The sequence below is a fragment of the Notamacropus eugenii genome, chromosome 5 (genome assembly GCF_028372415.1).
Source record: "Notamacropus eugenii isolate mMacEug1 chromosome 5, mMacEug1.pri_v2, whole genome shotgun sequence".
NCBI lineage: Eukaryota > Metazoa > Chordata > Mammalia > Diprotodontia > Macropodidae > Notamacropus > Notamacropus eugenii.
This window is the reverse complement of record NC_092876.1, coordinates 232,982,397-233,270,754: the sequence shown is the minus strand read 5'-3', so window position 1 is coordinate 233,270,754 and position 288,358 is coordinate 232,982,397. Positions and strand designations below refer to the sequence as shown.

At 38.6% G+C, this 288,358-nt stretch overlaps 3 protein-coding genes and 1 pseudogene across 7 annotated transcripts; 2 read left to right on the top strand and 2 right to left on the bottom strand.

Annotated features, from left to right (window-relative positions):
* Window positions 1-22,246: 22,246 nt before the first annotated feature.
* CYBRD1 (cytochrome b reductase 1) lies at window positions 22,247-52,443 on the bottom strand. The gene is made up of 4 exons (XM_072612303.1): window positions 51,855-52,443; window positions 34,112-34,320; window positions 23,699-23,853; window positions 22,247-23,380 (listed from the first exon to the last, which is right to left on the bottom strand). Exons 1-4 carry the CDS (start codon window positions 52,048-52,050, stop codon window positions 23,089-23,091), a joined length of 852 nt encoding a protein of 283 aa, XP_072468404.1. The 5' UTR covers window positions 52,051-52,443; the 3' UTR covers window positions 22,247-23,088.
* Window positions 52,444-78,302: 25,859 nt separating this feature from the next.
* Window positions 78,303-110,501, bottom strand: DCAF17 (DDB1 and CUL4 associated factor 17). 3 transcript variants are annotated; one of them, XM_072612297.1, is made up of 15 exons: window positions 110,248-110,501; window positions 109,638-109,865; window positions 108,230-108,333; window positions 106,926-107,148; window positions 103,059-103,195; window positions 101,806-101,884; window positions 98,208-98,297; window positions 94,827-94,934; window positions 94,394-94,499; window positions 87,805-87,947; window positions 86,058-86,167; window positions 83,180-83,267; window positions 82,058-82,141; window positions 79,965-80,120; window positions 78,303-78,810 (listed from the first exon to the last, which is right to left on the bottom strand). In XM_072612297.1, exons 1-15 carry the CDS (start codon window positions 110,461-110,463, stop codon window positions 78,673-78,675), a joined length of 2,010 nt encoding a protein of 669 aa, XP_072468398.1. In that variant the 5' UTR covers window positions 110,464-110,501; the 3' UTR covers window positions 78,303-78,672. The 3 variants fall into 3 exon arrangements, with proteins under 3 accessions (XP_072468398.1, XP_072468399.1, XP_072468400.1); XM_072612298.1 differs by having other exon boundaries at window positions 106,926-107,016; XM_072612299.1 differs by having other exon boundaries at window positions 110,244-110,333.
* METTL8 (methyltransferase 8, tRNA N3-cytidine) lies at window positions 110,485-240,836 on the top strand. Of its 3 annotated transcripts, none has more exons than XM_072612300.1 (10): window positions 110,485-110,843; window positions 157,951-158,106; window positions 193,475-193,566; window positions 211,810-212,183; window positions 212,862-212,911; window positions 225,064-225,127; window positions 228,309-228,448; window positions 239,335-239,441; window positions 239,584-239,649; window positions 240,453-240,836. In XM_072612300.1, the coding sequence occupies exons 2-10, from the start codon at window positions 157,964-157,966 to the stop codon at window positions 240,644-240,646; spliced, it is 1,230 nt and encodes a 409-aa protein (XP_072468401.1). In that variant the 5' UTR covers window positions 110,485-110,843; window positions 157,951-157,963; the 3' UTR covers window positions 240,647-240,836. The 3 variants fall into 3 exon arrangements, with proteins under 3 accessions (XP_072468401.1, XP_072468402.1, XP_072468403.1); XM_072612301.1 differs by having other exon boundaries at window positions 110,553-110,627; XM_072612302.1 differs by lacking the exons at window positions 110,485-110,843; window positions 157,951-158,106 and adding an exon at window positions 171,180-171,328.
* On the top strand, window positions 202,175-202,726 carry LOC140505856 (U6 snRNA-associated Sm-like protein LSm3 pseudogene; annotated as a pseudogene).
* Window positions 240,837-288,358: the final 47,522 nt, after the last annotated feature.

Genomic DNA, 288,358 nt, shown 5'->3' with positions numbered 1-288,358 from the left:
ATTCCCAAGGGCCAGTTTGCTAACTGTGCCCGTCAGCATTAAGATAATGCCTTGCTTTTTCCTTAATAGCCCAAGTGGGAGATTCCATTACAGAGCAGCTGTTACGTCTCAGATGCCATCTTCAATGTCTGTTATAAGCTACTTGGCTTTAAGAATTGTTCTTCCCCATGCTAAGTTGTTTATCATCAAATTCATATGATGTCAGATTTAGTTTTGGAAGGAACCTTATATATCACCTAGTCCAACCTTCTCATTTTACACAGAAAGAATCTGAGGCCCAGGAGGGTTAAGTTATTTGTCCAATGTACATGTGAGACTGATTTACTGCTATATGTTCTTACGCGAACTGGTGATACACTAATAAGATTTATATTCATCAATGCATGCAATCAAACTTTATTGACTAATCAATAATACAAACATTTGATCAATAATACAGATAATTTTAGTCAATAATACAAACCTAAAAACAAACCACCAACTGGCTCGCTAAAGGTTCTGGTAAGTATGTTTTGTTTTGTGGTTCCTGACAAATGTTCCTTCTCTGCCCAGATAAAGGATTTGTTTTTCTCCATTCTAGGTGGCAAATTTCCATCCATCCACACTGCTCTGGAGTAAATACAGGATGTTCACATTTCCAAGTGCAAAGAATATAGGAGTATGTCCTAGTCTCTACCTAAAATCAGATTGATGGCTGAGGCCTCCAATGGTTTTTTATGGTTCTAGCTAAGAGTATTTCCAAGTTACATTTAAATTTTATTGGTGATCAGTTACCCAAGAGTATTATGAAAAGGTATCAATTAAAGCTAATTTAATTTGCAAGTGTTAGTCAGTTGTTTATCAGATTTGGGATGCACATGCTTTTAGTGGTTTACCAAGTTTTGGGGGGACATACATTCTTATTAAAGAAAAGCTGCTTAAATAAGAATTACTTAGTCACAAAATGGAGACTTAAACCAAAATGGCATTGCTCATCCCCTACTTATTCCCACTACACCCAGGATCACATAGGTAGAAATAGAAATCAGAATTTCAAGCCAGAACTCTTGACTCCAAATCCAGCACTATTTTTGACTATACCATTCTAATAAATTAAACAAATTTGCTGTTCTTTTAATATTACCTACCATGCTCAGGGCATTGTCATTGAAACCCCTAGTTAAGTCCTAGGGTGACCTTTGAAAGAGCAATTTAAGTACAGTGGTTGAGGGTAAAAATTCAGATTGCAAGGAGTTAAATGAAAAGCAGGTTATAAGAACGTAAAGGCATTCTGCATAGAAAATAATTTCAAGAAGTTTGGCACTGAGAAAAGGGGAACAGTGATGGACTGGTAATTATATGGGGGGAGAAGGTTCAAGAGAAGACTGTTTTTTTTTAGAACTGGGACTTAAACATGTTCACATAGGAAGATGGAAAAGAGCCATTGGAGAGGGGGAAGATGATTATTGAAGATGGAAAAAGAATGGAATCCAAGGCACAGGTAGAGGGATTGGTCTTAGTAAGTTTTACAACCTCCTCATGGGAGACAGGAGGAAAGAATAAATGACGAATCTTGGAAGCTCTGGAACTATGTGAGGAACTATAGGAACTAAGGGAGTTCTGGTTGGATAGCTTTGATCTTCCCATTCCTCATGTTAATTCTGCCTTGACCAGTCTCTGACTCTTACACTAAACCTGTCCTCTTTCAGAACCCACTTCCTGTGGAAGTACCCTAAAAATCTCACTTCTCATTCAAGTAGAAGAAAATTATTTTCTCTAGCAGAAAAACCCTTTCCAGACTTTTTCCTTTAGGAAGGTGAATTAAGGGGAAGCTAGATGGTGCAGTGGATAGAGCACCACTCCCAGAGTCAGGAGGACCTGTATTCAAATCCAGGATCAGACACTCCACTAGCTATGTGATCCTGACCAAGTAACTCCATTGTGTTACCAAAAAAGCAAAGGAAAGTGAACTAGGTCAAGAACAAAACCCCTGTTTTACGGAATTGGGTTGAAGATGAAAACAAAGGGTATCTCTTCTCTTGTTTAGATCCTAGCCTTCCTCATTCCCTGAAGAAATTTGTATGTGATCCACTCAAGAGAAGTGGATTTTTCTTGTTATTCAGAAAAGATCGCTTTATTGATTATTGGAGATTTTCCTTTTTGTCCTTGAGGAGGGGAGTTGTCTAGGAAGGAAGTGAGTAGTGACTAATGTTCTGGAATGTTAACCCACCACTGGGTTTTAATATACTATGATCTTTTCCTCATATTGTCTTGGGGTAGAGACATGGCTGAGGGCATGAAGGAACTATGCCAGTTTGGGTGTTTCTCTCTCTAGGTTAGATATACGTGGATTAAGACATACAGGCAATGAGGTATAGAAATCTATTTTGCCCTACAGAAAAACAGAAGGGAAGGGGATAAGAGAAGGGGGTATAGTGATAGAGGGAAGGACAGATTGGGGGAAGGGATAATCAGAACACGGGCCTTCTTGTACTGGGGGAAGGGGAGAGATGGGGAGAAAATTTGGAACTCAAAATCTTGAGGAAGTGAATATTGAAAACTAAAAATAAATTAATAGATATACTTGCATTTAAAATAATTTTTAAATTGTTTTTGACAGACTTGTGCCTAAAACACAGGGTAAAGTATTATTAATACCTTTTCTTCAACACTCCTACTTGGAAGTTTTTTTGGACTAGAGTAACAGAAAATACAGCCTGAAAGGCAGAGGTGTTCCATTTCCACTGACCCTAAGGTTTTTCTGACACCCTAGAAGGGATTTGGAGGGTGTTTAGACTCTCTGTAAATGGTTCCAATTCCACCAGTGTTATTCCTGCAATTTTAGGGGGTGCTGGCTCCCTGCACCATTTAGTTCCATTTAGCCACTAACAATCACATGAGCTTTTACACAGAAATGATCCCTCTAACATGTGGGGCTTAATCCCTCTCCTGCTTTGCACCACTTCACTCTATGAGGAAGGAAAGGGGGTTAGGTTCATAGTTTAGCTCTGTTCCTGTAGAGCACAGAATTTTGAATCTAAAACCCTTCTTGAACTCAACTCTGAGGCACCCTGGCTTCTCAGGGATTTCATGCTAGGCTTGATGGCTATAACTATTCTCCTGTAAACCTGGTTCCAAGATAGTGATGGATGGAACTGTAAGTCCTGTGAATATCACCTCCAGCACCTGAAATTGAGGTTGTTGTGTTTGTCCTTCATTCTTGAAGAGGACCTGACATCAAGATGATGACATGACTTGCAGTTGACTTTGATACGAGTGAGGAAGGGCTGTGCAAGATCACCAACTTCACTTCTTTCTCCTGAGCCATCTGGGTCTCTTGACCAGATATTCATCAGGATGACTGGAATTGGCCCAGGATGCAATGTGAGACCGTGGCTAAGGTCCTATAGCATTCTCACATTCTCATATACCCATTCAATGAATAGGTTTCTTTAAGTAGTTCCTCCAGGGATGGCCCCTTTAATCAAAAAAAAAAAAAAGCATCAAAGTGGGGGAAGAAGATCCTCAGGGTTCCTGGGTAAAAAAGAAACAATTACTATCAGTTGTTTTTTTTTTTTTTAATACTACAACCTGAAATTGAAAAAGCCAAATGGGACAACAGAATCAAACACCCCAAGGCTCATTTCCTTCAGCTAGGGTAAAAGACCAGGAGCATGGGGAGGTCAATCCTCCCCTCTGACCTGTTCAGTTTGTGGAGCCCATGTTGTGGGTGTGTTGAGGTTGGAGGCGTGCTGAGGACCCTGAAATACTGACATGCTAGGTCCTGCTTGAATAAATTCAACATAAACTTTCTTAAAGCCAAAGGAAAACAAAGTTTATTAAAGATTCACCACATTGAGTTGACTCTTAAGGAGTCTAAGCATTTGTAACGCTTGTTACTAGCAGGCCAGATAGAATCTCAGCTAGACTTGAGTCAGAGCTAGAATGAATCTGAGCCCCTTCATGGAGGCGAGATAGAACTTAAATACAGAAAAAGACTGAAGGAAGATCTTGGGGTGGTCTTGATGATACTGGGGTGTAATCAGCGTGAGAGACAGCTGGAAGTGATTGGGGGCTATCAGACAATGGAGGGCTTGGGAAGGAAGCAAGTGGGGCAACAAATTTGAGTAAGAAAGGCCAGCAGGTTAAGTGGAGAGATTCAAGGGGAGTTCAAGGAGGTTCCGAGAGACTGAATCCCATGTGGTGAATTGTGATAAGATAAGAGTGACTGGAAAAAGTAGCAGAAAGCAGGATCCCGAGTGGGTCTCACCATTTTAAAAAATGCAGGAAGCCAATCAAAGGATGCAACCTCCACCCATACGCAGCTAGATGGCACAGTGGATGGAGTGCTGGTCTTGGAGTCAAGAAGAGTTCAAATCTGACCTCAGATACTTTTTAACTGTGTGACCCTGGGCAAGTCACATAACCCTGTGTGCCTCAGTTTCCTCATCTGTAAAATGAGTTGGAGAAGGAAATGGAAAATCACTCCAGTGTCTCACCAAGAAAACTCCAAATGGGATCATGAAGAGAAGAACAAGACTGAAAAGGACTGAACAACAACACTTCCACCAACGTGGTAGAGAACATAGAGGCCTCCATGATAGGCAATCAACACGTGCTCCAAAAGCCCTTCAAGATCTCCTCTTTGTTGGGCAAAATGAGCATGCCCAGACAAGCCCAGGTTATGTCAGTCTTCAGAAAGTATGGCTCTTTGTCCAAATGCTCCAAAAATCATGGCCTCAGTTCTTTTCACAAGATCGTAGATTTTTACAAGTTCTTTTCACAAGGTAATAGATTTAAAAATCAAAGAGACCTTGAAGGATGTGGAAGAGGAGGAGGAACATGATTACTGTGAGTTTTGGAAAAACATCTTCCCCACAAATAAAGAAATCTTTAGGACCAAAGAAACAGAGCAATGGGTCTGTGTCAATAGGGACCCACAGACTGTGTTTTATTCCCTTCAGGACAGGCAACAACACAAAAAGCCAGATGGAGTCTATCCTAAAGGAGGCAACACTGTCTTAGAGCTGACTAACTCTAGAGAAATGCATTTTCCAACAGAAAGATCCCATTTGAACTTTATTAAAACATGTGACCTTTCACACTTTCCCCTGATTTTTTTGGAATACCATTGGTTGGTCAGGTTTTCTTACCTCACCTAAAAAGTTATACAGGCCCAATCTACACCCAATGAGGACTCTAGTTCCACCCTTTTCTTTTAAAGATGAGGAAACAGGTTCAGAGATCTTAAACAACTTACTCATCCCATACCTATTAAATTTCAGTGGAGAAATTTGAACCCAGGTCTCCCTAACTCAGGGTCCATAGCTATTCCTTATTCTATACTGCCTCAGGAGGCAATATGAAACGTCATCTTTATTGTACAAAAGCAGAAAGTGAGACCTAGTGAAGATAAATGACCTGCCCAAGGTCACAAAGCTAGTTGGTAGCAAAGCCAAGAGCAGAATTCAGAGTTCCTTATTCCTACTTCAGTGTTCTTTCCATTTCATCCAATTATACCTGTAATTGGATTATTTTTAGAATTTTTCAAAAGTTTTTTTGTTGTTGAATGTTAGAAGTGAGCCTGTCTAACAAGCCCCTAGCAGTGAGAAACATGCTAGCCTTAAATAAAGAACAATACCTGTTGTGAAATAAGAAAAGCTTTTATTAATCTTTATGTTCATTCCCCCCGAATGTCTGGGTAGCCCCCCCAGTAAGGTTACAGGAGAACTATTACATGTGCAGGAAGATGGGGCTTCTTATACTGTTTTCTGAACTTTGGATTTCCCACCAGACCGTCCCCTGGCCATGTGACTCCATGTTCTCCTCTCTGATAGGCCCTTCCTCACACAACTCCTTGAGCCTGTGAATTAGATTCTGATCTCTTACCTGTCCATGCTAGGTCACAATCCTTATCACCTAGGAATGTGGACAACAGAACTTTCTTACTTCCCACAAATGGTTTTGGTATTAAATTTTAAAATGCATATCTTATGTTCTGCTGTCAAAATAAAAAACAACTCTTAAAATCTGACAAAACCTGACAAATGGTTTTGAGACCCCTTTGCATTGTCAGACATTTTCCACAGGCCTTTCTACATGATAGTAGCTATATTTTTAGTATTTATTGATTGCTAAAATAAGTGATGAAAATCCACTATGAATTCACTAAAGTTTTTAAATGAATTTGCATTTTGTTTATTTCATTCAACGGCATCTATGTATATTGAAAAATATTGTAACGTAGATATTATAAGAGGGGCAGCTAGGTGGCCCTCTTATATAGCGCGACAGGCCTGGAATCAGAAAGACTCATCCTCTTGAGTTCAAATCTGGCCTCAGACACTTAGTAGCTGTGTGACCCTGGGCAAGTCACTTCACCCTGTTTGCCTCATTTTCATTATCTGTAAAAAAAAAAAAGGGGGGGGGGTATAATAATAATAATAGCTACTTCCCAGAGTAGTTGTTCAGTATGGACACACTGCCACAGGGAAGCTGGGTGACCCTGTGCATAGAACACTAAACACGGATGGATCAGGAAGACCCATCTTTGCGAGTTCAAATCTGGCCTCAGACTCTTACTAGCTGTGCGACTGTGGGTAAGTCATTTAATCCTGTTTGCCTCAGTTTCCTCATCTGTAAAATGAGCTGGAGAAGGAAATGGCAAACCATTGCAGTATCTTTGCCAAGAAAGCCCCAAGTGGGGTAAGAGTCAAACACGACTGAAAAATGGCTCAACAACATATTATAAAAGCTATTACTTCTTTAGGCTACAGATAATAGGTTTACTTATGTATGAATTCACTTGTGGACTCATGAACCCCAGGGATCGCATGATGGAAACCACTGGTCTGACTGATAAGCTGCCTCACTTTGCCCTCTGCTCAAATATTTTTCCAGTTAACCAACCTAGACTAATAGAAACAATCTGAGTTCTCTGAACATTTTTCTAGTTTGTACCTAGGAAGAAAAAAGTATGACTTAATAGTCCTTATCTTAATCGTGTCAATAAAGCATTTAGCTGAATAGGTGACTACTTATTTGGACAAATCACTTAACTTCTGGGGATTCTTTCTTTTTCTATGAAATGATGAAATTGAACTACTGTAGATAAAGCTTGTTGTTCAGTCACGTCTGACTCTGAAATAGTTTGCCATTTCCTTCTCCAGCTCATTTTACAGATGAGGAAACTGAGGCAAATAGGAGTAAGTGACTTGTCCAAGATCACAAAACTAGTAAGCGTGAGGCTTGATTTGAACTCACAAAGATGAGTCTTCCTGACTCCAGGGCCAGCGCTCAATCCACCGTACTATCCTCTTAGCTCTAAGCCTATGAGCCTGAGACAATCAGTCTGAAGATATCTGGGCACTAGATACAGAATTTATAAAACACTTACTGTATGCCAGGTACTATGCTAAGCACTCAGTATACAGATAGACACACCCTACGGCAAAGAGCTTACGTTCTAGAGACGGAAGACAATGCATGAAATGAAGTTCTAATAGGAGGAAAAGGGAAGGTACTCATGATGTGGAGCAGTAGTCCAGGAGTTATGAGCTGGTTCAGATTTGAAGGGAGTATGACTAACATGGGGGTTTCTCAAATGGAGGTTCAAGGAAGAATTCCCTAGTTAGAGGAACATGCCATCGTGTTTGTCCTTCGTTGTCAAAGAAGACCATATCATCAGAGAAATGATGACATGACTTGCACTTGACTTTGTTTTGAGTGAGGGAGGGCTGTGCAGGTCACCAGCCTCACTTCTCCTCCAGAGCCATCTGAATCCAGTGACCAGATATTCCTCAGGATGACTGGAGATCACCCAGGATGAACTGAGAGACCTTGGACCCTTTAGGCCAAGGTCTTTGCAGGAACTCACTTAGGGTGAGGCAATGCCCATTCATTGAATAGGGGAACAGGCCATAGGAAGGGGTGGAAGCAGTGCTAGCATGAGAAGAAAGCTCTGAGAGGGTAGAAGAAGTGGTCTGAGGAGTCATGGGCTGGGCAGGACTCAGAAAGAGCATGGCTAATGTGAGTGCTTCCTCAAATCTAAAATGGTCATTGAAATATTTAAATGTCTACACTGAAGTTTACAACTCCTCAATGAGGCATGATGCTGACTGAGTTCTTAAGAGACATGCCAGTAGAGTATAAGTTTTGGTGAGATGGAAAAACCTTAACTGTAGGCCTAACGTCACACTGTATAACTGCTGAGCAAGGACCAATCTAGCAAAGTTTGGACAGTCTCATTTCTAAGTTGGTCTCAGGGTGATGGATCTTTTGGCCAAATGAAGACCATTTGCTAAAGTATGTGAACATTGATTAAATCATGGTTCCTAGAAGTACTGAAGTATTTTAAATTAGTTAATAAAAGATTGGGGCAGTAGAAAGAAAAGGAGGTTTTGCATGCTCATGGGAAAATGGATGCCTTTTTTGGGTTTGTTTTAACTTATTTATTTATTGATAGTTTTCAACAAGGGACAACTTCTTGAACCACGGGGTCTAGATCTTATATCCCAACTCTTCAACTCTCAGTTATTAACTGGATTTTCTAGCAACTTCACACAGGAGGTGGTACAGTGGATGTCAGGAAGACCTTAATTCAAATAGAGCTTCTTCCTAACTGTGTGACCCTGGGCAAGTATCTTCACCCTGTTTGTTTCAGTTTCTTCATCTGTAAAATGAGCTGGAGAAGGAAGTGGTAAACCACTCCAGTATCTTTGCCAAGAAAACCCCAAACGGGGTCAAAAATGACTGATTAACATGGGAGGAGAATGCTCATCTAACTTAAACCATCAGTGATGCTGTTAACCTCTACCCTGATCAGATTCAATAGAAAAGCTTTGAAGTTGGACAAGTTCCAGATCCTTCTGATACTTTTGGGGCATTATCCTCCTAAGCAGAAGTGCTTAGGGAGCACCAGGCTTTCTATCCTTTTCAGAGAGTTAATGACCTTCCATAGCTCTGCCTTCCTTAGGGTGGCTGTCCTTTCTTGTCAATCTAGAGGGTATGCTTAGTGGGGACTTTTCTAATCAGAATTATCTCTTCAGCCCTCACCTACTGGCCAAACCCTACTTCCTCCCTGAACCCATTTTATTTTCTAGAACCCTAACCACCATAACCTTGGGAAAATGGAGTCACCTCCCAACTGGGACAGAGGAACAGATTCCGTTGTAAACAGTGTTTTACTTTTTGCATAGGATCCACAAAACAAAGCACAATAAAACATCATAGAAATGTGTACCCACAGCTGCTCCTAGACCCAGGAAGTCTTCAAGAAATACATGGGTGAGTTCCCATGGGAAAACAAGTTGGTTTATCTTCCTATGAGCCAGAAAAGGAGTGTTTCAAAAAAAGTAACATAGCCCCCAGATAATATCCACTCTCATGTCTCTCTCTGACTCTGGGATATCTAATTCCTATTTGTAGAGATTGAAGATATATCTTCAAATATTTTCATGTATCTCAAAAATATATGTATACCTATATGCATGTACATATTATACACATATATGTGCATGTGTATGTATGTATGTATGAGAGACTACTGGGTAGCATAGTAGATAGAGTGGTAGTTTTGGCATGAGGAAGTCCTGAGTTCAAATCCAGAAAGTCACTTAACTTCTGTTTGCCTCTGTTTCCTCACCTGTAAAATGGAAATAATAGTACCTTGTGAGGATTGATGAGATAATATTTACAAAAAATTTGCTATATAAATGTTTGTTATCATTATCATTTTTCTATCCCATGTTGCTCTAAGTCCTTGACTTTGTTGCGTCCTTGGCTTGCTTGCATAGTCACCCTCTTAGTCTCTACCACACATCTCAGTCCCTGCTATTCTACACAAAGTAGGAAGAGCTGATGAGAAAGAGGAGTTCTGTAGAGTCTCTCAACTTTGACCTTACCCCAAACCCCTAATGTGTTCCCACTCTTTAAAGTTTTCTTGGGCAACTGACTCCATCTCTGTCTGACCAGCTAATTCAACTAAATACACATTTATTAAGTGTTATTATGTGAAAGGCACTGTGTTAGAAAGATAAGACAAAGTAAAAAGAAAAAATGACATGATAGTCCCAGGGTACAACTTATAGACAGATGAGGAAATATAGGCTGATTTGAAGAAGGAGAGAGCATGAGAAATTCAAGGGATCAGGAAAGGCCTCCTAGGAGGAAGCATCTGACTTTAGCCTTGGAGGTCAATAAGGCTAGTGGCAGAGGGATGGAGAGGGGGAGGGTCAAGTAACTAGCCAGAGTAGAATGGTGAAATGTAAGGATCGGGCAGGAGGGGCACTGCAATGGAGAGAGGGAAGGAAGCTTCTTTTTCTTTTTCTTCTTCTTTTTTTTTTTTTTTACTCTTTTAACTCCCAACTCTGCTCAAATCAGTTAGGAGAGAGGACTGCTTAGGCCTAGGGAAGCCCTTGCCTTGAAAACGGACACAATTTGGCAGCTTGAGTTCCAGAATCCTGATGGAGAGAGAAGTAAATGTCCAATGAACATCTGTACAGGATGGTGCTGTCTGGCTATGCTCTTGAGCTGAGCAAGGACTGGACATCCTAAACAGACTTCCCAAAAATTATTTTCACTTATCCAGCTCTACATGGGCAGCTAGGTGGTGCAGTGGATAGAGTACTGGGTCTGGAGTCAGGAAGTGCTGAGGTCAAATCTGGCCTCCAACTTACTAGCTATATGAACCTGGGCAAATCACTTATTTAAACTATATGACAGGCATTGTGCTAAGTTCTGGAGGTACAAATAAAGAGGAAAAAAATTCCCGGTCACTGCTCTCAAGAAGTTCTCATTCTAAAGGGGAGATACAATGTGTAAAAAATTGTACTTTTAATTTACATAAAAGGATAAAAGGAAGGTAACCTCTGAAAGAAGGTTTGGTAGATGACGGCAGTGGGGGAGAAGTGTGGTGGGAAGGAAGACTGGGAAAGGTTTCCTGGAAAAGGCTGGATTTGAAGACTTAGAACTCAAATATGAGTTTAGTCTTTTTGACTTTAAGTAGCTCACTTAATCTCATTGGACCCTACTTTCTTATCTGCAAAACGAAGAAGCTGGATAGAAATAAACTCAGTAAAAGGGAATCTATTTCATTTTTGTTCAGGCATGTAGTGGATAGCAGACTGAACATGGAGTGAGGAATATACGAGCTCAAATGCTGCCTCAGATATTTACTAGCTGTGTGACCCCAGGTAAGTGGCTTAACCTTTACTGGTCTCATTTCCTCATCAGTAAAATGGAGATAATAATAGCACCTAATTCATAGGGTAGCTAGGAGGCATCAAACACTGGGAATCAGAAAGACTTATCTTCATGAGTTCCAATCCATCCTCAGACACTTACTAGCTGTGCGTAGCAGTGACTTAACTCTGTTTGTGTCAGTTCCTCTTCTGTAAAAATGACTTGGAGAAGGAAATGGCAAATCACTGCAGCATCTTTGCCAAGAAAACCCCAAATGGGTTCACAATGGGAACAATAACAACTCATGGGGCTTTGTGAAGATCACATGAAATATATGCAAAGTGCTTTGTAAACCATAAAGTGTTATATAAATGCTAGTTGCTTTTTATTAGTCTTTGTATCCCTAGTGTCTAGCATGGTGCCTGACACAAAGCAGGTGATTAATAGATGCTTGATGATTGATTAGACTGCATGACCTTTCAGCTCTAAATCTATGATCCTATATTGCCAGAAAGAACGACAGCAGAGAAACCTAAAGCTAAAGAATTGAGTCATTAACAATCTAGATTGATCAGAAATGACAAAAAAAGTTTCTTAAAATGATGATGCAAATCAAAAATAAATCAGATAAAATTTACAGTAGTTCAGCTTATATACAGTGTTTCAAGATAATCTCTACTATATGAAAGAGAGTGTAACTCGTTATCGTAGTCAATGAAACATTGGAGTAGCATTTTCTTGGAGAGAAAGTATTAAACTAATGGGTATTTAAATTTTTATTCCATTTCATGTACACTGAAGGTCCTTCTTCCTCACTGAAAAAAATGGAAATTCTTTGAACAATTATAGATCACATATTTCTCAAAAACATGTTGCTGCAAATGTTAAGATCTGTGATAATGATCTAGATGGCATCCTAAGTTTCCAATGACTGTATCTGCTATAATGGATTGACTGGAGCTACACACCAAGTTATTCAAGAGATACTCATCAAATTGATCAAAAGGCTCTCTTTCAGGTTCGAGTTGAACCAAGAAAGATACACACAAGCACTCATTTGCTGATGGTTTAAATCAGCTGATTTTTCAATCAAGCATTGAAATAGGAATAAACCCATGATATCTCTGCAGCCACCCCTGGGGCCTCAGTACTTGGGAAATCTGAAATGTAGAGAGGCACAGATTTTGAAAAAGCTTACACCAACCAGGAAATTGTCTGGATTGGCCTGGGTGGGATCCATGGGGGTGACCCAAGAGTGATAAGTAGTGAAGACCTTTTTTATATACACAGGATTAACCCAATAGGAACCAGGCATTATAGATAACAAGGGTTTAATTAATTAGATCTGTCCCACGCAAGGTAAGTAGTGGAGCAAGGTGTACAACAAATATTTGAACAACAGTACAGATGGGATCTTTATCAAATATACAGATGAACTGAAGCAGAAGTAGATTGACAATGCTGGATGACAGGATTATCATCCAAAACCATCTTGACAAGTCAGAAAAGTAAGCTAAATCTAATAGGGTGGAATTGAATAGAGATGAATTCAAGTTTAGCCTTTGGGTTCATTCATTCATTCCACTTCATAAATGCGATGAGGTAGATGTGGTTCAATAATAGCTTGTTTGGGAAAGATCAAGGGGTTTTCATGGACCACAAGCTCAATATCAAATAATAGTAGAATGTAACTTAGCTACAAAAGCTAAGGTGATCTTTGGCTACGTTGAGAAGCTTCACTTCCAGAATAAGGAGGTGAGAGTCCTGTCGTACCTTGCCATGGTCAAACTGCCTCTGGAGTCTTGTATTCAGTTCTGGGTACCACATTTTAGTAAGGATATTGATACTGATAAATTGGTGAGTTCTCAGGGGAAGGCAAGCATAATAATGAAAAGCTTTGAGATCACTACACATGAGGATTGGTCAAAAGAACTAGGGATTTGCATTCTGGAGAAGAAAATTTTGTGGTACATTATAGTAGTCTTTAAGTGCCTGATACATACTCTGTCAAAAAGCTCATAACAGCAGCAGTCTGATACATCATCATTTGAATACCAGAGATGGGGAACCTGCAGCCTTGGGGCCATATATGGACTTCTAGGTCTTTGGGTGCAGTCTTTTGACTGAGTCCAAATTTTACAGAACAAATCCTTTCATTAAGGGGATTTGTTCTGTGAAGTTTGGATGCAAAGGGCTGCACTTGAGGACCTAGAGGGACACATGTGGCCTCAAGGCTGCAGGTTCACCACCCCTGAATAGATCAACATAGTCCATGCTCATGAAGACCCTCCTCTGGACTGCTCTTCCAGAACCCAACAGTTCTTGGTATAGAGTAGATGCTTAATAAATGTCGGAAGATGGGTACAGAAATCTATTTTGCCCTATCGGAAAGTAGGAGAGGAAGGAAGAGGATTAGAGAAAGAGGGGGTTGATAGAAGGGAGGGCAGATTAGAGGAAGGAGTAGTCAGAAGCAAAACACTTCTGAGAAGGGACAGGGTGAGAGAGAACAGAATAAATGAGGGGGGAAAATGATAGAATTGAGGGTAATTCAGTTAGCAATAGTAACTGAAAAAAATTTTGAAGCAAGTTTCTCTGATAAAGACCTCATTTCTGAAACATAGAGAACTGAGTCAAATCTTTCACAACATGACTAATGTGGAGATATGTTTAATGTAATGGTACATGTATAGTCTATATCAGATTACATGCTGTCTTGGGGAGGAAAGAGGGGAGGCAGGGGGAGACATTGAGAACTCAAAATCTTATAAAAAGTGAATGTTGAAAATTAAAATTTTTTAAAATGTTTAAAGAATAAAGGAAAAATGAAGACCTTGTATACAGATAACATTTTCTAAGAGTGCTCTGCATATAGTAGGTACTTAATAAATGTTCAAAGAATGAAGGAATGAATGAATAAGTAAAGATCTTGTGTACAGGTAATATCATTCACAGTTAAGGACCATTCTCCTGTATACTAGTTAGGAGTTCTATATACAATTACAGAGGAAAAACTCCAGCATTTTCTTCTTCTTCTTTTTTTTTTTAAAGCCAAAGAAAACAAAGTTTATTAAAGATTCGCCTAATTGGGTTGCCTCTTAAGGAGCCTAAGCATTTGTGATGCTTGTATTCGCAAGCGGGCCAGATAGAATCCCAGCTAGACAGAGTCTGAGCTGGATTGAATCTGAGCGCCTGCATGGAGGCAAGATGGAACTTAAATACAGAAAAGAGTACAGGAGGGATCTGGGGGGTGGTCTGGTAGTTCAGGGTGATGGGAGGAGGGGTTTAGAAAGGGTCTTGAGGAGAAGTCCAAGGAGGGAATCCAAGGAGGGTCAAAGGCTGGAAACAGCTGGAGGCTATCAGGAGATATCAGACAATGGAGGGTTTGGGTGGGAAGCAGGTGAGGCAATCCAGAGATCTTGATAGGGGCAGTATGGGAATGAATACAGATCCTGATGAGTTTCCAGAGTCTGCCTGAACAAATGGGAAGATTAGATTTGAGTAAGAAAGGCCAGATTAAGTGGGAAGATTCAAGAAGAGCTCAAGGAGGCTCCCAGAGTCTGAATCTCATCGTTCCCCCCTCACACAGATTGAACCCAAATTCTTTTGGGGTAAAGGGTGAAAGTCTCAGCTTCTGAAACTTCTTCCTGCTGGCAAGGGGCATAGAGCTGTCCCTGCCTTGATGGGTCCTGTTCAAGGGGTCAGACTTCAGAACCTGCGTGGTACCAGCTCCAGTGGACTGGAGACCTTGGATTCAGACGGAGGTTGGTATGCAGCATGGGCTGTCATCTGGAAGTTGATGGCTTGCACTCTAGAAAAGACATCCTGGCAAGGAGGTTAGGCAAACACACACCAAACAGGCACAAAAGGAGTATAAAGAAAAGACAATTTCCCTGGCATAAAAGATAATTTCTCTGGAGAGAATTAAAGATGACTGTGGCAAGGCCAAAACATAGACGGGCATGTTTGATAGGGGAGTTTTTTGCTGTCAGATATCCCCTTTCTTTCCGGATTGCTCCATGGGTATGTAGAACGAGGAACACATATTTTGAGTAAATAAAAACATCAACTGGCCTGGGATCAGATCCTAAGGAATGGGCTAAGAGTCCCAAAGCCGGTCCTCTCCTTTCATCAACATACAGAGTGAAAGGTTTTCCCAGATTGAGTAGGTCTAGTGATGGGGTGCTGATCAAATTAGTTTTCAGAGTCCCAAAAACTTTAGCCTGCTCTGAGTCAGTGCCCTGAGTAGGGTCATAAAGGGGTTTAGCAATAAAACTAAAATTAGGAATCCAGAGTCTACAAAATCCAGTCATTTCTAAAAACACTCGAACTTGTTTCTTAGTATGCTGGAACAGGGATAGACAGGATTGTCCCTTTTTCTCTTAGAGGTTAAGGAGAGAGCGGTGGGTGTGAGTTCATGGCCCAGATACCTTATGGACTGGCATGCTATCTGGACTTTGTTCCAAGAGACCCTATAGCCTCGAATGCCTAAGAAATTAAGGGCTTCTGTGGCAGCAGCCAAAGAAGCCTCCTGGGTGGGGCTACAAATAAGAATATCATGCACATGCTGAATTAAGCTACTGCCTGCTAGTTTCATGTGCCTTAAATCCCTTCCCAAAGCCTGGCCAAATAAATGAGGGTTATCTCGAATCCCTTGGGGCAAGACTGTCCATGTTAGCTGATATGGACTTGATTCCCCAGGAAAAGTACATTCAAAAGCAAAAATAACTTGTGAGTATTCTCTATTAGGCCTTTTTGTGGGACGGATTGCAGTGTTGCAAGGAGATAAACAAGGGACAACGATTCTATACTTAAGGAATTTTTCAATTAAAGGTTGTAGTCCTTACCAGGTCTCAGTCTTAATCAGATACTGGCTGAGATGGGGGAGCACTTTAGGATCTGGGAGACTAACAATGGCTGGGGTGGCAGAAGTAGCTCTCTCTGGAATTCCAGTGTCCCAAATATTTGGCCTGACTGTCTCCCACACTCTCAAGCAAACCGGGGAAGACATAGTGAACAGGGGCAAAAGGGAGATGGGAGGTTTAACTAGAGAAAATTGGCTCCCCAATTTCACCATCAGGTCCCTTCCCAACAAGGGGGCAGGGTCAGAGGAGGGCTTAAGGAGGGAGTGTTTAAACAATAGATTCTCAAGTAGGCTGGGGAAGGGGTATGTCTGGAGACATTCCTTAGTTTCCCCTTCAATGCCTATGACCCGAGGGGTCAAGGGACAGGTAGGGCCAGAGTGACTGGTTAAAGCAGAGAATTTAGCCATGTTAAAGTGGGTAACCTTACCTTCAGCCTTCGTTTTTGCCCAGGGCTTGGTGAGAGAGATGGAGAAAGTGCGAGCACTGCCAGCACCCAGGCTTTCCCGTCGTTCCAAGTCTTGAGAAGACTGGAGGACAGGGTACTGGGGGGCGGCTCCACCACTTTTCCAACCTGAGGGACCATCTTTCCTCTAATGTCCCTCCTGGTCACATGGGCAAGGTTCCATAGGCATTGGTTCCTGGGGTTCCCTCTGGGGGGGGGGGGCCCTGGAGGGGCACTCCTTGGACCAGTGACCCTCCTTGTGGCAACAAAAGCAGGTTTCCCCACTGCCCAAGTAACCAGCCTTCCTCCAAGGGGGTACCCTGGAGGGGTGCTCCCTGGGTCTTTTCCTGGCCAAGGCAGCAGCCAAGAATTGAGCATGCTCCCTGGCTCTGGCCCTTCTTCGTTCTCTTTCCTCTGCTGCAACGAGGTCTCTGTTGTTAAAGACTCCAAAGGCCATCTCCAGTAACTGGGCCTGAGGTGTCTGGGGTCCCATTGCCAGTTTCTGCAGTTTCCTCCTAATATCTGGGGCAGACTGATTAATAAAATACATGCTAAGGATTGCTGCCCCTTCTGTGGAGTCAGGATCCAAATTTGTATGCTTTTTAATAGCTTCTACCAGCCAGTTTTGAAAAAGGGCAGGGTTTTCCTTTTCTCCCTGAGTAATTTCCCTAATTTTTTGAAAATTTACTTGTTTTTGAAATGCAGTTTTTAGGCCTTCTGACAGGCAAATTACCATAACGTCTCTCTTTTCCCTGTCCTCAGTCTTTTGATAGTCCCATCTGGGGTCACTCGTGGGAACAGCAGCTGTTCCTGGGGGGTATTTTATGGGATTATTGCTAGCCATATGATCCCCAAACTTTTGGGCATGTTCCCAAATTCTCCCCTTCTCCTCAATGGTACAAAAGACAGAGAAAAGAATATGCAGATCCTTCCAAGAAAGTTCAAATTGTAGGGATATGTCCCTAAAGCCCTCAGTGAACCTAGTATCCGAGTATCTCCCCAGTTTCTCTTTAATCTGGGTGAGATCTGAAAGAGAGAACGGAACACGCATCCTGGTTGTCCCACTGGGTGGGGTAGGCACTTCTCTCAAGGGAAACAGCCCTGACAGCCCAGTGGGGACAGGGGCTTGTGGAGAAAGATAGAAAGTCCCACTTCTTGTGAGGGAGGGGCTGGGGAATGCCTGCTGAACTGGATTAGGCTGTAGGGCCAGGGGATCTGGCTGGCAAGGGGAAAGATCCGCTGGTACCTGAGGAAGAGTAGGGATCAAAGGGGGAGATGCCCCAGAGAATGTCACGGGAGTGGGGCCTAAAGCCTGAGTGAATATTGCCCCAGCGAGAGGGGCTGCAGAGGGAGGCACCCCAGCAAGGCCTATAGTTGGGGCCTGAGGTAAAGTCCCCAAGGAGGGGTGGGTTATAGGCAGTGATACTGTAGAGACTGCTGTGGGGGTGGGGCCCGAGACTTGAGTGAGTGTTGCCCCAGCAAGAGGGGCTGCAGAGGGAGGCACCTCAGCAAGCCCGGTGTCTGGGAACTGAGTGGGTCTTGGGAACAGAGATAGGGGAGGAAGTGAGGCCAAGATCCTAGGAGCCATAAACAGGGGGTCATCCAAAACATCCAATTCACCCTCACTTCCCTTTTGTGGGACAGCTCTAGCTACAAGCATCTTACAATCTTTTCTGAGAATGGAGTCCTGAGAGAGTTTGACAAAGGCCCTTATGTAAGGTATTTCTATCCATTTTCCCTTTTGGAGGCAATATAATTGTAACTGTAAAAGGATATTACATTGTAAGGTCCCAAATATGGGCCACACTTCATTGTCCTCCAGGTGATACTGAGGCCAAAGTGTGTTGCAAAGAATATCAACTTTTTCTTTTTAAGGTCTTTAGAGAAGTTAAATTTTTTCCAGTTTTGTAAAAGACAGCCCAAAGGCAAATTCCTTGGAATTGATGAATTTTGACCCATTTTTTTGGGGGGGGGGGGGCTGGAAGTCACACCCCTCCTTAAAGGAGGACGTGGAAGTAAGCCTTGAGAAAAAAACAAGAGGACAAAAATAATCAAGTTTTCCCTGATTTCCTTGCACCCAGGAAATCCAGAGAACGTTTCTCTAACCTTCTAGTGCCCAGAAAGTTCAGAGAATCTTGCTTTGGAGCGTATGCCCAGGTCCACGGCCTCAAACACAGCCACTGGACCAACAACCTGAGTCTGTAACTCTCTAGCGCCCAGAAAGTTCAGAGACTTTGCCTGATACTAGGACCTGAAGCCAGGTCCGAAAAATCTGCTTCCAAGGTGCTTGGAGAGCAAGTAGGGGAATAGGGAGAGGGGAGGCTTACATACCTTCCAGTTTGAGCAGAAGAATTTGAGATTAGCAGCTTTCCCGGTCAGTGAACCATAAATGATGAGGTTGAGGGGTGATAGGGACCCCAAAATACCGACAGCCTGGGTCCTGCTTGAATAAATTCTACTCAAGCCTTCTTCAAGCCAAAGAAAACAAAGTTCATTAAAGATTCGCCTAATTGGGTTGCCTCTTAAGGAGCCTAAGCATTTGTGATGCTTGTATTCACAAGCAGGCCAGATAGAATCTCAGCTAGACAAAGTCTGAGCTGGATTTCATCTGAGCCCAGCATTTTCAGTGAATGAATCATCCTTAAAAAAAAAAAAAAACACCCTCAAAATTCTGGTACTAAAAGCTTTGAAATTGTGCCAAATCTACACATATTGAACAGATCGAAAACAAGACATGAAAGATTCAAAAATAGCTTTTATTACTATATAAAAACAGGTCAGGAAAAATAGATGCATTTTTCTACATGTAATAAAATAGTCAAATCATTTGAAAGTCTCCCATAAACATACTGAAATTAAAAGAATTCAAGATGAAAACCTTTTGTTTAGTTTAAAACAACTGCCATCATTTTAAAGTACAATACACATAAGTAATGATTATTTATGCACTGCACTGTACTTTCTTGTGATTCGTAGTTAAACATAAACATTACAATATGTGTTTCTCTTTTAAAAGGTCACTGCCAAGAAAAAAGTCACTATCATATATAACATCTTACAATTGTCACAATTGTTTTTTTTTCTTTTGGAATTGTAGATTAGTAATCATTGTAGTTGACCAGATGGTGGAAAACATACTCCCTTTCTTGGTCTTGGGAGTCAACACCATTGCACTTTCTTGTAATTTCAAACTCAAGAGAGGAAAAAGCCTAAACCAAATGATATGTACATTTTCTTCCTTTGGACTCTAGTCTGATACATCATTTGAATACCAGGGATGGGGAACCTGCAAAACCACTTGCCAGTATGTCCCTTTAAAAGTGCAGTTGGTTTCTTTGTCATTTAATTGTAGGTTTTGAGGTCTACATCCTAAACATCTTGGTTTAAGGAAGCCATACAAACACAGAAAAGAAAATCACATGGCGCAGGTTCATTTTAATTTATGGAGCAGGAAGATACTATCACTTGATGACATTCATTCAAAAGTATATTCATTTAAATTTCTCAGCAAAATCACTGTTAGAAATTACTTTGGTACTGGTTTAAATAAGTGCTAAAATAAAGCTTTCTCTCCTGGAATTAGATTATGGGGTGAGCCAAGCCAGACCATTTCTGCTGATGATATAAGGTATAATTATTTTGGGTAGATTCAATCATGTTTGGGGAATATTCAAGGTTTCCTTTTCCCCTATTCTTTTAAACTTATTATGAGATATTGGTGGTGAGGTGAGATACTTTAAGGGGAAATATCAGTTTTTGAAAGATAAAGGTGCAATTATCATTAGTACAAAAGCCAATTAAGAGAGGAATTCAAGACAAAAAAGATTTTCTAGACATATTTTACTGTGGATTGTTTTTTATAGAGGCTACGTAAGAAGGAAAAGACACTCCTATAATGTCTCTTAAGATAACCCTTGAATTAGCTTACAAGAAAGGTTGAACAAAGAGCTGGGATAAATGGTGGCCCGAATAATTAGTAATAGGGTAATAGAGTCTAATAGCAAATCAAGAATTCACTTTTCTGACACTCATTTTCTTTGTCCCCCCAAAAATAAAAAAGGTAATCCCAAATGCTAAGGGCTCAGCATCCAAACCTCCCAAATCTATTGAAAGATGTCTTCCCTCAACATATACTCTTTAAAGAACCTTTTCTTGAATCTTATTGAGATGGTACTTTAGAGCAGTGGTATCCTATTCAAATTGAAATAGATTCCTGCAGTCACATATTGACTTAGAAAACTACAAATTTACATTATCTATTTTTATTTACCCTGTTAAACATTTCCCAATTACATTTTAATCTGATTCTGGAAGTACTCCTAGCATGTGGTCCTTGAATTTGACCACTTCAGATAATCTCCTCCAAAATGGCTTGTCCCTAATACTATGCACACATCTATGAAAATGTATTTATTTTTTCCAAGAAATGCTGCAATCCATTTCTCTACTGCACCTAGATTCAGTTTAGTGTGTTGCTCTGAATTTATTTGCTGATTTCAAAGAAACTGACATGGTATGGAGTCACTGTTCTAACAATGCTATAACTTCATAGGGAGCAGCATTGACAAAGCAAAAGAAGAATAAGATAGCACATTTCATTGTCACTCTAAGAAATACTTGAGTGGCTAGGCAAATCACTAGGTTGGGAGCTTATAGAGGGAAATGATGAAATGTAGATGGTTTCTCATCTGTTTCAGCAATTTCTGCTTGCCTAATAAGGAACCAATTTTCCTATTAAGCATCAAAATAAAACAAAACGTTGTTAAGTGCATTCGTAATATCAGTGCTATTATAAAACTTGTGAGAGGTTAATAATGAAATCAACCAAACAAAAAGTTTGAGTAGGTACAAAACTTCTTCACTACCCCAAGTTCCAATTTAGCGGATACAATGGAACCTCCAGAGACTGAGCAATTACCTCTAGATCTAGACCTTATTCACTTCTAAGACCTCATAAATAAAGCTGTAGAGATTCATCCAAGATCTGAAGGGCACAGAGAGGAGAAAATGTAGTCATTAGCTTTGGTTTGTTCTACAAGCTTCTCCCTGACCTTCACACCCAACTCTATCCAGATACTAAAATCCAGAAGAATAAAAACAGCCAATGGTGGAACTTATATGGAACATTACATAGAATATAATTATATTACAAGGAACTATCTAGAATCAACTGAGTTCTGGCTTTGAAAGCCCATTTCAACTGACAAGGGACAGAGAAAAACCATTTGAGTTATCTCTAAGTCCAATTCCTTAGGTATTTGGGTATCAGTCACAGAAGGGAAATCCAGGAGGCAAACGTTCCCATTTCCCTCCTCCTTTAGACTGATTGATTCTGGTATATATATATATCACTGAGGTTCAGTCAGAACTGGAGGGAGCTGAGGTGAGTATACCTAACTCCATAAAGTTCCATACAACATGCAACCAAATCCCAAGTCACTCCAATTTAGAGAAAATATAGGGCAAAATGTTACTTTGGAGATGCCTTAAGCATTTAGGCCTGTGGTAGGACAGACTTGATTATCTGGCTTAGAATGGACACTAGCCTCAAGCTGGCACTGGGGTCAACCTGGAGCGTTCTCTGAACTAGGAAAAGGCCAAAGGGCAGCGTGATTCCTGGGACCAGCTGCAGCTACAGGGTCACTTCACAAGGACTCCAAAATTTAGGCCTAGCCTGAACCCACATCAGGAGGTTCTCTTACAAGCAAAAGGGGAAAAATAGAAGGGCACAACTTGCCCAGTTTGTTTTACTAACTTCTTTTCTTTTTAGGCACATGTAATATTTTTACTATGAAAGGAGAAGGGGAAGGGAACGAGCATTTATTAAGCACCTAAGGAGGGTACCAGGCACTGTGCTAAGCATTTCACACATGTCTCATTTGCTCTTCACCACAACTTTGGTGAGGTAGGTACAACTCTCGACCCCATTTTACAGTTGAGAAAACAGAGGCAGACAGAAGTTAAGTGCCTCTTCCAGAGTCCCAGGGCTAGTAAGAGTCTGAGGCTAGGTTTGAACTTACATCTTCTTGACCCCAGGCCCAGCACTCTATTTACCAGGTTCCTATAAAGACATTGAGAGCACTTAGTAATAACCTAGGTCTGTGTTTGAGGCCTCTGATACAATTCCTTCAGTCTAGTCTAGCTCCAGAGCCCAGAAGGCCTGAGAAGAAGCTGAAGATGACAGACACTTGATTATACTTTAAGTTCTGGGATGCTTCTAGTCAATCAAATTAACCCACAAACATTGACAGGGCACACGTTCTGTGCAAGGCACTTAGCTGAGCACTGGGGGACACAAAATGGTGAAAGGTTGTCCCTACCAGAGAACTTACAGTCAGTCTAGGTGAGTCTTTGGTTCTTGGGAAGAAAAGAGCTACTATTTGACGTCTCACATGATCTTACCCAGCTGATAGTGTTCTCTTTCAGTTCAGATCAGTTCTAGCACTCCACCACACCATATAATCTTTTTCTTTTTTAACAATGCTACTTAGTATATCTGCTTAGAATAAAGAGATAGAAAATTTAATGGGTTTTGTAGATGAATAGAAAGGTTCTTCATATCTAGAGACAGCTGAGCTAGAGATGTTTTGAAGTGAGATGATAAGAAAACATGCAAATAGCCCTTTACATGGTTGATCTCTGTCCAGCTTCATCCAGTTTGAGATTCCTTTTCCTTGCTGCTTCACTGTCCACATCAGATTTGTCCATATTGCCAAAGTCGCCTGTCATGGAATAATCATTACCCTCTGGAGTACTTCCATTTGGCTGAAGAAATACAGCATTTGGTTCTTTGGGACGCTGCCACTGAGGCCTAGTGACTATCCAAAAAATGACAGCACTAAACACCAGAATAAGAATGCCAAGGGTATTGGTAAAAATACCTTCTGGTGGTAAATCCTTGTATGGAGGATTTTTCCTTTAAAGAAGAAAGAGAAAGAAAGAATGATTATAAATGTAACCATAAGTCAGTGTGCAAAATCTAATTTGAATTGATCACCAAAAATTAAGTGCCTGAAGAATGTATAGAACCAACTGGGTACTGGGTCTCTGAATTAAGTAGGGCAAAGGTCAGAAGTCCATTTGTAGTATCCTCAGAGAAAGTCATCATTTAAACTTTATAGGTCTTCCTTTTAAAAAGGGAACATTTCAGTGCTATATTATATGCTTTCAGAAAGCAAATATTTAATGTAGAAAGAATAAAGTAGAGAAATGATGAAATATTGCATATACTTACAAGGCAAAAATCAATTTCTCTGTCACTCCCATAAGTACTGTTGCAATCACTGTTCCAAAGATGAGCAGACCAGAATAAACATGGATTGGCATAAGAAATGCTCGGAGAGCCGGGGGAGCAAAAGGAAGCAGAAATATGAGAAAACCTAGGAGAAGCTAAACATAATAAACAAGTGCTGAGAAGTTAAAGTTTAATTTTTATTATTTATTTCTACAAAAGGCATGCTTTATTATTTATTCCTACACAAGGTACTATTTCTTGAAAATGCTAGCTCAAAATCAAGGGAAGATTTTTTTTTTTATCTCTAACAAACAAATATTCCACAATAGCGTATTCATCCTATCCAGCTCAGCCAAGAAAGGCTGTTTTAGTGATGAGAAAAACAATGTCATCAGATGAGTGAGAGATGAGATCTATGGGAAAATTTCCTCTGTTCCTTTGGTAATTAAGTAAATGCTGCAAAAGGTAACAAAGGATTATTCTTTAAGTGGAGACAAAGAAGTCTGTCCATCTTTCTATATCATGTCCTGTTCCTTTCATTCTAGAGTAAGCTTATGTATCATTTCCTCTCCTTATCATACATATCCATAATCATATCCCCACATATGTGGGTCCATAAATGACTTACAACTCCAAAATTTTCCAATTTCACTTCAGATTGCTACAAACTAGACTCAAGATCGATGACTCACTCAGTAAATAAATAAACCTGGGTTACTATACATTCATAGGTGCTCAGACACTGTATAGATCCATGAGAATTCTTGAAATAACAACTCCATATCTATGGGTATCTATGTGTGGACCAGAAATTTTTGTTCCTCTGTGTAGCTCAGGTAGCTTGAAGAAGGGCAGAGGGACCTCTATATTATCCTATTTCAAGCCTCTAGGGGATTTCTTATTTACTTCCACATTCACACCCCAAGTACCTTTTTTCAATTGCCTCTATGTTTCACATTTCTAAGGACTTCTGCCTGCTAAAGGACATGTCTCCCACACTGACTTTATGAATACTCTCTCTGGATTAAAGAACACAGAAGTTGCTTCTTGCTGAATCTTTTCTTTAGGTGTTGATACTCCTATAAGTACTTAGGGAACCCTATGGGCTCTTTAATTGTTGAGTTTAAAGGAATATTTTCAGGCACCTTCCCAGGATGGATTGGGTGAGCTCTGTAAGGGTGGCAGCCTGATGACAAAAACATTAACGTCCACTCCACATCTTTCCAGATTGAGGTGAAAGGATTAATGGAAGAGGAGAGGTGGGGGCAGGGGGAAGAGGAAGGAAGAGAAAAAAACAAAAATCTATTGTGTACTCAGAATGAGTCTATGAGGAAACTGCAATGGGGAGAATAAATTAAAAATACTAGCAATAGGCTGGTTTGCATATTTATTTAGCACTTAATACTGCAAATGGAAGTCTTGTGTATTTGAAATTAAAAATGGTTCACAGGATTTCCCTCCAGTGATTCACATTGCTCCTGGTTCTCCTTCAGTGAATTTACCTTCCCCCTCCAATGATTATTTTAAAATCGAAGTGATGGGGTTCAGACTCTGGGAACCTCCCTGAACTCCCCTAGAATTTCCCCACTTAATCTGGCCTTTCACATTCAAATCTGTTGCCTTTGGCCTAGTCTGACCTTCTATGGTCTGTTACCCTTGTATTGTCCCACCTGCTTCCCACCCAAGCCCTTTATTGTCTGATATCTCCAGATTTCCTCCAGGTGTTTCCAATCCTTGACCAGTCACCCCAGTCCCATGGAGGTCCTCCTTGGACTTCTCCTCAAGACCCTCCCTAAACCCCTCCTCCCATCACCCTAGACTACCAGACCACCCTGCTACAGTCTTTTTCTGTATTTAAGTTCCAGCTTGCCTCCAAGAAGGCGCTCAGATTCAATCCAGCTCAGACTCACTCTAGCTAAGATTCTATCTGGCCTGAATGAATACAAGCATTATAAATGCTTAGGCTCCTTAAGAGCCAACCCAATATGGCGAATCTTTAATAAACTTTGTTTTTCTTTGGCTTTAAGAAAGCTTATGCTGAATTCATTTGAGCAGGACTCAGTCTGTCAGTATTTTGGGGTCCCCTAGCACCCAAACCTCAGCAGAAGGGCAAGCTTTTTTATGTCTAGTTTTTGCTTTCTGTTTCAAAAGATGGGATCACATCATTAACTCCAAGCATTTAACACAAGTACATTCCTGAAGAGCCAAGCCATAACTCTCCACTGGGCAAGTCACAGGAAAGGTTGAGTGAGACAAAAGATGGAGAAGAGAAAAGCCAAGTAAGTAAAAGATGTGGGGACCATGCAGTCAGCAGACAAGTGAGTCCACAAGAGATGAGTAAAAGGGAATGCAGAACAATAAAAAGTAGGGAAAAGGGAAACAATATCTGCAAATGGGAACTTAATGGTTCGAGAGGTTTACCATAAATGCCCAATCTCCATTTCCTAATGTTTCAACTCCCACTTCTCATCTAGGCTCCATTCTTCCTTTATTGTGTTAGGGGCCTACCATTGAAAATTTGAGAATATTTCTTTCATCCTTTGTGGTATTATCTGTGGTATTTTTTCACTACCACCCCTACTTCCTTTTGTGATCAATTCTTTTTTGGTTCTGGGGAAAGAGGGGAGGAGAAGACTGGGTAATTAGATGGCCAAAGGGACACAAGTCTATCTTCAGTGCCCCTAGGTAACTTCCTCACTTAACCTCTCCTGACCCTTCCTTATGTTAACTTTAAAGGCAGGGCAAGAGTCTTCACAGGAATGCGGAGACTTCTGATTCAAAGTATTCCAAAATTCCTGAAAGGATACATGACTAAAGGATATGACTGGACAGTTCTTGAAGAATTTAATAAAATCTGTTAAGAACTACCTGAAAATATGATCAAACTCTCCCATGATCCAGAGAAATACAAATCAGTGTGGTATAGTGGTAGCTTGTGGTACAGGCCTACAAGTCAGGAGAAACCTGGGTTTGAATCCAAACTCTAAAGCTTGGTGCCTTTATGATTCTAGGAAAGTCATGCCAAAACCTTGGGTTTTGCTTCCTCATCTCAAAGGTAATGATTGTAACATTTTTATAATGACATCATAAGAATGGCCTAATGCCACCTTATGCTTATTAAATTGGCAAAATGGTATAACATACATACATATGCACATACACACAAACAATAAAATTTAATGTTGGTGGAGCTCAGGATAGGCACAATCTTTTAGGGAAAATAATTTGGTAAAATAGTAACATTCATTGTACTTGACCTACGATGTTATTAAAAGGAAAAAAACACTGATCAATAGAAAAAACATTTGTAGCTGATTTATTTTAAAGGGAGTAGGCTTCATTTTACTCAAAACAATATGAAAAACTCAAACAGCTGATACTCAAGATTATAAATATTCAAGACAATTCCTTCCCTACTCTGGTGAGCCAAACCTCCTTCAGAGGAATCGAACCTCTCTCCAGAGAGCTACACATTACTTCAAAACACTTCTGTCATCTCCCACAAGAAAAGAATGAAACACTTGATGCTGCAGGGAAATAAAATCTGCATGTTTTATTGAGTTGTATAGACCTGTTATATAGACTTGTCTACATAAATCTCAGAACTCATAAAAGGCAAAGTTCAAGTTTGTTCCAGTGTACTACAGCACTGTCTCTTGCTACTTCTTGGCATGATGTCCTGAAACTTCTCTTCTCTCAAAGAGGCTTGACCTAGGAACTTAGTGTTGTCCAAGTTTCTCTGTGTCCAAGAGAGCTGGTCCAAAAACTCGGCATTAGCAAGAAACTCTATTGTTACTTCACCAGCACTTCTAGCCACTATCATTTCTGTGGTTCCATGATCCATTCTTTTTCTGGGCTCAGGTTGTTCTTTGGAGAAGCCTTGGGAACCAGTGAGCCTGGATATGTCCAACTGGCTTCTTTCTAACCATCTCAGCCCTTAGATCTGCTTTTGCTCCCCATCTTAATGGTCAGTTCCAAACGTTTAGCTCAGAAACAGGGTTAGCTATGGCAAGGGCACCCATTCCCACCCCGTCAAGAAGACACTATCAAAGTCAGAAGAAGGTCTCAAATGTAATGCCAATGGGGACGTTTTCTCTTCTCAAGGGCATCATCCTCAGTACTAGAACAAAGGTCTTATTCATGAACCTTTTAATTAATCTTGACCAAACTTCCGTTGGTCATCCTCTCTATCTATATTCATTGCAGAAACTCCTCTGCTAGTTCCTTATGTAGTTAGATTATTTTTTAAAGTTTTTTTTGAAAATCTGTCTTACTTTAATTGATGGGGTTTTATGTAAAGCTACTAATTTTCTGTAAGAGCAGCTGGTAAGTTATTACTAGAAGATGACATAATTTTAGACACCAAGACAAAAGTCATTACTAGAAAATCTAAGGAAATGTCTTGCTGGCCTTGTTGCTTTTTCATCTGAGGTTAACTAAGTGTATCATTAATTAAGTCAACCTTTCACTTTTTCTTCAGCAAGACAATTTCTATTCATTTGTCTTGTTTCATATTTTCTGACCTTTTAATAACTTGCATTGCTTACCTCTACAGCCCTTCCAGGTTTATTCTGTTAGCGCAAACTTAGACATTATTCTTCTGGAAGTGATCTGAGTGATACCACTAGACTATTTCCAAATCTATGTTATTGTTTGTTTTTTAAAGAAGATGAGATTCCATACAGAGGAAGAACTGATGGAATTTGAATGTAGATCAAACATACTATTTTCATTTGGGGAGGATTTTGTAATTGTTTTCCTTTAGTTCTGTTTCTTCTTTCACAACATGACTACCGAGGAAATTATTTAATTTGATTGCACATGTATAACCTATATGAGATTGCCTGCCATCTTGGGGGAAAGAAGGAGAAAAATTTGGAACCCAAAATCTTATAAAAAATGAAGAAAACTATCTACATGGAATTGGAAAAAATAAAATACTATTTACATAAAAAAATAAAGACGAGACTGAAAGCTATCAAATGTCATTTATAGATGATTTAGATGTTTTCAATCAAGTAGATGGCTATGATTCTATTGATGAAAGGGGAAAAAAAGCTTTCCTCAGATCACGGAGGAGTCTGACATTGAGATTTCCATATCTAGAACCTTAAAAGGAAAAAAAAAGGAGAGGGTAATACTTCTGCATAGAAACAGGCCCTTATTGGACAGTCATATCTACTAAGAATTTAATCTAATCCCATGTGACATCAGGTTTCACTGTCACAAAACAACAGAAGAAAAGATTGAGTATACTATAAAAAATTGTGTGTGTGTAAAATAAAAAAGAATAAAAACAAAAAATCCCCCCTCCCCCCCCACCACTGTTCTAACAATTAAACCCCATAGGGAGGAGAGAGGACAACATCTGCCTCCTCCTCACCTACGCTTTAGCTCTCATGAGAAATCCAGTCTTTCAGTTATGGATCTAAATGAAGAAACATAACTAACACTCCATCCTATCACTAAGTGTAGTAGCTTTATCTAGGCAGACCTGTCCTCATTTTGCATGTAGAACCCACAATACTAAAAATGCTGGGAAAGGATTACATGATCTTAAAAACTCTTTCATTCTCTCTGGACTCTGTGAGGCATGTCCCTTGAGTTTGATGATGGGCAGGGGAATGCAGACTAACCTGAAATACCTTTAGATAAATGTATCATGCATACAATTATTTCTTTAAAACTGAAATACAAAGCCACTTTGGGTTAGGAGATGTCATTTAGATTGTCATTTAGGAATTAGCAGCAGTCCTATGGAAGCACCTAGTTTTTAACAAGAAGCATTTCCTCTACTCCATGGAAAGGTGGGGAACTCCAGACACAACCACTTAGAAGTGAACTGATCCATTCTTAACAAAAGTGAAGTCTCATTTCTGCTCTAAGTTTGAAGCCAAAGAAGAAAATCAACTGTTGTATCTGAATATACAACCTAATATGTCAATGTTACCCAAAACAAAAACAACTATAGAGCTGGATACATTTATAAAGTCGAGTTAATTCCAAAGTTATAGAGTTTAACTAGTTTGTCAAAAAATGCCTAGAAATAGAAAGAAAGGGTTGGGGGCTATGGTGTTGGTGACACAAGGTTAAAAATAGTTTTATTTTTTCCCCTTTAGAAAAGGAAGAATTTTTTCAGTTGATTTCTTCCTTCTTCCAAGAGAGTTGGATCAGACCCTTATATCACCTCTGGCAGTTCAATATTTCTAAAAATAGATTTCAGGGAACAAAAAATGTAGCTGGAAACCAACTACCTTTCCTGGCAAGTGCTTTGTATGCCTAGTTTCAGACAGAATAAACAGTAGTCATGAAGCGTGTGAGTGTGTGTGTGTGCGCGCGCATGTGTGTGTGCTCTGAGCATATATATACACATACTCAGAGATGAAAGGGGAGTTAGAGCACAGAGTGGGGAGACTCCCGGACATATCTAAAATGTAAATATCAGGTTGACAGGAATTCATTCTTAGCAAAGATAAACGGAAGGGAACACCTGTTAAGGAAGGCTTTGTATGTGGAATCAGTAAAAGAACGAGTCAGATGTTATTTTGTTCATCTTAGCTATTCTACTCAGACCTGCCAAAGCATGATCACCTGAGAGTTTTCCTGAGGAGTGTCAGTTGCAGTGATGGCTTTCCCACTAATGGCATGCTTTCTGGAAGTCTTAAGACAAGAATTTAGAAGTAGACATAGAAATACAATATAGTGTAGGGAAGGATTACCTGCCATTTTCTGGCAATGACAGAGGATGAAAGAATTTACAGTTAGAAGAGAATTTAGAGATGACTAATCCACCCACCTTAGTTTACAGACAAGGAAATGAAAACCAAGAGAGGAGAACTGACTTTGCCAAGGTCACTAATGTATTTGATCCCATCCCTTCCTACCTCCTCCAGGACCAACTTCCTTTTCTCATGCATCTTTAGCTATCCCTTTTCCACTGGAACCTTCCCCTGGACCAACAAATAAATTCATCTCTCATCAGGCCTAGGGGGAAAATGCCTTCTTTTGCTCATCTTAGCTGGTTTTTTTTTTTTTTTTATGCTAAGGTATATGCAGCTTTAGAATGTCAGATTTGGAATCCAAAGACACAGGTTTAAGTACTAGCTTTGAGGCTTATTAGCTCTGTGACCTTCAGCAAATCACTTAACCCCTCTGTATTTCAGTTTCTTCATCTGTAAAAAGTGAATAATAATATTTTATTACTTTCTTCACAGGGTTGTTGGCAGATAATAGCTTGCATTTTTATTGTGCTTTGTAAGCAACAAACGTGAGTGTTTGTAAACAACCAAGTCCTATATAGAAATGAGAGTGATGGTGATGACGGATGATGTGCTGGTATCCTCCAGGATCCTATACTTTCTATAGCTATAATACTATATGATGAAAACTGACATTCAGAATTATGCAATTATGCCCCTTTGAACAAGCAAGTCCTTTGCTTAAATAATAAAGGTTTGATTATTTTCAGTATCCTAGTATATTCAATATCCTTGAATTACTAAGATAAAATAAATTGATATATTTTATGAAATATTGATATATTTTGATGATCAATATGAAATGTTGATATATTTTGGGATTTTTTTCAATGACAAGGGATAAAACAAGCAGGACTTTCTCTTTAATCTTTCGTTAACTAGAAGTCTCAATTCCCCAGGCATTCCAATTTAGCTGAGGTTTATAATTCTAAGCAGAGTTCTCTGAGTTCAGAAAGTGTTTTAAAAAATGGGGGAAATACAGTCAGGAGGTAAAGCAAAAGGAAGATAGACTTCTGGATTTTGCTATTGAGCCTTCCAAATTCTGTCAAAAGACTATGACATCTAGGAAGCAACATGATCCAGTGGGTAGAAACCTGGACTTGGAGTCAGAAGGACCTGAATTCAAATCCTGCCTCAGACACTTGCTAGTTATGTAGACCTAGGCAAGTCATTTGACTTTTGTCAGTCTTATACTTCTCATCTGTAAAAGGGATATAATAATAGCACCTAGTTCTCAGGGGTGTTGAGAGGATCCAGTGTTGTAGCGTATATAAAACTCTTTGCCAACCTCAGAGCACTACATCAATGCTAGCTGTTGCGATCCTTTTAACCACAAATATGAAACTCAGGACTTGGCAATGATAGGGCAGAGTGGGAACTTTACATTGCCCTAATGAGTCACTCCTGTATTATAACAGCAAGGGATTTCATTCACTCACTCTCTCACTTTACCAGCAGGTGCTCTGCCCAAAGGAATGTAAATTTTGATCAGAAGATATCTTGGGGTTTACCAAATCACTCAGGCTCTCAGTGACTGGCCAATAATAAGTCCTAACCCAAGCCCTACTTAGTCATTATTTGGGTCCCAACGGCTCAGAGTGTAAATAGCAATTGTTTCTTTTTTTGACCAGAAATCCTGAGGGTCTTCTTCTCCCAGACTGATTTTTTTTTTAACTAGGTAAAAGAAGACATTCTCTGCAGCATTTCTTACCTAGACTTAATCACTGAATGGGCCTTGACTCAACTAAACTGAGATCTGGGAAAGAGCTTACCTTAAAAAGTTAAGGCCATCTCCAGTCATCCTGATCTATATCTGGCCACCGGACCCAAATAGCTCTGGAGGAGAGAGTGAGGATGGTGACTTTGCACACACTCTCACTTAAATCCAATTCATTTGCAAGTTATAGCATCATCTTCCTGATGCCATGGTACTCTTCCAGAACAAAACATAAACAACATTGGATAAATACCTACTATTCACCAATTCATGGTGCTGGGGAAGGTATGAAGAATATAATTTACAGCGGTGGCAAGAAACACATAGCCTGTTGCCCACAACACAGGCTACAAAGTTCCTCGGTGCAGTCTTAGTCATCAAATGTAATGGAAAATATTTAACAAAATAAGTAAAAATACAATACAACCTACGTAATGTTAATATGGGCTTTCTAAGTCAATATATGGCCAGCAGGGATCCTTACATATAGTTTAGTGGTTCCCATTTCTAATTGAGTTTGACCATCTTGCTGTTGTTTCCTTTTGTCCACCATCCTGGAAACCACTTTTAGTTCAAGCCTTTATCACCTCTCATTTGGATTTTTTCAACAATTTCCTTGCCACAAGTTTCCCTCATTCCTAATCCATCCTCCACAAAAACTTCCAAAGCTCAGGTCAGGAATGATTATGTTACTCTCTCCCCACTAGTAGCTCCCTATTGCCCCTAGGATAAAGAATAATTTCCTCTGCTTGGCACTGAATGCCCTTCAGAATCTGGGTGGAGCTTACCATGCTAGGCTCAGTATGCACCGCTTCCTTTTATTGACCCTACATTCAAAATGGTATCCTTGGTGTCCCCTGTAGAGGACATTTCATCTCTGTTATCCTGACTTTGGATAGACTGTCCTTCATGCCCAATGTTTTCCCTCCTCTCTTCTATGTCTTGGAATCTCTCAATACTTCAAGGCTCAGTTCAAAATGTCACCTTTTACATGAGGCCTTTCCTGATCTAGTTTTTAGGGCCTTCCCCAACTATATCAATTTGTATATATTTTGCATTTACTTATGAAGGTGCACCTATGATTTCCAAACTGTGCCACAGTGTGCTGGGATGCAACAAACTCATTACTTAATAAGTGAAGCTATGAGGTATTCTTTTGTGGCCTAGGAATACCTTAAAAAAATTACTGAGTCATTAAAGGCTGAGTGAACCAAGAAAGTTTAGGAACCAATGTTGTATGTACCCATTATTTCTCCTTGCTTCTTGAAGCCAGAGACATTTTGGGGTTTCTGTCTTTGAATTCCCACTACCTAGCACAGTATGTACACAGTAGGTGCTTAATACATATTTACAAAATGAGAAAAAAGCATGATCATGGACCTCAAATTGGGATAAAAAGACATATACTAAAATCTCCCAGAATATTAGTCCAGTACCATTTATTCTTTGTGATATCAAGAGAGAACTAAGAAAGCTGTTAAAACTTTCATGGACCTCATGACAATCTTATGAGAAGATATGGGGAAAAGTGACTGAGGAGAAGCAGGCATGAATGGGATGTATTGTGAACCACATCACTGGAGGGAACAACCTCGGCTCCATTTGAGTCTCACCATTTAACCAAAAGTAGATTTAATAAGGAGGCTGCATGTACCATAAACACACACGCATGCACACACACACACACACACACACACACACACACACACACACACACACACACACAGAGGCAAACTCTAAATCTCATTTTAGTTCATGGTCATTAAGTCCTGTGCCTTCCCAGGCTGTTTAGGGGGAAATGCATAATGAAAACAAACTTATAAAAACAGGTAGAAAACTGGTAAGTAATTCTGAAAAGTATAATAACAGATATTATGTTATCTAAATTGTCCATTGGCCTTTTTAGGTCTTGTTTATCAACATTTTTAAGATTCTGACCTGTGCAGCATAAAATATGACAGCAACCAGTCCAATCCAGCTGTGCAGACTGTACATATTAGGAATGTTCTTGGCATTGTGGAAGTCAAAAACAGCCACCAAACCAATAATGGCAAGGATCAAAGCAACGGCATTTAATCCAGCATGGATGGATTTCATCAGGAGCTTGCTGCATTTCCAGGTCCAGGGCAATCTGTAGACAATAATTGCTGAGGAAAGAAAAAAAGGAGAAAGGAACAATGGTTTCAAAATAATTAATAGAAAGTTAATGCTTTTATCTATAGTCATCTTAAGTAGTCATATATAATTCCAAAATCATCTCTGAAAAGTTGGGTTTCTCAGAAGAGAATTTTGAGGTTGCGTGGTTTTAGTAAATAAAGAGTGGGCTCTGAGCCAAGAGGACCAAAGCTGAAGTCCTATCTTTGATTTATATTAGGTACAGACTCTGGGCAAAAAACTTAACCCCTCAAGGTTCTAGGGAGCTTTCTAATACTACAGAGTTTGCAGGGAAGGTGCTATCTTGGATTGATAAAGGGAGCTTCTGCATCCAGGAATTCCTGGAAATTGCAGGTCTATTCCCCATTCCTAGCTGCCCACTTAACAGATCTCTAGGCTATTGGCAATGAAAGGAAGAAATGGTAGTAATTCTCTATGAGGGAAAGTTAAGTGAAATCTTTTTCTTTTCTTTTATTTCAAATAATACAAGCAAAAACTCACCAATTTTACATGTGTAGAAAATGTGAGCACTATATATACACAAGTATTTGGGTCCTAAAGTAATGTGTACATCATAAGTGACTATCCTAGAAAAAATGAAAGTTCACCTTGTTTACTTACTCCCCTTTTTACATGGAGAGAGAGAAAGATGCCAACAGCTACTGAATTTCTTTATTATTTTCCTTTTCTTAACCCTCAGCAACTGTGTAAATACCACAATGCCTGGCATGTCATGGGCACTTTAAAAATGCTTGCCTGTTTGATTAACTGATGTGTGGTCAAATTAGAGGATTTAAGTATTTACAGAAAACACATGGGTCCCCAGAGAAGGAGAAAGAGGCTGAATGCATTTAAATAAAAATTACTCATACTTTTATTACTTCTCAACCTTTTTGGTCTCAAGATTATTTTATGCTTTTAAAAACTGAGAACCCCAAAGAGTTTTTGCTTATGTGGGTTATATTTATTATATACTAGGAATTAAAACTGATCATGTTTTTAAAGTGTGTTTGTTCATTTAAAATAATAATAAACCCATTATATTAACAAAACCCATTGTTAACAAAACAACATATTTCATGAAAAATAACTAGATTTTCCAAAACAAAAAAGATAACAGTGATAAAAGTGGCATTGTTTTACATGTTTTTGCAGATCTCTTTAATGTGTGGATTTAATAAAAGATAGCTGCATTGTTCCATTGGACTCCGCAATTTGTTGCAATATGTTGTTTTTTTTTAAGTACATGAAGAAATTCTGGCATCAGATATGTTTTTGGAAAAGGGACGCAATTTTAGTAGACAAATAATGTCTTAGTATTATTATGGAAGTAGTTTTCTCTTTGCTGATCTCCTGAAGAGGTCTCAGGAATTCCCAAAAGTCCACAGACCATACTCTGAGAACTGCTGGCTTAGGAAATACTTTGTGAGTAAAAATCCTGTGAATTCATCAATACATTAATTTTTCTGAAAGCTGTCAGGACTTCCAAGGCTTTGAGCACTACCTGCTGCTCTAACCCATCTCCAAATAGTCCCTTAATTGTACTGTGGTTAAAGCTTGCTTTTTTGGCAGCTAAAAAAGGGAGTTTCTCAACCAAAATTTCCTACCAATGAAATCACTGACCCAGACCAAAACAAAAAATAAAAAAGCAGGTGGGGGTGGGTAAGGAGATCCTTTCTGACATTTTTCTTTAGTGTCAGAATTTAAACTAACAACAGCAGGGTTTTATTTGGAGGGGCTACATATGTAGAACTGGATTCATCCCAGCAGATACTGGATGCATAATTGTGGGCAAGTCGCTTAAGCTTTTTATGCCACTTAGGAAATTCTGTAAAACTCTAAATCATAGTTGCTGATCGGGAGTTTCCACATCAAGAATTTTCCCACTATGATGAAATCATAGATCTGGGCTAAAAACAAAACAAAACAAAACAAAAACCCTCAGACCCTAAACTTGAAAAAAAGACAACTAACAGTCTTCTCCTTTTTCTCCATTATAAAAGTGTTTAAACAGATTTTTCATAACTTTTTGTTCCAAGACAGCTACTGTGAAATAGCACATTCATTTTTCTATTTAGAATTAGAAATAAAGGGGACAAATGAGTGGTGTGGTAGCTTGGAACCAGAGTTGTAAGGGACTGTATAGGTCATCTAATCCATGATTCCATAATCTGCTCCTGCTCTGATGAATATTTAATAAATTAAATTATTTAATTCCCCAGAATGGCTGTCTCCAATGAGTATTCCATGCTATGTAGGGCACATCTATATGGAGCTTTATAGAGCCTGAGATCTTTCTTCCACTCTTTCCCCATTCCAGGCCACTCACAACCCATTTTTCTCAAATCTCAGAAATTTAGGAATGTGGAATGATATCTATGAAAATTTTAAGTGACCAGAATTTGCTAGACTTTTTTGGAAACAAGAGGTGGAACAGCAAATGCTGTAGAGAAGAAAAAAGAAGAGGCACCAAATGTTTCCAAAACAATTACCAAGATAACCTTCTTAGAGGTAACGTGAATAGTGCCTGAGCATGGAAGGTTACCTACTACCAAGACCTGAAAGTTTCCTGTCATTGGATAAATTGGTGCAAGTTATCCTGATCCTGGCTTTCTTTCAGGTGAACTATTTCACTGCTTACAATTCATCATTTCAACTGAAACTGCTTTCTTCAAGAAGGTTAGCAGTGGGGGGGCGGAGTCAAGATGGCGGAGTAGAAAGACGCACATACACATAGCTCCGAACCCACAACCCACAGAATGGCTACAGGGGAGTAACTCACGGCGAATTCTGCACCCAGAGGCCACGGAATATTGGAGCGAGGGAGATTTCTGTTCCGGAGGGACCTACAAACCTCCCGCGGGGGGTCCTTCGCGCTGCGGACTGGGCTCTGGGACTGGGAGCTGAGGGCAGCCTGCAGCGGCCGCGGCACCGAGAGAAACAGACCTGAGCAGGCTTCAGGGACGGGATCTCCAGCGGCTGCACAAGTCTCTCTGCCCACAGGTGACGGGGGTCGGTGAGAGAGTCTCTTTAGCGGGTCGAGAGGGGAGTGGGGTGCCCCCATGATTCGGCCCCCTCGGGAGGTAGAAGCTGAGAGGCGGCTGCAGACAGGGGCTCCCCAAGCGGGCGGGAGCCTGGATCCATTGTGGAAGGTCTGTGCATAAACCCCCTGAGGGAACTGAGCCTGAGAGGCAGCCCTGCCCTCACCTGACCACCTGAACTTAATTCTCACACTGAATAGCAGCCCTGCCCCTGCCAAAAGCCCTAAGGCTGGAAGCAGCATCTGAATCTCAGACCCCAAACACTGGCTGAGAGGACCAGGAGGTGAGGTGGGTGTGAGGAGAATATTCAGAGGTCAAGTCACTGGCTGGAAAAATGCCCAGAAAAGGGAAAAGAAATAAGACTATTGAAGGCTACTTTCTTGGAGAACAGACATTTCCTCCCTTCCTTTCTGATGAGGAAGAACAATGCTTACCATCAGGCAAAGACACAGAAATCAAGGCTTCTGTGTCCCAGCCCACCCAATGGACTCAGGCCATGGAAGAGCTCAAAAGGAATTTTGAAAATCAAGTTAGAGGTGGAGGAAAAACTGGGAAGAGAAATGAGAGAGATGAAAGAAAAGCATGAAAAGCAGATCAGCTCCCTGCTAAAGGAAAACCAAAAAAATGTTGAAGAAATTAACACCTTGAAAACTAGCCTAACTCAATTGGCTAAAGAGGTTCAAAAAGCCAATGAGGAGAAGAATGCTTTCAAAAGCAGAATTAGCCAAATGGAAAAGGAGATTCAAAAGCTCACTGAAGAAAATAGTTCTTTCAAAACTAGAATGGCACAGATGGAGGCTAAGGACTTTGCGAGAAAGTATGATATCACAGAACAAAGAGAGAAGAATGGAAAAATGGAAGATAATGTGAAATATCTCATTGGAAAAACAACTGACCTGGAAAATAGATTCAGGAGAGACAATTTAAAAATTTTGGGACTACCTGAAAGCCATGATCAAAAGAAGAGCCTAGACATCATCTTTCATGAAATTATCAAGGAAAACTGCCCTGAGATTCTAGAACCAGAGGGCAAAGTAAATATTCAAGGAATCCACAGAACACCGCCTGAAAGAGATCCAAAAAGAGAAACTCCTAGGACCACTGTGGCCAAATTCCAGAGTTCCCAGGTCAAGGAGAAAATATTGCAAGCAGCTAGAAAGAAACAATTCAAGTATTGTGGAAATGCAATCAGGATAACACAAGATCTAGCAGCCTCTACATTAAGGGATCGAAGGGCATGGAATAGGATATTCCAGAAGTCAAAGGAACTAGGACTAAAACCAAGAATCACCTACCCAGCAAAACTGAGTATAATACTTCAGGAGAAAAAATGGTCTTTCAATGAAATAGAGGATTTTCAAATTTTCTTGATGAAAAGACCAGAGCTGAAAAGAAAATTTGACTTTCTAACACAAGAATGAAGAGAACCATGAAAAGGTGAACAGCAAAGAGAAATAAGGGACTTACTAAAGTTGAACTGTTTACATTCCTACATGGAAAGACAATATTTGTAACTCTTGAAACATTTCAGTATCTGGGTACTGGGTGGGATTTCACACACACACATGCACACACGCACACATACATAGAGACAGAGTGCACAGAGTGAATTGAAGAGGATGGGATCATATCTTAAAAAAAAAAATGAAATCAAGCAGTGAGAGAGAAATATATTGGGAGGAGAAAGGGAGAAATTGAATGGGGCAAATTATCTCTCATAAAAGAGGCAAGCAAAAGACTCATTAGTGGAGGGATAAAGAGGGGAGGTGAGAGAAAAACATGAAGTCTACTCTCATCACATTCCACTAAAGGAAAGAATAAAATGCACACTCATTTTGGTAGGAAAACCTATCTCACAATACAGGAAAGTGGGGGACAAGGGGACAAGCAGGGTGGGGGGGATGATAGAAGGGGGGCATGGGGAGGAGAATGCAATTCGAGGTCGACACTCATGGGGAGGGATAGGATCAAAAGAGAACAGAAGTAATGGGGGACAGGATAGGATGGAGGGAAATATAGTTAGTCCTATACAACACAACTATTATGGAAGTCATTTGCAAAACTACACAGATTTGGCCTATATTGAATTGCTTGCCTTCCAAAGGGAAGGGGTGGAGAGGGAGGGAGGTAAAGAAGTTGGAACTCAAAGTGTTAGGATCAACTGTCGAGTAATGTTCTTGCCACTAGGAAATAAGAAATACAGGTAAAGGGGTAAAGAAAGCTATCTGGCCCTACAGGACAAAAGAGAAGACAGAGACAACGGCAGAGAGGGATGATAGAAGAAAGAGTAGATTGGTCACAGGGGCAATTAGAATGCTTGGGTTTGGGGGGGGAGGGGATAAAAGGGGAGAAAATTTGTAACCCAAAATTTTGTGAAAATGAATGTTAAAAATTAAATTAAAAAAAAAAAAGGTTAGCAGTGACCCCCTAATTGTAAAAGTCAATGGTTTTTTCTCAGCTCTTATCCTTTATTGGCCTCCCTGCTATGTTTGGCACTGTTGAATATACTCCCTCCACCTCCACTCTTCCCAGTATTCTCTTTTCCCTTGGCTTCTGTTACACTACTACGTTATCCTGGTTTTCATCAAATATTTCTGACTCTTCCTCCTTCACCCACTCCCTTAATATAAGCATTCACTAAGGATTGGCACTCAGTTCCCTTTACTTCTCTCTGTCTGTCACACACACACATACACACACACACACGCGCGCGCACACACACGCACACACACTCTTCTCTCTCCAATCTCTATCTGACTTTTTTAGTTCTGCTAACTACACCAATAGTCATAAATGCTAGAAACTAATTCTTTTTGACTCTTTCTCTCCCTTTGCACCCAATTAGTTACAAATTCTTGTTGGATATATCTCCACATTTTCCCATTTGCACTCATGCCAGCTTTTTAACTCTCACATGACCTACTACAAAAGCTTGCTTGGTGTAGTATTCTGCATACAACTGGCAGCTACAAACATTCCTCAGAGAATGTAGGAAAATCTTAGATAAGTCTATTTCAACATGTAGCATTCTTTTCTCCAAGCTAAATATATCTTTACAAACGATTTAATGAATTATCTTAGTGACGCATTATTACAATGATTAGGTCTCCTTTTATGTATCTTTGCTTTATGAATAGATCCCTAGGAAGTACATAGCATTTTCTCCACTCAAACCAAAGTTCAATCATCAAACTGATAAAATATCAATTAGAGCCAACTCCCAAACAGTGGTTTCTCTAGCAATTGTATGTATTGTATTTCACTCTTCCACCATTCAAAATGATACTGGTATTCTCTAGGAGCACAGAGGAACTGTGGGAAATGGAGGTTGCAGTCCTAAGGGAAATAGGAACTTAGTCATAGAAGTACTTTGGAATCTGATGTTTAAGACTCATAGTCAAAACATTATCATATCATTAGCCTCAGTATTGGTGCCTCTGCATTTCTCTTGGTTTGGCACTTTGTCTCCCTAAGTATCCTGCTCCTTCTCTGAGAGTTGTCCTTTGCTGGATCATCTACCTTCTCACCATCCCTACGCCACCTTCAATTCAGCTTAGTTCCTGCCTCTCCACCCTGTCCTGTAGGCTGATTTTCAAAGATTCAGCTAGAAATTCTGGTTAATTGACCCTTGATAATGTATCAATTGGCATTAACGAGTTAATGTTTTATGCCTTGCAGGAAATATCTTCCATTTTAAAAGGGACTTTGAATGTAAGCAATAAGTATGACAACCCAAAGGAATACATAATTATAATTGTAGGAATGTCGGATACCTTAGTAGGAAAAGGGAGATATTTAGAGGGAAACCATTTTCTAACACTTCAAAAGGGACTTGAGTTAAAGCTTGGAAAAATATAACTTCTTAATGTCAAAGATCACCTTTAACTTCATGGAATCAGTAAAAATCTTTCACACATGGTTCATTCTGTTAAGCAAAAGTTCTTTTTTCCCCTGTACCTTCTTTTCCAAGTACTCCTTAGTTCTCTCTACCCAAGACTCCCTCTCCTTTTACTTCACATGGTCTCCTCTTTTTTGCTGGTCATGACTTGACTTGTGTGTTGTAGCTCTCTAGTTCATTAATCTTTCGATTTCAACTTTTAGTATGGTCATAAGATGCAGGTTTTGTGCCTGGATTCTTCTCTTCATTTAAATGAAGTAGAATCACAGGATCAATCAATCAACAAATATCGAATTAAGCACCTACTATGAACCAGGTACTGTGCACTGGGGCTACAAAGACAAAAATGAAATAATCCCAGTCCTCTAGGAGTTTATATTCTAATGAATCATAGATTTTTAGCTGCAAGGAGACTCAGAAGTCATATAGTCCAATTTCTTAAGAAATTAAGGCCCAGGAAAATAAAATGACTTGTCCTAGGTGTTTTCTCTCTCTCTCTCTTCACACAGACACACATCTGGCTTATTATTCACACCCAAGAACCACCATTTCTTTGTTCTGTTTCAAGAAGAGAAAAATTCCTGGCAGTCCTGAATAAAAGGAATGGCTGGTTCAGAGCTCAGAAATGTGATTTCCCTTAATGAAGAATTAATACAGAGTTGTCAAGCATTAACAGTTTTCCTTACATCACTGGGGAAAATATTCATGGCATCCAGTCTCTTTCTTCTTCCTATCTGTCCTAGAATAAAGCTGTTCAATATCACATTCTGAGCCCAAACGACTTGCCCCATAACAGGTCAAACAGGAGAACAAGCTACAATCTCATAGTGGTTAAGACAGGTTATAGTGTCTGAGATAGCACAAGGCATAGCTCTGCTATTCCCTTGATAACACTAACCTGGACATTGATTTTATACTGTGTTCCACGGTCTGGATAGGATGATTAGGTCTTTGTATTATTTAACAACAGATACATTTTCTCTTTTGGTACAAATGTAATTTGAGGGGTTTGATAAACATTGTAAAGATCAAAATCAAGAATCATCTATATCAGGTCTTTTCATAAGACCATTATTTGTTTTTTCGGGTGAATCCCCAGCTTCTTCAGCCACATTGTTAAAAGGATGTGTCAATGTAAAACAAATTTTTTTTAAATGGAGGAATGCAATATTAAATTTTGATGAAGAAACTCATTTTCAAGCACTTTCATATTTACAACATTTTCTTGCAACAATCCTATGGAGAAAGTTGTACAAATATTATTTTTGCTCTTATTTTACAGACAAGGAAACTGAGTCTCTGAGGGGTGAGTCTAAGCCAGTGATACTAAACCAGGATCCCACTAAACAAGGTGGGAATGGAACACAGGTTTCTTGACACTAGGCCCAGTGCACATAAACCTGACCTCCCTTTGAATAGGGCTTAAAAACTTAGAAGAAAGGACTCAGTATTTTATGTGAACATTCCTCCTTATCTTGTGTGTTTTCAGTTTCTAAAGAACTATTACTTGGACCAACCAACAAAGTAAACCTGATATTTGATCCAAGGGCCCCTCAGGGGACTTCCCCAGGGCTCCTGAAAGCTATGGTCTGCTATTTCTGCAGGTCCCTTTTTTTCTGGATCAGAACTAAACAGGCAAAGGTGTGCCTGTTCTAAATGATAAACCCAGAAAGTAAACATTTAGAAAGTATGGTTGAAAAGTTAATTATGAATGACAAATTACATTAAGGCGCTATTCATAATATTCTTTCCCCCTCTTGGGTACGCTGCATGTTAAAACTTGAGAAATTCACAAAGAGATCTCTGCAGAAAGGAATGTTTTCCATTCTCAGTATCACATGCCTGAGTAGCTAGACAGCATATTACAAACTCTCACTGTCCTTTATAAGGTATAATAATAACACATTTATCCAGCCCCATTAGGGAATAAGCTACTTGACTGAAAGTTAATTTTCCAGATAGTTGAAGATCACCTCCTTTAAATACCAATACTTTTAAACATTTTAATCATTTTAAGAGAAACCTTCGTAAAAATAGTTTGGACACTAACCTACATCCTTAAGCATAGTGATTTGAAACATTAACATATTTAAGCTTTTCTTGATAATTCAAGATCATAATTATGAACATCAATTACTATACCCGGCCATACTACAGTGGTGCTCTCAGAGGCCCTTAAGGTGGGTGGGGCTGTTTTCCCTACTCTAATTGACCCCAGAATGCTAATAGTTTTTTTGTTCCTGTGTTGGCTTTTTATAGTTTTTCAGTCTTTTCTACAGTCAGTTATTACTTCTTCCTGCTTTCAACATGTTTGCTTCTGGAAGTCTAGCCTTCTAATTTCCTATTCTAGAAATCTATGTAACTAAGATTACAAGTGTTCTATCAAAAAATAAAAGTAGACCAGGGGTTGGTGGCATGTCTTTTGCTGGAAAGGCTGAGGCTGATGGATTGCCTGAGTTTTGGAGTTCTGAGCTCCAGCAGACTAAGCCAATCAGGTGTCTGCACTGATTCTAACACCAATGTTGTGAGTCTCTTCTCCCACACCGAGGAGCCACCAGATTGTATAAAGAGGGTCAACTGGCCCAGTTCAGAAAAATGAGAGGTTAAAGTTTCTATGTCAATTACGAACTTCTAGTATTAATGAGATAATGAGACCCAATTTAAAGTGGTGGTAGTGGTGAAGATTAAGATGAGAACAGTAAAAGTAGATAGCTGTCATTGGAGACCTTTGCCCTGAGCACATGAGCTTTCATGTATGGATTTCATGACATTTATTTGAGCTGAGGAGACTCCTTCTTTGCCTCCTTCTGGATTCTAGGCTGTATTGCAAATAGCTAAGGAGGCAGCTAGGTGACTCAGAGGATAGAGCACTGGGCCTGGGGTTGGGAGCATCTGAGTTCAAATCCAGCATCTAATTACTAGCTGTGTGACTCTGGGCAGGTCACTTAACCTGTTCCCTTAATCCACAGAAGGAAATGACAAATCACTCAGATGCCTTTGCTAAGAAAACTACTTGGGCAGCAAGTTAGACTAAGCAAAACAAGGATAGCTAGCATTTGCATAATGCCTTAAGGTTTGCAAAGCACTTAACATATATTATCTCATTTAATCCCAACAACAACCCAGAGTTATCTCCATTTTACCGAGAAGGAAGACTAGGTTGAGAAAGGTTAAGTGATTTGCCCAGCTCACACAGTTTACTAAGTGTGTATGAGGCAGGATTTTACCTTAGGTCTTCTTGATTCCCAACATAGAACCCTCTCCACTATAACACGTAGTACCATCCTAGGTGAATGACAGGAAGTTGTGGTTTGATACAGATTTGTACTAATGGAATCCCCAAATAGCTCTGGAACATACTTAACAGCAAGGGACGAGAGTTCTGCTCCCTCTTTCCAACGTCACTCCTGACTGAGCTATCAATCAGCATCAGACTAACTGACAACAGTTTTAATTGCTCATTTTACCATCAATTAAACAGGGATTGCCAGAATGCCAGAGGACAATCTATCTTCCTCCTTCATCTCCCTTCCACTGATACACCTCAAGAAGGCCTCAAGCAGTCTTAGGTAGCCCTTTGAGAATGCAAAATTCTTATCAAAAAATTCCAGGGTATGACTACATAGCATGACTATAGTGAAAATATACTCAATAGGAAAGTATATGTAGAACCTATACAGAATTGTATGCAGTCGTGGGGAGGGAGTGGGGTAGTGGGGGGTAGGTGTGGGGGGGATAAAATCTCAATTGTATGGCAGTGATTGTTAAACATTAAAAAATAATAATAAAAAAAAAAAAAGAAAAAAAATTCCAGGGTAGCAACAATAAATCCTCAGGGTGCAACTTCATGATAAATCACATTTCTTTAGTTCTTTAAAGACTTGCAGCATGCTTTCCTTACAAAGAGCCCTGTGAGACAGGTGACATTAAGTAGCATTATTTCATCTTACAGATAAAGAAATTGAAACAGAAGTAATATGCCCAGGATCAATCAGCTTGTAGGTGACAGGGACAGGATTTGGACTCCAATAATCCTGAGTCCTAGCTTATCTACTGATCTTTCTCCTACAGCATGCTGCTGCTGCTTAATCTTGCCTTTGCCACCTCATAAATAAGATGGATAAAAGTTACTGCTGGTGCCTAAACCTCTCCAATGGAGCAATGACCACAAGGGCCCTAGAGAGCTTACAGCCCTGTTTCTAGATAAATAAGGCATTATATACTGTTTAACATTTACCTAAAGTGGTCACCTAATGACAATTTCTCTTTTGAAAACTAAGGTAAACCTTCTAATCTCAAAAATAGGGCATCATGGGAAAATACTACCTTTCAATATCACCCAAAAAAAATGGAAACTGTTCTAGAAAGGTTATAAGAATTGACTGAAAGGCTAAATGGGAATATCTTTTACTTGGTTGGATGCTTACCTGGAGGTTGTGCCTGATGTGTAGGGAAAAGAAAGAAATTCTAATAAACAGGAGAGAGGAGAAATAGTTCATAGCAGCTGTGTGTAACTGAAACAAGGGTCTTCTGTCAAAAGCTACCATTTTTCCACCCAGAAAACAAATTGAAATGTGAATAACAATGTATATTTACTTTAAAGTAAAAGAAAAACCTTTAACTTAAAGTTAAATTTCAAACTGAACAGCTAAGAAATGTTAGATTGTCATGCTTTTTCATAGCAATCTTTTTGGCAATCAACAGCTTTCCATAGGAACCAACTCACCTGACTTGGAACTTAATTACTGGAAAAATTTCTGAGCTCCAGGTTGCAAATGCAAATATAAATCCTGGGAGCAAGATAACTTTCTTACTCTCTAAGATAAAAGTGCTGGATTTGATACTTGCTACTCCCACCCATAATAAAAATACCAAAGCTGTTAATGAGTCTTTTACCATTCACTAAAGACCAGCAAACCTTGGATTCAATTCAATTCAGATACGCATTAAAAGCCAACTATGTGTAAGGTACTGTGTCCGCTAGGCAATGGAGATAGAAATAAAGATGAAAAAACAACGCTGGCTTTTCTTTTAAGAAGCTTAAGGTCTAACGTAGGAGGATAATATGCATATAAGTTTTTGAGCTTGTCAATCAGTCAGTTAAGAAAGTGTCCGTAAGCACTGGAGAAACAGACAAAGGGAAAATGGCTTTTTCCCTCTTAAAAAGTTTATTTTCCTTCAGGGTGACAATATTGTTTGTCTTATGATTACTACACAATGATGAAAAATTAGTATGATACAAACCAGAAACAATAAAGGCAAATGAGTCATCTCAGCCATGAACCTATAAGAAATTTCCATAGAGAGAGAGAGAGAGATCACCATCAAGCTAAGGAGATAAAACTACCCAAAGCGTGGACTTCCAAAACATCTTGACTCTGGTGAATTCATTTTTGCATGAGGCAGGAAATGAGAAATAGAAAAGTTCCCCAATAAAAAACCCATTTCCTTAAATTAGTGCCCTTGGGTACAGAGGAAGTTTGATGTGGCAGGTTGGCATTGGAGTAAGGAGGATTGGGCTCAAATCCTGCTTAGGAGTAATGTGACTGTTAACAAGAGAGTCAAGTGTTATTAAAGAAAGATTGAAAGATTTGGGATGTGAGGGCATGGGTTTGAATCCCAGCTCCATCATAAAAGTCACAACTTTTCTGAGCCGCAATTAACTTCCAAATCTAAAAAACAACAGGAGGAGAAGGATGACTATTATGCCTGTTTCATAGGATTCATGAGAATACAGCTTTAGAGTGAGGAAGAACCTAAGTGATCACCTAGACAGTTTCCTCCCCTTACAGAAGAAATTGTGGCACGGAACAATTAAATGACTTGTCCAGTATCCTACAGCTAGTAATTGAGTTGGGATTGGAATCCAGGGTTGTTTCAGAGTTCAAACAAGATAATCCACATCCCCAAATATTAGAGCAGGAAGATGCCTCAGAGACCACCTAGTCCACCTGTATGTTAGATAAGAATTGCTTCTACAGTATCCCTGGCAAGTGATCATCAAGAAAACTGAAGGAAGTTCCTGTTCTGGCCTGGTCAGGAGAGGCCTGCCTGCCCTTATTATTCAGAAGACTGTTCCATGTTGTGATGAGTCAAGATCTCTGTGGTAACCACTAGCAGAGCTTTTGCATTACAGAAGCAGACTCAAGCTGTTCTAAAGTTTAAAAAAAAAAGGGGGAGGAGAACAATTGGACATTTGTAAACCTACAGTTACTACTAAAATCTTTGTATTATCTCAAATGCTATAAAAATGTCAGCCAGTAAAAAAAAGTTTTTAAAGCAGACTATGAGGCAATAGTTGCTACTTCTCTTTAAATACATGGAAGAATTTTGCCTGGAGCACCAATGAAAAGTTTGTTAGTTCAAAAATAAGAGTCCAGTAAATTACTGGGTTTGAATTATAATCAAATTAAAAAATGTATAAAAGCTACTAGAAAACAAAAGGTATTTCTTCAATACTTTGAATAAGGTTAAACATAGTTTTGTCCTTCTTATTTGAGTGCAGAGAAAGAGATTATTGCTACTTAAAGCTCTTTGCCAATGTGCTCTGGGAAACTGAGACTATTCAATAGACCTCAAATTCAAATTGACAAGGTTGAGACCCCCATGGAAACAAACTTTTCCGAAGCACTCTGCAATGCCGACCAAGGGGAACTTTTGTTTTGAAATAGGCCTGTTCGCTGAGATTGGCACCCAGCATGAATACCATGAAACTGAAATCTCTGAAGAAACAAAATGAAGGCAGATGCTTGGATGATTTGTTAGTCTTATTTTCACATCTTGGCAGCAATTGGGAACATCTCTTTTTGAAGTTACTAACATCCTCAATAAGAAAGCAATATTGAGACAAACAATGGCAGTCTTTAGCTTTGCTAAAAGAAGGCAAAAAATCCCCAGATATTTTACACTGTTTGGACAAAACACCTGCACAGATGATTGAATTTTTCCATCTAGATAACTGTAATCAAGTGGATCTAATCTTATTGGGTTTCTTTACAGGAAACTCTCAAAGACGGAGCTAGCTTCCTCACCTCAGCTGAGCAGCAGAATACTGCTGTATCAATCCCAAGGTTTCTTCTCTGACACTTGCAATGTTTCAGATACAAGAGAGCAAAGACCTGTTTCAGCCCTGTCTTTTTAAAAGTGAAGCTCATGACTAATGTGAAAATGTGTTTAGTAAGAATGTATGTATAGAGCCCATATAAGATTGCATGCTGTCTTGGGGAGGGAAGGGGGAGAGAGGGGGAGAAAATTTAAAACTTATAGAAGTGATTGTTGAATATTAAAAACAAACAAACAAATAAATAAATAAATAAATAAATTTGAAAAACTTTTGCAAGAGTTCAATGTTTCCAATTAAGATTACATGTGATGTATCCTTTTCATTTCTTTTCTTTGCATTAACTTTTTCATATATTGTGACTTATACAACTTTTAACTAGATCTTTCTGAGGCAGATTAAAGATCTAATTCTTATGAAAAATTTCATAACTCTTCTATGCCCTTACTATTCTGAGTTGTTGTATAAAGTCATGTCAATGTGGTCAGGGCTTATGTCATAAGCACCTTCAAATCTTCCTCAGAGAATGGATGCTCCCTTTTGGATACAACAGACATGAAATAATTTATTGGAAACTGAATTGAGTCCTCATTTATACGATAAGTTCAAATCATAGGAAGATTACTTTCTATTTGGTAAAGTTAACATGGTATAGTCTTTTACTCACTCGTTACTCTCCCTTTGTTTTCCAGAGGATCAATGGTGTGTGTGTGTGTGTGTGTGTGTGTGTGTGTGTGTGTGTGTGTGTGTGTGTGTGTGTAAACTTTGGAAGAGTAGAGAGAACTAAGACTATTCCTATATTTACTGAAATATTTTACCTTCTCTGTCAGCCAACTAAGTAATTTACTTCTTGTATTCTCCCTTTCTCTGATTTTGAGAAGGAAATGATTACCAAACTTCCCTTCTTCTCACCACCCCTCACAATCCCCTGGAAGCATGAGGGTGCTATTCTCAAGAGCAGATGGTTAAATTTTCAATGTGAACATTTACATATAGAAATTCAGCAAATGCTACAAATCAGGACTTGATTTATTATTGTGTGGATTTTCAAGACTTCAAAAAGTAATTGAGAAAATTGTAAAAATGCAGATTAAATTTAGAAGTGTGTTGTGAGTACATCTTCCACTCCCATCCCAGTGAGCCAGTTACTAAACATTTGCCAGCACATCAATGCCTGGAAGTCCACTTTGGTTCCAGGAGCAGCTCTAAAGGCTTGGTCAGAACCATTGAAGAAGCTTTTCTTTTTACTTTAGTCAATAGGATGAGTGTTTAAAGTGATCTTAACCTCTCTGGCTCAGACTTCAGATGATCTTCCAAGAACAAAATTGTGCTTCAGTGGCTTTGGATAGAGAGTAATTTATCAGCATAATTTCCTCTTTTCAGTTTCACAAATAATGCCTATGAATTATGCTAGTAAATGGGGTATGGAATGGTCACTGGTACTCGCTCTTGTGATCTCTCTCTTATTTGTCACATGCCAGAGAAAGCCCCTAAAAAGATAGACAGTGCATTAATAGCATCCTCTACTACCTATCCCTGCTGGAAGGGAGATTGCTAGTGCCATAAGTACTAAAAGGCCCTCATACAGGCTTGACCTGAGGTCTTTTTTTTCCCCAAGAGAATGAGCTGGACATATTTCTCTCCTTCTGCAACATAAAGGTAAATGTCCAGGTACATCTAATGTTATTGGGGGGAAAAAACCTTACTGATGGTTTCCAGAAACTTTTAAAAAATACTTCTACATGAACGTAGTATCTGACCAAAGTACAAATTTAAAAACCAGGCAATGATGATTCCAGGGCCCCATTAATTACAAAACAAATCTATCTGTAGCAGAGCTGAGAGTTTTTTCATCACCCCTACCACACCTCAACTTGGAATGCTTAAATAAGATTCATGGTATGGGATATGACTCCCAAGTATATTATTTCTCAGTACTTTCTTCCTCTCTCCATAACCTTATATAACTCTAGCTACTACTTCCTACACTTTTCATAAAAATATCTTTAGCCAGCATCCTTATACCACTTGGACCATAGACATATTTTGATTTACAAAATTTTTGACTAGGTGTGTCTAAGGCTTTAAAGATCTAATTCTTATAAAGAATTTTAAAACTCTTCCATGCTTTCACTATTCTGAACAGTTTTACAGTAATGTCCTATATTTATTCCTCAGTCCTATGTTTTTACATCCAAAAAGAAGCCACATGAGACAATTCAACACAACACAGGAAAATGAATGTTTTATCACCCAAGGAAAAGAGTTTTGTGGTGTCACATCCCTTTGATTTTCAGGGTCAGTAGGCTAGAACAAACCTTATCGTTCCCAAACAGATACAGAAAGAACAAACAAGTGTACGTTGCCCAAAGCATTTATTTTACTTTGAATTTAACCTCTCTGGGCTTCGGTTTTCCTCTTCTATGAAATGAGGGGGTTGCATTAGAAAACTTCCAAGGTCCCTTCCAATTCTAAATCTATGATCCTGTGACCCTGTCATCTCCCAAGGACTGTCAGACAGCACTGCAAGGCGGCATGTATTCAATCATTGCCGAAAGGAAGTCCCGAAAGCCAGCAGCAGCCCAAGCCTTGCCTACATGCTACATAAACAAAGACGGATGAAACCATCCAGTTACACATCGAGTCAAGTCTAACAGACTTTGCTGTTTCTCCTAGAAGCTTTAATGGAGTTCAAATGATTTTTTGTAAGGAGGAGCTGAGAACCAAACCAAATGAATACATTCATCGCGATTACTGGATAATTTCTAACACTTCATCACATACCACTGATGCGAAAGCTTTTTCAAGACCTGGATTCCCACCTTACCCGACCCCGACCCCATCTCTTTTTCAGCTAGCTTCCTTCTAGTGACTTTGCCAGAGATAGGTCCGCCGGAGGATGGGCGTAAGTCTAAGGGGGTGGGGAAAATTAGACAGAGGCAGGGGCTGGGCCAGGTCTGGAGCAACTCTCCAGCATCTAGGACGTTGTCGGTGAGGGGAGAGACTCCAGCGCAGAAGCAGCTTCCCCACCTTTGGTCCCTAGTCTCGTTAATGCGATGCCTGAAGATCTTCTCCAGTGACTTGCTGAAAACAGTTAAGAAAGTCTAGCCCGGATCTGCCACAACCATCTCCCTCCATCCAGTCCCAGGCAGCTCTTCTCCTCCACCCGCCCCCGGCGCACAGTCTCTCCAAAGTCTTCTGTCCCAAGACAAACTCCTAAGCAAGCTCGCCTCCCTCCTCTGGAGCCTCCCATCTCCAAACCCCCCAGTGTTGTTTTCCAAGACCTCTCCTTTGCCAAAGCAACAACCAGCTCTCCGCGGGCCTGCAGTCTGTGTTCTGCAAACTTTTGCACGCAGTATCCTCTTGGCCAGTACCCTTCCCTGAGCCCCTGCGCGCTCCCGCTCCGGCCACCCCCTCGTGCCCCCCAGCACCGAGCTCCCCACCTCGCCCAAGTCCCCGCGCTAGCATTCCCTCCAGGACCCTTGCCCTTCCTCACCCCAACCCTCAACCCCCCGTTACTTCCAGTACCGAGGCCCTGGATGAACACGAAGCCAGTGACAGTCAGCACCGGATGCCAGTTAAACTCCGCGGAGCCCCCGTCCCAGCCGAGCCCCTCCCGATAATGAAGGACCCAGATGAGGGCGAAGATAACCGCCAAGAAGCCGAGGAGCAGAGCAGACACGAGCAGACCCAAGAAGCCCCGGTAGCCCTCCATGGTCTTCATTGTCCCATGCTCTGCACACCCGCCTGTGCCAGTCACGGGAGCCCGGGCACCCGACCAAGCAGAGGAAAAGGCGTAGCAAGGCCTCAGTGGCTGCTGGCCTCTAGACTGGGTGGCGGGGCGGGGGCAGCTTCTTCTTCTCCAGGCTGTCCCCGCCCGGGGGAGGGGCCCAGCGGCTCTTCTTCCTAGCCCTGGGATGTCCTGCCTCTTTGGGGTAAAGCTCGTAGGTGGGGTGGGCAAACAAGGAAAGGAATCAGGAGCTTGGCCCTTAAAGAGAATTTTCTCGAATGGAAAGGAGAGTGGCAGCCTCCAGGGTTTTTCTGGGTCTCAGTGCGCCTGTTTCCTCAGTACCCCTGAACTCCTCTCCATCACGTAGAAGCTGTCCTCGTGTTTTCTTTTCTTAGCATTTCTCATTTTAGTGTGGTCTCTAGGAGCAGGAACTCTCGGGGTTTAGGTCTAGCGGTTTTTATTTGTTTTTGCCTTCCGTCCTCTCTCATCGAAAGTGGGACCGGGGTGGAAGAAGGGTTGAAGAGAGAAGGGATGGAGAGGAAGAAAGAGCGGAAAGCAGAATGGTGCAGTAGAAGCCAAGCTAGATTTGAATTCAGTTTGAATCATCTTGGACAAGTCTTTTAGTCTCTCTAGGCCTCAGTTTCCATCATCTGAAAAATGACAGGGTTGGTCTTCAACGCTTTTTAAACTGTGGGTCGAGACGCACGGTTTCAGAAGTGCTGAAGGGATCCACAGCCGGAAAAGTTGAAGCCCTGCAAATGACCTCTGCCCCTTCTGGCTCAAAGATCAAATTGCATCTGTTTGGGTGTGGTTGCGAAGTTGTTTTAAAGTATGTCCTTAGCCTTTCAAGTCTGGAGGGTTTAGTTCATAAAACTCCCTGAACATCAACCCTTATGGATAACTTAGGGTCTAACCCTGCAGCATCAGCAACGACGATCAGGAATATAAGTGCCTTTTCTGGAAGGCTGTCATGTTAGGGTTTTAGCTCCACAAGCAGGTGTGTGAATTCCAGGCATTGTTTTGTGGGGTTAAGATAGATATCTGGCTCCTCTTGATGAGGATACAAAGGGTGCCCTAAGGGTTGAGTTGCTTTTCCAGTAATTTGTGAAGCCCCTAGTTTATTCTCTAACCCGACGGCATCCTAAATTCTCTTCCCTTTATCTTGAAATATTATAAAACTTCCCCTTATCCTGGACCATAAAATTCCTTGTCTCCTCTCATCCTGGGTCATAAAATTTCCTGTCTCCCTTATCTTGTGTCTTCCATTCTGTCTTCCTCATCCTGTTCCTAATCTTGAAGTCCCATAAGAACCTTTAAAACTACATCATCATTCTGAAACCTCAATATAAGCATAACTCCCCCAAGTATCTAAGTCTCACTTAGCTTTCTTGCTAAGGAGGCCAGTGATACTTTTTCACATGAAATAAAAAGTTCCCATTGGCTAAAAGAGAAAGTCTAAGTGAATTCTTTGACACCTGAACCAGTTCTCCCAACTCAAAACCTCATCACTGTAACTCAATAGTGGTTTAGGGCTAGGGTTTAGGACTTGTCCAGGATTGCACAATGGAACCACACTGTTATCTGTCTGGGTCCAAATCTTGCTTCTGAAGCTTAATACATAATTATCCTGGACTTCAATTTCCTCAAATCTAAAATGAGGGAGGGGATTGAACTAGATGGCTTTTGAGAGCCATTCTAACTCAGTAGCTATGATTGTATAAGTCTTCTGACTACAAAGGCCCATGCTATCTTCTAAAAAATTCTACCCATTTCACAGATGCCTAAGTCTGGGCATGGAAGCTGTAAAGGGACTTTGAGAGTAGATCAGAGGTGATAACAGCAAGTTCTCTAACTTTTACATTTTGTTGATGTTTTAGATAGCCTCCTTTCATTTTTATGTCTTTGCCTCTTTCCATAATAATAATAGCCTTTGGGTTTACAAAGCACATTGTACCTCAAGCCCTGTGAAGTAGATCACTCAAGTATAATGCAAGAATTTTGATCACCATTTTGCATGGGACAACACAGGCTCACAGATCTTAAGTCACCTGCCCATAGATACATAGCTAGTTAAGCACTCAATGTCAGGGCTGAAATGTTGTCCTTCTGGTACCAAGATCAGTGTTAGTTTCCCTACACCAGTTACTTCTTCTACATAGTTAGTTCTCTGTTACCAGTATTAGTAATTTGTAGCTTGTCAATGTCTTTCCTAAAATGTTTTGCCTACAAATGAACATGAGAAACTACATTTTGCCAAAAGTGTTGAAAGAAAAATTCTTCATTTGGGCTTTCACCCTGATTAATTAACAAGGCAAAACTCAGGACAAAGAGAATTCAAATGATGTTATTGTAAGTATATCATGGAAGCAACACAGTGACAAGCTGATCACTGAAGACAGGTAAAGACTTAAAGGTGGGGACAGCTTTTATAGGTAATTTTAAGACAATCCAGTAGGTCCACCTCAGCAAAGGGGGTTGGTCCCTTGAATCTCAGTTCCTCACCAAGGTAGCAAAAATGTGACAATTTACAGGTAGAGGTACATGACAAAGAGTAGGTGATACAAAAAGCTACAGACTTGTTGTCTCCTTCCCCACTAGAGCTTTCCCCAACACAGACTGATAAACTGGGCAGGGAACAATGGGATGCTGAATCAACATAATTTTTAACAAAATGATACCATAGAAAATAAATTCATTTGAATACTTAATGTGGCATAGCATCTAAATACTTAAAGGAGAAGTTAAACATTTCAATTAATGGAAGAAATAGGTATAATTGCTCTAAATCACTATTGGTTAGAGAGATGCAAATCAAAACAACTCTGAGGTACCACATCACACCTATAAGATTGGCAAACATGACAGAACAAGAAAATGATAAATGCTGGAGAGGATGTGGGAAAGTTGGAACACTAATTCATTGTTGGTGGAGCTGCGAGCGCATCCAACCATTCTGGAGAGCAATTTGGAACTATGCCCAAAGGGCTACAAAAATGTGCATACCCTTTGACCCAGCAATATCGCTACTAGGACTATATCCCCAAGAGATCATAAAAATGGGAAAGGGTCCCACATGTACAAAAATATTTATAGCAGCACTCTATGTAGTTGCCAAAAACTGGAAGTCAAGGGGATGTCCATCAATTGGGGAATGGCTGAATAAATTATGGTATATGAATGTAATGGAGTACTATTGTGCCATAAGAAATGATGAACAAGAAGACTTCAGAGAGGCCTGGAAGGACTTATATGACCTGATGCTGAGTGAAAGGAGCAGAACCAGGAGAACTTTATGCACAGCAACAACCACAGTGTGTGAGAGTTTTTTCTGGTAGACTTAGATTTTTGTAATAACACAAGAACTTCTTACCAAAAAAAAAAAAAAAAATCCCAATGGAGGATCTCAAGGCAAAATGCCTGCCACACTCAGAGAGAGAAATATGGAAGTCACTCACATATTGTAGCAGATCATGTTTGTGTATGTGTATGTGTTTGTGTATCATGTTCTGATCTGTTATACGATTTCTTTCATTTATCTTAGTCTGACTACATAGCATGACTATAGTGAAAATATACTCAATAGGAAAGTATATGTAGAATCTATACAGAATTGTATGCAGTCGTGGGGAGGGAGGGGGGTAGTGGGGAGTAGGTGGGGAGGGATAAAATCGCAATTGTATGGCAGTGATTGTTAAACATTACAAAATAAAATAAAAAAAAAAAAGAAAAACTACAAAAAAAAAAAGAAATAGGTATAATTATAATAATGAGGGATCTCAATAATAACTTTTTCAGAGTCAGGCAAATCTAACATAATATTTCTTTCTCTACTCCATCAATATCTGTATAAGATACATGTGCCCAGGTGAGATATGTACGTCCATGTCTAAATGTATAGTTACAACTTGAGGGGTAACATAGATAAACATCTCTGAAATTTGGCTCAACTCTTTCCGAGAGAGATTGGACAGGGGCAAGAGAGAGGGTTTGTCTTTCTTATATGCTACCCAGATTATCAGTGTCTTGCTTAAACTGTGCTAAGTGCCCAGTCCTGAACAATTCAGTTATGGTCCTACCAGGGCAGGGTACAAAAGGCCCATCACCCCCTTCTTCCTGTAAGTGATACAACTCAACGTCACATTAACTTTTTTGTCTGCCATCTCACACTACAGACTCATATTTAACTTGTATTGCAGTCTACTGAAGCCCTAGATCTTTTCAAACCAACTGCTATGTAACTATGCATCCCCGTCTTGAACTGGGCACTACATAGTACCAATTACTCTCCAGAAAGGTTGAACAGTTTAATGTGCTTCCTCCTGTTTCTCCATAGTACACTTGACATTGTGTTTTATCATTTTATTTTAGCTGGTATGATAAGTATATGTGTGTATACACATGCATATGTACACAATGCACACACATATACATATATAGGCTATTCATATATATACACATATAGATATGTATACTTATGCATGTGTATATAATATATACATATACATGGATAGATAGATGGATCACTGTAAACTTACATTTCTCTGCAGAAAAAGATGGTATCAGAGAAATCTAGGAAGCTGGAGTATATCCAAAGGACAACCAGTACAGTGAGAGGTTTGAAGACCAAGATCATTTGAAGGAACTGGGTATATTTGACCTAGAAAGAGAAGAATTAGTGGGGAAATAATGCTAGCCTTTCAAAATCTGAAGAGCTGTCATGTATAAGGGGGATTAGATTTGTTCTGTTTGAACTCAGAGGGAGGAACTAGAAGAACAGATGAAGTTTCCAGGCTAGACTTCAGCTTTATGTAACAAATGTGTTCATCTTCCTGGTTTATGAGCAGAAAGAATATCAACTGAGTGAAGTAAAGAGGTGCGGAGGTGGTGGGAAAAGAGAAAAAGAAAGCCAAAACCCATGCTTTGTGGAATTAATAACCACATTTTGTGAATGCTTTTTTAACTACTGCATTCCTAAAAGGGAGTTTGGGGGGGTTTTCTTCAACCCCCAAGGTGGTAAGATGTTCCTGAAGAGTAATTTCTCTCACAGTGGTCTTTTTGACCAGAGGTTAAAAAATGAGGAGTAACCTCTATTATCCTTTCCAGCTCTAAATCTGTGATCCTATGAAACTGATTTCTTTTTTATTCTCCACTCCATCTCCACCTTCACATCCTCCCCTAGCACTGGTAATAAATAGAATACAAGTATAACATAATCTGACTTGTATGTGGACCAATTTAAAAAACAGAAACAGAGTTGAAGAGAAGTCTCTTCTCAGTTGCCCAACTCTTTTCTTCTTATAATGTGTTACATGAGAGAAGGAGTTCAAAAGAAGGAGAAAGACAAAGATGAACCACAGGTTTGGTAGCTTGACACTTTTTACAATGGGAGGTTTAGACATAGGTTTCCTCAGAGAAAGCTGAAGCAAGCCATTCTGGTCACAGAAGACATCTCTAATTTAACTTAGCTCCGTGACAATATAAACCAAACAAAAAAAAAAATACTCTGGGCAATCCCATTTGGAAGCATTGTAATGTATAAAGTAGCAGGTAAGGCTATTAATATCCAGTAGCCAAAAATATTTGTAGACTTTTATTTGCTTGTCTTCTATGTTGCAGGTTAGGCTTTGCAACCACAGGATTAAGTGGTGCAATTAAAATTCTCTGTCACTTGCATATTTTTAAAGGCGTTCATATTTAGTTTCTGAACAGACTGATTCACAGGGTCTAGGAACTACATCTGTTAATTACATGGAAGGAACCTATGAAATGGAGTAACTCAATCTTGTTTGGGAAATAGGATAGGGAACATTCCTTTATTTGTGAAAAATGTGAGAATAGCTTAAGAAGACCTCAGTCTACATATGGAAGGTGGACTCTGTTTATGTTGTACTTAGGTTGTAGAATGCTACATTTTTCAGAGAGAGAGAGAGAGAGAGAGGAGAAGTAGAAAGAGGAGGAGGAGGAGGAGAAGTAGAAGAAAGAGGAGGAGAATGAGGAGAAGAAGAGGAAAAAGAAGAAAAGAAGGGAGAGAAAAAGGGAAGGGGAGAGGAAAGGCAGAGAGAGAGAGAGAAAAAGAAAGACAGTGCACATATGATCAAATTGAGCACAGATATGGCTTGAATCCAGAATTTAACTGTCTTTCTGGAAAGTCTACCTTCACTTTCCAATCCTAGATTACTGTTGAATTGCCTTCTAGGCTTTGGGGTCTGAGGAAAAAAATTCTACATCATAAATCAGAAATCCAATGGAAGTATATTTCATTAGCCAGCCCCCCTCTCAGACATATACTGAATTATGAAATTCAGAAACCAATCTGACACATTGGAAAAATTTTAAACAATTTGCTGGGTACACAGTATATCTACTGATGTTCTGACTGAAATATATTCTATATCTTTTTAATCTCATGCTATTGTTAAACCCTGAATTGCATCATAACTTCAAGAAATTCTTTGCTTTGATCTCATGTTTTCCTGTTACTTAATTTCTGTAGCATGCTTGTAAACAATGAATAAAATACCATCTTCTTTATCCTACCTGTTCCTCAATAACAAGGTAATATTGTGAAATGGGAAGTTTGTTTTAAGCACCCCTCAACATCTCCCTTTCAGTTTAATTTTTCCTTTATTCCTTTTCAGTGCCAATGTGCTGCCTCCTGCTTGCCTATAACAACCACTTAAGCTGACCCTCCCCAACTCTGTGCTCCAGACTCATCCCTTTGCCTATTCCATCAAAATTTACCAGTCCTGGGTTCCATCTCTTTTCAGCAATCAGTTACCTTTGGAAACATCTGAGAGCTCAATCCCCATAGGTGTTATCAGCTGAAAATGCCTTATTGTATCACCCCTTCAGAGGTATTTACAATTAGGAAACCAACAATAACTAACATTGCAAAACTTAAAGGAATGAATTTCTAAAGATAGACTTTCTGACACTATGGTAGATGGAGAAAGTGTTCAGAAATGGAGCTTTCCATTAAATTGTAAACTCCTTGAGAACAAGGACTATCCGATGGCCTCTTCTTGTAGCCCCAGCACTTAGCAGTGCCTGGCTACAGGTAGTAGGTGTCTAATTAATGTTCATTTATTAATTGGTACTCCATAAATCCTGTTTTCCTTTGGTTATGTATAAAACTAGCTTTGCCTATAACAGAAAAATAAAGATTACTGTACTCTGCAAAATCCAAGTTTCAAGAAGCTGAGCAATTTCTTTTTTTTCCCTTCTGACCCATTTTCCCCAAAGTTAGACTTGCTTTCCATATCCAATAAATAGCTGATTGTCAAAATGAACGAAAGGAAATATCTCATTTATATGGTGCTTTATGGCTTTCAAACAAATTCTGAAGTGGAGCTAGCCTTTTTACATCCTATGAAAAGATGATTTTGATTCTAACAATGTTTTAGAAGTCAGAAAAAAAAGCCTAGTTCTGGGGGCTGTGACAAATAGAAACATGTATATTGCTCTCCCTGTTTAATTACACCCATTATCAGCAACTGAGCGACAGTTTTGTGGAAATAGTATGCCATTCAAGTTTGCATTTTTAATAGTTTTCCAGCTTGGAATTGTAAAGAATAGTTAATATGAGGAAATAATGTTGAGAAAGAAAAGGAATCTAACAATCCAAACTCAGATTCCGGGCTTACTATGGAATGCTCTAATCAGAGCTGGACATTGTTCAACACCACACTGAGACTTTAATTCAGTTGTGCTTATACAGACAAACATGTGGGAGGCTTAAGTAACTTGAGATTGTGAAATCAAGCCATCTGTAGTAGAAGAGGCCAATGTGGGGAAAATGAAAGTGCTGTGTTTCTGGAGGGTTCCAATAACATGAAATTGCTTCAGAAATACATCTACTTGATATCAGATTTAGCATCAAGTCAAAAAATATATCTGAGAACATTAAAAAAAATAAATTTCTATGAATATACTTTGTTCTTACATCACATGTAATCCCCAACATATCCTCCATTCCTTCCAGACAACCATTCCTTATAGAAAAGGATAAAAGAGAATTTTTTAGTAATTTTTGTAAAAAGGTTTTTTCTTTTTTAACATACACATGACTATTTTGCTACTTCATTGATAAATTTTATATGTTTTTTATTTGGGTGGATGCCAACAACTCTTTTCTTTAATGTTTCATTAAAAATAAATTCTATTACAATATAGGGCAAATAGGATTAACTGCTCTTGTAATACTTTCACCTAATACTGATTTCTTAAAAATTCCTTTTTATTATGAACTTATTCTTCAACAAACACAAACCTTTCAATATACAAAGAATAAGAAGATTGTATAAGAAATTAAATTCCTTAGTTGTTATATATATATGACATATATGTATATATGTGTGTATAGATATAGATATGACAACAAAGTTGTAACAAAATTGCTATGGGTTCCATATTGCATTTTTTGTTTGTTTGTTTTCCTTATGAAGAAAAAAAACTGAACATAAAGTGAGGACTTTGGAATAAGCACGGGGAAACTCTAATTCTCCCCAAGATATTGGTTATTAATAATCATTTTCCACATAGGCCACTAGGTTTATTTGCTTCTGTTATGTTGTATATCTTACTCTTTCAATAAAGGAAAATATTGTAATTCACTGTCATTTTGAATTTATATTGTAGCAAAGGGTAAATGAAAACTTTTGCCTGGTCTTTCATAGCCACCTGAAACTAGAGATTAGAGAAGTCAGTAGGAATACTGTTTCCTTAGCAAAGGTAAGTTAAAATTCCAGTGTTCAGAAAGGTAGGGAAAGCAGAAGATCAAAATAAAAGTTCTTAAGTACCTCTTTTTCTTATTTGTGTCTGTCTTGTCATTTTTGATGGACTGCTTGTGCTCTGACCCCAGTTCTAAGACCATGTTTCCCCAGCCTCAAAAAACTGTTCTTGGAAGTTTCTCCTTGGCCCAAGGACACTATGTCTAGCAATTACTCATGAGTGAGCCTGTAAGATTAATGTGATATAAGATCTTCCATGTTCATTAATAGGCCTCACCTGGAGCCCTGACCCAGAGCCAATTAGACTTGTGAGCCACAGGGATTCATATACCTTTCTAATTAAATGCTGATTTCAAAGTTTCTCAGCACTAAGCCAATCAAGTGCCTAGTCTTTGTTTGGAAATACAATATATATTGTATTGCTTGGAGAGAGGTGTAGGCAGAGAGAGAAACGGCCTAGAGGAACTTGCTTGCAATGTTGGGGCTCCCTGGATTGGTGATGAGTATCTTACTAAATCTTGCCTTTTGGTATCCTAATAGCAATGTTCCAAATAAATATTTTTGTTTTGTATTGGAGGAGGAGAGTTTATTATATTTTGCAAACCAAACGTGGATATATGTATGTATATTCATAGCAGCTGCTATAGGTATCACATTGGTGTTACAGGGCCCCAGCAAAACATTTATCTCTCTCCCTGGTATAGTAGCAAACTGTACCTGTAGGAATTATTAGTTTGAATTGGCTTTGTACTGGCTCATAAAGATATTTAATACCCACTGGACTATCTATACCAATTTTCTACCTCATTATATGCATCCTGAACTCCTCATTATGTGTATCCTAGACTTAAGACAGTATGCACACTCCCTATAGCTATCTTGTCAAACAAGACATTGGTTGGTGGCAAACTGGACAATCCTCAGTCAGCCTTGACTACTAGTTTACTTAGTGATGTAGCAGACTTAAAACCATAACTTCCTTTGCCCCCGTCCCCACCCTTGGACTTTTCCTGGTGAACTTTGGGTAAAATACCTGTGCAGTAGATCCCAAAAGTGCATGTTCCTTTAAGAACTGACCACACTCCTTAACCACTCCCTAATTCCACTCTGAATCATCTAATTAGCATATTTGACATATGTTTTGCTACAGTTTATCCTATATAAATTTTAACTGTGCTCCTCTGAGGTGGCAGGTTCCTTAAGAACTTTTGCCTGATAAAAAACTGTAAAAATAAACCTTTGCCAACTTCATTTAAAGAATGCTTGAGTCTGTGAATTCTTTCCAGATGACCCTATCTGACACCTCAGTCTTTGAGGGGTTCCTGCACTCCTCAAATAGCATTAAATTTGTCTGTGTCTGTGTCTCTGTCTCAGTGTTGGAAAATGTCTGTGTCGTGTTTGTGATGTGAGCTAAATTCTGTTACCCTGAAAGATATAAAATGCAGCCAACCAGAAAAAAGGCTGTAGCTAGAGAGAACACTGGGAAACATTTATAAACTTGTAGTAACTATCTTAGGCTTTCTACTAATTACTTCATGAGATGAGGAAAAGGTGCTTAAAACATCTTCGCAGATTCTGGAGGTTTGGAGAGTAATTATTAAGGAGTTTGGAAATTAATCATTTTAAGACTGTAGGAGAGAACTTTTGAAACTTTGGACAATTGCTCTGCCTTCCCCACTCCCTTTCTCCAGAGTCATGGGTATATTTTAGTCATAGAGATTGCTATCAGCCCAGCTCTCTCTATTAAACTCTCTTATCTCAGATCAGATTAAGAAAAGAAATTGTAGAGAAACTTGAATCACTTCCCCACCTGATGGACGTAAGGCACAGTGGCCACAGCTACACAGGCATCCCACAGCCTGTCCCTCTGGGCAAGTCTGAGGATATCACCCAGGTGAAGTACATCCTACCCCCCTCTGCCCCAGCAGCTGCAAGTGACCTCACATCTAGCAATGCTTGCAGCTTTGTGAGTAGGGAAGGGAAGCCTATTAGGCCCCATGACCAGTATTGGTCATGACCTGCTCCCAGGAACCCCATAACCAATGGGAAGGTCTTGGCACCTGCCACCCCAACCCCTAGGTAGGACCCTCTACCACATCCCCCAAAGCCCTGTCAGTGGGTCTCTAGGGAAGGCCAGCCTTTGGCAAGTCCTGCCCAACTGCTGCCTGGGCAGGAGCCCTTGGTAACAAAGAGTGACAGTATGAGATGGGGGAAGCTGGCCAGACTCTTTGGTAAGCTCATTCCTTTCCACTGCAGTTGTAAAAATGTATTATCTATGTAATTTATGACAAGTTATTTCAATATGTGATAATTTGGAAATGCAACTAATGCCATCTGAAACAATAGTTTTTATTATTGTATATTCTCTTATGCTGTAAAATTTTAGAGACCATTTAAAACAGAAATGGTGTTAGACAAAGCAATTTTTAATTTGGATTTTATTACATATGAACTGGGCTTTTAAAAGGCTGTGACTAAATTTTCTTTGAGTATTTGAAAGCTTAAATATTTAATGAGGTGTATTTAATTGTAAACAGGTACTATGCCTAATATTTACTATAATAGCAGGTTTTCATTTGAAAATCTTGGCTATTATGAAAGTATATAAGATGGGTTAAAGATGTAACTTCAACATATTAATGATGAGATGAATGATTTTCATGCAGGGGAATTTGGAAGAACATTCACTTAAATTGATAATGAGTTTTGTTTCGTTTTAAATACATAATAACATTTAGGCTATTGTTATATGTCTAAATTTTCTTATACTGTGTAATTTGATAAACAATTGTATCAGCTATGTTGTTAGAAAAACAATTCCTTTTATCTAGATGTTAGATTAAGAATTGTACTATTTATTTTTCTGTTTTTTTAAATCAAAATTTATTTTTATTTTGAAAGAAAATGTATTTGACAGAAACCAGATATTCTATTTTATTCTTTTCCATGGCAAAACACAAACAGCATTTTAACTACTATAAAAAGTGGGTATGACCCAAATTGAACAGATGATTAAGACAAAAATATCTGATTTCATTTCTGTTTCTACACTATGGTTATTATCTGAATTATTTTGCCATATAAATGATAAATAAGGGATTATATTGATAGTAATTTATCTTTTTAAAAATTTTCACCCACAATTTATAGTTTTCAGTTTTCAACAATCACTTCTGTAAGTTCCAAATTTTCTTCTCCTTCCCTATGATGGCACACAATCTTATGTGGGTTCTAAACATGCATTCCTATTAAATATATTTTCACATTAGTCATGTTGCATGGAAGAATTAAAATGAATGGGAGAAACTATGAGAAAAACAAAACATAACAAAGGAGAAAATACTCTGCTGCATGGATGTGGATGGCATATTGCATTAAGAGCCCTTTTGAAATGTTTTAGGTCTTTGTATTGCTGTGAAGGGTTAAGTCTATCAAAAACAGTCCTTGAGTACTATGGCTATTACTGTGTATAATGTTCTCTTAGCTCTGCTCACTTCACTCAGCATCAGTTCATATAAGTCTTTCCAGGTTTTTCTAAAGTCCACTTGTCCTTCATTTCTTATAACACAATAGTATTCCATTACATTTATATACCACAACTTGTTCAGCCATTCCCCAATGATGGTCATCCCCTCAATTTCCAGTTCTTGGCCACCACAAAAAGAGCTACTATAAATATTTTTGTGCATGTGGGTCCTTTTCCCATTTTTATGATCTCTTTAGGATATAGAAGTATTTCTGGGCCAAAGAGTATGCTCATTTTTGTAGCCCTTTGGGCATAGTTCCAAATTGCTCTCCAGAATGGTTGGACCATCTCATAGCTCCTCCAACAATGAATTACTGTTCCAACTCTCCCAAATCTTCTTCAACATTTATCATTTTTCTGTTTTGTCATGTCAGGCAATATGATAGGTGTGATGTGGTACCTCAGAGTTGCTTTGATTTGCATCTCTCTAATTAATAGTAATTTAGAACATTTTCTCACGACTATAGATAACTAATTTCTTCCTCTGAAAACTGGCTGTTCATATTTTTTGACCATTTATCAAGTGGAGAATGGCTTGCATTCTTGTAAATTTGACTCAGTTCTCTATGTATTTTAGAAATGAGGTCTTCATTGCAGACACTGGTTGTAAAAATTCTTTCCCAGTTTTCTGCTTTCTTCCTAATCTTGGTTGCATTGGCTTTGTGCAAAAACTTTTCAATTTAATGCAATCAAAGTTATACATTTTGCATTTTATAACGGTCTCTATCTCTTGTTTGGTTATAAATTCCTACATTCTGACAAATAAACAATTCCTTGCTCTTCTAGTTTGTTTATAGTATCGGCCTTTATAACTAGATCATGTACATACTTGGACTTTATTCTGGTATGCAGTGTCAGGCAGTGGTCTATGCCCAGTTTCTGCCACACTATTTTCCAGTTTTCCCAGCAGTTTTTGTCAAACAGTGAGTTCTTATCTCAGAAGCTGAGGTCTTTGGGTTTATCAAACAGTAGACTGCTATAATCATTGACTACTGTGTCTTGTGTACTTGACATATTCCACTGATCTACCCCTCTATTTCTTAGCCAGTACCATGTGGTTTTGATGATTGCTGCTTCATAATACAATTTAAGATCTGGTATGGCTAGAGCACCTTACCTAGTGTTTCTTTTCATTAAATTCCCTTGATATTCTGGACCTCTTTTCCAGGTGAATTTTGATATTATTTTTTTCTAGTTCTGCAAAATAATTTTTTGGTAGTTTGATTGGTATAGTACTAAGTAACTTAATTTAGGTAGAATTTTCATTTTTATTATATTAGCTCAGCCTACCCACAAGCAACTGATGTTTTTCCTAATTGTTTAGATCTGACTTTATTTGTGTGAAAAGTGTTTTGTAATTGTGTTCATATGGTCCCTGGGTTTGTTTTGGCAGGTAGACTCCCAAATATTTCATAGTGTCCATGTCATAGTAGTCATACTAGTGTCATAGTAACTTTAAATGGAATTTCTCTTTTTATGTCTTGATGTTTGGCTTTGTTATATAGAAATGCAGGTAATTTATGTGGCTTTATTTTGTATCCTGCAACTTTGCTAAAGTTATTAGTTCAAGTAGTTTTTAACTTGAGTCTCTGAAATTCTCTAAGTATATTATCATATTGTATGCAAAGAGTGACAACTTTGTTTCTTCTTTGCCTATTCTAATTTCTTCTATTTCTTTCTTCTCATATTGCTAAAGCTAACATTTCTAGTACCATTTTGAATAACAGTGGTGATAACGGACATCCTTATTTCACCCCTGATCTTATTGGAAATGCATCTAGCATACCCACATTACATATAATGCTTGCTGATGGTTTTAGGTAGAAACTACTTATTTTAAGGAAGGCTCCACTTATTCCTATGCTTTCCAGTGTTTTCAATAGGAATGGGTGTTGCATTTTGTCAAAAGCTTTTTCTGCATCTATTAAGATAATCATATGGTTTGTTAGTATTGTTTTATGATATCAGCAATTATGCTGATAGCTTTCCTAATATTGAGCCAACCCTGTATTCCCGGTATAAATCCTACCTGATCAACGTGTATTATTCTCTTTATAAGTTGCTGTAATCTTTTTGCTAATATCTTATTTAAAATTTTTGCATCTATATTCATTAGGGAAATTGGTCTATAATTTTCTTTCTGTTTTGGCTCTTCCTGGTTTAGGTATCCTCACCATATTCGCATCATAAAAAGAATTTGGTAGGACTCCACCAGTTTTCCCAAATAGTGTATATAGTAATGGAATTAACTGTTCTTTAAATGTTTGATAGAATTCACTTGTAAATCCATCTGGACCTGGAGTTTTTTTCCTAGGGAGTTCATTGATGGCTTGTTCAATTTCTTTTTCTGAGATAGGGTCATTTATTTTACTTCCTCTTCTGTTAATCTGGGTAATTTATATTTTTGTAAATCTTCATTCATTTCACTAAGATTGTCAAATTTATGGTCACGCAGTTGGGCAAAATACTTTCTAATTATTGTTATAATTTCCTCTTCATTGGAGGTGAATTCACCCTTTTCATTTTTGATACTGACAATTTGGTTTTCTTCTTTTTTAAAATCAAATGGACCAAAAGTTTATCAATTTTATTGTTTTATTCATAAAACCAGCTCTTAGCTTTTTTTTTTATTAGTTTAATAGTTTTCCTAATTTCAATTTTATTAATCTCTCCTTTGTTTTCAGTATTTCTAATTTGGTATTTACTTGGGAATTATCAATTTGTTCTTTTTCTAGCTTTTTCAGCTGCATGCTCAATTCATTGATCTCTTTCTCCACTTTATTCATGTAGGCACTTAATGATATAAAATTTCCCCTAAGAACTGCTTTTGCAGCATCCCATAAGTTTTGGTAGGTTGTCTCATTATCCTCATTCTCTTGAATGAAGTTGTTGATTGTTTCTACAATTTGTTGTTTGACCCACTCATTCTTTAGGATTATTTAGGTTCCAATTAATTTTTGGCCTATCTTTTTATGGTCCTTTATTACATACAGTTTCTATTGCATCATGATCTGAAAAGGATGCATTGACTACTTCTGCTTTTCTGCACTGGATTGTGAGGTTTTTATGTGTGTGTCATGTACTGCTGAGAAAAAGGTATGTTCCTTTCTATTCCCATTCCGTTTTCTCCAGAGGTCTGAATTCTATTAACCTCCTTAACTTCTTTCTTGCTTATTTTGAGGTTAGGTTTATCCAGTTTAGAGAGGAGGAGGTTGAGGTCCTACACTAGTATAGTTTTGCTGTTGATTTCTTCCTGTAACTCCCTTAACTTCTCTAAGAATTTGGATGCTATACCACTTAGTGCATATAAGTTTAGTAACGATATAACTTTATTGTCTATGGTGTCTTTAGTAGGATATAATTTCCTTTTTTATCTCTTTTGATTAGATCTATTTTTGCTTTTTCTTTGTCTGAGATTAGGATTAATACTCCTGCTTTTTTCTTTTTTTTACTTCAGCTGAAGCACAATATATTATATTCCAGCCTTTTACCTTTATCCTGTGTGTATCCTCCTGTTTTAAATGTGTTTCTTGTAAACAACATATTGCAGGATTATGGTTTTTAATCCATTCTGCTATCTGCCTCCATTTTATGAGAGAGTCCATCCCATTCACAGTTATGATTACTGTGTCTTTCTTTCTATCCTATTTCCCCCCTCCCTGTTTGTGCTTTTATTTCTCCCTTCTACCTTTCCCTCTTCAAAAGAGTTTTACTTTTGACCACAGCCTCCCTCAATCTTCCCTCCCTTCTATCATCCCCCTTCCCTTTTCTCTTACTTCTTCCCTCCCTTCTAAACACCCCCTCCTTTGCTTTCCCCTTTCCCCTTCTACTGCCTGTAAGGCAAGTTAGATTTCTATACTTAATTGAGTATGTTATTCCCTCCTTGAGCCATATTCAATTAGAATAAAGGTCAAACAATGCTCATTTCCCTCTTTACTGCTGTACTCCTTCCGCTAGTCCCACTATTCTTGGATTTTTCCTGGGAAAATATTTTCTGGATTTTTGAAGATCAACAAGGGAGGGTGAGAACACTTACAGTTTACTCCACTATCTTGGCTCCCAGAAGTTCAAGTAGGTGATTTTCAAACATTCAGTCTGTGGGCTGATAGCCCCAGGAGCAGCCTCTGTTACTGCCTTGGAAGTCACAGCTGGTTTCTCAGACTGTCCAATGCATTCCCTCTGCAGGGACTGTGCTGGAGCAGCCCACGTGCTCACTTTCCCAACATGGAGTAGCATTCTTCCTGTCGACCTTTCACGCTGTCCTGGGCTGGAAATCTGCCACACTCTGTCTCCTAGTGGATTTTGACACTCTAAAATTTGTTCAGACTCACTGAAGGAATTTGTGGAAGAGTTCAGATGAGTCCCTGCTTTAACTCTGCTGTCTTGGCTCCACCCTCCTGTTTTATTTTTATTTCACTTAATTTTATTTTATTCTCTGCAGTTACATGTAAAAACAATTTTAACATTTATTTTTAAAACTTTGAGTTTCAAATTCTCTCCTTCCCTCCTCACCTCATCCCCCATTAAGGAGGCAAACAATTCAATATAGGTTATGCATGTATAGTCATGCAAAACATTTCCATAATAATCATGCTATGAAAGAAAACATAGACCAAAAAAACAAACCCCAAAACCAAAAACAAACGACAAAACACCTCTAGAAAAATAAAGCTTAAAAAGTATGTTTCAATCTGTATTCAGACACCATTAGTTCTTTCTCCGGGGATGGATAGCATTTTTCATTGTAAATCTTTCAGAGTTATCCTAGATCACAGCATTGCTGAGAATGGCTAAGTCATTCACAGCTGATAATTTTATAATATTGCTGTTACCTTGTACACAGTATAATTCATTTTACATTGACTCATGCAAGTCTCTCCAGGCTTTTCAAAGAGCATCCCACTCATCATAAGAACTGTACTATTGAAAAAAATAATGAATGGGTAAGAAAGCTATTAGGCCATTTTATCAACCCTGCTGATCATGCACTGTGATAATCTGAAGTACGATAATTTAAGAACATTATAAGCTTCCAAGTTTTGTCTGTATTTAAGAGAAAGTTTTACCTAAAATTCTTATCAACTGTGTGCAAGTTTTTTGTACTGTGGAATTCCTCACTGAGTAAATGGGAATCCTAGCACAAAATAGGGGCATGATTTTCAAATCTGCTTCATATAAGGGTAGTACTTTGACATAAAGACATTTGTTACCTAAAGACATTTTACACCAAGTTAGTTTTGATAAATTCCAGTTTTAAAGATCTATTTTAACTTGGTTCCAACTAATTTACTTCATAAAAGTTTAGTGAATATTCCTTTTAACATCAGGATAAATTTTAAGTATTTTTAAGAAAAATAAATACTTTTAGGAAGCAATGTTTTGTAAAAATCTTTAGTGTGATTTTTAAAAAGCTTACTACATTTTCATTTGTAAGTTAATTTATTGCAATAATAATTTCATATTGATAACAATTATGCACAACTCTACAAACACCTTAAGACTCACCTTAAGGATGTTCCTCTTGTTTGAAGGGATTCTGAGAGCAGTAGTATGCTGTGATGAATCTCTTATTGTTACCAATGTGAAATTATTGTCAATATTTATTATCTAGGATATGTGTTCCATGAGAGCTGAATACACCTGAAGCTGTGATTATTGGAACTTGCTATTCAAGACTTTAGGGACTGTTAACTGATATTATTCTGAGTCTGACTCTAGGCATGATCATCAAGGAGTGTTATTGAACCAATAATCCATGACATCAGCAACCCTAAAGAGTTTTTATGATTTATGAATTGTAGGGGTGTTCTCATGGGAAAAGCTGGGAGAACGACTATTTGAACGAACTGAGATAGGATTCTCCTGACTCAATTTCCCCAATATGACACATGGAAAAATATCCCACCTGTTTGGCTTTAAGCCTGGCTCAACGCAATTGGTCATCTACATAACTTTTGCCTGGAACTGACATGAAGTTAAGACAGTATTATTCCCTTACTGTATAGTTTTGTCCCTATTCTTCTTTCATGGCAAATTTCTATAATCATGTCAGATGATCAGCATGAACACAATATTAAATATTATTTAACAAACTAATACCGGAACACATCTGAGTCACTATAGTAAGATGCAGGTATAAGATTTGAGCCATTTGGCCTAGGATTTTAGTTCTCTATTCCAAACAACTAGTTATTTAGCTTTGACATCTGTTACTAGTTATATATTCCTATATAGGTTAGGGTTAGTTCAAACTAGCAAGGAATTTAATCTGAAGTAGGGAAGCCCACAGCGTTCCACTCTAGCTTGAGTGGTGATATATTCTTTTATCTAGATGGCTCAGTCGATCTGGTATAGCTGGAAGTACACTGACATAGAGATATTTTCTCTGTCCAGGGGTGAAATGATGATGGAGTGACATTGGTCTCTGTTAGAAGGATGTATAAACTGTGCAGCTGGACCCCAAAAGTGAATTCAGTTAATGACTGCTACTCCCTGCATTCATATGCATGCCCACCCTGTTTGAAAGAAAAGAGAAATAAACACACATACAGCCTAATTCTGATTGTCTTTCTTAGACCAAACTGTAGAGGGTGACACCTAAAATCTGACAAACCCAAAGACCTGAGTTACTGGGTTAAGAACATAATATCTGACAAAAACTGCTGTGTAAGTATTGGTAAATATTTGGAAAAAAAAAATAGGCACAGATCAACACCTCAGACCATATACTAAAAAGCTCCAAATGGATAAATAACTTAGACATTGAAGGTGACATCATAAACAAATTACAGGAACAAGGAAGTAACTGCCTTTCCAATCTATGGATAGAAGAGTTCATAAATAAATAAGGGATAGATCAGATAAAACAAACAATTTTGATTATGTAACATTAAAATGTTTTTTGCATAAACAAAACCAATAAAGCTAAAATTCTCCTACTTAATGTGTTCTGAATTCTGAATTTCTGAAACCATGCTTCCACAGTTGCTGCCTTATCTTGGAACAGAGTGCCTGGGGTGTCCTTCCCCTGATAAACCCAACTGCCCTACTCAATCAGGAATACTATCTCTCAGGAAGGCCTGTCCCCTTTATCCATTGGTCTACTCCTTCCAAGGCCTCCATTTTGGGGAGTGGCCCTTTCTGGCCAACCTCTATTCTCCATTTGTCTCTGCTTCTGACTACGGACTTGGACACTACTACATTTTCCCTTCTTCCTTCTGATTTTTAGCTCCCTTGTTTTGTATTATTTTCCTCCATTAGGCTAAAGCGCCTGCAGGGACTTTCTTTTTTTCTTATATATGCATCTCTACACCTTAGAACCACTCAGGAAGCTGGGTGGCAGAGTGGATAGAGCCCCAGGGCACCTGGAGTCAGAAAGACTCATCTTTGTGGGTGAAAATCCAGTTCTAGACATTTCCTAGCTGCATGACCCTGGGTAAGTCAAATTCTACCACAGTTTTCTCATTTGTAAAATGAACTAGAGAAGGAAATAGCAAACCACTGTAGTATCCTTGCAAAGAAACCCGCCCTACCCCCCAAATAGGGTCATGAAGTGTGGGACATGACTGAAAAACAACAACAACCAAACAGCACCATACACATTGGAAATACTTAATAAATACTTGTTTCTTTCCTTCCTTTCTAAAATGAGAAGTGAAAACAGGAAACAGGAAAAATCATTGCACTGTTTTGCTTATAATGATCATTTCAAAGATATGTAAGGAACTGATTCAAATTTGAAAGATTAAGAGCCATTCTCCAATTGATAAATGGTCAAAGGACAGGAACAGGCAGTTTTTAGAGGAAAAAAATCCAAACTATCAATAGCCATATGAAAGAATGCTCAAATCACCAATAATTAAAGAAACGCAAATTAAAGCAAACCTGAGGTTTCAACTCACACGCATTAGATTGACAAAGTTGACAAAAAAGGAAAATAACAAATGTTAGGGGAAAGGAAGGAAAATAGGGACATTAAAGCACTATTGGTAAAGATGTGAACTAGTTCTGCTGTTCAGGAAAGCAATTTGGAACCTTTCCAAAATGTTACTACACTATGTATACCTTTGACTCTTTACTACTAGGTCTCTATCCCAGAGATACTAGATAGAAGAAAAGAACCCATATTTACAAAAATATTTATAGCTTCTATTTTTTGTGGCAGCAAAGAACTGGGAACTAAGGGGATATCTATCAGTTGGGGAGTGGCTGAACAAATTATGGTATATGAATGTAACAATACTATTATGCCACAACAAATTACAGGTTACAGAAAACCTGGGAAAGTCTGTATGAATTGATACAAAGTGAAGTAAGCAGAGTCAAGAGAACAATCAATACAATAAAAGCAACACTATATAAACTAACCACCTTTGGAAAGTCTTCAGAACTCTGACAAGTGCAATAACCATTGATAGTTACAGAACAGCATGACAAAGCATGCTACCTAATAAACAGCTAAAGGAAGCACCAGTTTAAAGTATAAACTAATCTGAATGATTTTACAGAGGAGGATGGTAGAAAACTAGGAGGAGTGCTGCCTCATAAGAGTGAGAAGCAGAAAAGGGTCTAAGTTTGCAGAAAGCTTGGCAAGAGACCTAAATTAGGTGAAAAAGGCATCTAATCCAAACTTTCTCTTTCAGCTGAAATCTGTCAGATAATTTATTAACACAGAAGCATTTTTGCTTGGAGAAAGTCTCAGATATTCAGAGGTAACTCTGGTAATCAAAATACCTTCTCTGACCTAAGCAACTTCCAATTTATATTTCATGATGATCATGAAACAGAAAATGAAATCGCATCACAACATTTAAGCTTAGTTTTGTTGTTGTTTTTAAACCAGCTATATGGTACAGTAGTTAAAGGGCTTGACCTAAAAGTCAGGAAAACTCAAGTTCAAACCCTGTGGCAGACACTTCATAGCTAGTTCTGCGATACTAAACAAGTCACTTAACTGCCATCTCCCTCAGTTTCCTTATCTATAAAATGGGGATAATAATAGCTTCTGCCTTCCAGTGCTGTTGTGAGGATAAAAGTATTTTGCAAACTCAGAACAAACCCAATCACTCTTTCACATGATAGCTTTTCTTTCTTTTTTTTTTTTTTTAAAGTAAATCTCATTTTATTGTTTCATGTGTTGGTTTGGTCAAAGAGTATATGACCACTAGGCTGCACCCAAATATAAAGTTCAAATTTGCAGGTTATGTAATTTTTTGTTGAATATGTTATATTTAAAATGTATTATTAGTTTTTATGACTTTCATTTCCAACTGTGTGATGAGAACAAGGGATGTAGACTTAGAAGACATGGGGAGAAATTATCATTATATAGTATTCAAGTACCTGAGTGATAGCTCTTTCAAATATTTGAATACAGTATAGCAATCATTTCTCCCCAAGTCTTCTTTTTCAGGTCTACATCTCCAGTTCCTTCCTGATCATAATAGAACAAGATGTATAGGACTTTGTCAGCCTACCTAATGTTTCCTTATAAAACACAGAAAGCCTGGAGGAAATTTTAAGGGAGAAGAAATGAGTCAGCAGCAAGTCGTTGAATGAGTTGAGATGAAAGAACAGGCATCAGTGAGGAAGGGAAGACCAGATGGGACAGTCTAGTAGGGCAGTAATCTTAAAGTGCTATCTAAATGCTATTTATTATTACTATTACCAAAGAGAATTGTTTTATAATAACTGGTGAATATCTCCTTAAAACCAACTATCCTTCCTTGTTACTATCCCAATGATTCCTCTTTTGTTTTTTCTTTCAGGGTTAAGTAAATTGTCCAGGGTCACACAGCCAGTGTCTGAGGCAGGATTTGAACTCAGGAAGATGAGTCTTCTGACTCAAGGCCTGGCACTCCATTCACTGTACCACCTAGCTGCCCCAATGATCCCTCTTTCAATCCTGTCCACAATAAAGAAAGGGATCTTTTAATTGGATTAAACAAAAAGACATCCTTTGCTGCCTTTGAGTTAATCACCCAGTCCTCCTAGATATTTTCTCTTTGAGTTATCATGACACTGCTTTCTCTGTTCTCATTTGACTGCTCCTCCTTAGTCTTCTTTATTAAATCATATATATATATCACACCCCCTAACCATAGGTATATCCTCAGGCTTTCTCCTGGGCCCTCTTCTCTTCTTTCTCTACATTCACTTCATGATCTCATCAGCTCTCATGAGTCAAGTCATGATCTCTATGCATGTGACTCCCAGATCTATATACCAGCTTTTCTCTCTTCTGAACTCCAATCTGGCACCACTAACTAAAACTCTTCACTATCTGACCCCCTATCTACCTTCCCGATCTTCTACTTTCATACCCTCCCCACCCTGTAGTAGCCAGCCTACCTAATGTTTCTTGTGCATAACACTCTATATAGATGCCCACGCCCAAGTTTACAGCTAGCCCCACACGTGGGTGGGGTGATCTGCAAGAAGGCAGAACAGAGCTTAGACAACTTCTATAGAAGATGACTGCTTAAAATGTACATCTCTTTTGAGTCTGGCACCTTAGGCCAACCACTAAGCCTTTCCTCAAACCTCAAATGCCCAGGGTTGTTGTGGGGATCGAATAAGATAATAATTGTCAATCATTTAGCATAGTGCCTGGCACACAGTGGGTGCTTTAATGAATGTTTTTCTTTTTCTCTAAAATGTTACCTAAAAAAAGCAGGGAGGACAAGGTTATCCTCTAGCCTTCTCCCATTAGCTTCTTGGTTTCATGGTATGTACCTGAGGAGCTCAGAAGTCATCTAATTCAATGCTTCCCTACTTGAACAAGAATTTCCTCCATGGCAGGTTGGAAAATGGTTTTTCTTGTTTTGACTTTTGTTTACATTCAGCCTGAATCTGCTTTCCTGTAGTTTCTACCTGCTGAGACTAATTTTGCCCTCAGTCAAATACTGATGTCAAAGTCCAACTGGGATATCTCATCATCTTCAAAAGATTCTCAGGATAACCACTGCCTTTCCCTGCCAACCCTTCTCTTTCCCCTGAAAAGTAATCCATGTTACTTTGTAAGAGCTTTGGTACTGCAAACAGGAAGGACTCTGACAAAAAAGAAAAAAATAACTCCTCAAAAAACATGGAACCTCACCCAAATCACCAACTGACATCATTTTAAAAAACATATAAAATTTTATTAAAACCATTTAACACCCTTTAGGCCTTCAAATACAATTACTATGTAAATACAACACCAAAGATAACATCTTCATTAAACAGACTGGCTGAATGGATGGGGACTCTTTACTATATCTGCACATGGGCTTCTTCAATAAACAGAATTTATCACATTCACATGAGATCATGATAATATTCATGAAATGTGGTTTTTGTACCACGACTGCACAAATATCTATGCATACATACATACACGTACGTGCATACATATATATATGCATGTATCACAGTATCACAGACTGAGAGCTGGAAGAGTCTTCAGAGGCCATCTAGTCCACTTCTCTCATTTTACAGAAGGGGAAACTAAGGACCAAGGAAATTAAATTACTTGCCCAAAGTCACACTAGTAATGTTAGTGTCATGGACTGAATCTGAACCCGGGATTTGTTTCCGGAGTTGGCACTATTTTCACTCTAGATTGTTGAAGTATCAATTTATCTTAGCATCAGTTTACCCTAAATTGGCTTGAGATTTACAATTTTAGGAGAGACCAAGAGTAAATAGGTGTGGGCTGTTGTATAAAGTACTCAGCTTAGACATAAAGAATTTACTTTTGGTGAGGTTTGCTACACACTGGTGTGAAGAAGTCAAGAAAAATATCTCCTCAGAAAGATGAGGGAATGGTTATTAAATGGCTTCTTATGGTCTTTTTTCCGCTCAATAATTCTGTTCTTTAGATTACTGACTCAACCTTTTTCAAAACAAAAAGCCCACACAAAATCTTCCAAAAACACTCTTTGCAAAACAAACTTAATTAAACTTCACTTAAGGAAAGACCTGAGTGTGAGATCTTTGAGAACAGGCACTGGTTTTTTGGAGGGGGGTTTTGGTTTTTTTTTGTGTCCCCAGCATTGAGCACAGCACCTGATACACAGCAAGTCTTAATAAATAAATAAATGCTTGTTGACTTGATTTGATTTGTTTGAGGCCTAGACAGATCCATCTGTGGTCCAAAGCAATGCTTCCATGAAACACTCTTGGGAAAAGGATTATGGTCATAGTCAAAGTTTTGTTCCTGAATATGATTTGAGGTGTTCAAAATCCTGGTCTCTTTTTCCCCGACATCTGGTACTTGCCTTTCCCTTAGAGATATTCTCACCTTGTTCCCTTTTAATTTGCAAAGTCACTGGGTTGGTCTGTGCCTAGATACAGTTTATACTTAATCACATTTGGGATAGCACGCAGCAGACAGCAGACATATCACTGTTTCATAACATAATCTTTGCCTATTGCTACCAACAAAAGTATGTCTATAAAGTATTCTGAGTTCCTCAGAAGTCATTATATTAAATGTTATTATATATCATACTTTATGACGAATGGTTTCTTCAATTAGCAGATACAGGAGAATATTATGCATAAATTTTTATCTCATTAAGTAAGATTTACACAGGAGACAGTCACTCATAGTATTTCAGAGTTACATATTACAACAATACAAAGGGCCAAAAAGGTTTTTCTCACTCTACTCTTTTTTTTCCTAATTTCAAAACAGGCCAGAGAATTATCTTCTTTTTTATGAAAGACATGACATTTTTTTTATAATTGGAGTTGGCTTTTCTAGTTTTATTGCCAGTTCTATTGTCTACCCCACTGAGCTGAGAGTATTTGACACCTGTCTTTCCTTAGCTCTAAAGATGTATGTAGGTTTGGGTTTTTATTTTCAATTTTCTGAAGATGGAATCTAAAGGTAGCATTGATGTTCTTCATTACATGGGAGTAGGATAAATCTGGAAAAGCAGAATGTTAAAGATATTCATTTAAATGACCAATGACTCTACTGCACTTGAGTATGTTTATGATTCTCCTGGCTATTTCCTTCCCCTCTGTATTTGCCAGCATTACTTTGAAGCTGAACTAGGGAAATGTGTTGAACATGTGGATGGCAAGCAACTGGATCTCTGAAACAGGAAACACACAAACCTCTTCCCTTTGCTTAGGTTACCTTTTATTCCACATCTTGAACAAAAGGGAGTCTTTGGTGACCTCCAATGACCTGATTTGGATCTGTTGTGACAAAGAAGGATGAATGCTCCACTATCTCAACACAAAAACTTGACAGAAGGCTCATTTTCTCCAGCTATATTAAGGAACTTACCCAGATCAGTTGTGATAATTCCTGGACTTTCATATATAACATCTGAAGTAAAAAGAGCTGCCATTATGAAGGGCATATCCAATCAACTGCATCAGTATGAAGCAGTTATTTACAAAAGGATTCTGACAAAATAAGGGCAGAGGATGATTCTCCAAATGTGGGGAGAGCCCAGGTCCAACCGTTCCATCTGTGACAGCAACATTTTACAATGTGTTCATCAATATTAGACTTGGCTATATGATCAGAAACAAAGAGACCCTTCTCCAAATGTAGATTTATAATAAAACTTGTCAGATCAGTTTATAAAATAAAAAACCAGCACCCTGTGGGAAACAAACACTACAAAGAGTGTGTAAGTGAACTAGCACCTAATCCTGATAATGTATACAAATACAGTTCCTATAAGACTAATGTAAAACTTAAAAAAAAAAATCCTGATTAACAGACATTTTTGGCTCAAAAATAAGTCTTTACCCATAGCTATCAACCTCTCCCATCTGAGGGCACAGAGGTTAGAAGAGGTATCCTCTATCATTTCTATATTTTGCTTGTACTGGGGGAAGGACAGAAGGGTGGAAAGCAGAAGGGAGATTGGGGAACATAGTTTCTATATCATTGGGAGCTTTGTTTTGCTTTCTCTACAAGATCTTTTCAGAAAAGCATTAGGGTTTGAACTATGCAGATGGCAAGAATCCAGCCTGCATCTGACTGCTGGGCTGCTGGGTTCTTCCTGCTCTGCTCTGGGATGTGCCTCTTTTGGTTCCACTGGGGCAATATGGTGGCATAAGAGATGCTGGGATGGTAAGTGGCATGTATGAGAGCACAGAGGGGTACAGCATTTCTTCCTGCCATAGATATTCTTTCCTCTAGATGCCACCAAGGAAAGAATAAAAACTGGGCTCATAACGCAAGAAAGTCAGCTAGAACTTCAGCCCAAATCTGGGCTTAACCACAGCTCAGTACTTTGTCAAAAGTTTCAGGAGCAACAACACAAAGACTAAAGTTGCCCTCCATTCCTTACCCCATCATGACTATTATCATCAGCACCATTATTATCAAAATCTTTTTGTCCATGTTTTTTAACAACTGCTCATGTTTTCATCTTCTTCCACAGCATCACATACCATCTGATAAACATAGCAGCTGAAGACTCTGTTGGGTTTCTGTTCTATGTGCAAAACTAGGTCTCTGTCGAAGTAAACTTCATGGCTGTATGTCTGTAATCGAGAAAACAACCACAGATGGAAACTTCACTTGACATAGCCCTACTTTTAAAGTTCCACAAAATATCTTTCCATTAAAATCTCAACAGAAGAGACCAATGGACAGAATATCAAATGTAATTACATACCCAACAATCTGATCCAACAAGTATTTATGTAAGAACTTACTGCATATTATATACAATAATCCCTTCCACATCATGGGAGTTAATGGTGTGATGCTCCCATGATCTGGAAAATCCGTGTAAAATTATTTGGCCCTCTCTTTGTACCAAAGAAGAAGTCTGAATTATTTTATTAAAAGATAAAATATGTTGATATTATATTACACATATATTTAATATATTTCTGAGTTTCTAAACTTTTTCTGTGTCATCTGCTGGCATTTGTGACTTCCACAAAACTCTCCAAAAATTCCCATTTAATTTCTTGTGCAGCCCTGAGATATACTGAAACCATGATGGGGAAAGTTGTGATGTGGTAGAGATAACTGTAGTTTACAATGCTCTTCATATAAATTATTCTGCTTGGTTATTACAGCCATCCTATGAGGTAGACAAAGAAGGTTTTTCCATTTCAGGGATGAGGAAATTCAGACTGCTCCTTGTTGAAGTGACTTGTCCAAGGGTCACGCAGCTACCAAGTGGTGATGCCAGTACTCAACACAGATCTTCTGAATTACAGTGAAACACTCTTTCTGTAAGCTGCCATTCAAATATGTACTTAGCAGCAACCAAGATGCAGGGGAAACGACATCATTTTCAACCTTCATAGAAGCATAGATCACCACCACAGGAAAGCCATCAAACACAACATAGAGATGGTCAAAGTCCCTGTCTCAAAATGCTACTATTTTAAATAAAACCAAACAGAATGGAGAACAGAGAAAAGACAGGTGATAATGTGAGGGACCAGAAAATCAGATGTTGGGTGAGAGAGAAAAAATATGACTCTCCTTTTAGGAATGGGTCCCCTGTTGAGGAAAAGGTATTCATTATATTCTTCCTGCAGGATTTTAGATCCTGTTCATGTTTTCATTAATAGTTGTAGAGAATCTGGTTTGAATGCAGCACAGTGCCAGACACACCCTGCCATAAATGTCAGATTACAGAGAGGTTCTGAGGCTTGCTTTAGTGGTCTTTACTCACCACATCCCATGACTCCACTAATGGAATGCTCTTGAGTAATGTCCCATGTTCATTACAGTGGAAATCCAGGTGAGCTTTCCCCTCAGTGTCCAGCTGAGTAACTGCCACCACAGAGAGCAAATCCAACTCATCTTCATAGTCCACAATTTTGAAAGTCTTGATGGCAGAATGGGGATGGATGATGTGAAAGGGAGAAGAATAACTCTGGTTATTTAGACGTAATCTCTGTGTTCATGTTTAAAGTATTCTGTTTCTTATGAAAAATAAGGAGGAAGGACAGGCAGGAGGGAGAGAGGTAGGGTGTGCAGGCATACCTATGCCAGCATCAAGTAACAGATCATAACCACAAGATCTTTAATAGTTAAGTAGCACCTTGTCAAGGTCCTGATGATCTCAGGAGATGATCTCACTATTCCCTGTGCATTTCAGCAGGAAAATAATAAGATTTCTCTGTGTTGAAGGCAGATAAACAAGAGCAAGCTATGGAAGGAACAGAGTAGTTTATATATACCTCAATATTTTGGTAGTGGTATCTAGCTAAATATGGAATGGGTAGCTTTGTGACCACCAAACTTGTCATCCTTCATCAACTGCTGGTCATAAAGCTACCCATTCCACTTTTTTAGCAGCTCTGTTAGAAAATTACATCTTATAGTGAGCCACACATACATGTATGTATTTTATGAAATATAATATACACACATACATTCCCCCCATCACTGGTCCTGCTTCTCTTATACCAGATAAAACCAATTCCCTTTCAGAAGATAGCTCTTCAAATATTTAAAGTTAAATATCATGCATTTCCCCTTGCTCTCATTTTCCCCATGTAAAACCACTCTAGTTCCTTCAACTGTTTCTTGTATAATATAGTTTCTAGATTCTTCACTACACTGATAACCTGCCTCTGTACTAATCCCAGTTTGTCAGTGTCCCTCTTAAAATATGGTGTCTAGAACTGAACACAATGCTCCAGATTTGGTCTGACCAGTAGGATATTACTTCCTCTGACAGATATACCCTATTATTAATGTAGTTTAAGACTGCATTAGTTTTTCTGGAAGCTATTTGACACTGTTGGCTAATACTGAGCTTGAGGTCAACTGAAACCCCTTTGAAAATTCCTTGAAGTCAACTAAATTCCTTTCAGATGAATCAAACTAGGCTTCTATTTGGGCTGATTTTTAAATCTAAGTGTCAGAGTTTAAATTTAGAAAAATTCAACCTACTCTTTTCACTTTGGCCCATTCTTCTGGTCTGAGATGCTTTTTTTTGCATTTTGATTCTGTTGGTAGGTGTATTAGTCATTCCTCCCACTTATGTTATCTTGATTTAAGCAAAACCTTTAGAATACTTTATCAACTGGAAATAGACTTGAAAAGAAACTTGGACATTTCTCTAAAGAAAAGGGAAAAAATGTACTATTTTCCAGTTGGCCATACTAAACACAGACCAGAGACTACACTGACCTAAAGCACCAGAAAGACAACCTTTCCCCACACTGTTGACATCGCTGCATTTAGAACAAGTAAACAAGCAAAACAAGAAAACAGTAAGGCAAACTATACTAAATCATCAGGTTCCAACTTAGATCCTTTCTGATTTTTCTAAGTGTGTCAGGGAAAATATATCCTAGCAACCCCAGCCTCTTTTCCTTTAAAGCTATCCTGGAGATTTTATTGGTTCAAGAGACTTAGGCTTGGCCTGCTGATGTGCTTCCTGGTCATATAAAAGCAACCCTTCCCCCCCAAAAAAAGAAGCCATAAGGAGTTTCATAAGATTCCCCTTAACTGTTGAACCACCACAGGCAACACAGAGTAAGGGAAGCTGTGCTCAACTGAGTCAATGTTGTCTCTTCCACAGAAGATCTTTTCCTTGCTCTTAATGTCCTTCTTCCTTAATGGCCAAGTAAACCTCTGTTTGTTAACTATCAGATGGATTACATGTGCTTCATTTCATTCCAATACTGAACCTGAGGTACCAGACTGACCTGATCAGGCCTGGCCTATTGACACGAGGGACATGCATGTATTTATAAAATTATTATGTTATAATAAACTGCTTCCATTCATCACCTATGGTTAAATTCCTACCTCTTGTTCTGGATCATCATCCAACAGATTAAAACGTTTTTTCACCACTCGTCCAGAAGCTGTAACAGTTAACAAGCTTTTGGTCTAAGATTTCAGAGAAAGAAACAGATATGACAGACTTTTGATATGTGTACTGAATAGATAACAATATCAATCTGCATTCAGAAAAATAAACTCATACCTCCACACTGTATTCAATAAGCAACAATATTTTCAATCAACAAAACACAGAATTCAGGTTTTTCCCACTCATATATTTCATATGAAAAAGTGAATAATTCAAGAGTTTACAGATGTTTTTCTGTTTTGCAACCCACCATTACAAGTTCCTTGCCAGCAAGGGAATGACTACCACAAGAAAAGGGTTTATATGATGGGCTCATCACTGATCTGTTTTTCTTATGCATTAGTCTATCACAGTGATTTTCAAAATTTTCGCTTCTCAGGACTCCTTTATACTTTTACAATCATTCAGGATGCCCCAAAGAGCTTTTGTTTGTATATGTAATATCTGCCAATATTTACTAAATATTTACTACACTGGAAATGCAGAGTTTACCATATTAGAAATTGAAATGTCTTATTATTATTACAAAAACAATTTTGACCTCACAGATCCCCTAAAAAAGCCTCAGGGAATCCAGAGTTTCTGGCCACAGGTATAGCACAATACAGGTAAAGTGTATTTACATTTTGCTGCTCCTTTCTGGAAGTTCCTCAAAACACCACTTAAGTGTGTATGACAAGTGAAAGGAACAGGACCCTCTGGGGCCACACCTAACTATGTGGCTCTTGAAAACCTCTAACCCTAAGGTCACCCAAAAATAAAAAAATAACAATAGGATATGAAGGGCAGATGTTTAGCAGTGAAAACAAACAAACAAAAGAAACAAATCACGAGTAAAAGATGAAGTCACTATAATTACCTTCTAAATTACACCTATGCATATACTAAATATTCATGTCTAAAATCCAAAGGACAGATTTTTTAAAAAATTAGTATGGAAAGGTCTACAAGCCATACTCTTATCTTTTTGGCCATACTCATATGCATATAATAATATGATATTTCAATATAAAAGACAGTGCTATACAAAGAATTTTATAGTACTGTTGCCTTACTTTTTCCTCCCTGTCAGCCACAATGACAAAATCTTCAGCAACCTGATGTTGGGTCTTGTTATTTTCTATTTCTTTTAGTTTCAAGATTCTGAAGAGGAAAAAAAAAAGAATCACAAAATTCTAAGACCTTACCCAAGTGCCAAAATTAATTTAGGTCAGCAAATGAAGATCACAGTAAAAACATCAAACTGATTATAGTTCTTCCTGGTTCCTTTTGTAACATAGTCACAGATATGTTCATTCCCCTACACCCCCCAATATTTTAAAGTCTAACAAATACTAAATAGGAAAAGGAAGGAGTTAAAGTAGTACATGCTGCTGAAATATTTGGAAAATGCAGCAAAAATAGTATACATAATTGAGGAATTTGCCAAACTGAGGTGAGAAAAATCTACTCTGAAAATTGTATTTCTATTTCGCCTAAGATTTTCTGGTTTGATGATGGCACTGTAAAGGATTTTTGAGGATTTACTTCTTAGGGATTTGCAAATAAAGTGAGATCTGTATGAATGACACTAATAGATTAAGTTTAAAACATGACTGAAATAGTAACTAAATTGAATTAGAGGGGCTTGTTTTTTAAGTACTTTATGTCAAAGTAAATGGACAGTGTTTAAACTGTACCTGACTTATTGCTTTTTTTTTTTCCTGAGGGTTGGTTACATGCAAAGTCAAGGTTCCCAAAGTGTGCGATATCATACCCTGGGGGGCGCTGGAACGATCCAATGGGGCAGTAGTAGCCTTGGGTGGAATTGGGGGGGGGGCAATAAATAAAAATAAGGGGACAGTGGAAGCATAAGGAAAGAAAAGAAGAAAAATTTGAAAAACCATTTGTACATGTTTCATCTGTTGTGTAACAGAGTTAAAGTTGTAGTGACTACATTATTCTCCAAATAAACACACAAAAATGCAAATCATAACCAATCAGCGGTCAAGTTCATTGACAGGTCTTAACAAACAAGTGTTGGCAGGTGAGTGTGTCCTGCATTGTCAAGAAGTCCAACATGCACTGGCAGGAATATGTATGTGTACTGACTTGTTTACAGTACAAATACTATATGGTCACATCATGCAATACTGCTCATGAAAATTTCAATGCAGAAACCCCCCCACAAATTTAGAATAAATTATTAATTTCAAAACAATTTAAACCTAATTATTTATTTAAATATAATTTGATAGTATATTTATTTGTTATATTATTTATATTATAAAATTAATAATCTAATAAATATAAATTTTTAATGTAACTTATCTATACAATATTAAGATACATAAATAAATATATGAACACATTAATTAATTTGATTAAGAGTAAATATATTATTTAGATATAATTTAATAAATAAATATAAACATAATTTAAAAATTATACACTTTTAAATGATGCAAATTTTTTAAAAAATGGTTAAAGAGTTAAGGATTTTGAGGGAGGTGCTCAGTAATTGTTTTTTTAAGAAGGGCACAACAAGCTAAATAAGTCTGTGAACCTCTGGTGCGGGTAGATTCACACATAGAGCTGATCAAGTAACAACATCAACAAAATTAAATTTCCATAACCACTAATGAAATTCCAAAGAACTATGCCAAAGGGACAGAATAAGAGACAGGAGGAAGAAACTGATACTGGATAAGAATAGATAGAGCTGGAGTGAGGAAGTCCTGAGTTCAAAGCGTGCCTCGGACACTGACTACCTGTGTGACCCTGAGCAAGACACTCCGGATTAGCTTTTTCAGCAGTAAAAATGAAGCTGTGTTGAGAAGATCACATGAGATAACCTATTAGAGTGCTCTGCATAAATCCTAACTGTTATTATTACTATTTTGATGATGATAATTGTTAACTACTGTCACTACAACAACTACAACCACAACGACATCCTAACTAATCACACGGAATTACTGGCAACTTCTTAAAACCTAGAAGAGGCCTATGGGCTTTACATGTCTTCACCTCCAGCACAAATTCATTTTAAACAAACTGATAACAAAGAATAAGAGGTAATATATCTCATGGGACCCCAGCGTGACCATGAGAAAGAAAAGCTCGTTGCCCTATTTTTTCCCTTATTGCACCTCTTCTCCCATCTTTTAGAAGACAAAGAGAGGCAGCGAAGTTAGCCTAAAGGATGTGGAACAGCAGTAAGCAATCAGCGTGAGCTTATTTCCCTTCTTAATTTCAATCTAATTACCATTAGGGATATTTTTCACTTGCCAAGGAGAAGTGGGCAAATAGTCATCCATTTTAAAGCTTTGGGTAGAGTGTGTGTTGGGCCCAGAAAGCAAGAGCACATTACAGAAAAGGGTCCCTCCCAAATAAAAACAAAACTGTTCTTTCTTTGGGCCAATATGCGCTTTCCCCTCCAGTTATAGAACAAAATCATGTTTATTTGCTTATTTTCACTTTTTAGCACAATGAAGTGAGATTAATTGCTGTCGGGGAGAGGCACAGTTAAACAGTCCTCTCTCACAAGCTCTTATTTACAAGGAGAAAAGCAGGCTCATTGTCAAAGAGGAGAAAACAACAAGAAGAAGCACTTCTGTGTTAGACATACAAAAGAAAAGACAACCCTTCTCCTCAAGGAGCTTACTTTCTAATGGGGAAGATCACACATAAATGGCAACTGAAAAGGGAGGGGCAAAACTACAGAGCAAAACAGTTTGTTCAAACATTTGCAGAATGGGATGAAAAAGAGGGAGGCTCACGGAATACACTCAAGCTTTCCTGAGGCCTGTCTCTTGCATATGCTAGTTAACCTAACACCAACTCTAATTATTTCTACAGCCTCCTCAATAGTTACCTCATAAAAACAGAGATGCCAATAAATGCTATGTAAAGCTCTCTTTATAACTCTTCAATGACTAAGACAATACTTACTTGACCTGATTTGGACCCACATGAATTATTCTCCCAGAGGCATCAGGATGGAAATATATCCAGTCAGATTCTAGTGAACAACAGTTCATTTCTTGGATCCCATTTTTTGCCTAAAATTGGAAGAGAGAAGTTAGGGGAAAGAGCAATAACTTATAGAATTATATTCACAATTACATTCATGCTCACAGATCAATTGCTACATGTCAGAAGAGAGCTGTCCAACAAATAATGAGCAGTTATCATAAGTGAAAGTCACATGGAAAAGAAGGGACATTGGTGGCAGAACCGGGATTAATGTGCGGTTCCAAACTTGGGGGGGTGGGGATGGGAACCACAACCCAAACTGGAGAAATTCCAGATTATTTACTCTGTAGTTTATGTGTATATATATTTCACATACTAAGTAAAACATTTCAAGTAAGTATAAAATGGACTGAAAAAAAACAAGAGCAAAAATGAAACCCTGTGTATCTTTCATTGAGGTATAGGTAGCCATGACAGTTTTTCAGAGATTATAATAATGGATTCTACTGGCAACATTGTTAGAAGATTGTGTAACACAAAAAGAGTAACCAAATGGGATAGTGTATATAAATTGCTTTACCAGGCCTCAGAGTTCTATATAAATGTGAATTCCCAACTGTTCACCCCACCTACCAGTGCCTTGCTCAGTACAGGGAAGCTAGCATCTCTTCCATAATTTATAGTCTGCAGTTACTTGGAGCACTAAGGGAAAAGGCGTCTTGACCAGGTTCATAAAGCAAGTATGTGTCAGAGGTGGGGCTTGATCCAGATCTTTCAAACTCTAAGGCTGGCTTCCTTTCCACCGTGCTAGGCTGCCACTCAGCAATTATTATTATGATGGTGATTAATAATTACCTAAACTAAACGTCAGGAAATCCTAGCTACACAGCTCTATTTGAGTCATGTATCTGATACTTTCTGGAACATTTTCTCCCATTGTATTACACTTGACCACTGTACTAAGAGTAGGTATGCTCCATATAAACATGCCCTCGGATGAGCCAGAAACGCCTGGAATCCATCCCAGCAGGACACCAATTAAATTTGGTGCTTTGCCCAAGATGTTTAACTGTTGTTATTTTCTCATGTGTAAAATGGAGCAACACCATCTTTCCTGTCAAAGTCACTGTCTAGTATGTGAATGTGCATAACATTCTTGAAGGTTGGAAAACATGAAGAATGATGAGTCCTAGGCAGAAGTCATTAAACATCAAAAAGGTTCTGCAAATAAAAACAATTTACTACAGCACTGATATCATGTGGGAGGAAGGGAGGAGGAAAGAAAAAATATCAAAACAAGTGCTATCTGAATGATTTTTAAAAGGAATAAATCCAAGCAGTAAAGAAGTTCCCTTTGGAATCTGCCCCTGCACACCTGATTTAACAAAAGTATGTTCTTAAAAATGCAAAGGGCTGGGCACCTACACTTTGCTCTGGGAGGCAAGAAACAGAAAGGACAGAGGAAGCCAGAAAGCCTTGCCCCAACACCCTCTCTCCTCCTAACTCTGCTGCTCATGCCAGGGCTATCATTAAGAAACCCAGAGGCATTAGGCACTATATTCTTTGCTGAGGGGTTGGTGAGCAGATAAAATGCTGAGCAGTGGTTGGGGTGGCAAGAAATGGTTTTCAGGAATGTATGTGTGTGCGTCTGTGCACAGCACCCTCCAGGAATAATTCTGACACTGGTCTATTCTAGGAAGATGGGACAAAAGTCACCCAGTACCAAGGAATGATCTTTGAGTGCACAAATATGGAAGATGCCTTTTTGTTTCTTCTTGTTAGGGGTGATGATGTAGTGCCAAGGATAGCCTCCAATCTGAAATGTGTTCTCCAGGGAAGACACTTCAAAGAGCAGTGGAGGAGTATCTATAGAGACAGGACAACAAGAAAATTAGTATTTAAGCCTGAGGATGGGTTTTTTAGATCAGCCTAGAGCCTTCAACTTAAAATTTTTGCTGAACATAGCTCTTATGAAGTTCTGTTATGATAAAGGAGAGGCAAAGTGGTTAGAGAACAGTCCTTGGAGTCATAAAGATGTAAGTGCAAACCCCCTCCTCAGACATAAATAGGTTGGGTGACCCTGCCCAAGGCACTGCACCTCTCAGGGCCCCACACAACTCATTTAAAACAGTGTTCTTCACCTTATTTATGCTTTAAGGAACCTTTTTGTGGTTTGGTGAAGCTGATGGTTTTTAAATACACAAAATGAAATACAGAGGATTACGAAGGTCCCAAATTACATTGATCTAATTAAGTGAAATATCAAATCAGTTCACGACCATTAACTTTTAAAACCCCTGCTACAAGACCAGAGATGGCAGAAAAATGATCTATAAGTTTTGGTAGAAGAGTTTCAGCATTTCCGTTACTAGCAAGTATGTAGGGCTTTGAGGTTTACAAAGCAAGTTACATAAGTAACTTCATCAACAGAACCTAAGAAGTCAGTGCTATTATTACCCCCACTATACAGATGAGGATAAGAAAGGTTAAGAAACGTTGAGTAACTGGCTTCATATCACACAATTCGTAAAGATGTGAGGCAGGTTTTGAATTCAAGTTTTTCTAATTCCACATCCAACACTCCATACACTGAGCCACCTAGTTATTTGCCTTCTAGGTTTATTTGCAAGGAGTTCTCTACACCAATGGAATCACTAGTCCAGACCTTCACAGGAAAAAATAAAATAAAACAAAACTACAACAAAGTCACCACATATAAGGAAACATAAAATTGCAATAAAGTCACCACACAGAGAAAAAGCATAATTTGGAGAGGGGTTTATTGATAACAAAGGAAAAAGGCAAAAGGAAATACACCTTTGGACAGAAGGTAGTATCCCAGTTATCTCATCTTTAAAAATTATCTGCATAAACTACATCAGAATGACGGTAAAACACAAAGGCCTCAGAAACTTCAAGTAACTAGAGCTAACTATCTTTGAGTGGAATGTAATGAGGGGGAGGTTATGTGAATAAGGTGAACCACAGCTCAACAAATTAAGTTGTACCAAGAAACTCTGGTGCACCAGGAAGGGAAAAGAATCAAAGAATTCCAAAGAGTCCAGCAAGCACATAAGGTAATAAATCATGTCTCTGAGGAGCCACTTTCGGTAAATGCGGTAACAGCATTTTTTAAAATGCAATTGTTAGAACAATTTTGTGATACCATACTGCTTACCCTCTCAATGGACTGAGGAGGAGTTTAAGAGAAGGAGAGAACTGGGAACTCAAAATTTTTAAAAATGAGTATGAAAATAAAGAAAATGTAATTACTAAAAAACACTTAAAAAGGAGAAAAATTTTGTCTAAGAGTGAGGAGTGCACATTAAAAGTTAATAGTCTTGAACTGGTTTGATATTTCACTTAACTATGTCAATATAACGGGGGACCTTTGTAATCTTCTATATTTCATTTTATGCATTTAAAAATCATCAGCTTCACCAAACTACAAAAGGGTTCCTTGATGCATAAAAAAGGTGAAGAACACTGTTTAAAAGAGTTGTCTGGGGCCTTGAAAGGTTCAGTGCCTTGGGCAGGGTCACCCAGCCTATTTATGTCTGAGGAGGGGCTTGCATTTATGTCTTTATGACTCCAAGGACTGTTCTCTATCCACTCTACCTCTCCTTTACCTTTTTTGTGTCATGAACCTCTTGGCAACCTGGTGAAGCCTAGTCCATGATGGCTTATTTTTTAAATTTAAAACTGAAGAAAATGCTAAATTTTAATTAGAGATTAGTGAAAATAAAGGTAAAATTTTTTCCACCCAAGTTCACAGATCTTCTGAAATCTATTCATGGAGCTTTTCACATTTTCTAGCAGGACACAGTACAGTGCCTAGTTTTTTTAGTGCTACCAGTATATGAACATTCTTCTCCTAGAGCATTTTTTCAATAAACTGGTGATTTTAACCCTTCTTTAAAGCCATGGTTTGAGCCTGGATGTCAGACCTAAGTGGCTTGAACTACCTCTCTTAAGTTATTCTTGTGGGAAAGATTTGGGACAGTTTAAATGGCTGGACCCAAATGATGATCATTAACTGTTTGATGGCAACGTGGAAGGAGGTCTCCAGTGGAGGGGCCCTGTGCTGTGTAACCTTACTTTTTTTAATCAGTCTTGGATGAAGGGGTATATGGTATGCTTATCAAATCTCCAGATGACACCAAAGTGGCAGTGATAACTAATATGTTGAATGACAGAGTCAAAATGCTGAAAGATCTCAACAGACTATAGAACACTGGATGAAATAAAAGAAGAGGAAAATAAATAGAAACAAATATAAAGTCTTAAATATGTGCTTAAAAAAATCAACTTCACAATTGTGAAATAAGCGGCTCTACAGCAGAACACAGTTCATCTGAAAAAGATCTGGAGTTTTAAGGTATTATAGAGTTCAATATGGGTAAGGAGAGTGAAAGGACAGACTAGAAAACTACTGCCATCACAGACTGCAATGAGAGAGACACCAGAACTTGGGAATGAGGATGCTACAGTAAGAGAGAAGGTAAGGAAGAAAAGGAATTTGGGACAAAGATAATGAGTTCAGTCTTGGAGATGTTAATGTCAAGGTTTTTACTTGTCATCTAGGTTGAGATGTCTGAAAGGCAAGTGGATATGCAGTACTGGAGGTCAGCAGAGAGATTAGGTGCAGGACAGGTAGATGTCCATAGAGATGGTCATTATATCCGTGGGAGCTAATGAGATCATTAAGTGAAGTAGTATAGAGAAAGAAAAGGGCTCAGAACAGAGCCTTGTGGGATATCTGTGGTTAGAGGACATGATTTCGAATAGGAGACTCATGTCTAGGTGGTCAAAGATGTGAATCAGAGGTTTCCACAAATCTCCTAACTTTCTGAAACTTATCTTCTCCAGGTTTACTATCTCTGGTTCTGTCAGCCAGTCATTATATGGCATAAATGCAAGGCTTTTCTTTTCACAGTTGCCCTCCTCCAAATACTCTCCAGTTTGTCCTTCCTAAATTGTGGCATCGAGAACTGACCCCAGTACTTTAGTTGTGGCTTAACTAGAGCAGAATACAGATGCACTCGAATCATCATTCCTGAGTTCTGTGTCTATCTCGTTGCAGTCTATAATGGCAGTAGTTTTCTAGTCTGTCCTTTCACTCTCCTTACCCATATTAAGCTCTATAGTCCCCTAAAACTCCAAATATTTTTCAGATGAACTGTGTCTGCTGTGGTACCCCCCGCCCCCATTCCACAATTGTGAAGTTGATTTTTTAAAGCACACATTTAAAACTTTACACTTGTTTCCATTTATTTTATCCTATGTTCTATAGCCTCTTGAGATTTTTTTGGCACTTTGACTCTTTCATATTAGTTCTGATGACTCTGGAGGAGAGAGTGAGGCTGATGACTTTGCATAGCTCTGCCTCACTTAAATCCAATTCACTTGCAAGTCAAGAAATCACCCTCCTGATGTCATTGGTCCTTTTCAGAATGAAGGATGAACACCATGTCCCACACCCCCACAAACAAATAAACAACTATATACAAACTCTATAAAGGATGAATTGGGGGCAGTCTTAGAGTGAAGTCACTAAGGTTAAGGAGGGCTGGGAAACATTTCTAAGATGATATTTTAGCTAAAACATGAAGAAAGTCAAGAATGCTAGAAGGCAGTTATGAGTTAGGAGAGAATTCTAGGCATGGGGACAGCCAGTGAATATGCTTAGAATCAGGAGATGGAATGTCTTATGTAAGGAATAGCAAGGTGGCCAGTGGATGGCGGAGTGTGTAGAAAAAAGCAAGGAATAAGAAAGGTAGGCAGGGACCAGGTTATGAAGGTATTGAGAAGCTAAACAGAGGATTTTTTTATACTTGATTCTGGAAGTAATAAGGAACTAACTGAGTTTACCAAATGAGGGAAACGCGGTCTGACTTGTGCTTTAGGAAGGTCCCTTTGATAAGTGAGTGGAAGACGGACTGGAGTGGAGTGAGACTTGAGGCAGGCAGACCCACCAATAGGATAATGCAAAAGTCTAAGATTGAGGTGATGAGGGCCTGTGCTAGAGTGGTAGCAGTGTCAAAGAAAAAAGAGGGCATGTACCAGAGATGTTACAAAGGTAGAAACTACAGGACTAATTGCCTACTGGGGAGGTGAGAGTGAGAAGTTGAGGATGACAAGTAAGTTATAAGCCTGGGTGACTGGGAAGATGTGAAACCTGTAACAGTAATAGGGAAGTCAAAAAAAAGGGAGGATTAGGAAGGTAAAGGTAATGAATTCAGTTTGGGATATGCTGAATTTAAGATATCAACAGGACATCCAGTTCTAGACATCCAAAAGGTAATTAGAAATCCAAGAGTGGAGTTCAAGAGAAGGTAGGGCTGGACAAATAGATATGCAAACCATCAACAAAAGAGATGGTAACGAATAGAAGTTAATGAGATCACAAAGTGAAATGGTATAGAAGGAGATGAGAAAAGGATGCAGGCCGAGTTATTTAGGGAATTATGATTAACAGGCCTGGAAGAAACCCAATAAAGGGAGACTCAGAGGGAATGGTCAGACAGGTAGGAAGAGAAGCAGGAGAGAAAAGTGCCATGAAAACCTAGAGAGAAAAGAGTTGTCAAGGAGAAGAGGGTGATCAACAGTGTTAAAGGCTGAAGAGAGGTTGAGAAGGACAAGAAAAGGACATTAGATCTGCCAATTAAGAGGTCACTGACGACTTTTGACAGAACAGCTTCAGCTGAATGATGATGTCGGATGTCAGATTTCAGAGAAAAACTAACTAATCCTAACTAAAAGTTTCTCTCCTTTGTCAAATTTTCTCCTAGCACTTGATCTGGATCTCTCCTTTTCCTGTCTTGTGTTTAACATTGTATGGTGCTCATTTTTGTCTATGTCATTATGCCCTAGGCCAGACCTGCACAGTACCTTGGGCTGTTTATGTGCTTGCAGCCTGTCAAAGGATTTCAAGCGGCTTGCAAAAATGCAAATCTTTCAGCAAAATGCACTATTCAGAGTCCCCTTACAGCAAGCCTACACAACATAGGGCTCCTTGCACCCCCCAAAGGATTTCAGGTGGCCCCTAAAAAATATAGAGAATGCAAAAAACGCCTGCACAACATCCAGCCCACAGGCTGCTTTATCAGCTGCAAGAAGTCGACAGGCTGTATGCTGTGCCAGCCTGCCCTAGGCTCCCTGAAGAAAAAGATGGTCATTTCTCATTTTTGTACTCCTAGTGCCTCACACAGTTCCTTGTAGAGGAGGTACTGAATAAATGTTATGCTGAATTCCAATAAAATAACTCTTGAATATCCACACTCTCCATTTCCATTTGACAGTTTCCCTTCACTGACTGGCACATTCAATGAAATCATGGATCCCTCAAAGGATCTAAGAAGTCCGTAAACCTGCCAAACTGTCTGGGTCTGCAAGGGTTTTGTTTTCAGTGTGTGGAGATGTGCATGAAGAGGATTGTAGACAACCTTAGCAGCTGGTGATGCCATGGGGAGCTTTCTAATAGTTGCATGAATTCAGCCAAGAGCAGTCACAGTATCTGAAAATGTCACTACAGTCCTCAGAGGGAATTTCAAAATCTTTTTTTTCAGGAGCCATTTCCCTTCCATCTCTGTAATCAGGGATGCTTAAGAAAAGTCAAAGGACAGACAGATCCTGGAGCCTAGCAAGTCGAAATGAAGTTAGAAGATCCCTAACAGGGAAGGTACAAGCTGTTGACAGTCCTGTGGGAATTATAATGAGAACGAAAGCAGGCATGGAGCGGAAACATCATAGCCAAGAAAGGACAAAAAGCCCTTCTCCATACCCATGATCCCTCTACTCTCCATTTTCAATTCCTAACATTACCACAGCCTAGCTGGGCTTTGTACATTACCTTAAAGGTGACTGCACTGTAGTGAAGCATTAGGAGATTCTTGCTAAAACATTGTTCTGAAAACTACAAAAAGTTCTACAGTTTCTGAAAACTATAAAAAGTAGGAGAGGAAATATTACAAGTGCACAGATATCTGGTGGATAACCATTTATGTATATTCTCTGATGTAGTGGAATGTAGGCTGGACTTGGATGCAGGAGACTTAGGATCTAGTCCTGGCTCAAACATTTACTATCTGACTATAAGTAAGTCACTTAATCTCTCTCATTCTTGGTGTCAACATCTGTAAGATGGAGATAATAACACTGGCACTACCTGTAGGACGATTGTAAGGAAAGCATTCTGTTAAAAAATTTTCACAATTATCATTTGTATAAATAAACCACTTTGGTCAGCAACATTAATAAGTACTCCCCATTTATTCTTTCAAGATGGAGAACATACCATGTAAAGAAAATACCTGTGATTTTAATATTACAAGGAATGCCAAAAGGTGACTCTCCTACAGTTCCAGATGTCCCACCCCATCTGCATGCACGTCCTAGGTCAAGTTTCTGCTGCATGAACTAAAAACAAACAAAAAACCAAACCATAACTTTAGCACCTAGTTCTACCATGTGGAAAAAAATATTTTTTTGTTTTTAGTTTTTAAAAATCACTTGCGTAAAAACGGAAACATCTACACATCTTGTATTTTCTATTAGGGCCTTTTCCTTTCCCCCTGACCATTTTAGAGGTTACATTTGCTTCTTAAGGGGTCGCTCAGTTTCTTCAACTCAAAATTCACATAATGTGTCTATTCTCTTGATGTAAAAGCTTGTTATTAAAGAAGAGCCAACCTCAATTCATTTCCTCAAGTTAATTTGAGAGTGGTAGATTTCATGTTTCATTACCTGTTCAGTGATGGCCTGGAAGCTATAGAGTCTGATCAGTCCTGAGTTATGCATTACAATCAACATTCCATGAGAAATCGTGGCATCCGTGACACCATTCCCAAAAATCTGGGAAGAAAAGGCAGAGTTCACCTGTGAGAAACCCCAGAGAAAACATTGCACCCAGTACGGTGGCTACAGATGCATCACACTGCTCTGACAGACTTGTTTACTATTCAAATTACTCACTTAGACTTGCTGTCTGTTGTTTTAATTTCTGGATTAAAAAAAAATTGAGTATTTCTTAGTAATCTATGGAATAATAGGTCTGTGACAGCAGAGAGCTGGAAAATCAGCTACAGAGCTGAGGTGTTATTAGGGGTGCACTACTGGAGTCCAAGGCTCTGAACACTAATGGGATCGGCGTGTGCACAATGAGTGGAGAACATACTCCTTAATGACGCAGCTGCATTCATTTGGCTCAGAGAGCTTTGTGCACACCCATTAAAAGCAACCCTATTCTCCATGGAAATATGAATACATTTTGTCCATCTAATTCTTAATGGATACCACTCCACTATGCATGTACTGCCAGGTGCCCATTCTTTATGCTAAAATGTTCTTTATAAAGAGAGATTTTTATTTAGCTAATCAATGGTGGAGAGACTGGATCTGGAAAAGTAATTCAAATGAAAAACAGCCAATTCTGGAATTTCACCCATCCTTTTGTTCTTCAAATCTCTAATATTGTTTGATTTTTCAGTCAGCCTTATGGAGGCCCAGGTCTTTTTTCTCTAAACAGTCATGTCAAAACCACCAACTGCAAAACTTACAAGGAAATTCAGAATGAATGGAACAGTGATTTAGATTTCTATGGATGTTTTGACAATGGATTCTGAGAATGCTCGCTAAATTCTCTACGAACAAACTAGATTCTATACGTTTAAAACAATTAAAGGCCAACATAGGATAATGTCCACAGCAGCAAAAAACAGTTTGAAATTAATAAATTTCTACCTTACAGGTTAATTATGTTTACTTAAAATTATTTGCCCTTAATGGTATGGAAGAATCTGGTGAGTCTCATTTCCAGTGTGAAATATAACTCTTGTGGAAATTAAATACATATTTGTGTGTATATGTATACAACATACACATACATACATATACATGATACACAGAAAACCTATTTCTACATGCATATGTGTATATATATGTTCCACTAGATACATATGTACACACACACACACACACACATATATATCTGTACACACATCACCCAGATGTGTTAGAAATGGGTCTTCTACTACTTAATTGTTCCTGTTTGCTATTCAAATCATCTCTCTACTCCTGGTGCTTTAATTTTTAATGTGACTTAAGCAGGTACTTAATAAATCCTTACAGAATAATTTAATACACAGAAATCAGATTAGAAATAGCCACTCATCCAGGATGAAACGAAATTTATGCTAGGGGAATATAAGACTATTGATTCCATATAATCTAAAGGCAAGCTGCCAAAAAAGTTTTGGTTTTTTTTAATGAGCAGGTGAAATTTTTTAACTTACGTACAAAGCTAATACAGGTAACAGAATAAACTTTGAGATAGCCACTTTTAAATTAAGATAAGATTCTGTTCCCATCTTTGCATTTCTCCACATTTAGTCATGTTTTAATGAATGTTCTGATAAACATACTTCATTAATTACTCAATATTAGAAGATACTATTTTGTTCATTAACACAACCACCACCACCTGCTTCTTAAGATCTATATATAAAACAAATGGAAGGGTTAATCAACTTCAGAAAGTGAGGAGTGGCATAGACTATCTTTCCAAATCTAGCACTCTAAAGCATTTTTGGTACAAAATAGACTGGTCCAACTACCTTCAAGGCACAATGTGAGGTGCTGGGAATACAAGAAAAAACAACAAAAACAAAACAGGACTTGCCCTCAAGGATCTTACAATTTACTGAAGGAACACGGAATACAACATGTACACTGACAAGTATCATTCAAGGAAGGGAGCAAAGGGGCAAGAAAAAGATCAGGCAAAGAGCCCTTGGAAAAGCACCAATAACTGGGAAGGAACAGGAAATGCTCCATGAAGGAGGCAGGAAGGCAGTTCAGGCATGGAGGCTTGTGGAACTACAAGGAGGTGGTAAATGAATTTCTGCTAACTCTCTCCTATATAGATTCTCATAGGTCATTAACATGCTGTCATGAGCATGTTAGGGATTCCCAAATATTGCTGTTTGTGCTTAACGCTACATTATTTTCAAATGTTATTTAGGAGGCACACGGGTCGTATTGGTTATGATTCACAGCTCTGAAACTACTCTCCATGTGCTTCTGGCTCTGTTAAAAGGCTCTAAATACTATTTCCTCTAAGGCTGGAAGCTAGTCATCTTCAAATCTTGAGGTTGTGATAACCTTCTATACTATTTTTCATATCCTTAGAACTTTAATTTCTAATGGTGTTGGGGTAGGGCCTAGATGTGATACAGCTGAAACAAATTCAAAACCCATCCATCACCCCGACAGTTTGCCTTGTGGAGTCTTATCACCTATAAGGCCCAAAGCAATGGTTCCCAGTGGTATATATAGCATTGACTGGCTTATTGGTTTTGTTCCTTTTTACCATTAAAGTCACTAACCTCCAATAAAAAAAATACCTTGCCCTTTCCCAATCCTCTTTCATAGATGAGCTAGGAATTTAGAGGGGCCATTTCAACACCTGAGGCTGTATGTAGCTACTTATGTTCTAAATCAAAACACTTTTCAATCCTTAGTCAAACAAGATACTATCTATGTAAGATAAACACTTTCTGTATGCTATTATCCCCTTGATTCTGATTTTAGAAGACTCTTGCCTGACACTCTTTAATGGGTTTAGCATTAGGGTTAGCAGGGGGACCTGACTTTCTGCTACTCAGGGTTACACTCAGATCATTAGAATGTTCTTCTTCCAATCAAAATTTCCTTTTAAAAACTAAGAGACTCTTGTTCTAAAGGAGCCTTGAAAAACAAAACACATATCGCTGGGTCCAAAATCAAATGAGAGCAGGCAAAAACTGTATAGGAGAAGAAGACACATATTTGATTTACTATGTATCAGCTGTATTGCAGGAAAAAAAGGTATATAGGCAGACATGTTTGGTTGGCTGGGGAATTTATTTACGTGCCTGGCTAGGCTCACAGATTTGCTCCTTTCCACAACCAGTCATCACTGGCTACAAGTCAAGGAGTGTTTACCCTTCTCTTTAAATGTACAGCTTAGACAAAAACCTAATGAGGCAACAATTAAATGGGGGTGGCACCTGGAGAATGAGCAAGGCTTATTGTACCCCATTCTTACAGTTGCTGCAGGTCATACTTAATTTAGAAACTAGCTCTTACTTTCTTATTAATCTCCAGCATCCCTATAAGTGAGAGAGGTATGACTCGAAATACAGCAAAGTACAACAGCACAGACGGTTGAATGCCTGCCTGGAAAGAAAGAGAGAAATTAGAGACAACCCACTAAACACAGTTCCTATGCTTCAGGCAACACTATGTTTTCATAAAGGAGAAAATGCCCATCCATCTAGAATGCAACTTACAGGCAAACAAGTTAAATTTGACATGAAGAAATAAGTATTCAAAACATCCCCACAAAACCTTCCATCATTGGAGCATAAAATTGAAAAAATGATTGACACACACCAAAACCGTAAATATTTCTTAGCAGTGAGAGACTCTGGGTTTAGATCATAAACTGAAGCCCAGAAAACAAACAAGCTAATCAAGAGAAGCACAGCTATCAAGGCTCAATGTATCATTTAAAATTAGCATCATGTTGATAAGAACAGCAGGTCTTCAGGAAAAGAGAAAAAAATGCCTCAAGTACTACAGCCTGAATTATTTCTCTTCTTAAAGAAGAGATTCCATAACTGGAAGGACATGGTCAGGCCAGTTTCCTTAAACAGCATAATAAAATGCAAAAAATGTTCTCAAATGGATCTGTAGGAATTTTCTAATGTGTCATGGAACTTTTCCATTCCCGAAGTAAGGGAAGATGGCAGTGTGGGTAGAACTATGGGGTAAAAAGGACAAAAAAGGCAACGATTAAAAAAAAAATCTTTCTTATACTGCTGTTGATTATGGAGAAGGAACAAGGGACAGGGAGGACCTGAGAGGGCCAAGTCCGAACTACTTTTTTAACATATGGGGAAACTGCCAAGAAAGGTAAAGTAATTCACTTAAGGTCATAGAGGCAAGACACAGCAGAGTCAGGATTCACACCCAGGTCCTCTGACCCAGATCCAGCTCTTTATTCCTATGCCACATTACTTCTAAAGCAGGGAAGGGTCCTGGAGACATGTGCCCATTACTTTGCAAACCTTAAAGTGCTACACAGATAAGCTATCCTTCTTCTTCAAGGGAAAGATATGAATCCATCTGAGCTTTGCATGTGTCAAAGGCATGTGGGAGGAGACAGGGAAAAGGATGGGAGAAAGCTTACGTATGGGAGGAATCAGCTAACAGGCATTTACCAAGCACTTACTACGTGTTATGCACACTGCTAAGCCCTGGGGATACAAAGAAGGAGCCCACACTGTAACGGGGAAGACTAAGTAAATAACTAAGTGTATATGCACACATCTACTATATGTTACATGTGTGTATATATGCATTATATGTATATTATCTGTATACATGTGCGTGCATGCGGCCGCCCCATCGCCCACTCCCCCACGGCATGTCCAGAGTATACCAAACATAGTCTCACAGGGGCTGATATAAGCCAGCTGGGGGAAGGGCCTCTTTTAGAAGGTGAGATGTGAGTTGCACCAGGGAAGTTAGAGGAGAGGTAATGCCTTACAGACATTAGGGACAGCTAGTGAAAACGTCCAGACAAGGGAGATGGAGCATCTTGTGAGAGATCAACAAGAGACGAATAATGAGTAAGAACATGAAAAAGAAAGGAAGGGAAGCTTATGTATGGAAGAGATTATGAATATGAAACAGAGTTTATGCTTGATTCTGGAAATAATAGGGAGCCTTGGAGTTTATTGAGTATGGAAGTAACATAGTCAGACCTGTTCCTTAAGAAGGTGGAGGGACTGGAGTGGGGAGAGACATGAGGTAGACAATGGCCACCAGAAGGTCATTGCAATAGTCAAGACAGGAGGTAATTAATGAGGGTCTGAACCAGGAGACAGCCACGTAGATGGAAAGAAAAGATAAAGGCTCCCAAATGATCCAATATATGATAACGAGCTTAAGTGAGGAGTTGAGGATGACACTGAAGCTGCTGCCATCCTGGGTGACTGGGAGGATGGATGGTGGTGCCCTTAACAGTAACAGAGAAGTTGAGAAGAAAGGATAGTTTGGGGGAAAAGGTAATGAGTTCAGTTTTGGACACGTTAAGTTTGAGGTTCCTGCAGTATCTTGAGTTAGAATGGCAGTTGGTGATAGGAAACTAGAGTTCAGATCAGAAATGGATATACAGATCTGGGTATCATCTGTATAAAGATGACAACTGAACCCGTGGAGGATGATCCGATCTCAAAATAAGACATTACAGAATGAAAATAATGGGCATAGGGTAAAACCTGGGGGCATGTTCACATTTAGTGGGTGTGATTTGACAAAAAACCAGCAAATGAGATTGAGAAGTAGATGTTGCCAGTGATGTCTTACTTGCCAAATCTAACGGACTTTTCTTAATGGTCATCCTTTGAGACCTCACTGCAGCCTCTGCTAATCACCTTCTCTAGGATACTCTGTCCTCCCTCTCCTAGGTTTTGTGACCCTAGTCTCTTTTGGTTCTTATCTGATCACTTCTTCTCAGTCTCCTTTTCTGGATCTTCAGGTTATATCTGCTAACCATGATTATACTCCAAGGCTCGGTCCTGAATTCATTTCTGTTCTTCTTCCACACCATCTCACAAGCCAGTCTCATCAGCTCCCATGATTTCATTTCTCTCTATGCAGCCCTAGTCTCTCCCTTGAGTTCCAATTTCCAAATGCCTCCTGCATGTTTTGAAGTGGATGTTCTATAGGCATCTCAAACTCAAACATCAAAAGTAGAATTCATTCTCCCCCAAACCCACCTCTTTTCCCAAGCTATCACTGTTGAGTATTCCACCCTCCTCTGATTACCCAGTACTGTGACCTCAATGTTACCCTCCTACTCAATAAACTCCAGTAGTTGTTCATCACCTCCGGATAAAATATTAAATCCTCTATGTGTTACTTAAAGCTCTTCACAAGCCTCTTTACCTTTTCAGTCTTCTTATACTTGTCTCCCATCCACCTCGTCTATGACCCTTTTTGCTCTTCCTCCCACAGGACACTCATCTCCCCTCTCCATGACTTCTCACTGGTTATACCTCATGCCTACCCCCTCACCCCTGCCTCCTAACTCTCCTGGCTTCCTCTAAGACTCAGCTCAAATCCAGCTTCTGAAAGCCTTTCCCCAGCAGCTAGTACCTTATCCTCTTACCTTCCATCTTTTGCTTTTCATTTACTTTCTATGTCTTTTGGATGTACCTTTTTATTTTTGATCTCCTTGATTTGAATGTGGACTTTTTGAGGTCAAGGATTGTGTTAGCCTTTCTTTGTATCCTTATCACTTAGCAGTATGCTTGGCACCCAGTAAATGCTTAAAAAAAATGCTTACTGACTGACAGGTGGTAACAAGATGGCAAGAGAACGGTGTAGATTCAAATGACACCACAACTCCCCAGAGAGAAACAAGTCAGTATGACATTAAAGATAAAATATTACAATACTGATTTAAAAAAATTAGTTTTTCAACTAAAAAGATGCCATGAACTAAAAGAAATAAAAGAAAATAAAAGTGAAATTCTCATTACCAACCTTTAAAGCCTATCCCCAAATCTTAGGGTTATTAGTTTTACTGTAACATTTCTTCTATAGGCATCTGTAGACAAAACCTTATAGGCCTGACTTTTTCCAATCAACCAAAAATCTAAAGATACATATTTACCTGGCGTGCCAGAGCAGTGGCTTTGCTCTGAGCTGATTTGACAACAATGACCTCTTGGGGAGTGTCCCAATTCAAATATCTTTTTAAAAGAAAAAAAAAGATATTTGGGATTAGCTTCTGGCATATATTTACTCAACTATGATGTATACACTATTTTACAAGGCAACGATCTTTAACTAGGAGTGGGCAGTTGTGAAGATCAAATGAGATTACAGTGAGTGGCTCATAGTAGGTGTCTAATCAATGCTTGTTCCCTTCCTCCTTAAGACAAAATATTTTATTAAATATTTATAAATCACTGAAAAGTTCCCCTGGCATATACAAAATAGTAACTTGAAATGTATATGTCTCTGTTTAATAATTTTTGAGTCTTGGTACTTTAAAATATTGTTTGATCTACTGGTATCAAAAATTAGTAGAGCAAAACAAGCATATACTTTTAAAATAAAAACCTTGTAAAAATCCTGAGTAAAAAAACTGCTGTTCTATTTCAGACTTTACATGCACATCAATTTCAAAGTCTATTTTACTTAGTTGACTGCTACCAGCATCACACCAGGCCACCTCAGTTAGATGTAATTCCTACGTACTCTGAACTAATATTGCATTTTTACCTCTCTTATTTCACTTTCACATTCTACATCTTATTATGGCAACTTATTAATTCTCCTACTAGATTATAAGATCAATGAGGATAGGGATGATTTCTTACTATTTTTTAAATCCCTCATAGCCTGTGGCACACTGCCTTACACATAAGATCACAGAGTTAGAGCTGAAAGTGCCCTACCTTAGAGACCACAGCCACCCAGGCTCAGAGAGGTTGAAGGACTTGCCTAAAGTTACAGTGGTTGTGTCTGAACCCAAGACTTCATGACTCTAAATCCAGTGCTCTATCCACTACACTAGGCTACCATTCCAAGAACTTAATGCATAAGAGGAACCCTATGAATATTTACTGAATGAATTAACAAACCAAATGTTTGAAACCAAATGATCTTTAGGAGAAAGAGACTGGAATTTGGTATGAAAAAAAAAAACAACCTAGCTTAAATTGCATCCTACAGTTTAAGAAATAAAATTTACTTAAGAGACAAGCCAGGGAAACAAAGGAGAATGGTGTTAGGAACTCAAATGCCAGTTATGCGTGGGGAAATATATCAAAAGGAGAGCTTGATACATTGTAAATCATAAGTCCTGGAAAATAAGTGTAGTAATAAAAACTTCATCTTAAAAACGACTAAGTTTCATACCTGAATTTGCAATAAGAAGCAAGATAAACTTTCTCCAGTATTTCTCCATTATTAGCAGATATACGAAGTAGCCAGTTATGAGCAGTCAGTGCTATGAGGGAAGACCTGTAATCTGACGGACTGGGCAGTATGTCTCCCTAGACAAAAAATAAGTGAGGTGTGAAAAGTCTGAATTTAGCCATGAACAAGGGATACTGCCTAGCATCCAAAGAAAACAGCCCAATTCACAAGGAAAAATTCAAACAAGTAAGCAGCCTAGGAGAGAGGCACATTAAATGTCTGAGTATAGCAGCACTATTCATTAGGATGGAAGAGAGCTAGTTGTGTGTATAAGGTTGCATTCATTAATAACTCCTAAAAATAGATCTGTCACAGAAATATGTCTGAAATTTGGCAATTAAGTGTCACATGAAGAATTTACTTTATTCCTTCTGTCTTCCCTCCTTGCTCTGTATAACTCCCTTTACTTCAAAACTTTCCTAATGTGCCTGAGACAAATTACACTAACTGGTGCTCCCTATTGGTTCTACTCTGACCTCAATTTAAAAACGCAATTTGGAACTGAAAGACAAAAGTGGAAGAAGAGGTGGACGTTCACAGTAGTGCAGTCAATGACTCCATTCAATCCCAGAAGTGGCCCCTACTCTCACTGAGGAGCTGCCACAAGGTGGAAGTCTAATACAACAAGGAGTAGAGGGGAGGGAGACTGCATTGGGTTTATTGGAAGAGAATGTGGCTCTAAGAGGAAAGGTTAAGGGAAATGGGAAATTTCAGATCTAGCTTTTAGCCAGTGTTTCCTTAGGCTGAGAAGGAAGGCTATGCAGTGGGCAGGAAATAGGCATAGTCAGTTTTTCATGAATGGTTGTTAAATGATTGAATTATTAAATATATTTCACATGGGTGTATGAATTTTTCTCTTTTACAAATGTTAGGAAAAGTTGAAAAAAAAACTCTTCCTGCTTATCTGTTATATATTGAGGCTATCACTATATAAACATACAATGCCTAGGTACTAATTCAATTTAAGCTACACACTGACTATACTGGCATCCATTTGCAATGCTTTAAATGCCCAGGAACATTATTATAGAATCATAGATGTAGACCTGGAAGGAACCTCAGAGGCCATCTAGTCCAACCCCTCTATCCTCTTCCATCCCATTTGATCCACTGGGTTCAAACATCTTCCCTAAGCCTAACTGCTAATGGCATAGAGAGTGAAAAGCTTTAGGAGTAGAATATTATCAGTAGTATGTGTTTCATTTTTGTTTTCAAATCGCCAGTGTCTAGAACGGTGCTTGGTCCAGAGTAGGCCTTTAATAAATGCTTGAGGATTGACAATACATTTTCGGATTTTTTTTCCCCATGAAGAAGTTTCTTTCACTTCAAGTAAGAAAAAAAAATCAGAGGCAAAGTCAGGAATTGGGCAATGTCATCTCCCACTTACGCACAACGGTCCTTATTTTCAGTAGTAGTTTATCCTGGTATTGTCCAAAAATGCAATTAAATACTGAAGAGAAGGCTTTGTAACCATTAAAATAGTTTAGCAGTAAAGATGTCAGAGATTCAAAATATGTCCACTCAAAAATGGCTGTTTAAATGACCTGAGTTTTATTTGATTTTCATTCTGATATAAGTTATTTCTTGGCAAAATAAAACATTGGTGTTAGGAACTCAAATGCCAGTTATGTGTGGGGAAATATATCAAAAAGAGAGCTTGATACATTGTAAATCATAAGTCCAAATCTAGCCATTTTCATGGCTAAAGTTTGATTTTATACTTTGTATCCCCAGATATTGAGGCCCATTTCTGTAATGTGCTGCTGGCTGTGTGATCTTGGTCAAGTTACTTCTCTGGAACCCAGTTTGCTATGCTTTTTTAAAGAAACATTTATTATATATTTACTTATTTTTAACATTCATTTGAAAAAAATTCTGAGTTCCAAATTCTCTCCCTCCTTCCCCCCCATTGAGAAGGTAATAAATGTGATATCAATTATACATATAAAATCATGCAAAACATATTTCCATTTTAGCCATGTTGCCAAAAAAAAAGAAGAAAAATAAAGTGAAAAAATTATACTGCAATTTGTACTCAGACTTCATTGTTTCTCTCTGTGGAGTTAGACAGCAGTTTCCATCATGGGTCCTTTGGAATTGTCTTGGGTCACTGTACTGATGAAAACAGCTAAATTATTCACATTTGATCAATGTATAATATCGCTGTTACTGTGTACAATGTTCTCCTGCTTTTGTTCACTTCATTTGCATCATTTCATGTAATTCTTCCGAGGTTTTTCTGAACCTGCTCATCATTTCTTATAGAACAACAGTATTCCATCATAGTCATATACCATAACTTGGTATTCCCCAATTGATGGGCATCCCCTAAATTTCCAGTTCTTTGCCACCATAAAAAGAACTGCTCTAAATATTTTTGTACAAATAGTCTTTTCTATTTTCCTTTGATCTCTAGGGTACAGACCCAGCAGTGGTACTGCTGGGTCAAAGGGTATGACCAGTTTTATAACCCTTTGAGCATAGTTTCAAATTCTTCTCCAAAATGGCTGGACCAGTTCACAATTCCACCAATAGTGCATTAGTGTCCTAATTTTTCCACATTCTTTCCAATGTTTGTCATTTCCTTCTCTGTCATGCTAGCCAATCTAATAGGGATGAGGAGGTACCTCACGGTAATTTTAATTTGCATTTCTCTAATTGATAGTAATTTGCAACATTTTTCTGACTACAGATAGCTTTGATTTCTTCTGAAAACTGCCTGTTCATATCCTTTGACCATTTATCAATTGGGGAATGACTCATATTTTTACAAGTTTTGGCTCAGTTCTCTACATATTTGAGAAATGAGGTCTTTATCAGACAAATTTGCTATAAAAATTCCCCTCTCCACCCCCCATTTCCTGCTTTTCTTCTGATCTTGACTACATTGGTTTTGTTTGTGCAAAATTACCCATTTTATTTCCCATGTTCCTCTCATCTCTTGTTTTGTCATAAGTTCTTCCCTTTTCCAAAGATCCAGCAAGTAAAATTTTCCACGCTTCCCTAATTTGCTTATATCACCCTTTATGTATCCATTTTCTAGGCTTTTAAATGAGATGGAGGTTGGAGTAGATGATCTCAAAAGCCCCTTCTTCCAATAATGACACTTAATAGTCAATGTATATTTTTTAAAAATTGCAAATACTATTTTAAAAATGAATTGCTTTCCTAAGGAAGACATTAATAGTAATAGAAGAAAGTTTCCAGAGGTCCGAGTAATCAACTGCAAAAGAATTACTTTCTTCTGCCTTTTCTCTTGATAAAGGGCAGATTCATATTATATGTTCATTTGCAAGTTTATTATAACCAACAGTTTAAATAGCCATGAAATATTATTTTTCCAAGAAACAAACACTGTATTATCATGCTTTCAGGACAGTAAATACAATGATAATTTTTGTTACATTTAGGAGAATGATACAGCTTCATATTATTAAAATTTTACCTCTGAAATTTAAATATGTTCTCACTAATTCTTAAAAGCTTTAAATACAAAAATGAATTTTATTGCAAATACTCATTAAAAATGAAAGTCTTTATTGAACTATGGAAATTTTTTAATATTTGTTGTTTTGTCATGACTGAGGTTGACAATCAAAAGCAATAATCACTTTTTGAGTTCCTTGAATTTTCAGAAGACAATCCCTTGCTGTTTCTTCAATTAGATTATTTCAAATTTCTCTCCTAGCTCTAGCACTGTGATAAGTGCCTTTTTGCCCCAAATCAATAGTAAACTGTCTTTCTATACTAAAACAGCTGATTTTTTTTTAACATTTATTAGAGGAGGGGGAGGGGGAGAAATCTTACCACAGGGCATTCCCACAATAAAGCATCCTCTATTTTTTCTGATTTAGAACACTTCGGCATCTCATAACGCTTTCTTGGCTCTGCTGCAACACTGAAGAAAAATGATAACAAATGATCACTCTTCTTAAGAAATTCCATGCTGTTTATAGCCTGTTGTCCATTCTGACTGATATGAATTACTCCTTTACTGTTCTTCATTTTCATTAAGTGCCATCTTGACCCCCTGCCACACAGAATGAAAAGATTTTTTTCTCCTAAGAAATCTGCAGCAACATTTCTTCCCTGAATAATTCCAATTTAAAAATAAGTACCACTTATACAGGGGAAATATACTAATAGTGTGATGCTCAGCAAATCAATTATTCTCTCGGAGTCTCTTTGTTCTGCAGTAAAATGGGCAGGGGGGAGGGAGAAGGTAGAAGTGCCTTCCTTACAAAGTTGCTGTGAGCATCAGATAAGATAGGAAAAGAACTTTGAGTGCAATGTAAATATGAGTTCCTGTCATTCTTCAGGAGTACCTTCTCTAGGATACTGTCTCATTGGAGAATCAGGTGACTATTTTATTCATTTTTGCCAGCCCATCAATGCTGAGACTGAGCAGAATAGCACAGGATTGCAAATAAGGCTGTTTTTAATGAAAATTTTTGGTGTTTCTCACAACCTTCTAACAAGAAAGCCCAAATCAATAGCATCCATTCACAACTAATGAAACGATCTCAAAACTAACCCTAATCATTTTGGTAACTGATTATTGTTAACCTATTATCTTTTACCTTTATGTGATGTGAAACACCATCAGCATTCTAAAATATGTTATTTGATTTATTAATTTTTTTATTCAGTATCTGTGATTTCATTGATAAAGCAAATGCTTATCAGTGCTGACTGGAAACTATCCTACAACATAAAATCTTAAGAATCTTGCCAGGAGGCACTAAGAAGTTGTGACTTTCTCAAGGTCATGCAGCTCTAAATGTATCTAAAACAAGACTGGAATCCAGGCCACCCTGACTTTGATCCCAGTTTTCTATTTAGCAGTTAATAAGACTTCTCACTTACGAAAAGGGAAATTACTGCTTTAGTTTAGAATTTAGAGAGCTAAACAACAGATAATTTGAGACAAACATTCAATGGCCATCAGACTTTACCTTAAACTCCTTAACCCTCCCCTTCTCCCCACTTGTCTCATATTGCTGTGTCATAGAGCACAAGATGGCACTTCCATTCTGCAGAAATTCTGGGGCAGTTTAGACTCAGGATGAACACTGATGTGTGATAAGTGTGAATTTTCACAAAAGAATCACCTGCTGACACAGCACCGGTAATTGTCAAAATATATTCTTCCTCTCTCATAGGCAATAGGTGATTTAGAATGAGTGGTCCAAACATTCTTGAATTTAGTGCTTTTCTGAAAGATACAATGGATTCAATGGTCAACTGTTCATATTCCTCCCAAAAGACAGGACACTAGCTTAAAATTAACTAGCCTAAGGTGTAACGGATGCTTCTTAAGTAAAAAGAAACAGAGTTTAAAAGTGAACTGGCAACTGATAAATAATTTTCCATGAATACTTTTACATTAAAATGTGACTGCATGCTTACTGTGGATATTAAAATTAGTTAGGAAGGCTTTTGGGGAAAGAGCCTTGAAAAAAGTTAAACCAGATAAAAGGAACAGTGACTAGGCACATTAAGCAATGAAACAGGCAATTCAGTACACCAATAACAAAGTTTCTGCCTTGTTTTGCATCAGCCTTTTCGATCCATGACGGTGGGGAGGGTTAGGTTGAGGCTTAGCTGGGTTCTGATGGAAATGGGAGTTTGCTTGGTCTGAACAGGTTGTAGAGAAAGCTTGTGAGCACTTTGCCCGCGTTTTAATTGCTTTCCCCTCACATATCTACTGCAATGAAGTGAAGTTACTCATTATTTTCAGTCATACTTAAGGAAGAAATAAAATGAAAGCGTCTAGAAGCTATTAATAGTGCATTAATCAATCTCCTCATTTCAAGGCCCTTCAGCGCTCCTCCTCTTTACGTATTCCTTAACCACGGCTCATCTAAGGAAACCATTCAAAACAACCCAATTTGCTTCCTCCTCCAACCCCGCCCATCCAACTGAGAGCAAAACCTAACGCCTCCTCCAGGAACTGGGGGGGAAAAAATCTTCCTTTAAATCGATCTAGGCAGTATAAGAATTCTGATCAAAGCAAAGACCAACCACGATTCTTGAGGCTGGACAATGAAGCATTCAACCCACCTTCAGATAGACAGGTGATGGACTCAAGGGGAAGAAAATACGTTTTTTTCCCCAGACAAAGCCACTGATATAATTAATTTGTTTTGTTGACTATGCATATTTATTGCAAAGGCATTTTTTCTTTTTCTGTTTGGTGAGAGGGAGTAGCAAAAAAAAAAAAATAAAGTAGAAAGAAAGAGGATCATTGAAGCCCATAAGGAAAATCAAAGAAGCAACACAAGACGGGTAGTTTTGAGAATCACGATCTATTTATGATGTATTTCTAAAAGAGACCCACAGTACAACCCTCTTTTTCTACGTAGATGAGGAATTCATTTTATTTAATGTTTAAATTCAGGATAATTTTTAAATGAAATTTTAAAAGAAATTGCTTTCTCCTAGAGATGAAGCATTCACACGTTTCAAAAGGACAGGTGCGGAGGGTGTGAGAGGGTAAAAAAAACTGACCACAGTTACCTGGCACACCAGCTTCCTCAGAATCCCCAAGTTTGTCCTCTGAACCATCCCAGCATCACTCGTGAAAAAGCCCTGGGCCCTCCTGCTGAGCTGGCTGCAGATGTTAGGCTTCCCGCGAGCCCGAGGGCGACCGGCGGCCGAGTCCGGGCACATCTGGGGAGGTGGAGGGCCCCGGGGCGGCGCGCGCGGAAGTCCCCCCCGGGCCTGGCGGCGGGCACCAAGGGCGGGCTGGCGGGGATTCAGAGAAGAGAGCGGACATCACTTCCCCGCGAGGCCAAGGCCCGGGCTCGAGCCAGCCCCGTGCATCCCGCTCTCCCCGCCCCTACGCCCCAGGAGAAGCGGCCCTCTAATTCCCCGCTCCGAGCTCCCGCCGGGCGGGGGCGGGGAGGATGGGGGTCGAGAAAGGGCGGCGCAGAGTGGGGCCCGGGGCCGATAGGAGCGGGTCGGGTGGAGGAGGGGTACGACCGAAGGAGAGGTTGGCAGGGGAGCGATTAAGTTAATCCGTGCTTGGCACTGGGGTCTAGAGCCCAGGGGCAGGTGACCCGGAGCCGGACGGGTGACCTACACGGCAGCAGGCCGTCTAGGAAGTAAGGAAAGGAAACAGACCCACTTTCTGGCGGCCCCGAGGCCTGGCGGCCGTGGCCAGAGGTAGTAGTAGAGGATGCTCCAAGACCGAGCTCAAGCGGCGTTCCCACCCCGCCCAGGGCACCCAGAGGAGAACAAAAAGAGGCCGCCTCCCCACCTTCGGCCTCCGAATGTCGCTAGCTCCTCTGGGAAATGTAGTTTCTGACGCTAGCGGAAAAGATTTCCGGACTACAATTCCCATCGGGCTCCATGCGCGGAGGGCGGGGAAGAGGAAATTGTCCCCGCCCTAGTAGAGAGCCACGTGGCCCTCCCAACCCGGTCCTGCTAAGCTTGGGACCCGCGGACCCCGGTTGGGCTGATTGGGCGTTGCGGCGGGGGTTTGGGGGAGCTGCGTAGTCTGGACAGGTGAGAGAGGAAGAGTGGACTTGGTCCAAAGCCGTTTACGTGGGATGCCCTGCGCTCCCCTTGCAGTCCCCTGCCCCTTCTAGTACAGCGTGCTGAGCCCGAGCTCACATCGTGGGTCAGGGACGGAGAGGGGCGCTGTGTCCCGGCGTCCAAGCTCGCTCGTGTGTAAGAAGGGAGTGTCTTGTCTAAACCAGAAAAGCGAGCCGCACTTTGAAGGTACGTTACTCCTCCTGTGGCCCCTTCACTTTCATCCACGCCCCGCTCCACCCTTTAAACCAGCTTCCTGGTCAATATCCAGTATCCACTAAACATTTATTAAACAGCCTGTTGTGTGTCTACGGTGCTCTGCTAAGCAATTGGGATACAAACCAATCAAGGATTCGTTAAGTGCCCACCATGTAGAGGACGCCGGGCCAGACTCAGGGAATACAAAGTATACACAGAATGAAACAAAGCCTTCTCTCAGGGAGCATTCCTTCTTGTGCAGATAACAAGTACGCAAAGAAACATATACAGCATCAGTAGAAAGTGAACAAAGACAAATACGTAGGCAAAGTTGTTCAATGCAAAGTAGTTTGGGAGGAAGGACGTTGGTATAAGGAAGGGACCAGGAAAGCTTTTCATGCAGAAGATGGTGTTTGAGTTGCGTCTTAAAAAATGAAGAGAGGTCAGAGATGAGGAAAGAGTGTATCCGAGGCATTTGGGACTGCCAGTCATTCAGTTTATTTTATTAAGCACTCACTATGTGCTGGACACTGGTAAACGGGGTACAAAGAGAGGCAAAAGAAAATCCCTGCCATTAGGGAGTTCGTAATCTATTGGGGGAGGTAAGCAACAACTTTTGCTACTGGCAAGGCACGGAGAGGAGGCCGGTTTGGCCGAACCACAGTTCAGGATAGAGTGTCATGACCAAAGAGACTGGAAAGATAGGTTGGGGCCAGGTTGTACAGAGCTTAAGGCATAGTGCCTACCCATCAGTAGCTTATGATTTAATAGAGGATTATAGGACCATAAATTTATTTTGGAAGAGACTTTAGAGTTCATCTGGTGCAGTACCTCCATTTAGGAAATTGAGGTGCAGAGAAGTGATTTGCTCAAAGTCACATAGTAAATGGAAGAACTGCGTTTGAAACCCAAGTCTCCTCACTACAGATCAGTGCCCTTTCCTCTACACCACGAGGCACGAGGTGGACAAAGACATGTACAGACTGGGTGCTAAATAAAGGGGAGGTGTAAACCAAAGTGCTTTAGGAGAACAAAGGCCAGAGAATCATTTGTCTGGAGGAACAAGGGAAGATGTTAAGGGAGACTCGATCATGACTTAAGGTGAAAAGGAAAGCCAGTAGAGAGCAAGAATAAGACTTGAGGTGGGATAAGGAGATGGCTAATGGGACAAGATATTACAGGAGCTAGAAAGGTGTAGAATTAAGAGCTAAAATGGTACTTTGGCCTCTACCACTGTCTCCCTCTAAGGGAGGAGGGGGGTTATGATGTGAAGGGCATCTGCTGAAAATAAAGAAGTTTTTGTTCAGTTTTCAGTCCTTTCTGACTCTTCTTGATCCCATTTGAGGATTTCTTGGCAAAGATATGGGAGTGGTTTGCCTCATTTTACAAATGAAGAACCGAGAGCCACACAGCTAGTAGGTGTTTGAGGCCCAATTTGAACTCTGGAAGATGAGGCTTCCCAACTCCAGGCTGGGGAGGGGAGAGGGAATATGGGTAGAAAAGAACTAGGAGTCCACAAAAAAATTAAAGGATTGCTGAACATTGGCAAGCTCAGAGTTGAGGTTTGATTGCTTTACTTCACAATTGGCCTAATTAGCACAATAATTAGCACCAGTCATCTCCTCAGAATGCTTGGAATCAGAGAAAACAGATGGGGAGGGGGTTACCCAGAGTTGAGGATTTTCAAGGCAAAACAACCGAGGAACTTGGAGTGGAGCCAGGCACTGGGTTCCAGTCTTTCATTTTCCACTTAATAGTAGTATTACCTTCTTAAGTAGGAAATTCACTTAATCTCTCAGATCCTCAATGACTACATCTCCAAAAGGGAAGTGGTTGTTTTGGTTTGGAGTGCTGGGAGCCCCCAAATACAAGGGTACAAGGGATCTGTCTTGAAAGAATTTGACCACTCAAGCCTTTTTTCAGTGAAAATAGCAAGGTTTATTTGTGCCAGTAGAAAGGGGCTAGCCTGGAAGGACTTCTGTGAACTGATGCTGAGTGAAAGGAGCAGAACCAGGAGAACTTTGTACACAGCAGTAACCACAGTATGCGAGGAATTTTTCTGGTAGACTTAGTCCTTCACAGCAGTGCAAGGACCTAAAAAATTCCCAGTGGACTCTTGAGGCAAAATGCCTTCCACATCCAGAGAAAGAACTATGGAATTGGATCGAAGAATGAAGCAGACCATTTTCTCTTGTGTTATGTTTTGTTTTGTTTTATGATTTCTCCCATTTGTTTTAATTCTTCTATGCAACATGTCTAAGGTGAAAATGTATTTAATAAGAATGTATGTGTAGAACCTATGTAAGATTGCACACTGTCTTGGGGAGAAAGGGGAGAAGGAGGGAAGGGGAGGGGGAAAAATCTAAGATATATGGAAAGATTGTAGAAAACTGAAAACAATTTTTTTAAAAAATGTGCTAGATTCTAAGTGAATCTGAGCAATTTAATGGAGGTAGGAAAAGATGATGAGAAGATATGTACAAGAAAAGATCTAATGTGAAGACTAAGGGGTGGTAAATAGCCTGGGGTGGTCCAGGTTAAGACTATGCTTGGAGTTAAGGAGAGAGCCACAGTGAAAGGGCAGTTAAAAGGATTATTGAGTATCTAGAATAGGCTGGGGTGGGCCAGAAGCCTCAGGCAAGCAACCAGTGATTTGGGCAGCTGAAAATATATGGGAAAGTTCAGGGTCCAGGTCCCATCACCCCATTATGGTGACACCACTTGTACTACCAGCCTCCAGAGTTGTGAAGATTATGTGATTCTCACAGTTGTGAGCTATTAGTTAAATAAAACCTGATTGATTGTTCTAGGTCAGGAGTCAGGAACTTTGACTTTGAGGCCACATGTGGCCTTCTAGGTCCTTGGGTGCAGCCTTTTGACTGATTCCAAGCTTTACAGAACAAATCCTTTTATTAAGGAGATTTTTTCTGTGAAGTTTGGATTCAGTCAAGGGGCTGAACTTGAGGACCTTGAGGTCAAAGTTCTAGGTTAATAATGAAAACAGACTTGAAATGACTGACTTTGGGGGGGGAAGGGGGGGGCCAACCTGAGTGGGACCAGAGGGTCAGAGACTTAGAAGTAGAAAGGACCTTAGCAGTCATCTAGTCCACATTCTTTATTGAAGGAAACTGAGACTCAGAGGGGGGATGTGATTTGCTTTTGGTCATGTGTCACTGACAGAGCTGGAATTCAAACTCCAGTCTTCCCCAAATCAAACCTTCTTTCCATTGGATCATACTACCTCATCTGAGGGTCAGGGCTTGGTGATGGGAAGATGTCAGCCATTAGGGGCTTAATGGGATAGCCTGGGAGAATAAAGAGGGTAGAATTTTGTGATTTTCTTCAAACATGGTCTGAATAGCACTTAGCACAGTGCCTGTGTATTGTTGATGGAATGGGAAGATCTTTCCCATCCATTAATAGGACTATGTGACCTGCTTAAGTAACATGGAAGCCTAAGTCACATGAGTCTAAGTCACATGGAGAAGGAAGGGGTGGAGTAGGAAGTTAGTGTGAGTTGGAGCTTGGAGAGAGGAGGCAGAGAGATAGAGAGCAGCTAGCATGGGTGAGAGAAGGGCATTTTACTTAGGGGAGCCTGTTTGTAGGAAGGTAGGATGGAGGGAAGTATTGGGGATGGCAGCGCTCCCAGCAGTGATAATGTATATGGACTTCTTGGTTACTTTGATGGATTTGACTTTCTGGTATATGAGTAAATATCTTGGTTTTGTCTTCAATGAAGAGAGTCTGTTATATCTTGCGATTCAAACCTGGAAATACACTCGCCACTGGGGTATTACCTTGGCGATACAGACGGGCACATAGTAGGCATTTAATAGATGCTTATTCACTGACTGACTGTCCTTCCCAGTACTTCATAAACTCTCTATTACCTCTAAGATTGAATATAACACCTTGGGTCTTCAAAGCTCTTCACAGCCTGGTCCCAAGCTACCTTTCCAGCTTCACTATCCCTTAGTTCCTTTCATTCACTTCTCACTTACTGCCAAGAAAAGCAGTATAGTAAAAGAAAAAAAAAAGTACTGACTCTTGAGTCAGAGGATCTGAGTTCAAATTCCCACTTCTATCACTTACTGCTTTTGTAATACTTAAATCTCCTTCAGCCTTAATTTCCTCATCTGTAAAATAGGAAATTTGTCTAGATGCCCTCTGAGGTGCTTTCTTGTTCCAAATCTATAATCCTTTAATCCAAATTGTCCGTCTTACACTTCCTTATATGATGACATTCTATCCTGGCTCCTTGCCTTTGCACTGATTGTCCCCCACATGTGGAATACGTTCCTACCTCACTTCCACTTCTTAGAATCCAGTCTTCTTTAGTCTCTCCCTCCTCTCCCCCCTTATCTTCTATTTCATATATAATTTGTATCATACATATATGTACATATACATATGTGTATATATGTGCTCATGTTGTTTCTCCTAGCTATATTGCAAAACTCCTCAAGGACTGATACTGTTTCACTTTTGTATCTGTAGCAGTTAGCACATTTTTTGACACATAGTAGTCACTTATATGCTTACTAATTAATGAGGTTGAAAGAGCATATTTAGAAGGACATTAGATAGTGATTTTGATCACAGATGGAGAGTTCAATGTGAGGTCTAGGAGGCACAGCATCCTAATTGATGATAAGGTTTGCTACTGTCATGAAGCTGTTAGTCCTTTGTCTTTAGAAAGGACCAGTGGCATCATGAGGGTAATATCTTGACTTTCAGGTAAATTGGATTTAAGTGAGGTAGAGATGTGTAAGGTAGTCAACCTTACTCTCCTCCAGAGACATCCAGAAGCCCAGTGGCAAGACCAAATTAAGATGACTGCGGGGACCCAGGATGCAGACGGTGACCTTGGCCTTTCTAAATTAAAGTCTTTCCCAGTCTCAGTTTGTCAGAAGCAATGCGCATTCATGACTAAAGGCTAAGTAAGAATTGAGATAAAAAATGGCCCAGTTTGCCTTCAGAAAAAAATTAATCTGGGGGGCTAAGACCCTCAGGGTTCCCCCCCCAACAGAAAACAGTTGCTATTTACATTCGTTCAAAGCCTGAACTATGAGTCTTGGCCTGGGGGCTATTATTGGGCATTCAGTGAACTTCTTCAGATTTTTTGGTTTGCCAGTGGCAAACTGCCGAGCTTCTTAAATTGAATTTATAATCACTCCAAAGACTTTGCTTTATTTATCCACAGAGGAAAAGCTAAGTGGATGAAGGATGTTTATTGTCCAGATATGCGATTTGATCAGCATGCCATAAAACTCCTCCACAATCCTTATATTTTGGATAAATTCTGTAAATAGACAAAGAACATGATCCAAAACTGGGCTGGAGGAAAGTGGACTGGATTGCCTTTGGGAAATTTGCAATACTTTTACCTGAAATAATAACCCACATTTTTTTTTTTTAACACAGCCACGTTCTGTGATTGTGAGTTATGGCATACTACTTTCTCCAAAGAATTGAATTTGAAGGGAAGGGAAGGGGGAAAAGACAAAACAGAAAACAATCCCAACCTCAAAATATCCACTGGGGAATAAAATTTACACAAAAAAGCAAGTGCAAAATAATTTGAGGAAGAAGAGTGTTTACAAAGAAGGGAGTCAGGAAATGTGTCCAGTGGGAAGTGGTACCTGAGTTAAGCCTTAAAGCAAGCTACAGATTCCAAGATGTGGAGATGAGAAAGGAGTTCATTTCAGGAATAGTCTGCACAAACTCGTGGAGATCAGAGATAGAACATTGAGTACAGTATTAGGAATAACAAACCGATTGCTTTGGCTAGAACACGTAGTGCTGGAAGTCGAGTAATATGAAACTCATTCAGAAAGGTAGTCTGGATGCAGTTTATGAAAAACTTTCAGTATGAGGTAGAAAAGTTCGTATTTTATCCTGGAGAAACTAGGAAGACCATAAAGCATCTTCAGCGTAGTCAGACTTGTGCTTTAGGGAGGTTCTTTTGGCAGTTGTATAGAAGGTGGATTGGAGAGGGGAAGATTTGAGGCCGGAAGACCTATTAGGATGTTTTATCAGTATTTTAGGAGGACCTGAACCAGGGTGTTTGCTATCTGATTATGGTCTCTTCTCTTTAAAAGAGGCCATATGTGAGAGGTAATTTAGAGATCAAATTGAGACTTGGCAACTCATTGACTATGGGAGGAAAGGAAGGGTGAAGGATTGAGGAGATTCTAAAGTTTCTTGTCTTGTGTAGCTGGATTGTAGAACCTCAACAGAAACAGGGAAACTTGGAGAAGGAGAATATTTGGGGAGAAAGATGCAATTCATTTTCAATATGTTGAGTTTGCAATGTGGGACCAAGATGAACATTCAGAGATGTACTGCAGGCAGTTGATGATGTGGGCTTGGCACTGAGTAAAGTAATTAGAGCTGCATATATAGATTTAGAAGTCATCTACATAGAGGGTGTTAACTGGGGAATTAATGAGATTGTCTCAGGAGAGGGTATGGAGAGAGAAGAGAAAGTGACCTAGCACAGAGCTTTGGCAGATAATTCCATTTAGAGTGTCAGGTATAGATGATCCAGTGAAGGAGACTGAGGAGTGACCAGATACTAACATAAAATCCTATGGATGAGATAACAGACAAGAAGAAAGGGTAGTCAGCAATGTTAAAACTTCATTGAAGTCAAGGATTAAGACTGAGAAAAGGTCATAAGATTTGGCAATTAAAAGATTATTAATGACCTTGAAGAGAGTAGTCTTAGTTGAGTGGTGAGGAGTGGAATTGAGAAGTGAGGGAAAGATGAAAAAGTGGAGGCAAGGTATGTAAATGACTTTTTCTAGCACTTTGTGAAAGAAAAGATATAGGAGCATCCTTTGAAGGGATATTAGCGTCAAATGAAAGTTGTTTTTTTAATTTTGGAGGAGAGCTTTGCATGTTTGTAGGTAGCAAGAAAGCAACCAGTGGTTGATGGAAAGATTAAAGATGAAAACAGGGAGAAGGGAAGCATGAAAGAAACAAGCTTCCTGAGGAGAAGGGAGGGGAATGGAATCAAGCAAGATCAGCCATGAAGAGTTGGCCTTGACTTATCATAGAGGTAACTTCTCATCAGAGAAGAGGCATAGACCAGGGGGGATTGATGTATGTAGAAAGAGTTTTGAAACTCTCTGTGGTAGGGGCTGCTAAGTGGTGTAGTGGATAGAGCAGTGGCCCTGGAATTAGGAGGACTGGAGTTCAAATCTGGCCTCAGACACTTAATGGCTTTGTGACCCAGGGCAAGTCATTTAATCCCAATTGCCTTCAGAAAAAGAAAAGTTTTGTACTGCTTTCTTCATTGATCAGAATCAGAACTCACTTCTCTACTTCTGTTGTCTGCATAATTCTAGAAGTTACAGATTGTTTTTTGTAGACATTTTTGAACATTTCCTCTCCATTTTCCTATTCACTTATATGCAGAGTTCTTTAGCTTGGGGTATGTGAACTTGTTTTTATTAATATTTTGATGGCTGTATTACAATAGAATTGGTTTATCTCAGGTATTTAAAAACGTTATCCTGAGAAGTCCAGGTTTGACCAGACTGCCAAAGGGGTCCATTGTATAAAAAAGCTTAAGAACCCTTGCCCTACAGGAAATGAAGTTTAATAATGTCAAAGCTTTTTTTTTTATAAGATCTAAATTTTTTTTTATGCTAGTTCTAAGTAAAGGTTCCCAGTAATTTCTTTATATTTTATTTTTAGTCTAAATTTAAACAACCCAAAGAGTTATTTCCATATACGTAGAATACCCAAAAATAGGATTCTATATGAAATCATGAGTCTCCATGACAATTGCTTACTTTAAAAAAAAGGTATATAATAAATTTTACATGTTACTTTCAAAACTGTCCTGCATGTCTGTGCTTCCTTTTAAGCTTTATTTTTTAAAAATGTTCTCTGGAACATTTGAAAAATGTCACAATAGCTCTCTTTTTAAAATGTCATCAGTACTGCTATCCCCACTCCCGACTACCTCCCCAATTAATTTATAAGAAGGGGAGGGAAACTTTGTAGCAAATAAACATAATCAAACAAAATGAGCCCACACAGTAGCCATGTCCAAAATTGTTTGCTGTTTCCACACTTTGTGTCTGTCAGCTTTCAGTTAGGGGATCACTAACATTTCACCTTAGCTCCTCTGATTGGTGGACTGGTTGATGGAAACATGGCTTTAATCAGAGTTCTTAAGTCTTTAAACTTTATTTTTTCTTTACAGTGTTGTTGTTCTCATATACCTTGTTTTTCTGGTTCACATATTACCCCGAATTCTCTGAAATAATATCTTTTGTCATTGCTTGTGGTTTATTAATATTTTATTATATTCTTATACCATAATTCATTCATCCATACCTCATTTGTTTAAAGAGACACTGCCTTAGATTCTAGTTCTTTTTTTTTTTTGTTCCCCCTTTAATCCTTCAGGATCAAGAAATTTGTTTTATTTGTTATTATTCCCTCCCTGCTATTTTCTTTCCTCTTAACCCCTATCTTGGCTCCTTTTCCTGTGAATTTGAGGTATTTGTACACCAAATTCTTTCTTTCTCTTTCCGTGTGTGTGTGTGTGTGTGTGTGTAAGTGTAACTCTCCTTTGTCCATTTAAGAAAAGAGGAAGGTTCATCTGATGCCCACTGTCTCTTCTCTGTGTTTGTGCGTTCTCCTGCACTGCCTTCAAGTCCTGTCCCCTTCCTTTTCCTTTCTATGCAAGTGTCTTTCTCCTTTTACCTTTCTTTTCTTTTTCCCCTCTTCAAGCCCTCACAATACAACCTCACAATACAACAGTCCACTCCTAGTACCTCTGTTTTTGTCATTTGCCTCCCTTAACTACCTTTTGAAGACTTTAAGTTTCTGAAGGGGCACATATTTCTTCTACCTCATTAGGATGTTAGCACTACACCATCATATACCTCCTTTTAGTTGCTTAAATCAATTTATCTTCTTGAGTTTCCCTGGCTTCTGGGCTTGTATTTTAAAGTTCCTTCTCATTTCTAGTTGTTTGTTTTTTTTTTTAATCAGAAATTCTCTGAAGTTCTCTATTCAATTAAAGATGGGTTTTTTCTCCCCTGTAGGATCGTAATCATCTTTTCAAGGTAAGTTATTCATGCTTATAAGCCTATATCTTTTGCCTTTTGTCATATTGTATTCTGAAATCACCTGTTATTTAAAATAGAAGCTGCCAGGTCTTAGTTGATCCTTACTGTAGCTCCTTGGGACTTGTGCTATTTCTTCCTTGATTTTTGTAGTATTTTTGCTTTGATATGCTCTGGATTTTGCCGATGACATCCTGCCTATGACTGTAAATTTTAGAGTCCCTTTCAGGAGATGATCTCTGAATTCTTTCTACTTTTACTTTCTTCTCTGGTTCTAATAGACCTGGGCAGCTTTCATTTATAATTTCTTGAAATGTAGTGCCCAGGATTAAAAAACATCTTTTTTTAGAGAGGCCAGTGATTCTGTTTTTCTGGTTAGTTGTTTTAATATCAGATACCTTACATTTTCTTCTATTATTTTCCCCTAGTCTTTTGATTTTATTCTAATATTTCTTACTGTGATTTCTGTTTGGTCTGTTCTAGTTTTCAGAGAGTCTGTTTCCTAGATAAAATTTGCCATTTCCTCTTCTAAGATACTTAATTTCCTTCAATTTTTTTTACCCTCTGGACCTTTTATTTATTTTCTTAAAAGTCTTGCTTCATTTCTTCTATGTATTCATGTACTCCTTGTGGAAAATCCTTTTTTTTTTCCCCTTTGAACCTTTGCTTGCAATTGTTTTGGAGCTATATTTGCAACCTTTTTTTTATTTTTGTGAAAAATTTACTTTTCTTTCTATCTTTAATTCCTGAACTGGAGTTGTGTGTCATATCCTACTATACTTTTAAGATGGGATAGTAGATTTTTACTTGATATTACCCAGGTCACATGGGTTCCTGTGCTAAATTCTACTTTCCAGGTCCCTTGGATCTCTGAGGTTCAAAGTATTCAGGGGCTCTTTTTGACCTCTTTTGACAGTGTTAGAGACTGGATCTGGGCTTTTCTGGTCTGAGTACTTTAGCACTGTGCTGCCTGATTCTACTCCCTTAAACTTCCCAGGTCTTTACTCTGAGGCTTTCCCAGGGGAGCCCTCTGCTCTTGATACCCCAGGACAGAGAGCCTTGAAAGCTGTATAGGTACTTCAGTACTTTCTTAATCTTTCACATATTTCCCTCCAGTTGTTTGTTGCCCCATCAGATTTTCTTTTTTTCCCCCCCTTTTAAAAAATTTATTTATTTTTAGTTTTCAGCATTCATTTCCACAAGATTTTAAGTTCCAAATTTTCTCCCTCTCTCTCCCCACTGCCTACCTCAAGACAGTCTACATTCTGACTACCCTCTCTCCCAATCTGCTCTCCCTTCTATCACGCCCCTCCCTTCCCTTTTCCCCATCCCCTCTATTTTCTTGTGGGACAAGATAGAGTTCTCTATCCTATTACCTATATTTCTTATTTCCCAATTGCATGTAAAAACAATTTTTAACATTCATTTTTGAAACTTTGAGTTCCAATTTCTCTTCCTTCCTCCTTCCCCACCCATCCCCACTGAGAAGGCAATAAATTTGATATATGTTATACATGTATAGTCATGCAAAAGACTTCCATAAAAGTCATGTTGTGAAAGACTATGTTTCCCTCCATCTTATCCTGCCCCCCATTTATTCTATTCTCTCTTTTGATCCTATCCCTCCTCAAAAGTGTTTAAATCTAATTACCCCCTCCTCCCATTTGTCCTGTCTTCTATCATGCCCCCTTCACCATCACCCCACCCTTGCTTTTCCACTTCTCCACTGCTTTCCTGTAGTGTAAGATAGACATTCATATTAAATTGAGTGTGCATGTTATTCCCTCCTTAAGCCAAATGTGATGAGAGTAAGGTTCATGTTTTCCCTCTCACCTCCCCCCTCTTCCCCTCCATTGAAAAAGTTTTTTCTTTCCTCTTTTATGTGAGAGATAATTTGCCCCATTCTATTTCTCCCTTTCTCCTCCCAATACCCCTTAATTTTATTTTTTTAGGTATTATCCCTCCCTATTCAACTCACCCTGTGCCCTCTGTCTATATGTATATAATCCCTCCAACTACCCAAATACTGAGAAAAGCCTCAAGAGTTACAAATGTGATCTTTCCATGTAACAGGTCAACTTTAGTAAGTCCCTTATGATTTCTCTTTTCTGTTTACCTTTTCATGCTTTTTTTGATTCATGTGTTTGAAAGTCAGATTTTCTATTCAGCTCTGGTCTTTTCATCAAGAATACTTGAAAGTCCTCTATTTCATTGAATAACCATTTTTTTTTCCCCTGAAGTATTATACTCAGTTTTTCTGGGTAAGTGATTCTTGGTTTTAATCCTGGCTCCTTTTATCTCTGGAATATCATATTCTAAGCCTTCAGATCCCTTAATGTAGAAACTACTAGATCTTGTATTACCCTGATTGTATTTACACAATACTCAAATTGTTTCTTTCTGGTTATTTGCAATATTTTCTCTTTGACCTGGGAGCTCTGGAATTTGGCTACAGTATTCCTAGGAGTTTTCCTTTTGGAATCTCTTTCAAGAGGTGGTAGGTGAATTCTTTCAATATTTATTTTACCCTCTGGCTCTAGAATATCAGGGAAGTTCTCCGTGATAATTTCTTGAAAGATGATATCTAAGCCCTTTTTTTAAATCATGGCTTTCATGTAGTCCAATAATTTTAAAATTGTCTCTCCTGGATCTATTTTCCAGGTCAGTGGTTTTTCCAATGAAATATTTCACATTGTCTGCTATTTTTTCATTCCTTTGGTTTTATTTTATAATTTGTTGATTTTTCATAAAGTCATTAGTTTCCATCTGTTTCATTCTAATCTTTAAGGAATTATTTTCTTCAGTGAGCTTTTAGACCTCCTTTTCCATCTGGCCAATTCTGCTTTTTAGGACATTCTTCTCCTCATTGGCTTTTTAAAATCTCATTTGTCATTTGGGTTTGTCTGGTTTTTTTTAAATTTTGTTTTCAGTGCTCTACAGTACAATCACTTCCATGTAACCTAGATTTTTTTCCTCTCCCTCCCTCCTCTCCCTCCCTGAGATGGCATACAATCTTGTATCAGTTCTACACATACATTCCTATTAAGTACATTTTCACCTTAGTCATGTTACGTAAAAGAATTAAAATGAATGGGAGAAATCGTAAAACAAACCAAAACATAATACAAAAGAAAATGATCTGCTCCATTCTGTGATCGAATTCCATAGTTCTTTCTCTGGATGTGGAAGGCATTTTGCCTTAAGAGACCATTGGGAGTTTTTTAAGTCCTTGCATTGCAGTGAAGTACCATGTCTACCAGAAAATATCCTTGCACACTGTGATTATTGCTGTAGACAAAGTTCTCCTGGTTCTGCTCCTTTTCACTCAGCATCAGTTCATATAAGTCTTTCCAGACCTCTCTGAAGTCTTCCTGTTCATCATTTCTTATAGCACAATAGTATTCCATTACATTCATAAACTAAAATTTATTCAGCCATTCCCTAGTTGATGAGCATCCCCTTGATTTCCAGTTTTTGACCACCACAAAGAGAGCTGTTATAAATATCTTTGTACATGTGGGACCCTTTCCCATTTTTATGATCTCTTGGAGATACAGTCCTAGGAGCAGTATTGCTGGGTCAAAGGGTATGCACATTTTTGTAGCCTTTTAGGCATAGTTCCAAATTGCTCTCTAGAATGGAGCTCCACCAACAATGACTTAGTGTTCCAACTCTCCCACATCTTCTCCAACATTTATCATCATCCTGTTTTGTCATGTTAGCCAGTTGGGGGTTAGTCTATTTTTTAAAGTGTTATTTTCTTCAGCATTTTTGGGGGGATCTCCTTTAGCAAGCAGTTAACTTGTTTTTCATGATTTTCTTGCATCATTCTCTTTTCTCTTCCCAGTTTTTGCTCTACTTCTCTTACTTGATTTTCAAAATCTTTTTTGAGCTCTTCCAAGGCCTGAGACCAACTCATTTTTTTTTTGGGAGGCTTTGGATGGAGGAGCTTTGGCTTTGTTGTCTTCTGTTTGTATGTTTTCATCTTCCTTGTCACCAAAGTAAGATTCTATAGTATGATTCTTTTTCTGGTTTTTGCTCATTTCTCCAGCCATTTGCTTGACTTTTGAGCTCTTTGTCAAGGTAGTTCTCTGCTTTCAGTTGGGGTGGGGGTGTACTGTCTGCCTCTTGATCCCCTCACAATCTGTGGGCCTAGAGCTCCAGTGGCTGTAGCTTCCCCTGCTGCTGCTGTGGTTGCTGCATGAGTGCCTCTGGCTTCTCTCCCTTCTGCCACTCTGGGGCTATAGGCAGACCACTCTACTCTTTCTACAAGTCCCACAGGTTTTTTCCATTGACCTTCCAATTTATTTTTAGCGTTTTGGGGTTGTGAGATCTGAAAACCACTATAGGTACAAGAGATTCACTCCCCCCAAGGCCTGTTTCAGGTCCTGCCTGTGCTGGTGTGGTCCGTGCTAGATTGTGCTCTGCCCCCAGCCTGGCTCAATAGACCCTTCCCAATGACCTTTCAGGATGTCTTGGGCTGGGATTTGCTTCAGTCCATCATTCTGTGTGTTCTGCAGCTCCAGAATTTGTTTAGAGCCATTTTTCACAGGTCTTTGGCTGGACTTGGGGGGAGCACTCTAGAAAGCCCGTGCTGTTACTGTGCCATCTTGGCTCTGCCTCCCCCACCAGATTTTTACAAGCTTTTCCCATTCCACTGGCATCATAACAAAAAGGTATGTGATAGTTGAGAGTCTAAAAGATGTATAATGCCATTGTTGTGAGTCTGACTTTCCATATATGTTAAAATTTTCCTTGATTTTTTTTTTTTTTAACCCTGCATAATTTCCTTCAGGCTCTGGAGTTTTGCTAGTTTTTCTGACTCACTTAGTCTGTGTTAATAAAAGCTCACTAGTAAGTCAGATGTCTGACACTGAGATTGCATTCTCCCCTAAAAGCAATGTTATCCATGGTTCAGTTTCCAAGTCAGTCCACAAAGCCTATTTAGCCCATAATGTAGCCAGCTTAAAGAACAACCAATACTCCTGGGTTGTGAGTCCTGAGAATAAGGGGTCTTGTCCAAGAGGAGACTTCAGACTCCAGCTCTGCTCTTTCGTAGCTGTGTGACTTCACGTCTCCAGACCCCTATGTCTTCATCTGTGATAAAGAAAAGAAAAAAAATAGGGTCAGACCAGGTGACCTTTTAAGGCCCCTCCCCCTCTAAATATATGATCCTCTGATGCAGATAGTTGTGAAACAGTTGACTCTTTTTGGATTCCTGCATTTTGTGATTTCCTCTTAATTCTGCCTCCCATCTCATGCCTTATACCCAGCTCTCAATGTTTTTAGGCTTACCTGACTGACCCACTGTAAGCAGCTCTACTTTGAGGGTTAGAGCAGGTTATTGCAGAAGCTCAGTATGGTAAAAGAACTCAAGAGACCATGGAGTCCAGCCCATACCTGGACAAGAATCTCCCTTACAGCATACTTAACAAGTATTTGTTCTGCTGTTACTTGAAGACCACTAGCCTTCGCTGTCTTCCAAGGCTCCCATTTCACTTGGATAGCTGCTATTGCTGGGAAGTTTTTTCCCCGTTGTCAGTCAAGGCTAAATTTAAAATTATCTGTTCTTTCTGTTCTTTGTTCCTGGTTGTGCCCTCCAGAGCCTAGCAGAATGAGTATGATCCACTTCTGGAGGAGACTATTTTAAATACAACTAACATATTGCACCAAGATTCCTTTTCTAACCAAACCCAATTCCTTCAGCAGGTCCTCAAAAGGCATGACCATAGTCATCCAAGTTTGAGCACTTTCCAGATTATTAACGTTTTTCCCAAAATGTGGTCCCCAAGACTGAGCATAGTATTGCAGATGTCGTTTGTCTTGGGCTCAAGTTTGTAGTCTTGGAAACAGTGTCTCTCATATTGAAGATCAAGGTGATGCTATAAAAGTATCATTTATATAGCATTTTGAGGTTTGCAAAATACTATGCACAGAGTACTCCTTTACAGACAGCCTCCCAGTTATGTACGTATGTTGTTGTTCAGTCTTGTCCAACTCTTCATCACCCCATTTGGAGTTTTCTTGGCAAAAATACTAAAGTATCTTTATTTCCTTCCCAGCTCGTTTTACTGATGAGGAAACAGAGCAAACAGGGTTAAGTGACTTGCCCTGGGTTATACACCTAATAAGGGTCTGAAGTCAGATTTGAACTCATTAAAGTCTTCCTGGCACTCTATCTACTGTACCACTTAGTTGCCTGGTTCAAGTTGATATCAGACCTAACTGGTTAAATGACCTGACCATTTAACTAGTCCTTTTTTTTTTTTCCATTTACTGGTTTTTAAGCCAGCTTCCATTCCATTTTTAACCTGCCTCCTTCTCTCTTGTTCACAAAAATGGCACGAGGGATTTTGTCATATGTTTGACATCACTAAAATTAAGGTTAACTATACTTAGCATAATGTCTTAATCTCTTGATCTTGGATTCTCAAAGGTTTACCAGTGGAGTACAAACCCTGGCATGTTCTGTCATGCTAGAAGCTTTGAGTAAGGCCCCAGAAAAAGATTGATTTTATCTTAGGAGCACCAGACTAACTAATGACAGAGAGACACATTACCAGTAGGCTGATCAACTGATGATGCAACTCTTTGGCAATGGCAACCCAGGAAACAAAAAAAATTGTTCAGTAGCACTCAGTCCTTTACTTTTGCAGTGATTGTGGCAGGGTGGTGGGAAAGGGAATGAAGGGTATGAAGAATCACACAGTTTTTAGACTGTTAGGGAACTTTAATTTGACTGTTTGTAATCTAAATGTGAGATCCATATCCAATGACTAATGAAATGGATGTATTGCAGAAGAAGTTGAATCATATCAATCTGGACATTCTTGCTATAAGCGTAACCAAAAGAAAGAAGGATATTCTGGTTAAATGGAAGGATGACTTACAGGTATTCTTTGGAGAGTCAAAGAAAGGAGTTGGCAGGCTAAGTTATATTTTATGTCCAAGAGCTATAATAACTATTATTGTAGGGGACATTTGGTTATTGTATCTTACATTTCTAATAAGTATTTAACACTGCCCTCCCCCCCCATAAACATAATTGTACTGAGGTACCAACATTGGTTGCTGAGGAAAAAGTAATTATAAAACTTCTATGAAAAACTTGAAATTCTACTTAGAACTAAAAATCAAATTAACAAATACACTGATATTTGGTGGTTTAATGAAAAGAGGGAAAAAAGGTGAGGATAGAGAGAAATGTAGAAAGAAATGAGCTAAGTCAGAAGATTTGTAGATTATACAGAAGCCTCACACCACCATATTAAGAAAAAGTAAATGAGAAACATGCTTCCTTTAAAAAAACAATTTTTAGACAACAAGTAATATCAGAAAGAATGAAACTGACTATATTATAACAGACAGTAAAAGACTTACAATGGACGTGGGAGTTATTCCTGAAACAGCATCTGTGTACAGTCACACTATCAACTTGTCAGATCTAATAAAATATATAACAAAACAAGAAGAATAGTAATGAAGAAGATGTAATATAAAATAAGATTTAGCCCTGGATTTAAGCAAGCTATTGAAAATTTAAAAGTGGGAAATGAACAACAGAATTGAACAGAAATCAATACTAATTAATAATTTAATCCAGAAGTTAAACCCAATGTGAATTAGTTGCTACAACATGGAAACCAAAAGAATCCAGAAGACATGATAGTCAGCAAACATGAATTACTGGCCAAATGACTCCAGAGAGATGATTGCAAAAGGAACATTGGCTTAGGATATAAACTCATCTATAATATTTTACAAAGAAGAACAATGGATGATTGTGAGCAATATTGCAGGGAGAAGCACTAAAGGGTAGAACCAGTGTAAAGAAAACTTGGCGAGTTATCCAGCTAAGCAAAGTCATTCCAAGGGCATTCAAGAATGAAAATGGAAAGAGCAGAAGAAAAATGGAAAATACTTACAAAAACACTACAACACAATACTTTTCCCATCAAGAATAGTGAAACATGGGGGGGGGGGGGGGGGGAGCCAAGATGGCGAAGTAGAAAGACGCACATACACATAGCTCCGAACCCACAAACCACAGAACGGCAGAGGGGACTAACCCAGGGCGAATTCTGCACCCAGAGACCATGGAATATTGGAGCGAGGGAGATTTCTGTTCCAGAGAGACCTGCAAACCTCTCACGGGGGATCCTTCGCGCCGTGGACTGGGCGCCAGGGCGAGACGCAGCAGCCCTACCGCGGCAGCGACAACGTGGGAAGAAGATCCGAGAGGGCGGCGAGACGGGATCTCCAGCGGCCACGCGGGTCCCCACAGAGGGACCTGCAAACCTCTCGCAAAAGGTCCGTCGCAATGCAGACGTGGCGCCCAGCCCGGACCTGCAGCGGCGGCGGCCGCGGCTCTGAGAGGCACAGTCCTAAGAGGGCTCCGGAGGCGGGATCTTCAGCAGTGGCACGGGCCCCCCCACCAACACGTGACTGACGGGGGTAGGTGAGAGAGTCTCTTTGGCGGGTTGAGAGGGGAGTGAGGTGCCCCCATGGCTCGGGCCCCCCCCCCCCCCCGGGAGGTGGGGACTGAGAGGCGGCTGCGGACGGCGGATCCCCAAGCAGGCAGGAGCCTGGATCCATTGTGGAAGGTCTGTGCATAAACCGCCTGAGGGAATTGAGCCAGAGAGGCAGCCCTGCCCCTGACCACCTGAACTTAATTTAACACTGAATAACAGCCCTGCCCCCGCCAAAAGCCCTAAGGCGGGAAGCAGCATTTGAATCTCAGTCCCCAAACGCTGGCTGGGAGGACCAGGAGGCGAGGTGGGTGTGAGGAGAACATTCAGAGCTCAGGCCACTAGGTGGAGAATATGCCAAGAAAAGGGAAAAGAAATAAAACTATTGAAGGGTACTTTATCGGAGAGAAAAAAACACTTCCTCCCCTCCTTTCTGATGGGGAGGAACAATGCTTGCCATCAGGCAAAGACACAGAAATCGAGGATTATGTGTCCCAGCCCACCCAATGGGCTCGGGCCATGGAAGAGCTCAAGAGGAATTTTGAAAATCAAGTTAGAGAGGTGGAGGAAAGACTGGAAAGGGAAATGAGAGGGATGAGGGAGAAGCATGAAAAACAGATCAGCTCCCTGCTAAAGGAGAACCAAAAAAATCTTGAAGAAATTGGCACCTTGAGAACTAGCCTAACTCAGCTGGCAAGGGAGGTGCAAGGGGCCAATGAGGAGAAGAATGCTTTCAAAAGCAGAATTAACCAAATGGAAAAGGAGATTCAAAAGCTCACTGAAGAAAATAGATCTTTCAAATGTAGAATGATACAGATGGATGCTTTGGACTTTTCGAGAAAGATAGATATCTCAGAACATACCGCGCAGATTCGAAAAATGGAAGATAAGGTGAAATATCTTATTGGAAAAACAACTGACCTGGAAAATAGAATCAGGAGAGACAATGTAAAAATTCTGGGACTACCTGAAAACCATGATCAAAAGAAGAGCCTAGACATCATCTTCCATGAAATTATCAAGGAAAACTGCCCTGAGATTCTAGAACCAGAAGGCAAAATAAATATTCAAGGAATCCGCAGAACACCGCATGAAAGAGATCCAAAAAGAGAAACTCCTAGGAGCATTGTGGCCAAATTCCAGAATTCCCAGGTGAAAGAGAAAATATTGCAAGCAGCTAGAAAGAAACAATTCAAGTATTGTGGAAATACAATCAGGATAGTACAAGATCTGGCACCTTCTACATTGAGGGACAGAAGGGAATGGAATAGGATATTCCAGAAGTCAAAGAAAATAGGACTGAAGCCAAGAATCACCTACCCAGCAAAACTGAGTATAATACTTCAGGAAAAAAAATGGTCTTTCAATGAAATAGAAGACTTTCAAATTTTCCTGATGAAAAGACCAGAACTGGAAAGAAAATTTGACTTTCTAACACAAGAATGAAGAGAACCATGAAAAGGCGAACAGCAAAGAGAAATCATAAGGGACTTACTAAAGTTGAACTGTTTACATTCCTACATGGAAAGACAATATTTATAACTCTTGAAACATTTCAGTATCTGGGCACTGGGTGGGAGTACACACACACACACATGCACACACGCACACATACATAGAGACAGAGTGCACAGAGTGAATTGAAGAGGATGGGATCATATATTAAAAAAAAAATGAAATCAAGCAGTGAGAGAGAAATATTGGGAGGAGAAAGGGAGAAGTTATATGGGGCAAATTATCTCTCATAAAAGAGGCAAGCAAAAGACTTATTAGTGGTGGGATAAAGAGGGGAAGCAAGAGAAAAACATGAGGTCTACTCTCATCACATTCCACTAAAGGAAAGAATATAATGCACACTCATTTTGATAGGAACACCTATCTCATAATACAGGAGAGTGGGGGACAGGGGCACAAGCAGGATGGGGGGGAGGATAGAGGGGAGGGCAGGGGGAGGAGAATGCAATACGAGGTCGACACTCATGGGGAGGGAAAGGACCATAAGAAAATAGAAGTAATGGGGGACAGGACAGGATGGAGGGAAATATAGTTAGTCCTATACAACACAACTAGTATGGAAATCATTTGCAAAACTAAACAGATATGGCCTATATTGAACTGCCTGTCTTCCAAGGAGAAGGGGTAGAGAGGGAGGGAGCCAAAGAAGTTGGAACTCAAAGTGTTAGGACCAAATGTAATGTTATTACCACTGGGTAACAAGAAATACAGGTTAAGGGGTCAAGAAAGCTATCCGGCCCTACAGGACAAAAGAGAAGACGTAGACAAGGGCAGGGAGGGAGGATAGAGGAGAGAGAAGATAGGTCACAGGGGCAATTAGAAAGCTTGGATCTGGGGGGGGGGAGGGGAAAAAAGGGGAGAAAATTTGTAACCCAAAAATGTGTGAAAATAAATGTTAAAAGTTTAATAAAAAAAAAAAAAAGAATAGTGAAACATCCACATTTGCACTCTAACAATACATACAGTCTCTCAGGTACTCACAGAAGAAGTAAAGGTGGTACCAAAGACAACAAAGATAAGGAAAATAGCTGGATTGGACTAAGTGTATAGAATGGAGATTCCTGCTGGAGGGCATTGTATAACTGATTCACAAGGCATCTACAGGAAGATATCAAAAGCATGGAAAAAAATCTTGGATCTATTGATGCCACACACAAAGAGGTGACCAAGAAAACATCAACTACTGACTCATGTGTTTGCTCTTCCATTTATCCAAAATCTTTATGGAGTCATTTTTACATAAACTGAGTATATCTTACAGGAGATTATTACAAGGGAACAAGCAGACTTTCATAAGCAAAATTTAACAGTAAACTACATCTTTACTGTCTCACAACTGACTGAAAGATGTAATGACTGTCTCATTGTACTTATTGTTTGTTGATTATGCAAAAAAAAAGTTGATTCAGTAGAATAAAAATATTGCTTTAAAGGCCCTTTTACAACTAGGTATCTTCCATCCATGTATCAAGATCATTAAGAATTCCTTGGAAGATATAACAAGAGGAAAAAACCCAACTGTTCAGTAATCCTTTGATAATAAACATAAATTGAGGAATAAAACAGGAAGATTGGATGTGGAACAAAAGTAGTCACCATCATGATGGAAGAAGTACTACAGAGTCCAGGTCATGGATGAATTCTTCATGGATGGTGAGATCCTCCAGATGCTCCTTTTTAGGAATGACATTGTGTTGATTGCATTAAGCCCCCGGATATTGCAAACCTTCCTGATTCCGATCCATAGTTGCTTAAAAGAGTTTTGTCTTTTTCCTTTTTCCTTTTTGTCCTGATTCATATAGGAAGAATGAAATGAATGAAGAGTATCTCTTGCCTGTATTTCAATATTCATCTGATTGGACACCCAGTAGATAGAGAGATAAGTAGCTATCTATATAGACAGAGATATGTAGATATGTATACATACATGTATATATGTAATATATATAAATATAAGTGTAGATAGAGACATATCTATCTGTCTGGGATTGACATTGCAAATGGATGATGAGCTAAACTCAGAGTTGAAAAGGTAGAGAAGAGTGGGCTAAATGGCTTTCAGAAAAATGCACGGCACTTTTTTTTAATTGACCCTAACCATCCCATGACAACAGATGCCCATATTTTCTTTTTTTTTTTTATATATATATATATATTTTTTATTTTGTAATGTTTAACATTCACTGCCATACAATTGTGATTTTATCCCCCCCACCTACCCCCCACTCCCCCCCTCCCTCCCCACGACTGCATACAATTTTGTAAAGATTCTACATATACTTTCCTATTGAGTATATTTTCACTATAGTCATGCTATGTAGTCAGACTAAGATAAATGAAAGAAATCGTATAACAAATCAGAACATGATACACAAACACATACACATACACAAACATGATCTGTTACATTATGTGAGTGACTTCCATATTTCTCTCTCTGAGTGTGGCAGGCATTTTGCCTTGAGATCCTCCATTGGGATTTTTTTTTTTTTTTTTGGTAAGAAGTTCTTGTATTATTACAAAAATCTAAGTCTACCAGAAAAAACTCTCACACACTGTGGTTGTTGCTGTGCATAAGGTTCTCCTGGTTCTGCTCCTTTCACTCAGCATCAGGTCATATAAGTCCTTCCAGGCCTCTCTGAAGTCTTCTTGTTCATCATTTCTTATGGCACAATAGTACTCCATTACATTCATATACCATAATTTATTCATCCATTCCCCAATTGATGGACATCCCCTTGACTTCCAGTTTTTGGCAACTACATAGAGTGCTGCTATAAATATTTTTGTACATGTGGGACCCTTTCCCATTTTTATGATCTCTTGGGGATATAGTCCTAGTAGCGATATTGCTGGGTCAAAGGCTATGCGCATTTTTGTAGCCCTTTGGGCATAGTTCCAAATTGCTCTCCAGAATGGTTGGATGCGCTCGCAGCTCCACCAACAATGAATTAGTGTTCCAACTCTCCCACATCCTCTCCAGCATTTATCATTTTCTTGTTCTGTCATGTTTGCCAATCTTATAGGTGTGATGTGGTACCTCAGAGTTGTTTTGATTTGCATCTCTCTAACCAATAGTGATTTAGAGCATTTTTTCATATGATTATAGATAGCCTTAACCTCTTCCTCTGAAAATTGCCTGTTCATATCCTTTGACCATTTATCAATTGGGGAATGACTTGTATGATTATACATTTGGATCAGTTCTCTATATATTCTAGAAATGAGGCCTTTATCCCCGAGCTTAGCTGTAAAAATTCTTTCCCAATTTACTACATCCCTCCGGATTTTGGTTGCATTGGGTTTGGTTGTGCAAAAACTTCTCAGTTTAATGTATTCAAAGTTATCCATTTTGCATTTCATAATGCATTCTATCTCTCCTTTAGTAAAGAATTCTTCCCTTCTCCATAGATCTGATAAATACACTATTCCTTGCTTCTCCAGTTTATTCATGGTATCAATCTTTATACCTAAATCATGTACCCATTTGGACTTTATTCTTGTGTACGGTGTCAGGTATGGGTCTATGCCTAATTTCCGCCACACTGTTATCCAGTTTTCCCAGGATGCCCATATTTTCAGTGCATACGTTTTACTGATGTGTTGTGTGGCAATAAGACCTAGAACATCATTGCCTCCAAAAAACTAAAAATGAGCATCCTGGCAACATGAAAAGACACATGGTATGTATGAATAGGCTGCAACTTATAATCATTCAGAGACTCTGAAAAAGAACAGAAGTAAAGTATACCCTCAGGGATTCATATGACAGAAAGAAAAGAAGGGTTAATCATGCATTGAGAGGAAGGGAGGGACAGATGGATGACTGGATGACTCCACTAATCCTATCACGACATCAAACAACAACAGAGGCCTCCAGCATGAGCTTTTGGTAGCACCTGGCTGAAAGTCTTACAGGATAGACAGGTCTGGATAGAGTGTGATGGGGGTCACTGGAGGGAATGCTCAGAGTAAAGTCACAGATCCAACTGAATACGTCCTTAAATCTAGATAGATGACATCTATAATATCTATAATTCTTCTGATTTACTGGTCTAGTCATCCTGTCAGATAAAGTAATGGGGCTAGTCTGGAGTGACCTGTTTTGGGTAAAGCCTTGCTAGTTCATGGTGATCCCTGCTTCTCATTCTGGAATTTTTCCAAGAATCAGACTCATATTCAGTGGTCTATAATTTGCAGGTGTCATTTCCTTTTTTGAAAATCAAGATGTTTGCCTTTCTCCAAACCTGTGGCACCTCTTTGGCTTTCCATTTTCCTTCACAGATCTCGACAGTGATATCTTTCAATTCTTTCAGTACCTTCGAATGCAGTTTGTATAGCTCAAAGGTTCTTAGCTTTTTTGTGTGTCATGGACTCCTGTGAAGCTTATGGACATTTTCTTAGACTAATCTGTATAAATGCATAAAGAAAAATGCATAGTATTACAGACGAAACCAGATATATTGAAATATCGCTGTCTAGATTGTATATCATGTGTGTATGTGTATGTCTATATATAAATACATGTATGTGTGTATGTGTTGTATACATGCATATGTGTTTATATGGAATATATACACATTTGTGTGGATGGTATACATGTATATATGTGTATGTTGTATGTACATATGCACAGTTTATATAATATACAATGTGTGTATGTACACACATATGTTTATACACACACATACACATATTTCATGGCTTCAGATTAAGAACCCCTAGGTAACTAAAGACTTGAACTCATCAAGGGAAACAAATTATTCTCTTCTCTCTACTTACATTTTCAGTTCTTCATTATTCATTTTTGCTTCATTTCCAGTGTAAAAGAGAAGCCAGATTATAATTAGGCAGTTCCAACTTCTTTCCATCATCATTAATTATTGTCCCACCCACCCTAAACAGCAGTCTTCAACCCTTTTTGGATTCTTCTTTATACATGTGTGTACACACATATATGTATATGTGCACATACATGTACACACACATACATTTTTAAAAGCCTATTTTTTTACCCTTAGCTCTCTTTGCTGGCATCAACTTATTGTGGGCTTTTACCATTCTTGACACTCTCCTTACAACAGCCTCTGTTATCTGCTCTTGCTTTCATCTCCATGTGTCTTTTTAAAAATCTAAGTTGGTTGATGAGTTCTCTGTGTACCCACATTGGTCTCTTTGTACCAGTTTCTCTACTGTCTTGAGAATTACTCTTTTCAGAATTTTTCATCTCTCCTGGCCTGCCTTCCCTTGTGGAATTTAAGCCCATGGGATTTTTACCTTTCCTTTTTATGAACCCATTGAAGTCTGCTTTCTAAAACTCTTAGATACATGTTAAACTATTCCCAGTTTTCTCCTCTGTCTCTATCACAAATTCTAAGGTGGAGTGTTCGCTTGCCCCAAAGGTTCTCAGAGGTCCCCAGCAGCTAGTTTCTCCTTATTAATGAGAATCAATTCTCAGAAGTCAGGTTCATTGCTTCTTTCATTCACCTTTTAAGAGTAAAATTATCACTAAGAAATTGTTAGCTTCTCTACTTTTGGCAGAGAGAGAGTGCTAGTGTTCTCTGGATAATTGAAGTGCCCCTAGTATCACTACTTGCATTAGGTTTGCATTAACAGGCATGCCATTTCCCGCCTACCCCAACTCCCTATCTAATTTTAATAATGCTAACTAACTGCCTTCATAGAGTATACAGCACTTTAAGTATATAGGGTATGTCCACATATTTATGATGTCCCAGAAGTCTTAGTTCAGTTACAGCTTAAAGCTAAGACTTTTGGGATACCTTGTTCTTATCTCATTTGAGCCTCCCAACAATGCTGTGATAAAGGTGCTATAGGTATTATTATTCCCATTTTACAGCTGAAGAAACAAGCTCAGAGCTACCTTTCTGTCCAGGAGAGCTATAGGATACTTTGAAGACAATATTTCTTTGTTTTTCTGTCTTTGTTGACTGTGACTCCAATGTCCTCTACTCTTGGTTCCTCCAGAGGTATATCTTATTGGATAATGCTGTCTTGTGCCTCTTTTTTATTTATCCTCTTCTTTGTGAATAAGGCATACCCTTCCAGAGCCATATTCCAGCCACAACTTCTAAGTCTCAATAATACCAGTGATGTCAAATTTATATTAGTTTCTCAGTTTCGTCTCGCTTATTACCCAGACTTTGTGCATTTGTGGATAGACAGTGGAAGCTGGAGAGTTTAGTGTTGCTCCCTTGTCTGGTTTTTGCGCCCTTTGAATATTCTGGGCATCTCTACTGTTCTTCCTATAGTGTAACTTCTTTTTGTAGTGTCTAGCCTGATTCCTATCCTGTCTGTATCCTGTTTGTACATAAATTGTTTGCAATAGGTTGTGAGCTGCTTGAGAGTAGGGACTGTCTTCTGCTTTTCTTTGTATCCCCAGTACTTAACATAGTACCTGACACATAGTAGGTGTTTAGTAACTGATACTAATTAACTGAATGACAGGTGTTTTTTTCCTTTTTTGTATCAAGCACTCTGCAAACTTTAAAGTAATATATTGATGTCATTTGTATAATTAATATTATTTAAAGACCTTTTGATTAAACTTATAAGACTCTAGGCAGGTAAATTCTTTCCAGCCTGTATTAAGTTCCCAACATGCCAGGTCAAGAACCTGTCCTTTCAATAATTTAAGTGATGGTCCAACTCAACTCCACAAGAAGACAAACAAATGCCTCCAAATTCCTTTATACTCCCCATATACAAGTCTTATTATCTCACAGATGTCAGCTAGGAGGAAAGCCCTTTGGAGAGCTTATTTACAATAACTGTGAAATACTGCAAGTCCCAGGACACCCTTCCTGGAGGTATTTTGGTTTTTAAAGAAAAATGCTTGTTAATCTTTTAAAATCTTGAATTGATTAAATATCAGGTAGCATAACAAAGTAAAGGGAACATTTTCAGGTAATGAGAAGACATTTTGGAATCCGAGATATGTGCCCTAAGTATTAGTCAAGTCAGCAAGTCCTTTTAACCATTCTGGCTTCTCACATAAACTTTCATTCTCCTATTCTATTTGAGATTCAACAGAGTCTCTTCAAAGCCGTAAGACTTTTTTGGGCTGGTTTTTTCTGAGTTGCTCTTCTGGTAGCAGAGTGGGGATATCTAGTATTTGGGGGTTAGAAATTTGGGAAGGAGCAGTTGGAACAGCTTTTTACAAATACAAGTAATTTTAAATTAGTGGAATTTGTTATATTGCTTTTTATGTTTTCAAAGTACTTTTTGATATTGTCAGAAAACAGCATGGCAAGGATCAGAGGGAGTAGATGGGTTTGGAAACGTTGTAAACCTGGAAAAGTGAAGTTCATTATTTTCAGTACTGAAATACAAGTCAGTTAAGAACTCCTCTTAAATCTATATATCAGTATAACTTCTGTTAGCTCTTTAAAAAAGTGTTATTTTAGCCCAGAAGAATGTCTGTTACTCTCCATGTCTATAAGAATAATCCACCTATCATTGATAAAAAAGGAGGAGGAGAAGGAGAAGAAGAAGAAATAGTTAAAAGTAGCAAGAAGGACTGTTGGTATTTTTAGCTTGTGAGCAAACAGTTGGAAAGGTTATTTGCCATGAACAAATTTTCACAGTGCCAAGCCTGGGATCTAGGAATTCCCTTCACCTTAGTTTTGGGCATAGGCCATACATTCATTCGTTCTTTCATCTGTGATTTTTTTCAGTTTTTAAATAGAATACCTTATCATAGCCACTGGGCCCTTAGTAGAAAAGGGTGTCAGAAGAAGACATTCAGATCATAGCTCATACATCATTTTTCTTCTGTTCCAAAGTAAACAAAACACTTAAGTTAACATAAGATTTAGTATTAGCTCAGAGAAGTTAAAGAGATTTGGCTCAATTAAACACTTTGAGAAGTCTATATAGATACATGCTTCCAAATTTCTTATTGTAGTCCCTAGGGACTTATGTCTCAGGCATGGATTTTTTTTTGATGCAACTTATCAGTTGCATTCTTATAATTTATGACTCATTTCTATAATATCCCATCAATTCTTTTACAGAGGAGGAGACTTTCCTCTTGATCTTAGTACATTTCATGCATACCAGTGTGGCCCTAGGGGTATCTGTCTGTTATCCTTTGCTTTCACTCCACAAAACCCTACTCTGATGTGTTGGTGTGGTGACTCCTGGTTCTTATAGGCTGTGCCAAGAGATTATAAGCTCTGACAGATTCTACTGTGCCAAGAAGGCTCTACATATTGACCCATTAAAAGGTGTATCAGCTTTCAACAACCGCCCTAGCTGAGTACAAAGTACAACTGATTATCACTAGTAACTTGGTGACTAGGTAATGAATTCTTTGGCCACAAAACAACAAATCAATGCTGCCTCCTAATATGAGAAGTAAATGTACTATCATGATGTTGTAAATAGATACCCTCAGCATTCGAAAGTTGTCCATTGTGGTATTGTCCTTTTTATCACTAGATAAATTCACTCATGAACAAAGCCTCTGTAGGATTTACACACAAAGGCTTCTGCCTCCTCCACTGACTCCTTTGCTCTCTTTATTCTCTTCCTTTGCATGAATCAGTATGTCATCCTATGTCAGGAAGATTGAAAAGGAATTGGGTAGAGGACACTGTTGCTGGTTGGAGTTGGTATATGGGTCACTATGTAGTAGGTTATATGGTAACACCTACTACCACTTCTCTTCCATAAGATAGACCTGGCTTGCAGTTTTGCCATCTTGGTATTTCAGTATTTCTCTATGGTGTTTGTTTTCTGGCACAAGGCATTTTTAAAATTCCAAATGAAATAGGGCAAGAATTTGATAATTCTCATTTCAAAGACCCATGTTTGTCTCATGTATTCTTTTGGCAAAAGAGATTCTTTTGTCAGACCCTAAGTATCAATTTTATGAAAACCTAGTCTACAAAGCCCAGTACAGTTGGCTTTTTGGTGGCATAAAATCATCTCAGCTAGAACCTGCAGAATTGATGTTTAATAAAATTCTGGCCCTGTTAAATTAATATTTCAGGGAGAAACAAGCTTCTAGAGCAGGACACGAGAAAGTAAACTTATAGTGCTTCTCACGCTTAAGCTCTCAAACGTAAACCTTAGTCTATTAGAAGAATTTTTAAAAACAGCCCCTTCAGCAGAAAGACTGAAAAGCAGGCAGCATTGCTTAGCAGATAGAATGCTGGATTTGGCAGTCAGGAAGACCTGAATTCAAATCATACTACTGATAACATACTGGCTTTGTTTATATGAACAAGTCATTTAACTTCCTTGAGCCTCATTTTTCTCATTTGCCCATATGGGATAATAATATCTATATTACCTACCTCAGAGGCATTTGGGGAGCCTCAAATTAGATAATGTTTCAACTGCCTTGTGATTCTTACAGCACTTTATAAATGTCAGTCATTATTATTGAGTTTCAGCACCAAAATTTTATGGTTTTGCACTGAAACAGGTTCTCTAGCTACTATTAATCAGACTTAGTGGTGAAAAAGCCCATGAATACTAACCTTTGACTTTTCATAAAGAAATCTTATCCCCTTCCAGCCATTCTGGAAAGTAGTTTGGAACTGTGTCCAGAAGGTTACCAAACTGTACGTTCCCTTTGACCTAGTTATACAACCACTAGACCTATATCCCAAAGAAGTCAAAGGAAAAGGATTAACATGTACAAAAATATTTATAGCAGCTCTTTTTGTGGTACCCCAAAATTGAAAACTAAGAGTATTGGCCTCCTACTGGAGTGACTAAAGAAGTTATAGCATATAAATAATTATGGCACAATATCCTAATGCTAGAAGAAGTGATAAAATGTACAGTTTCAGAGGAAACTAGGACGATTTCTGTGAACTGAAGCAGAGCAGAAGCAGGAGAATAACTTATACGCAATGGTAGCATTGTGGAGAAAAGCAGTTTTGAAAGACTTAAGAACTCTGATCAATGCGGTGATAGACATGAATCCAACGGAAGGAAGAAGTAAGCCACTTGATGGAGAGATGATGTGGGGGGGGGGGGCGGGGAATTGTGTGGAGGGGAAACGGATTGATTAAAAAAATAGGGAGAAAGTGATTTTTAAAATTTAAATCAAAAGACATAAGTGTTTTTAAAAAATACCTCACTCCACCTTATAGCAGTCATTTCCTTGCATCTAATAGCAGGTAAAGAGAAAGAATCAAGATAAGCAGAAATTTATGTAGTACCTTTAAAGCCTTAGATTTATGGTTCTGCACCTAAAATTTATGGTTGTCATTAAAACAAAATTAGGGTCATATAGGAATGAACATTTCTAGTTCCTGAGCTTTGACTTATTCACATAAACCATGCACCTGCATAAATTGGTAATAGTCCTTTACCAGTCTAATTATCTTGGTTCATCTTTTCAAGGTCATCCAGGATAATGAAACCCTGTAGAAAATGTCCAAAAGACTTTAACTCTTAGTTAGCTATGTGATGGTATGATTTAGATACTTGCTATTGTTTTGTTGTTTTTTAACATTCAGCATGATACTTGGGAAAAAAAGAATGCAGAGTTTGGAGCCAGAGGACCTGGGTTCAAGTCCCAGATCTGCTTCCTATTCTGTGTGACCTCACACAAGCAAATTACTTAACCTTTCTGGCCTCAGTCTCCTCCCTGTAAAAGGGAGGTTGGATTAGATGACCTCTGAGGTTCCTTAAAGCTCTACATCTTTGACACTAAAATACTCAAATACTTGAGCTCCTTGGATCTCCGGTACTTATAATAGTGCCTGGCATAATGTAGGTGCTTAATAAAGGCTTATTGACTAATTTATTTTTTTCTCATCTTGGATGAAACATTAGAAGTTTAAAAACTGATTTCTTCCCCAGTTGATAAATGGTCAAAGGATATGAACAGGCAATTTTCAGAGGAAGAAATTAAAGCTATCTATAATCATATGAAAAAATGCTCTAAATCACTTTTGATTAGAAAGATGCAAATCAAAACAACTCTGAGGTACCACATCACACCTATAAGATTGGCAAACATGACAGAACAAGAAAATGATAAATGCTGGAGAGGATGTGGGAGAGTTGGAACACTAATTCATTGTTGGTGGAACTGTGAGCTCATCCAGCCATTCTGGAGAGCAATTTGGAACTATGCCCAAAAGGCTACAAAAATGCGCATACCCTTTGACCCAGCAATATCGCTACTAGGACTATTTCCTCAAGAGATCATAAAAATGGCAAAGGGTCCCACATGTACAAAAATATTTATAGCAGCACTCTTTGTAGTTGCCAAAAACTGAAAGTCAAGGGGATGCCCATCAATTGGGGAGTGGCTGAATAAATTATGGTATATGAATGTAATGGAGTACTATTGCACCATAAGAAATGATGAACAAGAAGACTTCAGAGAGGCCTGGAAGGACTTATATGATCTGATGCTGAGTGAAAGGAGCAGAACCAGGAGAACTTTGTCCACAGCAGCGACCACAGTGTGCGAGAGTTTTTTCTGGTAGACTTGGAACTTCATAATAACGCAAGAACTTAAAAAAAAAAAATCCCAATGGTTTTCTAAGGCAAAATGCCTTCCACACGCAGAGAAAGATCTATGGAATTCATTCACAGAATGTAGCAGATCATGTTTGTGTGTGTGTGCATGTGTGTGTGTGTGTATGTATTGTGTTTTGATTTGTTATATGATTTCTTCCATTTATTTTAGTTCGTCTACATAGCATGACTATAGTGAAAACGTATTCAATAGGAAAGTATATGTAGAACCTATACAGAATTGTATGCCGTCTTGGGGAGGGAGGGGGATAGTAGGGGGTAGGTGTGGGAGGGTTAAAATCTTAATTTTATGGTAGCAATTGTAGAACATTAAAAAAAAATAAATAAAATTAAATTTTAAAAAACCTGATTTCTGCTTGTGCTCCCTATTCTTTCTTCACATGGCAATTTTAAGACTAAATGTTCTAAATTTTTCCTTAGACCAGATAGGAAAAATAACCAGAAAAACGTTACTAGTTGGTTCCTGTTTACTCATGGTGGTGGGACTCATTGCTGACCCAATGAAGAGCTGTCCAGCAGAGGGGGCACAGTGCTCCTTGGAAAATTTAGTCCTAGAGCCTGGTTGACCTAGTAGCTGAGGAAGTCTTGTTTCAAATGACTGATAAAGAGTATAAATACAAATTCTCTAAAAAATATGGCCAGCTTTCCTATTAGAGGATAACTCAGGGACTTTTGGGCCATACTTGTGATTTCACTGGTTATAGAGAACTCCTGGTGATGAAGTTTTCTCCCTTTATATAGATCTGCACCTGCCCTGCAATGTATCGTCCCAGAGAGTTTTAGGGGCACTAGGAAGTAAAATGACTTGTCCTAGATCACACAGGTGGTAGGTATTTAAGAGTGGACTTGATTACAGAGTCAGCACTGTACCTCCAATACTATGCTGTTTCTCTGTAGCCCAGTTAATATACAGAAAAAAAAAGGATCATGTGACATCGTGTAGCATGGTCAGAGACTTGGGCTTCCTGGATGATTTAATTTGCCAGATAATTTGCCAAATAATTGTATTTTGGGTCAAATTTTCCTCAGTTTGCCCTGCTTCCCTTTTTTTCTACCTTCGTGTTCTTTATTATCTGGATGTTTCCCCTGTTTCTTCTTCTCATTGCTAACCTTTGCCATCATCCTCAATCTTCTTGGTTAGTTTCATTATCACTTCAGCTCTTAAGAAGTTTTCCTTCTGTTGAGCTGAATTTGGTCACACTAAAGCTTCTATATATGTTCTAGTTTCCACAAATTTTCAGAAGACCCTAAAAATCTTCACGCCTTCGGGTTGGTAATTGAGCCAACCACAGCTTCATGTCTTTCAATTTTGTAGCTGGTTTCTTTTGGGGGCAGCTCTCCCCAACATTTACTAGTCACTCTTCAGGTTCACCTAGGTGCTAGGCTATTTAGAGTCACTTGCTTGGTTTCTGGTTCACCAGTGTTTTCTTTCATACAAGGGGGTAATCACCAAAAAAAATTAATCCTCATGGATTAAATTTCATTACTTTATAACATCATTAGCAATGCCTTTCACTTTTGTTTCCCTTTCCCCTCTTCTCTGTCACAAACCCTTCTAGTTTTAGCTGATTGTGTGGAATTTTTATTTTTGATTGTAATTGTTTGGTATCATTTAATTTTAACTGAATAAAACTATGCCTCGTTGTCTTTGCACTGCTACTTTTTTCTTTGGGAGTGATTGTAGCTTTAAATCTATTGAGCATGAGAATGGGTTGGAAGAGTTTGCCATGCTAGTAGGAAAGCCTCCCCTAAGCACTTTGGACTTCAAAGAGAGGCCTTAAAAAACAGTACTGGAATGTTTCAGTGGAGCTGTGATCTTATCCAAATAGAGTGTAACCCATTTCTGCCTTCTTTTTGACTCTTGTACATATTCTCCCATACATACCTTCCTTTTGCTTTTCTTATACACTTTGTGGGTATTAGTAAAGCACTTTCTCCATAGATTTCTTCTTTGATGCATCATTGTGTTATGGAATTGACCCTGAGTTCTAAGGCTGAAACTGAAGGGAAGTGTAATCTCTGTCAGGCTAGAAAGCCTTTATGTTCTGCCTTAGCATCAACCTAGATCTTCTTTCCAAGGTCTAGACCAGCTCAGTACAGACAGGTGCATCATCAGCAGGATGGCCATTTAGGGATGAAATCTTTAGCCTTGGAAACTCATTAAAAAAAAAAAAGTGAACTGCCTCCTAAAATAATAAAGACTTGTATTGTCATGACATTGTAAATAAAATTGAATTCTGATTTCTGACTAGATGATAAACAGTTCTTTTCAAGGTAAAAAAAAAAAAAAATTACCTGATCAAATCCATATTTGAGTTGGCATAATGTAAACTTACAAAATGTACAGTGTGTATTTGGAGTACTATAAAAGAATTAGAAAAAGAACTTTTTAAGCTTTTCTTATTCTAAACACCCACACACTGGAAAATTTAAAGAAAAACCTTAAATTGTTGAAGGAGTTCATCCCCACAAATTCACACACTGTGTTATTTAATATTATAATTTTCTTAATAATCAGAAGCTGACATGGTTTCATTTGCTAATATTCTTGCTGCAGATTAATTATAATTATTTGGTATTCTAATAAATGGTTTACTTTTTATGGATATTACAATAAAATAGGAACCACTAAGTGGCACAGTGGATAGAGCGCTGGCCCTGGAATCAGAAGGACCTGAGTTAAATCTCTCCTCATACATTTACTAGCTGTGTGACCCTGGGCAAGTCTCAGTTCCTCATCTGTAAAATGAAGTGGAGAAGGAAATGGCAAACCACTCCAGTATCTTTGCCAGGAAAATGCCAAAAGGGTCAAATACAACTGAAGCAACAACAACAGGCAATAAAATATTAATGTGATAGAGACAAAGGGTCATTTGTAACACCAAGAATGAATAAAAGGGTGATAAGAGTCCTTGAGAAGAGCATCAGAAAGGCCAAAAGCAGAAAGAGTCAAGACTTAGAAACAATACTGAATATAATAAGTGTCATAGGATTTTCTGATAAAGCTCCTTGGATAAAGTGGAATGATAATAGCTAATATTTGTATAGCTGTCCCTTTAAGGTTTTCAAATGATTTAAATATATAATATATATAATAATAATGATTTAAATATATAATATATAACACATAATATATGATCGTCCCAGCAATCCCATGAAGTAAGTAATAAAGGTCTTCTTATTCCCATTTTGCAAGTAAGGAACCTGAGGCTCAGAGAGGTTGATCAGCTTGCCCAGTCCTACAACTGGGAAATGTGAAAGGTGGGATTTGAACCCGTTGCTCATCATTAGTTTACTCAGTTTGATCAGAATTAGTCGACTCCATTAAAAGTTGTTTTATTACGACAAATATAAGATGCAGTTGAGTTGATAAAAGACTTCCTTTCATTGTGCTGGTCATACTTCCTGTTTTCTTTCCAATAACTATGTGAAAATGGCTAGCATTCCACTGGTATGTTTGGCAGAAGTGATCCTGGGCCTGATTATAGCTGATCTGTGATTCCCCCTGCCATGGCAGATGAGTTCAGGTCCTTACAGAAGGAAGTGGCAGCTCCAAGCGTCTCCTCCTCTGTGAGCCGGGCGGTCTCTCACAGTGGTCTGCAAGAGCAGATGCTAAGCAGGAGACTTTAATTTGGCAGATGTGGAGTGTGAGGCGGCCTGATCAAAGTGCTTTGCAAATGCTTATAGTGATTATTGCTGTTGGGCTCTTCTCGCTAATAAGCTAATTTCTACCCTGAAATTATAATCATCCAAAGAAAGATTCAAACAAGATGTGAGTGAGTTGCCCGAGCTGTTTTCTTTGCAGATGGCTTCCATCAGAAAGTTGCCAGGGTTAATTGAAGCTTCAGTTTCTGCTTTACTGTGTGGCGGATACTTAAGGGTTTCTACCTGTCAGCTTTCAGCCTCCTGAAAAGTAGCGACGAGAACACTTTAGTTCACTCTCGTTAATGCTAGGAGCTCCCAGGAGTTCAGAGAGCTTGGTGCAGATTGATAAAATGGTGGTATCTTTTTTTGCAGGAAGATGGCAGAGGTAAAATGCTGCCTCACTGATCTACTTTAAGGGACACCAAGGGACCAGGAAACATTGAAGGAGAAGTTCCTATTTAAATGGGGAATAGAATTCTCATGTACTATTAAATAGGAGGTCCTTTTCCTAGAGTTTCAGCAAGGGAATTCTTTGGGATACTTAGAGACAGCATTTGTAGAGTTAAGTAATCAAAAAGGCAAAGTAATCTCTACAGTTAAGGAAGCTAACCTCTGACCAGTGTTGGTTCTGGAGAACAGATGATGAGTCTTCCTCAGCACAGAAGTGGGGGACTTCAGGAGCTGAACGTTGTATATAGGGGCAGAAAGGTGTTGCAGTGGATAGAGCAGCAGCCCTGGAGTCATGAAGACCAGAGTTCAAATGTAGCCTCAGACACATGCTAGCTATGTATTCCTGAGCAAATCACTTAACCCTGTTTACCTCAATTTCCTCATCTGTAAAATGAGCTAGAGAAGGAAATGGCAAATCAGTCCATTATCTTTGCCAAGAAAACCCCAAATGAGGTCACGAAGAGCCAGACATGACTGAAATAACTAAACAACCATGACAAAAATAGCTGTCTTTGATTAACGTTTTTCTTTGTTACCTGGGAAAGTTTCAGTACTGGTTGAGACAGGGGGCAGGGATACATTCAGAAATGACTATGATGTAAAGACAAAACACTCCAATAAAGCTTATGTAAAAACCAAACACACAGCCTTGCTAAGACCCCCACCTGTGCTGATTCAGAAAGGGCCAGCTAGACCATTGTCATGTTGATTATTTCAGACTCACAAAACCAGCAGTCTTGTTTATGTAATATCTGTTTCTCTGTTGCCCACCTCACATGTCTAGGAGCTCAGGAGGGAAAGTTAGTGTGAAGGTTAAAAAAAACCCACAAGGAAAATGAAAAGCCCTCTCTTATCTCTCCCCTGCTACAGCCATGTAAAGTATTAAGCCTGTGAATGAACTTCTTATATGGCCCAGATGAAGAGAGAGACCTTTGGTCTTTACTCCTATCTTATGATTCGGTTCCTGGAAACAATCTTCAGGGAAACACAGTGTCTGTGGTTCATGCGGTTCACCAGAAGGAAGGCTCTTTCTGACTTCTTGCAGGCTCATAACCCTTGGGACAAATGCCTTCTGCACTGTGGTCGGATAACTGAAAGGGAAATAAGAGAGTTAAGGAGGAGAGGGGAGGGCAGGGAAGGCCTCCCGGGCCCTTTTAAATGGAGCCTTAGTGCTGCTTTACTCAAGGTTCTTGTGGGCTTTTGCTTTAAACGAAGATATATAAAAATAAAAATATAAGGACGTGAAAGATTAAACTTGGGACTGATAGTTCGCTTTACAGAAGGACATTTCATGTTACAGGAGGCTATCAAGTGGTATTCCTTTAAAGATCAAGTTTCCCTAAGGTATTTTAAATAATAGTCTGAAAAAATTAAATTATCTTTTTTGGGGAATAAAAACTGTTATGAAAAGTGGGATCTTTTTCTCTAGGTAAGGCCATAGGGTGGTTCACTAAGTTTTGCTGTAGGTGAAAGAATACCCAAGCTAACCTGGGTGTAGGTACATCACCAAGACGCTGCTGCCCTCGTCTTATATTTCTCCATGCTCATGGGAAAAGCAGTGGGGGTAATGGGCTTGTATCAGGGAAACAGGTAAATTGAAAATGGCAAGTCATTACATTGTTCTGTATAGGCCACACCCTTTCTTTTGGGGGGGGAGAGGTGGCAGAAGACGTAGTTGAGGTTAAGTGACTTGCCTAGGGTCATAACAGCTAGTAAATGTTTGAGGCTGGATTTGAACTCAGGTCCGCCTGACTCCAGGGCTGGTACTCTGTCCACTGAACCACCTGGTTGTCCCCACATAGTGGGTTTTTTTTTTTTTTTAGTATTTTATTTTTCCTCCAATTACATGTAAAAACATGTAACATTTTTAATTTTGAGTTTTTTTAATTTTGAATTCCCTCCTTCCTTTCTCCTTCTCTCCCCCATTGAGAAGGCAAGCAGTTTGATACAAGTCATACATGTGCAGTCATACAAAACATATTTTCCCTTAAGTCAAGTTGTGAAGAAAAACACAGACCAAAAAAAAAAAACTCCAGAAGAAAAATAAAGTAAAGAAAAAGTACGCTTTGACCTTCATTCACATGCCATCAGTTCTTTCTCTGGAGAGGAACAGTGTTTTCATCCTAAGTCCTCAGAATTGTCTTGGGTCATTGTATTGCTGAGAATGGCTAAGTTAGTCGCAGTTGACCTTCATGTAATATTGCTGTTACTGTGTACTGTTCTGTTCATTTCATTTTGCATTAGTTCATGTAAGTCTCTCCAGGTTTTCTGAAAGCATATTGCTCATCATTTCCTTTTTTTTCATAATAAACATTTATTAATCCCGTATTCCAGTACTTTAAACATAGCTTTAAGGTCAATGAAATGCTTTTTTGGATTTTCTTTGTGGCTTTCTATTTTATTTTTTAAAAATTAATTAATTTGTTTTCAGTTTTCAACAGACACTTCCATAAGTCTTAAATTTTCTCCTGCTCCTTCCCCCCACCACCCCCAGGATGGCATGCAGTCTTATATAGGTTCTACACATGCATTCTTATTAAACACATTTTCACATTAGTTATGTTGCATAGAAGAATTAAAATGAATGGGAGAAACCATGAGAAAAAACAAAACAAAACATAACCCAAGGGAAAGTAGTCTGCTTCATTCTGCATTCTGATTCCGTAATTCTTTCTCTGGATGTGCATGGCATTTTTCCTCAGGAGTCCTTTGGGAATGTTTTAGGTCATTGCACTGCTGTGAAGGGCTAAGTCTATCAGAAACAGTCGTCATACACTGTGGCTGTTACTGTGTATAATGTTCTCCTGGTTCTGCACATTTCACTCAGCATCAGTTTATATTAAGTCCTTCCAAGCCTCTCTGAAGTCCTCCTGTTCATTGTTTCTTATAGCATAATAGTATTCCATTGTAATCATATTCAGCAGCTTGTCCAACCTGTCCAACTTGTCCAATTGATGGACATTCCCTCAATTTTCAATTCTTTGCCCCCAGAAAAGAGCCACTATAAATATTTTTGTATATATAGGTCCTTTTCCTTTTTGTTTGTCATCTCTTTGGAATATAGACTTCATAGTGGTATTGCTGTGTCAGAGGGTATGCATGGCTTTATGTAGCCCTTTGAGCATAGTTCTAAACTGTTCTACAGAATGGTTGAATCAGTAAACAACTTCAACAACACTGCTTTAGTGTCTTAATTCTCCTACTTCCCCTCCAACATTTGTCATTTTTCTTTCCTGTGATATTAATCTATCTGATAGGTGTGGGGTAGTAGCTCAGAGTTGTTTTAATTTACATTTCTCTAATCAATAGTGATTTAGGACATTTTTATATGACTATTGATAGCTTTGATTACTTCATCTGAAAACTGCCTGTTCATATTCTTTGATCGTGTATCAATTGAGGAATGGCTCTTATTTCTATAAATTTGACTCAGTTCTCTATATATTTGAGAAATGAGGTCTTAAAACTTGCTGTAAAATTTTTTTCACAGTTATGATGACTACCTATGTATTTCCCTCCATCCTGTCCCTCTCTGTCCATTATCAAGTGTTTTGTTTCTGACTTTTATCTCCCCTAATTTGTCCTCTTTTCTATCAGCCCTCCTTCTACCCCTTCCCTCCTACTTTTCTGTGTGGTGAGATAGATTTTTGCACCCAACTGTATGATATTCCCTCTTTGAGCCAATTCCAATGAGAGTAAGATTCACATGTTCCTCTCCATTTCTTCCATCTTTTCCTCCACTGTGAAAGCTCTTTACAGATTCTTATGTCAAATAATTTACCCCATTCCTTTTTTCCCCTTCCCCTTCTCCCAGTGCATTTTTCTTTCTTATCCTTTATTTTTTTTTTGACAGCCATTCCATCATATTCAGCTAACACTCATTCCCTCTGTCTATGTCTATGTCTCTTTCCAACTGCCCTAATAATTAGAAAGTTTTTGGAGTTATAAGTATCATTTTCCTATGTAGGATTTCTCTTTTCTCTTTACCTTTTTTATTCTTCTCTTGAGTCTTATATTTGAAAGTAAGATTTTCTATTCAGCTCTAGTCTTTTCATCAGGATTGCTTGAAAGTCCTCTATTTCATTGAATATCCATTTTCCCTCTGAAGGATTATACTCAGTTTTGTTGGGTAGTTGCAATCCTAACTCTTTTGCCCTCTGGAGTATTACATATTACAAACCTTCTGATTCTTTAATGTATAAACTGCTAAATCTTGTGTTATCCTTACTGTGGCTCCATGAGAGCTGAATTGTTTCTTTTTGACTGCTTGCAATATTTTCTGCTTGACCTAGGAGCTCTGGAATTTAGCTATAATATTCTTGGGAGTTTTCATTTTGCTTTCAAATTTATTTATTTACTTTTAACATTCATTTTCACAAAATTTTGGGTTCCAAATTTTCTCCCCATTTGTCCCCTCCCCCACCCCAAAACACTGAGCATTCTAATTGCCCCTATCACTAATTTACCCTCTCTTCTATCATCCCTCCCTTCCCTTGTCCCCATCTTCTCTTTTGTCCTGTAGGGCCAGATAACTTTCTATACCCCTTTACCTGTATTTCTTATTTCCTAGTAGCAAAAACAGTACTCGACAGTTGTTCCTAAAACTTTGAGTTCCAACTGCTCTTCATCCCTCCCTCCCCACCCATTCCCTTTGGAAGGCAAGCAATTCAATATAGGCCATATCTGTGTAGTTTTGCAAATGACTTCCATAATAGTCATGTTGTGTAAGACTAACTATATTTCCCTCCATCCTATCCTGCCCCCCATTGCTTCTATTCTCTCTTTTGATTCTGTCCCTCCCCAAGAGTGTTGACTTCAAATTGCTCCCTCCTCCCATTGCCCTCCCATCATCCCCCCCACCCTGCTTATCCCCTTCTCCCCTACTTTCCTGTATTGTAAGATAGGTTTTCATACCAAAATGAGTGTGCATTTTATTCCTTCCTTTAGCGGAATGTGATGAGAGTAAACTTCATGTTTTTCTCTCACCTCCCCTCTTTTTCCCTCCACTAAAAAGTCTTTTGCTTGCCGCTTTTATGAGAGATAATTTGCCCCATTCCATTTCTCCCTTTCTCCTCCCAACATATTTCTCTCTCACTGCTTAATTTCATTTTTTTAAGATATGATCCCATCCTATTCAATTCACTCTGTGCTGTGTGTGTGTGTGTGTGTGTGTGTGTGTGTGTGTAATCCCACCCACTACCCAGATATTGAAAAGTTTCAAGAGTTACAAATATTTTCTTTCCATGTAGGAATGTAAACAGTTCAACTTTAGTAAGTCCCTTATGACTTCTCTTTGCTGTTTACCTTTTCATACTTCCCTTCATTCTTGTGTTTGAAAGTTAAATTTTCTTTTCAGCTCTGGTCTTTTCATCAAGAATGCTTGAAAGTCCTCTATTTCATTGAAAGACCAATTTTTCCCCTGAAGTATTATACTCAGTTTTGCTGGGTAGGTGATTCTTGGTTTTAGTCCTAGTTCCTTTGACTTCTGGAATATGATATTCCACGCCCTTCTATCCCTTAATGTAGAAGTTGCTAGATCTTGTGTTATCCTGATTGTATTTCCACAATACTTGAATTGTTTCTTTCTAGCTGCTTGCAATATTTTCTCCTTGACCTGGGAACTCTGGAATTTGGCCACAATGTTCCTACGAGTTTCTCTTTTTGGATCTCTTTCAGGCAGTGATCTGTGGATTGCTTGATTACTTATTTTGCCCTCTGGTTCTAGAATATTAGGGCAGTTTTCCTTGATAATTTCATGAAAGATGATGTCTAGGCTCTTTTTTTGATCATGGCTTTCAGGTAGTCCCATAATTTTTAAATTGTCTCTCCTGGATCTATTTTCCAGGTCAGTTGTTTTTCCAATGAGATATTTCACATTTTATTCCATTTTTTCATTCTTTTGGTTTTGTTTTGTGATTTCTTGGTTTCTCATAAAGTCATTAGCCTCCATCTGTTCCATTCTAATTTTGAAAGAACTATTTTCTTCAGTGAGCTTTTGAACCTCCTTTTCCATTTGGCTAATTCTGCTTTTGAAAGCATTCTTCTCCTCATTGGCTTTTTGAACCTCTTTTGCCAATTGAGTTAGCCTATTTTTCAAGGTGTTATTTTCTTCAGCATTTTTTTGGGTCTCCTTTAGCAAGGTGTTGACCTGCTTTTCATGCTTCTCTTGCATCTCTCTCATTTCTCTTCCCAGTTTTTCCTCCACCTCTCTAACTTGATTTTCAAAATCCTTTTTGAGCTCTTCCATGGCTTGAAACCATTGAATATTTACTTTGGATGTCTGGGATACAGAAGCCTTGATTTCTATGTCTTTCCCTGATGGTAAACATTGTTCTTCCTCATCCAAAAGGAAGGGAGGGGATATCTGTTCACCAAGAAAGTAGCCTTCTATGGTCTTATTTTTTTTTCCCTTTTCTGGGCATTTTCCCAGCCAGTGACTTGACTTCTGAGTTTCCTCTCCACACCCACCTCGCCTCCAGATCCACCCAGCCAGTGCTTAGGGTCTGAGATTCAAATGCTGCTTCCCAGCCTCAGGGCTTTGGGTGGGGGCAGGGCTGCTATTCAGTGTGAGATTAAGTTCAGGTGCTCAGGTGGGGGCAGGGCTGTCACAGGGCTCATTTCCCTCAGGGGGTTTATGTGGAGACCTTCAACAATGGATCCTTGCTCCTGCCTGCTTTGGGAGCCCTTGTCTGCTGCTGCCTCCACTGCTGCCTCCCGAGGGGGCTTGAGTTATGGGGGACACCCCACTTCCCTCTCGGTGAGCCAAAAAGACTCTCTCACTGACCTTTAGCGCCTGTGGGTGGAGGGACCTGCGTGGCTGCTGGAGATTCCATCCCTGAAGCCTGCTCAGATCTGTGCCCCGGCCAAGGCAGTGCTGGGATCTGCTCAAGGTCTGGTTTGGACCCCTTGCGTTGGTTCTTCAGGGCTCTCTGGAACAGAAATCTCCTTCGCTCCGTGGCCTCTGCTGCTCCTGAATTTGCTGGGAGTTCTTCTTTACAGGTATTTTATGGGCTGTGGGTTAGGAGCTATCATAAGTGTATCTTTCTACTCCGCCATCTTGGCTCCTCCCCCGGGGAGTTTTCATTTTGATATCCCTTTCAGTAGTGATTGGTGAATTCTTTCAATTTCTGTCTTCCCCTCTGGTTTTAGAATGTCAGGGCAGTTTTCCTTGTAATTTCTTTTAAGATCGTGTCTCCCTTTTTTTTTTCCTTTGGTGGGTTCTGCCGCTTCAGAATTTGTTTGGGGGCATTATTTAAAATTGCTTGGAGGTGTTTGGGGGAGAGTTCAAGACAGTCCCTGACTTTTTTTCTGCCATCTTGGCTTCACTCCATATTATCCCTCTTTAACCCATTTCCAATGCACAGGCTTTCATAGGATTGTCCTCACTCTTGTGTATTCTCAAAGAGGTAAGCGGCCAGAGGGCAAGCTAGTTAATCCCTCTGCATATGAAATATGCAGTACACCCTGTGTGTTACAACAGAATCTTAATTTTATTGATGAGGACACTGTTGCATTATTGATATTTGTGGCTGGTGAGATTCATAGTAGATTTGGTTTCCTTGGTGATGTGTTTGAGGTATACTTATCCCCACACCTGGGTCACTAGTAAAGAGATATTGTTGAGGGAAGTGGTGTGAAAGTGATGTTTTTTACTATTTTATTTTGACCTTGGCAGGACTTTTAAAGAGAGGGCCATTGTAGGATGGTGAAATGAGGCTGTTCACTTGTAGGTAAAGAGAAATAATGCTGCCAGAATGCACAGAATGTAAATTAAAGCAAATGTGGCCAGGCTTTTGACTGCTGGAAGTCAACATAGGTGTTTTGCAACAGGACAGCAAACAGGAATGTGGTAGCTCAGTTTGAGCCAAGCCATGTACAACCTACCAAGCAGAGAAGCAGAAACACAAACAACTTAAAACCCTGTATGGGGCATCCTGTGCTTCTGTAGGAGTGTCCCAAGATTTCTAAGTCCCTAGATGTCTCTTCTCACTCTTCTCTGACTTTGGGTAACATAGAAATCAACCCTGGCAATTAAAAGGTATAACTGCCTTCCTTCTTTAATCTGCCCCTAAAATGAAGCTTACTTTCTGTCCCTCTAATGACCATTACTTTCTAACCCCAGTTTATACTGAGAAATATATTTCTGAAAAACATGAAACAAGTGGCCTTGTCTGCCAGTGAATTGGGAAAGACCTGCAAACAAGATTAAAGTTTTCTTATATCATAAAGAGTATACTACTCTAATATAGTTAATTACTAATTTTAATAAAACCTTTGTTCACCAGTTGGGGAATCCTGGGATGTTGAAGCAGTTGTATGGGTGGGATAAGGATCTAGGGTTAGGGTGGGCGAATGCCAAAGATATACTTTATCTACTAAAATTTGTTCACAGTTACCTGGTTGTTCTGCCTCCCACAAGTCTCTCCCCACTCCAGTCCATCCCTCACTTAGCTGCCAAATTGATCTTCCTAAAGTGCGGGTCTGACCATGTTATCCTTCCCCTTCCCACCCAGTAAATCCCAATGACTGCCTATCACTTCTAGGATCAAGTAAAATTTTTGGCATTCAAAGCCCTTTATAATCTTCCTGCCTTCCATTTCTAGTCTTCTTACACTTCACACCCCTCCACATACTCTGCCATCCAGGGACACTGGCCTTCTGGCTGTTCCTCACATGAGATGCTCTATCTCCTGACTCCAAGCATTTTCCCATTAGACTCTAGGCTCCTTAAGATCAGGGACTGTCTTTTACCTTTATATCTTCAGCACTTTATACAATGCCCAACACACAGTAGGCTCTTAATAAATGTTTATTAACTAACTGTTGTCCCCACTTCAGCCTCGCCCCAAAGTCAAATGGAATGTGGGGCTTAAGATTGGTGTGAGGGCCATGTAAAATGGATGTTCACAAGTCAAGAGATGTGGGTGGATGTGAGTCCAAGTCTAGGCTCTGCCACCTATTAGCCATGCGACCTTGAACAAATCCTTTAACTTCTCTGAATCTTACTTTCCTTAACTGTAAAATGAGAGTGGTTGGTCTAGATGATTTCCAAGATCCTTTCCAGCTCTAATGTTCTGTTGTTTTGGGTAATACATTTTTAATCTGTTTCACTACCCCACTCACTGTTCACTCCACTGGAGGAGAATGGTTAGAGAGCCAACCTAAAAAAAGTTACGTATCTCTTGGTAGCCTTTGTGGAAGCCCCTTCATGGGGAAATTCACACCAAAATATCAACTCTTTCTGAGCTGTTGGTTATTTTTGATTGCTTTCTGCTGACAGAAGTGCTGTGGACTGGATATCACCGCTTCCAAACAGCTTGCTGCCTAGTTGACATAAACCATACCCATAAAAAGATAATTGAACAGTAGGGAGAAAGCATGTGGTGAGTGCCAGATTCATGGTACAGGCTACAAATGCTACAGCTACAAGTCTTTGCATGAATTAAGTAGAAAAAAGTTTCTTTCCAGCTGGGTACTGGTTAAGACTTTTTCTTCTTCTAAATTTAAGGTGATGGGGCATGGAGAGGAGTAATCTAGCAAAGAAGTGACTCCTCTGGACATGTTCTTAAAGTACATAATGGCTAGACTGGTTCTAGCTCCTTCTTTCCCCAATTCTCTGCTGCAAAGGATATAGGTCTTTTATAGTGGAAAGGTAACACAATAAGAGAGAAAGTACGTGCATATGTTTCCTCTGTGTCTTTGTCTGTTTCCCACCCTTTTCTCTCTTTCTGCCTCTCCCCATGTATATGAATATGAGTGTACCTGAGGGTATATAGCTGCTTTAAGGATTGAAATTTCTCTTTAATTTGACCATCCTGGATTGAAACGGTTTGCCTCTGTGCACGTATTAAGGTAGTTTGCCTTTTTCTAGGTGTGTTCCATTTGTTCTATTCAGCATGCAGGAGGTTTTGATATAGAGAGCCCATAAAAATAATTGTGCAGGTAGGAATTTGACCTATGGAACATGCCATGCTACATATGTGAGCTGTGGAAGGAGAGAAAGAACAAAGACACATCAGGGTAAAGGTGCCAGATTCGTGGTAAGGCCACAAATGCTACAACTACAAGTTTTGTATGAATTAAGTAGGGGGAGCTTTCCGTTTCCTTTCCTTCGCAAGAAGAGTTTGTATTAAGTAGAATGAGAAAAACCAAAAGCAGAATCATCTTCATTAGCTACTGAATGCTTCATTTCTTACCATTGTTGGTCACATTTGAATGAAGCCATAACTTTTTTTTTTGTAACCACAGTGTATTATTAAAAAAAAAAAAAAGATCAGAGACTAGAATTATATGTTTAGAAGCACTTTTAAATGTTTTAGGGATTTTCTTATTCAATGTAGTATTTTTACTCGTTAAGCACATTGATTTTTATTAAGGTGGAGAAATGTACCTAGTAAATGTTATTTTAGTGCCAATCAGGCTCTAGAATAGTCTGGTATAAATTTTGTATACATACCTTTTAGCATCTCCATTTCTTGTTGACAGCTTATAGCATTAGGTACGGATTCTGCAGTGAATGAGTGATTGGTGTGAAATGTTCAGCAGAGGTGGATTTCTGCTGAAACTAGTGAGTTCTTCAGAGCAGCCTTTCAGATCTGTATATTTTAATTTCAGAGAGATGCTTGCCAATATGAAATTAAGATGGTGCTGTGGACCCACTGTACTCAAAATTGTTTTTCCAGGGATGGGTATTGATCTCACTAGGTTCCCCTTTGCTTGCATCTGTGAGATATTTGGCCAGGATTAAGGACATAGGTTGTAGTCATGGAACAGCCTGTGTTTATTAATAACTGGTCTACATAGTGAAAAAAACTGAGCAGAAGATAGCTAAAAGTAAAAACTCATACTATTCTGTCTTAATATACAGCATTTGTTCTATTGGACTACATTGTCTTCATCATTCAGCTCAGCCTGGGGAATGAAACCAAACAGATTGGCTTTCCAATTTACTATGACTATATTTAGTTTTTCAGCCTGGATGCAGAGGAAATATTTCTCAGAAATATATTTGCCTGAAATCAAAACACCTCTGAGGTACCACATCACACCTATCAGATTGGGTAACATGACAAAACAGGAAGATGATAAATGTTGGAGAAGATGTGAGGGAGTTGGAACACTAATTCATTCTTGGTAGAATTGTGAGCTGATCCAACCATTCTGGACAGCAATTTGGAACTATGCCCAAAGGGCTACAAAAATGTGCATACCCTTTGACCTAGCAATATCGCTTCTGGGACTATCCCCAAGAGATCATAGAAATGGAAAAGAGATCACATATACAAAAATATTTATAGCAGCTCTCTTTGTGGTGGCCAAAAATCAAGGGGATGTCCATCAATTGGGGAACAACTGAACAAGTTGTGGTATATGAATGTAATAGAACTTTATTGTGCTATGAAAAATGATGAACAGGAAGATTTCAGAGAAGCCTGGAAAGACTTACTGTGAACTGATGCTGAGTGAAAGGAGCAGAACCAGGAGAACCTTGTACACAGCAACAACCACAGCATGCAAGGATGTTTTCTGGTAGACTTAGTACTTCATTGAAATGCATGGACTTAAAAAATTTCCAGTGGACTCTTGAGGCAAAGCACCTTCCACATCCAGAGAAAGAACTGTGGAATTGGATCGCAGATAGAAACAGACCATTTTCTTTTGTATTATGTTTTGTTTTGTTTTATGATTTCTCCCATTTATTTTAAATCTTCTATGTAACATGCATTTAATAGGAATGTATGTGTAGAACCTATATAAGATTGTACACCATCTCAGGGAGTGAGTGGGGAGGGAGGGAGGAATGAGGGGGAGAGAGTGCAAAAAAATCTAAGATATATGGAAGTGATTGTCAAACACTGAAAACAAATAAAATAATTTAATTTAAAAAAATAAAGTACAGAGCAAACCATAAAAAAAAAAGATATATTTGCCTGAAATTTTTATAACAAAGTTTACATATGTCTAAAAGCTCACTTGAAATATTTTTAATGAGTGAAATCTAAATGCTGAGTTTACACTCCTTGGTCATGTTCTTTATTTTAATAAAATAAATAGCCATCCCAGCCTAGTAAAGGGTATGAGCCAATATCATGCCCTCCCTATCTTCCTGCTCCCTATTTCAACTTGAGAGACTGTGAAGGAGAGAAACAATTCATGCTTTTCTTCATCCCCTGAAGTACTTTTTCAGTATCTACCTTGTATATTTCTCCTCTTTTATTCTATATTTAAATATAATTTATCATATATTTATATTTATCATTATGTTTATAATATATTTGTTATGTAATATATATTACATGTAATGTATTTATTATGTATATTAACCCAGGCACTGTTGTTATTGCCTTCTCTAAGCAGCATTTAACAAATATCAAATAATGAATCATCTGTACCTTCCAGGTGTCCAATTAAAATGAATGCAATTCAGAGACTTTTGGCTTCCCATCTAAGGAAAAGAAAGATGCTGCTAAGGTTTCAAAGTGGTGATCAGCCCACTGTGCCTCTTGGATCACGGATTTTAGCAGACCCAGCCAAAGTTTATGAACACAACATGTGGTGAGTGGTTATTTAAGTTTGATGTTATTGGTGGTTTTCAAAATTAATTGTAGTCTCTTTGTTTTCATGTGATGGTAGCCAATGCCAGGGAAATGACTGACCAAATAACATTATTAGAGACAGTGGCCAGAAGTCTTCAATGAATGTATTATGTTGGGCAAATCACTTCATCTCTGTTTGCTTCAGTTTCCTGATCTATAAAATGGGAATAAAAATAGTACCTACCTCCAGGGTTGTTATAAGAATCAGATGATATAATTGTAAAGTGCCTAGTACAATGCTTTGCACATAGTAAGCATACATGTTATTATTAGGTATTACATATTGTTATGTGCTATGTCTATTATGTGTATATGTTGTTATTATGGATATAAAGGCAAGGTTAGTTTTCATGGATTCTGCCCTTTGTATTCCCTTGTAGGCAAGATTAGGAGAGTGGAATTTTTCAAGTGTCCTTAACAGCTTTAGGGGGTATGAGGATCCTAATATTCCTGTCTTGTTAGCTCCTATACTCATGTTCTTTTGCTTATCTACCTAGTGGACCATTAGCCTCCATCCCAGTTAGGGAGCCCCAGTGTTAACTCCTCCTTATCCCCTTTTCCCTATACACGTGAATATCAACTGAACCCCTACTTTGTACAAAATATTTATTAGGTACTGTAAGTGAGACAAAAAAATAAGATACTGTTTTTGCCCCTAGGAGACTTATGATTTAATTCAGAACCTATTGCATACATCTAAAATAGATGTCTTAGCAATACAAAGCAGGAAATACTAAATGTTGAAAGTAACAATAAATGCAGTAAATTCAAAGGATGACATATATATCTCTGGAAGGGATCTCAGAGGCCATCTAGGTCAACTTTGCCTCACTTTTCAGGTGAGGAAACTGAGACTCTAACAGGCCAAGGTCTCCTTATAGTAGTCCTAATAAGTCTTTATAAGTCCTTATAAGGTCCCCATATAGTAATAGAGGCTGGATTTGAACTTATGTCCTCTTAATCCAAAGGCAGTGTGACTTCTACTGCACCTTTCTATTTCCCCAAAGGAGGAAGAGAACTTCCATCTGTGGGAAGATTTGGATAGGTGAGGATAAGGGAAAGGGAAGGACATGTTCCAAAAAGGAGAAATGGGGTGAACTAAAGCACAGGAATGAGGAAACCTGAGGTGTGTGGGAAGATCAGTGTGTGAGTCATTGTGACTGCATTAGAACATCTATACGGGGAATGGAAAGAGAAAAGGCCAACCTTGTGTACCAGGCTAAGATGCTTGAGTTATTGAAGTTATTGAAGGTTTATGAACAGGAGAATGACATGATGGAAACAGTATTTTAGGAAAATAAGTCTGGTCCTGGTGTGCAGGGTGGATGAGACCCTCAGTTTCATCAGACCTCCACTAACTAGTTCTCAGAGTTGTTTGAAACTAAAGGGAAATAATGTAGGTCAAGATCTTTGCACATTTTAAAATGTAATAGAAATATAAATATTGGCAGAGGGAGATTCCTCCTCTAGGGAGTTTCCTACCCATGCCAGTGAAATTACAGGACCAGTCCCTATCCCTCTATGAATATCAGTGTAGGGCCAATGTGATATTCACAGAACCATTATGAATATGCCAGCACAGTTATGAATCTCAAAATATAACAGACCTCCGCATGGAAGACAGAACCAAAACATTTTTTCAAACACCAGGAAGCTGAATCTGTCATAGCAACAAAGAAATCCATAAACAATAACACGGCAGGGGCACCACCAGCCCCAAGCCTTCCCCGTGCTAGGCTTCTCACAAACCCAGCTCCCTTACACAGAATCACAGACAAGCTCTCTCACTCATGCTAGCTGCTGCCTGCTCTTTGCCAGCTCTGACTAGTCTGATCAATTTCCTCTCTGCTCTAGCCCCACCTCCTCCTGCTCCACCCCTTTTTGTTCCACCCATACATCAAGCTCCTCCCACCACAGGCTTCATGTGACCCAAACTCAGGTGACTTGGGCTTTCATATGACTGAAGCAGGACACAGAGGCCTATTAATAGATGGGAAAGATCTTCCCATTCCATTAAAAATATGTTAATTCCATTTGGTCTTCTTTGGCAACCAAGGATGAACGCACATGTTAATTCCATTAAAAATGCATTAACAATACAATCAGTTTTAATCTGGATTGAATTCAGGAAGCAGAATCAGTTTTTTAGAGACATTTGGTTTAAAGTCTGTTGAGTTTAAATTGGCACAAGAACATTGTAAGTGTCATCTAGTAAGTATTTGGAAGTTCAGGAGGTCAGATTAGAAGTCAGTGTTTGAATGTAAATAATTAGTTTTGGCTGGTACTACTAATGTAGCCTCTACTTAAAACATCGAGGTATTTAAGGTGTAGAGGAAGCTAGAAAGCCAGCGGGAAAGGTGCCTGACCTGTAGACAGACCTGATTCTAATCCAGCCCTAGACATTTACTGCTATGGGACTCTGGGGAAGTTGCTTCACCTCTGCCTCAATTTCCTCAACTGTAAAATGGGGATAATATTAGCACCTGCTCCCCAGGTCGTGCTGAAAATCAAATGGGATCATCGTTGTAAAGTGCTTGTTAGAGCAGTACCTGGCACGTAGCAAGGTCTATATGTGTTAGCAATTGTTTTTGTTGTTAATGTTATCATCGTTTGCCCATCTTCTTCTGTTTCAAGAGCAGATTTGAAGTTAATCTGCAAACAGTTATTTTATGCTCAGTTCCTAAGGTTGTGTTCATGCAATGTATGCGTGGTTGACTCCCAGTCCAGGATTTTATCTACAAGGTCTGGCTTTCTCTTTCATTTATCTTTTAGACATGAGGGTGCTATTTCTTTATTTACTGATTTAGCTCTCCTCTCCCCTTTCCTAAACCATTTCCTTCATACTTTTAGTGAAGCACAATCCAGCCGGTATTTTTCCTTAATTCAGTAACAGCGGCTTACCCTTTTAAAGTTTTTTTCAAAAAGTTCATTTTTATTATAAGCTTAATCACCAACAAATGCATGTTTTAATATACAAAGAAACAGAAAAGAGAATTGCATGTGAAACTGTGAACTTTCTTGTACAGTTTTAAATATATATATATATATATGCATATATAAAATTAAACAAGGTCATTGCCCTATATTTATCTAATTTTTTTCTTGGATTTTTTTTAATTAAAAAATTTCATATTGATAAGTGTTGTCATTACTTCACCTTCTTTTCCCATTTAATCCCTCCCCCTCTCCCATCCAGTGATCCATCCCTTATAATAAAGAACAAAAATAAAAGAGGGGGAGTAATGTCAGTGAAACTACCCACAAATCAACCAAATCTGACATTATGTGCGGTGAAGAATTGCTTACATTACAGTCAAGTAGCTTGAAATCTGCACCTTATTTAAAAAGAAAAAAAAGAAAACTATCCGGTTACTTATTTTCCAGTACCCTAAGGAAGACTTTTTTCTTCCTTCTGAGTGCCTGGTAGATACCCCTGTATTGGAAAACAAGCTTTGAAGCCTATTACTAATACTATTAAATAATCACTTAGCATCCTTATTGGAGACTGATAGAAAAGTATGGCTAATTTGGAACAGTTTGGAGGCACAGCCCAAAGCTTTGTTCCACTTAAGCAACTTACGCAGTGACTTCTAATGATGATTCATCATTCCATGACTGCCCTGGTGTTAAGAAAGTACATTATGTGACAGCATTGTAGAGGGAGGCTAGTGGAGGCCTGCTTGGCTGCTACAGTATAGTTTTCCTTTGTGTGTGTGCCAGTTTTAAATATTAATCTACCACTTGTGTTAGGAGGCCATTCCGGAATCTAAATAAAGATCAAATGTCAGTTTTTTTCCCTGGTCTAAAGTGGAGGTGAGAGAGAGAAGAAAAAGAAATCATATACCAAGTAAAGAGGTTATGTGCAAGAATTATGTAGTAGAATATTTCTTATATAAATTAACTCAACTAAATATTTAGCATCTAGAACATAGAAGGCACTGTGTTTATATGCAGTGGCAGATAGGAAGATAAATAAGACATGGTCACTGCCAGTAAGACATTGAAAGAGACACATACGTAAAAAAATAACTCAAGTATAAGGCAGTGTATAAGAGCCCAATCAGGCTGAGAGAAGGCAGATATCAGTGTAGGTGGAAGCAGCAGGATAAGACTCCACAAAGGAAGAGGGATGTGAGGTTGGCATTAGAATCAGAAATATACATGGTTTGTTCTTTGGGGGCAGATAGTGGAATAGACCAACCTGGCTGGAGCAGAAAGTTCATCTCGTGGAGTTGTTCATACAAAGCTCGGAAAGGTAGATCAAGAAGAACCTTGTATGGACACTGATTATGAGGGACCTTAAATACCAACCTAGCAGGTTGCTTGGACTTTATCTGGTAGGCAGTAGAAATCCATGGACATTTTACAGGGCTAAGGAATGATTTTGTGAATGCATTGTTTTAGAAAAATTAATATGAAAAGATTTAGTACCATACCAGTCAGACTCCCAAGAGGCTCCTTTGTAGAACTAGAGAAATAATCATAAGACACATCAGAGGAGAAAAAAAAGATCAAGATTCTCAGGGGAAATATATTTTTTTTAGTTATAGGAATGATGGAAAGTCTAGTATTACCAGACCTCACATATTATAAAACAGCAGTCATGAAACTATTTGGTACTGGTTAAAAAAAAATAGAAAAGTTGATCATTGGAACAAAGAGGTAAGCAGGGTCAAGAAGCAGCCAAACATAGTAACCTCATGTTCTGTAAAGCCAGGAACACAAACTACCAGGTCAAAGACTCCCTGTTGAGAAGACCTGCTAGGAAACTGGAAAACTGGTAGAAATTGGGTTTTGTCTGATGCTGTACACCAGAGAGAAGCTCCCAAGGGGCAAACAGTGTACATTCTTATTTAATGTAAAAGATAATATTATAAAAAAATAGAGGTATCATTAGATGAAGGAGGTGCCATTCAGATCAGTGTTGGGGGATAGGGTTGATCATAAAATATGAAATAGATGATTTTAATTGCATAAAATTATGTTTTTGCATAAGCAAAATCAGTAAGGCTAGAATGAAAAAAGAAGCTATCAGTTGGGAAAAAATATCTTCACATTTCACATCAGTTATCTTTTATAAAGGTCGCATAGCCAAGGGATTATATTCAAATATACAAGACCCAAAGCCATTTCCGATATAAGCATATAGTTTTCAAGAGAAGAAATGTAAGCTATGAAAAACTACATGAATGTTTCAAATAAATAATGAGAAATGCAAATTAAAACAAGACTGAATTGCATTTGATAGTGGTAGAAGTGAAATTGCACACTCATTCTGCAGGGCCCTTGATTACATGGGAGGACCTAGGATAATCTGTTTTTATTCTCTTATAACTAAATTTTACATATGTCTTTTGGCCAGCTTCTTTTCCTTGAATTTTAGTTTTGTGAAGGTTGGAATTCAGTGTATAATTGATCAACAAATATTTACTACATGTCTATAATGTACACATAGTTGGGCGTCTAGATGATAGTGCAATACAGCATAGCACCAGGCCTGAAGTCAGGAATACCTGAGTTCAAATGTGACCTCAGACACTTACTAGCTGTGTGACCCTGGGCAAGTCACTTAACCCTGTTTACCTCAATTCCTCATCTGTAAAATGAGCTGGAGAAGGAAATGGCAAACCACTCCAGTATTTTTGCCAAGGAAACAGTTCACAACTGAGTTTGTGCTCAACTCTAAGCTGACATGCACTAAGGGGTACAAGAGAAGAATAAGACATGATCCTTGCCCTTAAAGATTTTACAGTCTGGTTCAGAAACTAACCTAAAATAGGAATAGTGACCAGAAAAAAAATTAGATAATTCTATTTTAACTTTCTGCAAACTAAAATATAATTGAATTTTAGAGGAGAAGAGCCCTGTATAAAATTAATAATGCTAATGATACTAATAATAACTAGCATTTGTAATAATAATAGCTAACATTTGTAGTAAAATTAATAGTTGATGAGTACTGTTACGATGCTTCAAGATTTGCAAAGTGCAATAGAAATATCTCATTTGATCCTCACAGCAATCCTGAGAGGTAGGTGAGGAAACTGAGGCAGGTAGAAGATTATCACTTGGTTTTATTTTAATTTGCCAAGATCACACAGCTAGTAGATGTGTAAGTTCTGATTTGAACTCAGGTCTTTCTAGTTGCAGGTCTAGCGCTTTATCCACTGTACCAGTTAGCTGCTACTTAGATAGTATTTTATGGTTTGCTAAGCACTTTTTATATATTATCTCATTTGATCCCCACAACCACCCAGTGAGGTTGATGCCTTATTATCCTCCACCTTATAGATGAAGAAACTGAGGCTGAGAGAATGATCTGAATGACTTTCCCAGGGTCGTAGAATTACGAAGTGATTGAGGTAGAATTTCCACCTGGGTCTTTCTGACTCCTGGGTCTTCTTCACCTACTGTTAATTACAGACAATTTCAAATTAATGATGGTGGCTGTTACAAAAGTTCATTTGTCAGTCAGTTGTTTAAAATTTGAACTGTTTTTGTATAAAAATTATTCTGACAAGGTGGTCAGATCCCAAAAGCCTACTTACTCAGTGATATTTTTGAACTAATACTATGGAATCTAGCTGCCTCATGTTTCTATGTGAAACTTTCTTTTGAAGCTCCAGTTAGGTTTTCTGGGGATACATTTTCTAACCTTCACCATCATGTTCTCCCAATGTGGATGCCCTTGTCCCTTACTTCAATTCCAGCATTCTTGCCACTGTATCATCACAGCAGAACATAGCCATTCATCCATATGGGTCATTAGTAGATGGGGTGCTTGTAACTAAGGGAATGCATTTTGGATAATAATAATAAATACATTTTCATAGTACTTAAAATACTGCAGTCAGTAGGCCAGCAAATTTGGAAAAATTAGTGGTAACCACCGAATTGGAAAAGATCAATTTATTTCCCAGCCCTAAAGAAGGGCAATGCCAAGGAATGTTCAAATTACCAAACAGTTGTGCTCATTTCACACACTAGCATGCTAGGCTTAAGATTCTGCAAGCTAGGCTTCAGCAATATGTGAACTGAGAATTATCAGAAGAATAGGCTGACTTTGAAAGAGGCGAAGGAACTAGAGACCAAATTGCTGATTCCAAGTTTGTGCTGTGTCCATTCACTGGATTATGAAGATAGCAAAGGAGTTCTCAAAAAACATCTATTTTTGCTTTGTTGTTTACACTAAAGCCTTTGGCTCTGTGAATCACAACAGAATGGGACAAGTCTTCAAAAAGATGGAAGAACCAGATCATTTTACTTGTGTCAGGAGATAAGTAAGCCAGCCAAGAAGCAACAGAACCAGCTGATTGGTTTAAGATTGGGAAAGGAGTATGACAAGGCTATATACTGTTACCTTATTTTTTTAACTTAAATTCAGAGTATACATCATGTGGAATGACAGGCTGGGTGAATCAATCGAAAGCCAGAATTAAGGTTGCTGAGAGAAATATCAACAATCTCAGCTATGCAGATGATAATCCTCTGATGACAAAAAGTGAAAAGGAATTAAGAAGTCTCTTGATGAGGGTAAAAGAGAAGAATATAAAAGATTATTTAAAGTTTAACATAAAAAAAAACTAAGATCTTGGCAACTGATCCCATCACTTCCTGGCAAATAGAGGGAGAAGAAATGGAAGTAGTGTCAGATTTTATATTTTGGGCCTTAAAGATCACTGCAGATGGCAACTGTAGCCATGAAGTTAAAAGACAGTTGTTTCTTGGAAAGAAAGCTATGGCAAATTTCAACAGCATACTAAAAAGCAGAAATAACACCTTGCTGACAAAAGTCTGTATAGTCAGAGCTATGCTTTTTCATGTAGCAATGAATGCTTATGAAAGTGGGACTGCTTATAAGGAAAGCTGAATGCTACAGAATCTATGCTTTCAAAATGTGGTGCTGGAGAAGACTTTAGAGAATCTGTTGAACAGCAAAGAGATCAAATAAGTCAGACCTTAAGGAAATTAATTCAGGCTATTCACTGGAAGGTCAAATACTGAAGCCTAAACTTAACTACTTTGGACACATTATGAGAAAATAGGACTCACTGGAAAACCTCTGATGTTGGGAAAGAGTGAAGACAAAAGGAAAAGGAGAAGCAGAGGATGAGATGGATAGATAGTGTCTTGGAAACAAATGGGACAAACTTTGGGAGATGGAGGATAAAGGGGCCTAGTGTGCTATGGTCCATGGGGTCATGAAGAGTCAGATGCAACCGTATGACTAACCAGTGTACTTTGAGGTTTTGCAGGGTGCTTTCTATATGTTAACTCTTTTGATCCCTGTGAGGTGTTATTATTGTCCTCATTTTTACACATGAGGAAACTGAGGTAGATGAAGGTTATTACTTGCCTAGGGACAGACAGGTAGTAAAGTGCCTAAGGTAGGATTTGAACTCAAGTCTTACTGATTCCAAGTTTGTACTCTATCCATTTTGCCACCTAACAGCTCCTATTTATTAGAGATCCAAATAAATGAAAAAGTTAACTATGAAAAGGATAAATAGTTGATTTAACTGAAGTTGACTAAATGTATTAGAGGAGCAGGTAGGTGGTAGAATGAATAGACCACTGGGCCTGGAGTCACAGACTTACTAGCTGTGTGACCTTGGGCAAGTCACTTAACCCTGTTTGTCTCAGTTCCTCATCTTGTAAAATGAGCTGGAGAAGGGGCAAACCACTCCAGTTTCTTTGCCAAGAAAATCCCAAATGAGGGCATAAAGAGTCAGATATGACTGAACAACAACCACAACAAATGTATTAGTTGTCTGGATTCCTGCTATAGGTAAACCCAGGTGGATGCAGCAACTCCTAATTAATCACACTGTATTTTGAGATTTATTGTTCTATTTTTGCTGATGGGCATAGTGAGACAAAGGCTTACCTGCAGTCACATCGCAAATTATAAGAGATCTTCCTTTCATTTAGAACTTACTTAATGATCTTATAGCACTACAGAATCTTCAGGCCAAATGTTAATCAAATTATAGGAACTTTAGAGGACTTAGGATTCTTGAAACCTGGTCATCTCTTGAAACCAGTAAACTCCCTTCTGTCTGACTTGAATATTGTATGGCACTGATGTTTAATTTACTAGTCACCTGATATAGCTGTCAGACCTCTCCTTGACGTTTGTTGAAGAATGAATCTAGACAAGAATCTGTTTTTAAGCTTAGTAGAGAGTATGGGAAGGACGGTGTTCTTTGGTTCAGGTAGTTTACACTAGATATCTGTAGTTTGTATCTACTTATTAAAATAAACAAATGCTAACTAATGTAAGCACCAAGTGGAGCAGAGTTTTTTTTTTTTTGCTTTTTTAAAAATAAGTTTTTATTACTCTTTTTTTTAATATTACCATAATTTCCTCTAGCATCCTTCTCTTCCATTTGCAGAGTCATCCTATACAACAGTATTTTTAAAGACAAAAACAAGAAGAAAAAAATTAGCATAATCAGTAAAGTACATTGAAAAAGCCTGCTTATATGTGCAATGTATGACCCCTTTGGAGCTCACCTTTTGGCAAAGGATTGGATTGGGGGCATCTTCTCTTATCTCCTCCTTCAAGCCATGCATCCAACAGTGTTTTTTAGCCTTTCCAAAACATCAAAATGCAGGATTATCTAGAGGGAACCTATACTGTGTACTGTTCCAATTAAATTTCTGCTGCATGTGGGCTGAAAGTAAAGCCAAACCCGTTCTGGAAATGAAAGTATACCTTGCCTGTGTCATGACAATACTTCTTATCAACTTAAGTATGATTTACAGTATACTTTTTTTTATGGTGAATAGTTGGAAAATGAAGTGTTCTAATTAACTAAAAGTTGCAGTTCAATTAACAAATAAATAAGAACTTACTTTTAATCTCTCTCTCCTCTCTATTCCATCCTTCACATTCAGCCAAAATAATCTTTAAAATGTATAGGTCTCTTTATCATTATTTTCTTAACTCAAACATCCTTAATGGCTCCTTATTAGTTATTGGATTGTTTTCAATCATGTCCAGGCCTTCGTGACCTGATTTGGAGTTTTCTTGGCAGATACTGGAGTGTTTTGCCATTTATATCTCCAGCTTATTTTACAGAAGAGGAAACTGAGGCAAACAGGGTTAAATGACTTGCTTAGAGTCACATAACTAGTAAGTGGCTGAGGTCAAGTTTGAACTTAAGATGAGTCTTCCTGACTCCAGGCCCAGCATTCTATGCACTACACCACCTAGCTACTTATCTCTCTAACATCTGTAGTATAAAATAGCTAGGCCTTTAAGGCCTTCCACATTCTGATTCACCTACTTTTCCAGCGTCATTTCATAATGTTCCCCTTTTTTTATGTCATATTTCAGCCAAACTAGATTGACAGGTCTAGACTCGTTCTGTTCTCTCTAGTTCCATGGAGTCCTAAAGTCCATCTCTCTATGCCTGGAAGTACTTGCTCTACTTTTCTATTTGTTGAAGTTCTTCTTAGCTCAGTTTAGGTGCTCCCTCTTGCATGAGAATGGACAGCTAGGTGATATTGTGTCTAGAGTTCGGAAACCCAGAGATCCAATCCAGCCTCAGATACTTATTAGTTGTATGATCCTGGGCAAGTCACTTAACCCTGTTTGCCTCAGTTTCTCAAATGTAAAATGAGCTGGAGAAGGAAATGGCAAACCACTCCAGTATCTTTGCCGAGAGAACACCAAATGGAGTCTTAAAGAGTTGGACATGACTGAACAACAAATTTCTATGAGACTTTCCTGACCCTCCCTCTCCTTCCAGCTGAAGGTGATCTTTCTCCCCCTCCTCAAATTTTCAAAAAGTACTTTGTATGGATCTCTTCTTTATCTGCTTTATGTTCTGTATTGTCATCCTTGCTTCTCTATTGTCTCACTGTCATGTTTGTGAGTTTCTTGCAAAAGATGCAACCAAATGGTCTAGTAGAGCGCTTGCTACATAAGAAACACTTAATAAATGTTTGTTGAATCAAACTGTGCACAAAACACCTTGCTCAGCCCCAGGGATGTTAGAATGTGGCCACACAACTTTTGTCTAAATGGAACTTTTCATAGATGTATTAAGCTTTAAAGACTTTTTTTGGAACTCTGGCTTCAAAGAATTAGAATAAAATAAAATAATATTTAGAATTAAACATATTTAAAATTGAGATTATGCCAGCTATTGTTAGAGTACTCCATGTGCTTAGTGTGGTATAGGGTTAAATGCAGTTGCTTTCCACGCATGTGAATTCAGTTTATTTTCCAACTAATATGTCAGTATTGGGAAGAAGTATGTGGGGTGAGGGTGAACGGTAAGACCTAGCAAAGATAAGAGGAAGGAGGATGCACAAAGAATGATGAAGAGGAACCCATGTGGACTTCAGGGTAGAACTTTGATGAGGGAAAAGGAAGTTTGGAGAAGATTTTGGGACCATCAGCTTCACAGATAGATGGGAGGAAAGGTCAAAGAGGTTCTGATGAGCACTGGCAAAACACATAATTAGCAAATATATTATTCATATAGCTGGCAAGAGCCCCACTGCATTCTGAAGAGACTTATAATCATTAGTCTATATCCAACTAGAAGATAAAGTGAAGTAAAGCATAATTATACCTGTTATTTGTTTATATCTAGTCACAGAGTAGACTATTACCATGAAAAGAAATCGGTTAAATTCAGCAAGCATTTTAGTGCCTACTATGCACCAGTTACTGTGAGATATAAGGATAAATCAAAAACAGTCCCTGTCATCAGGGAGCTTACATTCTCTTGAAATGATTATGGAAATTTAATGAATGTAGTGGAGCAATAGATAATAGAGCACAGGGTGACCTGTCCCTCAGCACTCACTGCTATTCTGTTGACGACAACAAGCAAGGAGCAAATGGTAGCAACAGAACATCAGTATGTCCACGAGTAAGTCTAGAAGTGGGACACTTTCCAGGGAAGGGAAACACACTTCTGTTGGAAATAGCAAAAAGAATCATTGCCATGGGAATCAATTTGGTTCAATTCATCAAGTATTTATTAAACACCCAGGCACTGTGTAAGTTCTCAGTGAAAAAAGACAAAAGTGAAAAAGTCTCTACCTTCAAGGAGCCTGTTGAGGGAAACAACATTTACATGGAAAATTGAATATAATTTTCATGTGGAGGGCAGTTGTATGGCAGTAGGGGTGGAGTTAGGGTAGGCTTCCTGTAAGAAGTTGCACTTGAGCTGAGCATTAACATACAGTACGGGTTCTCTGAGTGGGAAGTGAGGATATAGTGATTTCCAGACATGGGGGGATAGTTTGTGTAACCATGAAGATGGAATTTCATGTACAGGAAGCAGCAAGGAGGCCGACTTGGCTAGAAATAAACATAGAATATATGACCAGAACTGATTTTTTTTTTGTCATAACTCGGCATTTATTATTGAAGTTCAAGAACCAGTTATGAAGGGGGTGGAAGGCACATTCAGAGCAGGGTTCAAGGTGCAGCCCTAGGGAAGAGGGAGGAGGGAGGAGACGGGGAGACAAGATCTTCTCATCTGTGTCTGCTCTAGACAGGGTTGATCCTGATTTCTTTGCCTTGGTCCAGGGCACACAGTGAAGCACCAATAAGATGAAGTTCTGGGAGGTGGGGGGGTATAGTTTAGGAAAACATCAAGGGGTGACCAAAGTTACACATCCAGCCACAGGTGGGGACTGAAACTGTCCTTGGATCATTGGCACCACTTCCTTTGGAGAAATGAAGTATAGTAATCAGATTCATCCCACTTACCTCATCTCTTATGAAGCAGTCTTGTAGCTAAAGTCTTTGTGCCAAAGAAGTCTTTCATCACATTTCTAACTTCTTGCACTTTGCTTCCAGTTTCTTTGAATATGCATCCACCTCTTAGGCTGCCGCTCAAGAGCTGCTCTTTGCCCCTTAATGAAAGTGATGTGGTCCAGATAAGGCCGAAGTTCTGCATGTATCTGGTTTAAGGCCTTCAGATTTCTACTTATGTTTACTGTAATATCTTTCATTTCTAGATACTTCAGGCTGGTCTGTTTGTTAATATTTTACAGAAGTTTATAGTCTTCACTGGTGGCTGTCAGTGCACCTATTGGGTACGTGGCCATTTTGGAGAACATGTCCTGACCCAGCCTGTGAAGTCCATCTTGGCAGGCTCTTTTGCCTCCTTGGCCATCTCCACCGCAGCATCATCAATCATCGCCATCAGGTGGGGAAGGGAGGAAGGAGAAAGGAAAAAGGAAAGGATGGGGATAGAACAGGAGAGGGGGGAAGGGAAGGAAGAGGAGAAAGGAGAGCAGAGGAGTGGAGGGGAGGAGGGAAGGAAGGAGAGATGGAAGGGGAGAAAAAAAGCCAGAACTGATTCTTACCACCAGACCAGGTAAACTCCAGTGTAGCAGCAACTTATATATTCTCTAGTAGGCAAGCTGTCTTAAGTATGAAAAACTACTAACACAGACTATAATAAACAACCAGGTTGCTGCTACCAAGAGATGCCTTGTGACAGGGAGAGCTGTCATCTACAACAGCTGTTGCAACTGCTTATTAAAAAAAAAGCAAATATAATATGTCCTGATTTCCTCTGCCCTCCCAGCATCCAGTAGATATAATCTTTCTTTGACGGTTTTGAAGGTATGTCAGGATTGTGCAGTGCCTAAGTCTTGTCATTTTATGATATTATAGATGTAGAAAATATAAAAAATTGAGCAGAATCTGCATTGTACCTATTTGATGTGACTGTAAAGTAGGAGAATGAATCAACCAGCTGCATATACAAATCTGTCATTATTATCTGGAGTTGCCTGCCAGTTTTTGGTATTTAGTTAACTCCTTTATATCATCTTGTTTAACATTTCACTCTTCTCATAAAAGCAGAATTTTCTGGTTGCTTAGATAATAATAATCATTTGATGTCCATGAGTAATGTCAAGCTGTTGTTGTGTTTGTCGTTTGTTCTTGAAGAGGAACTTGATCTCAGGAAGGTGCTGTCATGACTTGCATGTGAATTGGATTTGAGGGAGGTTGTGCAAAGTGTCACTTTCTCCTCCAGAGCCATCTGTGTCCAGTGGCAAGCTATAGATCAGGATGACTAGAGATGGCCATGGATGAAGATCAAACCATATATGGCTTTACTGCCCCCTTACACACACACACACACACACACACACACACACACTCACACACTCACACTCTCACACACAATTAAATACTCCTTCACCTTATGGAATCTTTCACCAGTGATGCCAGACTGTTATTTGGAAATTTTTAACTTACACAAAGGAAAAGATAAGAGACTGAAGGTATTGAGCTTGAAGACAAAAGTCAAATTGAAGCAATAGACAAAGATGACAATAAGATACATTGAGGATGCTACATAAAGACAGCTGTGTCTGAATGTGTTAAGAGACTTACTGGCATCCTGAAGTCAAAGTTCAGTGGGAAGAACATATGTAAAACAATGAACACCTGCACAATACTAGTCTTAATGTGACTAAACTTTTGGAATAGTAAAAAGGACCATAACAGTTTTGAAAGCATCCTAACAGGGACCTGCATAATATTAACAGAATCTAGGGCATATCACCCGAAAGCAGGGTGAAAAATGATCACTTTCTTACCAAAGGAAAGGAAGATATATATTCTCAGAGCATGTGATGAACAGACTTACAGAAATACTTTTCCAAAAGCAGATGTCATTTCACCAAGCACTAGTAAAGGCTGATAACAGGTATATGACATTGAATTTCTCAAGTGTAACTGGAGGTATTTAATTTCCAGATGGAACCTCTGAAATGTCTAAGATCCCAGGGTGGAATCAAAAGTCTGCCCTGGCCACCATCCACATGGACTCAGAGCGTTGAACAGATGTTTGAGTTATGGAGACTTGTTTGTGGAGATGGGGTTTATGATGACATTTCAAGAGTAGGTCTTTGCTACCAGAAATTACAGAAGGGTTATTCTTAAAAAACAACTGAAAGACTTAATAGTCAATTCAGAGTATGTAAGGAAATGGTAGAAACTGTAACACATTCCATCAGGCTTTAAAATTTTAGCACGTATTGAAAACCTGATGGGTATAATTATACATCAGAAGCTAGCTGTGCTTCCATGGACTGACAGATAACAATTCCCTATACTACACAGATAACCTTAAAATGCCTAGAAAATTAGTAAATTATACTGGAATTGGAGCATTATCATAAATTGAACTGTTGTCTACAATCTTCTAGTTTGAACATTGACCTAAAAGATTTAAGAACGATGTTCTTAATAGATAGCACTTGCTCAAATATTCACACGCACCAGAGTAAATGGAACGAAAAGCTTTCAAAATATAGATCTAGCAGAAAAGAGGAAAATCATGTTAGGCACATGATATCTATGTTACCTGGTCTGCTACCTAGGTTGTGAGAAGATGTTCTCAGTGCAACCTGCAGAGGATGATCTTATAAATGAATTTTTTTTTTCTGCAAAAAAAGCAGTATTTTCCCCCACCTGTAAATACCAGGTACAGCATCCAGTATAAAAGAATAATAGTAGAATAGCGACTTGTCCCAGTACTTTCTGGACCCATCCAAAAAGAAAAGGAGATTCCAATAATGATGATCATTGTCACCATTATCACTGACATTCATTTTGGGCTTTTAAGATTTGTGAAGTGCTTTATATAAATGATCATCTCTTTGGATCTTCACAACAATCATGTTAGGTATTATTGTCCCCATTTTATAGATGGTAAAATCAGAGCCAGGAAGATTAGGAGACTTGCCCAGGGTCACAAAAGTAGGAAGCACTAGAGGCAGCAGTCAAACCCAACTGGGACTAAAAGTTCAGCCTTTCCAATTACTGTGATATATTGTTTAAATTTCAGATAAGGGGGGTGGGGGTATGTTGTGTTGAGATATTCACCTAAAAGGTATGAGTTCAAACATTCCAAGTGTTTAGAAAAAGTTTTTACTAATAGTGCTATAAGCTTTGTAAAACGTTTTCAAAACTATTTTCCTTTGCTTTGTGATATCTCTTTTCTTAATACTTTCTACTTAATTCAAAATATAATAATAATAGCTAAGATTTATATAGCACTTGCCATGTACTATGCTAAGTGCTACTATGCTTACCATGTACCACTATGCTAAGTACTTTAAAATTATTATCTCATTTGATCCTCACCACAGTGCTGGAAGATAGATGCCATTATCCCTATTTATAGATGAGGAAACTGAGACAAACAAAGATGAAGTGATTTGCCCAGAATTATACAGCTGCTAAGTGTCAGAGGCTGGATTTGAACTCAAGTTTTTCTTGACTCCAGGACTGACACTGTATTTATTGCGCCACTTAGCTGCAGAATTCTAAAATTTAAGAACTGTAAGAGACTCCAGCAGTTATCCAGACCATCTCATTCCTGAAAAAGAATACCCATTAATGAAGCTCACATTTCTGTAGCACTTTAAGATCTTCAAAGTGCTTTATATCTATTTAATCCAAATAACCCCATGTTAGATGCTCTTATTATCCCCGTTTTACAGTTTAAGAAAGATTAAATGGGGAGCCAAGATGGTGGAGTAAAAGCAGGGACTTGCTTGAGCTCTCCTCAAAATACCTGTAAAAAAATAACTGCAAACAGATACCTGTAAAGATCACTCTAAACAAATTCAAGAGCTGCAGAACCCACAAAATGATGAAATGGAACAAATTTCTAGCCTAAGACAGTCTGGAAGGTTGACAAGACTGGGCTGGGAGTGAAGTGCAGCCCATCATGGTCAGCACCAGCATAGACAGGACCAGAGCAGGCTTCAAGGGACTGAATCACTGGCAGCTGTAGTAGTTTCCAGACATATTGACCCAGAAATGCTGAAGACAGCATAGAAGGTCAGTGGGAAACTCTGTGGGACCTGGATGAGGGAGGAGAACAGTTTGGCCCCAGCTCCAGGGCGGTAGAGGTGGTAGCAGCAGCAGTGGCTGCTGCTTCTGGAGCTCCTGGCCCATAAACGGTGTGGGAATAGAGTGCCTGATCAGATAGGGATTGCAGGGATCTCTTTGCTGGTGCTGAGACAGGATTCTCTTGCTTTGCCCATGCTTGGATCTGGTTTACACTCCTAGGTGGTGGTTGTGGGGAAAGGAGGAGCGCTGGTGTGGCAGAGCTTGTGGCTGCAATGGAGAGAGAATCTTCCTTACAGTTCCTAGGCAGAAAAGAGTACTTGTGATCACTCACAGACCAGAGGATAGGCCAGGAGAGGAGTACCTCTCCTTTGATCATACCACTTTGGAAGAACTGAAAATTTGTAGGCCTCTAGAAGTGTCTCTGAAAACAGCTGCACAAAACCCCTGATGTTTGGGACAGGACACCCTACACACTGGAAGCAGAGTCCTACTGTAATAAAGAGTTAGGAAGTCAGGTATTTGGTTGGGAAAATGAGCAAATAATGTAAAAAAACTCAGATTGTAGAATTTTACTTTGGTGACAAAGAAGATCAAAGCATACAATCAGAAGAAGACAACAAAGTCAAAGCTTCTACATCAAAAACCTTTAAGAAAAATATGAATTCATCACAGGCCATGGAAGAACTCAAAAAGGATTTTGAAAATCAATTAAGAGAAGTAGAAGAAAAATTGGGAAGAGAAATGAAAGTGATGCAAGAAAATAATGAAAAATGAGTCAACAGCTTGCTAAAAGGATAAAAAATACTGAAGAAAATAACACCTTGAAAAATAGACTAGGCCATAAAAGAGGTCCAAAAAGAATGAAAAAATAGAAGACAGTGTGAAATATCTCATTTTAAAAACCACTCAACTGAAAAATAGATCCATGAGAGATCATTTAAAAATTATTGGACTTCCTGAAAGCCATGATAGAAAAAAGAGCCTAGACATTATCTTTCAAGAAATTATCAAGGAAAACTGCCCTGATATTCGAGAACCAGAGGGTAAAATAGAAATTGAAAGAATCCACCTATCACCTTTTGAGATTCCAAAAGGAAAACTCCTAGGAATATTGTAGCCAAATTCCGGAGTTCCCAGGTCAAGGAGAAAATATTGCAAGCAGCCAGAAAGAGAGTTTTGAGTATTGTGGAAATACAATCAGGATAACACAATATTTAGCAGCTTCTACATTAAAGGATCTGAGTACTTGAAATATGATATTCCAGAGGTCAAAGGAGCTGGGCTTAAAACCCAAAATCATCTACCCAATAAAACTGAGTATATTACTTATGGGGAAAAAATGGACATTCAGTGAAATAGAGGACTTTCAAGCATTCTTGATGAAAAAACTAGAGTGGAATAGAAAATTTGACTTTCAAATATAAGAATTAAGAGAAGCCTGAAAAGGTAAACAGAAAAGAGAAATCATAAGAGGCTTATTAAACTTGAACTGTTTACATTCCTACCTGGAAAGATGATATTTGTAACTCATGAAAGCTTTCTCAGTATTAGAATAGTTGGAGTGTGTGTGTGTGTGTGTGTGTGTGTGTGTGTGTGTGTAGACAGAGGACACAGGGTGAGTTGAATATGAAGGGATGATGTCTGAAAAATAAAGGGTGAAAGAGGAATATATTGGGAGGAGAAAGGGAGAGATGCAATGGGGTAAATTATCTCATATAAAAAAGACAAGAAAAAGGTTTCACAGTGGAGGGGAAGAAGGGAGAGGTGAGAGGGAAAGAGTGAATCTTTCTCTCATCTGATTTGGCTTAAGGAGGCAATAACATACACACTCAACTGGGTATCTTACCCTACAGGAAAGTAGGGGGAAGGGGATAAGGCGGGGGGATGATCTAAGGGAGGCCAGACTGGGGGAAGGGTAGTCAGAAGCAAACACTTTTGAAAAGGAATAGGGTCAAAGGAGAGAATAGAATAAATGGGGAGGTGGGATAGGATGGAGGGAAATATAGTTAGTCTTTCACAACATGTCTATTATGGAAGTGTTTTACATAACTGCACATTTATAACCTATATTGAATTGCTTGCCCTTCTCAATGAGGGTAGATGGGGAGGGAAGAAGGGAGAGAATTTGGAACTCAAAAGTTTGAAAACAAATGTTAAAATTGTTTTTACATGCAACTGGGAAATAAGATGTAAAGGCAATGGGGTATAGAAATCTATCTTGCCCTACACAAAAGTGAGGGGAGGGGGACAGGCAGGGAGGTGGAATGTCAGAAGGGAATGAAGCCTGGAGGAAAGGGTAATTAGAATGCATGCCATCTTGAGGTGGGGGGAGGGGAGAGATGGGGAGAAAATTTGGAACTCAAAATCTTGTGCAAATAAATGTTGAAGACTAAATTAAATTAATCTCCCCCTGCCTCAAACAAAAGAAAAAAAGGTGATACATGATGTGCCCATCTCATAAATATTTAAGGTAAGATGCAAGCCCAGATCTTCCTGACCCTTGTTCTTTACTGTACTATTATATACAACAGATAGTCATTCAGCCTTTGCTTGAAACTTCCATCTAGGAAGAACCCTCTATTTCCTGAAAGTAACCCAGCCCACTCCTTCTGTTCAATTCTCCCTCCAATTCATCCATTGAATCTGTCTGCCACAGATATTTATATGAATACGTCGGGTCTATATTCTGTCCATCTGACCATGTCATAATCTGAACAGTAAATATTCTTCATTCATTTGTTCTTTCCTGTGTGGATGTTCAAGATGAATTCTTTGAAGTGGTCACATATCCCTTCCAGAACATTCTGCACTATTGTAGAGCTTGACGCCACCAGCATAAAGCCATCTGCACACAGAGTCATCTAGTTTTCCCCTCCATTCACAGGACATTTTCTTCAGCTTGAAGTCTGTGTTGCTTCTCCTCTGTCATAGAAGTGAATAGCGTTGGTGAACACGTATCTTCCTCTTTATTCCTCTCCTAATGTTTAGGATCAGAAGTCAGTGAACAAGGTTATTTTTGTTGTTTTATCTTTCAATGAATTTTTAATGGATTTTTTTGTTTGTTTTGGTTTTTTGGTGTGTGGGTAATAGAAACCTTGGTGGAAGAGGGCCTTTAAGGCAACATTTTGGCCTTTTGAATTTATGAACGATAAGAATGGTGGAATCTGATTTTCTTTATATCTTTCAGTTAATTTTGAAAGGGTAAAGAATGTAACTTGCAAAAGCCTACCTGTTCTCTATGAACAATATCCTTGATTCATGTGTAGATGGGAAGGTAAGCATATGGATTAATAGATATTGATATTTTTCACTGTTAATCACCAAGCTATTTTACCTAATTCCTTCAGATATCTTATAAAGGGATCCTTTAATGTCCTTTCTATTGTGAATTTCTTCTGTTTACATTCAGTCCCTTTAGGACCCTTTCTACCTCCCTATAAGCATACCCAACACTGTGATACGATATGAGGGTGCATATGTGGTAGTTCTACGTCCTTGGTGGTGATAGCAATTTGTTATAAAAATCTTTGCAAATCTTTTCTGTTTTCCTTCTGTTTGTTTCCTCCATCCATTTTCTTTTCTTTTTTTTTCTCCTGATTTCAAGGACCTTCATTCAAATGGGGGGAGACCAACATTTGCATAAACCAATAAATATAGAATAAATCAAAAGTAACTTTTGAGGAACAGGCATTATCATTATTCCCTGGTGACAAATGTTGGAACATTAAAGCATCTTAGCATAATCCTCTATATAATTGTGGAATGTTTAATATTAGATCATAAGTCCTTGAAGGCAAGATCTATGTCTTGTTAAGCATAGAGTAACTAGTAAAAATTGCTTACACCCTTTGTCCAAGATTTGCTCTTGACTGACACAGAGAACTGTGGCCTACTGAAGAGGTACAGGGGAGAGTGAAAAGGATCCTTGGCAATCTTTTTTTTTTTTTTTAAATTTTTAATTTTTATTATTATTTTTAATGGTTTACAATTGCTGCCATAAAATTAAGATTTTATCCCCCCCACACCTACCCCCCACTACCCCCCTCCCCCCGCCCATGACCACATACAAATCTGTATAGGTTCTACATATACTTTCCTATTGAGTACATTTTCATTATAGTCATGCTATGTAGTTGAACTAAAATAAATGGAAGAAATCATATAACAAATCAAAACATGATACACAAAAACACGCATACACACAAACATGATCTGCTTCATTCTGCGAATGACTTTCATATTTCTTTCTCTGAGTGTGGAAGGCATTTTGCCTTAGAAATCCACCATTGGGATTTTTTTTTTTTTAAATAAGGTCTTGCATTATTACGAAATTCCAAGTCTACCAGAAAAAACTCTCACACACTGTGGTCGTTGCTGTGCACAAAGTTCTCCTGGTTCTGCTCCTTTCACTCAGCATCAGATCATATAAGTCCTTCCAGGCCTCTCTGAAGTCTTGTTGTTCATCATTTCTTATGGCACAATAGTACTCCATTACATTCATATACCATAATTTATTCAGCCATTCCCCAATTGATGGACATCCCCTTGACTTCCAGTTTTTGGCAACTATAAAGAGTGCTGCTATAAATATTTTTGTACATGTGGGACCCTTTCCCATTTTTGTGATCTCTTGGGGATACAGTCCTAGTAGTGATATTGCTGGGTCAAAGGCTATGCACATTTTTGTAGCCCTTTGGGCATAGTTCCTCCCCATCCATTTTCATGTGTCCTCAGGATTACTTTGCTTAGTTGGATATCTTGCCAGCTTTCTTTAAAATGATTTTATCATCCTCTTTTCTCTGCTTTATGAGACAATACTACATAGTTATCTATTATCCTTTGACTTAAGATGTTAAAATGAGTTTATATTACAAAAGATCTTGCCTTTGGCCATCATCTCTTTCTACCTGGCAAGCAAGTTAAGCATTTGCTGACTAAGACACTATTTGACTGTGGAGTGAAAGGGAGTAATGTAATATATAGTAAAGCTTGGAAAGGTAAGTTGAAGCACAGTTGTGAAGGGCTTTTAGTACCAAACAAAGGATTTTGTATCTGTAATCACTTAGAACTCTAGACAGTCTGACAATTACAGTACCTTGATAGGGCAAGCGAAAGCTTTTTCCTGATCCTAGTTTAAGGTTCTTGTAGTGATCAGATAATGTTTTTTATTCCTCCAGTAAGCTTATAAAACATTATATAAATATAAATAATTATTGTTAAAGCAGTATAGTGATATCAAATTAGGACTTGGGGTAGGAGAATTCTTTTGGACAGACATCCAGGACAGGACATGAAGCAACCAGTAATGAAAAAGAAGTGGGGGAAATGTGACTGTGATTGATGAAAAACAGAATTCTGTCTCAGGCCTGATGAATTTACAGGAGAATCCTAATAGACTTTTGAAAAACGATTAATACCTATGCTACACAAATTATTATCGAAGAGTAAGAAAGAAAGAACTTTGGCAAATACCTTGAGTCACATAGCTTATACCTAAGCTAGAGAAATATGAAAGAAAAATAATTTCAGATCAGTGTCATTGATTAGGGCAGCTAGGTGCCACAGTAGATAGAGTGCCAGGCCTAGAATCAGGAAGACTCATTTTTCTGAGTTTAAGTCTGACCTTTGATACCTAATAGCTGTGTGACCTTGGGCAAGTCTGTTTGTCCTGAGGCAAATCCTCTTCACCTCAGTTTCCTCATCTATGAATTGAGCTGGAGAAAGAAATGTCAAACTCTCCAGTATCTTTGCCTAGAAAACTCCAAATGGGGTCACAAAGAATTAGATGTGACTAAAACAACTGAACATCATTTATTTAAAATGTTATTGATTGATTTAATCAATATTTATTAAGAAATTTTTCAGTTTTATCCAAAAAAGCTTCACCAAATTTATCCAAAAACTCATTCATTATAATCAAATTGGATTATACCAGAAAAGAAAGGATGGTTCAACATTTGGAAAATAATCAAATGAATTATACTAAAAATAGAAAATATCCAAATGACATGATTATTTCAATAGGTACAAGAAAACTTTGACAAAGAACAATGCTCATTAATTCTAAAAATCTGCAAAATACAGCTATGAAGAAATTTTTTTTAAAATAAAGTTGTTTTTACAAAATGTTTTCTATTTCTTCCATCACCTAGTATCCCATGTATCCCTACCCTACAGCCGCCCAGAAATCTGTCCCATATGACAAATAGTAATTTTTGGAGAGGAAAAGGGCAGGGGAGGTGTCAGCACAACTGATTGATACATTGAAAAAAGTATAAAAATGTGGGTAGTGTGTAATACCTCCCACCTCTGTGAAGGTGTAGATGAGGAGTGTCTTTGTATATTGGAGAGGACTTTTTTTAATATGATGAAGTGTGTCTAAAACCAAAAGCAAGTGGTAAATTCATTGAGTATACACTAGAAGCTATCTCAACAAATACAGGAGTAAAGCATGGCTGTCCTCCCCACTTATTATGTAATACAGTTATAGAAATGCTAGCAATAAGAAAAAATTATTCAAGGGATAAAGGAAGGCAAAGAGGAGACAAAACTATCCTTATTTGCTGATGACATAATATTTCTTTATTTTTTTAAAATGTTATTTAGAAGATCCGAGGGAATCAGCAAAGAAACTAATTAAGACAGTAGGTTCATCAAAGTTGCAGGCTACAAGGTACACTCACAAAAATCAGTAATATGTGCACATACTGTCAACATGATCCAAGACACAGTGATAGAGAGAGAAATCCTATTCCAAGTAACCACAAAATGCATAAAATATTTAGGAATCAATCCACAAAACACCTTTAATATTTGTACAAGTTCATTTCTCCTCCTGTTTTTACCCTTTCCCCTCCTCAAAAGTCTGTTTTGCTTCTTACTAGCTTCCTTAATCTACTTTCCCTTTTACTCTCTCCCCACTTTTTTCCAAGCTCTTTACCCTCCTACTTACCTACTGGGTATGTGCGTGTGTATTTGTGTGTGTGTGTTTGTATTTTTTGGCTATGATATTTTGGGGAGTGTTCATTTTGGATCTCCTTAAGGAGATGATTGGTGTATTCCTTCCATTTCGACCTTGCCCTTTGGTCCTAAGATATCTGGACAATTTTCCTTAGTAATTTATTTTTGAAATATGATTCCTGAGCTCTTTTTTTTTTTTATCATGACTTTTAGGTAGTCTTAAATTATCTCTCCTTGATAAATGTTTCAGGTCAGTTGTTCTTCCTAGGAGATACTTCACATTTTCTTCTAATTTTTTTCAAGTTTTTTTACACTTGGTTTGGTTGTTCGTTTCTTGTTGTCTCTTGGGGTCATTAGCTTCTTCTTTCCCAGTTCTTATTTTTTAAAATAGTTATTTCCTTCAATGAGACTTGTTTGTTTGTTGTTATTGTTGTTTTGCTTTGGTCAATTCTGATTTTTAAGATGTTTTCTTCAGTATTTTTTGTACCTCGTCTACTAAGTTGTTAACTGTCTTTTCATAATCTTCTTACATTGCTAGGGGTCTGCCTGGATTCTCTTTCTGAACAAGTGTTCAGTCTCCTTACCGATTCTGCGCCTTGCAAGTTCCCAGTGCTGTTGCTCTGCTGCCCCTCCTACTGTCACCGCAGCCTCCAAGGCCCAGAGCCAGTGGCACTTCTGCCATTCCACCCTTGGGCTAGCTTCCACCCCTGTTTCTGAAGACCTAAGCTTCCCTGTGCTAAAAAAAAAGGCTCTCTGTGACTTTTTGTTGATTAACCTGCCCAGTCTGATGCACTTTCAAAGCTGTTTAGAGGGTTAGGTTGAGAGAGCTTGGTAAAATTGCTGATTTCACCATTCCATCTTGGCTCTACCCACCAACACTTCTGTAAGTTCAATTACAATATATTTGTTTAAAGAAGTAAAGAGCAAATTAAATAGGTAGAGTCAGTATTCATGACTAGGCTATGCAAACAATAAAAATGTCAAATCTAGTAAAGTTAATTTACAGATTTAATGCTGTACCAGTAAAACTGCCAAAGAGGTAGTTTAAGGAGCCATGTAGAAACAGTAACAAAATTCATTTGGATGAAAAAAGGATCTAGAATATCAAAGAATATATTAGAAAGATAGGAATGAAAGGAGAACAGCATATCTAATCCTCAAACTATATTTTAAAGCAGCAGCCACCAAAATCCATTTGGTATTGGTTAAAAAATAGAGTAGTAGATCAAGGGGATAGACAAGACAAAGATGATTCAGAAATAATCAAACTCAATAATCCAGAGTTTGATAAACCTGAAAACATAACTTGTTTAGGAAAGAACGCCTTGTTGGATTTGGCTTAATCTGATTATACCATGTTATATGATAAATTCAAAACTTAGCATATGATTTGAATATTAAAACTTATACCATGAAAAATTAGAAGCAGATCATATGCCTTTCACAGCTATGAGTAGGGGATGACTTGTATTAACTAAACAAGAAATAGAGGTAATTATACAGGATAAAATAGATATTCTGGAAAGCAATTTGGAATTATACAAATAAAGTGGCTAAAATTTCTATAGAGATTCCACTGTTAGGTACCTGCTCCAAGGTTATACTGATAAAAGGATTACACTAAAATATTTATGTCAATGTTTTTGTCCCCTGAAAACCCTGAAGCAAAGTAAATATCTATCAATTGGGAAATGACTAAACAAATTGTGGTACATAAATGTTATATAATGTCAACTAATGAAAGATGAAGCACACACAGCCGGGAAAACAGCATACACAATGACTACAACTGTGTAAATGGAAAGAACAACCACCACAAAACAATTAAAATGAATGTTGCAAAATTATTTTTAAAAATAAAAATAAGCTTGACCTCCAAAGAAGAGATATAAGAAGACATCTTCCTCTTCCTTCCCCAGTTATTTTCAGAGGTTGTAGTCCATGGGTGTGGAACATTGCAAATAATTTTAGATCTTAAAAAGCTTATTGATCAGTTTTGTTAAAAATTTTTACTTTTTTCTCTTTAAAAAGTTCTGCAATTTTTATAGAATATAAAGAGATGACTTTCTGGTAGAGGGGGGAAAATACTGAGGAGAATCTAGACATCTGAAAAATAAAAGGTATCAATATAATATAATCAAAATTTTTGTTTAAAGGGTGAAGATATACCCATGCTTGATGATGCTTATTCTGGCCCAGTCATTGGTTTGTAATGATCATGTTTTCAAAGGTCCTGACAAAAGCACCCAATTACATGCTAAATGTCATTTGTGCTTATATTTTACTGTGTCCTTTTGATTACCCACTTTCACCAAGCCTTCAAAAAATTAAGAGTGAATTATTTGTTAATATCCCCATCATGGCATTTTCATTGCTTGAAAGAAATTGGTGTTTATGGGCTTTATAATGTCATTGAGGTAATCTGGCGTCACCTCTGCTCTATGAAACCCAGTTATTGCCACTATTTCATTAGGGTAGTGTGACATGATAAAAATTTGGGTAACTTAGAATATAACAGACGCCTACTTAATTCATGCATGCTTTTCTAAATTCAAAGATATGTTTGTTTAACTTATAATACATAAATTTACTTCATTTTCTATTTATAAACTATAAAATATACCAGTGTAGAATAAGTGTTGAAACAAAAACTTCTAAATACAAATAGTATACCCTGATTTTGATGCATGTTGATGACTAGCACTCTTTCAGTCAGGTCATTCAGTCAGTTTTAAATCCATCTATAACTATTTGGCTCTTATCACTGCATCTCATCCAAAACACAACAGGATAGATCTGTTAAATTCTTTGATGAAGTATCAAGAATATCGGGAATGTTTCTTCCCTTATCTTGTGTTTCTGCTCCCTGTTAACCAGTTTGGTTTTGTCTTCCACCATTCAGCTGCCACTCCTTGACAGATAACAGAAGCAGAGCTAGAGTTGGTTGGGGCAGCTAGGTGGTGCAGTAGATTAGCTGCGTGACCTTAGGCAAGTCACTTAACCCTGCTTGCCTCAGTTTCCTCATTCATAAAATGAGCTGGAGAAGGAAATAGTAAGCCACTCTAATATCTTTGCCTAGAAAACTCCAAATGAGATAACAGAGTTAGACACCACTGAAACAACAGAAAAACCACAAAAAAAATTGGTTACTTCACCACATCTATTGGTACGTGTCAAATAGAATTGACTTGAATCATGTTCTTCTGTCCATTCTTTGATCTGCCACTTGCCCTCAGCATTGTTTTTAAAAGCCTTTTTATTGTTAGAGTTTATTGCCACTTTAAGATTTTTGGGGATTTTCCTGCCCCTGACCCTATCTCAGAGGATTGTTCTGTGCTCCTCTATCCATCTTCCCTTACTAGCCCTTGCTTCCCGTCTTCATTACATGCTTTTTTAAAATTGAAGTTGTCAGCAAGGTCCCTTGCCCACCCCATTAGTCTCTTTAGACAACTCCCCTTCATTATCCTTGGGTAAAATAGCTTTTGTTTGTATCTTCAGAATTTCATAATTAAGAGCTTTCCATCCCTCTTGCTCTCACTGCCTCACCATAATAGTAAGTCATTGGATCTTACCTTATCCTTTCCTGAACTCCTTGAAATTTGCCCTCATAGAATTATAACACGTCACATCATTCGTAGCTTTTTCTGCCTTCTGTCATGAATAATAACACTAACTGACATTCATATGGCTTACAAAATGTTTTGCAACCATTCAACTTTATGGTCTCGTGCCATCAAGATTCAGGTCAGTTTAGCTAGTGGGCACTAAACATCTGCTTAGTTCTTCGTACTTAGTACTTTGCTGGGTAGTAGGGATACAGAAACCGAAATAAAGTAATCCTTGCCTTCAGGGTAAAATAATCATTTAGACAAGTACACATTTGTCAGCTGCTCTGCTTTTGAGATAGGATGTATAATTTTTGTGGAAAAGCATAGATTTAAGTTTCTTCACACCTATGAGTCTAGATTTATTTGTTCTTATTCATTTCTCCATTAATGCTCTAGGCTTTAAAAAATGCCAAAATAATGTAAATCAGCAGTTACAGTAAAAAACCTTAAACCTGGTGGGCCAGCTCAGTGTAAATGTTACTTCTTTACTATACTATTTCATCTGCCGTTGTGACATAGGTCATTATTAAGTCTTAAAACCATGGATTTAGAATTGGAAGAGACCTTAGTGGCCCTCTAACCCCATTTTACAGAACCGAGTCTCGGAGAAGTTAAATGATTTGGTGAAGGTCACACAGTAAGTGGCCCAGGTGGGATTTGAACCCAGAACCTCTGAATCCATATCCATAGGAATGATAGTATCTTCCCTTTGTTGGTTATTTCTAATTATCATGTGTATAATTTATGTGTACATATTTGTTTGCATGTTGTCTCCTCCACTAGAGGCAAGTAAGTGAAGCAGTGGTTAGGTATTTGTGCCAAAAGTCAGGATGATCTGAGTTCAAATCCAGCCTCAGATACTTTATTAGCTTTAACCTCTGTCTGCCTAGATTTCCTCAGTGTTAAAGTGGGGTAATAATAGAACCCTCCTTCCAGGGTTGTTGTGAGAATCAATTGAGATAGTAAAAGTAAAGCACTCAGAACAGTGCCTGGCATGCAGTAGGTGCTAAATAAAATGCTTATTGACATATAGATTTGACTAAAAGAAAGTTGGACTCCTCTTAGATTCCTAGTAATAAATTCTTTTGTAGGTGCCCAAGAATGACAGTGTCTTCTCTTCTTTGCCCAGCAGATTTCTGTGTGCTGGGAACTGTATTTAGGTACAACTGGGTACCGATTAATACAAATAATGAATCCTCTGAAGTGGTTGCATGTATTTAAATTTGCACTACTGAAGTTATAATTATGTAAATTATGACAATTGGTTCCAGCCCATTGGAAATATGCAGTGTGAATTTGAATTAATGTGACCAACTACTCATTATTCGCACTAATTAGGCCCTAGCTGTAGGAAATTCAAAGGAGTTTGGCCTTTCTATCTACACAGGAAAGCTCAAATAGATGAGCAATGCCTATTTCTCAGATTTCAATATGTATCTGAATGGGTACCTTATAAACCAAGGGCTCTTAACCTTTTGTGTGTCATTGGACTCCTTTGGCAGACTAGTGAGGTGAATGAAAAACCCAAGAGATGGAATTTCTGGGTAATTAATAATCAAATTGTTAATTAGGTTAGCTGATAATAAGTTGATGGTCAGTGGCCTCTCTCGGTAACCAAAGACAAAACTATGGAGATCCCTTAAATACCTTTTGAAAAGGGGGGTGCCCCTGACAGGTGAATATTAGCCCTGAATGGTGAATAGTTAGTGTGAGGAAGGGCCTATTAAGAAGGACATGGGCTAAAAGTCCTCAGTTCCTCCTGCTGAGAACATTGTTTGATCATGAGACTCAGCTGCCTCCAGGAATCTGGACAGAGTAATCCATCTCTGCCCAGACAACTCTGGTTGTTTTTCTCCTTGATGAGGTGGGTTACCCTAGACTCCAGTGGAGGGATGCTAGGGCATAAGTGGACTTGAACTCACCTAGATCAGCTTCTGTTTGTACTCTAAATATAGGTAAGGTCTCCTAGTTGGATGAGGTCCCATACAGGATCCAGGAGCATGTTCCTGGAGAATTTGGGCAATCATATCTGTCAGTCTTGTCCTTCAGAGTCTAACTAAATGACCTACAGGGGTTGGTCTCTGAATGAATAAATAAAGAGAAAAAAACTTAATCCTAATAATTATTAATATAATGAAAAAATAATTTCCCTCATTAGTGAAGCCTATTTGCTGCTCAAATCATGTTTTTGATGGCACAAAATGCTGTATGTAGGATTGCAAAGGAAATCAGTTATATTTGTATATAATTATCAACAGATTTTTAAAAAAAGTTTCTGGACCCCTGAAATTGAGAACCCCATAGAACTGTATGTGTATCTGAGATAAAAAGTGTAGATGGACAGCAGACCCCAAGTTTAAGAGGAGGTGATCAGATTGGACTGCTGTGGAAACTTGCAAAGCATTTTTATTGACCCCACCTTTCCCTTGATGACCACAGACCATCATGGATCATCTTGTCAATATGAATGTTATACTTCTGTTGCTGTATAAATGGAGGTTCTAGAGTACAATTAGCCTTGAAAGAATTCAAGAGGAGTATCCCAGGGCAGTGGAAAGGCACTCTGTGGGTGTGGGCATGCTACAGTATAGAACCCATACGGAATTTGAAAGGAGAGCAAGAACAAAGGAAGTCATCAAGTGATTGTATGACAGGAAGCAAAGGTTAATTGGTCTATGGAAAGAGCAAGAGATGACAGGTGAACAGTGTTCCACTGCTGCCCATATGTGGAAGGTCTCAGCACCCTCAATGAACCCCCTGTGGCAAACTTTTGGGAGAACCACACAGGATGGGCAGACGTGATTGCAGTCTGTGTTGTTGGTGGGAACTTCCAAATCAGTGAGATCATAGATCCGTTTAAGTGTGAGAGTGCATTACCTATAGCCATACAAACACAGCCTGGCAGAGTGAATGGACAACAAGCCTCAGAATCAGAGAGGACTTGAGTTAAATACCATTTCTGACACATACTGGCTGCATAACCCTGGGCAAATTACTTAAGCTTTCAGGGCCTGGGCAACTCTTTTTTTTCCTCTTTAAATTGTGTTTTATTTTTCCAATTATATGTAAAGACAAATTTCAACATTCATCTTTTTAAAAATAATTTTGAGTTCCATATTTTTCTCCCTCCCTTCCTCACTTTTTCTCTCCCTAAGACTGTAAGCAATTTGATAAAGGTTTTACATATATGTAGTCATGTAAAACATTTCCAGTCAACTCTTTAAGACCATAATAAATTAGAGAATAGTCGCCAGTCTCCTTTAACAGAGGGAGTTTCCTCACTCGGAATTTTGTACACCAATAAAATCTCACAGGGGGATGGGGGTTGTGAGAGGATAGGGAGGGGAAGAAAATCTACCTTTCATACTGAACAGAATTTCTGTGGAAAAAACGCTTTTCAGGATAGTGGTGTGGCCAGAAATGTTCCAAAAAGAAAACTATACTAAATTAATTGCTATAAAACAAGAGAAGCTGTCGTAGAAATAGCGTTAGAGGTAACGAAGGACTCTACCTACCTAAAACTAACTTCAGAACAACAAACAAAAATGCATTTTCAGTTCGCAACAACCTGCTTGGTAAATGAACTTTGTGAACAGCACCTTTTTCTGTGATTGCATTTATTCCTTAGAGAAAAGTTAATGGTTCTTATCATAGATTCTTGTCTTTCAGTATAAATGAGCTAGGATATTGTACTGTTACACACTGCCGTAAAGCCTGTGGACCAATGGGAAGTCCCTGCAAATATGCAGTAGGAAGGAATGTCTTATATATAAATATAGTCCGTAGTGGTATCCATAACCATACAATGGAAAAAAGTCATTTTGCAAGAGTTTTGTCTGCAATATTCTCCCTCACTTAGCAGTTAAGAAAATGAAGTCACATAAAGTACACTGTAAGCAAGTTAGTTCAATTTAAAGAACTAACTAAATCTATTAAATGCTCTGGGAAAAGGGAGTTAAACTAACATTAAAGCAAATGCTGAAAGCCGAAGAACCCTAAATACTAGTGTTGCCTCACAGCGTGTTTCTTTACAGGGAAACTGTTCATTCTGCCCTCATTCCTGTACGCTGTAGAGATTTCTAGATTAGAAACTTGCTTCATAGCTTAGGGAGACCTAGTTTTCTGGAATCAATCACTGAGCTTTTTGTATCATAACTGTCCTAAATAAAATTATTTTTAAAAATTAATTTCCATCATAGCTGCTGTCTCTAAGTTCCACATGTCTGTTCACATGCCATAAATTAGGAACAAAAACAAAAATCCACTTCCCCCACTCATGAAAGCCAAATGGCAGAGCTGTTTGGTAATTATTTGGTCTCTGGTGATTCATTTCATCTGAAATTCTAGTGATTAGACTGTAATGGTTAAAACTGATTTTTTTATGAAGTTGGAGGAGGTTTTAATTATATTCATTTTCAGGTAACTGAAAAGAAATGAGTGAATTCCTTACTCTTTAAAGATATATTATCTGAAAATATATATGTCACAAGAATGCACACACACACACGCACACAAAGAACTCAAGGTTTCTGGGATCTATTCACCCACCCACACCTGACTAAGTAGCATGGTCTCCAACTGTACCAAATTCAGTCTTTCCCCCCCAAATCAGCTATCCCACTACACTTCATTTATTTTGTCAGTGCTACTCAGATTTGAAACACTGGAGTTATATTTATATCATGTTTCTCTTTTCCATCCCCACATACTTTTGTTGTTGTTTCAGGTCTGGGTTTGTTTTTTGTTTTTGTTTTTGTTTTTTGAACATTGGGAACTCTTAGTGTCAAAACTCATTTCACCAGTGCAGATTTGTAAAGTTACCTTGGAGTTTGAGAGGTAAAATGACTTGAGGACTTGATCTCAGGTCTTCTTGTCTCCAAGATCATAACTTTATCCACTATGCTCCATTCTGACTTTGTCTATCTCTTTCAAATGTGTCCATTTCTTTCTACTGCCAGAGCTACCATCCTAGTCCAGGCTCTCTTTACCCCTCGTATCGATTGTTATATTATGTCCCTAACTGACTTCCCCACTTCTAAACTCTTCTTGTTATCAATCCTACACATCAAGGCTGGATTGCTTATCCTTAAAACATCATTTGTGCATGTTACTCCCATACTCAAAATCTAGCAACTGTTCTGGCAAAAAGCATCCTATCTCCTCAGCATGGTGTTTCTGGCAATTCATGATAAATGTTCCCCATCTTATCCCCTATCACTCTTATTCTGAAAATTTGACTTCAGCCAAATAGGTCTCTTTTTTATTTCCTGTGGGCACTACATAATTCCTTTTCTCTCTTTTAAAAAGAAATTCCCCCTTCCCAAACCACCTATCTTCCTAATTCCCTATTATTGGAAACCATCATCCTTCTAATCACACAGGTCTCACAATCTCTAACTTGACTCCTCCCACATATTTTCCTTTTTGAAAATTATTATTTTTATTTTCAAATACCAAGTATTTTTAAAAATCATGTACCTCCCACTAACCCCAATCCTAATTGAGTTGATGAGTCCCTCAATACATAGCTATATAGTAGTATCCAGCAAAACATATTCCCACATTAGCCATAGCAGAAAATGAATTTTGCTTTTTGCATTTTAAATACATCTCTTCTTTGTCAGGAGGTGGGTGGCGTGGTTGACTTTCGTTTGAAAGAAGTTTATCATTGTGCTGATTGGAATTATAAAATCTTTCAAACTTTTTTTCCTCTAAAATGTTATCATTGTAAGTTGTTCTCCTCGTACTGCTCACTTTGCTCTGCATCAGTTTGTAAAGGTCTTCCCATGTTCCTCTGAAGTTGTTCATTTCTAATGGCACACAATAGTCCATTATATCCATTTACCACACTTTGTTTAGCCATTCCCCAATAGGTGATCAGTTCCTTGAATTTCCTTTTTTTGTTTTTTTGCTACCATGAAAAGAATTGCCATGATATCTTTGTATATGTAGAATCTTTCTCCCATTCTCAGATTTCTTTGAGGAATAGATCTAATAGTGGTATAGCTGGATCAAAGGGTATACAGAGTTTGATAACTTTCTGGGCAATTGTTCCAATTTGCTTTCCAGAATTCTTGGACTAATTCTTAGCTCAGTCAGCAGTGCACTATTTGCCCCCAGCCCCTCCAATAATTTGCCATTTTCCTCTTTTGTCATCTTTGCCTGTCTGATAGATCTGAGATTTAAAGTAACCTTTAAGTTACTTTAATTTGTATTTCTTTAATTATTAATTATTTAGAGTATTTTTTCATATGATTACTGATAGCTTGAATGTTTTCCTTTGAAAACTGCTTATTCATATGCTTTGACCATTTATGTGTTAGGGAATGGCTTTTAGTCTGATACATTTGAATCATTTACTGGTATATCTTAGAAATGAGACTTTTATCAAAGAAACTTGTTCTAAAGATTTTTTCCCATGTTACCCCTTTGTTTTCTATTTTTTACCACTGTTAACCAGAAAAAATGGGGGTGGGGGCTTCATCCTTGATACTTTTAAGGCCTTCTGCATATTCTGGAAAATATGGCAACTTAAGAAGACAAGTTCAAGGGAGCCTTTAGTACTACATTAGATTTGTTTTTGCAAAAATAATTTTTTAAAAATATCATCTACCACATAGACTACCTCCCTCCCCCACCTGTCTTCAGCTCAGGTATTGCTTGATGCATGAAGTCTTTTCTGGCTACTCCAACATTTAATGAGCACTTATTCCTTCCAACTTCTAGAATAATTATTATTTCTATCACTTATTAGCATTTAGCACATCCTATATTGTATTGTTGTTCACCTTTTCTCTCCCCAACAGAATATAAACCTTTGTAGGTCAGGGTTCATGTATAATACCGATTTTTCCCCTAGGACATGAGATCAACCTGCACACAGCAGCTGCTCAATAAATAACTGTTTGTTGATAATGTGATTTGCACCTAGACGATCAGTGTGTTTACCTGTTTCCCATTAATCAGCCGACTCAGAGTGCCAGTTTGGCATTAACTCTGGAATTTGTAAGTTCCTACTTGGTTACTATTCACAAGTTATCCATAAGCTGAATAGATTTTAAATGCTTGTTCTGAAAAACCATTTTATTATTCAGAAAAACCGTAGGATTTTAAGCTTAAAGCAGGAAGTGACCTCAGATGGTTCATTGTAGGGAATTTCTTCATTTCTAATCCTACCTGTGTGAAGAAGAAAATGCACATTTAATAAAACCATTTCATATAAAAGCTTTGCTCCTGTTCTAAAAAAAGTAAAAATCTTTGCAACAAGAAAACAGGAAAATAATACCTCCCCATACGAAATAGCAAATTCTGTAGCTAAAAATACCTCTAGGAAAATTCATTTCCTTATAAAGGTGACACATTTTCTTTTGTCTTGTCATGCAGTCTATCATTTGCATCTAAATGAATCAGTTTATAGAAAAATAAGACAGTACAGACAAACACAGGCTATCAGGAATTTCTTGAATGCAAAAATTTGATGAAGACTCTTATCACATTGGCAGCTGAGTTTAGAACACAGGGAAAAGGAGCAAGGGAAGCTGTTAGAGAATAGAATGTCCTGAGTAGAAATGAACAAAAAGGCAAATAAATTCAGTTTAAAGTAGAAAACAACAAACCACATGGGTACTACTGCTCAATGCCAGGGAGCTGAGTAGGACATTACATTAGCAGGGAGCTATTAGAGGCTGTTGATTCTGAGAATAAAACAAGAAATGAGAAACAGAAGAACTGTAGGAGTTTCAGAATGTACTGGGATTGTCAGAAGGAACATCTTGCACCAAAATGTATTCATTTGACATGAGAATAAACAATGTAGTTCATTTTTTCAAGAAACTAGAATAAAAGGTTCTGTAATCACCCCCACAATGCTCCCCTCATTGTGTTCTGTGTGTATCTTTCTACAGGGACCACATGGAATGGTCACAAGAAGAGGAAGCAACAGCTAGAGAAAAAACAACTGAAAACTCATCTGTGAAAGTGCAGCTGGAAGATCAAGGTAATCAACAACTTGTTTCCAGGAAATGTGTAGAGATAATGGAATGGAACCTTTTTGCCTTATCATTTCATAGATCCATTCCATTCCTCAGATTGTGATCTTACTGATAAGAGCCTAGGTATCCATCTTTGCCTAGCACATTTTAATTTCCCTGGAAGAATTCTCTCCTTTTCCAAGGTGATAGGGCTAAGGTCATCCAGTTCAGTTATAGATTTAACATGCATCTGGCTGATTTCTGCTTGCTGACTCTGGTTGTATATTTAGAGATCAGGTTGTGGCAGTGCTCATTTGGGGTTTATATACACGAATAGTCATATTTCTGACATGATGTCAAACAATTATTGTTTAGAAATTTTCCCTGTGATAATACTTATTTCCAGTAGGGTATTATAATTGGAAGCTTATAAAGCATAGGTCTGACCTTTTTACTCCCATGCTCAAGAAGCTCCCCTGGATCCCCACTGTGTCTCTGATAAAATATACAGACCTCTATTTGGCAATTAAAGCCCTTCATCAACTAGTTCCAGTTTACCTTTTAAGGCTAATTAAAAATTCACATTATAAACTCCACATTCAGCCATACTGACCTCTTTGATGTCCTTTTTTTAATACAAAATTCCATCTTCTTTCTCCTGTCCTTCACACACAGTTTCTGCCCCATTCCTGGGATGCATTCCCTCCTTATTTCTACTTATTAGAATCTCAGACTTCCTCCAGAGTTTATTTCAAATGAACTCCTACATGAAACATTTCCTGATTCCTCCCATTGCTAGTCCCACCCACAGATTGGCTTGTATTTACTTATATGTGTACATGTCATTTCCCCACAATCGAGTGAGCTCCTAGAGAACAAGGCCTTTTTCATTTTTGTCTTTCTATCCCCAGTGTGTAGCACAAAGGCACTTGGTCAGTGCTTGTTGGATGACTGTTATTGGATGACATGCCAAGTACTGTTGTTGGATTTGATTCACTTCCTTGCTCATATCTTTGAATAGAAAGGGAGCAGGCTCTCAAGAGTAGCTGCAATTCCATCCTGAGTAAGGGAAAGATTTTGATGCACTGGTTTTTTGATGGAAATAAATTAAGGGAAAAAAAAAAGGACACCAAGAGCTGTTGCCCACTAGCTAAGTGCTCAAAAGGTCTGGCAAGTAGTTTTCTAAGGAAGGTTTGCAAACACTAAATTGCTCCATGAAAGAAAGCATGCTCCAAATCACTAATAACAAAAGAAATGCAAAGAAAAACAATTCTGATGTTTCTCCTCACATCCTGCAAATTGGCAAAGAGGACAAAAGGTAGAGCATCAAGGATAAAGGGAATTTGGGAACACATTGGAATTGTGATGTGGTGCAACTATTCTGTGTCTATATTTGAAGTTATGCAAGAAAAGGGACTGTGGAGTCCATAATAGTAGGTTGGTATAACCAACCTACTATTGGCCATATACACCAAGAAAGAATCAGATGGAAACAAAGATTTACTATACCAAAATATTCATAACAGTTCTCTTTGTAGTAGCAAAGTAATGGAAATGAAGTGAGAGCCCATTGATTGGAGAGGGGCTGAAAAAACTATGACATAGAACTTTAATGGGATGTTATTGTGTGGGAATTCAGAGAAAGGTAGAAGAGTTTGTAGAAACTAATGCAGAACAAAATAAACAGAATCAAGAGAACAATCTAAACAGTGACCACAACAATATAAATGAAAGGATCAATGGAATTGATCTTTGGATCAATTCATTGAATACTGAGTAAAGGAATACCAACTAAAAGTCCTAAAGAAGAAGTAAAAAGCCGTACCTTCTCTTTCATGACAGAGGGGCACACGGCTAGGGCAGAATGTTGTGTGTCTGAGTGTGTGTGTCTATATATGTATAAACACACACATATACATACATATACATATATACAGATATATACATATTTGTATATATATATATATATATATATATATATATATATATATATATATATATACACACAGAGAGAGAGCTAGACAAGGTTTATGCATTGGATATTTTTGCTGAATTGTTTTTATTACAGGAAAAAGTTCATTTTGGGAATAAGGGCTAAAACGACTGATGTGAAGACAAATGCCTAATGACCTGTGTTGTTGCTCAGCTGTAGGATATAGAAAGTTTCTGTAGCCATTTAGGCTACTTTTCAATTATGGTCTGGAATCTGAAGTTTTTTGGACTAGACCTTGCTATACATTGGAAGTGGCATCTTCTTTTTTACTGTACCTTTATTTGGGAGAACACAGGAGAAGAAGAAAGAGTGCATTCAGCTCTTAGCCACAGTAGATTTTTCTACATGCTCAAGCGTCCACCCCATTTCATAATCACCTTTCCCAAGATCCAAACTCTCTATGAGAGGTATGGTTGTATAATCAATAGAATGGCTGACCAGAAGATAGGAAAACCTGAGTATAAGTGAAAAGCTCTTTAAGACTCAAGTTATAAAAAGTTGCTGATCTGTACCAGTGAAGGAAGTTCCCACACTGGGAGTTCTTCACACTGATGAAGTCACAGGTTCAGACCACCCAAATAAGGATATTCTCTACGTATATTTTTCCAGTTTTTTTCCAAATCTCTGCTTTAGGTTGTCTTTAGATTTTTTTTTTCCACTTAGGGTGCTTAGTTATAGGCAAAATTAGTGCAGCTGAGATTTAAAGTAAAGAAAATTCAAGAGTTAGCTTCTGTATCAAGCAGCTATTCTGAAATTTTCCAGATAAAAAGCCTTACATTCTTTTGAGGAAGCCATGTGTGGCAAGACTTACTAAAATCACTGGTAGGTGAATATTGTTCCAGGAGCCTGGGCCTACACATGCCCTCATTTCTATACTAACTGAGGTTAAAAAAAAAAATTAAAGGAAGGATTTTTGGGAAGGTCATTCTAGAACAGTCCCCTCCCTCTTTTTTTTTTTTTTAGTTCCCTGTTTTTTTTATTTTATTTTATTTGTTTTCAGTGTTCTACAATCACTTCCATATAACTTAGATTTTTTTCCCCTCCCTCCCCCTCCTATCTCTCTATCTCCCCCCTCTCTTCCTGAGATGGCATACAGTTTTATATAGGTTTTACACATATATTCCTATTAAATACATTTTCACCTTAGTCATGTTGCATAGAAGAGTTAAAATGAATGGGAGAAATCATAAAACAAACCAAAACATAATGCAAAAGAAAATGATCTGCTACATTCTGTAATTGGATTCCATAGTTCTTTCTCTGGATGTGGAAGGCATTTTGCCTTAAGAGACCTTTGGGAATTTTTTAAGTCCTTGCATTGCAATGAAGATCTAAGTCTACCAGAAAAAATTCTCACACACTGTGGTTGCTGCTGTGTACAAAGTTCTCCTGGTTCTGCTCCTTTCACTCAGCATCAGTTCATATAAGTCTTTCCAGGCCTCTCTGAAGTCTTCCTGTTCATCATTTCTTATGGCACAATAGTACTCCATTACATCCATATACGACAATTTATTCAGCCATTCCCCAATTGATGGGCATCCCCTTGATTTGCAGTTTTTGGCCACCACAAAGAGAACTGCTATAAATATTTTTGTACATGTGGGACCTTTTCCCATTTTTATGATCTCTCGGGGATACAGTCCTCTCCCTCTCTTGCCTCAGGGTGAAGTTTAGGAGGCAGTGAGAAATAAGTCTTCTCATCCTTGATGTCATTGCAGTTATAGACTCAGAGAATCTCAGAACTGGAGAGAATTCAGAGGCTATCGAGGACTCCGGTGTGTCCAGGCCACTTGACTCCCTGTGGGGCCAGAAACATCCTAAAATATAATTGGGAAATGTTTAATGGTTAAAAAATACAATACAACATAGATAATGTCATTTTATGGGTTTTTAAAGTCAACGTGTGGCCCACAGGGATCCACTTCTGGTTGAATTTGACACAGTTGATCTAATCCAATCCAAAATTGAATAAAGAATCCTCCCTCCATCTTGTCCAGTTTAAAAAAAAAATCATCTACCCTTTGAATCTTGGAGACTCAAATGATCTACCAATGTAGAAACCCTATCAAAAGGGAATTATGGGAATCTTTTTAAAGAATTCATACAAGCCTTTTGTACTCACTGCTTCCTTTTCAAGATATTTACTAACCATTCATTAGCCTATAGTAGGCAGACACATTTTCTTCCCTTTTTTGAAAATTGGGATATTGGCCAATATCTTTTTTTGCCATTATGTTTTGAATATCACTGAGAGTGACTTAGCAATCACATCTATCCATTCTTTCAGTGCCTGAGAATGACTTGAATCCATCCACGGCAACCAGATGCTCTTACTAGTTCTTTACTTTTCTTGGGTATCACCTTACCATTGGCCGTTTTTCATTTTATCATTTCCAGTACGGAAGGTGCTTTTCATGGTAGATAAAATAGAAGAAAAACAAGAATACCACAAATTGGGCTGCTCTCCTCTTGTCGTTTATTATTCCATTCCAAGCGTCAGTCCTACATTTCTGTATATTCCTCTTTTTGAATCCTCAGTACTTAACACAATGCCTGGCACATAGTAGACCTTTAATGAATCCTTCTTGACTGACTGGCCAACTGTATGTTTATTACTTAAAATTTCTGTTATTTTAAGTGTTGACCTTCCTGGCAAATGTAAAGGAACTGGTGCTTTTTGCTATAGAACATATATATGCATAAACATAATTATATTAAGGCCTTCTCCTTTTGTTAGGAACTTTGTGTACTGGAAGTCTATGTCCCCTCCCCTGCAGAATCTGAGTTAACATTTATATTTAGAATCCTGGGGAGAAAGCCATAAACACTTTCATAAGGCCTTTGACTCCTCACTTGATAAAATAAACAAGTTCGTTCTATTGGTGCTCCTCCTGAACTCCTTAGAGTCTCCCTTGGAAATTCATGTCCATTACAACTGATATGTATGCTGTGTTAATTGGTTTCCTCTTTATTTTTACCTCTAAAACCTAGAACTTCACTTCTTTCTCCAATAATAACTGTAGAGATAAAAAAGTTTCCAACTGAACCAAGATGGCTTTATTTTACCTGGCATCAAAGATAAGATTCCCCCATGTTGTTTTTGTTAGCTAGCCTTGGAATAATCAGCAAAACACTCCAGTCCCTTACTCTCCTCCCCCTCAACCAGTTATATTGTGCTCAGTGATCTTGGCTCTAGAAGGGGAGGAAGTGAGATGGCAACAAGGTATGATGGATAGAATGTGGGAACTGGAGTCAGGAAGACCTGGGTTGAAATACTGTATCATACATTTATAAACTGTATGATCCTGCACCTCCATTCCTCATCTATAAAATGAGGGGATTAGATTCTATTACCTATGAAGTATCTCCCTGCTCTGAATCTGTGATATCTGTAAGATCACAACCTTGCTCTCCACCATTCACCATCATAAAACCTTTAGAAGGAGGGAGAACATCTTTAACAAAACACAACACAAATGAGACTTTTGCTATATTAAAAAAAAAGGTAAGCTAGGAGTCTTTGGAGCTTCCACACCACCCTAGTCTGGGGATAGATTTGGAAACAGTATCCCAGTTCTATTTCCAACCTTCTCAGTTTTTTTTTTCTGCCTTTATTTAAAATTTTTTTAAGAATTGTTTTCAGTTTCAAATTCTCCCCCTCCCTTTATCTCCCCCACCCACTCATTGAGAAGGCAAGAAATAAGATACCCATTATACATATGAAGTCATGCAAAACATTCCACACTAGTTATATTGTGGGGGGAGGGGAAGGTAGAATAAATAAAGTGAGAAAAATATGCTTCAATTAGCATTCAGAATTCATCAGTTTTCTCTCTGGAGGTGGATAATATTTTTCGTCACAAGTCCTTTGGAATTTTCATGGATCACTGTATTGCTCACAATGATCTGTGAAAGTAGCAAAGTCTTTCACATTTTGTTATTGTTAGAATATTGCTGTTACTGTGTGCAGTGGTCTAGTTCTGCTTACTCAGCTTTGCTGCAGTTCATATAAGTCTTCCCAGGTTTTTCTGAAACCATTCCTTTCATCATGTCTTATAGCACAATGGTATTCCATCACAATCTTATACCACAACTTGTTCAGCCATTCCTCAATTGATGGACATTCCCTATTTCTAATTCTTTGTCACCGCAGAAGGAGTTGCTATAAATATTTTTGCACATGTGGGTCCTTTTCCTTTTCCTTTCATCTCTTTGGGATACTGACATAGCATTGCTAAGTCAAAGGGTACAATTTTATAACCTTTTGGACATAGTTCCAAATTGTTCTCCAGAATGGTTAGACCAGTTCGCAGCTCTACCAGCAGTGCATTAGTGTGTAGCTGTTTTTCCACATTCTCTCCAACATTTGTCATTTTCCTTTTCTGTCATCTTAGCCAGTCTGATAGGTGATACCTCAGGGTTGTTTCAATTTGCATTTCTCTAATTATTAATGAGTTAGAGCATTTTTATATGACTTTTGATAGCTTTGATTTCTTCTTCTGAAAACTGCCTGTTCATATCCTTGGATTATTTATCAGTAGGAGAGTGGCTGTTATTTTCTATACATTTGGCTCATTATCTTATGTTTTAAAAATGAGACCTTTATCAGAGAAACTACCTGTAAAATTCACACACACACACTCACACACACTCAGTTTTTTGCTATCCTTCTAATTTTGGCTGTATTTGTTTTGTTTGTGCAAAGCCTTTTTAATTTTGTATAATTAAAATTATCCATTTCATCTTCCATGATCCTCTCTATGTTTCTTATCCATAAACTGTTAATTTCTTCCATGCTCCCCCAATTTGCTTATTATATTGCTCTTTATATCTAAATCATGTTCCCATTTTGACCTTTTATTAGTAAGCAGTATTTGGATGTATGAGATTTGTACCTACTTTCTGCCAGATTGCTTTCCAGTTTACCAGAATTTTTTTGTCAAATAATGAGTTCTTGCTTCAAAAGCTTAGGTCTTTGGGTTTATCAAACACTAGATTATTGTTGTCATTCACTTCTGTATTGCTTGTTGTTGTTGTTCAGTCTTGTCCAACTCTTCGTGACCCCATACAGGCTTTTCTTGGCAAAGATATTGGAGTGGTTTGCCATTTCCTTCTCCAACTCATTTTACAAATGAGGAAACTGAAACAAACAGAGGTTACATGACTTGCTCAGGGTCATACAGCTAGTAAGTGTCTGAGGCCAAATTTGTTCTTAGGAAGATTAATCTTTCTGACTCCGTGTTCAGCACTCTGTTCACTGTACCACATAGCTGCCCTTTTCCTTCTGTGTATTGTGTATGTAATTTATTCCATTAATCACTCAATTTCTTATCCAGAACCAGACTGTTTTGATGATGACTGCTTTGTAATATAATTTGAGATCTGGTACTGTTAGGTTTACTTCCTTCACTTTTTTGAAATTATTATTGATTCCCCTGATATTCTTGATCTTTTGTTTCTTCAGGTAAATTTTGTTATTTTTTTCTAGTTCTATAAAAGAATTCTTTGGTAGTTTGATTGGTATGGCACTGACTAAGAAAATTAATTTGGGGAGTGTTGTCATTTTTATTATATTGGCTCAGCCTACCATGAACAATTAATATTTTTCCAATTATTTAGATGTCTTTATGTGAATATTTTCTAATTGTATTCATATAGTTCCTATTACTTGGAAGGTAGAATCCCAAGTATTTTATACTGTCTGCATTTATTTTAAATGGAATTTCTCTTTCTGTTTCTTCCTGCTGGACTTTGTTGGTAATATGTAGAAATGCTTATGGCTTATGTGCGTTTATTTTATATGCTGCAACTTTGCTAAAGTTATTCATTGTTTTGACTGGTTTTTTTTTTTTAGTAGATTTCCTATGGTTCTCTAAGTATGCCATCAGATCATCTGCAAAAAGTTATAATTTTGTTTCCTCATTGCCTGTTCTTATTTCTTCAACCTCTTTTTCTTGTGTTATTGTTATAACTAACATTTCTAGTAAAACATTGAACAATAATAGTGACATCCTGACTTTACCTCTGATTTTATTGGGAAGGCATTACAGATTATCCCCGTTACAGATGAAACTTGCTTTTGGTTTTCCATAGATACTACTTAGCATTTTAAGAAAAACTCCATTTATTCCTATGCTTTTCATTATTGTTAATAAGCGTGGGTATTGTACTTTTGTTAAAAAGCTTCTTCTGCATCTGTTGATGTAATCATGTGATCTTTGTGGTTTCTGTTATTGATAAGATCAACTATGCATATAGTTTTCTTAATATTGAACAAGCCCTGAATTCTATAAATCCTGCTTGGTCACAGTATATGGTCTATATGGTATAGACTGTAATCTCCTTGCTGGTATTTTATTTAAAATTTTTGCAATAATACTCATTAGGGAAATTAGTCTATACAGGGATGGGCAATCTGCAGCCTTGAGGCCACACATGACCCTCTAGGTCCCGAAGTGCAGAACTTTGACTGAATCCAAACTTAATCAAAAGATTTGTTTTGTAACACTTGAACTCAGTCAAAAGGCAACACCCAAGAACCTAGAAGGCCACATGTGTCCTCAAGGCTGCATGTTCCCCATCTCTAGATCATTTTCTTTCTCAGTTTTTATTCTCGCTAATTTAGATAACAAAACTATATTTGTGGTATAAAAGGAATTTGGTAGGGCTCTTTCTTTGCCTATTTTAAAAAATAGTTTTTGTGAAAAAGGAACCAGATTCAAAACATGACAGATGACATGGATCAGCAACAGACCATCACCACTGTAGAGGAGCCTCTGGATCCCATCAGGCTTATTCTTGATGTATGAATTTATGTAAAAATGAGAAATGACTGAGGACTAGAAGGAAGATTGCATGCTTATGATCAGAATTTAAACATGGTTTTGGGAAATGTAGAAGAGACTGTGACAACTATAGAAACTGATGAAGAAATTTATAAGGAGAGCTATAAATCAGCCAAGTGGAACATTCCAGTGCTTTGTCTGAGGCAATGGGGTTGTATTAGCAGCCCCTCCATTGAGAGTTGGCTGGCACCAAGACTTTCTCCTGCGTGGAAAATTAGAGACTCTAGACAGTAGCCTTTGTGAGAAAAACTGGTGTTCAGAAGAATAGCCTGTGATACTTTTTGATATTTATAAATGATCCGCCCTTAAAATGCATTTATTTCCGGACAATTCCTAATCTAACTGGCATAACATTCATTTTTAGATCTCTGGTACCAAACTTATTAATTAATGTAAGCATCATAAGGCAGGACTCTTTTTCAGTGATTTAATTTCTCTTCATCTTATAGGAAATTATATTTTTTAATTAAATATACCTTTTGGGTTTTTTTAAAAAATAGTTTTTGTAGGATTGAAATTAATTTTTCTTTAATTTTTTTTGTAGAAATCATTTGTAAATCCATCTGGCCTTGGATTTTTTTATAGAAAGCTCATTTTTAACTTAATTTCTTTTTCTAAGATAGAATTATTTAAGTACTCTATTCTTTTAATTTGGGGAATTTATATTTTTGTAAATATTCATCTATTTCACTTAGATTATTAGTTTTGTTGGCATGTAATCAGGTTAAAAAGCTCCTAAAATTGCTTTAATTTAATTTTTGTTGGTTGTATAATTAGTTACCCTTTTCATTTTTGATACTGATAATTTGGTTTTCTTTATTTTTTTAAATCAAATTGACCAGTGGTTTATGTATACTTTTGGTGTTTCTTTTTTCTTCAGAAAATTAGCTCCCAGTTTTATTTGTTAGTTCAGTATTGTTGGGGTTTTTGTACTTTCAGTTTTATTAAATCCCTTAATTTTCAGGATTTCTGTTTTAGTATTTAATTGGGGATTTTTAATTTGTTATTTTTCTAGTTTTTTTAATTGTATGCCCAGTTTACTTATCTGCTCTTTCTTTTATTGATATATGCATTTAGAGATATAAAATTTCCCCTAAATACTACTTTGTCTCCATTCCACAAATTTTGGTATTTTGGCTCATTGTCATTCTCTTTTATGAAATTATTGATTATTTTCTGTAATTTGTTCTTTGACTTACTCATTCTTTATGATTTGCTTATTTAGTTTCCTATTAACCTTTAATATACGTTTCCAAGGCTCTTTATTGGATATAATTTTTATTACATTATGTTCTGAAGAGTGCATTTAATATTTTTGCATTTGTGAGGTTTTTAATGCCCTCAAACCTGCTTATAAGAATATTTTTTAACAAATCCTTTTTGGATATGTAATTCTTGTGTATGGGCTTCCTTTTCCATTCTCTACCATGCATGGTAAGTAATATTACAACTCATTTGTAAAGACATTTACCATCAGTGAAGGAAATGAAGTGGGTCAAAGAAACTAATCATTCCTTCCGATTTTTAAGTTCCTTACATTCAGAGAGCCCTCATTCCATTTGCTCCAAAAAATGGTCCTGATTTAAGAAGGATTTCTTCTTCAGATATTAGTTGGAATAGATAGCTGTTAAAGTTTCTTCTAAACCTGAGGTTCTTTGATTAGGTAGGGGGAAAGACCTGGTGGTTAATAATTAGCAGTAATAATGATAGCTAACATTTACATAACACTTTAAGGTTTGTAAAACTCCTCACATGTATTACATAATTTGATCTTCACAACTCTGTGAAGAGTCACAGCTAATAAGTGCCTCAGGCAGGATCTGATTTTACTCTACCACCCAGGGACAGAGTAGGAGCTCTCTTTGTACTGGTTGCCATGCAGTCCTGAAGAAGACCTGTCGATGGACTGTTTCAGAGTCCCCTTTCTTGCATAGCAACCAACATGGCACCCCTTTGCAGGAACCATCCTTCTGCTTCTGAGGAAGTACAACCAATCTTTGCCAGCATGAACACAAACATTTGATGGAGAAAATCATGCCCAGTCTGAAATAAAAGTTATCAGTCATCTTAGTTTATTTCTAGGAAGTTATAAATCATCTTTAGTCTATCTCCAGAAAATATGCAGATGTAAGGATTTTTTTTTTTTTTAATCTCTCCCTTTCTCTTTCTCTCACCCTTCTGAATGCCTCTGTTTAGAACATGAATAGATGAACAGCTCTGGTAATGTTCTCTTAAAATGCTTCAACTTTGCTCTGTAAGTGGCTGCCCATTTTGGCTTATTTGTGTTCACAATGAACTAGAGTGAAGCTAATGAGAAGGTTATTTTGGGGGCCTTGGAAACGGCAGTAAAGGAAAATGACAGTTCCCACAGAACCATAGGGTGACTGAAATAGAAAGATGGTGACTGGCCTCTCCCTACAGAAGCAGGAAAAGCAGGCTGGCGAGGACTGATGATAGCACTTTGAGCTACTTGGTTTTCTTATTAGCATGTTCAGCCTCTTTGTGAGCAAGTTTGCTTGCTGCCGTGGAGACAAGGACAAAAGAATCCATTTGAATGAGACAAAGTGGCAGAGGTTTCTTTTTGCAACTGCCCCCTTGCGCCAGTCATCACTATGGTTGACTTCATAGATATCCTAGAGTGAAGAAAGAAACAAGGGCACAGCATAGGGGTGGCTATCCCATGAGACTTAAATAAGGTCATCTAGAGCAGCAGTGACAAGGCTGGTACGTGGGTATCAGCAGGGAAAGGAAACTTTTTGTTTGGCGAGGCGCTGCCCGATTTTAGCCCCTTTGGTTACAGTTATATGTGTCCTACTGGTCATAAGCTCCTTGAGGGGAGGGACGGTGCTGTTTTTTTCAGCCTTGTATTCTCAGCATGTCAGCATAACTAGTGCCTAGTCCATAGGGTCATAGACTGAGGGCTGGAAGGGACCTTAGAGGTTATTGAGTTTTTTACAAATGGGAAACTGAGGCTCAGAGAGATTAAGTGATCTATTTGCCCAAAGTCACAGAGGAAATAAGTGACAGAATCTGAATTTGAGCCTGACCATTTGTTGAACTGACGTAAATTCTAGATAGGTGGTTAGAGCCCATAAGCCCTGGGGGAAGTCCTGATGGGCCACCAGGAAAAGTGATGAGATTAGTAATTTAGTAGCTCTGCCTGCAGTCTCTGAGCCCTGACAAGATTTTTGACTCATTTCACCTGCTTGCCCATGGCTCTGTGATCATTGTGTCATTTCTTATACAGGAAAGCCCAGAGTCTTCAAATGAATCAATTTTCTCTTGCATCTCAGAAGATTGTTGTTGAATCTGAGTTCTGTTTACCTCTTTCATCCTGCATATTTTAGTGCTACTGAGGAAAAACTGCTGGTTGAGTTGCTGGTACCCTCTCTATCTGCATATTTCTTTTAATCCCTTCTGTCTGTCTGTCTTTCCTTTCACAGCCAAGCCCTGGTCCTTTTGTCAAATGTCACAATAGCTTGACTGAAGCTGAAAAGGGGAAATCTGTGTGTAGTGTTGATAGTAAGGAGAGTTTGTTAACCTGAAGAATAACAAAGACTTAAAAAAAAAAATAAAATAGGGATTCCTCCTTTTGGCTGTTAGAGTTTGTCACCATCAGAGCTTGTAGCAATATACCTTTATACTAAATTAGCTGGTTTTATGATCCACTTTCCCATTTCTACTTGCTGATGTCTTCAAAATTTCAGCAAAACAAAATTATTTTCCTTTTTCTTCCTTCCCCTCCCCCTGCCCTTTTTGGATAGATTCTATTCCAAGGAAAGTTTAAAAAGGAAAGGCAATTTAAGATGAGGGTGTGGAAAATGTATTTTTTCATCCCTTAAAAGTATTTCTAGTCTCTTAAATCATAGCTGGTTAGCTAAGAAATGTGATGGTTACTAAGCTCGGTAACAGAAACATCTATTTCATTTTAAATCAGTCTTGCAAAAATCCAGCTGCCTTGGGCAAGTTATTATTTGTATCAGGCAAAGAGTAAAGAATTCTCACTTCATCTTACCACTTGAGTACCCTATATGGAAGTGGTGAGTTAAACAAAAAATTTCTGTGGACTAATAATTTGGGGATATTTGTTGGCAAGGCTATTGAAATACTTAAAATTTCATGTGGGACTCACTTCATAAATTTGCTTTCATTGTAATAACCTTTAAAGGGTTGTGAGTTTTTTTATTAGTCAGAAAACTTTATCAGTGATCTCTAGACTCTTGGAAATTTCCAACTTTGAGAGCTGAGTTATTTGCGTAATCGGTGAGCAAAAATAACCTTAAATTGCTTTTTGTTACATAGCAACTTAGAATAAATTTTCATAATTCATATTAATCATATCATATATGTGTCAGAGGCATAAATGGTTTAATACGTTTTCTTATTTGTGATGTTCAGTGTGATTCAGAATAAATCCTGAATATTTATAATTGGCTAGTATGTGTCATATACCTCCTTACCGTTGGCAGTGTGTGAATAATTGAAAAGTTGCTTCATTCTGCCATGGTTAAAAAGGATCACTGCATCTCTTTCTCTGCCATCAACAAGCATACAGCAATTAGCTCAAGAGTCTGGAACCTCAGTAGAGTAAACAGCCATGCTCCAGCAAGGAAATTTCTAATATCATTAGCATACCTGCTTAGAAGGTCAGAGAGACAAGACTGAAGAAAGGGCAGGTTTTTATCATTATTGGCCTGAGCTCAGGATGACTAAACAACTGTCTGAGAATCCACTTGTGCAGAGAGAATTAACCCTTCCACATCCTCAGGTATCTTCATCCCCTGGCTTTCAGGGAATTAAATTGTGCCCTGGAAATGTCTATTGTTTTTGTCATGATGGTATTGCATCATTATGACTGACTGAGTTTCTACCTCCTACCAATTGCTTTTACTTGATTACAGAACTCTCAGCACTTGTGTGAATATGACCAAGCTTAATCCCATAAAAGAGATGGAAAAAAAAATGTGCCTCCCTTGATTCTTTGTAGAACTGAGGGGCCATGGGTATGGAACCTTGCATATAATACTGTCAGATTTAATTGTTGTGTGGTTAGTTTTGCTCTGCTTTTTTTTTCTCTCCTTTTTTATTCTTTGTTACAAGAAATGGCTCTCTTGATTTGGAGAGGCAGGGTTCCATTCAAAAATGAAAATATGTAAAATAAATCAATAAAATATCAATAAAAATTAATTTTAAAAAAATCCCCAGCATTGACAGAAATGGGACCTGCAACAGATAACACAACTTTAAAAAGAAACCCTCCCAGTTCCCTGGCCCTGGCCCCACCTCTACGTCCACCGAACTCCAATCCTAGTTTATCTTCTTGTTGCTTCTGCTGTGCCATGGTCTCTCCTGTATGGTTCATACATTGAATAATTCAGATAATACAAGTTGCATGAATTCCATATTCCCACAGATTGCTTTTGTCCATTTCCATCATTATATGTCAGAATACCTTTTTAGTACTAGGTTTTATAAAGAGCTGAAGGCAATTGACATTAAATTTATAATTGTTTAAATAATTCAGAAGGCATGGTAAAATTTTAATTTCAGTTGATTGGTTCATAATTTAGGGAAGAAGAAAGGAACAGCGTAACTACAATAACTTGTTGGATGGTTTGGGGGTGTGTTATGTTTCTCTTCTCCTCCTGCCCTGTTACTTAGTGTTTCCTTTAAATTCATGTGTATTTTTCTTTTCTTTTTTTTCCCTAATCTTTGAGTGGATTAGCATTTGAAAAGTTAAAATATTTAAATAAACTATTCCTGATACTCATTTGTGTACATTTCCCATTTTTGTAGCCAAAGTCATGGCTTTAACAAACTTTTACCATTTTCATATTATTTAGTATTTTATGATAATTATGAAGGATGACATTGAATTTTGATGCTTCACAAATTGGAAGAGCCAATTGTAGTAACATATTTGACATCTAAATCAGATTAGTTGTGTTCCTGGAATCTCTGCTAAACATTAATTTTCTTTGCAATTCAAAGTTGAAAGTAAAAGCAATAGTAAAATATGCATTTAAAGGCCATGTCTTGAGAAAATTTGGAACTCAAAAAGTTTTTAATATGAATGTTAAAAATTGTCTTTATAAGTAACTAGGGGGAAAAAAATAAAATAGTCTTTTTTTTTTTTTTTTTTTTCAAAAAAAGACCATGTCTTAATGCTTTAGAGAACTGGTCATTTTTAGCGTTCATTGTGTATCACACATGGTTGCAGAACACTGAATAGAAAAGGAAATTGGGATGAATACATTTCAGGTTATTCATTGTGGTTTATCCAGAGCATACATGGTTAACAAGGTTATTGACATTTAACCACTACTATCATTAATTAGTTGCCTTGTTGATGTTTCAGACTCTTAAGTAAGGAATCCTTTCATTCTCCAAGCCCTTTGAAATCCTTAGATTTAGCTTATTTATTTACTTGCATAGTCTGGGAAATTTCTGAGGAAAGCAGGTCATACTTAGATTGGTACTTTTTATCAGTAAGAGAGTCTGTCCCTAGCATGGAATAAATTTATTGCTAGGTATTTGGAGAGTGAGGAAGAAAAGACAAAATGGAGAATATAGATAGATTTCTAGTTCCTTTTTGAGACAGTTATTTTCTTTAAACTTCTAACACATCAGGCACACTTACAAAAAGTTAAGTCTAGAAATATCCTAGAAAAAAATAATTAATTTTGGGATCCTCCATAAACAGGACCCCATTCATAAGTGCCTGAATGGGAATTGACTCTGATCATATGTAGAGTCTTAGCATGTTTTGAATCTGGTGTTCATAGGATAATGTAGATCTTTGATCATTTCTCAAACCTTAAATTCAGAAGAGTATATTGGTTTTGGAGCATTTCCTCTAAATGCTGAGATTTTATGTTGATAGGAAGTCATTTGGGGTCATATGAATGGAACTCATTATGGATACCTTCCCTGCAGTTAGGATAAGCATGAGATGTAGTGGAAAGAATAGTATTTTTCGTTGGAAGAATCCAAACTATGCTACTAATTACCTGTATGATTTTGGGCAAGTTGCCTAATTTCTCAGGATCTCATTTCCCTCATCTGCAAAATGAGGAGGTTGTGTTAGATGATCAATGCAGACTCTTATACAGGGTATCCAAAAGTCTTAATGCATTTTTAAGCTTTTAATGCTTTTGGGACACCCTCTAGTTCTTGGCCTAAACAAGAGGCAGATCAACCCATCTCCAATGTACCTACTCTAGCAAAACCTAGGAAATCACATCAAACCAAATAATGATCAAGAGATCCAATAAGAAACTAGAGTGAGTGACTTCTTGGATGCTGGAGCTGTGCAGTCAGTCAGCCAGGAGCCTGAAGACAATAGGAAAGGGGACTGTCAATATGGCCAGTTCCACCTTTGGCAAACAGGCCCAGGCTTTAACACTAGTAAAAGACCAGAGACAGAGCATAGCCTTCAAGGTTCTGTGCCAATAGAGAATTCCCTCTTCCCCCAAGAAAACCTTAGAGAGGTCATGAAGTCCTAGGGTTCAGAAAGGCCCAGTCTAAGAATCTTGGAAGCTGCTAGAGAACAGCAGTGACATGATCAAAGAGAGAGATGAATTTTCAAGAATCCTGGGTGTTATGAACTGATGCAGAGTGAAGTGAACAGAAGCAGAAGAGTTTATAAAGTAACAGTAGCATTGTAAAGAAAAACAAATTTGAAAGACTTAAGAACTCTTATCAGTGCAACAACCTCCATTGTCTTCAGAGGGTCTGTAGACACAGCTTGTTACTCCTGACAGAGAGGTCAAGAATAAAAAGAGTCATATGTTTTTGGACATGACCACTGTGTAGATTCATTCTGCTTGACTATGTATTTGCTACAAGGTATTGTTCTGGTTTTCTTTTTCTTCCCCCTTGACTGTTAATTGGGAAGAGAGTGTTAGACAGCAAAGAGAGTCATAACTGTGATGCCAAAAAAACTCAGAAGGAAGTGTAGATAAGCAGAACACTTGAAAATAATGCATGAGATTTTTGTTTTTTTAAAAGCAAGTTGTTGGAAAGCCAGCTCATAGTTTTATATAACCCTCTTTTGTGTTTAGATATACATATAGATATACATATATGAGAAATAGTCTCTTTTTGATCTTTAATTTCAGAATTAAAAATTTTTAAGTTCCTTATAACTTTAATTCCATGATTGTACAGGACTATAAAAGATAAAAATTGAAAGGAGACAAAAAGAAAATCTTAGACAAAATAGACTAGAACCATGTGCCAAGTATGGACTTGACGCAGTTACATATCAGGGTTCCTTGGAACAACTTCCTGAGGGTAGCGGACCTTTAAATCTGTGAAGAAAATGAAGTGTGCTTTCTGGTATATTCAAAAGCACTTTAAAACACCAGTCTCAAATGCTGAGTGTTGCCGTTAGGTGTAACTGGATTAAAATTCGATAAGCTCTGGGATGAGTAAGGGGATACTTCCAAGAGCCACTGTTGAAGAAAATAAGAATATGGGGAAACTGTCTTTCAGATATATATGAAGGGTTTGAACTGTGAAAGAAGTCCTCAACTTAATATACTTGTCTCTAGAAGGTACAGTTAGGACCAGTGGTAGGAGTTATAGGAAGGCTGATTTTAACTCAGTATAAGGAGGGACTTCAAGGAGCTGTTTTTAAAATATGAGATGGGGTGGGAGGGAGAAAAGGTAGATTTATGTTTATTGGAAAAAGCTAATTTAAATGAAAATTTTAAAATCAGGTGGGCTGCCATGAGAAGGAATGTTTCCCCATCACTGAAGAACTTCACAAAGTCTAGAATGATGACTATTTGTCAGGGATATTGGGAAGAGGATTGGTTTTGCAGATAGGAGCTAGACTAGATGGTATCCAAAGGTCTTTCTAGTCTTAAATTCTCGTAACACAATGAGTCAAGCTATGCCACAAACCTAAAAATACTTAGTCATGACCATGTAAAAAGAGATGCCCAAAAGAATTCTAATATAGATAACTTATGTTCTCATTTTTCTCCTGTCTTTCAGTCCCTGTTAAAGAGAGTTCATGTTTGAGTTTTGCATTTAAAAAAAAAATCGATGTACTAAACCTGAATTTGGAGCCTTAAGGAAATGTCTCTTTCCAAAGTCTCAATTCATATAAGTGTACAAGATATTCATGAAAATGCATTAATTAAGAGGTAGATTCCAAGTGTAAACTAAGAAAAGGAGTTTGTAATGATGTTGCTCTGTATTTTTAAGGCCCTGGGCTATGAATATATAAGGTAAATAAAGTGAAGTTAAACATAAAACATACATTAAAAGTATATATTTAAATTTGGTTAGTTTTTAAGCTTTGAAAATTTTTTGTGTGTTCTTCACGTGATGCATATAAAATGATTGTCATTATGAATAGCATGAATAATAAACTAAATACAGATTTCATAAAATGTCTTTTTCTTCCTTTTCTGTTTTAGTCAAATATGAAAGTCAAGCCAGTAAATATTGGAATAATTTTTACAAGATTCATAAGAATAAATTTTTCAAGGATCGTAATTGGCTGTTGAGGGAATTTCCTGAAATTCTTCCAGTTGGACTACAGACTAAAGAAGAGAAAGGAGAAATGTCTTGGGATCATGTGAAAACTGGTGCTACAGACTCTTTCTCAAAAATAGACTGCCCAGCCATGCCTAATGGAGTGGAGTCTTGTAAAAATGATTCTGTTGGTGATTTTGCCTACAGCCAGAGTGAAATAAAGTCTGGTGACAGCCAGCATCCTAAAAAGAAGAGAGGAGAGGCTGCAAAGACCAGTTTGTTCCCAGGCGACCATGCCACTTTCAGGATCCTGGAGGTACCATACCAGGGAAAATGTGGGCAGAAAGTCTCAGACAGAAAGTGACTTTAAAGTGGACCATCTGTGTAGTTATTTTTTCAGTGGCACTGGTTTGCATTTGGGAATTTCAAATCCATAGACAAATAAAAGAAGAAAAAAAATAACTGACCAGCATGATCTGGTTCCAAATTGAAATGCCTAAAGAAATCTGCACGCACAGAGGATTGTGGAAGGGAGTGAAGTCAGCAGCCAGTAACGTCATCGTGGCCCTTCTCTCCCCTGCTGCAATTTGCAGCCCAGTGTGCCTGGCTGGAATTTTTTCCTCTTAATCTATTTTTCACATTTATTGTATTTAAATGGATGAAGGAGTGACAGTTCTCATATGACCATTTCTTTCTTATCTCTTGAGTTAATCGTGTTCGATTCAGTTCATGCCAAAGCTCTCATTTCCATTGTGCATTAAGGCCCACAAAGTTCTTTCCTGCTAGGTAGATAGTGGAGTTATTGTGGTACCCAGTTTGCAGATGGGAAAGATGAGGCATAGAGAAGATATGTGTACATCGCAAAGCTAATAAGATGTCAGAACAAGTTTAACATGAGGATGATGAAAATCAGAAGCGATTCTAAACCTATAAATGCTTTGTCTAGGGAAACATTTGCTTTACTGCTCAGATTTTTATTTGCTCTCTTTTTCAGGTTGGCTGTGGTGCTGGAAATAGTGTTTTCCCCATTCTGAATGCTCTGAAGTGAGTATTAGATATTCCCTTAGCAGGCTATCAGGAAATTATAGAAAGCTATAGTCTTAGGATATTTAGTGTCCGTGCTTGTCAGTGAAAGCTGACAGACACAAGATAACCAGCAGAAGAAAGGTCTTAGGGTCTAGTTTCATGTGTAATAAGATGTTACCTGAAAATACTGCTGAACAGTTGTTCATTCCCTGTTGGAAAATGGCCATAACTTCTTCTTCTTCTTGTTCAGTTGTGTCCAACTCTTCATTGACCCCATTTGGGGTTTTCTTGGCACAGATACTGGAGTGTTTTGCCATTTCCTTCTCCATCTCATTTGACCGATGAGGAAACTGAGACAAACAGGGTTAAGTGACTTGCCCAGGGCCACACAGCAGCTGCTAACTGTCTAGGGTCAAATTTGAACTCAAAAAGATTAGTCTAACTTATAGTTACTTAAAACAAGGAACTCTGATGTGTGTGTGTGTGTGTGTGTGTGTGTGTGTGTATGTATGATTGTGTGTATCTACCAGAATGGTACTACAGGAATCATAGGACATAAAAATGTTGGCCAGAGCTCATACCTATACCCAGGTTTCTTGCTTCATAGTGAAAGAATTCTCCCCTGCAATCCCCCCAAAATCACTCTGTTAGCTCTGAATTGCTCGGCTTTGGAAAGGACGTCACTCTTTAAGAGTAAAGATGTACTTACTAGTTAGTACATAAAAATGGCTCACATTTCTACAGTGCTTTTGAGGTAAGGTCTCACTTCGCAGCAGTTTTGTGAGGTAGACAGTGAAATTACTATCATGTTCATTTTCCGAGTGAAGAAGCAGAGGTGCAGTGAAGCTGGGTGGTCTGACCAGCATCACATGACTAGGAAAGGTCAGAACCAAGATTCATCCCATATCTCCTGATTCCAAAATCCAGCGCCATTTAAACTAAAATACCACACAGGCACGCACGCACGCACACACGCACACCATGGGGAAAGTACCCACCTTTGTTACGGACTGCCTCTGTCACACCTGGGATCCATCTTTTTGGCTCCTCAGATAGGGGACTGGACTACCTGGTCCCTGAGGATCCTTCCAGTTCAGAACCTGTGTCCTTATGATCCTCCCCATAAGGTGTTTTATTGAGTATTTTTATTAAATGATTTGGGGTTGGAGGTGGGAGAACAGAACTTAGAAAAATAGGGCACGATGGTATGGGAACTGACTTGACTCAGACATCCTTTTCCTGACCTGTCCCCTCTGACTCATATACCTGTCCTTTTCAGTGTTTTTCCAGGATAAAAAAAACACTGTTGCCTCATAGCGTTTCCAAATCACTTCCTTTCAGTCTTCCAGATACTGTTCTTAAAGCAATAGGACTTTGGATCTGATAGTTTTTAGTGACCAAACACAGCTTGCTATTGACAAAATCATTGGTTCCCAAAAGAGCTATTTTGACTGTACTCCTATTTTGCCCCTTCCCTTAGCCTCTAGAATACAGATTTCTTTATCCCCATATTATCTTCAGAGTGATCTTTTTTTCCTTCTGAGTTCATGATCCTCAAGTTGAGCAGTCCTGTTTAAGGACTGTGAGTTTGGAAAGTAAATTGGTAAATTTATTTCCGCAAAAATAGCCTCGTGCTTCTGGGCAGCAAATACAGTACCACTCATTACGTGATTATTCGTATAGTGCTTTGCATTTTCTCTGTGCTTATATTTTTATTTACTTTTGCCAGTGTTTATGCTATGAGCTAGATTAGAAAGTTCCGGAGGGAAGGAGTCTTCTTTCATAATTCTTTTGGTCTTCTACAGCCCAGCACAATATCTCTATATATAGATAGATAGATATGTAGGTGCTTAGTAAATATTTGTTGATTGATAACTTCTAATGCCCAAGTTCTAATGCCCAAGTTGATGGTTGTTTCTATTTTCTAACCTTTCTTAGAATCTAATAATGACAATTTTTAAAAGTGATTGAAAGTACTTTTCTCTTTAGTCTTTAATGCTTCCTTCTTGGTAACTTTTTTCCCTGAGGATACATACCCACATATTGGGAACTGTTGTTGCCCAGTGAACTGAGATAATTAATTTATTTTGAAAGGAAAGTCATTTTACTGTGTTTCAAAGGGAGGAGCAGATACGTATTTTGTTCCCCTCAAAAACTGGATTTTATTACATGTGAAAAGTAGAAGATTAAAACCTTGGATTATTGTACTTATCCAGCACTTTGCAGTTACAGAATACCTTACCATAATTAGCCCTCTGGAAGGGAGAGGTCAGACCATTCTCCAAAGACCATTTAATTCTTAAACCCCTGCCAAGAGAGTGCCCAGCGTCGTGGTAGATTCCAGTGATATTTACACCTGCCTGCTGGGAATAGGGCCAAGGCTGTCAGCTGATTGCACAAAATGCCACAGAAAGTCATTGGGTGGTCACAAGTTTCAAACTTAAACTGCTGATGCAGGAGGGAATTATTCAGTAGCCTTCGTGGTGAACTAAAAGCTTGCGTTCCCCTGGCCCACACGCTGTTCTGGTCTGTGTGCTTGCCTGTGCCATAAAGGCTGAGAGCATCCACTTTGCAGGAAAGAAGGCAAAAGTTAATACACTTCAGTTCAATTTAATTCCACAAACATTTATTGATGCTCATTTGCCAGTGAAGACAAAGAGACATCACAGGATCATAGTCTTGGAACTAGAAGGGACCCTAGAGATCAGCTCTTTCAGGGCTCTCCCTTAAAAGATGAAGAAACTGAGACCTCAAGAGGTTCCATGACTTGTCCCTGGGTCAAATGAGTGAGAAGTAACAGAGCTGGGACTGGAATCCAGAGCACTCTTTTTAGTTCCTCAAGGACAGGAAATAGGACCTGATCTGAAGGATAATACAGTCTAAAGAGATAAAGTCAGGTAATAAAAAAGTGGGGGGGGGGGGAGGGCATGCAAAGGGAGAAGGAATAAAAGAGAAGATGATTCCAAGTGAAGAGTCAGGCAAAGTGCTATAAGAAAGTTGGGGAAAGGGAGCTCAGTTACACCTGGGTGGATCAGGAAGGGTTTCTTAGGATGGCTACCATTTGGGTTGGGCCTTGAAAGAAGATGAGGGGGACTCCAGGAGAGATAATGAGAGACTAGTTCAGCTCGGGATAATTCACACAGAGGCCTGGAAATAGGAGACTGCAGGACAAGAACAGAAATAGTAGCATGTAGCAGAAATGGGTGCATGTACATATATATGTATATATGTGTATGTCTGCATATATGCACACGTATACATATACACACACATACACTTGCATAACGTGTGCTATGTGTGTATGGATGTGTGCATAAATTTGTGTATATTTGGTATATATGCTGTGTGTGTATATACACATATATGCATACATGCATGCATGCATGTATAAATATATTCTGTATATTTAAAACACATTTATATAGTATACACATTAAGGGCGGGGCAAGATATGCACACACGTACATATACACATACCTCTTAAGATTTGCAAAGCATTTTCCTCACAACAGCCCTATTAGGGCGGTATTATTTCCCATTTTAAGAAAATATTTTTTCAATCATTAAACATATATTAAACACCTTCTATGTGCTAGGCAACAAAATGTTTTTATAGGTACATTTTGGTTTTTATACTGCAAACACTCCCCAGCAACCACCTGATCATGTCCTTCCATATTAAAAGTTGAATAAATCAGTCTTGATATAATGACCAAGAAAAGAAAAGAAGCATTTTCAGTATCAGCGCTCTGGAACCAGCATTGTTCAGCAGTGAACCAGCAATTTACATGAATTGTGTTGTCTTCATTTACATTATTGTGGTCATTGTGTGTATTCTCTAGGTTGTGATTTCTTACTTCACATCATTTCATATATGGCTTCTTACGTTACTCTGAATTCTTCAAACTTATCATCCCTTATAGTGTAAAAAAGGGGTGGCTAGGTAGCACAGTGCATAGGGTGCCAGGCCTGAAGTCAGGAAAACTCATCTTCCTGAATGTATATCTGGCCTCAGACACTTGCTAGCCGTGTGACTCCGGGCAAGTCACTTAACCCTGTTTGCCTCAGTTTCTTCATCTGTAAAATGAGCTGGAGAAGGAAGTGGCAAACCACTCCAATGTCTCTGCCGCGAAACCCCAAATAGAGTTAAGAGTTGGACACAATTAAGAAACGACTAAACAACAACAAGGAATTAGGACAATTTTCCAAGGTGGAGTGAACAGTTGTTCAACAATATTTTCAGGTGACATCTTACTACACATTAAACTAGACCCTAAGACAATTCAGACATGGTTGAAGAACAACTGACCAACAACAAAACAGTGTAGACCTATGTTATAGCATTGACATACCAAGGTTTGATCAGCCATTGCCCAATCACTCAGCGCCTACACTTTATTCCAAGAAGTTTTTTGTTTGTTTGTAATGTTGTTGTGAATATTTTGGTATACATGGTATACATTTCTTCTCATTGTTGACCTCTGTGGGGCACATTTTCAGTAATGATCAACTGGATCAAATGGTATGAACACTTAGTGATTTTTTCTCAAGTATTATTTTCCAGAAAGATTAGAGCAATTCATAACTCCACCAATGTGCCTGGCTTCCCACAAACCCTCCAATATTAACAGTTTCCTTCTTTTGAGTCTTTGCCATCTTTTTTAACCACAAAAAATATGATGAGTGTGAAGCCATAGAGATGAATAAAATCACCAGGAGAGAAAAAAAGATGTGCAAGGACAGAACCTTGAGTGTTTAAGGAGGGGAAGAAGGATGAGGAACCAGTAAAAGGTAGAAGAGCCAGAAAAAGAAATAATGAAGAAAGGTAGGAAAAATATACTGCAACATCACTCAAGCCAAGATAAATGTCTGGTCCATCACTTCCACCTGCAGGGAAGGTGAGGAGGATAAAGGCAGAGAAGTTTAGACCAGTGGTTTGTAACTTGAGGCCAGTGGAACTCTGGTTATGGAAGGTATGCACAAATTCATGTGCTAATCCACAAGCATTCCTTTTGTTAACTGAACAACTATGTTTCAGAATATGCATTACTATTTTTTAAACACTTAGACAAGCAATATAATACAAATTCACTTAATTGCTTTTAGTAATATTCTTTAACATTCTGTTACAATAATACTCTGTAACGTACTTTCTTAATCAATAGTTATTGTTAATGCAAGTATATTATGTGAAGGCCCATGACATTTTTTTGGCATTTTAAAAGGGCTCTTCATTCTCAAAATTGGATGAGGGGAAGCTTATTCTATTTAATCACTCAATATTAGAGTTCTTATACTAGAGAATCTTCTGGGGAGGCAAATATCTTGTTATGTTGTCCTTTGTATCATACCAGGCATCCACTATTAAGTACTGTTTGAGTGAATTTCAGAAGATTGTGATTCTGGTTATATTATCCATTCAGTAAAATCTGCCCTACCAACCAAAGGACTAATTACCTGAGGGGTAGGAAGCCAAAGACTGGCATAGATGGAGAAAATAATCTCAGCTAACTAGTGTGTGGATCTCTTTTTAGTCTTGGTTTGCTTTTTTTTTTTTTATAACCAACTCCTGTTCATCACACATTAATTTATTCAGCTAGATCTTATATTGAATGCAAATCCCTAGAGCCTGCAGAATGAATGTATTGTGTGTGAACATAGTATTCATCCTCCAGAAATACGTAGGTGTGTAACAAGAGCCTGATTGAGACTGCTAATGCATATTTGTGCATCTGTTTCATAGGATCATCGAAGCATTGATTTAGAGTAATAAGGGACCTCAGTTCACGTAGTCCAACTCCCTCATTCTATAGAAGAGAAAGCTGAGGCCCAAAGGCACGCAAGCAGAGTGAAAATTGAACCCAGGCTTGAGCCCCAGATCCTCTAACTATAGATACAGTGATGGAACAGTGTCTCTAGGTGGAGAAAAGACTTCTTATGAATTTCAAGGGTTTTATTAATAAATCTCTCTAATTATTACCCTTGTAGCCTACACTGGGTGATTTTAGGACTCCTTGCTCCAAACCTGCTTGGTGACTCCTACCCTCTGAGCCAAGGCTTATTCATATCATTTATCTAATCTATTTCCCCTTCCTTTACCTAACCACTCCCCTTGTTCCTTCAAAACTTAGATCCTCGATGAAATCTTCTCTAGCTAACCTCATCTTGAGGAACCTTCCTAAAATTTGAGTGACTCTGGGTGAGTGAGTCACTTAACCATCTGTAAAATGAGCTGGAGAAGGAAATGGCAAACCACTCTAGTATCTGTGCCAAGAAAACCCCAGATGGGGTCATCAAGAGTCAGACATGACTAAAATGATATTGAACAACACCAAGAGATGGCAAGCAGGATAAGAGAATTATGACAACAGAAGTAGAGACATCTAGAAAGAGTACCAGGAGTTACTATTTTAGCTGCCCCAGAACCTAGACTGGTATGTTTTTCTTGTCCTCTCTGGAGTTTCATACCACTGCTTCCTTGATTCTCCTCTTGCCTGCCCTGAGGTTCTTCCACTCTAGACCCTCTTCCCTTTTCTTTTTATGTCCTTTCTCTTGGTGATCTCAGTTTCTATCTCAAAATCATGAGTTTCGGACATCTTGCATTTTAGAGCCTATGGGACATAGAGAGAGAGATCAAGTAGGCAGTGACAGATATAAAAATGGACCTCAGAAGAGACTGAGAGAACTGGATATGTAGATTTGGGAGTCATCTACCTGGATGTAAGAGTCAAATCCATGTGAACTCTTGAGATCATCAATCTTGGAGGACCCAAGACAGAATTCTTAGAGATCTAAACTTTATTGTTTTTCAATCATTTTTCAGTTGTGTTTGACTCTTCATGACCCCATTTGGGGCTTTCTTGGGAAAGATACTGGAGTGTATTGCCACTTCCTTGTTCAACTCATTTTATAGATGAGGAAACTGAGACAAATAGGGTTAAATGACTTGCCCAGGGTAACACAGCTAGTCTGGAGCTGGATTTGAATTCAGATCTTCCTGACTCTAGCCCTAGGACTCTATCCATTTCACCACCTAACTACTCCAAATTCTATGACTCTGAGTAATTATAATCCTGATAATGATCCTGATCATTATAATCATGGCTGACATGTATGTGGTGGTTTAAGGTTTGCAAAATAATCAATAAACATTTACGAAGTGCCAGCTATGTGCTAGGAATACAAAAAAAGACAAGACAGTCTCTGCTCCCAAAGAGCTTTCAGTTTAATGACATAATCTAGAACACTTTGTATACATCTCCTTTGAGCCTCACAAAGACTGCGATGTATTGTTACCTTCATTTTGCAGGCAGAGAAACTGAGGCTTAAAAAGGTTAAGCCCAGGGTTGCACACAGCTAGTAAGTGTCAGAATTGGGATTGAAATCCAGATTTTCCTGAGCCAAGTCTGGCCCTTTACTCACTATACTGTTTCCTCTCATGTCAGTTGTATAGATAATAAATGCTATGTACATTCAGATAGAGAAGAATATTTTAGTTTTGCTCCTTTGCAGATGCCCAAGAAATCCTTTTGCTACCTACTGTGGGCTTTGGCCAAGGTTGCTTCATTAAACTGTAACCAGAATTACCAGAATAACTGGTATGTCTTCTGCTGTTGGCCATCTTTGTTCATTTAGTCATTTGACAAACCTTTATTAAGTTCCTATGACCAAAAAAAAGCTACCATGTCCCTGTCTTCCAGGAGTTTGCTAGAAGACACAACAAAAACACAAGTAAACACTAAGTAATTTAAGGAGGGGAAAGAGTACTAATAGCTGGGGAAATCAGAAAGGCTTTGTGTATAAAATGCACCTGAAGTGAGTAAAACCAAGAGTTCTGAGAGGTGAGATGAGGAGGGAGTGAACTCTTGGCTTAGGGAATGACCGTCGTACACAAAGGCAAAGACGTTGGAGTGCTGAGTTAGGTAAGTGGCTAGGAATACAGTTTGATTGGAACATAGAATGTGTGAAAGGGATGATACAAAATTAGTCTGGAAAGGTACTAGAATGTTGCCCCTCAGTAGAAATAGGGAAGTCTTGGGGAAAAAAGTGTTCAGGGGTAAGCATTCTGAATTCTGTTTTGAGATGTCAGTAGGGCAGCCAGATGAAGATGTCTTGTAATACAATGATACAGTACTGGAATTCAGGAGAGACATTGGGTTGGATCTGTAGATTGGGGAATTACTGCCAGATACAATTCGTTTGAACTGAGGAGTTTATCATAGAAGAAAGCCCAGGACAGAGGTTTGAAGAACCACCTAGAAATTAGATAACCACTCAATGGCAACCTTAGCCATATCATAGGAGGACTATTCAGCCATGTGAAGTCATACTTGACAAAGCAAAGTTTTGCTCCTTTGCTCCTTAAATTTATTCCCATAAAAAGTATTCTAGTACTTGTAAGCAGAATATATAATTGCCAAAGTCATAATTAGTCATACTTTTTTACCTATTGATTACATGTCTCCACTGCCTTGAGTTAAAAAGCTATTGTATAAAATTAACCCAAAGTGGAGAATTTCCATAAAAGTCATTTATTTGCTCACTGCTCCAACACACCCAAGGCATTTTAGCATTTTGAGAAAAGGTCTAGTTGTGAGGAGGAAAAAGAGGTGCATGATCTTGTTTACAAAGCTAATGTCATATTTGATGATATATCTGTATTTTTTTGGCCAAAGCTGTTGCTGTTAGAAGGACTATGCAATATGGTCCTCTGGCTGTATAGACAAGACTTAGCAGCCTCTATACTTGAGACAAGAGTCCAGTTTCTAGCATTGCATGTTTGATATTGTTTTATTTTTTACTGTTCATTAATTCAAATAATCAATTATTAAGTGCCTCCTATCTATAAGGGATTATGAGAAAACCCTCCCTGCCTTCAAGAGCCTTATATTCTACTGAGGGTGAGAGTTGGAGTTTATAGAGATATGTAAACATTCCCACATATGTAAATAGAAGATCATTTGAAGAGAAAGGGAGCACTCACTACCCAGGGGTTTGGTTGGGTAATCCAAGTTGAACCTGGAAGAAAGCTAAGGTTTCTAAGAGCCAGTGGGTGAAGAAGGGGTGGGACTTGAGGGGACAGTCTGTGCAAAGGGAGATGAAGGGCTAAATTTGCTTAATAGTTAAGTTGCTGGAGCATAAAGTATATGAAAGGAAATAATGTGCAAGAAATCCAGGCCCCTACCACTTCCAGACCATCTCCAATGCCCCTGAGATGGATCTGTATGCCACTTACTCCCACCTCACCTGCTTTTTCTTTCTCACCCTGTTCTATGTGTTATCTTTCCTATTTGAAAGCAAGTTCCTTAAGGACAGAGACTCTTTTCCTGGCTTGTATTTACATCCCAAACCCATTTCACAGTGCCTGGAACACAATAAGTGCTTAATAAATGCTTTATCTATCTATTTGGCATATCTCAGCAAAATAGCATGTAAAACAACCAAACATTTTTGTTCCTAGGGGGTTTTTATCAAAATATGAAACACGAAAAAAGCTTGAATAATTGAAGTTCTGATGACAAAATAGATGTCCATGGACATTTTGATTACCACATCCCTAATATATGTGAAAAACCTAAGTACATCTCTAATTTGGGTCATTTCTAGCGACTCTGATGTATAAAACTGATGTTAATTTTTTTTAAGTTCTGGTAATACCAGCAAAATGACAAAGTCATTTACAAACAAATGCAGTTTAAAAACAGCTCTTGAATTTTTTAAAGCAAAACCATGATGAACTTAAAGAATCCCCCAAATACTGGCTTATATAAGCGAGGGAAAATGGAAACTGTTGTGAAACATCTTCTAAGATGAACTGTAGCTCCCAATAGCGTTTTGAGTCATAAAACACTCTGATAGCAAATCACCCTAGCCTTTTCCCTAAGCACTTGGTTTATCATAACGTTACATCTAGTACCAACTTGATCTGAAATGAATTTTTTAAAAAAACAGGCTTAGTTATTTTACTCCCCTTAGGAGTAGTACTTGTATTTCTTTTTGAAGTAGTAGAGTGACTGTCTTAGAGTCAGGAAGATTTGAATTCAAATTTTGCTGCAGACATAAGTTATTTGACCCTGGGCAAGTCACATAAACTCTTTGTGACACAGTTTCCTAATCTGTAAAATAAGAATAATAATAGCTAGCACCTCCCCTCTCAGGTTTGTTGGGAGGATCAAGTGAGATATTTGTGAATCATGTTGCAAACCTTAAAGCATTCTATAAATCTTCATTTTTGTTGTTGTTAGTATTATTTTGAAATATTTTACAGCACAAGTTGGGCTGAGGTTTTATTTAAAAAGGAGGATTTCCCCAAAGAGGCCAGAAACAGAAAGATCCCATTTATGTCAAAATTTTCATAATTATACTTTTTTGTGGGAACAGAGAATTGTAAGCAAAGTAGATGCCCATTGACTGGGAAATGATGAAATCAGTCAGTCAATCAACAAGCATATATTAGCTGCCTTTTGTGTGCCAGCTACCATGCTTGACTCTGGGGGTGTAAGTAAGTTGTGACACATTAATATTAATGGAGTATTACTGAGCTATTAAAGAAAAAAAGACAAATACGAGGAATTGATGGAATCATGGGATAATTTATATGAAGTGAAATAGAATAAAGTAAGCAATTCCAAGAAAACTATTCACAAAAGAACAGTAAAGCAAAACTGAACCTTGTATGGTGATAATGAATAGATAACCCTGTAAAGGAGCTAAGAAAATGCACCTCCGTTCCTTGGTAGCAGAGATGGGGGATGATGTCTATGGAATCATGCATATACTCTCTGCTGTGGTCAGTAGGTTTGGTTTTGCTAAACTGCCTTTTTTGTCCTTTCTTTCATTATTGTTCCTAGAAAGGCTGGAGGAAGTAATACATTCAGACATGAATTGTGATGTAAAAGCGAAAAGCATCTATTTTTTACAAGTATAACTTGTACCAAAAACAATAATAAAGGGTTCTATCTTGATAAAAACTTTGAAAACCCCTGTATTAGAAAATATTACAGGACAACAGCAAATACTATGTGACAGACAAGTTGTATAATTGCTAAAATGCTGCAGAAATTCAAGGGAAGAAAAAGTTATCAAGGGTTGGGATATTCTGGAAACTTTTCTTAGGGGGTGTTGAGACTTGAAGATGTTAGTCCTTGGAGAACCACAATATCAGGAAGGTGGTGCCATGACTAGCAAAAGTGAATTAGATTTAAGTGAGGGAGGGCTGTGCCAAGTCACTAGCCTTACTTTCTCTTCCAGAGTCATCTGGGCCCAGTGGCTAAATATAGATCAGGACAACTGGAGATGGCCTAGGATGCAGTGGAAGACCTGCCTTTTTAAACTAAGGCTCTTAACAGGTCTTGGTTTAACTGAGGCAACACCCATTCAGTGATTAAGGCTAGGTAAGAAATAAGGCAAAGAATGGCATCTTTTACCTAGTTAAAAAAAAAAGATCAGTCTGAGAGGGGAAGACCCTCAGGGTTTCTGGCCAAAACAGAAACAATTGCTACTTACACTCACCCATGCAGCTCAAGTAGTGACCAAGTCGGGTTTGAGCTAGGACCTATTGTTGGCCAGTCATTGATAGCCAGAGTGATTTTGATTTGAGGCCTGGTCCTTAAGAAACAAGTCTTCCCCAGCAAATCTTTTCAGGTTTCAGGGATTAGTGGTCTTTGAAGGAAGCATCAAACTTATAGAAATGGAATGATGTGGAGAAGACATTCTAGCCCGGGGGAATGGTGTTATTGTACAACTCAACCCACTGTGCTTAGCTGTAAGTACGTTTCTTTGACTGGAAAGGAGAGGGGAATAAATAAAAGGTGAAGTGTGAAGGACAGGCAGGAGGCCAGATTGTAAAGGGCCTTTAATGCCAAAAGGGGTTTAGATCAGCTTGTAAGTGGTAGGGAGCCATTGAAAGCAGTGCGAATTCAGAAGTAATGTGGGGGGAAACCCCACAGTGCTGGTGTAAAAAACAGCATTATTACTGTTGCTAATCATTATTGTCACTTTTTATTGATAATAATGATGATGATACTAATGAACCTACATAAACAGTGGGTCAGGTCCTGCCCCAAGTTATATAAGGATCCCTATTAATGTCATACATGCAATTTCCTCTGTGTGTAGTTTGAATATATCTGTGGCAACAACATAATTAGAGTGTTCCCTTGCTTTCACAGGAATGCTCCAGAGACCTTTCTTTACTGCTGTGATTTTGCTTCTGAAGCAGTGGAGCTAGTAAAGGTATCTCTTTTATTGTTTCTACAGGTTGAGAGTCCCCATCCCCATCCAAAACCTCAGGTGTTGGGATAAGATGACATCTGGCCATTTTAAGCTGAGTTCTTGTTATTTCTGAGAAAAATATGGTGGCCAGTTGATTCCTGAAGGTATCATCCCATTGGTCTGATTCAGTTTAATTGAAAAGAAATCTATTAAGCACCTATTATTAGTGTTGCAAATGAGAGGCAGTGTATTATAGTGTCTTGAGAGCCAGCTTCAGAGTTGGGAAGACCTGGGTTCAAGTCTTGCCTCTGACACATTTGGGCAGGGAGTTGGGGGGCAGTGTAACCCTGAGCAAGCCGCTCAACCTCCAAGTTCCTGGGCAGCTTCTTAAGACAATTAAGTTTCAGAGCTGGTATTCATCTGCACTGATAGAGTGAATTTGCTTACCTTGAGTTCACTATATCTTTGAACTCACAGGTTCAGTCCAAAAAAAATGTGAACACCATGTTAGGCACCGATAGGAAGACAAAAATGTCACGTTTTACTGGGCATACAATACGTACATAGATATATAAATACAAGGCAATTTGAGGAAAGAGAAAGCGCTAGCAACTAAGAAAGAAAGGAATCAGGAAGTAATGAACTTTGAAGGAAATGAGGGTTTCTAGGCAGCTGGTGGTGCAATAATGAATAGAACATGGGGCCTGGAATCAGGAAGACCTGAGTTCAAATCTGGCCTCAGACACTTATTAGGGGTGTGACCTTGAACAAGTCACTTCACTTCTGTCTCAGTTTCCTCATCTGTAAAATAGATGATGATGATAATAATAGCATCTACCTCCCAAGGTCGTTGTGAGGGTCAAATAAGATAATCATTGTAAAGCACTTGACATGGTGCCTGGCTCCTATAAATGTTGCCTCATCATTCCTGCTCTCATCATCTTCATCATCATTGTTCTCAGAGGCAGGGAGGGGGAGTGGCATGCTTTGCTTTGCAGACAGACAGCCTGGGTGAAGGCATGAAGTTTGGGAAACAGTGAAAGGCCAGTTTGGCAGGAGCATTAGTAGTGATGTGACCTTTAGATCCTGGAAATTGTCAGGAGGTTTCTTATCCTTGAGCAGACCACAGTGCGTTTACCCATATTGCTTTGGCCCCTATCCCTCAAAATAAATAAATAAGTCAAACAGTAACAGATGTCCAGCTGAAAGGCACTGAAATGATCAAGATCTCCATGAACAGTTAGAAAAGAAAAAATATTATGAGTCTGGCAGTGTCGGAAGACAACACCTGAAAATATTATCCACGATGACTGCAATAACGTAAACTAAAACAACCCGAAAAGACAGCCAGGCTCTATCTAATTGCAACAACCATTTTTGGTGTGGGTAAATGAATAAAGAAACATATTTCCTTTCTCTTGAGAGAGAGGTGGCGTGACTACAGGTGCACACAATGTTACATGTAATCAAAGGAGTTAATATTTGTAGAACACTTAGCATGGTGACTGGCACATAGTAGGTGTTACATAAATGTTAGCTTTTACTCATTATTATTGTTATCATTATTATGTACCATCAAACTCAGTTGCTTTTACTTTTGTCAAAAGGGAAAGTGGTAGCGCCAAGTGTTAAAAATTTAAAAAAAAAAACTTTCTATAAAACATTTAAAAGCAAAGAAGGAAAAGAAATGCAAAGCCTTAAACAATGAATGATCAAAGCTCTTAAAATCTTTCTATTGGGGCAGAGAGAGGGGTGCAGTGGGGGAAATGTTTTCAGATCTGTGATTTTGTGGGTTTGTGAGAAAGTGCTGGTGTGGAAATTCTCCCCACCATTATACATGAGTAACTTATAGTCTTATGGTTTTATTTGGGGGTTACTGATAGGTTTGGGGGCAACTAAGTGGCACAATATATAGAGTACTGGGCCTATAGTCAGAAAGACTCATCTTTCTGGATTTAAATATGGCCTCAAGCACTTAGTAGCTGTATGACCCTGGGTAAGTCACTTAGCCCTGTTTACCTCAGTTTCTCATCTGTAAAATGAGCTGGAAAAGGAAATGGCAAACCACTTTAGTATCTCTGCCAGCAAAACACCAGATGGGGTCATGGAGAGTTGGACTGACCTGAAATGACTCAACAACACTGATGGGTGAAGTGGTTACAGAGCAAGGTTGTTTCAGAAGCAAACCTTTAACTTAAGTCTTCCTAATTCCAAGGCTAATCTTTTATCTAGTATGCCAGGCTTTCTGTTTATAATTATCAAGGGTTATGAAAAAGAGGAAGCATGGACTTGTTCACCAAATCCCTGATTTTTAGAGTATACCTTTTGAAGACTGAAGAAGGTAATTTTAGTAAAAATGAAAGATTAAGTACTATTTCACAAAGTGAATAATAAAACTTTTTTTATGCGCCAAAATTATAAATAGTTGCAAATAAGAATTTTGGTACCTTAATGTACACCTGTCATCCATTAATTTAAGGGAAACTGCAATTTTTGGAGCAGTTCTTTAACTTTATCAGATCATAGTCAGGGTAGGCAGCTTCTGTCAACACTCATTCCTTTCTCCATTCAGTCAGCAAGAATTCCTAAAGCACCTGTTAACTGCCCCAAACAAGGACCAAACTTGGACAAAATATTAAAGTCAGGAAAGCTTGTCTGTAGGGCCACCAGACTATACTTTGAATTCCTTTTCCCTCTAAACTTGTAACCTATATATCCTGTGCCTAAATATTCTCTTTCTCCTCCCCAACGATCTGATCATCTCATTCTTACTACACTGTAAATGACTTGAGTTAATGTGATATTTTAAGCTGAGTCAAAGCCTTAAGACAAAAAGGATGGATCTGTTTATGACATCTCAAACATGGGAAAAGCTTGTGGAGACTCAGGAAGAGCATCTCAGGGCCCCTAAAGTAGTATCATATGGTGGAAACCTGGTCATTCATTTTGAGAGGTCCGTCCTTTTCAGACAGAAAAGATTTTTATTGTAAAGCTGAATTGACAAACATCACTTCTAATGCTTGGGTGGAAGAAACAGAAACCCTGGCCTGTAAATCAAATATTTCTTAATTCTCTGTGAAAAGTTCCCCAGAAGAAATAAAAAAGATTTGACCTTTTAAATAATAGAAAACCACAAAGCAACCCCACTGAAGGTCTACTTCATCACTTTTGCCTTCATCTTCGTCTTCTCCTACCATAACAGTCGCACTCCTCCTACAGCCCAGCCCAGTGTTCTGCCTTTGTTCATGATGTATGTGATGATGGCTCAGCCTACCCTTTCCCAGATGGGATCCTGGATGCTATTCTCCTCGTCTTTGTGCTCTCTTCTGTTCATCCTGACAGGTAAATGAAGACTAAAGGGCAAAGCAAATATGTTAAAGCTTTTTTTTTTTTTATCACTAGTGGTTTTCAAGAATATCAAAGTGAAATGACAATTCTTGAATTTATTATTTAGCAAGCTACATTATGTATAATGTGCCTCCTTTTAAATGCATTCCCCCCCTTTCAGAATTTTAGAAGGAAACTGGTCAAACTACTTCATTAGTGAGCTTTCTGTCACTGTCAAAATGAAGTGAGCATATTCTGGCAAGACACATACCTATTAAAAGTGACAGTGCTTCAAGGAAATTACAAATTCAGAAACAGCCTAATAGGCTCCCGGGGGGTAGGGGGAAGAGGAGCATGGGAACAGCAAGTTGTTCTTGGAGATCAGAAACAAACATCCCTGATGTAGCATCCTACCAGTGTTTCGTAAAGAGAGGCCGCTCATCCACAAGGACTCACAAAAGTTGGTAGTTAGACTTTTGGGTGTGGGGGGGTAAAAAAAAAAAAAAAAAAAAAAAGAAGCAGTGGCCAACTGTGGACTGTTTGGATTTGTGAGATTAATGTATATGGGACCTAAGGTTCCTCTTGTTCCCATTAGAGAATTTAGCTAAACTTTGGTTGGTATGGTTTTGGGGAAACAATATTCTCTGTAAGGTAGAAATAAAAAACCCTTTAAGAACACTAAAGGTTATTATTTAGCTCCCTTTGTCATCTCTTACCATGTTGGGAATGTCAAGGTAAGCATATGGGAAGTTTCTCAAGATTTGCACGAAATAGAGACTGGTATGCTTGACAGAGCAGAGACAATATGCTTAGCTTGAATCACTGGGTTTGGTGATCATCTTTTTCCAAAGCATCTGGAGTTTCTGATGTAGGAAGCTTGGTCCTTTCCTACATAGTTCCATCCTCTCTTAACTTTTTCATCAAAGATAATCACTAGTAAAAGAACAGCAAACTGAACTCAGAAACAGATTCCTGTGTGGACATAAAAATCCTTGGGCTTTGGAGCAAGGCAACATTTATATACATCTGCCAGCTATTACTTTAGCCCTGTGAAACTGCTGTTTTATCAGTTTTTGTAGATTATTTCTTTCCATTAATTGACCTAAAAATGGTGACTTTTTCCAGGTGCTGGTTGGATGATGCAGTCTGTGTAATTTTGCCTCCCAATGTGAATAATCAAAAGATGAAGTGGAAGGATAAGGAGGAAGATTTTCTGTTCCCTGTGTCAAGTAGGAAATGCTTGAATCCTAGATAAGAACCAAGAAAGAATATTTGAAATTATTTTGGTCTAAATAATGATTTGGCTTGGATGTCAAAGAGCAGGTTTAAACAGATGCAGCAAGAAAACTTTTTACAGTGAGGCACGCTAATTTTTTTAAAAATCAGTTTCATTCAAGTGTGATATTAACTTATTTTTGTCTTCCAGGGAGACTTTTTTTTAGTGGCTATGGTCAGGGTCATTCAGGCTTCCATGGACAGACTTGTCCATAAGAGAAGTGGCTACCTGGTCATTTTAAAGAACTGGGTAATTCTACCAGGGGGCAAGTAGGTGGCACAGTGGATAGAACACCAGGCCTGGAGTCAGGAAGACTCATTTCCCTGAGTTCAAATGTGGCCTCAGATGCTTACTAGCTTGACCATGGACAAGCCATTTAACCCTGTTTCCCTCAGTTTCCTTATCTGTAAAATAAGCTGGAGAAAGAAATGGCAAACTATTCTAGTATCTCTGCCAAGAAAACCACAAATGGGGTCATGAAGAGTGAATAACAACAAAATTCTACCAACTCCTAAACCCTTAAGCCCAGAAAATTTGCTGTAAAACTATAAGAGAAGAGCTTTTTTAACTCTGTCTTTAGTCCGGAGAGATCCAAAAGCAGAACAGTGGGCTCAGGTGAACTAGGAGAGATGAGACAAGGAAAATGAAATATTTCTTTCTCTTCTCCTAGAACCAATTTTGGGACTTCATTGTTAATCAAAATGAAAAGAAATTCTACTCATTTTTATTCACAGTCCTAGGTCTTGCTCAATTCATTTCAATTCAGCAAACAATTATTAAATGCTTACTGTGCACAAGGCACTGGGGATGCAAAGATGAAAATGTGGTACTCCCGTACTCAGAGAGCTTACATTCTGCTGGGGGAAAGTAGGTGAATTCAAAGTCATGTCCAGTAATTTCAAGAAGGAGACAATGCAAATAAAGGTACGGTCAGGAAGGCCTCTTGTAGGAAGTGATGCCTGGACTGTGCTCTGATGGGTACTTCCCTGGAGTCTGGAATCCACACTGATGGATACTGAAGACTGAGGGAAGCTTTGGAAAAAGGGATAAATATTGGAGTGTTTAACTGGGCTTGTTTGGATTAGTTTGGTTTTCATTTTAGTTCTGTATGAGGTTTTAATCAATAACTTCATGCATCATATTTTTCTAGCATATAACCTACTAAGAGTGAAGTGGTGTTTTAAAATGTTAGGCATGTTTTTTCTAAAAACCAAAATTATCATTATCAGAGACTATGGAAAAACATACAATTTGAAAATAGCCTATAACAGAAAAAGGCAACCCCAGAAAACCCTTTCCTTCTAACTTTATGCATACTAAAGTCCCTCCCTCCCACCACCCCTACATGTTAAAAAAAAAAAAAGCAACAAACCACATAACTCTTCACTTAAAATCCATAAAACCCTTAACTTAACTCTGCTGTTTCAGCCATAGCCCTCTGTCTCTGTTATATTTCATAGTTAGTTTCTCAATCCAATATAGTTGCCCTCAACAACTCAGGGGCAGATAATTCTTAAGTCTATATCTGCAAACCTGTTGTAACAATCTCTTTCCAGTCTTATAACTTCCAAACATCATCTGAAGCTTAACCACAAATTGAATTCATTAACATACCGAGACAAGAATTTCAAATATGCAGGCCACATATTGGAAGTTGCCACTTGGGTACTCACAAAATCACAGAATTTTAGAGTTGGTAAGGCACCTTAAGGGCCATCTAATTCAACTAATACCCAAAAAAGAAATCCCCACTATAATATAAATGACAAGTGGTCTGTCCAGCCTCTACTTAAAAGATTTTTGGTGAAACCTTTGCTCTCCATCCTGAAATCAATTTGTAGAACTAGGGTCCATCAGTAAGAGCACCTTTGCTGATTTGAGAAACGTAGAATGCTGAAGATGAAACATACCTTAGAGATGATCTAGGCCAGTCCCATGATTTTACAGGCACAGAAAATTTTAAGTGCTTTGCTCATAGCCACACAGAGGTTACCAATATAGCTTGACTAGAATCTGGACATAACGTATACCAATTAGAAATCTTATCTACTTTACATACGTGGTATTGCAATTTTAATTGGCAGGGTGTCAGTTAAAGAGGAAGTAATAGCTCTTAGGTAATTACAAACTGTTTTGCTAAAGATAAGAATTCATACCATAAAAAAAAATCAGATAATAGTATTTCATGGATTTGTTGACCCAGGACAAAGTAAACCAGGTAAACAATGGAATTCATTCCTGGTATTGAATGTCTCTTTAGTCCAAAAGCAAATTAAATCAAAGATAACTTGATTTTTAACCTTTATTTAGGAATTTAGAATTCTCTTTTTTAGCATTGTGACAGCATACTAAAAATCACAACATCACTTTCATCCTACAGTATTTTAGACTGGATAATGTTGTAGTCATTTGCATCAGCATAGTATCCTAATTTTATAAGGAGTCCAGGAGGCTGGGCCCCTGTGGCAAGCTTGGTAAGAGTCTTACTTTTTGCTTAACTTGGCCATGCAAAGTATCAAGGAAAAGGGGTAGCATACCAGCTGTAAGTGACATGTTTGCCTCCCTTAGATGAGTGGTATGGTAGTTGTGATGTTAGCCTACATCTCAGAACAAAATATTATTAATAAACGGTGGAAATCAATCAGTGATCATGTCTTAGATATTTCCTATGTGCCAGGCACTATGCTGGGCCTGCAAAAACAGAAGTGAAAGTTAAATAGCCATGGTCCTCACTGAGCTTACATTCCTAGTGAAAGAGCTGAGTCAGAATCAGAAAACTGGCTTTCCAGTTCCGGCTCTGCCACTATGTTTCTGCCATATAATTTTGGGCAGCTATAAAATGGGTGTAATAATATCTTACCCATTTGATTTATAAGGTTCTTCTGACAATTCCAAAAGACTCATGATGAAAAATGCTATCCGACTCCAGAGAGAAAACTGATGAAATGAGTGAAGATTAAATTATAATTTTTGACTTTATTTTTCTTGCTTTTTTTGGTAACATGGTTAATATGGAAATGGGTGGTGCATGATTTAACATGTATAAGTGATATATTGCTTGCCTTCTTAATGGCTGGGGGAAGGGACAGGAGAATTTGGAACCCAAAAAATTTTTTAATGTTAAAAATAAATAATAGTTTTTTAAAGAAAATAAAAAAAGAGAAAAACAGCATTGTTTGAAAAATAAGAAAGTGATGATAGGATACTCCTATGTTTGTTTTCAAAGAAGACCATGACATCAGAGAAATAATGACAGTGATTTGTTTTGAGTGAGGGAGGGCTGTGCAAGGTCACCAGCCTCACTTTCCCTTCCTGAGCCATCTAGATCCAGTGACCAGAAAGTCATCAGGATAATTAGAGAAGGCCCAGAATGCAATGGAATACCTTGGCCTGTTGGTACTCAGAGTGCGGTAAGGCCATTCATTGAATAAGCCTCTCTAAGAAGTAATCAGGGATTGGCCCCTTTAATGAGCAAAAGAAAAAAATAAGTAAATCAAACTGGGAGGGAAAGAGCAACAGTTACTGTTGATAATCACTCTGAAATCAGGAGGATCCGGAAAAGAGCCATTAAGTGGAGTTTGGACAGAGACCTATCATTTTGCAGTGTATGGGCTTCAGAGTGCACTGCTAGCACTGGATGCGGGACCCAGAGGTTATTTGGCAGCTCTGTTGCCTAAAGTCATTTCTGGGTCATAGTTCAAGAGTAGAGAGGAACACTTTCAGTCAAGAGAGAGTAGAAGCTTGAGGGGCATTATCACTTCTGGCCTCAAGGGATCAGGGACCCTGAGAAACAGTATCATTTCTGATCTAAAGGAGAAGGGCCCCTGAGAGCAACTGTGATTATAACCCCAAGGGATCAAGGGCCCAGTACCAGAGTAATGGCCAGGAGAGTAGTGACTACACCTTTCCCCAGATCGCACCACCTTGGAAGACTAAAAACTTCCAAGCACCCATAACTAGCTCTGAAAATAGCACTGCAGAAAAAGCTGAAAGCTTGAGACAATGCCCCTTCACCTTCCCCCATTCCAGAAACAGAACCAACCTTAACATAAAGTTCCAAATCAAGAAACAGGGTGGGAAGATAAACAAACAACAAAAGAATCTGACGATAAAAAGCTAATATGGTGAAGCAGAAGATCAAGACACAAACTCAGAAGAAGACAAAAAAAGTAAAAAACTAAAAGCAAAGTCTCAGAGAAAAATGGGAACTGGACATAAGCCAAATAAGAGGAGCAGCTAGGTGGCACAGTAAATATAACACTGGCCCTGGAGTCAAGAGGACCTGAGTTTAAAACAGCCTCAGTGACTTATTAAATAATGTGATTCTGGGAAAGTCACTGAACCTCTATTGCCTCCCCCCAAAAATCAAATAAGATCAGTAGGAGAAAAATTAGACAAAGAAATGAAAACAAAAGAAGAAAATTATAAAAAGACATTTCACAACCTGGAAAAAAGAGGCACAAAAAGTACTGAAGAAAACAACACCTTAAAAAAACAGAATTGGCCAAATGGAAAAAGAGGTACAAAACATCACTAAAGAAAATAATTCCTTAAAAATTAGGATTGGACAAGTAGAAGCTAATGACTCCATGAGACATCAAGAAACAATCAAAGTCAAAAGAATGAAAAAAAAAAGAAAATGTGAGATATTTCATAGGTAAAATACCCACCCTGGAAAATAGATTAAGGAGAGATAATTTAAGAATTATTAGATTACCTGAAAGCCGTGATAAATGAAAGAGCCTAGACAAGATACTTCAAGAAATTATCAAGGAAAACTGCCCTGATATCCTAGAACCAGAAGATAAAATAGAAATTGAAAGAATCCACTAATCACTTCCTGCGATTCCAAAACAAAAACTACCAGGAATATTATTGCCAAATTCCAGTGCTCTCAGATCAAAGAGAAAATACAGCCAGAAAGAAACCATTTAATTACTGTGGAGCCACAGTCAGGATCACACAAGATTTAACAGCCACTATGTTAAATGAGTAGAAGGCATGGAATATGATATTCTAGAACACAAAAGAGTTGGCATTACAACCAAGAGTAACCTACCCAACAAAACTGAGTATAATCCTCTAAGAGAAGAAGTGGATCTTTAATAACATAGAGGAATTTCAAGCATTCCTGATGAAAAGAACAGAGCTGAGCAGAAAATTTTACTTTTAAATGCAGAACTCAAGAAAAGGATAAAAAGGTAAATATGAAAGAGAAGCCATAAGGGATTCAATAAGGTTAAACTGTTTACCTTTCTAAATGGCAAGATGATACATATAAGAACTGTTTCATTATTAGGGCAGTTAGAAGGATTCTATATAGAAGGAGGGTGCATCAGTGAGTTGATTATGTTCCAGATTTCAAACTATATTACAGTGACAATCATCAAAACAATCTGGTACTGGCTAAGAAATAGAGTCGTGGATCAGTGGAACAGATTGGGTACACAATATACAGTAGAAAATGACCATAATAATCAAGAAATCACCATTTAACAAAAGTTGTTGAGAAAACTGGATAGCAGTTCAGCAAAAACGAGACTTACCAGCATCTTATACCAACATAGGGTCAAAATAGAGAATTGATTTACACACAAAGAGTGATATTATAAGTAAATTGGAGAAGCATGGGAAAATGTACCTGTCAGATCTTTGGTTAAGGGAAGAGTTTATGACCAAATCAGAGATGGAGAGGATTACAAGAAGTAAAAGAGATAATTTTAATTACATTAAATCAAAAAGCTTTTGCACAAACAAAATGAATGCAGTCAAAATTAGAAGGAAAACAGGAAACTAGGGAAAAACTTTCCAACAGGTGTCTCTGATAAAGGTTTTATTTCTCAGATATATAAGGAACTGAGCCAAATTTAGAGAAACAAGAGCTATTTTCCAACTGGTAAATGGTTAAAGGATATGAACAGGCAGTTTTCATAAGAATAAATCAAAATTATCAATAGTCACATAAAAAAATGCTCTCACTCACTGCTGATTAGAGAAATGCAAATTAAAATAACTTAGATACCACTTCATACCTATCTGATTGGTTAACATGACAAAAGGAAAATGACAAATGTGGGAGGGCATGTGGACAAAATTGAGATCCTAGTGTACTATTATTGGTCCAGCCATTCTGAAGAATAATTTGGAGCTATACCCAAAGGATTGGAAGCATGCATACTCTTTGACCTGACAAATACCACCACTAAGTCTGTATCCCAAAGACGTCAAAGAAAAGGGAACCAGGCCTATTTATACAAAAATATTTACAACAGCTCTTTTTATGGTGGCAAAGAATTGAAAATTGAGGGGATGCCCATCAGTTGGGGAATGGCTGAACAAGTTGTGGTATATGAATGCTACTGTTCCATAAGAAATTGTGAGCAGGAGGAGCCAAGATGGCAGAGTAGAAAGATACACATATGCTAGCTCCTAACCCACAGCCCATAAAATACCTGTAAAGAAGAACTCCCAACAAATTCTGGAGCAGCAGAAGTCACAGAACAACGGAGTGGAGAAGATTTCTGTTCCAGAGAGACCTGAAAAACCGACACCAAAGGTCCGTCGCACATCGGACCCAGAGCAGAGCCCAACCCAGCCTTGGCCGCGAGGTACCAAGGGGAGCAGATCAGAGCAGGCTTCAGGGATGGAATCTCCAGCAGCCACGCAGGTCCCTCCACCCACAGGCGCCAAAGGTCAGTGAGAGGGTCTTTTCAGCTTGCCAAGAGGGGAGCGGGGTGTCTCCATAACTCAGGCCCCCTCGGGAGACAGCAGCAGAGGTGGCAGCAGACAGGGGCTCCCAAAGCAGGCAGGAGCTCGGATCCATTATTGAAGGTGTCCACATAAACCCCCTGAGGGAACTGAGCCCCGTGTGGTGGCCCTGCCCCGACCTGAGCACCTGAACTTAATCTCACACTGAATAGCAGCTCCACCCCTGCCAAAAGCCCTGAGGCTTGGAAGCAGCATTTGAATCTCAGCCCCCAAGCACTAGCTGGGAGGATCTGGAGGCGAGGTGGGTGTGGAGAGGACACTCAGAAGTCAAGTCATTGGCTGGGAAAATGCCCAGAAAAGGGAAAAAAAATAAGAGCATAGAAGGTTACTTTCTTGGTGAACAGCTATCTCCTCCCATCCTTTCAGATGAGGAAGAACAATGCTTATCATCAGGGAAAGACATAAAAGTCAAGGCTTCTGTATCCCAAACATTCAAAATAAATATTCCATGGGCTCAGGCCATGGAAGAGCTCAAAAAGGATTTTGAAAATCAAGTTAGAGAGGTGGAAGAAAAACTGGGAAGAGAAATTATGAGCAGGCAGATTTCAGAAAAACCTGGGAAGACTTACATATCCTCATGCAGGCTGAAATGAGCAGAGCCAGAAGAACATTGTACACACAGTAACGGCAGTATTGTAAGGATGATCAACTGTGAAAGATTAGCTTCACTGATCAAGATAATGATCCAAGACAGTCCAAAGTACCCATGATGAAAAATACCATCCATCTTCAGAGAAAACCAATTATTTCTGAATGCAGAATGAAGCATTATTTTTAACATTTTAATTGTTTTATTTTATTTGTGTTTTCTTTTACAACATGGCTAAAATGGAAATAGGTTTTGCTTGACTTCACATGTATAAGTGGTATCAAATTGCTTGCCTTCTCAAGGTGGGGGAAGGGTGAGAGGGAAGAACAGAATGTAGAACTCAAAATTTTTAAAATAATTGTTTCAAAAATTTTACATTTAGTTGGGAAACATTTAATGAAATAAATTAAAATAACCTAAAGAAAATTATAGAATAGGAGCAATCACAAGATAACCTTGACTAATTGTCCAATGAATGGAATGCATAATGAATGCTACAATACTTCTAAGGATTGAGAGTTTACCTAGAGCTAGGGTAGTCAAAGAGTGAAGGACTTGAGTTTGACATTAAGGGATTAGGGTTTGGATAGGTGGGGAAGAGGAGGATCACATTGTAAATGAGGGAAATGGAGTAAGCAAAGGCAGTAAAGAGGGAATGTGAAAGGTGTGTACTGAGTAGAGTGAGTAGACCAAGCTTGCTAAGGTTTCACACTGGGGAGCACTGAAATTTAGGGTTAGAAAGGTATATCGAAGTTGGATTGTGGAGGACCTTGAATACCAGGATAAAGAGGTTAGATTATATCTTGTTAATTAGTAATGGGTACCTTAGTGACACAGTGGATAGAGTGCTGAACCTGAAGTCAGGAAGACTCATCTTCCTGAGTGTGAATCTCACCTCAGACACTTACTAGCTGTGTGACCCCTGGCAAATCACTTAACCCTGTTTGCCTCAGTTTCCTCATCTGTAAAATGAGCTGGAGAAAAAATGACAAACTACACTAGTATTTTTGCCAAGAAAACCCCAAATGGAGTCACAAAGAGTTGGACATAACTGAAGCAACTGAGAACAACAAAAAAACAAAAATTAATAACAAATCATTGAAGACTATTGAGGAGGGGATCAATGTGACATTTGTGAGGATTAATGTGATGATAGCATGCAGGATGGTTTAGCACAGGAAGAATGTGGAATTAGGGATACTATGTTAGAAGTTTGTTGTTGCTCCTATTCAAGCTTGGGATGGTGAGGACCTACGTAAACAAAGTACTGGTGGAAGTGGAAAGAAAAAGATAGATTCAGGGAAAGCATGAAGAAAGAAGAACCTAAAAAGAAGGAAGAACCTACAGGACTTGGTGATCAGTTAGATTATGGGACAACAAGAAATATAGAGAAGATGGAAAGTTACAGCCTCTCTGGGTCTCAGTTTCCTAATCTTTAGCATGAAGAAGCCAGACTAGATGGTCCCTAAGACCCCTTCCAGTTCTATATATATGATCCTGGTACCCATCAGACCTCCAAAATTTTGAACTTTGGTGCCTGATGATACAATCTGTCAACAACAATAGGGAAATCATGGGTGGGTGGGGGAGTAATTTTGAAGGAAAGTTGAACTTGGTTTGAGATCAAGGATTCTTAACCTTTGGATTTCTTCCCAGAAGACTTTTTAAATGTTTAAGGATTTTAAAGAAAACCAATTATATTAAAATACATTGATCAGAATATGGGGGGAAAAACCAAAAGACCCCAAGTTCACAAACCCCAGGGAAAGAATCCATTTTAGACATTTTAGATATGAGATAACAGTGGCATAGTTACATCCTCTACTTTGTAAGAGATTTTGCAAGCAGAAGCACCCTGCAGTTTTTCTCTTTCCCTGTCCTGCAGCCAATTAATTTTGCTGTGGTTATTGGAAAATATCTATGTGATTTCTCAGTACAGCTTTGTTAGACATTCTGTAGAAATCTCTACGAAGCCACCAAATAGCTCTGGTCACTTGGGTGGTCTCTTTAGACACTGTAGGCTTTTTTGTCGCCAGTTAAATTTCCTTTGAACCTGGTTATTTCATATACATGAATCTTGCCTTCCTTCTTGGTAAAAGCACTTTTTGTTCTCATTCTTGATCATGTTTGTTGTTTATTTTCCTGTGGCCTTATAATGAGTTTGATGACAGGCTTTTCATATTTTGACTTCAAAAGATGAAGGTTCACCCTAGCAGAGAAAAAAATAAAAGGCAAAATTGAATAGAGCATCATGCTTTGTCTTTAAAGGATGCAAGGCGTTGTAAATAGATTGTCCAAGTTGCTGAAACCTGGAGGAATGTTGTTATTTCGGGACCATGGAAGATATGATCTCACTCAACTTCGTTTCAAAAAAGGTATAACGAGATCCTTTTTGTTACCTTGGTGATTTTCCATATTTGTATCTTAAAGAATGTTTACCTTGATTTTACTCATTTTTATCTTCTGCTTTTCAAATAGGAATTTTAATTTCCCCTTTCCATAACTATCTTTTTGTAGGTTGCTGCTTGTCTGAAAACTTTTATGTTCGAGGAGATGGTACCAGGGCATATTTCTTTACAAAAGGTAAGAGTTACATCCTAGAGGATACAGTTGGTTGGAAAAAGTAATCCTTAGTTTCTATTTGTGGGAAGAAAAATTCAGAAACTATCATATCGTATAAGTACGATAATGTCAAGTAATTGATTAAAGGTCACATTCCAAGTGGTTCTCAATGTTCTACTTGGGAGTTTAAATTGAAAGGTTAAAAAAAAAAAGTATCTTAAAATCTTTTCTCCCAAGAGATATTGACCCACTGGCCCTATTATTTTATCATAGCACCACATACCAAATGATGTGCATCCCTTCACAGTAGGTGTTGTTAGCATGGAGCAAAAAAGAGTTGATGACAAGCGTAGAGCCAATCAAGAGAGTTTTATTCATGAGTCCCATAGTAAACAACCTATTTCTTATCAATTTTTCATTCTAAAGTACATTTTTGACAGTGATGAGTACTAAATGAGCCTTGTATTCAAGGACTTTGCCCAGTTTTATGTAAACACATTTATATTGTGACATATTTGGGCCCTTTTATTAACAAGGGGAAACTCTGAAAAGGAACATCTGTTAAAACATCAAAAACAGTAACCACTGTAGTTCCTGTCTCTTCTCCATGTGCCATATCATACCTCCTTATTATATTGTACTATTGCTTAATAGAATGTGTTTTTCTTAAGGCTCCCATCCCCATTCATATCCTAAAGGGGGTGTTTGTTGAGAAGTTCTGTTAAAGGATAAAAATCTAAATAGTTAACTGATGCAGTGATGTGTGACTGTTTTCTTATTCTTAATAGTTTGTCATACTTTTGCTTTTCATTATTGTGTCACAGGGGAAGTCCACAATATGTTCCATCAGGCTGGGTTAGATGAAAAGCAGAACCTGGTTGACCGACGTTTGCAAGTTAATAGGAAAGAAAAAGTGAAAATGCATCGAGTGTGGGTACAGGGCAAGTTTCAGAAACCATTGCAATCATTTCATCATAATGACCCCGACAATCTCATTCCTGGGGTTTCTGCTGGTTGAGAAGCATACTTTCTCTCTGTATAAATCAAGATCACCCCATGCAAAAGTCTCTTCAAAAATTGTTCCTGAAAGCGATTAGAAGGTAGAACTGAATATCCATTACATACGCATGCACATATTAGGTGATATGGAATGATCTACCAGATTTTGACATATTTTTTTAAAAAATCAATAAATGTGAATTACCCAAGCATGTATGTTCTTGTTACTTCTAACCCCTCGTGTTTCTTTGAAAATGGTTAAAAAACAAAATACTACCCATTCAGCTTAATTGAGATCACTTGAAAAAAAGAAAAATGGTGGCCTGTCTATTATAAAAAGTGGAGATAATCATCTGCTTTATTTATACCATTGGTTCAGTAATCAGTTCACAAACATATTCTAGCTGTGCTCGGTTGTCATCTGTCACCAAATAGGCAGCATATCTGTTTCCAGGGAAATTCAGGAAAAGCCCAAGTTTTTGCTCAAGCTATTTTTTCTCTCCTAATTCAGAGACTATCTGGGAATAGATTTCGACTTTTTCTTTCCTTTCCTGTTTATCTGCTATTTTGCTCTTGTAACAGCGGCCCCTCCTCACTATTGTTCCTAAATATCACCAGGTATACAGATTGTCAAGAGTTTTCTGTAAAGTGGATTTAATACTTAACAAGATGTTAAAATTAGAAGAATTCATAATTTCAGCATATAAAAATGGGATTAATTACATATTCTTCCAATACATATTCATTCTACTGTGGGGCATGCAAACAAAGTTAAAGGCCCTGCCCAGCAGGAGTTTGCCTATTGATTAGGGATGGGATGCGAAAGGATGAAATGACAACGTCTGGACCAAGTATGAAAACTGTCAATAGAAGCGCAGTAAAAGCTCATGTGGCCTGGACTGATTAGGGGACAGACCTGAACTGGGCCTCCAAAGCTTCTTAACATTTGGCTTAGTGGCAAGGAAGAAAGGAGGGTGATGGTGAATTTCAACATGAACAGAATGATTGGACTGGCCCAGTGGAAGGTAAAGGGCTTGTTTCAGGTGACATTGAGAGATGAGGTTAGAAGAGACCTCTGAAACCACCTAGTCTAGAGGTGGGGAACCTGTGGCCTTGAGGCCACATGTGGCCCTGCATGTCCCCAACTGCGGCCCTTTGACTGGATCTGAACTTCACAGAACAAATCCCCTTAGTAAAAAGACTAGATTCTAGTCCAACCCTCATATTTTGCAGATAAGGAAATGAGGCCCCAAAAGGTTGTGACTCACTCAAATCGCACAGGCCATGAGTATGAAAGATAGGATTTGAACTACAAAGCCAACCTTCTTCTCCCGGCATTACTGCTGCCCACTCTTTCCAAGTAGGTTGGAGCTAGATATCAGAAGATCTTGAAGCTAAGAAGTCCAGATTTTATCCCATAGGCAACTGAGAGACATTGAATATTTTTGAGCTAAGGAGAATTATGATGGAAAGGGTTCTTTAGAAAGATTAGTCTGGCAGTGGTATACAGGATAGATTGAGTAGTGGAAAAAGTATACATGAAGTGAGCACAGCCTTGACTGACTTAGTGTCATGTGTCAGTAGCAGTATTAAGGTTACTGTCTAAGCATGTATAAATCAGTAGATGGAAAAGCCATGATTTGCATCAGAATCTTAACTCATCTACATTTCCCATAATTAAAGTGTACATTTAAAAGCCAAACTGGTAATTGAAAGTATTCCATACAGCATGGGCAATTTGGATAAGTTAATGTTGCTATGGGAACCCGAGCACAACCTACTTCTTGTGTTTCAATTTAAAAATTGTGGCCCAAGGTGGTTAAAAAACAACAGAAGGTAAAATTATGCTCACGTCTTCACACATGGAAATTGTACTGTCTGCAAGTTCTAAATAACAGGTTCAAGCCAGCCACTTGACAGGCACGGTCAAATCCAGCCCTGTGTCTTTGTACAGTATGTTACAGCATATACGTTGACCTTTCGAAGCTTTAAAAATGTCAACCAAATCGGGCCCTGCTCATCGCCTGAGTTCCAAGCTGGGCTTCCTCTGGCTCCTAGCCAGTGCTGCTTTTCTACCGTTTATAGATTGTCCCTAGAACCACTTATGTCTGTGTATCCTGCCTCCCTAGTCTTTCCCCTAGTCAATCTGTGTCCCTTCACCTGCCTTCCTGAATCAGACCCCTGTGCAGGAAAAGGTACTTGGGTAAAGTGAGTTATACTGGAGAAAGAAAAGAATGGGACTCATCCAGAGCCTCCAATTCAATCCAACCATCATTTTATTACGTGCCTGCTACGTGCCCAACACTGTGTTAAATATTGGAAAAGCAAAGACAAATAGTAACTAGTACTTTTCCTCACAAAGCGTACAACCCTGCCTAAAAGTCATAGGAAGACAGGATTTCTATAGCACCAGCTTAGAATAACCTTTTAAGTGTTTCATGACTGTGTGGAATCCTCATTTGACACCCTCCCATGTGCTTGCTTTTTTCCTTGTCCAGGTTCACAAAGCCAGGGACTCTGATGACGGTCTTTATCTGCTTTTGAGTGAGTTGCACTTCAAAAGGCATCCATTTTTCATTAACCAGAAAAGTATACTTGTTTACTTTCTAGTAATGCAGAAGTAAATAATCATTTTATTTGAAATTTCCTCTCTGTTCTACTCATTAAAAAAACACAAAGCTAAACCAGTTTGATTCTGAGCAGTAACAAAATGTGGAAAGTTTCAAGCTAAATGAGAAATAGTTCAAAAACTAAGATTTCTATTATTAACCATTTTACATTTGCTATGACACATCTGTGGAATTGAAACACTCAGTTAATGATGACTTCAGAGAACTCGCCTGTTTTAGTTGCCCCAGCCTCTTGAGATGTCTGCCATGTTCCTCATTTGTGAAATCATGTTATGTACCCAGTTCCAACATTTGGTAATTTAAATGCTTGATGTTCCAGTCCAGATGTGGAAATCGGTCCATTTACAGATAAATGCTCAACTAGGGAACAGCATTTAGAGCCATTCTGAAGCATTTGGATTGTTAAACTTTAGGTAAGCTAGATAAACACCTGCCTGAGAACTAACTCAAACATTTCTGTGCTTTCTAATGCAAAGAAGTTTTGCCTTTTATTGGTCTCTGTTTTATATTGTGCTTCTCACAAGTTTGCAGGTTAATTTTACATGAGTATCATGGATTGCCCACTTTCAAAGTGCATTGACCTTTCTCTTCTTGCTTTTTCTTTAAATTTTATTGATGCCATTTGTTTTTACATCAAAGTCATTTCCAAGACATACTACTCTCCCCTCCCAACTACCTGCCTTTCCTTTTAACAAAAGTTAAGTGAAATCAAGTTTCCACCACCTCTGACCCAGTTTGACAAGGTATGCAATATTCCATACACATAGCTCTCTACCCCTTCAACTGAGAGAGACCCTTCCCTTATTTCTAATTGAACCTGAATGCTTTCCTGCCTTTAGAGAGAGTTTATTAGCCTATTTGCAAATAAGCATAGAGCTCATCTGCAAATGGTTGTATAATATTTGCCTCATGGGTTTAGGTTTCTTATTTATGCCTGTATACTTTCCCTGCATTTAGGATAAGCTATAATATTAAGGAAAAGAGCACTAGATTTGTAGTTAAAAGACCTGGGATTGAATCCCAGCTATGCTCCATACTGCCTTATATACCCTTGGGTAAATAATTTTTCCCTCTCTGAATCTCAGTTTTCTCACCTTAAAATGGAGAAGGTTGAATGTGATGACCTCTAAGCTCTAAATCTATGATCCTAAGTAAATGGATGTTCCTTGGCTGTGGTTATCAAGACTTCTTATAAACAGGTAATTTGGGTTTTTCAAAAATTTTTAGCATTTTTTTGAAGTTTTGAGTTCCAAATTCCCTCCCTCCCTCCAGCCCCTTCCCCACTTGTTGAGAAGGCAAACAGTTGAACATAGGTAATTTAAAGTGACATATTCCTTTGCACTGCCTTGCCCCCCACACTTTAGTTTCCCTGGTTTCCTTCAAGACACAGATCATATCCTACTTTTCTAGTATCCCCAGCTTTTAATACCCTCATCTCAGAAATTATCTCACATCTTAAAGAAGCCTATTCACCGAATGGGTGCTGCCTCACTCAAAGTGAGAAGCTGAAAAGGCCTTAGCCTAAAAAGGGCCATTGCATCCTGAGCCATCTCTAGTTGTCCTGATGAATATCTGGTTATTGGACCAGAAGTGGAGGAGAAAGTGAGGCTGGTGACCTTACGCAGCCCTCCCTCATTCACATCAAAGTCAACTGTATGTCATCATTTTCCTGATGGTATGGTCCTCTTCAAGAATGAAGGACAAACACAAGAACAACCTATTTTACATCTACTCTATTTATATCTCTTATGTACCTAGTTATTTCCCAGATGAAGTAACACATGTGAAGTGATTTGCAAACCTTAAAATGCTATATAAATCCTAGCTACTATTAGTTGTCATTCAGTCTTTTCGGTTATGTCTGACTTCAAAATCCCATTTGGTGTTTTCTTGGCAAAGATGCCGGAGTGGTTTGTCATTTTGTTTCTCCAGCTCATTTTAGAGATGAGGAAGCTGAGACAGACAGGTAAGGGACTTGCCTAGGGCCACACAGTAGTAAATGTCTGAGGCCAGATTTGTACTCAGGAAGATGAGTCTTCCTGATGCCGTGACACCCTATCCACTGCACTACCTAGCTTCCCAAACTATTAGTATAGTAATAGTTATTTTGATGTTTGTTTCCCCCATTCTAATGTGAGCTCCTCAAGGGCAAGTACTATTTATACCTTTCTTTGCATCCCCAGCACTTAGCACAATGCCCAGCACATAGTATATACATAAAAATGATTTTTGACTAAAAAAAAAAATAAAATTATATCTTTACTACTTAATTGTGCTTTATCAATAAAAATGGAATTCTCTTTTGAAATGAACATTGACTGATAGCAAAGACATTAAACTAAAACAAAATATAGAGTAGGAGTTAAAAAAATATATACCTATGTCTACTTAAGAACATCATTCACTCATCTTTATTCTTAACCCAGTTTCTTCCCTAGGTTACAGTAGAATTAATTCACCACAAATCTTGATTCAGAAGCAAAACTTTCCCAAATGTGCGCAGCACTTGGTCACACATCAGGTGTTTAAGACATCTTGTCTTTAAAGACCCTGGCCAGCTAACTTTCTAATTTGTTCAAGTAACAAGGGGTGTGTTTGCCTCCTTGACTTGTTTACTTCACTGAAGTTCTTGTTTCTTCTGGCTTCTCTGATCTTAGGCAAAAGCATAAGAAGAACGATACTAGATCCATAGTAGTATGACTAACCCTTGGCAGAGTGAATCCCAGGATGGCCTTTTTCCATACAGAAGACAGTGATTTTATTTTCTCTCCATAGTAATGTCTGTTGACATTATCTCTTAATTGTTTTCTTCTTTACTACTGTTTGCCATTGGGTCCCTGGTTAACCAACTCTACCTCAAATATATGAAATAAAAATTATTTTATGTTAAAGAGCTTTAAATTGACAAAAGAAATTCTCCAGTGTTGCAAACATGTAACTCTTAAAAATAAATGAAGCAGATATTTAAAAGATATATAAAGTGGTTTTTCCAAAATCAAGTTTCTAAATTTGGATCATAAGCTACTGAACATTGTTAAGATGACAAAGTTATCTTTTTGTAACAGTGATCTTCACCATTTAAAAATTGCTCACCATTTAAAAATTGCTCATCATTTTGGATACAGTAATATCCAACAGTCTTAGCATTTCATTCTCCTCTAAGACTTGTGTCCCACTTCATATCCAGTTTTCCTGTCACCACTTTAATCTAAAACCATATCTTAATGGGTAGGTTGTGTGTAAATGCTTAGTGTTTTTAAGAATGGAAGAAATTTAGCATATGCTCTAAGCCTTCTTGGAATATATAGTACTACAACTAGAACCAGGCTTGTGTGAATGATGAGTCCTGTGGGGAAGTCATATTTATTCAAATTCAGACTATGGTCATTAGTTCCAGCTTGATGGAATTATACAGTGCAAATTTGAATAATAGGATCAATTCACTGGGGATTCATTATTTACATCAATCAGGACCTAGGTGAATATATTTTTTCCTCCAAAGGAGATAATATTTACTTTTATACTTTTACAAAGTTCATTTTTCTGTTATCTCAAGGAGGTTAGAAAGGCATCATCAATCATTATTAGGCCCATTTTACTGATTTAAAGAGAAAAAAAAATCTGAACAGGTTAATTGATTTTTCCAAAGCTACAGGATAAATTGGAAGAAACATTGAAGACTCTCAAGTGAACAGATCCATGGGACCTTTATCCTCTGAGATCTATCCACTCAATCCCTCTGCCTTTCTTTTCAAAACTTCATGATATTGCAAAAAAGAATTTCCCACACAAGTTATGACAAAGAAACAATTTCACTCACTATTCAAAAGCAGCCCCCTCTGAAACACAGCAGCCAAGAATTACAATGAAGGCGGTAGAAGAATAACAGTAGCTATTTTTTTTTAATATTCATAAATGAATATAGTTTGGGGTTGGTTTACAGAGGCTACTTTGCTTCCAGTAGAACATAAGCTCCTTCAGGGCAGGCCTAACTCCTAGACTGTTCCATTTTTATCCCTGTATTATCACCATCGAGCATAGTGTTTGACCTAAATCTGGGCAGGGAGGAGGAGGAATGAGCCTTTTTAAAAAAAATTAGGTCTGTGATTTTATTGGCATAAAAACCTCCCTCTACCAAATTAGATGGGCACCTCTTCTGCAATTTGTAGTCTGAGAGCTGGGGACACTGAAAGGTTAGGTTACTTTCCCAGGGTTATACAGTCATTATGTGTCAGAGGCAGGACTTTAAAAAAAAATTAAACTTTTAACAAACATTTATTAAGCACCTATTATGTGCCAAGTACTGTGCTAAACACTTTATGAATGTTATCTCATTTTATCCTCACAATAATCGTGGGAGTAGGTATCATTATTATACCCATTTTATAGATGAGGAAACTGAAGAAAAAATGTTAAGTGATTTACCCAGGGTCACACAGCTATTAAGTGTTTGAGGTCAAATTTGAACTCAGGTCTTCCCAACTCAAAGTCCAAAGCTTTATCCACTATGCCACCTGAACCCAGATCTTCCTGTCCCCCAAGGTTAGTTCTCCACCAGTCCCTATGTTTCCTATTAACAATCTCCTTTCAATTCAATATTTCAGCAGTCCTTGATTTCATTGGTGTAACCAACTCCTCTCCTGATGTAGATCACAGACACTGGATTCTTTAGTGTATGGACAGTCTTCATGAGCTGTTATGCCTGAAAATCCAAGGGTAGGGTGGTGATGGAGTATACAGCCACCTGGTAATGAGCCTTTTAAAATTTAGCTGTGCTTATATTTGGAGGACAGACATACTCATTGCCAGGCCTGCATCTGAAGCATTTTCTGTTTAATAATTTCTGCTAGCAAAACCTTTGTGAACCCAAGGACACTTCCATGTCATGAAGTAAGAAGTTAGTGGCCGAGCTGAGAATCATAAAATCTTAAAGTTAGGTCACCTTAGAAGCCATCCAGTCCACTCCCTTCATCCATCCTACCCCAGATGATTTCTCCAGATGCAAAAATCTCCTTTACAACATCCCCAGCGTATGATTGGCCACCTAGGTGCTGAATGACCTTTGAGTTTTTTGACCTCCCTGTCATTGAGAGTATCCCCGATGAGACTGGCTATTAAAGATGTTGAAGAGGTCATGCCTACACTTCCTGGTTGGAAGGTTATGTCACATAACCTATGCAATCCCTTGTGACCCTGAGTCTGCAATTCTGGGAAACATCAGAGTTGGCTGTACTTTCTTTCATAGGTGTAAAAAGGGGAGGAGGGGATAGGAACAAAGCAAAGAGCAAATGTCAGCCTTTTGTCTCTCCTCAGCTGTGTTTGTCTCTCCAATTCTATTCTCTCCCCCTCCCTGTCTCAGCCTCCTACTTGGCATCCCATTCAAGCCCTGTGAGCAGAGAACACATCACTCTGATTTGGAGGAAAAAAATAGTTATCATTCAGTAGTACCAAGGGGAAAAAATCCTGAAAATGTCTTCAAAGGGATTCGGCTCTAGCATCATCTAGAATAATATGTGAATTCGGGGAGTGTCAGCTATAAAACATAAGTGGAAACATCTGTAATGTATAAAACATTTTATGTATATTAATGCCACATTAATGCCAATGAAATCATGAAATATTGAGGAGTTATTTTAGGGATTCAGTTTGGGAATTCTGAGGCATGAAGGTACCCAGAAGATGGAATTGGCATGGTCATAAATCAAAATTGAAGTAGAATAACAACTGCATCTGCATTGATGCTGGCTCCCAAAATGGGACCTCAACACTGCTTAAGAAAGGGAGCACCAGGGTCTAGCTGGCCTCTATTGTTAGCGTATGATCAGGATGGCAAGAGAGAAAATAGCGAAGACAGAATTTCCTTTTCTCCCTCTGAGTATGAATCAGCATCGTGTAATAACAAGTGAGGAGGAAAATGCAAATGTGAGCGTCCTATAACGGGCAGAGTAAATAGCAGATTTGACAGAGTGGGCACAGCTTCGTCTTTGCAGGAGCCCTGTGAGTTTCCAAGCACGTCTCCCTTGAGCGCTGTCATAAAGAGTCTCAAACAAAAGGAAAATGGCCCTGACTGTAGAGAGACAGGTTGGCTTGAGACTGATGGAGCACATTAAAAATTTCAAGTGGTCAAAAACAAACCACCCCGAGGTGCCAATAGAGCTTTTCAGAGTGGAGCCATAAGATACTGCTACTTGGACAAGTATTTAAAGCAACAGAAACCGATCCTGCAGGGCGTACAGTTTCACAACCACTTAACCTTTAGTGAGAAACAGCAAGAAGCAGGTGAATGAATAAACAAAAGTCAGCACTATTTAAGGAGAAAAGCAAGAGTTAGGAGCACTAGCTTCAAACAGCATTCAGCTGGGCCCTTGGCATCCTAGTGATTTGTCTCTTTCTCCTCTCTGATTTTTTCCAGCAGGTAGACACTAAGTAGAGTCTGTGCCCCAGAAAATAAATGTTTTCCTATCAAATATTGCCTAGCAAATAAAAAGTTATTGATTGTCTTTCCAAAAGGCACGAGCATCATCCATCCTACTTGAGCTAATGCAATAGAGCCTGAGCAAAATAAGAATTTTGTTAGGCTCATAAAAACATCCAGTTCCTTGGCAGTATTTTGGATCCATTGTGTCTTTATGAGAAGGTTGCCAGTTTCTTACAGGACAAGTAGAAATCACTTCTTTTTTCCTCATTTGACTTTTATACCAAGCTGTAATTTGAGAAAAGCATTTGACTCAATAGAACAAGGTGTGGCCTTGGAGGCTTTTCTTAAACAAGTCATCTCCTACACCTACCATATTAAAATACTGTAAAATTCACAGTCAGATACAGATACCACCACTAAGATTTTTGCTCAGCAGCTTTTGAGTACCAACACCAAGGGATTGGGGTTGGAGACCAGACTGTGATTTCACTGGTTTGGAGAACTTACCAAGTGCAGAAAGTTCCTTTATCAACTCAAATTAATACCTTCTCTGCAGCTTATAGTCTTAGAAAGTTTCCAAGAGTACCGAGAGGTTAAATCACACACAGAGAGTCACACAGCCAGGACTGTGTGGATTTTCACTTTGAATGGATTTTCACACAGCTTTAAAATACTGCTCAAGCAGAGACTTAACCCTGGTCTTCTTGACTTCAAAGCTTGCTCTCTAACCACTATTCCACACTGCCTCCATCATCAAGCAAGGCTAGAGGCTGCCCTCCACAAAATTCAATAGGATAGTACTTCCCTATTTATAGGAAGGACCCCTCTTATATGTTAACAGATGTCATTGGTATAATTACACTAACTTTCAGGGACCTTCCACTAGACAGCCTCCTCAGTGAGATCAGAGATCACACAAAAGGTCTCTCTAACCACCCACCTTGGAACAACTTAGTTGAAGAAGGATGCATATAATAACTGAGATTACATAAAGATCAGTCCGTTGATATAATGCATCAATAGATTTATCTTGGATAGGTGCTATAGCTGGACTGTGGTCTAGACCTGGAATTTAATGGGAGGTGATGGGGCTGAAATGTTTTGGGTAAATGGTACCACGATTTTTAATGATTCCCTAGGTATTCAGTGCTGCAACATTTCCCTATATTTTAGCCACAATGTTCACCCAGAGATCCTATAAGGCTACATATTATCAGGCAGCACAGAAGAATCAAAATTACAAGTGCCCTCTCAAAGCAATGGAAAGATATGTACTGGGTACAGGTCGCTGACAATATACTACCAACAATGACTACAATTGGAGACACGATGTAAAAAATAACATCAAACCCACTTGTGCCCAGAAAAAGAAGGTTGCTGGTCACGTAGTAAGAGATGGGGAGAAGAGCTAGGCAGTGTGTAGACAGTTCAGGTATTCATACTGTGTCATAACCAAGGTAAAGCCTACAGCATGCTGGGTAGAGTTTCTGTGGAACGTTTACAAAAGACAGTGATGAGAATGGCAGAGGATGAGAAGGCCTGGGTGGGTTCCAATGGGAGGAGAGAATACTCACAGCTATGAAATTACGGATCTGTCGACATTTTAAAATAATAGTTTGGGAAAATAACAGACTATCTCAAATATTTATGGGATAGGATTTTTTTTTCTCCAAAATCAGTGTGACCCGACCTAGAATTTAGATTCCTATAGAGAGAGAGGTTGTGTTCTGAGTTGAAATTCTTTCTAATGTACTCATATTTTTTTTTCTGGAAATGCTTTAGTCGAACATTCTAGGGAATGGTAGAAATCTCCCTATCCCTCTATTTCTTCCTCTCTACCCTCCTCAATTATTCTGCCTTCCTTTCTGTGACATCTAAGCGTTAGTAACATTTTTTCTTTTACCTGACACTAAGGTCAGAAATCCTTCTGTCTGCAATTTCCTATTTTCATATCCAGCTGGACACTTGCATATCTATCTGAGAGCTGTACATTTTGTGCACAAACAGAAACATTGTGTAATACTGCATATCGGTATAGACAGGATGAAACAATATGACAGGGATGACTGACATGCCGACGTTGCCAAGAGGTTTATTCTACAGCTAGGCAGCCTCTAAATACACTAGCTCAAAATTTCTCTTCTTCTTTGATCTACTAGTGGCCACATATTGCTCAGAGTATCACAACAACTCTCACTCCAACAAGTCAGAAAAATCACCTAGAATTTGTAACCCTTTTTTTAAATCTCACCTCACCATTAGCTCCACTGGATGCTCATTTAGTCATTCAAATTTGGGCACTGGGAAAAGAATTAAGATGGAATTAAGATTTTGCCAAAATGAACTGGGAGATAAGAGTGAGTAGACTGCATCAGAGATTTGTTTTACTTTTTTTTTTTTTATGGGATGTAGTTAGCCAAAGTAACATTGAACAATTACAGTCCCTCTTCTCCCACTTCGATCCAGCCCCAAAACAAGTTGCCTGTCTCCAGAGACTGTCCTACTAGACAGAATATTTGAAGGAAAGACCATGATGGCTCTCCTGCACATCCTTAGTTCTGCTCCACTCCCTTAGGTGAGCTGGAAGAGGGTTCCCCTGAGCAGCATTTTGAGGTTGTGTGAAAATCCACTCAAAGAGAATAGCTTCATCCCATTCTGTGTGTCTCCATCATTAAAATGAAGTGGAACCTAGCAGTGCAAGAGGACAATCATGTTTGGCTCACTGCATGTGGCCCCATCGTTTGTGTTTTCTTCTAAGGAATGGTGAAGGTGACAACCAGGTAATAGAAAATTATTTATTCCAGTCCTCCTTGCCATAAATCTCTCCCTAACTGATCCAGTGTCAATTAAAAAAACAAAAACCTTAGGGAAGCACCTTATGATATGGGACTTGATACCATAGTGATTAATGACACAAAGTCTCATTGTTATAAGTTTCCCATTTTCATGTCATTTCTTTCAGATCCATAAGGGTGAGGTGTGCTTTCTTTTCCTTCAGAAATCTCCAGGTGCTTCTTTCTTTTGCCAAATAGTTCAAGAAAATACTTTCTCCAGATCTTTTGTTTCCTTTAGAGACAATGACAAAGGGCCAGGTATAGGAGATCCATTTGGGAGCTCTGCTTTTCTCCTCACTGGCCTTTATAATCTGATTGAGTAGCTAAGAGATTTGGGGTTTGTTTTCTACCAAGTGTGAAAGACTCTAGATGCTCAATTCCTCCATGCTAGAATTGAAGCAAGACAGCTTTACTCATTGTCTGGGCAGCAAGCTGACAATTTTTTCCTCCTGGTTTGTTTGTTTTCAAAACATTCATTCATTATATCAAGTGTTATCTTGTTGATTACTTAACCCCACACTCACAATCCAGAGAATGTATTGACTTCTTTACTCTCCTTAAATCAGGAAAATGAATAACAATCTTTATAGAAAACTTCCAGCTCACTTGTCAGAATATGAATCAAGGGAAAATGTCCAGAAAAGATTCAATTGACCAGCCACAGGTATATCTTTCTTCAGAATAATAGAAAGCAGCAAGATTGCGATTGCCACTCACAGGAAAATGCCATGCCACCATCATCAGTGCCTATACTCCCATCTGACAAACACTGATGAAGTCAAAGAAAAATTTTATGAAGACCTAGAGACCCTTCTTGTCAATGTGCCAAAAGAGGACAAGCTTATAATTCTGGGTGACTTTAATGCTAGAGTAAGCTCAGATTACCAGACTTGGCAGGGAGTCCTAGGGAGGAATGGAGTTGGAAACAGCAATAACAATGATCATTTACTGCTGAAGACTTGTGCACTGCATGACCTTCTCATCACCAACACTGTCTTCTGTTTACCTAAATGCAATAAAACTTCATGGATGCATTCTTGCAGCAAACATTGGTATCTAATAGACTATGTGATTGAAAGGAGAAGAGACAGGCAAAATGCGAGAGTGACAAAAGGCCATGTGTGGATAGTGCTGGACTGATCATAGACTTATCCTTTCCAAGCTAAATATTCACATTCGTAAAAAGTGCTGCCTCTAAGACAAAATGACTACTAAAAGAATTAATGTCAACAAATTAGAGCACTTCTCTGAGTGTGAACAGTTTGTTGCTGACTTGGAGGGAAAGTTGAACCAACACACAGTTGACAACAGTGGAGCAGAAAAGTAGTGGGCAGCTTTCAGATTTGGTGTACAGCATTGCATTTGCTCATCTGAGTCATAGCACTTGCAAACACCAAGACTGGTTTGATGAAAATGATGGGGAAATTCAGAAGCTGCTAAATGAAAAACGAGAACTCCACAGGATTTACCAGCAGGATAGTTCATCCACCTCTAAGAAGGCAGCATTTAATTCCATCAAAAGCAAAGTACAAGCAAAGTTTAGAGAGATGCAAGATTCCTGGTCAGTAAGAAGGCAGATGAAATTCAGTTTTATGCTGATATTAACAATCCAGAGTGCTTTTATGATTCCTTGAAAGCTATTTATGGACCAAAAACCTATGGTGCATCACTACTACTCAGAGCTGATAGAGTCACATTGATTAGTGATAAGAACATGATCCTAGAGGGATGGGCTGAACACTTCCATAGTGTTCTCAATAGACTATCATCAATCAATGCTGAGGTCACTGTTTACCTCAGGTTGCAGTCAATCCCTCCTTAGCTGAAGTTCCATCTGAAGAAGAGGTTTTGAGGGCCATTAGGCTCCTTTCATGTGGCAAAACACCTGGTGCTGATTCTATTCCAGCTGAGATTTACAAGTTAGTGGGACCATTGCTCATACAAAAGCTGACTGAAATTTTCCAGGTTATATGGCAAGAGGAGGTTATCCCCCAGGAGTTCAAGTTCCATTGTCCATCTCTGTAAAGGTAAAGGGATAGATTGTCCTGTAACAATCACAGGGGTCTCTCTCTTAGTCATTGCTGGCAAAATTCTTGCTAGAGTCCTCCTTAATAGGCTGATCCTTCACTTGAAAGATGGTCATATACCTGAGAGCCAGTGTGGCTTCAGAAAGGACTGAGGAACAGTCGATATGGTGTTTGCTGCCCGACAACTCTAGGAAAAATGCCAGGAGCAAAACAGAGGCCTGTACACAACATTTGTAGATCTGACCAAGGCCTTGGATGCTGTGAGTCATGAGGGCTTATGGAAAATTATGTCAAAATTTGGTTGCTTGGAGAAGTTCATCAATATTGTACGTCAATTTCATGATGGCTTGTTTGCCTGGGTTCTGGATAATGGACAATGTTCTCATGCCTTTCCAGTTATCAGTGGAGTGAAACAGGGCTGTGTGCTTGCTCCCATGCTTTTTAGCATGGTGTTTTTAGCCATGTTCACAAATGCTTTCAATGAGGATGAACACAGCATCAAGGTCAACTACCATACTGATGGCAAGTTCTTCAATTTGAAAAGACTACAAGTCAAGGCTGAAGTGAAGAGAGTGTTGGTGCATGATTTCCTGTTTGCAGATGATTTTACCCTCAATGCAGCCTCTGAAGCTGAGATGCAACAAAGTATGGATCAATTCTCTGTTGCCTGTGCTAATTTTGACCTAATAATTAACACCAAGAAGACACAGGTGCTCCATCAGCCACCACCACATCATCTATATGTGGAACCATTGGTTACAACAAATGAAGAAGTTTTGAATGCTGTGGATAAGTTCATTTACCTTGGTAGTGTACTTTCCAGGGATGTACACATTGACAATGAGGTTGATGCATGCATTGCCAGAGCTAGCTCAGTGTTTGGGGGACTCTGAACAAAAGTTTGGGAGATACTGACTACCAAACTGAAGGTCTACAGAACCATTGTGCTGACCTCATTGTTATATGCTTGTGAAACATGGACAGTCTACCAGTGCCATGCCAGGAAACTGAATCACTTCCATCTGAACTGTCTTAGGAAGATTCTGAGGATCACCTGGCAGGATAAGGTACCAGACATTGAAGTCCTTGTTCAAGCTGAACTGCCAAGTATCCAAACTATGCTTCAGAGAGCGCAGCTCTGATGGGCTGGCCACATTATTTGAATGCAAAATGTATGCTTGCCAAAAAGACTATTTTATGGAGAACACGCATGGGACAGGTGATCACATGGTGGCCAGAGGAAGTGATACAAGGTCTCTCTCAAGAACTTTGGATGTGACTTTGCAACACAGGAGACACTGGCACAGGACTGGTCAGCAATAGCATGCCCACATCAGAAAGGGTGCTGTGCTCTTTGAGCAAAGCAGAATTGAGACAGCACAAAATAAATGCAGGATGTACAAATTTGGGATAGCCACCCCAAATATTCACATGGACTATCTGTGCCCCTATGGTAGAGCATTCCAAGCTCATATTGGTCTGATCAGCCACAGTCAAAACACACTGAAATTTCACTTTATCATGGTGATGTCATTTTGGTTCTCTTGGAAGACGAAGGACAACAACCAACCAAGCAGCTAGGTAGTATGGTAGATAAAGCACTGGGCCTGGAGTCAGGAAAACTCATCTTCATGAGTCAAAGTTGGCCTCAGACACTTACTAGCTGTGTACCTGAGCAAGTCACTTAACCCTGTTTGCCTCGGTTTTCTCCTCTGTAAAATGAGCTGGAAAAGGAAATGGTAGACCATTCCAAGTATCTTTGCCAAGAATACCCCAAATGAGGTCATGGAGTCAGAAACAACTGAAAAATGATTCAACAAACAACAAAGCAGAATTAAATCTGCTAAATTTGAGTGTGTCTTAACCTGACAATTCACAGTCATTCAGTCAATTAACATTTGTTAAACACCTACTGATTACAAATCACATATAAATTAGCCTTGATTCACAAAACCAACAAACTGAACCAGTTTTTCAATATTTCCAAACTTAAAATTAGGAAAGATCCCACACAGAATGTGCTCACAGCTACCATGACCAGGGAGGAGACAGGGCAGCTGCCCTTCCCTCATGCAACTCTTAGGAGACAGCTCAAAGTAGACTTGTAAAGAGAGTAAAAGAGAGACTCCTTGTTCTAGTTGTACACCCATTGAGTTCTGACTCAGCCAACTCTTATCAATTGTTCCAGCTTAGCAGCCAGTTAAGAACTCCAGGAGTACAAATCCTTTGGTCATACTTGGAAGCTGGACTTCGAAGTTCCACCCAGTAGACTGGAACCAAACAAGGCACATCAGTGAATGCTCTCTATAACCCACCAGATAGGGCAAATCAATACATGTTTAATGCCTCTGTTACATTCTGATTTAGGGACATATCAAAGAATAGTAAAAAGAGTATGGGATTTGGAGCTAGAAGTCTTGGATTCAGAACTCTAAATTCTTTTTCAGCTAGTCATCTGAGATTCCCACAGTCTTCACAACAGTCTTATAAAGTATTTAGATTATTATTATCCCCATTTTACAGATAAGAAAACAGACTAAGAGGCTGTGTCTTTCCCAGAATTATTACTTGACATGATTGGCCTAATCAGTAATCCAGGCCAGGTTTTCTGACTCCAAGTATGACCTTTCCACTAAAATAGCATGGTACACACAGTGGGTGGTCATTGTTTAGAATTCCAGCACTGGTAAAATATTGCCTGATTGAGCCATTCAAAAGGAATGAGAGGGGGGAAAAGGCAATGACAAGAATTCTAAGATCCTACCAACTATGTAAACTTTCCTGTAAGACTAATTGGCTTTGTAGATGTGATAGATACCTGAAGGTGTTCAGAACTGTGGTGGACTTATAGCTATACTGGCCTATTCTAAGAAAAATGCTACCTTTGGGCAGGAAAGAGTCTATTAAAATTTTATAACATCATTGATGAAAGCCATCTTAAGGGAACTGCAAATCACAGCTCCAAAGGACTAAGTCACCACCCAATCAGAATGGAATGAATCGTGTATACTGTGAATTCAAAGGAAAGGCTGAAGTGCAATTTTAAAAAATGATATGAGTAATGGGTGGAAATGAAGAAGCCAGTTGCCCAGATGAGGATTGGAAACTATTTAAACTGGATAATACAGTATGTGTTTTGGCTCTATGAAAACAGAAGTTGAACTTTTGAGGAGTAATCAAGGACGCGGTCTTGAAGTATTCGCAAATAGTGCTGGTATGGGGAACAGATGCTCCCATTATTGCCAATGGGAGACACAACGTGATAGTTGGGAGTGAGAGACAGAAAGAAACCACAGGGAATTTTTGTGGAAAGCTCAGCATGGAGAATGATTTATGGTTGATTTAAGAAGGAGACAAGGAAAATAAGGCTGCAGTGTATACCATCAGACTGCTTCAGACAAAGGATGTAAACAGTGAGCCATAACTTTCAGCCCTCCTGGAAATTAGAGCACTCCTTCATACAGAAAGAACCAAGTGTCCTGACAGAGCAGGCGCCAGGGTGTTTTTCTGAGCTAAGCACATACCTTTTTTTTCTCCCTTTCTAAAAGTAGTTTCCCTTCTTTCCTCTACCCTTACTGTTTATAGCATAATCCTAGAAAATACCCAGCAGCCTACTGAGGATCTTGAAGTCATCTAAAGTATTCTCTAGGCCAACTTTATTACTTCCTAAAGGAACCAGCAAGAAACTTTCATAAACAGAGACATATCCTGACTAAATGAGTTAGAGCATTAAGTAAAACAACCTTATAGGGGCTAGTTAGCACTGATTAGACCATATAAATATCCTGGTCTACTTGGTAATTATATATATTTTTTAATACATTGACATTCTGGGAAACTTGTGTTTACCCAAAGGAACCTGTGAGAGGTAAAGCCAGAGAAGGGGATGGAGGTGGGAAAAAGTTGCTTAATAATGTGCTAATGATGTTAAATTATGGTAGTATGTCAGTACATGGTCAAAATCGCATGAGAGCTCTCCCCCTACTCCCAGCCTGGTGCAAGGGGGCTAATGAATTTTAGGAATTGCTTTTAATAATAGTAGCTGCCATTTTTATTTACTCATGTATTCACCAAGCATTTGTTAAGCATGTACTTTGAACTCAGGCACTAAGCTAGGAGCTGGGGATACGAAGACAAGAAGCAAATAGCCTCTGTCCTTAAGGAACTTGCATTTCCTTATGGTATTTTAAGGTAACAAAGTTATATACATACATACATACATACATATACATACACACAATATTTTTTATATAATATATTTATGCATAAATACCTAATATATTTAATATACAAATTGTATAGTAAATGCTTATATATAAATATATGTGTGTATTACCTTAATCTTCAGAGCAACTTGGTAAAGAAGGGATTACAGGATCCTCATTACAACTCTATGAAAAAAGACATTACTTGTATTATCCCCATTTTGTGAAAGAAGAAACAGACTTAGTTGGCTTCTTTAGGCAAGGACTAATATTTGTCTGCATCCTGGTGGGATTGTTGTGCCTCTGAAGTCTGAGCTTTGCCTCTTCAGGAATCCAGTTAAGTCACTTCACCCATGGTTGATCTATCTCGTTTACCCAATGTGTGAGTGTTCCCCAAGGCTCTTTCATGAGGTTTCTTCTCTGTCTTCACTCATAGCCCCAGGAAATACCATCCATTCTCACAGGATCCCTTGGTATCCCCACTGAAGACTTCAGAGGCTATTGAGTTCAACTGATACTTGAACAAGGATCCCCTTGATTAACATATCTAGAAGGTTATCATCTATCCTTTGTTTGAAAACTCTAGTGAAGGGAAATCTACTGCTTTTTAAGGTCCTTCCACTCTCAAAAACTCTAATTGTTTCCTGTCTCCCAGAAGTTTCCTTCTACTACTCTAAATTCTGCCCTTTCAAAAAGCAGAATAAGCACAACCCCTCTTCACCATGACAGTGCTTAAATACTTGTCATGTTGGCTCTAAGTCTTCTCAAGATTAAACATTCCAAGTTCCTTCAGCCTACATTCAAGTGACCTGAACCCCAAAACCTGACTGACCACCCTGGTTGCTTTCCTTTGGACACTCCCCTAGTTTATTAATGTCTTTCCTAAGCTATGACAGTCAGAACTGAATCCAATACCCAAGCTGTGATCTGAACAAGCATTTCTCTATTCTTGCTTCTGTTTTGTGCAGTTTAAGATTATATTTGGTTTTTTGGCTCCCATGTTGCACTATTGACTAGCATTGAGTTTATATTTTACTAAAACTCCAAGATCTTTTTCAGATAAGAGTCTGTCTGGACAGGACTCCTTCTCTTGTATTTGTGACAGTGACATTTTAAACCCAAGCAAAAGAATTTACATTTATCCCAATTATCTTTCATCTTTTCCACTCAGCCAAAGACTGTTGTCTTTTTGAATACTGTCCCATCATCTGAAAATGGAAAATACATACCATGAATGAATGAATGAATGAATGAATGAATGAATGAATGAATGAAAAAGGCACTGTGCTAAAAGCTCGGGTAGTTACTGTTCTCAAAGAGTTTGCATTCTAACATGGAAAGAGAGGAGATGTTGGCAGATGGAAATCAGGGAAGGGCACTTTGATCTCTTAATGGAATGGTGAGTGGGGTTGTAGAGGAACAGATTAAGTTACCCCCTTCCAGGAATAATGGCAGGGCTAATTCATAGTTTCAGAACTGGAGGTGTACATGTGGATAGGGAGAGAAGAGGATAGATTGGAAAGGGTATTTAGCTGTCTAGAAAATTGCCAGGGAATGCAGAGTGAAACAAGGAATGACTAGGGCTTTCCTGAAACAATGAACTGAGAAAGACAGTAACAGAGCAGGACAGCTGAGCTCCAGGGCAGAAGTTTCAAAAATGAAAGGATCAAAACCTCTAGGTTAACAGGGATGGGGAACCTTTGGCTTCAAGGCCACATGTAACCTCTAGGTCCTCAAATGCAACACTTTGACTGAATCCAAACTAAACTAAAGTTCCCCATCCCTACTAGGATATGATCTCTTCAGGTTTATTCTAGCCTTATAATTCTTTTATTTTTTTCCAACTAACAAAAATCTACCTTCTCCCCTTCCCATTTCCTAATCTCAAATGAAAACAGGGCCCTTATAACAAATTTTAACAGCAAGGACATCAACATACACAGGAGGATCTGCTGTACAGGTTCTTAGATCTGCTTTTCTAAAAGGAAAGCAACTTTTGAGGGGTCACCATCACTTTAATCAAATGCATATACCAGCAGAGAAAATACAAGCAGAGAAATAAAGACCAACAGACAGGGCTTCCAACTGTGTGACCTTAAGCAATACATACATCATAGATCAACAGACAGATCCAACTGTCTTGCCATTACACACATATAGACCAGAGAGAGAAGCACCAATATCTGGGTTTTCAAAGCCAGGAGCTCCTTAGCAGCTTGCCAAATGAACACCTCTAATGAGTAATCCCAAAGTAAAACCTCACTTTAGAGTATTATACACTTTTCAGAGCTGGAGGATACAACCCTCTGACCCAGTGCCTCAGTAGAAATTAACAAAAGCTAATGAGACCTATTAATGGGAGGGGAAGATCTTTAACTCTTCCCCCCAACCACCATTAACCTTACATTAACATTACACAAATATGCATAGTCAAACACAATAAATTCTTATATTGGTCATACCTTCCCAAAAGGGGAAGTCTGATCTAGTTCCTCTCTATCCAAAAGAGGGTAGCATACTTTATTACATCATGAGTCCTTTGGAATCACAATTGGACATTGCAACAATCACAGTTCTTAAATCTTTCAAAGCTGTTTGTCTACACGGTATTGTTGTTATACAAATTGTTCCCCTGGTTTTGCTCACTTTACTCTGCATCAGGTCATACAAGTCTTCCCAGGCTTCTCTGAAACCTTCTCCATCATTTCTTACAGCATATTAAATAGTATTCCATCACATCTATGTGCCACAATTTGTTCAGCTATTCCCCATTTGATGGACACTCCCTCAGTTTCCAGTTCTTTGCCACCAGAGAAAGATACCTCCATATTTAGAAAAAAAAAATTTTCCCTAAAGCCAGCATTGACATTTCCTTTTCATGTAAACATACATCTAACAACAAAGAAGTACAAGAGTTTTTTAAGGGAGGTCAATTGCCATTCAAAATCACACTACCTGTTACCTTCCCTAAAGATTCTGGTCACCATTTACAGCTTCGTTTCCCCATGTTAGTTAGGCTTTACAAGTAAACTAGAACAAAAAAGGAGGCATGAAAGGTGTAAATTTCCATTATCAATTGATCAATATGTTATAAATACAAAAACCTTCTTTGTCTTAGCTCTTGGCAAGCAGGTAAGTTTGGCACTCAGCTTCTTTCTTCTTCTTCTTTCAGGAGAAAGGATATTAACCATCCGTGCTAACATCCAGGCTCTTTCCTCTGTATTGAAAGGAAGTCAGGGGATAATTCCCAGAATAGCTTCAAAGAGATTTTAAGTTCATAGACCTTGTTCTCTTATCTTAAAAACAGAGACAGGCCACCATAGCTTTTTCAGATAATAGTTCAGAGCATTCCATTTTTGGTGAGCCATATAATCAAGTGCTTCCAGCTAAATTCTAAAGAGACACCCAAGCAAAAAGGGAATTACCATAGCAATTCAAAATAGGGTCCAAGGAGTGTGGATTCAAAGGGAGTGAAGGGAGGGTCTGCTTTCTCTACCAGAAGAGAAACTGAGGGAACTTGGGAATTGTTGCAACTGAGGGACCTATCTTCCCTGCTGGAAGATGGGTCCCAGCACAGTTCCAGGCACATAGTAGGCACTTAATAAATGTTTATTCACTGACTGACTTACTGCTATCTCCCATTCCAGGTACCCAGATTGCAAGATTTGTTTTTCAAATAAAACCTTCCAGCCCTCTCTCACAACTTATGTTATATAGTGGCATTTCACATAGTCCATTCTTGTACTGCCTTTTGCAAAGACTTCTGAGAGGTGTGAAGGCAGAAAGTTGGGGTCCCAACTCTTCCCTCCAGGATCATGACATAGTCTTGGAGACTTTGTTCCTCCTCAGATTATCCAACAGCCACAGATCCCTTATCATCTGAGAGGCCATACAAAGGGCCTGCCTCAATACTCTTTTTTGTTTCCCTTGATGAAGTGCCACAAATGGAATATGGGTAGGAAAAAAGAGACCTCGAGAGGAAGAAGTAAGGAAGAGGTGGGGGGGGGGGGGGAAGAAAGAGAAAGAGAGAGAGAGAGACACACACACACACACACACACACATACACACGCAAATATAAATCCAAACATGATAAGAACACGGTCCTATGCAAAAGAACATGAGCCAAAAGGCAGGTGTGTGGTTGTGATGGAACACTACTGTGCTCTAAAAAATGATGAGCTCATTGACCTTAGAAAGGCTTGCACAAAATGATGAAGAGCAAGATGAGCAAGAACCAAGAGAACCTGTATACAGTAACAGCAATGTTGTTGTAAAAATGACTTTGAACAACTAAGTCATTTTGACTGTTGTAAATACACAAAAATAAAGGACATATGCAAAGAGATTTTATCTGCATCCAGAGAAAGAACTGATAAATAAAGTATGCATAGAATAATTTTACATACATATCTATTTGTGTCTAATGGTAGCCATCTCTAGGGCGGGAGGGGGGAGTGAAGAAAAAAGAGGAAATTTACATGATAATTTTATTGTATATTTGGAGGGAATAGCAAGTTGTACGTGGTAGATTTGAAGTTACATTTGCAATCATCTTTTTTATTGTACCGTATTATGGAAATGCTTGTTTTGTTCCTTGAAGACAATTTTTTTTAAAAAGAGAGGAAATTCCTTTGTGAATTCCCACATCAGGGAATGCTTCATAAAGGACGTAGAATTTGAGTAAGACTTTGAAGGACTTTAATCAGTTCTGAAGTCTGAGAGGAAGAATGTCATAGTGGACATACTATGGAGTATATCCAACTTCAAGACTTGCTCCTGAGACATCCTCTGTCATCCTTTGTAAGTTACTCTCACTGTCCTAGTTAAGTGTCTTGATTATAAGTTAAAGAGAAGGTAGCAACCTGTTTCCTCAGATAGGAGTTCCCTATGCCAATGAAAGTACTGATTAAATACCCATCATCTATCCTTGAAAGATTTCAGATTGATGGGAATGGTGATAAGTATTCTTGGCATGAACAAAGGCTTACAGGTTGTATATGGGGCAACCTGTCACACTATTTTGCAGTGAAATTCCATTAACTCCCTAGTTAATGTTGCATTCAATAATCTGTAAGGGTCCTTTCATCTGTGAAGTTCTATAACTCTGGACTAAGTGTGAACACATCTGATCCTTAATAGACAGGGTAGGGGTAAGCAAAAACCAGGGTCAGCATGTATATGCTGGGAGGGTATAACTAGCTGAGTTGGATATTGTGGAGAACTCTTTCTGATTATATCAAACACTGCATGTGTCTTTCGATAGTATTAAAAAGATGAAAGATTTATAAAGCATATTTATCCTTTTTCCTGAGAAAATCCCTTCTTTTTCAGGAAGGCTTAGTTTGTCAGAAAGTCTTAACCCCTAAGGAAATGGGTAAAAATAATATCAGGAATCATCTGGGCACACTAAAACAACATATATTCTGAGTGAAGAAAGGTTGATTCATTCCACATGTTGTCCTATTCCAATTTAAATTAGTATTGGAAGAGTCATCAACTATCACCACTGAAATATGACCTTTCCTAAAGTAGACTCTAGTGCATCTGTAGCCACCATATGTATAATGGCAATAATGGGTATTATGGTTATAAAAATGATGATATAATAATGATAGTTAAGCCGTGATAGGGATAAAAATAGGGACTGGACCCAGAATTTCCTAGGTCAGTCAATCAACTAGCATTTATTATAGGAATTATAAGTATAGGGAACTCTTGGATGAGCAGTACAGGTTGGCATCTGTAACTTATAGAAGGTGGCTTATGTAGTACATACTTTGGGGCAGCTGTCTTTGCTCCCATTTGCATGGATAAGTTGGTTCCCCAGAGTTAGGGGTTAGCCCTGAAGGATTGGGTTGAATTTTTTCAGAGGCTAGAGAGAGCTCATGAGTCTCCACCAGTGTGCTTCCTGGCAGGATTATCACTTGATATCAATCTGTCAGTCAGACCTAATAAGCTTTTAGAAAGAGTGCAGGAATGTACAAAATGCCCCTCCCCCCCAATATCTGTTACATATTCTCCCTCAAGTACGTACCGAGTCCAGTAGAAAATGGGCTCAATCTTAAAGCAAAGAGGTAACTTAAGACTCCTGGCATTTCTTTAGCTGGGGTCCTCAAGATGATCCCCATAGATATGCAGTAGCCTTTGTGTTGGACTTTGTAAGGAGAGGAAAGAGAGACCAGAATCAAGGTTGAGACCCGGGACTCTGCTCCTCCCTTCCTAGGAAATTCTTACTCAGGGATTTAGATAGAATATTTTATCCAGTCTGCTGTCAGATACAAATTCTCTAGACTTGTGTACCCACAAGGCAATTCAAATTTTTCTTTCTGTAAAAGTGATCTTTTTAAAGTGTTTATCTGACCATGTGACCCTTCCCTCCCCTGGGTCCCTCAACAATAAATTTCAATGACTTTCTATCACCTTCAAGAACAAACATAAAATCTTGTTTGACATTCAAAGTCCTTTATAATCTGTCCCTACCCCAACCCCACTCGCCCCACCCCCACCCCTGCCAACCTTTCAAATTTTCTTTTACCTTACTTGCCTCAACACACTCGGTGAATGAATTACACTAGTCTCTTTGCTGTTACACACATTCCATTTTCTGACTTTGGGCACTTTCTCTTTCCCCATGCTTGGAATTCTCTCCCTCTTCATCTCTACCACTTGGCTTCCTGGACTCCTTTCAAGTTCCATCTGCCATCCCACCTTCTACAAGAAGTCCTTTTGGATTCCCCTTGATTCTAGTGCCTTCTTTGTTGATTTTTCTCTGATTTACCCTCTACAGAACAGTTTGCATGTTGTCTCATAGTAGGTGACCCTCATCATGACAAAAATAGTGATCAAAACAAGGTCAAGTGCAAGTCATGTCATCATTTCTCTGATGTCAAGGTCTTCTTCGAAAAGGAAAGACAGCACGACCTGTGAGTAGACCAAACTGCCTGAATGGGGACCCAGCTAGTTGGGTAACTCAGTTCATCCTCTCCCTTCTGTTCCTCCCCACCCTTCCTTCTCCTCTCCAAGGGAAGGTAAATTTGAATGGCCAGAGTATGGTTGGTAACTTTGGGTTTACTGGCTAGATCTTTCTTTCTTTTTCTTCCTTCCTTCCTTCCTTCCCTCTTTCCCTCCTTCCTTTCCTTCTTTCTTTCCTTCCTTCCTTCCTTTCTTCCTTCCTTCCTTCCTTCCTTCCTTCCTTCCTTCCTTCCTTCCTTCCTTCCTTCCTTCCTTCCTTCCTTCCTTCCTTCCTTCCTTCCTTCCTTCCTTCCTTCCTTTCTTCCCCAAAACCTTAAACCCAGTGCACTCTGAAGCCCATAGTTTGGACAACAATACATCCCTTCCCAAACTCCACTTAATGGTTATTTTCTGGACCCTCATGGGTTAAAAGTGATTATTAATAGTAACTTTTGCTCTTTTCCTCCCAGCCTGATATACTTACATTTTTTTCTTTTGCTCATTAAAGGGACCATTCCCTGATTACTTCTTAAAGAGGCCTGTTCACTGAATGGGCGTCACCTCACTCTAAGTGAATACCTGAATAGGCCTTGGGTGAAAAATGCCAAAGTCTCCCCATTGCATCCTGGCCCACCTCCAATCATCCTAATCAATATCTGGTCACTGGATCCAGATGGTTCAGGAGGGGAAAGTGAAGTTGGTGACCTTGCACAGCCCTCCCTCACTCAAATCAAAGTCAAGTGCAAGTCATGTCATCATTTCTCTGATGTCATGGTCTTCTTTGGCAACAAAGGACGAACACAACAACAACAACAGCCTCATCACTAAAGTTGCCTTAAATTTACAATTGATTGGTTTAATAGAAAAATGTTCTCAACTAGTTAAGGTATCATTTTGACGCTTTAAATGGGATGGAGTGATTTCTTAGTTTTACTCAATGGAGCCGTGCTCTTACACCTAAAGCAGTGAAAAGGACTTGCTTGGGGTCACACAGTCAGTATTTTTTAGGGTCTGGTCTTGAATTCATGTCTGTCTGAACTTTAGACCAGCTCTCTATCCACTTTCCATAGCAACTAGAATAAATTTCACTGAAGTATTAAAATAATTCTCAGAAGTTCCTGCCTACTGAAAACTCAAATTGACAAGTAAGAGTAGCTAAGATAAATGCCTCCCAATAGAGTCATAATTAGGGAGGGATAAATGGGTTCTTGTCCTGGGCACTGAAACTGAAAGGACACTTACAATCAAGGGTGTGTGCAGGTAGCTCTAACCTACTTTTAACAGCCAATTGCTAACTGTTCAGTGTGGACATTTATTTACACCTCAAGCAATAGCTACAAATCAGAACTTGTTTTGTTGTTTGCTGACAAGGAAGTATTGATGCAGAATAAATTTTTGGAGAGCCTGGTTGTTAAACATTTACCAGCATACCCTTGAATTGCTCTATAAACAGTGCTTGAACACAGCAAAAGTGCAATAGGAAGGCTTAGAAAATGAAGTCATCATCAGACTGGAGGCTTGGTAACTGGAGGATGATAATAATAAGAAAATAATACAAGTGGCTTTGCTTTAAGGCTTGTTTGCAAAGTACTTTACATTCATTATCTCATTTGAGCCTCACAACACTTCCGCTTAGTGGGTGTAGAAACAAGTGAACTTAGCACCTAGTTAGCAGGCTAATTAGCTAAAAATAGGATCCCACAAACCATGCTACACCCTCACTCTCTCTCTCCAGGAGCTCTTTTCCCTGCCTCACCCTCTTCTACTCCAACTCGAACAGTGACATCTCCACTCAGCAGAGCTGCTGTCTCAGGGTCACTCATACTCTCTTGCTCCAGGGATTTGTGTCATGGGGTCCCTTCACCTCCTCCAAATAAGTTTGACCCAAGAAACTGATTTGAGGGTGCATTTCCTACTATTTCCATGAGGGTACCTTGTGACATTTGTACCCAGGATCAAAATGACTAACTGCAGCTCTTGCTTATAGGAATTTTTTCCAAATCAGTTAACTAATCCCTCATCCTCTCTCCCTTCCTGAAAAAAAAAATCCATTCACAATTAGTTAATTCTAGGGGCAAGAATGATTTCCCTAGACTCTGAGAATTCAGGACAAGTAGCTGCCTGGGAGCAAGATATTATGCTTACAAGTCACTGCAGGTGCAAAAGGAGGCCACACTCTCTCCTTTCTTTCCCCTCGTGCTTCCTTTTCCTCTTCTACACAACTGTTCAATGACACGAGCTGAATATATTATCTCCCCAAACTGTTCTGTTGTACACCCAGGAAAAGGACTTGATTACTCAAGCCATGTTTCCAGGAGTCTTATTTTGGCTCTTTTGTGGAGCCATAGGAAAAGTGCTGAGCATACTCTTATTTTGTTTTGCGATTTGCCTGCTGAGCACAGTGTGTGTCTGTGTGTGTGTGTGTGTGTGTGTGTGTGTGTGTGAGCGCGTGTGCGTGTGTGTGTGTATGTGTGTGTGTATCCCCCGAGCTTCAACAGATGATCTCTCCATTGAGGTTGTAACATATCTATATTTAGGAAATCATAAAAGATGTATAAGATGTAAAAATGAGGAAAGAGACAAAATGTCTTCTGGGTATGGGAAAAAGAGCAAAAAGTAATTGAGCTCTTTGGATGGCTGGATCCTCCTCTCACTCAGCAATCCATGCAAGTAGACTTCATTCTTAGCTGACCAAGTATTTCACCACATTATGTGATGTTAATATACTTTGAGATGATGGGAGGAAATTAAGGAGGAGAGGTCGCCAGTGAAAATATAGTTCAAACCATCTACGGACTCTCCATCTTTGGATCTCACACTGGATGAAATGTGAGGATCACAGAAGGAATAGATACAGGGACATGCCTTTTGCAGCCGTCATATCTATTAAGGTCACGTATAATCACCCGTTCCTGGAGTGTTGTTGTCAGCACATAAGCCTTCTGGCAACACGGACAGATGATTTCCAACAGAGGGTGGTGTTCATGGTTTTCTTGTAGGCCTGTTGCCCATGGACGTGATGCTGAGGCTTCTGAATTCCAGAGCAGACATTAACAGAACAAATTCTTCTTTGTTTCCACCAAGACATGTGCTACTGTGAAGAAAGTAAAAGGCAAGAGATTTAGTGATAAAAAGAAAATAAAAACAAATTAGAGCAGAGGAGGTAAGGACAGAACTGAAAGGGAGAGGTGAAGAATATGGAGGCAAAGATCTATAAAGATGAGACGAGTGGCCTTATTAATCTTTCACTCTTATTTTCTGGTATCATTTTACATTTGTAATAAACAATATACATAAGTACATCATTTTTTACCTGTATTCTGCTCCATGAAAAATCAGTACATATTTGTCTATATTGCTTTTAGGCTTTGAGTTCCTAAAAGTTTTTGTCTAAGTAGCCCCAGCAGTTTAGCATCGTGCCTGATGCACAGTAGGCACTTTGATTGAGTAATTAATAAAGGCTTGTCAAGTGGAATTAAATTAATATGGATACTCATTCAATTTAGAAAGGGTTGTTGTGAGAATCACGTGAGGTTATTAGAAGGTAAGCTCCCTTGTTAGTAGGAACTGTTTCATTTTTTGTACTTGTATACTACTGCCAAACATATACTTGGCACTTATTAAATGCTCATTGAATTGAATTAAAATAGATACTCATTTTCTTTATACAGGGTTATAATGAGTATCTAAAGAGATTATAGACTAGCCCTTTGAAAACTATGCTTATACAAATGTAAGGCATTACTATTATCATTATTTTTCTTCACAGTTATACCCCCAAAGGTACTTTCCACGGCTGAATTAAGTATATACATACCTGGATTAAATACCTTTGATCCTTGAGGGACTAAAAACATTGGATTGAACCCTTTCTATTTTTTTTAAAAGGAGGTAAAGCCAATCACTCCCCTTGTTAAGCTACTATGAAACCATAGGCACCTTAGTATTGTTAATACTATGCTCTTTGGGTTTCTCCAGAGTCCTTTATTCAGGAAAGCTGACTTTCTCAATAGGATAATGAGATAAGCAATTAATATAATTTCTTATGGAGAGCTCCCTCTCCTTTGCTGGTATATGTAGCTAGGAAACTTTTCTGGAGCTAGAAGCTCTGCCTAGTGACATCTGTAATCCTATGAAAAGGACAAGGTTTCATAGGATGGATAAGCATGGATGGGGCTGTTCTTTACATTCATGCAAGGAGAAGTCATTTAGTTATTTGGTGTCATTTGTTGGTTATTAAGTCCATAATTGAGAATAATTTTTAAGTCTCTGCATTATGTGTTTTGAGGATTCACCCTAAGTTTCAGTTTGACTTTGCCACCCCTGACATCATTCTTATAGGACTTCCTTATTAATTCCTCTTTCCCCAATTTGTCAAACTGCTGGTGATAAACATTTTCATGCTAATTGAGAAAGGCAAAGGCTCTAGGGGGAATGCTCAAGGCCTTACAGGTTAAAAGCAGGTTGCTAATTCAGTGCATAGAGCCTTGGACTTGGGATCAGGAAAATCTGAGTTCAAATTCTGACTCGAACACTATTAGCTGGGTGATTCTAGGCAAGTAATTAACCTCTCTCAGCCTCATCTGTAAAAATAATAATAATACTTACCTACTTAATGATACAATATGTTTGCAAGTCTTTTTTTTTTAATTTTATTCAGTATTTTATTTTCCCCCAGTTAGATGTAAAAACAATTTTTAACATTCATTTTTTAAAATTTTGAGTTCCAAATGCTCTCTCTCCCTCCCCTACTCCTTCATTGAGAAGGCAAAGCAATTTGATATAGGTTATACATATGCAGTCATGAAAAGCATACTTCCATATTAGTCATATTGTGAAAGAAAACAGCAACCCTCCAAAATAATGAAAAAATGAAGAAAATAAAAAAGTATACTTCAATCTGCATTCAGACTCCATCACTTCTTTCTTTGGGGATGAATAGCATTTTTCATAAGTCCTTCAGAACTGTCTTAGATCATTGTATTGCTGAGAATAGCTAAATCATTCACAGTTGATCCTCCTTACGTTATTGTTGCTACTGTGCGCAAGGTTCTTCTGGTTCTTTTGCATCTTCCGGTTCACCTTGCATCAATTCATGGAAGTCTTTCCAGGTTTTTCTGAAACCATCCTGCTTATCATTTCTCATAGCACAATAGTATTCCGTCACAATCACATACAACAACTTGTTCAGCAATCCCCCAATTGATGGAATACCTTCCATTTCCTATTCTTTGCCGTCAGAAAAGAGCTGCTATAAATATTTTTGTACATCTATGCCCTTTTCCTTTTGGCTTTTATATCTTTGGGATACAGACTTAGTAGTGGTATTACTGAATCAAAGGACATACTCTTTCCTTGGTTTTATAGTTTGAGTTTTTTGTAGCCCTTTGGGCATAGTTCAAATTGCTCTACAAAATGGTTTAATCAGTTCACAACATCACCAGCAATGCATTAGTGCCTCAGTTTCCCCAGTCTTCTCCAACATCTGTCATTTTGCTTTTCTGTCATATTAGTCAATCTGACAAGTGTGAGATGGTACCTCAGAATTATTTTAATTCGCATTTCTCCAATCAATAGTGATTTAGAGCATTTTTATATGCCTATGGACACCTTTGATTACATCATCCGAAAACTGCTTATTCATATCCTTTGACTATATATGGAAAACTGGGCAATGGCACTTATTTTTATGTTTGTCTCATTTCTCTGTATATTCAAGAAATGAGGCCTTTATCAGAGAAACCTGCTGTAAAATTTTTTTCACAGTTATTATTGCTAACTGTATATTCCTCCATCCTATTTCCCCCTGTTTATTCTTCTCTCCCTCTCCCTCCCTTCCTCCCTCCCTCCCTCTCTCGCTCTCTCTCTCTCTCTCTCTCTCTCTTCATCCAGTCCCTCCTCAAAAGTGTTTTACTTTTGACTATCACCTCCCCAAATCTGCTCTCCCTTTTATCAATCCCACCCCTCCCTTCTTTTATCCCTTTCTTTCCTGTAGGGTAAAGCAGATTTTTACTCCCACCTAAATGTGTATGTTATTTCCTCTTTGAGCCAATTCCAATGAGAGTATATCTTTGCAAGTCTTAAAGTGATATATAAATAAATATTAATTATTTAAGATATTCACATTCAAATTTAATAACAATAATTACAAAGCTATCAGCACTTTTTGAGCCATGGTAGGAGTAGGAGGTGAAAAAGAACAATCAATTGCTCATTTATGGAGCACACGTTGACCCCCATGGTCAGTATGTGCTAGGACTTGTATAGGGGACAAATACGTATAAGATCTGGTCATTCTCCTTAAGGAGTCTAGAGTAGCTTACATTCATATAGCACTTTAGAATGTGCAAAGTGCCTTTCCTGCACCCTCAATGATCCTATGCAGCGAAGAGTGAGTATATTTATCCCCATTTTAGGGATAATGACATGCATATAGGACTTTAAAGTTTCCAAAGAACCTTCTACACAACAACCTGTGAAATAGGTGCTACAAATGGTATTATCCCCACTTTGCAGATGAGAAGATTGAGTCTCAGAGAGTTGCTTTGGGTAATACATTAATTTTTTTGAACTTCAATCTCTTCATCTATGAGAGGACTGGACCAGATGATCTCTCCTAGCTCCAAAGGTTTGATGGTAATATTCAAACTCAGATCTCCTTGCTCTCAGTCCCAAGCTCTTTTAGCTCAACCACATTATTTCCCTAAGATGAATATGCATAGTAAAATGAGAGAAAAATACAAGATGATTTGCAGTTAAGTGCTAAACTGTATAGTCATTAAATTCAAGGTCAAATAGGAATATAGAAAACATTTTTGCAAAACTCAAGGAAAGACCCTCCTCAAGTGTCACATATGATGATTTAGTCAATGATAGCAAGAAGAATTTTGCCTTGAAAGCCAGAGCATGAGATGATTGTTCTTTGGTCTTTCTCTAGTTCTAGGAGAACATAAACTTCTTGAGGGCAGGTACGGGTTTTTGGTTTTGTCTTGGTATCTCCAGCCCCTAGCAGAGCACCTGGAACATGGTAGGCACCTGAGAAATATTTGTCATTGCTGACATTATTGTTAAGCACTGAGAATCAGTTACTGTCCACTGCAAGGATGACCTTATCCAATAACAGTAATACTGACAGCTGTCATCAGATTAGCAGGTTTCAAAACCCAATTGATGCTACACTTGGGGGTGGGGAGAGAGTCTTGACATTTATACTTCACCCTCAGCTCTCTGATGAAAATAGGTTTTCTTTGCCCTGTGTCTTGTATTGGAGGCAGATGAAATTCTTTTCATTAATGTACTGGGCCTAAATTTATTTTGTAATGATGAGTTTTAATGAGTGAAGGATGAGGAAAGACGTATGAGTCTCCTGTTTCTTTTGGTCATTCATCCTGCTAGGGGTGGGAGAGCAGATATTGAGAAAAGGAAGAATACAGTTTAAGTAAAGAGGATGCATTCATTCCTCTGTCTCTTATTTGAAGGTTTGTCTCAACTATGAAATTAGTATGGGAATATTTGTCACTTGCAGTATCATAAATTGGGGAAAGAGAGATTACCAAGAAAGCCCTATAAGACTGATGTCAGGAGTGCTAAGGTTAAGAATCAACTGAGGTTTGTCATGAATACTGGACTACTGAAAAAGAGGTCTTTAATAAACTTAATAACCAACAACAAAAACCAAGTAATTAAATGACTTTTCCCTGAACTGATGCAGATAACAATGAATCTGTGCTGGTCCATCCTATGGGACTCATGTCATTTTCATTAGGATCATAGCTCTAGAGTCGGTACCTCCATAGACACTTACTCCAACTCCCTCATTTTACAGGTGAGGAAATCAAGGTCCACAGAGATTATATCATTTCCCCAAGAGCACACCAGTAAGTGGCAGAGGCAAGATTTGAAATGATTCTCCTAGATTCCAAACTCATTGCTCTTTGTACTGAACAGCACTGCCTACCTGTCTTCCCAACAGAGTCAGCTCCCTGAATGTAGGTCCTATCTTTTCTCTTCTCCCTTATGGAGCCTAGCATAGGGCTGGACATGTGGAAGTGAAGGTAGAAACTGAGCCCTGATTGAGGGCTTTCCCACTCTCCACTTTCATTGGCTCCTGCTCTCTACCAGTATTTATCCCTGCTTTCTTCCTCAGGGCAGTATAACTCCCATTGGCTTCATTTGCATTTCCTGCCTTGGGTTAAATTTCTCCCTCTTGGGCGAATAGCCAATATTTTGCAAAACCCTAAGCAGTCCACCCTAGTTCTAGTACAAATTGTCAGTCTCCCACAATAGCTTTTTGAACAAGTCAGAGAGATGAGGGCTAGAAGGTATAGTTAGATGAAATCAGAACCAGAGGAATGAAAAGGCAATATGGTGAAAGAATACTGAGTTTGGAGTCAAGGGATCTGCATTAAAATCCAAGTTCTGTCATTTATATCCTATATGGTTTGGACAAAAGTCACTTAGCCTCTTCAAGCTTCAGTTTTCTCATCTATGAAATGATGATGGTTAGCCTAGAATATCCCTGAGGTCCCATCCAGCTCTAAATCTGTGCGCCAACCATCTGATGTTATGAATAGTGTTTCCATTGAGTGGTGAAAATAATAGCTGACATTTATATAAAACTTTATGGTTTGCAAGTTCCATGTAATGTCTGTTGCTGTACAAACATTATCTCATCTGGTCCTTGTAATAACCCTGTGAGGTAGGTACTGTAGTTATTGTTACCCCCATAAAAATAATTAATAGATCAATGTCAGCTTGGAGGGAGGTTACTGGCAGAATGCCAAAAGTTTTGTCCTTGGCCCTGTTCTCAACATTTTTATCAATGACTTAGATGAAAGCAGAAATGGCATATTTATCACATTTGTGAATGCCACAAAACTGAAAGGGATAACTAGCCTGTTAGATGACAGAATCTGGATCCAGAAAAAATCTTAACTAACCAGAAGATGGGGTTGAATGCACCAAAGTGATAGTATTTTAAGATATGTGCACGGGTTTTCTCTATAAATGTGGTTTCTGGTGGTGCATGAACCTGGGTTTAGAAGGAAGGGTCCCTCCTGAATACTCTTCAAAGGAAGGGTAGTTCTTAGCTTACACTCACTAGCTTGGAGCCTCCTCAACAAATGTTAATTATACAAAAGACTATCATAAATAAGAAAAAAAAGTAAACCCAGGTATCCAAGCAAAATGCTATCAGTAATTGAAGAAGTTCTATATATTACAATACACCAAAGCATACATAAGAGTGAACGAACTATTCAGCTAGGAGCAAGGTTAAAGTTTAGCTCCTCATGTAGAGAAGGTGCTCTCTTATAAGACACTAGAATTATAGACCCTGGAGATCAGAAACATGATAGAACCAGCTCTCATAGATATCTTCAACTTGGAAGTCTCCAGTCTGACATTCAAAAATCTGTCCCTTTTCACTACTTCCCTAGAAGTCCTTTCTTTATGTGTCTCTCCCAGGAGTCTCTGGAACCAATTGTGTAAATCCGTTTTATGTGTACATGGTATCATATTCAGCATTCTCTCAGCCAGTCAGCACACATTGCATGCAGTACAAGGCTGTCCTTTCCTTGAGGAAAGTGCCTCAAGACCACCCAGTCTGGATGGGGCTATCCTAGTGATAAAATGTGAAGTTCTCCATGTGGTTCAATAAATATAGCCATACAAACAAGTATAGGATATGACTGACATAGCTAGAATATAAATGATGTAGGAGAAAAAAAATTAACCTGTAGTTAAGCCCAACAGTGTCATATATTAGACAAACTAATGCAATCTTTCCACATATTAACAGAAGCATAGTGTCCAGAGCAAGAGGGGAAGTAAGTCACCATCCCTGTGCTCTGCCTTTCTCAGACCACCTCTGGGGTTTTTGGTTCAGTTCTTAGAACCATGTTTTAGGTAGAACACTGACAAACTTGAGCAAATCAAGAAGGCAACCAGGACAATGAGGGGACTGAAACTAGGCCATATGGACGAACTTGGAATGTTTAGCTTGTAGGGAAAAAAAACCCAGAGAGCATATAACCCTCTTCAAGTATTTAAAAAGTCATTTTATGAAGGAAAAATTGTATCTAGAGGGCAGAACTAAGGAAAACAGGGTTATTGAGAGGCAATGAAGGACATCAAAATTGAACAGTATAAATACAAAACAACTGCAATAAGTACACAAACATCTACTGAGCATCTAGGAGCAATTAACAAGAACCTACTAAGGACTTACTATGTGCCAGAAATTGTGCTATTGTATACCTAGGACTATCCTTAGCACTGATTGTAAACAGAGTCAAAGTTTAAGATTCAATTCCTACCCTCCAGGGGCTTAAAATTTATTTGGGAAGATGAAATAAACAGACTTAAAAAGATACATATGCTTCAGTAAATAAGTATCAAGTGAGTGATAGGCTTAAATGATTACATTTTTGTGGGAAGAAAGCTTTTATAAAAATGTGTTTACAAACAAAAGTCCTTTACCCTGTCTAATGCAAGCCAGTGACTTTGTTGCTAATGGTCTCTAGCTATCTTCTTTCTCAACCTTACCCCAACTTACCCCACCCCCACACCTCTACCAGGAATCGGGGGAGGAAGGGCAGAGAGATTTTTCCTGTGCCCAATTCTGATCCCTCTGATCATATGTCTGCTTTTGACCTTTAAAAAGACTCTTCTTCCCATTTCTTCCTTTGCCTAGGCACCCTAGTGAACATTGGAGCATATTTCCCCAGGCAGTAAGCCAGAAGAGCAATATAAGCACACACACACACCCCCAGCCCCCAATAAGACCCAAGGAAGAGTTAGGTGAACAGTTCAGCATTAGTATTTCTTCTTCCAAAGGAGCAGTACATGGCCACTTCAGGCTAAAGGATTTGTTGATATATAGCAAGAGTTAGATCCAAAACTAACACTGGGTTTGGCTAAAGTGATCATATTTCAAATCCATGACTGTGGGTTGGAAGATGGGAGGGGGATGGGGTTGGATTGAAGATGAAAGAGAGGATAGTGGGAAAGAATAAAAAGGCAAGAGAGAGATGGATGGAAGGTTAATGACGAGAGGAAAGAAGAAAAAGAAGAGGGTAAAGAAGGAGGAGTGAAAGGAAGGGATCCTTTCCCACAGTTTGGTGATTCCCAAGAGAATCCCGAAGACTCAGTTCAGAACTGGATTCGTTCCATTTGACAAGCATTTATTAAGCACCTGTTATGGGCTAGGCACTGTGTAAGAGACAAAAATAAAACCAAAAAAAGGATGAGATCTGCCTTTAGTCATCTGAGTCCAGAAGGCAAAAATGAATATCATCCTGGTCAGTTGAGGACATCTGGGGGTCACCTTGGACTTGGGGCATCTTTCCATCCCCCCTCACTGATTCCAGCCATGGAGAGAGAATAGCTCATTTGCATGATTCTGACCAGCTATTTCCTCCTGAAATAATTCGCTCCCTGTGCAACTGATAACAGCACATGAAACAGATTCTATTTGCCACCAGGATCTAAATTCCAGCCTATAAATGGTATAATAGTGGGGAAAGCTCTTAAAATAAACTGGCCTCCCTCCCCATCCCTACCAGGCTGTTCTTACCACTCCCTGAGCTGACAGGGTTAGTCTGCAGAGTGAAGAAAAATTCTGCAGACTCTGCTACTCCAAGTATTCTCTTCTCTCTACACTGTAATCCCTTTCTGTGCTTCTCACTTGTCTATTCAGAAGTATGGATTAACTCCCAAACTGCCTTCCCCAAAGAAAGCTCACAAAATCAGCCATTTAATTTTTCCCTTAATAGTTTGACCACAAAGTCAGATGGATGTTGCTTCTTCATTCTTTTTATGTCTGGAGACTCTTAACAATAATGCCTAGAATTTGCAAAGTGTTTTAAAAATATGGTTTCTTTGGATCCTCATGATAACCTGAGAAGGTAGGTGCTATTAATATCCCATTTTACAAATTAGGGAACTGCGGCAGACAAAGATTAAGTGACTTGTCCAAGGTCATACAGTTAGAGTCTGAAATTAGATTTGGAATCAGGTCTAGACGCTGCACTACCTAGCTGCCTCATCTTATTTTGGTGATTTCTCTGGGAATAAAGCTTCCCTTTTTCTTTATTTCTTCATTTTTAACAGTCAGGTTAAGGATGGAGAAGTTGTAAGTAGTTATTTTCTGCACACTACCAGGTGGATTGGTGGTGGTTGTGGTTGCGGGAAAAGAAGCATAACCCCAGTCCCAGAGCCCATTGGTATGGGACTGTCTCCTTATTGGTGGAGATCAGTGCTCTCTTCCAGCATCTGGAGTGGGGCAGAATTGGTAAGAGAGAGGGAGAGGAAGAAGCCAGACTTTCTCTCCCTCTGGAATATGAGAGCTCATCTCACATCAGCCTCTTCCCAGAATCTGAAGTGGAGTTGGCATCTTTTACCTTCTCTCTTGAAGCTGGAAGGCAAATGTGCCCGAAGTCTGAAGAAAGTCAACAATTCAAAGAGGGTCTGAAGAAAAACTGGAAGGTCACTCCTCTCCTGCTCTCACCCAACTCTGCCTGTCCCCTGCCACACTGATGCAAGCATAGGGCATTGATCTCCACCAGTGAAAAGACAGTCCCATACCAATGGATTTTGGGCCTGGGGTTACAGAGAATGACAGAAAATGGTGTTGCCTTAACCTCTCAAGGGTGGCATCATGTTTAAAAAGTTCAAGAGACATAATTTCTGACTAATTAGTCATTTTATTAATATTGCTAGCATTTTAATAAAAGGTCAGTGGCACTCTCAAATGCCAGAAACGTAGGGCTCACAACTTATCTACCCTTGTAAGAGCAGTTCCTGAGGGTGGCAATTGGTCTAATTGGTCTGATTGGCCAACAATTAATGAAAGAATGAATATTACAATTATAATTATATAAATTATATATAAAAGTATATAAATATATGCAATATATATAAACAAAATATAAAAATTATAATATAATATTATAATGAGGGGCTGGACCTATTCTAATGAACTATGATCATATATGAAAGCACAGAATGGAAGGGAGATAGTTTGGATAGTCAGGTGGATTGGTTAGGAAGCTATTATAGTAGTCAAGTTAAGAAGATATAGCCTGTTCATTGAATGGGTGTGTTTCACTCAAAAGTGAGAATGCTATAAGACCTTAGTCTGAAAGGGCCAGTGTCTCACATTTCATCCTGGGCCATTTCCAGTTGTCCTGATGAATATCAGGCCACTGGACCCAGATGGCTCAGGAGAAGAAAGTGAGGTTGGTGATCTTGCACAGCCCTCCCTCACTCAAACCAAAGTCAACTGCAAGTCATATCGCACACCTGCCCACAGCTGGCCCTGTGCCTTGGGGGAAAGGTGATTGCTGCAGTCAAGCAAGGGGAAGGGGAGGGAGGGGAAGGCCAACCTGCAGGGAGAATATGACCAACCCCACTGGCCACCTAGACCTCCCTCCCAGCTGGCTGAGAGGGCGACTGAGCCCACAACATCCATAGCATCCGGGGGCCATGGTGACACCATACAGATCACTCTAAAGTCCCTCCTGCTACACACCTTCAAGATCGACATCAACCCTGAGGAGATGGTTAAGACACTGAAAGAGAAGATTGGATCTGAAAAGGGAAACGATGCCTTTCCAGTAGCAGGCCAAAAATTAATATATGCAGGCAAAATCCTCAACGATGATACTACTCTCAAAGAACAGAAAATTGATGAGAAGAACTTTGTGGTGGTTATGGTGACAAAACCCAAAGCTGCAGCAACTTCAACACCATTACCAGCTACAACTCAACAATCAAATCCTGCTACTACTGCTACAGTTAGTTCATCTACAGCCGCAATGATGTCTCAGGCTCCAGCTCCTTCCCCTTCCTGCACCCCACCCCCACTACAACACCAGCTGCAGCAGCTTGTGAACCTACACCTACTAGTGCTCCTAAGGAAGAGAAAACAGCAGAGCAGGCAGTAGAAGCTCCTACTGGTGTACTAATTAGCCCAACATTTTCTGACAGACTTTATAGGCTCACAGAATCTCAGTTTAATGAATACCATTATGATGTCCACTTCTATGTAACGAGGATATTTCTACAACCTGGCCAACAGTCCACACTAACATTGCTTTGACGCTGCCGACGTGGATACTGTAATAACTCTCTTATGTGGAGGCTGCCTATGCGGCAACCTCAATTATCCGGAACACCACCAGAACCTGGCAGTAAGCAAAAAAAAAAAAAAAAAAAAAAAAAAGAGGCCTTTGATCAGTCAAAATAGGTGTCATAAGGTCCATAAGGCTCATACCTTTTACTCATTAGAAAATTCCCCATACTCTTATTCAAAACCCATTTGCTTATTTGGGACACAGTTTTAATTATCCTGGTTATAAAGTGGCTACTTTTTGGCAGGAACATTGATAATAACCAGAAGTGACAACATAGTATAACATAAATAATATAAAAGTCACGCAGAATAACCAGGGGAAAAGCGTTATTTTTTCATTAAAGACAAATAATCCTGCAAACCTCAGTGATTGTCCTGATATTTTTTCCTCTAATCCCAGTATGGTACAGTAATAATGTGCATCATCATTACCCTAAGTCAAAGAAAGGGTTAAGTATATTCCATTTAAGAGGTTGGAGAAATATGAAATACACTTAGAGAAAGACTTCTAAACTGGTGAAATTCTTTAAAATTGATACATTACATAGTGAGCTTCAGTTATCCAGAAAATTAATATGTGAGGAACTTCACTTCTCTGAGACTGAATACATGAAGCATATAGCCTAATTTTTAAAAATTTTAAGTCCTATACTGCACTTGTCCATTTAACAGGGATAGTCCTTTGGATAAAGTATTTCAGCATTTATTTTTAAATAATCGTTAAATTGAATGCCAATAAAATTTATTTCATTCAAAAAAGAGAGATAGCATTTAAATAAATGTGACTGCAGGCTAGGAGCAGCTAGGTGGCATAGAGGATAGATTGATTGCTGAGCCTGTAATCAGGAAGACTCATCAACCTGGGTTCAAATCCTGTTTCAGACACTTACTAGCTGTGTGACCCTGGCCAAGTCACTTAAACCTGTTTGCCTCCGTTTCCTCATCTATAAAATGAACTGGAGAAGGAAATGGCAAACCACTCCTATCTCTGCCAAGAAAATCCCAAATTGGGTCATGGAGAGTTGGACACAACTGAACAACAACTACAGAAACAAGAGTCAGAATTAATAGTAGTCTAACTACAATAGTATTTACCCTAGAGCAGCTTATTGTGAGCAAGTTTCATCTTAGAACATACTGAGGATGAGTGATGAGTGGGATTGTTAGTTACTTCAGTACCAAAAAGTCCTTTTTAGAAGATTGTCCCCTGCTTCCCCTGAGTCTGTTGAGACTATAATGGGTTTCTTTGGAGGCACAGTAGAATGAGCTAGCAAACACATGAACAGGATTGGAGTGGGCTTCAGTTTCTGTAGCATCCCCTCATTTCACAGTAAATCCAGATATAAGGAGAAAGAAAAAGGAAAAGAAAATAGTACCTTGGAACTGACTCTGGAAACAATGTTATGCCAAAGTTCCAAACTATTAAGATCAATAACTCAAATTGGTCACTAAACATTCAAAATCTCCTACGTGTATGATATGACTCTTGGGAAAGCCACTTAACCTCTGTGAGCCTCACTTTCCTCATCTGTAAAATGAGGGGGTTGGACTAGTTGGCCTTGGAGGTTCATTCCAGCTGTTTCTATGATCTATCATTCTATGACCTGTCTTCTTTGTGTTTTGGGGGATGGAGGTTGGCTCATTCTTCTCTAGAGGTTAACTATAGGACAAATTCATTCAATCTTTTCTGTTGCCCTGGTATCTGTTTGCAGAATTGTGATAACTGATAGTGATATTAATAAATAGGTTGTAGGCGTGTATTATAACAAATCTTGCCTTTGAGTTGGGAGGGGGGGAGGTCAGTGCCAAAAGAAGTCTTGAACAAGATGGTGCTCACATTTTTCAAAATGGTCACTTTCACTTTTTAAAGTGTGATCAAAAATAGAGGGGCGGAGGTGGTGGTGAATATAAAATCCACTTTTGCTGCAGCTGAGAGCTGGTGTGGCGCACGATTTGATCTGAAATTAAAAAAGGGTGACAAATAAGGGAATCATTTTTAGTTCAGATAAATCAACTCTCTTATTATTCCAAAGCAAATATTAGTGGGTTGAATGAATCCCAAGCTGCAGACATTTCTCAAGTCTATTTTTAAACTCAAACTGGCTATTTCCCAAAAAGAAGAGATGGAAAAAAAACATAACCCTATTGGCAGTAAAGACTTTACCTTATTTCAGTGAATTTTCTGCAGGAGGGGAAAAAAAAAAGGTAGCATCTTGCAAGGTGAAGACGAGGGAAAGGAGAGCAGACAGAAGGAGCCATAAAGATAGACATTATAAAGAACATTACAAAAAAGCAGAGTACTTTTCAAAGTTCTTTAGAAGGAACCTAGTACCCCACAAAACCTGACTCTTTTTCCTCTTTTGGGGATGAGTACAGACAAAGTATCGGATGCAGTAAATATTTGTTGTTTTGAAAGAACTGAGAAAAATAAAAGCTTATTGTATTAAATTGTTCTCCAGGCTGTTCTATAAGGCTCTAGCTGCAAGGCAGGGTCTTTATAGAATACTGCTAAGAAAGAAGATAGTTGAATGATTTTGGTAATGCCTCAGAGAGTTTATATGTGTTGCTTATTAATGTCCTCTCTCTCTATCTTCATTTTTTCCTCTGACCCTAAGACCATCGCTGCACAAGGACTTGCCATTCAGAACAGCTAAATAAAAATTAGCAAAAATTCTACAAAGGGAAAAAGGACGAACAGAGACATCTCAAAATATGTCAGGCATGCTGTAGGTTCAGAAATGTTCTCTTTCAGCGCGGGTTATGTAATCTGCACTCATAAACAAATGAAGATCTATCTGTGTCAGGTGCTTGGCTCTTTCTAACAGGTGAAATCATCTGTGAATTGGGGGAGGGGCAGGAAAAGGAGGTTAAAGGGTGTGAGGAGGAACTGGGGTTCTAATGCTACCACTACTCTCCATGACTCATTTTTCACAGTCTAGCAACCAAACTTCGAGAAGGCAAGCTCCACAAATTACAAACCTCCTCCACTCCCCCCGACCAGAAAAAAAAGTTCAATTCAGGAAAAGTACTGGAGTAGAATCACAAATGCAGTGGTGAATCATTGCTAGAGTAGATATATTGTGTTTAAAAAAAAAAAGGTCATGACGAATCTTTCTGAATTGCCAAAAGAAGAGACAAATGCATTTCCATTTTGCTGTGAATAAAAAAAGTCACAAGACCATAAGGAACTTAAATGCAGTCTTGAGAATAAAATGGAGTGAACATATTAAGCTGTAGTTAAGGAGAAAAAGAGAAAATTAAGACATGAAGCAAAAATATAATTTATTTAATATATATTGCAATTGTTATTACAATAATTTATTGAAAGTACATTATACTTTTCATTACAAAAATTTATTTAATATGCATTGCAAAATTGGACTTGAAGAGGTCAGAGCACCAGGGTGAAAGAAAGGGATAAATTTCATAAAGATAAATGCAAAAAAAGCACACTCCCAGGCAGCCTAAGGCAGGGGGGCTTTTAATCAATAGCCCCCCCATTTCTGGTCTTGTGGTACCCCAAAGTGTTTCCTGCTGTCACCAAGGGTGGAGCAAAACTCTCACAGTTTTCAAACCTAAAGTAACTTTTAAAAAGTCTGTCTAATTTGACTCATATCTCTTGGAGGAACAGGGCAATCAAATACATTTACACTGTGAGAGCATTCCAGGGAACCCTAGGTGGTTCGAGGTGATTGCTTCAGAACCTCTGAATGCTTGGAACCGAAAAATGCTTCCTAGCTATGCCTCTCAGGAGGTGTGACTCCTAGGAGGGGTAGCTAGAGATGGCTACATCCTAGAATCTAGCCCTCCATCCCAGACGGGAGGGCTACACGCACTCGAGCTGTCTCTTACAACATTTGAGGCCCAGATTATCATTTTTAAAATGAAAATACATTAAGACAAAATCAAAGCTAGGTACTGGGCCTAGGGATTCCATTTGTTATAAGGAGCTCCTGGCGAGGAAGTTCTGTTAACGGGTGGCACTTTCTCTATAATATATAGTCTGAGAAAGTTAACAAGCATTTATTAAATACTTACTTTGTGCCAGGCACTGTGTTAAGCACTGGGGATTGAAAGAAAGGCAAAAAATGCAAGCTCCCTCAAGGAGCTCACGCTCACATGGAGGAGACAACATGTAAAATGTCCAGATACATGAGAGATAGACAAATAGATGGATAGACAGAAAGGTAGATGGATCACTGGATAGATGGAGATAGATTGATGGCTAAGCAGGTGGCACAACGGATAGAGTGCCAGGTCTAGAGTCATGGAAGACTCATCTTCATGAGTTCAAATTTGGCCTCAGACACACTTACTAACTGTGTGACCCTGGGCAAGTCACTTAACTGTTTGCTTCAGTTTCCTCATCTGTAAGATGAGCTGGAAAAGGAAATGGCAAACCACTCCAGTATCTTTGCCAAGAAAACCCCACATGGGGTCACTGAGAGTTGGACACAACTGGAAAATGACTGAACAAACAATGGATAGATGGATATCAAGTAGATACTAGAGACAGAGATGATATGGATAGCCATAGATTTATATCTCTATATCATTATCTCTATCTCTGTCTATTTATAGGTGGTAGAGAGGGCAGGTGAGGGGACTGGAAAGGTCTCCTGAAGAAGATTGGATTTGAACTGAGTATTGAAGGAATCCAAAGAAGCTAAAAAGTGGAGCTAATAGGGCAGAGTGTTCCTGAGTATGCCTAGAAAACAGAGGGGTGAAGTAACATGCGCAGTCACCCGGTTGGTATGTGTCAGAGGTGGGACCTAAACCTAGGTCATCCTGACCTTGAGACCAGCTCTTTACCCCACTACGCAGGATTACCTCTCATTAAAACAAAACAGGACACTGAAAAAAACTCACCATACTTTTGATTTATTTTTCTTTAATAAATATTTTTGTAGACTTTTCCTGTTCAACTGTTTAAATTTTTAAGTAAAAATCAAACTTTCATGCAGTGTTGCCTAGTGAGGTCATTTCAAATTGTCAGGTTTTGTAGCTGAATAGATATAATGGCTTTTCGGCCTCCTTCCTTTGGCCCTAATCATATCTGACTACAAATAGCTACCAAAGCAGGGATTTTAGAAAAGCATTATCAGAAACCTTTCTGGACCTCAGAATAATGTGGCAGAGAGCTGGCAATTCAGAAAAGCAGCTAGGGGAATGAAGGATGAAATGGATCTGCTCTTTTCTGAGGGTAGAAGGGAGGGCCCTGTCCTGACCATGTCCAAGTCTTAGTTATCCTTTTTTCGGCAAGTCAGATTTTTTCATTTAATAATAAATAACGCAGGAGGGGTTGAGGGGCTGACCATCCCTGTTTGCTATTGTTGGCAGAGGGAGCAGAAGAGAGTGGTGGCCTCCATCCACATTGTTGTTCAGGCGTATTTTCAGGCTTGTCCAACTCTGTGACCCCATTTGAGGTTTTCTTGGCAAAGAGAGTGAAGGATTTTGCCATTTCCTGCTCTAGATCATTTTATAGATGAGTAAACTGAGGCAAACGGGTTAAGTGACTTGCCCAGGGCACACAAGGAGTAAGTATCTAGAGTCAAATTTGAACTCAGGTCTTTCTGACCCCAGGCTCTATCCACTGTGTCATGCAGCTGCCCTCTATCCACATTAGGTGTGACCAAATTGGGTTGGCCGTTCCACATGTATCTTCAGTGCCTAGCACAGTTACTGGCTTATATTATAGCAGGCACTTGACAAATTCTTATTGATTGATTAACAAATATGATATGCCCAAGTAAGGCCAAAACCTGGACTTAAATCTCAGTCCTTATAAAACGTTTTTGGAATTATATAATTTGCCTGCTGATTCTTCTGAAATATGCTGGGGTTTGTATCCAAATAAGATGGCATTGACCCACTATCAGCAGGATCTATATTTTGAGTTGTTTCTCTAATTATAGGGATGGATTGCCACAGATATATTCAGATTCTTTTCTCCTGTTCCCCTTGGGGTAAGGACAGGGATGAGAGGGAGAATATTTTTAAGATGGCTAGCTGAATTTGGGGCTGTGGATTTGAGTTATAACTAGTTATATACTCTAATGGAGCAGCTACACGGTACAGTAGATAGAGCACTAGGCAGGAAGACCTGAGTCCAATCTGGCCTTGGATACTTACTAGCTGTATGACCCTGGGTAAATCACTTCCCCTGTTTTTCTCAGTTTCCTCCTCTGTAAAATGGGGATAATAATTGTACCCACTTCAGCGGTCTGTGGTGAAGATCAAACGTAGTGCCTGGCGCATGGTAAGTGAAATGTAAATGTTAGCTATTATTATTGATTAGTGAGGTAAACTAATCAGATTCTACAGGGAATAGGGACTGGACATGTGATTTCTTTGGGACAGGAAACTCCTGGATGAGGTAACTCCCACTGCTGATCAAGCTGGCACCTTTCTGAAATTTATGACTGAGAGTTACCTAGAACAGAAGAGTTAAACAGAGAGCCCACAAGTCACAAATGGCTTGCAATGCTCCTCAGCACAGCCTGAGCCAGAGTAGAATGTAGCTCCTAGTGGTTCAATGTGTTGATGTATGAAGATGAAAATGATGATGAAGTATACAAAAATCTGTAGTTTTTTAAAATTATTTTTAAAATGTTTATTTGTTTAATATTAGTTTTCAACATTCACTTTTATAAAATCTTGAGTTCTGAATTTTCCCCTTCTCTTTCCTCCCCCCTCTTCAAGATAGCATGCAATCTGATTTAGGCTATACATGTACAATCATATTAAACATATTTCCACATTAGTCATGTTGTGAAAGAAGAATCAGAACAAAAGGGAAAAACCATGAGAGAGAAAAAAACAACAAAAAAGAGAAAATAGTGTGCTTCGATCTGCATTCAGATCCTAGTTTTTTCTCTGGATGTGGAAAGTATTTTCCATCATGGGTCTTCGGGAATTGTCTTCGATTCTTATATGGCTGAGAAGAGCTAAGGTTATCAAAGTTAGTCATCGCACTTCACTCAGTGTTAGTTCATGCAAGTCTTTCCAGGTTTTTCTGAAACCCACCTGCTCACCATTTCTTAAGGTACAATAGCATTTCATTCATATACCACAACTTGTTCAGCCATTCCTCAAGTGATGGGCATCTCCTCAATTTCTAATTCCTTGCCACAACAAAAAGAGCTACTATAAATGTTTTTGTCCACGTGCATCCTTTTCTCTTTAAATCTGTGATTTTCTAATTCAATACGTGGTCCACAGAGGTCCTTACATATGGTTTAGTGGTCGTCATTTCTATTTGAGTTTGACAACCCTGGCCTGGAGCACTCAAAGGTGAAGTGACTTGCCTAAGGTCACACAACTAGTGTATGTCAGAGGTAGAATTTGGTTAGCTAGGTAGTGTAGTAGATAGAGCACTGGGCTTGGAATCAGGAAAGTTGCTTTTTTGTGAGTTCAGATCCAGCTTCAGACACTTAGTAGGTGTGTCACCCTGGGCAGGTCACTTAGCCTTGTTTGTCTCAGTTTTCTCATCTGTAAAATGAGCTGGAGAAAGAAATGACAAAAGAAAAGGAAAAGAGAAAAAAGGAAAGATACAGGGACGTTCCAGGATTCACAATCATAAAATCACCAGTAGATTCAATATTAGTCTTGAAAAAATAGTTTTATGAAAATAGCATCTAAGGATTTTACAAAGCACAAGTTATTTTCCAAATACAATCCTTCCTCTCTTCCTTCCATTCAATTTTGGATCCAGCCTGTTATACATCTAAGTAATACACACTCACATACACATGCACACATATATGTAGAAATATATTAAGTGGATTCACTAAATGCATGACATCTTCTGAACAGTAGGTATTTTCACCACTTTTGGTCTTTGCTGAATGGGTTGTTAGGCTGATCTCTTCAGAGGATCTAATTTAATGTGTCTGTCGTGTTCTGGAGCTTGCTGCTATCACATGACCATTCACAGTCAGTAGCATATAGAGCACTTCACCATCTACAGGGAATCTCTTTTCCACTGGGGCCCTCCCTACACAGGATATCCTCCATAATAACTATATAATAATCTCCTTTGGAGAACATACATCTCCCTATTTTATCTCTTCTTTTGAAGTTAATAAAGTGAGGGTGATTGAACTAAGTAATCATCTATTAAAAAAAAAAATCTTCTATGGCCTTAACATAAGCATGAAAGATTTCTTGGTGGAGAAGAGTCTTTTGAGATTGCATTTTGCTCTGCTGAATCCAATTTTTTTATTGGTCAACAAGTAAGAAACACAATGGGGATGCGTATTCTCATTAGTTCTCCATTAATTTTGCAGCTGTAAAGATGTGTTCTGCATGTAAAAAATCATTTTTGAAACCCTACCTCTTCCCTTCTCATATTTTCATCAAGGATATATTTGACAAATGTATTGATCATTCTCATAAAGCTTTCATTAAGAAGGCATATGGGTTAGTATTGATATATTCTGACTTGCCTTTTTATAGCACTAAAATTTTCCACAATTTTCCCCCTCCCTTACTTATCTTATAGGAAAATTATTTAATTGTTTCATCAAAGT

Excerpts from the sequence above, each read along its gene's own strand:
- METTL8 (XM_072612300.1), top strand. The coding sequence starts at position 157,964 with ATGAATGCAATTCAGAGACTTTTGGCTTCCCATCTAAGGAAAAGAAAG. Across the intron at positions 193,567-211,809 it reads AGTGCAGCTGGAAGATCAAG|TCAAATATGAAAGTCAAGCC; the intron begins GTAATCAACAAC and ends TTTCTGTTTTAG. Across the intron at positions 228,449-239,334 it reads TCTTCTGTTCATCCTGACAG|GATGCAAGGCGTTGTAAATA; the intron begins GTAAATGAAGAC and ends TTGTCTTTAAAG.
- DCAF17 (XM_072612297.1), bottom strand. The coding sequence starts at position 110,463 with ATGGGAATTGTAGTCCGGAAATCTTTTCCGCTAGCGTCAGAAACTACA. Across the intron at positions 98,298-101,805 it reads CCACTGCTCTGGCACGCCAG|GCAGGCATTCAACCGTCTGT; the intron begins GTAAATATGTAT and ends CTTTCTTTCCAG. Across the intron at positions 87,948-94,393 it reads TTGTAATATTAAAATCACAG|ATACTCCTCCACTGCTCTTT; the intron begins GTATTTTCTTTA and ends CTGTCTCTATAG.
- CYBRD1 (XM_072612303.1), bottom strand. The coding sequence starts at position 52,050 with ATGAAGACCATGGAGGGCTACCGGGGCTTCTTGGGTCTGCTCGTGTCT. Across the intron at positions 23,854-34,111 it reads TCATATTTTATGCTGCACAG|CTTCTCCTAGGTTTTCTCAT; the intron begins GTCAGAATCTTA and ends TATTATGTTTAG. Across the intron at positions 23,381-23,698 it reads GAGAAATTGATTTTTGCCTT|GAAAAATCCTCCATACAAGG; the intron begins GTAAGTATATGC and ends TCTTCTTTAAAG.